Genomic DNA, 288,358 nt, shown 5'->3' on the forward strand with positions numbered 1-288,358 from the left:
ATTCGCTCACAGAAGTTCAAGTTTGCCCAACCCAAATGCTTGCAGAGTTGAAGATACTTTGCTGTCAGTGTCTAGACAGCCTGTTTGAAAAGTGTGTCCTTCCACAACACATCAATAGGTGCTTTTCCTTCCTCAGTCAGAATGGAAAACAACGTAAAGCATGAAACTTGTAGCCACAAAAGTGTCTGACAAGCGAAGAGCACTTTCTAGCCAGTGCTGGATTGAAAAAAAAAAAACGTGATTGAAAAAATCAGTGATACATCTGTAAATAATGTAGATCATTTTGCATTTTCTTGTCAGAAGCTGGACAGTGTGTTTCATTCTGAGGCAGGGTTGTAAAATGGCCATTCTCCCCCAAAAGTCACATAACTTCTATTTAGACAATTTAAGAGAGCAATTCAAAGCAACCTCATGCAGCAATCTTACATACTTACTTACCGCCTCAGTCTACATTCTTCTTTTACTTCAGATGCGGGTTCAGTTTCTTTCAGCTTGTCAACAAATGCAAGTGCACAGCTGTCCATGAGGTGGTGCTCAAAGCGTGATTTGTATTTACTGTAATGGATAAAAGTAGATTACACTTCTCACCTGTCGGGGGAGCACAGTAGCAAAAGAAAATTGCATAATGCTGCGTTAACATACATTCTATGACATCTTGAAATAAGACATTATTGACTGTTACGGACTGATAAAAAAAAATAATAAACTGAAAATAGATGTTGTAATTCCAAAAGGAATATAAAGCAATATAGCAATAAAGCACAGTCCATTAGTGAAATAGCTAGTGAGGTTTAATAGCTTAGGCAAACCAACCAGAAACTGCTCATGCAACAAAATGGACATGGAAGTTTTGGTACTGTTTTCCATGTTGATTGCTTTTCGGCCATGAAAACAGGGCATTCATTTGTGGCGCGAAAGCACTGCACTCGAGTGCACAAATAGTTTGCCAAGTTAATCAGTCGTGGGTCATTGGATTGTAATGACAGAACGCTGTGAAATGGACAGCATTAGCACTTAGGAGAAAATGGCTAATGAACAAACAGCAGTCGTTGGTGGTGTTTGTGAAGCAGCGAGACTGCCATGACATTGGAGTTCACCTGAGGTACTGGGGTGCAAGGCCTGGGACACTGGGAGCGCTTTTCTGCACTCAGACAGGAAAACGTTTTCCAGCTAATGACAGTACTGCGTGTAACACACCATTGGACACATACTCTCACTCTGTATGGTAGCTCATATTTTTTGCTTTTGCTTTTGCGGTTGTTGAAGTTGTTGTTGGAAATGCCGGCATGGTCAGGTGTCTTGGGGTTTATTAGTCTAAATGTCAACACAGTGCTTGCTAACTGCAAAAGGGAACCAAAATACCACTGAGGTTTGCATCAGGCTTCTGCTTTAAATGGGCAGAACGGGAAACATTAACAATAATACTGTTTTCTTTTAATGAATTGGTGCTTTTTATAGGTAAATTTGAAGCTACATGAACAACCTGCTAAGCCCCTCTCCTGGCCAACCATGAGCTAATTATTCAGGGGGGGCACAAAACCCACTCAGTGTGCACATCGATACAGTCTGGCAAATGGAGCTTTAAATGGCATCATTATTTTGTAAGGGCTGTCAGGAACGTAAGCCACATTTGCAGACAGCGGTCGCGTGAGCACTGTCCTGAGGGTGACTGTGGCAGCTTTATTGATGGCCTGCTCTCACTCAACAGACTGATTCAATAGTCTGTGTGCTGGAGAGTGGTCAATAACTACAGCTGAAAGGCAAAGCTTCATAAATCCTCCTCACTCATGAATTCACTCTCATTAATTATGAAGTGATTGGAATGCAGATTTAGAATTGTTTGCAAACAGGGTTCACCACAACATGAAGCCGTCTTATTTGTGTGTGTGTGTGTGTGTATATGGACAAAAAGTACACTTATGGACAAAAGTAAAAAAAATGACAAATGTGGACAAAAGTATTGGGACACCTGCGTATTCACTGTTGCCACTCTACCAATCAAGGGTATTAAAACAGAGGATATCAAGCTTTTGCTGGAGTAACTGTCTCTACTGTCCAGGGAAGGCTTTCTACTAGATTTCAGAGCATTGCTGTGAAGATTTGATTGCATTCAGCTACAAAAACATCAGTAATGTTGGATGATTACCACCCCACCTCATCCCAAAAGTATTGGATGGAGCACCATCATTCCAGAGAACACAGTTCCACAGCTTAATGTTGTGTGTGTGTGTGGGGGGGGCTTTTATTGTAGCACACTGTGGTCAGTGGTCAGGTCATGTGGCAACTAATATGGCTGTTTGTTTGCTGACCGAGGTGTTTGTTTGCTAGGTCCGAGTTGAGCCATTAAACGTTTTGTAGTGGCAGTCATTCCTTTGTTATAGTTATGTGTGAAATTGCTCCCAATTTGTTAAGCCAAAAGAAACAAAAGTGGGTGACATGGAAAGTATCTATCTAGCTATCTCTCTGCAAATATACACTATATGCCCAAAAGTATCCAAACACCCTCTCTATTTAGCACCCATTTCTGACACACAGCTTGTATTATCTACATACAAAAGCATTTCCTAAGGTGACCACACCCAGTTCTACATGTCAGCTAGATGGATATAAAGCCCCCCCAGCATTGGCTGCAGAGCTCTGGAACTGTCTTTCAACTCTGTTGAGATGGTGATCCACTTACATCTTTAATGATAACCTGAAGAGATGCTTGTGATCCAGGATTTCAACATTTCTACCTGATCTTACTGATGCTCTTCTGGGGTTAAAATTTTCAGTGTAAATAAAGAGCTTTGAAAGAGGTTTCTCCATGAAAGGCCATTGGTTCAAAGTCATTGTTTTTTTAAGTGTGTGGAGTAGAGCCAGTAGATGTTCTGTATTGCTATATACACCTACCTAGTAGCCATAGCCGTAAAACCACCTGCTTAATATTGTGTATGTATCCTTTGTGTGTACGTAGACCGCTGAAGGTTTCCTGTGATGTCTGGCACCAAGATATTAGCTAAAGATCACCAGTTGTGATAAGTGCTTTTGGTAAGTGCTGACCACTGCATCCTGGATGCTCTGACCCAGCTGTCTAGCCATCACATTTGTTACTGGTCAATGTGTCTCAGATCCTTGTGCTTGCCTGTCTTTCAAGAACAGACAGTTCACTTAAAGACTAATATGTATATCACCCCCTTGACAGGTGCCATTGTAACCAGATGATGTTATTCCCTTCACCTGCTGGTTTTAAAGTTATGGCTGATCTGTAAAAAAACACTTTTCAAAACCAACCAACCACCAAGTTTGTTTTCAAGGGCTTTGCTATAAGATGTTGAAGCTCATTAAAGTGCCACCAAGCATTGCAGTCACTGCTGCACTGCTTGTGTCACCTTTGGGAACTCGTTAGCTAAGCTCATGGCAAAGCTCTTTGGCTTTGCATGCTTTTGTTCTCATTATCTATGCAGGCTCATTGACATTCAAACCAGTGTGCTCTAAAGTCTTGAGACATAGAGTGTGGGCTCCAATCTGTCCCTAAAAAAAGACCTGGAAAGAGACTCTGAGACTTTCCTTGAGTCCAGTAGACACAACTGTCACAGCCTTTATAACAGGTTGTGGTATTACAGGCTGTTCTTGAAGATACACAGTTCTGCTTCCTGCCCCTACAAGCTGCATGACCCTAGTCCCCCAAAAATCCCCCATTTTGGTGTTGTTAGCTTGCTAATATTAGCTAACTAGCCAGCCAAAAACAGTAAAAACACAGAGTAAATAATTAAATCTGATATCTTCATACTGATGAGAGCACAGAGCTGTACAACCGATCACAACAAAAAAGTACAGAGCAGGTTGGATTTTTGTGGAGCTGTCCTTAGCTCAGAGCTTATTTCGCAATAAACAGGCTGCTAACGCAACAACCTTAAACAGTAAAAATGCTGTCATTCTACACTCATCATAGTACAAATAGCACACACACAAATATAGTTAAAAATGTGTGTATCTTCCATGGTTGGGGCAGTGTGGTGATTTAAGGTTACTTGCGTGTTCAGCTCCACTTAGCTGAGGGGTAATGATTAGTATGCTAGTTAACTTCCTAGATTCCTAATGCATTCATAAAATCTGTGTAATACATGACCAAACTGTGAGTACATTATGAGTAAAATGGATTTTCCACCAGATTCATGACCTCTGTGTAAACATCAGATATATTGGTAGAACGTGCATGTGTTGAACATGTTGAACATACAATTACAATGGATTACAAATGACCACCACATTAGAAAGTCCTTGGACTGAGGAATCACAATAAAATGGCTTCAACATCTCTACAAAACAGCAGAAAACAACTGTTCTGAAATTAATGTTTTATTAAATGAAGTGCGTCCAAAGATACCCCTTTTATTTTCATTCTATAGATTTGTTGGGGGTTACTTAGGGGAACTTGATATAGCCAAGCATTAGAAGAATGATGCCATCTAAAGGCAGAGTTATTTTGTGCAGATTGTTAGCCAACATCCTTCTATAAGTTTTGAGCCATTTGACTACTTCTATGGCCTTTCATGGAGGGATCACACAAATCACTGTAGAACCATGCCTGCGCTGTGAGGGTGCCTTCAAATTCACCCATACTGAATGGAGTGTGAACATGTCTAGTTACCGAAAATTCTGAGGTGGACACCAGCACCGCGATTGCAGCACCCTCCTAAAACTCCTGGGATGATGCTGGGATGATTGAGGACTGGGAAATTCCTTATCTGTCAGCAGTCTCTCACTGTAACGTTCCAGTATCCAAGAAGCCAAGCACAGACAGCATCTGTATAGGTACTAAAATAGGATGGGACCTGTGGAACTTCCTACTTAAAGATGTCTCTAAAATGTTGCATTGCTACAGTATAAAAGAATGGGCCTGGCAGAATGGTAGTCTAAAGCGACTAACCAGCCAGTCTCTTAGCTAATAAATTTGCACAACCTAAGATGCGTTCTCTCTACAGAACTCTGCCTGCTAAATTCAGTGATCGTGCAAGACCAGCAATTACAGACCCTAGACTCTTTTATAGTGAAGAAATGTACATTATAAAGTTACTAATTGACCACATGTGTGACAAAAACATTAAGCTATCAGGTGCTCTGTACAGCTCTATTCAGTTGCTCTAAATATCAGGTTGTATTAGGAAAATGATTGTTTGCTTATTGAGTGTAATTGTTTTAATATACTAATTTATTTATTTTTAATTTATTTTAATTAAAATCTAGCCGTCTTGAATAAGACCTTTTGAGTTTTAGTATAAAACTACATATAACAGCTGTGGTTGGGGATGAAAAGGTAACTTTAGCATGCTGGCTAATTTTGGTAGTCTCTCTTATTGGTTAATTTAGAGACAGAGGGAAAGAAACATATATGCTTAGACACAGCCAACTTAAGAATTAGTTTTTGGTCTTTAGAGCTGGTCCACTCCCTCAGAGGTCAGTGCAGCCATAGCAGTTCACTATTAGTCAGAGATCTGGTCTCAAATAGTCTAAGTTGCTCTTTAAGTGTTGGAAAGCTGGTCATCCAGAAAAAAACACAGCCTATGCTGGTAAACAAGCTGATTAAGCCGCTTAGCCAGTTAAGCTCTTTTATTTACGCTGGATGGATTAGTTGTTCTTTTAGCATGACTTGATCAACCAACTTGGTCATGCTGATCATGTTGGAGAGCCAGCTTGGCCATGATGGTCAATAAGCTTGGTCATACTAATTGACTAACTGCGAGGTTGGTCATGCAGTCAGACCAGCTAAATCATCAAACTTAGAAGGAAACATACCCTATGCTGGTCTGTAGCTAAACTGGTCAGCTATCTTAACCAGTTTGACCAGCTTGTGCAGGCCAGGCTGTTTTTTCAGTGAAGAAACTAAAGAAGCAAACTTGAGACAAAAAACTTGTCTTCAGGCAAATTTGTGTAAATCTGACATCCTTAATGAACAACGAAAAAGAAGCTCTGGGAGTGAGTCTATCCTTTGTGACTGTGTACAGTGATGTGCGGAGAACCAGTAAAGCTCAGTAATGATTCAAATAGAATGAAATCCACGGCAAGTTACTGAAACCTGTCTGGGCCCGGTTATGGATGGTCACGATACAACTATTTTTTTGCATTTCTTATTAGTGAAAGGTCTCATGGATGCTAGCTCCACTGCACGCCAGGAGGAGGACACCGACAGACTAATCCCAAATAGCTTATTGATTGAAGTAGCTTGCCATGGATTTGATCTATGAAGCATTCCAGGCTTGGCTGCAGTAAATCCATGAATGCAAAGGGGCGCTGGAATGGATTTTTAAAGCTTGAATAACTTTATTTCAGTCAATGACAACAGAAACGGAATGCACCTGCCCTGCATTCTGTCTTTCACGCCAAAGGCAAAGCGTGCTCATCAGTATTCCCCTCGCCTCTCCAGGTGGTAAAATAAACACGTTCAGAGACAATGCCTGATGTTTGCGCTCCTAGATTAGCCACCGAGCGCGCACTTTATAGTGGCAAATTAATGGGCCAAGTACTTGCATTGATTTCAATAAGGCAGAGCAGCGGAGTGAGAGAGGTAACATCTCAGGCTCGATAAACACGCTGCTGAGCGTTCTCAGCTGTATTACCCTGAGAGGAGCTGGATGTATTTAGGAACAGAGTGGAGTATGCCTTGGTTTGACCTATTACACCTTGGCTGTTTGAGTGTGTGGGGGGGTATTATTCTCTGGTTTATATGTACTGGGACAGAAAATGCACAAAGCTGTTCCAAATGTATAATATTAACAGTATGCAGGTGCTGGTTGTAGGAAAAATCTGGTTACCCTAACGCATGCATTTCAAAGACCAGCCAACAGGCCTAAAAACAACAGCAACCAGCTAAATAAAAGACTGCAATAGACAAAATTATGATTTACTATGTTAAATATGTTGCACAGATAAGCATGCAGTAAAGGCTGGTAAAGCAAACAACAGACTCCCTCAAGAACAGTGGGTTTTTATTGTCATTTCAACTATATACAGAGTACACAGTGAAACGAAACAATGTTCCTCCATGACCATGGTGCAACACAGACACAGTGCATACAGAACACAAGTGCAACACAATACAAGTGCAGACAGACAATACAACACAATACAGACAAAGAATAATAAATAATTTAGGGGTAGTGTGCAAATTATGCAGTGTGCAATAAATATTGAGTCCAGTGAGGTAGTAAAGTTATTTGTGCAAAATGCTTCCCATATTTTCTAGGGTAAATTGTTAGAGAGAGAGAGAGAGAGAGAGAGAGAGAGAGAGTATGTGTGTGAGCATGGAACAGAAAAAAAACATCAGTCTCTGGAGTTGAGAAGTCTGATGGCTTGGGGGAAGAAGCTATTGCAGAGTCTGGTCATGTTGGACCGGATGCTGCGGTACCTTATTCCTGATGGCAGGAGGGAGAAGGGTGGGTGGAGTCATAATGTCCGTGACGGAGGGGAGAGAGACTCTGATGATCCTCTCAGCTGTCCTCACAATACGTTGGAGGGTCTTGCAGTCAGAGGCTGTGCAGGTCCCAAACCAGGCAGTGATGCAGCTGCTCAGGATGCTCTCTATGGTCCTGCTATAGAAGAGGGTGAGGATGGGTGGAGGATAACAGTTCGGCATAAAGTAACAACAATATGCAACCACAAAACCAAACCAAGCTGCTATGCAATGATTTGACTGATTTACAAAACCATTAAAAGCATGGATTATATTAAAAATAACCACTGGCAAACTTCAACCAGTGAACACAGATTATGACCTGAGAACTGAACTCTAAACCAGCCTTTATGCACAACCAAAGGGTTTGACAGCATGTTCTGAAGACCAAACCTTAGACAATTAAATTATTTTTCTTTTTATTTTGGTCCTCTGAACTTGGCATATGAGAAGATTGAACAGCCAGATGAGACAATAAAGTAGTATTCCTACTTTAATTGATTAATTAAGCACTAGAAATGTAGAACTTGTGTAGTGACACCAGTCATCGGGCCTTTAAAGGTATTGGCAGCACCACATATCAGGGTGAAATACTAACACCATCCTGTCCTTCAGACACAGGAGTTTGATGCCCACTCTGCTATAATAAACACCACCACTATACCTCTGTAGAGCTTTATGATTAGATGACAAGTCTCTCAGAGATTAATGCTTTGTATTCATGGCCGGGAATGAAAGGCAAATCTGAAAAGTAAAAACCAGCATCCAGTTCCAGTGTTATTGTTTTCACCTACTTAACTGCTAGAGGTGGTGTTTCTTGCATCTCGACTAATGCTCCTTTAAGTGGTGGCATATTTAGAACAGCAGATGGAGGTGTCCCAGGTTGTTGAACGTGGCTTGGAGAGACAAATGTGTTCACACTAGTGTAACATCTGGCTAAAATGCATCTTAGAGCACCTCCAGAAGTGGTTTGAGTAATCGGATTGGAATCTGTTTTAAATGCAGCTTGGTCCATTTCCATCCCTATTCTCATGTGGATGAGCAGATGTAATATTCATGAAACAACCAAGTGTGAAAGGGATCTTGGTGTCACACAATGTAGAGTCCCAGTATTTTAAAACAATACTACACTTTGAGCAAAAAGGGTTCTTTGACCCCTTTTGGTGCTTTATAGAACCATTTTTAAAGTGTTCTATATAAAACCATCTACAGAAGAGTTTCTGACAATAAGAGAGAAACCAGGAAACCTGGCAAAGAACCAATTTAGCATCACATTGTCATGTGTCTATACAGAACTATTGCCTTTATTCTAGAGCTCTTGAAAATGTAGGGCAAACCTGTCAATGTTAAAAAAAGCAAGTGTTTATTGGCATGAAGACAAAAAACTGCAACAAGATCTCATAAAATTTGTGTTAGCAAGCTGACCAGCAAGATTGTTATACAGGTAATACAACTGTACTGTATTTCACTGTAACAGAGGTACACACAAAACCAACCCACAGCCTGGCTGCCTGTTTTAGTAGCTAGTCATATTAACATAAAATATCTTGCCTGCACAGCAGGAAAAAAGCCAACTCAGCGCCACTTTTGAATATTTTCAGGTCATGGAGCTTTTCAACTCCTTTCAAAAGTCCTTATTATAGTCCTTAAATAAGGACTCGCATCAGCACACATGATACCATTTTTCAGAATATTTTGTCTTGTTTCTCTCTTCACTCTATAATTTGAAAACTACTGCTTTTAAATTAAACAAAACATCTCAAGCACCGCTGCATTAATGAGCATCCAGGATTTCCCAAATCAGTCTCTTTTTCATCATTTAAGAAACGCTTCAAATGACGAAATTAAAACCTTGAGTAATTGACTTATTTTACTGCAGAAACTGCCGTGCTTTAAAATATGCTGGTTTTAAGTGAAAGACTGTACTTCTAAAGAGCATCTAAAAGTGGGCTATCATACTCAAAGTACTCAAACACTCAGTTACCCCACTGGACGAAATACATCAAGGTTTGGGCTGCTTTGCTGCCTCAGGGCCTCAGTGTCTGGACGCCTTGAGATCACTGAGGGAACTAGGAGTTTAAAATAGTATCAAAACATTGTACAGGTGAATTTGAGGGCAGAGGTCCTTGACCGTAAGCTGAAGAGACGTTAGGTGATGCAACAAGGCAGTAACCCAAAGCACACATGTAAATCAACTAAAGAACGGTTAAATAGGAAGAAGATTGGTGTTTTGGAATGGCTAAGCCAGAGTCCTGACCTTAACCCTATCAAGATGCTGTACCATGACCTGAAGAGGGCTGTGCACCACACAAGGCATACCAGAAATATGCATGAACTGAAACACATCTGCAGGAGGAGGAATGGTCTGAAATTTCTTCTCAATGCTGTGCAGGTCTTATTTGCAGCTATGGGAAACATTTGGTTGAGGTGATTCTGCAGGCTTTTCAATTCTATGGTTCACTTACTTTTTCTAGCCTGCACTGTGGATGTTAACTAATTGTGCTTAATCACCATTGTGTGTGTGTGTGTGTGTGTGTGTTTGTTATTAGTTTAGTTAGAGTGTGTTTGTCTACAGTTGTGTTTAAGGGTACTTTCACATCTATCTGGTTTGGTCCAGACTTCAAAATTTTCAGTGTTAAAAGGTGCAATGGGCCACTGTGTGGATCAAAGGGCCTAAATTTGGTCCAACCAAAATAGGTGGTCTTGGATCACACTGAACTTTTGGATGGATTACATAAAGTTAAGTAAAGCTATTCTCATCCATGAACCCAAGAAAAAGTTCAAATAAGCAGCAGGAGCACACAGGACCGATTATTATTATGTCTGTGATTGTATAATTGTTGCATGATGAGCATATTCATCTGCCCGAATTGGAACTAGTCTCAAGTTCTGAGCTTGAAGTTGGTGCTGCTGGTATCAATGCTATAATATTAGCAGTTTAGTGGAACCAAATCAATCTGTTCATTAATTCTTTCCAGGAAAGGCATCCTGCCAAACTCACAACACACCCACATCAAGACGCATGTCCCTGTACAGACCAATCAATGGCAATATCATGCAATGTTCTATAGTGCACTCACTAAACTGCAATGGGAAACCAAAACTAACCAGATCAAATATGTAAAACGTAAAAGCATTAACCTTGGGTTGAAATGCCTCTCCTAGATTGAGTTTAGACACTTTTTGTTGGTAATCAATGCAATAATCCAGGTATTTCCAAAGGGTCCACTTACTTTCTACTGAGCCTGTATTCCAAATTAACAAACACGGTGCACCACACATGTCCCACTATTTTTCTAAACTTGTGTACTGTGCTGGTGGAGCAGCTGATGCTGAGGATGACATTGACTTTGCGTTGCTGTCATTACACCACTCAGCATTTGCCTCCCTGTCAATTACTCCAGTTGATATTTAGTTTAATTGCGTTTGTCTATTCTTTGCCAAATCGAGGTGCTTTATTTTCCGTAACAGCCTCATTGCTGAGTCAAATCAACAACCCTGCGCTCGACTCCACTCCACTTACAAAGTCCAGACCCTGGCAGCCTCGGTCACTTTGTTAAAGATCCACACGCTCTCTCTCTCTCTCTCTCTCTCTCTCTCTGCCATCATTTAGAGAGAAGCAATTCAATCCATTTTTCATGCTGTATCTGTCAATTAGGCATTGATCCGGTTACACGATTACGGTCAATGCTTCCTTCATCTGACTGTTAATAATGGCCTTTGTCCCACTTTTTAATTTGCTCCAATATTATATGTCTGGCACTGAGCCCACTGTTCATGTACACACACACACACAAAGGACATCCTAATGTATTTAAATTACACAGCGCTTTCTATAAAACTGCACACTCACAGCAGAATCAAAACATTGATTCTAAGAATTAAAAGGAAAAAAGAGCATAAATTCCTCTAACCGGCTCTGTTTTGCATTGTAAATGGGCCGTGATCTATAATGCATGGCTCTACGATGCATTATAGATGTGGATTTCATGGAAGATGTTACCAAAATGCCACGGTAACTGCAGGCCTGCTGATTCACTCCTGACCCTCATTAGCGGAAGATCCCCCACTATTAGGCAGCGACAACGGTGGGTCGCCACCTCGGGTGCTGCAGAGGTGGATGGTAATGGAAGGGCCGTATCAAGCCGAGAAGGTGCTCAGTTTCAGGCAGGGCTTTTTGCTTTGCTCAGAAACACATTTGATACACTTTTACTGCTTCCTTCAGTAGTTTTCCATAGTTTTTGTGGTGAATTCGGATAAATGAAAGGTTGTTATATATTTGCGTGTGCTGTATGGAAAACCTAGTGAAAGTCAAAAGGTAAAAGTTATTAGTTGACAGAAAAAATTGTATTGTCTGTCCTGACACTGTGGTGATGGAGCAAACATCCTCTGGCTGCCTGAATAGAAGTCCCTCTATATCTTAAAACGCAGACTGAATTCTTGTCTCTTCGCTGGGCTTTTGACTGCACTTTTGATCATGTGTTGTGTTGCTTTTATGTAATATCTAATTTCTGGGTTGTGTATCTTTCTATCTAGGTATTAGCACTGACTGCTGTCCTGGCAGTGTCTTAGCTCAAAGGGATTTAAGGGATTTTAGATTTTTTGTAAATCAACATGTATGGTGCTAAACAAGGTCATGTAAATGTATTCAACATGTAAAAAAGAGCAGTACTATATACACCAGTCAGTCATAACATTAGTACCACCTGCCTAATATTGAGTAAGTCTCCCTTGTTGCAGCCACAACAGATCTGACCAGTCAAGGCATGAACTTCACAAGACTTCTGAAGGTGTCATCAGGTGGCAGCTGTTGTGAGGTGGGTACTCCATGGATCACATCAGTAAGTGTCACAGTGTCAGATCCTTAGACGTGCCCATTTTTCTTGCTTCCAACACATCAACTTGTATATCTTAAATATCCACCCCTTGACAGATGCTACTGAATATCACATCACCTCTTAGTGGTGCTAAATGTTATGGCTGATTTGGACAAAAGTATTGGGACACTTGTTCATTCATTGTGTTTTCCAAAATCAGCGGTATTGAATAATTATTGATTTATTTTGCTTTGGGAGCATTTGGAGCATGTTTTGTGAGGGTTTGATTGCATTCAGCAACACAAGCGATAGTGCTTAGTGAGGTCAGGATGTTGGATGATCACCTCCCCAACTTATCCCCAACTCATCCCAAAAGACAGATGGAGCATCATCATTCCAGAGAACACAGTGGCAATGACAGATATGCTATTTTACCTATTATACAGCCAATGAAGCATCAACATGATTCTGACGGCATTGTTTATAAGGTAAAATGCTACACAATGTTCCTTTAGCATAGTTTAGTAACCAGCAGTTCTAATGAAATGAACAGAGTATAGCTGATGAAAGCATTGACAAACAGTCAAAGCACGTTAATTAATAAGCACATAGCCCATCTTTCATGGTTTGACAAGGTATAATTTCCTTATAATTGACATCCACTCTCTGTCTCTGCTGCTCTCACAGACTGCGATTATACAGAGCCATGGCCTGCTCTTGTATTACAGACTTATTATGGTGATTTGCTGGGTTCTCTTAATGTGCTAGTAGCAGAATGAACTCTTTTTCATGACAGCTTTATTGAAATCCTGTCATTACTTTACATGACAGCATTTCACAACACTTGTAAACTCAGTGAAGATCTATTTTGCTGTCAGTCGCTTCAAGAACAGAGCAGACGTGTTTGAATAGGCATGCGAGTGTATGTATTGTACGGTGTCTGAACTGCATTGGTGCTGGAATACATGGTCCACATACAACAACAAGTAGCCATGGTTTAAGTTTTAAAAAGGCTCCAGGTAGAGGTACTGTAGGTCACCAGTAGTTCAGTGGTTCAGCGTCTTTTCCCAGACCCATGAGTGCTTGCTGTGTGCTGCGTCTGAGTTCGGTACATGTGGTCAAGTGTGAAAGCTGTTTTCAAGCTCAGGAGCAGTCCAGTCCATCAGTGGTCTGGCAATCAAGTGTGTGCTATTCACTCCCAACGCTGTGTGTGTGGGGTTGCATGATTGGTTCATTGTGTCATGTGACCTTTTTTTTGCCTGGCTAAAAACCTGATCCTACGGGAACATCTTCTTGTTTGTGGGTGTTCCTGCACTGTGAAATGCCACGACTCCAGAAAGCACTGTTCTTCAACACTTGGAGGTTTGAGTCCATGCTCTATGCTCTGCCATTTTTCCTAAAATGCCTGCTTTTGAATAAAATTCGATGCTCAGCGATGATGAGCTCCTCCCCCAAAACAAGTCCAAAATCGATGTGAAAATGCTGCCTGCTGGCTCCTGATCCCATGTATGGATCCTCGTCATATCCTACGAAACTGCACCTTCTGATCTCCGGCCCTGAAAAGCATTTCCATTTCCACAAAGGTCAGATGTAATGGTGGGAGGATATGAAGCACAGGTTACAAAGCCTGTGTAGTCTGCCGTGACAATGGGCAGCACAATCTATTAGAGATGATCACGGAGCCTGAGGCCTGTAATCAGAGCAAAATGTCCTCTCGGATATGCTCTGAAGAGTGTCCTTTGTTAAAGGAGCTGGACCATTTACACTGCTTTTGAGCCAAAGCTCAAAACAAATACACCACTCCCGTCTTCTTAACTCCGAACGGCATCGAACGAACAATCTGCTAGCACACAGACACAGCATCTGCAATGCAACAAAACACTAATGAGAATTATAAGTTAACATTGTCTCTACAAAGCTACAGCATCAGACCAGAGAACTGTAGGTCTGCACCAGCTAAGCTAATGAGAAAGTTAACTAGCTACCTAGCATAGGTATTCAAATCACACATCAATCCATATAATCCCACTGTTCTAGCAAACATTATACAGGCAAATACCAAGATATGTTAGAGTGAACAATGACACAAGGGATGTAGCTAATGTTTGCAGTATGGGAAGTTGTGCATTAGCTAACATTAGCTCACCACAATTACACCTGTCAATCTGAAGTATTAGCAAATAGCATGTGCTGGATACACAGTGAGGTTTATTCAGACATCAATAAATGAAATTTAACCAGTCTAGAAAATGAAAATGTGACATTTTATTTACATGATTTTTGCAAACTATGCAGAAGTCATTCAATTAGTCAAGATAGCAAAGCAGCTGTCTCCCAGCAACATATACTATTTAAGGAACAGCAGAAGGACATTGTTGATCCAAATATAGCCCAAAAGCTTCATTTATTTGCATTGCACTCAGTGTGTAATGACCTTGAATGTATGCACACACTAGTTCGTTAAGTTTCACAGTGCATCCAACAATTAAAAATAGCATGGCTCTACTTTTAGCTCCAAATCAACATGCTGATCCTTTTTGCTATGAGCACTATAGTAAAAGTTAAGTGTCTGTTAAAGGTGTTGTATACTTATATTTTTATGCAGAGAAGAAAAAAGTAAGCTGGATACTGTATAATCATTAATTCATTTATTCATTAATTCATATATGCTGTTCTGCAGGCTGCTCAACTCCAAGTTCCCCACGTCCCCCCATGTTCCCTCAAGTTTCCCCAGATATTGTGTACACAGCTTTATAGTTGGTTTACAGCATTATGGAGGGGCAAAAGGTGTATTCTTTAAATAGCTGGTCCATCTTTAGGACTTTTACCATCTAGGCAGTTGCAGCAAGCTATATCTGACTGATTCTTAAGCCTCTGACCTTTTAACCTCTAGGCTATCTGCTTCTCCAGAACATCTGTATTCCTGGTACACCTACTCACCAACAGATCATACTACATTTTCACACATGTTAACCAATGTAATATTCAACATAGAAGGAGGACAGAATAATGTGTCTGAAGGTGTTCATATTTAAAACCCTTTAGTCGTCTGTGTACTAAAATGGAAACAGAATTTTAAGCTGCGCAGAGATGCCCAATGGGTGTGATACAGTCCTGCTATACGACAGCAGTAAGCCGATGAGCTGCAGTGTGTTCAACTAACTGAGGAGGAATGACTGACAGATATAATTACAGTAGTCTAAATGAGATGAGCAGAAATCAAAGCAGAAATAACCCTTTCTCACTCACAGAAGGACACAAGTTGTTTAATCTGATGGATAAAAAAAGATGCATTTTAATATTGCACATACAGTACCAGTCAAAGGTTTGGACACACCTTTTGAATGTGTGCTGTTCATCATCTTAAAAACCTCCTAATTGTAGGACCATGGCAATGTATATATGTGTGAGTGGAAATACCTCTATACCTCCATAACTATGTAGCTTCAGTTAGTGTTAATGTACACATTAATTTAGCCAAACCAATAAATAGTCGATATTAATAGTCTAATAATAATAATAATAATAATAACACATAAACATTTACCATTTACCAATAATTATAGCCTTAATTGTCTACATGACCACATAATCTCCTTTCAGCTCAACACACAACCTAGACCTACTTGAACACTCTTAAACCCCCAACTATCTAACTAAATAAAATAATAACAATAACACTAACAATAATAATTATTATTTTAATATTTTGGTGCACATGGTCACCATTTCATCTAAAAGACCATCAGATAACAATAAACAAAACATGTAGCATAAAGCTAAAGTCTGAACAGTTTCTTGTATGTTTGGGATTTGGGTTTAATAAGGCAGTCAAATGAACATACAGCACTGTGTTGATTGGCTGTAAAGTAAGAAATAGCAGAATCACATTGGAGAACCTCCTTCAATCTCCTTCAAATTACAATGTTTATGTGTTTATTCTAATATTTTAATATAGATAGACAGACTAGATGCATTTTTAAGAAGGTTCGGAAGGTTGTGATGCCATAAAAAAACACTTTTGGCTCAATAATGAACTACATTTGTAAGAGATGTGAGTAAGAAAGTGTGAAGAACCTATTAAAGGTCTAAAGTCACATATCTCTATTACAAACATGCTTCTTTATGGAGGCAAAAGTATTCTTTTCTAGTAGACATCTCTCAGAAAAAAAAACAAAAAAACACTTGAAGCACCTTCATTTTAAGAGTGTGGGTGGACTAAACGTCCAGTCAGTGTTGTAGTGAACACAGCGGTGTGTTTGTGTGTGGGGGCTTCTGTTTGTTTTTGAGTGGAGATTTTGTGTCAGTCAGACGTGGCAAATTACACAGGCTTTATTAGAGGACTGGGAGGAGATGGAATCAGTTCAGTCAATTTCCTCTCTGCATAAGCTCATAAACACACACAGACCTATGCATGTGCACACACACACGCACACACACTGACACGGTGACTGACAGAAGTAGTTTCTTCCTATGCATGCAAATTTCAAGCTATACGCAGTTTGATTTAATTTGTATTCTGCTTTGTCATGACTTGTGAAAGTAGGCCAGACTGTAACTCTTCAGGAATTGTAAGCTCCTTGCTTCCCTTTTCAAACAGGCAGAACTGTGCTGAATGAATCTGCAGAAGGGTGGAAAGCTTATAAATAAACTATATTCCAAAGTCCAATTGATAAGCTATATTCTTTGGGAAACTTTCCAGGGCAGAGAATTCCTCCACAGTGTATGTGAGGTCAGGTAGCCTGTGGCGTCTGCAGCCTTTCAAGAAGTGCCTTTTGTCCAATGCTGCCTGGGTCCAGCTTCAGCAGACTGAACTCCAGACTGTATCTATACATGCATTCAGACCTAAAGTTTTTTTCCAAATTCAAGTAATTTATTCAAAAGTAAAAACTCAAATTTGTCATTGACATGAGTATTTAGATTACAGTACAGTACAGGTACAGTACAGTACAGTACATGACCAGGTCATGAGGAGAAAGGAACTGCCTGTAGAGCTTAGAGGATAAGATCTGGAGAGGGCTTCAAAAATACTACTGCACTGAAAGTTCCCAAAAGCCTCCGTTATTCCTTAATGGAAGAAGTTTGGAACAACCAGGACTCTTCCTAGAGCTGGCCACCCACCAAACTAAGTGATAGGGGAAGAAAGACCTTGGTAAGAGTTGACCAAAAATCCAGTGGTCACTCTGGCTGACTCTGCCTGTGTACAGATAGGAGAAGCTTCAAGAAAGTTAACCATCACTGCCTTGCGCCATCGATCTGGCCCAGACTGGTGGAATGTCCAGACAGAAGCGTCTCCTCGGTAAGAGGATGATTGAAAGTCCACCTGGAGTTTGTTTCCTCACAAACAGACCACAAGCTGTTCGGGTAGGCAAGCATATCTCACCCACCCTCACCCTCAGTACCGGAGCCCCTCAGGGCTGTGTCCTTAGCCCTCTGCTGTACTCGCTGTACACCTCAGACTGCAAAGCCACTCCACTCCAGCTCCACCAACATCATTAAGTTTGCTGACGACACAGTTGTGGTGGGCCTGATCTCAGGAAATAACGAGAAGGCCTACCTGGAAGAGATTAGTACCCTGTAGAACTGGTGCCAGGATAATAATCTTCAGCTAAATGCCAGAAAAACGAAGGCGCTGATTGTGGACTTTAGCAGGAAACAGCAGAGGAGCTATCAACCTGTCCACATCAGTGGAACGGCAGTGGATAGGGTAGAAAGCTTCAAATACCTTGGAGTGACCATCTCTCAGGACTTGTCATGGAGTTGCCACATCAACACCATAACGAAGAAGGCTCGTCAGCGCCTATACCACCTGAGACGACTGAGGGACTTCAGACTGCCCTCCAAAGTACTACGATCCTTCTACTCCTGCACCATCGAGAGCATCCTCACGGGGAACATCACAGTCTGGTTTGGGAACAGCACCAAGCAGGACAGGCAAGCGCTACGACGAGTGAGACGTTCAGCAGAGCGAATCACTAAGATGGAGTTTCCTGACCTGCAGTCCATCTACAAGAAGCGGTGTTGGACACTACTAGGACACTAAATTAAAATATCTACATACACAAACTGGACCCTCACTCACTACAATACACAACCATGGCTCGCGGAAAACTCACTACGGACAATAACGAAAATATTTATTTTTAACTCACACATACACTCACATACAGATAAATATGTACATATGTATACATACACACACACACACACACACACACACATATATATATATATATATATATATATATATATATATATATATACACACACACACAGACACGCACTTCATCTGTATATATATATATATATTTTTTGCTTATATTTCTATATTTCTATATTTTAATATATATTTTTTTAAATTTAACTTAAATGTAACTTATTCTATTTTTATTTTTATTTTATTTTTCTTTTGCACTTTTGCACTTTACTTCATTAAGTTAAGGTTTAGTTAAGTTTAAATTTAGATCTTTATTGTATAGCTTTGATGTGGGCAGACTGTCAAAAAAGCATTTCACTGCAAGTTATACTGTGTATTACTATGTATGTGACAAATAAAATTGGATTTTTTTTTTTTATTAAACTTTCAGACTGTGAGAAACAGGACTCTGTTGTCTGATGAAACCATAATTGAATGTTTCGGTCCCATTTCTTAGCGTCATGTCTGGAGGAAACCATCACCTGCCCCATACCATCCTTACAGTGAAGCATGGTGATGGCAGCATCATGCTGTGGGGGTGTTTTTCAGCGGCGGGGTTAGGGGAAGCTGAATAGAGCACACAAGTACAGAGATATTTGGCTTAGGGACAGAGGTGTGGCTTAGGGACAACTCTGAATGAATGTCCTTGTGTGGCGCAGCCACAGCCCTCACTTGCACCAAATTGAACATCTCTGGAGACCTAAAAAGGGCTGTCCCTGACTGTCCCCATGCAACCTGAAAGAGCTTGAGAGGATCTACAGAGAATAAAGACAGACAATCCCTAAATCCAGCTGCAAACCTTGTGGCATTATACCTAAGAAGACTATAAGCTGTAAGCGCTGTCAAAGGTGCTTCAACTAAGAACTGAGTAAAGCGTCTGAATACTTATGTCAATGCAATATTTTAGTTAAATTAGCAAACATTATAGGGTATTGATTGCTGAATGATGAGGGAAAAGGTTTTTATATTTTAAAAAAGTGGGTCTGAAGACTTTCCGGATACACTGTACATACAGCTAGTACTTCATTAGGAACACTAAAACTAGGTAGACCTACATTCTTCATGGCATGGATTCCACAAGATGTTGGCCTGTAGATTTCTCAGGAGCACTTTCATGAATTTTGGTGAATTTTACCAGATCCCAAAGGTGTTCTAGTGAATGTCTTACTTCGGATCTACTGACTGGGAAGACCGCTGAAGAACACTACACTTCCTATCATGTTCCTGAAACCAGTTTGAGATATGACATTTGCTTTGTGACAGGGTGCCTTTATCATGCTAGAAGAAGATGGTCAACTGTGGTCAGGTAGGAATAGTCAGCAACTATACTTGGGCTGTGGCATTTAAGTGATGTTTGGTTGGTATTTGCAGCCCAAAATGTGCCAAGAATACATTCATCATTACACCTCCACAAGCCTGGACTGTTGACACAAGACAGGTTGGGTCTATGGATTCATGCTGTCGTGCCAAATTCTGACCCTGTCGTCTGCATTAAGGTTCCTTAGCAGAACCTGAGATTCACTAGACTAGGCTACATTCCACCAGACTTCAGCTGTCCAGTTGTGGTGAGCCCAATGCAGCCTCAGCTTTCTGTTCTTAGCTGACCTGATGTGGTCCTTTACTGTTGTAGCCCATCCACCTGAAGGTTGGACAAGCTGCACATTCTAAGATGCTTTTCTTCTCACCACAGAGTCTGCTCTGCTCACCCATTACAGTTTCCCCTACAGCTTTTACCAGCTTGAATATCTGTTGACTGGCGAGCATTCAGACAGTTGAAGCGAACTGCCTAATTTAAACTAGCCTTTAAGCTGACAAGCTTTACTTTTTTTTAGTAAGATCTAAGAAGTTCTGTTGAGAATATGTGGCATCAGAGTGCTAGTGGCGCAGAGTTCACACAGACTGAGGAGGCATTCTCATCTAGAAAAGAACCGTCTGCCGCATTGGTACATGCACAAAGGGAAAAGTTCAGAACTGGTCCTCTGCACACCCTTATTCTCAGCTTGCCTTTCCATACAGGCCCTAAACAATGCAGAAAAAACCATCAGCAATTCCCTCGTTTATTCAGTGGAGGTCAGGAGAGTGTGCCCTGGTGTCGTTGGCGAGAGACTCCAGGTCAGCTCCGTTTTTGCCCCCGCAGCTCCAAACTCTGAGTTTCTGCACATTTGTTCTGGGGTCAGCCGGGGGCTACAGCAGAGTCGGAAGCTTTTATCACACTCACACACATACACAAACACACGTACACACACACACACACACACACACTGCTCGACTTGCTCCTCCCTGTCACTGGAGGTTGTGCCATGGACTGTCTCTATGGCAACCAACTCAGTTTTATGACAGGCATGAAGGACATATTTTGCACTGTGAATTTTCCTTTAGCAAATGTGTGTTTGTTTGGATTTGCATGTGTGTGTGTGTGTTTGTGTATGTGTGTGTTTAGAGTTAATAAGATTAATGGATTTTTGTGAATTCTGAAAGCTGTGCAGATGTCAAAGACAAAAAAGAGCTATAAACAACACACTATTCTTTTTTCAAGATATATTGATGAAGATAATCCACTTGCACGAAGAAGGCGAGCATCCAAAATTTCGGTCCGAGGAAATGGGGGCTCTAACAACCGTGCAAGACCTGGCTGACCACCATAACAAGCTCCATCTTTCAGAGAGGGAGAGGAGAAACTCAAGCTCCATTCTCACTTCAGTTCTCACACAGTCTGAAAAGATGGGGAGCTGATCAAGAAGCCCTTTCTGAGAAAAACTGATGAAGATGTTGATATTCTAATGACAATCGACAGACGACCAATGAGTCCAGATCTCAAGTTCATTGCATAAGTCTCCTGAAAGGCACTAGCTTCTCTGGCAGGTCCAGTTTTCAACATCTGTGAGTCTTAAGTGGAACCAACTTTTCTTAACCAGGTCTTTAAATCTGGATCTTGGATCCAGTTTCCAGTCCTGGGTTTTGATCTTGCTGGAAGTTACGGGAACAGTTAAGGTCACTGATTGGCCATCAGGAAGAAGGTACCACAGCATCCGGTCCAACACGACCAGACTCTGCAATAGCTTCTTCCCCCAAGCCATCAGACTCCTCAACACAACTCAACTTCTGAACTGATATCTTTCTGGTACACGTACACTCTCCCTCTCTCTCTCTTTCCAACCATTTACCCCAGATAACATGGGAAGCATTTTTTGCACAAGCATTTGCACTAATAACTTTACTACCTCACTGGACTCTATTTATCGCACATTGCACAACTTGCACACTACAGTCATTATTTATTATCCTCTGTCTGTACTGTGTTGTCTGTCCGCACTTGTTTGTTTGTGTTGCACTTGTGTTTTGTATGCACTGTCTATGTTGCACCATGGTCCTGGAGGAACGTTGTTTCGTTTCACTGTGTACTCTGTATGTAGTTGAAATAACAATAAACCCACTTGACTTGACTTGACTTGACTAGTGTCACACCTGCCAAGGATTGCAAAGTCCTGGACTGGAAACTGGATTTAAGGGCCAGATTTTTCTGTTAAGGTAATTTAAGTCCAATTCACTCAATTTACTTGTTTGCATTCTGCTCTTAAACTGTGCATTTGAGTAACTTCAACTTTTATTATTTTTTACAACTTTTTACTATTTATTATTATGTTTTAGAGATGGAAGAGACAACATCCATGCAACTCAAATAGAGACACCATTACAGGGAACGAGTTATCTCTGTTAACAGTAAGAAGCTTGCTCTTGAAGAAGAACCTTTTTTACAGTATGCAGTGGAAGCCTTCTATGAAGATACAGACCACCACAATCATGCTGGGTTGAAAGAAAAAAAAAACACATAACCTGTGGGTCTGTAGCCTTTTTTTCATTTTGCTTTAATGCATAATGAACACATTCAGACCTCTACGGTTTAGAGGATGTATACATGCAATTGTCTTTCCCATCACAGCTCCCAGACTCTTCAGATGTTGTTGTTTTTGGTGCCATATTGACTTCTATGAATAAATCCTAAGGCACCGTTTAGAAAGAAACAATGTGTTTGCATATAAAATTCCTCAGCATCATAAAAGGCACTTATCGACTGAGTTCTCCCTGCTTTTGTTTGTTATTATTCATTTGACAATACAGATAAACATTGCAACATCAATTGAAACACATTAAATGTATAAAGGGCTTCTCAAAAAGCTGATTTGCAGTCCCTGGTTAGACTATAAAAAAGAAATGTGTACGTTAGATAGAATAGATACAACCATTTATATTGATTTGTAAGTGTATTTTTATATTATATCTGCCCGTCCATGTTTAAGCATGTAAATATAATTATGTATCCATATGTGTTTATCAATAAAAACTTTAACAATATTAACAGATTAAGGCCTATCACTGTGTAGGTCCTCCTTGTGTGGCCAAAACAGCTATGACCCTTTGGGGCATGGACTCCACCTCTGAAGGTGTCCTGTGCTAAAAGGCACCATTATCGTAGCAACAGATTCACAGATTGTTAGCGTACCGATCACCGCATACTGGGAACTCCCCACAAGACCTACCTACTGTTTTGGAGATGCCTGAGACGACCCAGGCATCTAGCCATCACAATTTGTGTGATGAAGGCACTTTGGGCTGTGGTGCTCCATCCAATATCTCTAGGTTGAGCTGGAGTAGCGTTTATGATCTGTAAATGATGCTCTTATAAAGCTGTTATGGCTGAATGCAGTCAAATTTTCACAGCTGTGTTCTAATACCTAGTGTATAACCTACCCAGAAGAGTAGAGGGTGATCCTGCAGCAAACTTTGTATTAATACCCTTGATTTGGACATGCAGTATATATACAACATAATGCAATTATCCTACATAAGGGTACTTACAGATACACTATAGGGACAAAAGTATTGGGACACATGCTCATTCATTGTCTTCTGAAATAAAGGGTATAAACAGAGTTTACCCAAATTTTGTTGGAATAACTGTCTCTACTGTACAGGGCAGGGTTTCTACTAGATTTTGGAGCATTTCTATGAGGATTTGATTGCATTCTGCGACAAGAGCTTTAGTGAGGTCAGGATGTTGGATGATCACCACCCTGCCTCATCCCCAACTCCCCAACTCATCCCATCCAGTATTGGACGGAGCACCATCATTCCAAAGAACACAGTTCCACTGCTCCACAGTTCAATGCTTGGGGCCATTGAGGGCTCTGTACCCCTCTAGGTTCATGTTTATCTGCTCCAAAGAGTTTTATTGGCAATACTTCTCTACAGGGACTAGACAAGCTGTATGTGTGCATTTGCACATCTGTGTTAGCAATGGGTGCAACTTAAAGTAGAATATTCATTAGAAGGGGTATTCACAAGTAGTGCATACTATAAATGGACATATATAAATCACCGTCATGCAAAAACCTCATATCCCCAAATGGAAAATTTACATGAAGCCAGAAGACCTTCTTAGCTTTCAGTGAAAATCAAGTGTAAAAAGATTGAATTCCAAGTCATTTTGGAGCATTTCTATTGGTCCATTTGTCATGGAGATACAAGATGTTTGCATGACAGCGATGATATGTAGCCAGAATAAAAATAATAAAAAAACAAAAAAAAAACAAACAAATGTGTGTGTGTATGTGTGTGTATGTGTGTGTGCATATGCTTAGCCTGTTAATATCCACATTAGTTATGTCACACCACAGGCTGACTTACATAGTGAAAAAATAACTCCTCCCATACAAATATGAACGAGCAACACACACACACACACACACACACACACACACACACACACACACACACACACAAAATCATCACTGCCCTTGAATTAGCAGAGTCATTGACAGGCATCTGGAGCAGCATTCTGCATTCAAACAAGAAAGTGTAAATCAGAAAACACTGAAATATGTTCCTCTCTGCAAGGTGACCGAATGTGGCCGCTAGCACACATTAACAACACACTCCGCAGACGTCACTGCGGCTCTGCATAGCAAATAACAACAGCGCTTTCACTGCTACACACTGGAGGCCTGAAAAGCGCCAGTCCAGTATGAGCATTAACAGCTGCAATGCCATGCAGGGCCGGTGTGCTTTGTTAAAGCTACGGGAGCGTCTGTGTGTAACACACACTGAAACACCCAGGGCTTTGTTCCTTGCAGCTAGAGCGCGAATTGAATAATTCCTTTGAAAATTCATTATGCCGCTTTCTCCTTGGCGTCTGGAGCTGAAATTAAAACGCTGTTCTCCTGAGGACCACCACTTGCAGGGCCATTTTGAAAAGGGAGCGGGGTGGGAGTGGGCAATTGCTGCAGGCAGTTAGGATTAAAATCATTTGTTTCAAATGGCTCCACGGAAAGATGTGCAGGCAAGCATAACACACAATATGAACAAAAGATGATGCCTTACTATAGACTGAACAATGCGTAAGCACTATGTTCCCAAGGCAGTGTTGGTATGGAGACCAAGGTTGAGGTCATTTCAAAGGGGTGGGTAATATGATATTTTGTTATCGTCATGATAATAAATAACAGTACAATGCTTCGTCAGTTCTTCCAAAAAACAAACAAACAAACAAAAAAAAAACACTGATGGGCTGCATGCATCAGAGAACCTGTAAACAACCACCAGTGTGTAAAAACACCATTGTGAAAAAAATGCACAGTAACAAATAGCTAAATGCTTGACAGTCTATTATGGTATCTTATTTTATTATATGTATATATTTTTATTTTACATTTGCTGGATATTTCCCCTCACTTCTTCTTAAAGGTACCAATGAATGCATAGTATAATGTAAATAATTAGTAAGTGTGTGACTTTGATTGGGGTGAAAAAATGCTTATATGTTGTTTAACAAGTGTATTTACCACCCTGTTATTTTGCCTGTGGGTGAGACATGCTGATTTTCCTCAAGGAGGGCTTGTGAAAAAGAAAAGAGCTTTCCTTCATTTGCCTGGTTTACAGCACCATGACTGCTCACACATAAGCCACATAGCCTAGCATAGTCTAGCCTAGCCTAGCATAGCAACAAGAATATTGAAATTTTAGTTATTACACCTAAGTCTAAGCAGGTAGTGCTGTTGTCTTCAAGTGTTGTCTCGGTGTCGTCTGTGTTGTCTGTGTGTGGTTACCTTGTGAACAGGTGAACCGGTGTTAGCTTTTAGCCTAGCACCAGTTAACCTGACTAACTTCTGTGCATCGTGGTGCTTTCTCTGGTGGGCCCTTTTCTGTGCTTCAGTCAGCCTGGCATTAGCAAATTAGCCTTGTTAGTGGGCAGGGCTTCTATCAATTGTGGAGGTGTGAATATATAGAGGTGTGAGTTGAGACTGCTAAGACCATTTTTTTCCATTCAACTGTTTTTTTGCAAGAACTTGTATTGAGAACTTTGTAAATTTTTTTTTACACTTACTCAAACACTTACATTTAGTGTCACACAAAGGCTGCATCCCACACAAGCACATTATAAAGTGTATAAAAACTAGTGCACCATAAGTGTGTGTTTTGAGACACAGCAGAACAAACACAGAGGAGTAGAGGTGGACCTGGACTGGGCCAACAGCTCTGATGGAGACTTTTGATGGAGATAGGATTGCTCTTGTTATTATTGTTGTTGTTCTTCTTCTTATTAGTATTATTGTTATGTCAATTTTTTGACATATTACCCACTCCTCAAGCAGTGTAGGGCTAATAGACTGACAGTGTTCTCCATCTCCTAATGAAGACAGTGAGGAGAAAGTGCTCGTCAGAATACACTCACGCTCCATAAAGCCATCTTACACACATCACAGTCTCTGCTCTTAGTGCAGTGTCAAGTACTATATCTATTTATTTTTGGTCTGTGTGTAGAGCTGTATTTAAAGTGTATTAATCATTGATGCACACCAATGCTTTCCCATGCTTCTAGTCATTGTTGGGGAATAGAGGGGGCTTTTATTCAAATACAGTGATGTCTGTTTATCTGGAAAAAAAAGAAAGGCTAAATCACTCCTCCAGTACAGCTTTAGCCCTGGACCTCCATCTCAGCATCCATTAGCTTTACAATATGCGAAGGCCTGCAGGACAGGCCAATCCATCCACATGTTTTATTCCACTAGCAGCTCTATGTCTTACATATATTTATGTGTATGTTACGCTCTCTGTGTGTTTCCATAATGCAGTGTACTGCAGCCAAGCGCATTCAGCAGAATCTAAAACCAGACTGCTCCTAGGGCAGCACTTATTCACAGTGGTTAATGCTCAATATGTCACTTATCTTGTGGTTATTTGCCCTGGGTTTAACAGAGCAGGGAACAGCATGTAACATATTGCTACATGCTGCTATATGTAATATACATATGTAAATATACATATTGGTACGGTTGTAGGTTGGTGTAGTGTAAGGATGCTTTGCCGCGAGTTGTCTGCCACTAGAATCTTGTACACTTTTGTAATAAAAAATGTTATATGTATAGCACCAAAAAGGGTTCTGCTATGATTATGACACAGAAATGGCATGAAAAAATAATAAAACCCCCCGAAAATAAAGACACAAATGAAACTAGTGGTGGACTGGTGTTTATAAGTTCTGGGCCATTCAACATAAAAAGTACAAGTACAAGAAAATGTTTCACGTCACTGAGCTTTCACTCTCTCCAGTGCCAGATCACTGTGTTCTCCCAGTGGGACAACACTGACCGCTGACCAAGATCAGTGATGTAAGCTTGCAGCAAGCAGAATCTCAAATGAGCTCCAAGCAACCAGAATATCTGTCCAGTGCTTAATTTTTAAACACATTGATGCATTGATGCTCTCCTGTGGAAAAAAACAACCTGGTCAGCTCAAGCTGGTCAAGCTGCTTTACCAGTTTAACACCAGCATAGAGTATGTTTTTATTTACATCTACCACCATGACTGACCTGACCAGGCTAAAAAAACAGTATGACCATGCTGGTTGACCACCATGACCAGCATGACCAATCTTGTCAACCAGCATGAATGACCAGCATGAACAAGAATGACCCTGCTGACTGATTCATGATGACCAGCTGGACCACGCTGGTCCACCAGTATAACCATCTTGGCCAAATTGGTCAACCAGCTTGAGCAAACTAGTTAACCAGTATGACCAGCTTGACAACTATCTTGGTCAAGTTGATCATACTGATAGACCAGCTGGTCCATCAAACTCAATGAAAATAAAGTCTTGCTGTTTTACAGCTAAGCTTATCTAGCTTAACTCATTGAACTCTAGGTTTATTATTCAGTCAATAATCCTCATGCAGAAGCTACTGTGAATTATTTGGTAACTGTTTGCTTTGGCATATCTTATGAAGTCCCAAAGGGTTGTCAAATGTGTAATGCAATACGACATAGGAGTATGTATATATATATATATATATATATATATATATGCATACTGTGTATACACTAACAAGACCGCATACCTCAAATACATCAACTATCCATATGACATATTGCTCACCAACAAACAACGGCAAGCTATTTCTGGAGGTTCACTTTAATATCTTTCTGTGGGCATCAAATCTGTTTACACGCTTATCAGCGGTAGGGTGAGTGAAACCGGGGATTGAAATCAGTAAGCCTTAGCCCATAAATCTGCTCTCAACTTAGAGATGCTGCTCTGTCACTCTTAATGTGATTCATTAGCAGGGAGATTGCAGCCAATTTGCACGGCCCAGATACCACTCCATGATATTTCTCACCAGATCATAAAGATAAGTTGCGGTCTGGTGCAGCGTCTTAGTGGAGCCCCTACGTGATCAGAATCCTTCAGTTAAGGCGTATTGTTAAAGAGTGAAGAGCCAAGCCATTGTATCTGCAGTGAGTTTTTTTTTTTTTTTTTTTCATTCTACGAAACAAAGGCTCTAGATGTTTCCAGGGGAGGAAGGAGAGAGTTAAGAAAGAGAGAGCTTTAGAGAACACAATAGGTGACAAGCAGGTACCTCATTTACAAAGCTGTCACTAAAACACGCTTCTGTGGGAAAACGCACACAGCTAAATGACAGGATGACAGAAGAAAACACACACCATTGAAGTGAAGAATGGCACTAGAGAGATGGAGGATGGTGTCAAAAAACGTTGGATGGTGAAGCTGGTATAATAATAATCATCATCATAAAAATAATATGAATGCCTTTAAACCTGGCTCTCCCAAATCAGGTCCAAAAACAAACAAAATAAAGGCAAACGTATAAAACAGGCTGATGACGATCACAAAAAGTCACTGGAAATTCTGGCAAACCTCCCACCAGAGACGCTAAGGTCCTTAAATCCCATTTGTCCGTGAGCTCTGAGAGTTTTGAGCCGGGCCTACTCTGCTAAAACGGCGGGCGGTGGAGAGGCTTTCAGCTCATCCTCTGTGTGACTTCTGATTTAAAGGACTTTGCTCTGCATTAAGGCTCCAGTCCACTCCAGTCACAGCGCCTCAAACCAAACACAACTCATCCCTGCTAAAAAGTTCAGTAGAATTCAAAGCACTGGAACATTAAAGACTTTTCAGGCCTTTATCGGTGAGAGACTATATGTTGGGGACAAAAATAATCTCATACTAATGGATTCCTCTATGCCCTCTGAGCTCCATATGGTTTTGGGCCAGTGGGCTAAGAGCCTTTCCCAGTTTCTTACGTGCGTTCTTCCCTCCGGCAGATCACTCTGCCTTATCCATCTGTTTGACCTGCATATTCTGGGCTAGAAGACTGAGGCTAGTTTGCCTAGAGCAATCATTAAACTAGGACTACATTTATACTGACCCTTCACCTGCTATGATTCAGCACAGAAATGATAAAACAATGGCTGTTGGTGGAACTAAGGAGGTGGCCTTTTTTCAGTAATTCAGGTTTTATGCCTCTACTGTGTAATATTTTATTAAATATTGTTTACACACGCATGGGTTAGCATCATGGAAAAGCATATTTCATAGTGTTAAATATTACTATGCTGTAATGACAGTGGCAACCCCCTTAGTTCAAACTAAACAAAGCAGGGGAAACTCCACCAAACAGTGCCTATAACAAGTATTTATTATTTGGATATTTTCCAATTTTATTGCTCTTAATAATGGAATCATGGTGAATATATTTTGGCTTTTTGTACAAGAAATTACACATAATGTAAAATAAAATAAGTGACTGGATAAAAATGGACCTAATTAGTGACCTAATTTAGCAGAGGTCCAGACAATTGTTGTAACTAGTCTCACAATTAGTGACATGGAGTGCATTGAGTACTATGTAGTGATTGTAATATAAAGACACCTGTATGGAAGGTCCAGTCGCTGGTTAACCAGTATTCCTGACTACAAATACACCATGATAACAAAAGAATACTCCACCAAACTGGTTGTTGAAGAGTCAGAGGATGGATCCAAAAAACGTCCAAGACACTGAACATCATCAACAGTTAAATCCATCATTAAGAAATATGACGTGTAAATCTGTCTAGAGCATGCCATCCTCACAAACTGAGAGACAGTGCAAGAAGGCCACTAGTAAAGGAGGTCACCAAGACACCTGTCACCACTCTCAGGGAGTTAACAGCTTTAACAGCTGAGATGGGAGAGACTCGGCATACAACAGCTTTTGCCCAGGTTCTTCACCAGTCAAAGCTTTATGGGAGAGTGGCAAAGACAATGCAATCTACACTACAGTTTACCCATGCATGTGGGAGACTCCAAGGCCAACTGGAAGAAGGTTATTTGGTCTAATGAGACCAAAATCAGACTAGACGCTATGTTTTGTGGACACCAAACACTGTGGATCACCACAAACACACCATCCCCACCATGAACCATTGTGGTGTCAGCATCAGTGTAAGTCTTTTGAGTAAAAAACTGGGGGAGGGGACAGTTTAAGTTAGTGTAACCTGAACTGGCTGCTGGAGTTTTTACAGTAAAAACACTCTTACTGCTGAGATAAATACTTTACAATGTGTCCAAGTGCCTAAAACCTCTGCACAAGTATATATAAGGTAATCCCTTTTTCCCAGAGAAAAATACCACATCAATGGCAATTGTAATCATGAATATCCTGGCCACAGCAGTGCACACATGTAGGCCCTCTACACTTGTACAGATTTGCTGTTCTTCACTCAGTGTTAATGTGATAATGAGCCCTACATCTGTGAGCTGACACCCAGCAGTCTGATGAAAAAGCTTTTTGCCTGGCTGCTTTAGCAGAGTTAAAGGGAAGGCTTGATAGAAGAGGAAACCCTGATGGTGAGCTAAAGGCATATGTCGTCAGGCTGTGGGATAATGAATAGTGATATCCATTTCCATGAAAGAGCTATAAATGTCATTTTCTTTACGTGAACATGTCCTCTCAATAACTTATTCAGCACTTCTGAGACAGGTCTTGCTTCTAATCTGGTCTCTATATAACTTTTACAGCTGTAGGACACATACGCTGCGCCACTATGTCATATTCCCATCACTCAGATGGGAGACCACCTCTATGCCAATATGGCATGCTCTTCATCTAACATCTTCATATATATATATATCCATTGTTTAAGGTTTAAAGCCACTTTTTACATTTTTCAAACTTAAAGCACCAGACTAAAAGGGTTCTTTGCACAGGGCCATAGAAGAACCGTGTTTCTTCCATAAAGAATGTTTAAAACAGCCCATACAGAATCTTTTAAAAGTTTGAACAGCCTCCACATACTGTAAAGGCTCTAGCAAGAACCCATAAATTGGTATACCCTGCTCCTGGAGAGCTACCCTTTTGCACTTTGGACTTTGGATCCAGCTATTTGCAATCTTATGTAATTTGGTCACTACTGTCAGGTTCCCAGGGGCAGTCCCGGGCCGCGGCCCGCAGGCTCTCCTCAGGACTTTTAAGTCGATGTTTTGTTCATGTCATGATTCACGGACTTTCAGCTCAAAGTTCATGTTCACGTCTCACGTCATGTTTTAGTTATCCACTGATTTGTGTTCTTTGTTTTCGTTGAATTGGTTCACCTGAGTCTGTGGTATTTAGGGAGCAAATGCCAACAGTCTCGTTGCCGAGAATTATTCACTCTGAGCCATCCTGGTGAGTTGGCGTCTGATCCTAAGTCAACTGTCTAGTGATAGATTTCACAAGGACGTCCGTGGGAGTCCCTCATGTTTCTAGTTCTACTCGGCTATACCGTTCATGAGCGTGTCAAGGTGCAGGTTTGTCCGTGGGTTGCCTCCGGGGTTCAGCGTTTAAGCTTATCTCCCTAGGTTTCCACCAGCCTTAGGTGGGTTTGTTATTTTCGCCCACATTCCTTTGTCACGTGTTTGCTTTTGTTCTTCCTTTGGCCCTGTACTTTGCTGCCTTAACGTTTACGTTATGCCCTGGTTTTTGTTAATAAAGTCTCTTGCATCGCACCGTCCCTGCGAGTGTTCATTCCTCATTGTCTGACCTAGCCAGTCATGACAACTACTATCGACATGCTATTATCATACTTGTAAACTGAACATACAGTTGCCCTCATAATTATTTAACCACTATTGAAAATTAGGTGAATTAGCAACATTTACTATTTACTCCAAACATACCCGAAAGGACTTGCTCTGTGGAATAATGAAACTAAACTTTTCAGGCCTCAGAGGTACGTCTGGAGGATAAAGAAGGAAGCGTATGCTGAAAAGAGAACCCTGTCTGGAAATGGAAACCTGCAGAGTGTGCAGGACAAGATTCAAGGATTCAATCAAGTAGAAGGAAATCCTGGTAAAAATTATAATGCCTTCTGTGATAAAGCTGAAGCCTGGACGCCATTGGGCCGTCCTACAGGACAGTTATCCCATGTATACCTCAAAGTCTACTAAAGCTAGGTTTTAGAAGAAGGATTGGAGCCCTGAAAGATTCTGGAGTGGTCATCACAGTCTCTTGACTTAAACATCATAGAAAATCTTTGTCTGTATTTGAAGAAGAAACCCAAGAGTATTATAGAATTAAAGGACATTGCCCACGAGGAATGCTAAGACTTTTCAGCAATGCTGCCAGAAGCTAGTGTCTGGCTATACATCACATTTGCAGCGGGTCATACGAGTAAATGGCTGCTCCACAATGTCCTAAATACACTTGTCATGAAGGGATTGAAACATTCTGAGAGTGCAGCCATCATTAAAAGATATATAAACCTAATCTGCAATGAGGGTTAAATAATTTTGAGTGCAACTGTATAATGAGAGAAGCAGAAGATTGGTTGGGGAAACATCCATAGCGTTTGATATGTGGACGACACAACACTCATAGTGTAAAATCATGACGATCTGCAGGCCTTTATAAGGAAAGTTAAAGAACAGAGCGAAAACATGTGATTTCAGCTCTATATGAAGAAGACAAAGGTCATTAGGTCACAAAGAAAAGCTCCTTGGATTACCATTGATGGTGAAAGTGTTGGATAGCTCTTTCCTGCCTAGATCCATTATTTACAACAAAGAATCCAGCAGTCAAGAAACTTGACACAGATTGGCTCTCAGCCGAAAAAGGATGAAGGTGCTCGGAAACGTCTTCAGTCGTAATGACTTGTCTCTGCACACAAAGATCAGAATTGGTCCATGGTCTTTTTTTCCTGGATGTGAAAGTGGGACAATGAAAAGTGTGACAGGAGACGTATTGATTCGGTATTGGACAATGGAGCTGGTAAAGACTTTTGAGAGCATGGATCCTAGAGCAAATCAGGCCTTGATTCTCACACAAACACAAGATTTGGATGTCTGGAAAAGAAAAATAAAATGCTTATGTTTGGCACAGTCAAAGGTAAAATGAGCAATAACATTCACACAGAAGGATAAGAGGGTGGCCAGCAACAAGGTGGATGGATGCAAACACTTCACAAATCAATGATATCATGAACCAGCCATTACAAAGCTGTAAAAACCGTAACAGAAGACAGGGCATTCTGGAGAAACACTATCCATATGGTCTCCAGAAGTTGGAACCAACCTGATGACACTTGATAGTGATAGTAAAATAATAAATAATTATTTCTGACAGCCAATCTGGTTAATACCTGCATCTTCAATGTATACTTTAATTGCATAACGTCACTGGCCTGGAACTGCCATGACTAACACTGAACACGTTAATGCTTAAGCATATCATGGGTGATCAATCACTGCACACATCATTACATGCACAAATGCACCTCATGCTCCCAAGGCTAGAAATCATACGTTGAATGATGGATGTTGACTGGAATGCTCTTTTAAAGTGATATATTTCTGTGTGCTGCTTGAGCTTAGAGGGAATCTTTCTTTAAAGTGACAGGTTTCTGACTTAAGCACCCTTCTGGGTACTTTACCCTCGTATTCTCCTCAGCCAGCATCTAGACTGTGCAAGTGGCACAGCAAGCACAAAAATACGTCAATATATCGACTGTTGAGCACCGGCAGTTCTGTAATGATGTTATTTAACAAGGCCAGGTATGACAGTCTCTGAACAAAAGTGAAAGAACTGTGATTTTCTCTCTAGGTCTGGACATTACCACTTTTCTATCCCGCTCATTCTCGCCTAAAGTCACTAGATCACAGCCTTGCTTCACCTACTTTTCCATCTGGGAGAAAGTAACAATGGTAGCACAATCTCAGCAGGTGCTGGCAGAGCACACACACTCTGGCTCTGGCTGATTTTAGACAACAGTCTAGGTACAGTCTTTCAGAGATCAACATTAGATGACAGCAACAGTAGTAGACTGAAGGGGGGTGGTTTTCCCCTTCTAAATACTTTGTTAACTCAAGTGTTTGTCGAAACCTTTTAGAAACAAATACTATGTAATCTAGCTCAAAAATGAATGACTAACCCAAGCTATTTATTATTTTCATAAAGTACTTCTTGGGGTGTATTTTCTGCCTCCTTTCATCCTGTTCTTCAATGGTCAGGACCCCACAGGACCACCAAAGAGCAGGTAGTATTTGGGTGGTGGGTCATTCTCAGCACTGTAGTAATTCTGATGGTGGTGGTGTGTTAGTACTGTGTGTTGCGCTGGTACGAGTGGATCAGACACGGCAGTGCTGCTGGAGTGTTTAAACACCGTGTCCACTCACTGTTCACTGTATTAGACACTCCTGCATAGTTGATCCACCTTGTAGATGTAAAGTCAAAGGCAGAAGCGTATCTGCACAGTTTGTGTTGCCCATCCTCAGTGGCTGTTCAGGAGATAGTACTACCTTAAATCGCTGCTAACTCCGGATCCAAGCTGGCCGAGAGAAATCCTGAAGGAGGACAAAGGACGGGACGCCGAACTCCACAAGAAGCGACACCGAGGAAAGCGAGCCGGCGTCAGAGACAGACTGAGAGCCAGGGCACACAGGGCACCTCTGCCTAGTATTCTCCTAGCCAACGTCCAGTCTCTAGACAACAAACTCGACGACCTCCGGGCCAGAATCAAGTTCCAGAGAGACATTCGGGACTGCAACCTCCTCTGTTTCACCGAGACATGGCTGAACCCAGCGATACCGGACCACGCCAGCCAGCCGGCCGAGTTCTTCTCGGTACATCGCATGGACAGAACCGTGGAGTCGGGGAAGTCAAGAGGTGGTGGAGTATGTATCATGGTGAACAACAAGTGGTGCGACAGTGCTAATGTTGTGACCCTCGTACGCTCCTGCACACCAAACCTGGAGCTGCTTGACCTAAAGTTTCGTCCCTTCTATCTTCCTCGGGAGTTCACCTTGGTCATCGTCTGTACAGTGTACATTCCACCCGATGTACAGAAGGACACCGCGCTGTGTGAGCTTCACGACACACTCACACAGATCCAAACCCACCATAAGGACGCTGCACTCACTGTTGTTGGGGATTTTAACAACGCCAACCTCAAAAGTGTGGCAGCGAACTTTCACCAACACATCACCTGCCCTACCCGGGGCCACCGGACTTTAGATCACTGCTACACCACACACAAAGACAGCTACAAAGCGCAGTCAGTACCACCGTTTGGAAAGTCAGACCACGCCGCCATCTTTCTCCTACCAAAATATAAACAAAGGCTGAAGCAAGAGCTTCCGGTGGTGAGAGAGGTCAAGCGCTGGACGGACCAATCAGTGGCCGCGCTGCAGGACGCTCTTGATGACGCGGACTGGGACATGTTCCGGCGCAGCTCCGATGACGTCAACATGTTTACGGAAGCGGTCGTGGGTTTTATCAGGAAAGTAGCGGACGACACCGTCCAGAAATCTACAATCAAAACATTTACCAATCAGAAGCCCTGGGTGGATAAAAGCATCCGGGAGGCTCTGAATGCCCGCACTGCTGCCTACAACACGGGACTGATCAGCGGAGATATGCAGGAATACAAGTCTGCGTCATATGGAGTAAGGAAGGCGGTAAAGGAGGCGAAGCAGCGCTACGGGAGGAAACTAGAGTCCCAGTTCCAGCAAAACGACTCTAGGAGCCTGTGGCAGGGACTGAGAACAATAACGGACTATAGGAGCCCACCCTGTGGACTGGGAAGTGCAGACTTATCTCTGGCGAACGAGCTAAACACCTTTTATGCTCGCTTTGATGCTGCAGCCGGCAACGTTAACTACAGTGACACCGGCACAGCTGATATAGAGGAGCACGTCAGAGAACAAAGAGCCTTCACCATCACAGAGAGAGATGTACGGCGGGTGTTCAGAAGAGTGAATACCAGGAAGGCTGCGGGACCCGATGGCATCTGTGGTCGAGTCCTAAAAGCCTGTGCAGATCAGCTAGCCCCGGTATTCACGGACATCTTCAATCTCTCACTGACGCAGGGGATTGTTCCATCGTGCTTCAAACAGTCCATCATCGTTCCTGTCCCGAAGAAACCACAGCCAGCCTGCCTCAACGACTACCGCCCAGTCGCCCTCACATCAGTCATGATGAAGTGCTTCGAGAAGCTGGTGAGAGACTTCATCACATCCACGCTGCCCAACACCCTGGACCCGTTTCAGTTTGCATACCGTCCAAACCGTTCCACAGATGATGCCATCGCTCACCTTCTCCACACATCGATGACACATCTGGATGCTGGGAGGGGTAATTATGTTAAAATGCTGTTTGTGGACTACAGTTCAGCATTTAACACTATTATTCCCTCAAGACTCACCACAAAGCTGGAAGATCTAGGTCTCCACCCATCCATCTGTGACTGGATCTCCAACTTCCTGACTAACAGACCACAAGCTGTTCGGGTAGGCAAGCATGTCTCACCCACCCTCACCCTCAGTACCGGAGCCCCTCAGGGCTGTGTCCTTAGCCCTCTGCTGTACTCGCTGTACACCTCAGACTGCAAAGCCACTTCCAGCTCCACCAACATCATTAAGTTTGCTGACGACACAGTTGTGGTGGGCCTGATCTCAGGAAATAACGAGAAGGCCTACCTGGAAGAGATTAGAACCCTGGAGAACTGGTGCCAGGATAATAATCTCCAGCTAAATGCCAGCAAAACGAAGGAGCTGATTGTGGACTTTAGCAGGAAACGGCAGAGGAGCTACCAACCTGTCCACATCAGTGGAACGGCGGTGGATAGGGTAGGAAGCTTCAAATACCTTGGAGTGACCATCTCTCAGGACCTGTCATGGAGTTGCCACATCAACACCATAACGAAGAAGGCTCGGCAGCGCCTATACCACCTGAGACGACTGAGGGACTTCAGACTGCCCTCCAAGGTACTACGATCCTTCTACTCCTGCACCATCGAGAGCATCCTCACGGGGAACATCACAGTCTGGTTTGGGAACAGCACCAAGCAGGACAGGCAAGCGCTACGACGAGTGAGACGTTCAGCAGAGCGAATCACTAAGATGGAGTTTCCTGACCTGCAGTCCATCTACAAGAAGCGGTGTTGGACCAAGGCCAAGAAGATTGTGAAGGACCCCAGTCATCCCAACAATGGACTGTTCTCTCTGTTGCCCTCGGGGAAACGCTTAAGAACCCTGAATCTCATCTCTGTATATATATTTGTATATTTGTATTCTGTATTTTTTTTTGCTTATATTTCTATATTTTCATATTTTTATGTTCTATTCTTTAACTTAAATGTAACTTATTCTATTTTTATTTTCTTCATTTTTATTTTATTTTTCTTTTGCACTTTTGCACTTTACTTCATTAAGTTAAGGTTTAGCTAAGTTTAAATGTAGATTTTTATTGTACAGCTTGATGTGGGCAGACTGTCAAAAAAGCATTTCACTGCAAGTTATACTGTGTATGACTATGTATGTGACAAATAAAATTTTATTTGATTTTGATTTGATATGGTGGACTGTTCTCAGTTCGCAGCTGAGGCTTACCAACACTGGACAGGTGGAAACTGGCCTAACATAGGCTGGTCTGATGAATCCTGATCTCTGCTGAAGCGCATATTTGATAGAGTTAGTAATTTGGCACCAACAGCATAAATCCATATACCCAACCTGCCTTGTCTCAACAGTCTAGCCTAGTGGAGGTGGTGCAATGGTGTGGGGAAGAAGTATCTCCTCATGACCACAGTTTAGCCGTCTACTTGCCTGACCTTGTGAGTAGTTTTGGTCTCTTTTAAATGCATTATTCTTTTACTTAAAGGAGATCCAGGGACTTCGCTTGAGGCCTGGTTGGTGAAACCTTTTTAGACACTGAACAAGTTCTGACAACCCAACCTTACACTTTCAGCTACTTCACACATGCTGAATCGTCATACTCACTTCAAAATATTTGTTATACTAATGGTTATGCGTCTCCATTTCCTTGGTTACAGTCCACTCATTTCCATGGTTGCACAATGCCAATTTACATGGTTATGCTACAACCATGTGCATTGTTACCTTACACTCTGCCCTGCCACCTCCTTCACGACGGGATATTCAGCACCAACAACAGCTTAAAGGAGATCCAGGGACTTCGCTTGAGGCATGGTTGGTGACACATGTCTAGACACTAAACAAGTTCTGACAACCTTACCCTTTCAGCTACTTCACACATGCTGAATCATCACACTCCTTTCAAAACTTTGCTCTTAAGTGACAGCATTCAGAGCTTCACTTGTAAGCACTGCCTTAATGGCATCCTCAGATTATAGAGTATGCTGTAAATATGACCAGCCTTGCAAAGTGGGCTACATTCATTCCTGAGCAGTGGATTTGTAAACTGGTCTTCTAAGATATGTATCATTACGATCTGCAGCACTACAATGTGAGCAGGTTCACAGGCTTATGCTGAGAAATAAGTTGATTGCTTTTGATCTTTGTAGCATGGCTGTGTTTCTGCTTATGTATTATGTATAGGCAAAGTTTGACAGAAGATGTTGATGTGGGTAAAGGACATGTCACTTTTCAAAACCAATTTCTGTCCCCAATTCTTAACAATAGGAAAAATGTCAGGTGGGAAATGACTAAACGTGGCAGGTCCTCTTATTATGTATTATTATGTGTTATTGTATAATGTATAATTATTATTATTATGTATTATGTGGTTGTTGTAACAGAACAATATGTAGATAGAATATCATAGAAATTATAACACCATTATTATGGAACACCCACTCTTATTGGTTTACACCCATTTCCATGATTACACTATAGCCAATAGTATGTTTCCCATCATAGTTACTCTACAGAAATTCCCACCGTTACACTACACTCATTTCCATGTTCATGATACTCCTACTTCTTTGTATGGACTACACAAATTTCTATGGTTATACTAGACTCATTCCCATGGTTATGCTATGGGGTTAAGGTACTCCCACTTCCTTGGTTATGGTGCACTCATTTCAATAGTTACATTACACACATGTCCATGTGTATGCTACACCTATTGTCATGGTTGTGTTCCTCCACTTTCTTGGTTACTGTACACTAATTCCCATGGTTGCACTACACCCATTTCCATGTTTACATTACAGTTGCTTCCATGGTTACATTACAACCATATCTATTGTTATACTACACCCATTTCATAGTTTAAACAGACATATCCACTGTTATATTACTCTAATTTCCATGGTCATGCTAAACCTACTTTCTTGTTTGGGGTATATTCATTATCATAATTGCACTACACCCATTTACATGGTTATGCTACAACCATGTCTGTTGTCACACTACACACATTACTATGGTCATGCTTCTCCCACTTCCTTTGCGGTGGTACACCCATTTAGACGATTGTGCTACAACCATGTCCATTGTTACCCATCACTCATTTCCATGTTTAAGCTACAACTATAACTGCTGTTACACTACACACATTTCCACTGTGACGCCACTCCTGGTTCTATTGGTTGGGGTACACTCATTTCCATGTTTAAGCTACACCCTTTTACATGTGTATGCTACAAGCATGTCTGCTGTTACATTGCAGTCATTTTAATGATTAAGCAACCTCTACTTCCTTGGTTCTTTGTTATGTTTTACCCAATGTGTTTAGTTTTAAGATGAAACACTCATTTCCATAGTTACACTACACCCATTTCCATGTTTACATTATGGTTGCCTCCATGGTACATTACAACCATGTCCACAGGAACCCCTGCTTCCTTGGTTCTTTGCCATGCTTTACCCATATGTTTTACCCAATATGTTTAGTTTTAAGATGGAACACTCATTTCCATAGTTACACTACACCAATTTCTATGGATCTGCAGAAATGAAAAACTGTGCCCTTCATTCAGCAACATTTACATTACCCATGCAAAGCGGAATGTGAGGCTTGAGAAAGACTGCAAAAAACCGAATGGTTCAGGTTGTATTTGTTGTTTGATCACTGAAAGATCATTGAGGGAGTGTACAGGGAGTTAACAACCCTCTTTGCTGAACACTTTCCCCAGATGTTCAGCCATATGTAAGGCATCACTTAAGCATGGCTAAAACCTTTGGATTGTACAGTATTAAACCTGTTTCATCTCCAGTTTACAACTCGTCTTCTCTCCGCAGCAGGAGATTACCGCCGCAAGACAAACCTCACCATCTGCCTACCGAGAGAGAGAGAGAGAGAGAGAGAGAGAGAGAAGCACTCTCCAACCTGGCTTTCCATCACAAACAGATTAAGCGCTTCTAACTGCTCGTGTATCTCTGAGAAGACTGCAAATATAGCAGATTACCCTTTTGAAGGTGTGTATGCTGACCATTTCAGGAAATGAGGGTGTTTAGAGTGAAATATTTATACTGACCATTTGCTCAAAGATTAGAGAGGCGGCTAGTGGCGTCTGACTGTGTAATGTGCTCTGCAAAAGGCAAATGCAATAATCTCTTTACTCATTACAGAAGACACAAATGGACTAAAAGGGGCTCTAGAATGTCCAACTCCATTTTCTTGGCATAGCTGAACAATGGGCAGCAACTGACAAACCATGAACCTCAAACACTGTTGCCGCTTCAAATAAAATGAACTGTTACAGTAACGTAACAGTATTGACTTGTTATGCCTCCAACATGTACATACACTCAGCCCTTCAGAGAAAGCTCTAGTCAACGCTGATGAAGTGTTAAAAGGCAGCAGTGACATCAGGAGAATATGGTGCTGTTGATACTGGAGAGGAGCTCATCATCTCCAGACTCTGCTGGTTATGGGAATACTGGTTGCTACAGGAATCAAGCTTTAAACATGGCTTTTTCTGTGCCAGACCTGGGGACGCGAGTTGGTGCATGGTCAAATCCAGGGAAGCAAGTGGGGGCAAGTCTGAAAGCTAAGCCAGCTACAATCTCTTCATCTTGCTAACATCACATTGCGCTGAGAGGACACAACAAGAGGACATCAACAATATAAGGTACGAATCAGGAATCATTTGTGGGTTCTGTGAATCGTTGCCAGTGCTGATAATAATCATCATAAATAACCATAATAACCTAATAATAATACTACTACTAATAATAATAATAACCAGCCAGTGCAGTGAGTTTACTCAAAGGCAAAGTGACAGGGTTGTAAATTTGCTTGTTAATCAACATTTGAGCATTTCCACACCTATCAAAATCACATGCTTACTGTTTATATCAAAGAACAACGTAAAATCCTAAAACACTCAATAAATATATTCTGGCACCTTTAAATGAACAACAAACAAACCATTTAGAGCCATTCAATGATTAGAATATAGAATATACAATTTAAAAATATAAGAATTTAAAATATGCATTATCATCATTGAAACAGCTATAACAGCTAGGCACTGGCAATTAATTACTATTGTAAATTTGAATGTACCATTTTTAGCATCAAGCCAGGGAGTTTAATGGACCTCAATGCAAACCTCTAAATTGTGATTAGAGGTTCATTTTCCTTCAGGTTCTCATTTATGATAAAGATTAGTTACAGAATCGGTAATCAATACAACCTTTGCATGCTTCAGTGCTTGTGTTTACACACAATTCCCTGAACAATAATGAACTCCTTTAGGAAAAGAGGTTCCCTACATGGCTCTTAGTTACAGAAAAGTTATAGTTCAGTGTAAAATTAGTCTGCTTTTCAAAGAACTACCTTTTTGCATTTCAAAACTCCCAGCATACCTGTTTACTCACCAGGGACAAAAGCCAGTCATGCCTCCGAGGTTACAGAAAACTAAATGCTGTACCTGCCCTTGTTTCCTCAAGTTGCAAGTTTTCTTTTCTGCTTTGTGCACACAAGGATGTAGAAGCTATCTGCATTTCCCCTGCTCGAGTGTATGAGAGGATGCCAGCGATGGTAATGTTGATTAAATATTCATCGAGAGCCACCAGCTGGCTTCCCTCCACAAGAAACAATGCCTGTTAATATGAAAGGGCCCTTGAAAAGTCCTCGAACGTGTTACACGAAAGGGCATGGCATTGGCCTTGCATAGCCTCTGTTTGTTGGTATGCCTTCTACTTCTCATTAAAAGTTGTTTTTGTCAATCTAAGGCCACCATTGTCGATCTCATTAAACTATCTGGCCTAAATAAGCAAAATGAAGACGTTTATTTATTTTTAGAGAGCCTATGCTGCTCTGCGATGTAGCAGATGTTACTAGCTTATGTTCTTAGCTGCTGACAGAGGTGGTTGGAGGTGTGATGTTCTTTGCTGGTATGAATTGTGATTGCAATAAACTCCTAATATAAACAGTTGGTTTGTAGAACAGTTTTTACATATTAATTGTGTTTTATGTATTTCAAGTTATAGATATACATCCTGTGTCACGTATAAATCTTGTATTTCCAAAACAGCAACTTCCCAGATAACATATCAGTGTGGGGACTGTATGGGTAACTCCACTGGTGTAATAAGAATGAATTCTGCACTGCGGAACCACGGTAATTTGGTCTACATATCCGAATATAAGGATACATAATGCGTCCATGTTCACCTTATATTAAAGGTATGCTTGCTGGTCTAATGTATTGGCAATATGCTCAATCAGCTTTATTATAACTGTTTTAAGTCACAGGTTATGTTATACTGCAAACTCGCATTTATGTAATTAATTATGTAACTTGTTTTTCATGAGGATGCAGTTGCGAAACCACTGGGATAAACGAGTGATAGTGGAAGGCTGTGCCTGGCGGGAGCATTTGCCCCCTGCCCTCGCCCACGCATGGTTCTTCATTTTGTTAAAGATATAAAGGACGGGTTCCCCCCTTTTCTGGTGGGAGTTGGCTGAGTGGAACTACAAGTCCAGCTCGGTGGTTTACTGGTACAGCTGTCTCTTACCAGGATCAACGGGCTCTCCCGATCCAGAACTGTTTTTCCAGAACAGTACATTTCACACCAATCCACTCGGAATGACTTTGCAACTTAGCGATTTCATTGTGCAGAAAAGTGGAGGGACTCTTCTTCAAGATTTTTGTTTATTTTTAGGCCACTTATGCTGCTTTGTTTCAGAAACTGTCACACGTTTCATTACTTTTGACAAGCTGTGAGTGCTAGCACCCAAGCTAATGCTCTCAGATCCTCACAGCTCCGTCACTTTGACAGAGCACCAGCAAAGAGCACATTGATTCCAGTTAATGCTCAAGCTGCCAGCGTGTTTCTTTTGTGAGCAGTCTTCATGAATAGACAGCTGAGTGCATCCACTGTGCATTGTTTTATCTCTCGTTTTAACTCACTGCATCCTCATGAAACACCATCCGTGGTGGGAAGGGAAAAAAATGTTTTGCTACTAGGTTGCCATTTGTTAAATAATTAGATGGTACGAAAAGCTCTTGCTTCTTCAGAATGTTTTTATCATGATTGCCCTGATGATTTGAAGCCACCTTCTAGTTCAGAGAAAAACTAGATGGACTGTGTGGGCAGCATTCTTCATATGAGCGAGCGACTTAGAAATGAGCTTCAGCAATCATGAGAAAAGAGAAAATGCCAGTACATACCGTCTCTCCTTTGTAAAGAACAGTCCACTGTTCTTGCATAAGCAAAGATGGCCTCTTTTCTTAATCAGAATAGAATGGCCATGAATGGACCATTCACTAAAGATGGACTGTTAAGTGTTTTTGGGGCCAGTATCAATCGCCCATTGTCTTTTAGCACAATTGGTCAATCGGCGATACAGATTGATTGCTGAATGAGAGAGTAGAGATAAATGAGTAAAGGTAAAAATCAGAAATAAAACTTAAAAATAATATTTTAAATAATTTTACTCTGCGAAATGTTGATAAACAAAACATAATTGATTCTCTTTATCTTAAAATCTAACAAGAAATGGCAATAAATTCAGAACTGTGATATAATCACAATAATACCCTTGAAGTTTGTGCTATAACATGGAATATTAGCACTGGTGTTCTGATCTTCTACTGCTCTATAACCGCAGTACACCAGTAGCAATATTTCAGCTTATGGCACTCCCTCTTGTGTATTATTGGTTAAATATATCACATTATTAATACATAATTATATAATACAGCGAGGAACAAAATTAAAGCAGGGTAAAAACTGTAGAGTAATAAAAAATAGTTCAGCTGAAAACTGCATTTTGCTGTCAGCGGCAATTACTGAGAGAAGCACACTGACAAGGCGTTTGGAGATAAGGACTCAGCAGTGGCACTGACATTTCTAAACATATTAAATGTCCAGATTTAGCTTTGAAAATGCCACCACTGTTGATGCAATGATGTCTTTCATATTAATGTCCATAGAGTATAGAGCTGCTGTCCAAAGGAAAACATGTATCTCCATTTTTGTCCGTAGTAAACTCTTATTTTACATGAACTTCCATTCAAAGTTAAGGACCTTTTTGCCATTTCCTGTAAAATCACCATTTTGGAGATACATGTTTTTTATTGGACATTGACTATAGATGACAAGCCTTGAAAAACTGAAAGCCCTGAGTGTATGCTGCGAAAAGCAAAGCTCTCAGTTCACATGATTTAAATGTGTCCATCATTTCCACTTTAATAAAATATATCAACATAGCCATTGCTTAAAGTAGTTCAACTAAAAAATGAATGTATTCATATTAAGTTTATTAATTATTTATAAACATTTCTAGACACCCAATAATAATAATAATAATAATAATAATAATATTGATGATAATAATAACAATAATAACAATAATAATAAGTAGTAGTAGTAGTATTATATCATTCATTTGTACATTTGAACGTCTTTCACATGAATGTGGTTTAAAATGCAACAACAATTTTAACCAAATAAAAAGAAGAAACTGGTCATATGAAACTTAACTTAAGTAAGTAACTCACTGAAAATGAACAAAAAAAAAATACAAACATTTATGGCTATTAAATAACAAAATAATGTAATAAATGATAAAGGTAACATCAACCAATAAAGAAACATTAAAAACCGTTCATATATCATAATATGCTCATCTAACGCTTTGTCTAAAATTAATGGTATTAACAGGGAATTTTTACCCAGTTTGCTGCAGTGGCAGCTTCTACTCGTCTGCAAAGGTTTTACAATATATATTGGAACATTGTTGTGAGGATTTGATTACATTGAGCCCCAACAGCATTTTTGAGGTCAGGTGCTGATGTTGGATGATTAGTTCTGGACCACAAAAGCCACTTAATTTTATCCAGGTTTTCCCAAAGATTCCTCACTCCAAGCACAGTTCCACTGCTCCACAGCCCCACGGTTGAGGGGTTTACACCCTTCTAGCAGACACTTGGCATTGCGCATGGTGCTCCAGTGCGCCCATTTTTGAAAATGGCACAAGCTGGGTAAGCGGTGTAGCTGGGAAGGAACAGCTGGATAGATTTGAACTGGATTGATGGGTAAAAAGCTATGGGTCCTGAGGTAGAGTTTTCTCAGAAAATGCTTACTCTACTGTCACTGCAAGGGCACAAATCTGAGCTCATCTCTGATGACAGCGTGCAGTTGCTTGTGCTGTTGTATAACCTCCAGTTCTTCAAGGAAGAATGTTGCAGTGTTCTCTGCCTGCTACCTGAAGACATCTGAGCATGTCTCCTTTGCTTAAGAGACACCCGGCTCCAAGTAGGAACTGTCATACTGTTCAGAGAATCCGCTGAGGGCTGGCCTTTGGTTGCATTCAGCACAGAGAGCACAGTGTCATCTGCAAACTTGACCAGTCTACTGCTGGGCTATGAACTCCTGCAGTCATCTGTATTTATGATGAAGAGCAGGTGTGGGAGAACATATCCCAGAGGGAAACTGGTATTATATGTGTGATCTGATGACGTGGCATGGCCCAGCACTTTCTAGTGACTATGTACTATGTTAGAAGAAAGTCCATGGGCCAAATACATAAAGAATACCTCTAGATTTACTGTGACGTTAAAGGCAGTGATATTTGAACAGTATAACAAAAACACCCCTCCTTTTAGTGCTCCTTCAGAAGCTTCACTCCTCAAATTCATGCACACGCATTGCCAAGGTAACGATACTGGTCTTGCAGACAAAAAGACTGTAAGCCCAAGCACAGCATCCAAAACCTCTAGTAAAAACTAGTAAGAATCAATACGCCAGCTGCTGGCCTGATTGCCAGCCTCATACAACATCGCCACCAGCGGCATTCGCATGCTAACATGCTGGTCGCCGACTTCATACAACATCGCTAGACATAAGGTTGCTATGCAGAAACACTTCATTTTTTGTCAAATCAAAAAGCTGCATTCAACATTACACACTATAATATGGTTGGTATGCTCAAGTGCACCTGAGCTTTGTTGAAGGAATGGAAGACACTGTTTCTTCATGTCCCCCCACCCCACCTCAACATCCATGAAAAAAAAGCAACCCAACGTTGTGTAAATAAGACACCAGAGTTGGGTCACGGCAACAACTCATCACAATGGTTACATAACTAAACCCAACCAGCATTAAAAATAACCCAGTATGCATTCTCTCTAACATTCACCCAGCACTGGGTTGCCAAATAACCCAGCATTTTTAGAGTATAATAAACAGATAAGCTGGAAATGCTGTGTACCTACATCCACACTGGAAGCAGATTCATATTTGCGGCATTCATATGACATGGATGAGACTGCAGACCTGTGGATAAACAATGCAAATGTCATTGGTTACATTAATATGGTATGTAATTCACTAAGCACTATTATGAAGACCTGTAGACCTGCTATCTAAATCCAATAGAACATCCTTTGGGATGTTGTAGAATTCACAGCATAGAAAGTAGGAATTGCATGATGCAATCATTTCAACATGAACCAGAATCTCAAAGGAATAATTTCTAGTGGAATCCATGCCACAAAGCATTGACTGGAAGCAAAAAGAGGCCCTGTCCAGAATTAGCATAGTGTACCTAATGTGCTTGGTGACTATATACTGTACATACATATATTATTTAATGTAATTATAAGATGCAATTAGAAGTGACATGATGGCTAATTATTTAGTTACCATAAATAGAATTGTAGCATTTCGCAATTAGCCTGAAATCCATGACTTGGTCTTCATGAACCCAGCGTCCCAGCATTCTCCCCCTTGCCTTTTCCAAACACACAGCAAATCCTGAGCTATCAAGTGGAATTTGACAGCGGTTCACTGTCAATTAGATCATCAAGGCCACACATCAAAGCCAGCTACATCAAGGCAAGGACAGAAACTAAGCAGCTATCAGTTACTTTCTTGGTCAAAGCAGGAGAAATCCACCGCTGAAAGCACGTCTTTCTCTGAAGTAACCCTGAAATGAGACGTCCACACATTCCATCCTGCTCCACAAATCACGAACGGCCGCCGGGGTTTCAGGTGCTGCCACAGAGAAAATGACAATTCTGCTCACGTGGGCAGGGTGGGAGGAAAGCAACTGAGCATCAAATGAGGTGAAGTTTTGGAGGAAGATGTAGGGGTCTCCCACTCGTTCAGCTTTTCTTTTTTTTATCTAGAGCCAGGGAGGAAGCCAAGTACCAAATGTATGTAGGAAGCAGGAGCGGTAAAGGTCAATGGCTTCCATATATCTGCTCTGAGATCTAAGTAATGGGTATTTTTATATCCAGTGCTCCTTTAATGCTACAACGGAAATGAAAGGTGGAAGATTCCTTGGGATTTATTTTCAACCAGCCGGTGTAATACGAATCTGCTTCCAGTGTGGATGACCTGCATTCCAATATGCATTTCATCAGTCTCCTATTATACGATAATCGGCCCATCCAAGATCTGATTAGGGTTTGTCTGGACAGACGCAGGGTGTGAAATTCTCTGTATGTAGGTACACAGCATTTTCAGCTTATCTGTTTATCATGCTCTAAAAATGCTGGGTTATTTGGCAACCCAGTGCTGGGTGAATGTTAGAGAGAATGCATACTGGGTTATTTTTAATGCTGGTTGGGTTCAGTTATGTAATCATTGTGATGAGTTGTTGTCGTGACCCAACTCTGGGGTCTTATTTACACACCGCTGGGTTACTTTTACTGGGGTGGGGGGGTCGTGAAGAAGCAGTGCCTTCATATTTCTCAACAAAGCTCAGGTGCACTTGAGCATACCAACCATATTATAGTGTGTAATGTTGAATACAGCTTTTTGATTTGACAAAAAATGAAGTGTTTCTGCGTAGCAACCTTATGCCTTCCAATTTACCTTGTAGGATTGAATTGCTAACTTTGCAGGCAAAGGTTTTTGCAACCTAGTGTCATCTTAGTGCACTACATACGTCTTGGAAACCCCATAGCAACCACCTGAAACACAACCATAACGGCTTGGCATCAGCATAACAGCCACTTCCACCAGCAAAGCAACCGCCTAGCAATCACACAGCAACCACCTGTTAACCTTAGTGACTGCTTAGCAACAGCAGATCATAACAGCAGCCTAACCTAACAACCCCATAGTAACCAAGTAGAATATTTTTGCAACAGCATACAGCTACTTGGAAAAGCATAGCAACCACCCACCAGCTCTACTGCAAAAACCAGAACTGCCATAGCAACTGCTTCTCTACAATAAAGCAACCCAGTAAAAACTACCTGGAATACTGGTCATCATAACTGTTTTGCACCAGCATAGCTACAACTTCCAATGGCATAGCAACCATATAGTAACCACCTAAAATACAGTAACCACTTAACAACCACAGAGCAACCAACTGGAATATTTTTGGAACTGCCAATCACATGCTTGGGAACAGCACCACCACTGTATGGAAAACCACCATAGCAACCACTCACAAACTCCTCAAAAACATAAACTAACAACTATATAGCAACCCGATGGCAACTACCTGAAATACCACAGCAACCTCTTAAAACCACATAGCAACTGCCTAGTAACCCCATAGCAACCACCTGTATACTATATAGAATACTCTGGTTGTATTGGCAATCACCTAGCCCTTCATCTGAGGTCAGGTTCTGATATCAGAAGCGCTCTGAACTGCATATAACCCCAGCATTGGCAACCCCCAGTAATCCTACACAGTATACCAATATGAATGGTGTTTCTGAAGTGGCCAATGAGATTACATACAAAGTAGTAGGTCCATAATAAAATTGCTCCCCTGTGCACCAGGGACAGGGTTGTTCAGACCATCACAGCATTTGTACACAGTAGCACATCTCTATGCGGCCTCCCCTGAGATGCATTTACTCTAACCCTTTCTGTAAGTCCCAAAGGATGAGTCATACAGTGAGCAAATACTAAATATCATTACAGTGTGGCTTGATTTACCGCCTTTAAAGCTTCGGTCGAATAGGCCGCTAGTCCAGCGCACTGTTTTGCCCTTGTTTGAAGCTGGAATAAAGCCAGCTCCTGTCTCCTTGCTGCCTCTAGGTCACCCTCGGCCCATCTGTGTGAAAGGATTTTACTGACCAGAGTGCTCAATCGTGACATATTTCCATATGTGCTGCTGCTATGAGGTTTAGACAGCTCAGTGGGTTGCAGCTGAGCTGCCTATATACTGTACAGTCTCTTCTTACATATGATCTAAGTATATCTTCACATCTCTACATTTGCAGCTTAATAGAAAATTTGGTCAGATTCTTCAGACTGAATGAACAAAGTTACTGATGTCAAAGTAATTCCACACAGCAAGAGACTTTGTAGGGGGGCGAGTCTTTAATTGGGGGCTCTTTTTACTTATCTAAAATTTGACTAATAAAATTAGCTAGATTTTTTTGTATTATGTATGTCCAGTGAATTTTTACATGATTTAAAGGAAAGACCTAATGAAGACCAAGACCATTTATAGAATACATTTATTTTATATTTATTAGTGCAGAAATCCATTTCTCAGGGTTCACTTACTTTTTTATCCTTTGCTTTTTATCTGTATTTGCTAAAGCTCTCCACAAAAAAGACCATAGGTCATGGATTTTCTAATACTAATCAACAGCTAGTATGGTAACAGTATTAGTTAAATACTTACAGAAAACACAGGTTGTTGTGGTTATGTGTCAGACCCTCGTTATCGCGCCATCCCCCGGGGCGATCTCAAGGCGCTGCCCACAGGCCCAAATAAGGACTTCATGTGTGTTGGTTCAGTTCATTTGTGTTTACGTGTGTTTCACCTGGGACTGGGAGCTATTTAAGGAGCCTCGACACTGCCATTCGACACCGAGAATTGTATCGTTTGGGACCTTGAGGTCGCCCGAGAGGTTCCCCGTACTGTTAGAGGTGTGTTGAGGTCGGCTTCTGCTTGGTGTCCTCATTCAGGAGCAGGTCACCCTGCTATCCACGTTATCTGCGAGGCTCGCTCGCTCACTGTCAGGATTCGCTGGCTACCCACGTCCCAGCTAGGTGGTTCCAGGTTTTGTTGGCCTTGCCGTTTTTGCTCAGTAGCTGGTCCCCCAGCTCTCCCCCCTTTGTCGTTATAGCGCCGTTCGAGCGCAGTTTACGTTAACCCCTGTTTAACCCAGGCTCTGCCTGCAGGATTTCTTTCTGGTCCCCTTTTGGTTTTCCCTCCAGTGTTTTTTTTTTTTTGTACCCCTTAGTTTGCTGCATTTTGCCTCACTTGCCCCCTTCTTGTTGTATGCTTTTGGTAATAAATCTGCTTGCTTTGAAACCATCTCTGCGGGTGTTTGTCCTATCTTGGTCTGGCCTAGTACGCCATGACATTATGACAGTTGAGGATGTAATATACTTTTCAACAATATGCAAAAGTTGAATAGATATTAATCCAAATAGTTCAGTGTTTTTTAGAATAGAATACACTTTTTAGAATATTATAACACGCTTTGTGATTTGTAACAAAATTACTTACTATCATTTTATTGGAACATAGGAGCTTCTGGGGCCAAAAGTGAGAGATTCACATTTAAATATGAAAAAAGGGTTGAATGATTGAAGTGTGTTCTGGTGCAATAAATACTATATGTAGTGCCTAAGCTGGTTATGTTTTAATGAAGTATTTAATGAAAGTTTAAGCTATGGACATAAAGGTTCTCCTTTGTCATTCTCTCTGTCGTTCTCTTTGGATGGACTAGAGAGTAAGGCATTCTGAGAGGCAACAGGCTGCAATATTCACAATCTGGAGCACAGCCCGGTTAACATTTTATGAAATTCATCACATCATCACATCACTCCATTTCTTTCTGCTGGATGCCCCTGCAGCAGTGACCCACAGAAGTAACCTGCTGTCTAGTTTGCATGCTGGTAAGCTTCTTGTTGAGCAACACTGTCTGCAGCAAACATAACCATGTCCTCTTGTTCTGGTCTTCAGGACTTTGCCAATGGTGGCCAGTTTACTGGAAACACCCATCTCCTAACACCACTCATTGCTTATTGGCCTTTTTTTTTTTTTTTTTTACCAAAAACACCTCTCGTACAGGTGCACTTTATAGCCCATCTGTTACTGCACGACTTATCAGTGCCCCCTCAGTGCCTCGTCCATCAATGGAAAGGGACCACTGATGACCAGATATTACTTGAAAAGTGGACCATTCTCAGCACAGCACTGACACTTCCATGCTTGCAGCGTTATGAGGCACAGCGGCATTGCGGGGTGGAGAGGAGTCCACTTACTTGTGGTAGCCTTTTTCCAGTGAGTAATGCAGTTTGCAGAAAGAATTAGGAAACGGTCAGTAATTGGACACTATCTGCTTTATATGGTAGGCATTTCTGACATATGTCTAGAGGGTAGGTATATCTGCACTATAGATATTTATCTTTGCTGTCATGCTGTCAAAACCGCAACATTACAGAAGAGGGAAAAAAAACTTTTTCCATTGACTTTCAATGAAAGTCAATGTAAAATATTTTAATCCATGTCATTTTTGAGCTTTTCTATTGGTCCATTCATTGTGAAATGTTGACACGATGTAAAGAACATGTGAAGAACTGCAAAAATATACAAAACAGTAATTGTACTTGGACAGTAGAAAGAAAGTGGATGTACCCAATAAAGCGTAACGTGGGTCTGTTTGATGTAACTGTTTGGTGTATAATAATATTACAGTGAGTGATGGAGTGAGGCCCTCATTCTGAATTCCCTTTCAGACACGCTCTAAGCCAGCTCTCCTGCTCTTTTGTCTTTCTCTATCTCTCTCTTTCTCTCTCTCTCTCTCCCCCTCTCACTTGCCCCGTCTCCACTGACCACTCTGTATGCAGCCTGGCTACTTGTCTCCTGGATCCTGCTCTTTGATCTGCAGGACAAAAAGCAAAAAAGAGCCTACTCGCTCAGGGCAAAGTCGCACTGACACATTATTCTTTCAGCCACGATAAGGAGGCTTTGTGTCCCCTTTTTCCCGGGAATGCTTGCATTAACGTCACGTTGCCTTGCGCCTCATGTCTCCATTTCGCCGCTGGCGTCCAGGCCAGGTCTTTATCTAAACATGGAGTATGCAGAAGGACAAAGCCATGCTTTTTGGCACCCTTGCTTGGGCATGCTGTTGAAAAGTGCGACCTCAAAAGTGCAACATGTTTGATTGAAGGCACTGAAATGAGATTGTTTTGAAACATTCACAATCCTCTGAGCCTGCCAAGAAGGGGAAAAAGACAAGGACATTTCTGTAACATTGCTGTTATATTAGAACCTATAGTCTGGTAAACAGCAGTGGCTGTTTTTTCCCCCACTGTTATTGGAGGTAAATTGAGGATTGATTTATGGATTATTATACGCATATTAACAATCCCATGCCACTATTATTGTGGTATATAAATGATGTACTAGAGAACTCTATCTCTGGCCACTTTGTATGAGCCTAGTGTATTGCTTATGGTGACCCTGAGGCCTCGTCAACTAGCCTGGTAGGCTGCTGACACAGAGACGTTACCAACTTGTCAGTACAATAGAAAAGTAAAGCACATAATATCTTGTCCTAATACAGTCTTTCAGGTCCAGACATGGACGTGTAATGAGAATACATGTCTAGAGACAACTTGTTAAAAGTTTCGGAGTGGTAGGCAGCAGCTAACAAGGCTATTCCCAAAGGCTTTCCCTCCAAAAGTCCTCCAGTGTGTGCATGTTTAAAGTATTCATCAACACAAGCAAAACAACATCTTGCTGACTAGCAAAGCAGTATCTGCAAGCTAGCATATCAGACAGTTCTTTAAAACAAAGGTTCTTTAAAGGACTGGGTCAGAACATCTCCAAAACATCTGCCAGGTGTTGTGGGGTTGTGCTATGCAGTGGTCAGTCCCTACCAGAAGTGGTCCAAGGTGAACTGGCAACAGGGTCATGGGCACCTTAGGCTCATTGAAGCGATCCATGGAGGTCCCACCACACAACTTACAGGACTTAGAGGATCTGCTTCTAGAGTCTTGGTACCAGAGGTCTTGTGGAGTCCATGCCTTAAATGGTAAGATATGGAGGCACCTGGGGGGCTACTTAATATTAGGCAGTGGTACTGAAGTTATGGCTGATCAGTGTAGTTAAATAGATAAGTGTGTGGAATTGGAGCTTTCTGTGTGCTTCCGTGTTTTATCACAGTATGAAAGAAGCTCTATGCTACCTTTGTTATTGGATGCACTGCAATATTTTCTGAACGAGAATATGCACATGGCTCATTACTGATATGTGTAATCAGAGTAACAAGTGCATGAACTTTCAACCTTATTAGATTATTATGTTCTTTGCATATCAAAATAGATCAGGAAACCCCATTATTAAAGAAGACTAGTTCATAAAATGGCAGAAATGGCTGTGGTTTGCCTTGGAAATAAAGAAGAAAAGCAATGGAAGGTCCAAATATCATTGCTAAAGTGGCTAGCACCTCACAGATTTCAGTCAGTATAGTATCTTAGGAATATTTGTCTGTAAAAAATAACACAGATTGGATTCTTTCAGGATGGTAAGGAATTGCAATATTTAAAACCTATCCACTTTACAATGTTGGAGGTCTAATCCTACAATGCAGTTTGTGGCTAAGAGTAGAGAAGGCACAAATGGAAACGTCTCATGCTCCTCAAAATTTCATCATATCTCATTTACCTCTGAAAGGCGTTCCTGCTGTAGTTAGTTCTGAAGAGGAATTAACAGGCACCTTTTTACTTTGATTAGCTGACCTAGATTTGATCTGTGGGTTTGTTAAAGCGAGAAGAGTTGAGATGCTAGCAGATGGAGCCAAAGGTTGGGCCAACATGGGAAAACTCCCAGCTGAACTGTTCCACAATCCTTCCTCTCCCAGACACAGGCTACAAAAAGTCCACTGATTGGCTCCCCAATGTGTTCTTCAGGAATAAATCGTAAACAAGCTCAGTGCTACATTAGCTGCAACAGTCTCGACACAGAGTACAGACTGTCTTAGCTTCTACTGCAGTGAGCAATCACATAGATTACTTAGTTATACTTATTTTTATTGTAAACTTGCAGCTCTTTACACTATGTGAACATTTTGGGATAAATGGACCTATAGAAATGCTCCAGAATTGCCTCTTTTTTGTGAATGAACCATTTTGAAAAGGTTTGGACCTGTTTTGGACAAACACATTCCATGATTCCATGATCCAGTAAACAAAAGAGAGGTCAGGGGGATGGCGGATATCAGAAATCTCACATTTATTAAACATTTTTCATCATTTTTCAACACCTTTCTTTAACATACACTCTTATAAAATGAAGGTGCGGGATTCGAGTGACCACTATGGCCCGAGGGTTGTGAGTTAATTTGCCATCACTGTACAAAATCAGAGTAAGCACAATTAGCTGTGTCTCTCTGGGTGGGTAGATCTTTCCTATCATCAGTCTTTAAGAAATGTTAGTGATAGTTGATGTGGTGGAGCTGGGGACCCACTGCTTTCCTTCAAGCATGTTGGCTGCCCGGCCATGTTGCATAAGCGGCAGTTAGAAAAGAGGTTGTGGTCGGCTTTGTTTGTATCAGCGGAGGCATGTCCTTAAGTCCTTACCCTCTTAGTGTCTGAGACATTGCTAGTGCTAGGGGGACTTATGAATGAGTGGGTTTGCCAAAAAAGGGAAAAAATCACCAAAAAACTGAAGGTTCCTCTAATGGTTCATTGAGTTATGCCATAGAAGAACCACACTTCCATAAAGAACCATGTTTGAAATAGAGATGTGTGAGTGTGTAGAACCTTTTAAAGGCCTTAAGTTGAAGCAGTGGTTCTACACTTACTTACACAACCCTATAAAAACATATTTTTTTAATGAAACTGAAAATAGTTCTTTGGTATTGCTCAAAGAACCATTCAAAGCACTATTGTTTTTAGAGTATATAGGGGAGCTGGTATGCACAACCACATCTACTCACATAGGCTATTGATTTTACCAGCAGGCTATTGCTGTGATATACACTGGCAGTCTTTCAGTGGGCATTAAATCTGGTGTTTGAATGGCCATGACCACCTCAACGTCCTCACTCCTCAACCCATTGCATCACTTAAGGAGCTTTGTGGGTTCTCGCTTTGTCTTGTTGGCAGATCAGGGCATTGTTTGTTGTTTTCCAAAAAAAAGGAAGAGCTAGATCCTTCAAAACACATCTAGCACAGATGCTACACAGCAGTGTAGTTCCAACATACAACCTAAGGCCATTTTCACACTTGCCCTAAATACATGAGTCCTGATTTCTGGAATTGTTTGGAGGAGGGAGTCCGTATCACTGGTTTGCTTTCACACATGAAAATTCCATTCGGATTATGGATCAATTGCGCTATTCCAGACATCACTTTTCTACGTGCCTTTTTGCAACATGGTAGGTCCTGGGTTCATCCGTTTATTGCTTTTCATTATGTTCCTTGGGTACAAACACTCCAATGGAGAACAGCAGCACTTTCTGAAAGCATGGTATTTCACTGTGCAGGAACACCTGCAAATGAGGATCACAGAAGAAGGTTTGCAGCCATGTAGGCAATAAGCTGAAGAAATCACAAGACAAAATCAACCAATCATGCAATAATTTCAGGAGGATGGAGAACGGTTCTCTGGGCCGCTCAAGGCTCAGCTTGCACACATGACCAAACTCTCGGAACAAGTGCTCTCGGTTCTGAAAAACAATGCTAGTGTGAAAACGCCCAAAGATCTGCAGATCCTGGCCTTCTGCAAACTCCCTTCAGTATAGAGAATGTGAAGAGGCCTATTCCAGCTATTATGCTTCTAAACTGTGGAAATTCTACCCTTATTAGATCATGAGTCATTTTTACTACCCACATGTATCTTTAGTTTATGCTTCGTCACAATTCTTTATTTCTTTTGATGAAATCTTTTGAAACCGATTGACAGATTAATTGATGTCAGACCTCCTAAAACAACAGTAAAATACAAGGCCGCTCTGGGGAATACTGGATGTGGGGCCACCCCATCGAGACCACCTCAGTTCAAGCTGGGTGTCAGTTTGTAATGGAGGCAGAGCAGTCAGAACTTTGAGGGTCAGGTAAGAGCTTGACCAGAGACTCCTGAAAATGACTGTAAGTGGATGAAAGGCAGGAGCTCATTAGACTAATGAAGGCAGTTGAAAGATGAAACCGGCTGGAGCTGACTGACCGATTTTATTCTAACAGCCTGAGGTATGAGCTCTGCCTGAGCTGTGTCAGCAAATCTGTCTCATCATCTAAAAAAGATTTCTCTCCTGAGACCGTATCCATGACACTCTGACACGCTAATGAGCCGTCAAAACTAGCAGCAGGGGATGATAGGAATCCTGAGAAGAAGACCAGTTTATTGTTAATAATTAAAAGATTTCAGTATGGTCTAAGAAAAAAAAAAGATCAGTGTTTATATCAGTGTTTTCAGTCCAGTGCCTCAGCTCTCCATAGTATGGATTCCACAAGATGTTGGAAATATTCATATTGACACAATTTTGCAGATTTTTGAGGTTTACCTGAAATTCTGTGAATTTTGCTTTCAACCACATATTTGCTCGATTTCATCAGACCAGGCTAAGTTTATTGAGTTTTCAACAGCCCAGTGTTGACGAGTCTCTGCCCACTGCAGCCATATTTTCTGTTCTTGCCAGACAGAAGTGAAACTAGACATGGTCCTCTGCTTGTATAGCCCATCCACCTTAAAGTTGGACGTGTTGTGCATTGTGATTCTTTTCTGCTCACCACAACTAGTACACCATGAGTTACCGTAGGCTTTAGGTCAGCTCCAATCAGTCTGGCCATTCTCAGCTGACCATCATCTGCATGATTTTATGCATTGCACCTCTGCCACATGATTGGCTAATTAGATAATTTCCTATCTAGGTATTGACTTTTGCAAGCATTGTAGTGTAAGGAATGTACAAGAGAAGAGACAGGACAAAGCCCTGTGGTGAGCAAGTGTGAAAAAAAAACAACCTTCATCAACCTTCACCTGCTGTGTTCTGTACACTGACAAACCCATATTTCATATTCTTGTCAATTTTGACTTCTACATTGTGTTAAAAGGTTCTTGGCTAGAATACAGGACCACGTTGTTTTAAAGCAGGTCCAAAAATCTTACACTGAGGCACTGAGCTCAACTAGTAGATCAACTAGTGGATTTAGCTATTAGTACACTAGGCTTTGCAACCCCTATTATGTAGTGCACAGTATGGGCAGTAGAGGGCCATTTGAAAACAAGCCTATAATACTGTCCTTTATTAATTATAAGTTGTTTTTTATGTAAATAATAAAAAAAAATAATAAGTATGTATTCTAAGTTGCGTTACAAATGCTCAAATGTATATGGTTTTACAAGCCTATTTCTAATCTTGTTATAATGCTGTTTTCTGTTTTTTAATGGTTAGCTTATGAAAACAAATGATAAGCTGGTTTATTAGATTATTAGAGTGTTACTGTCCTCTCTGGATCCTCTCAGTGCTCAGTCAGCATGCTGTGCTGTTAGCTAGCTGAAGAAGTTGGGGTCAATCAGCGGAGCCACTTCGTAGGCTTCATAGCGTCAGATAACCGCATCAGAACTTGCTTCCATCAGCTAGCATTAGCTTTTAACCTTTTAACATCACTTTCTGTTGTATAGGTGTTGTGCTTATCCTCAAAATGTTTTTTGCTTGTGGGCTGGGTCAATGCAATTTTTGGGGACGCAAATAAAATATGCCAGGACGTTTTACAGCTGGCTGTTTTATGACTGTTTTTTTACTTATGTGGGCTTTGCTTTTGAATGAAGAGACAATAGTCTTTGAGGTTCATGGTTTGTCACTTCAATGTACAGAACTCTCATTATTACATTATTACATAACTATGCCTACGCCTCTTGTTTTTTTCGGACCCCAAAAAATTTCCAAATTCCAAACAAAACTTTGTTTTTGTTATTAGCTTGAGTTAGTGCCACAGTGAGTGGGTGTGATGACTGTGTGCTGTAAACGCAGTACAACGGGTTTAATGGTGAAATATGAGAGTGCCACAACAACACAGGTTAAACAAATCCAAACAGTTTGTCTGCCCAGTGCTGCAGTTATCTGGAATTGGTGCAAAAGACTGATCAATTAAGCTGTTTAAAGCTTCTGTTTTTTTTTAGTTGATGCATCCTCTAATCGTAGAATATACAGTAGAAACCCTGTGCTTAACATCCTCCTACGAAATGTAACATGAAAATCTAAACAACTGCGTCGATGCTTCCCTACATGCATGCACATATAAATAGTTGTTTTAGGCTGTAGACGGAGAGAAAGACTGTGAGGTCCTGCAGCGCTTGGCTGGCAGTGCTGGCTGGATCCTGGGAAATTGCTCACTCAGGAGGAAAATGACGGTCAGTTCCCCTCTGTCAGACTGCTGAGGAGGAGAGCAGAGAGGCAGGAGGCAGAGAAAACACCCCGAGACACGGAGTATGTTTGTATAAGCAGAAAGAGAGTGAGCGAGACTATGACATGATAGGGACAGGTTTATTGAGTGCACATTTTCCTGAGTTTGGAATGACAGATGGTCACTCCGGGAAAAAAAACAATTACACTACACAATTCCCAATGTCTAGAACCCCCCCCACCCCAAAAAAAAAAAAACTCTGTCATGCAATCATGTCACCATGGACCAGAATCTAAAAGGAATGTTTCCAATATCCAGAGGTGTAGAAATTTTGGTTATCCATACTTTAGTGGAGTAATTATTTTTCAGTCGTCTTTTTACTTCTACTCCTTACATTTTCACACAATTATCTGTACTTTCTACTCCTTACATTTTAAAAATAGCCTCGTTACTCCTAGTTCATTTCCATTTGTTTTTATTCTGGCTTGTCATCATTCCCAAAAAATCCCCAAAAACTATCCAGATAAATCGCGCCATCCGGAAAGCGTGACATAGCAGACATATGTAGCCCAGTATGAAGATGCCCGTGGCAGAGACTCAAGAGAACTTGAGTGAAATGTCCCAACTAAGCACCACATTTACATTTTAATAAAGGTTATTGATCATTGACTTTTTGCATTACATTACTTACAATACAATACTAGGCAACTACTCATGATATTTTCCCCTCCATGAAACACATGTTAATGCTCAGTAGTACACATGGATGGTCCCTCCATATATTTGCTATTACTAAAATGCATTCGTTTTCAATGGGCAGATATGCAGCTGAAACAGGTAGCCTAGTGCATCACAAAAATGTTCAACATTATCATTTTAATATAAGATTATAATCATTATGGCTTTTAGAAAAATGTTTTTTTGGGGAAGTGGGGTAGTGCACTAAGCTTTTGGCATTTGTTTCTCTTACATTACTTTTACTTTTATACTTTAAGTAGTTTTGAAACCAGTACTTTTACACTTTTACTTGAGTAAAAAGCTTAAGTTGATACTTCTATAGAGGTATTTTTAAGCCATAATATCTACACTTTCACCTGAGTAATGATTGTAAATACTTTTGACACCTTTGCCAATGTCTTGTGGAATCCATGCTGTGACAAACTGTGGCTGTTTTGCAGGGGGAACATATACATATATGTATATTTTGTGGTTTATTTATTCATAAAGCTTTATGGTTTAGTGTAAATTTGAGCAGTTATTTTGAGTGGGCCAACCACATAATTGGGTGGATCTAGACCTGCTCTAGACCAGCTAGGCCAAATCAGTGCTGCCCCTGTGGAGACATTGCTAATTAGTGGGGTATAAGCTTCAGTGATCTGTTAGCTGCATTAGCCTAGTTCCAGGGCAAAACTAATGGCTGAAACTTTTACACCAAACGTGTCTCGGCTGATTGACTACATTTGTGGTAAAGGGGGGATATTTGCTTGATGTTTTGCCAAACTCTTGTCTTGTGCTCACTCATAAGCACAACTTACCTCACTTAGATGTTCCCCTCCTGTGCAGTATTACAGATCATGTCCTGTGCAGGATCCTGGCTCACTAGTCTCTGAGTAGGGCCTGTTACTGTTTGCTGTTCTTGAGAGAAAGAAGCCCAATAAGCTGGAACATGTTTGGCATTTACCAGCAAGTTTACAGCCGTTCCTCACCGGCCTAGCCGCATATTCCATCATAAAAACACACCTAGTTATACCCTGTGACTGACAGATACAGCAGGGGAACAGAGTTTTGGACTCAGACTCTGTTGTTTCTTGCGCATTGCTTCATTAATGGCAGGCCAGATTGTGTCATTGCCCCTGACATCGTCATGCATCAGGCACTGTGCTGCTACTGTGCTGCTCACAGCTCTGAGTAAATGTAGCAACCAAACAAGAGGCTAATGGTAGTAATGATGATTGGTATCCTTGCTGCTGACCTAATGAAGTCTGGTCCCAGTTGGGGCTGCGACATGATTGATTGAAGTAATTTCCTTCCTTTATGAGTGGCCCGTAGAAAAACAAGTGTCCCCGAGCAGAATTCATAAGCTGCTGTATTGGAATCTGATGCTACGGCGATTCCATGCTGCTTTAGGCTGCTCTAGAAGAACTGGCCCGCAGACCAGCTTAGCCTCATCTGCAGCTAAAACAATACCGACTGTGACAGTGGGTTCTATTTAAAAAGAGCATTTTTCATCTGATTTGTTACTCTCTGTTAGGGTTTAAAGGCGACACAGTGTGTCTGTCTGAAATATTCCCATCATAAATCAACTATAAATATCCACAGAGAAAAGCAATAATAGCCTCTTCCGCCTCGTGTTACTCAGAGAAAGCAGACGTTTCAGCGTCTGTCTGGCTGTTAGCTTAGAGGAAGGACTAAAATTGGAATTATTTCAGGTCATTGAGAGTTATTACTTTTGGTTTTTTCCTGTTAGTGCTGTTATTTTACAGTATTTAAATTGAGTAAAGACCCAAAGCTGTACATTGTATAATTGGCCCAATAAAAATGCTCCATTTTACTTGGAATAAATTCTTTTTCTATTGACGTCCATTGAAAGTTAACCCCTTAAACAGGCTGTTAAACAGGCACTGGCGGGACGATAGTGTCTTTACAAACTTCTATTGCCAAAAAAGTTGTTATTTTGGAGACATCATTGTTGAAATATAATAATATTTACATTAAATTAGTTCAATAATTACACACTTAGGTTTTAGGTCAAGAATACACTTTATGATCATTGCACAACAGTAGAACAGAATTTAGCCTAGAATAATTTATGTGTCTGCGGAATTGCTGGGTAGCTGCCATGCTCAGAGTAAAGCGCCTAGTCCCCAGGTCCACCGCATCAGCCAACAGGCGCCTGTGCCGGCCAACATCGTTTAAGAGTGATGAGAGGAGAGAGCGCCATCTACCCATCCGGAGAGAGTATGGCCCATTAATGATGGCAAAGCGGACAAACATCCAGGGCAGTGGGCAACCACCTCGGCACCCAGGGAGCATCTGGGGGTGAGGTTCCTTGCCCGGATTACGACTGCCCTCATTTCCTGCCAGTCCAGGGGATTGAATCTTGGGTGCAAAGGATCTTGCATGCAATAATGGTGTCCTCAAAGAGCCAAAAAGAACTGTACCACTAATTTTCTGATTAAACTCCTGCTGTGGATTTACTGTTACTGTGATTTAAAGGCCCATGCCCTCCATTTTCTTTCATTTTGACATGAACCATTACAATGCCTGTTTAACTCTGTTTAATTAGAAAGGTTGTTTTAACACTGACGCATGTAAATTAGCTCTGTTCTGATTGGCTGAAAGGTGGATATACAGTATGCAAATGTGTTGTTTTCTTGAGATCTCACAAAGACAATGTATGTAAAACAATTTTCACAACTTTATTAACTTTATTAACTGTAATGTAAGTCAGTGCATCACCTAAGATGAGCTGCAATGCATGGAAAAGCTGCAGGTCCTGCAGTGGTTTCGGCGTAATGTATTAATCGAGGCACACAATGCATTGAAATCACCTGGCCACTGTTCAGTGCATGTGGCTCTCTTTTCATCCTGATGATCAAAGCTGGAGCTGGTTCACATACACGCTGATGTGAAATGAAGAAGACACTGCAGAAAGCTCAGGAAGCCTCTCTACCGCCAAACCTTGATTAAAGGAATCTCTGTGACAGATGCTCTACAATGATTTCCATTGTCTTATCCATAGCCTGACTATGACGCTCATAAGACCTGAATAGACGGAAAAGTCTGGAGAAAGATGTACTGTACTAATTGACAACCGCTTTACTTGGCGAGGAATAAAGAAGCTCAGACTGAATCATACTTATAAGTTTGTCGTGCTGGTAATATCAACTGTTGGTCCAATCTTAAGACTAATTCTCTCTTTTGCTTAGAAAAAACCTTCTCCAGTAGTTTTTAAAATGGGTGTCTTCTTTAATCTTGCTTTAGGTTTCTTTTCAAAAACTTTTCTTTACAGTGTGCATTAACCCCATGAAGAAACATCAGGGAACCAAGCAGTCCAATTTTATCTTCACTTAATTAACCGCACACCCCATAGACAGGACAGCAATGCTACCTGGCAATAATTCAAATATTGCTATGTATTTGTTAAAGGGTTACCGACAACACTTTGCTATGCTATTCAATGCCATTGTATGCTTCTGTGCAAGCCATTGCGGTGCCTCGCTTGCTGTTTGGTAGCCAATGAGAGCAGAAATCTTAAAATTATGGGTCCACCATAAAAGGTAAATCAGGGAGTTTTATGAGGCCAAATGGCAAATGGGCATGTAAAACTGCATCTGAGCCTTTTTCACCCCAACCAAAGTCACATACTTGCTATTTATCCACCAAAGAACAACTACAATTTTGGACAGATGCATTATGTGGAACCTTTAAGGCAAATATATTGTTTATAAATATAGATTCAAATTTCATTAATTACAGTGGCTAACTAGCCTGTTTCATAACCAGTATACACATATCCTTCTAACACCTACAGCCCAATTTGGCCTACTTCCCATCTGTTTAATACTAGCCTTGTCCTCATGTTTTTCATGTTAAAAGCTTATTACACACTAATGCATATTATTCAGTATATACATATCTGTGCAAACTGGTGGGGTTATTCTTTGGTGACAAAAGTTTATAATAACATTTTCAGCCCACCAGCAGTCTATAGGCATTTTAAGGATTAATGTGTGGTGATAATATCGCCTTGTGCTATTATTATTTTTGCTATTATTGTATGTTTTAAACTTAATATTGCTATTCAAAAGGATGGGAAGGTAGAAAAGCTGTCAGTAATTGTCTGTGCTAGAAGACACAGTCATTATCTGGGATCCATACAAGCATGCGTGAAAGCTCTACAAGGTGGAACAAAATGTTTCAGTCCAAAGATGGTGTAGGTCATTTCAGTAACACGATCTGCGTTATTGATTGCATCGCTTCAGGTCTACATTACACTCCTCTGAGAAGCAACATGATGAAAACAACATCCAGCTGCGAGTTTGGTAGGCTAATAGCTTGGAAGGATGGAACATATAAGCGGTTTTGAACAGTTTAGGCTTTACTAATTAGTCTTTCAGTCCTTTACGGGGCATGAGCATTTTGAGGTTTGCCATTCTGAATAGTTGCATAAATAGTACTGTAATCCTATTCAACTAATGAATAGTATAATAACATAGTCAACTGATGATGTTTATTTTTAATGAAGGACCAGCATGAAAGCAGTACGCTGTACAATATTCCAACTCTGGCCAACCTAAATTGATACTATGATAAATGTGATAAAAAATATACAATGATAAATGATATAATGATACTGATTACATTGTGTACATTTTTGTGTACATCCTTTATCGGCTTGCTATATTAATCTGTATAATCTTAGATTAGCTTACATTATGAACACAAAATTAAAAGATGTTTAAATTTACAATATTTTAAGTTTGTTTTTAGCAGCCCACTGTAAAATAGGTCATCATGCCCACTTAAAATAATGCAGCCCCACTTAAAATAATGCAACTGATTACAGTGCATTTTCATCAAGTTAACTTACTTTAGTCAAAATTCCTCCTGGTTCACATGCTTTACTTCTGCATCTCAGTTTGGTCAACAATCCATATTGAGTTGAGCCTCAAAAACATGAGTAAATGAGCTGCAAATTAAATTAATTCAATATTGTGTAAGACATTTAGTCTGTGGCTCCTCCCCCTCAGTTTGTTTACTGTTTGTTCCCATCTGCAGGTTAGAACTCCCCCTATCACGTAGTTTCCCCAAACTGGAAGGCTTTTAAAAATATGGAGCGTTGAGCCTCTGCTGAGATTTGAATTTATGATCCCCTCACACTTGATAAACAGCAGTTAGACCATAGGGCCACCCTAGAAATTTACACTGCATAAAAATAAGTAAAATCACCTTCCAGATCTTTCTTGGGGGCAGAAATGTAGATGGTTTCATGGGTTTATAGTGCCACAACTGTCTAACTTGTCAAGAGACAGAAGTTCATAAGTTTAAATCTCATCCACACCACAGCACTCAATGGTCAGGAGGCCTCTCTATCCCCATGTGATAGGGGAAGCACTAACCTTCAGAAGGGAATAAGCAGTAAGCAAATTGAGAGACTAAACATCAAATCACTTCCACAATATTTGATCAACATTAGCTGCAGCTTATATACTAATATTTTGCAGGCTCAACTCAATATGAACTGCAATATAGCTACTAATACAATGCAGAACTAAAAATGTGTGTTAGGAGAATTCTGAATACGTAAAGTAGGATTAACTCAAGAATACTGTGTAATCAGTTACTTTAGCATTTTGAATTAGCATTTACAGTGTATCATCTTAGAATCCCAATAAAATTCACTTGCTACACTTGGTTAAATATATCATTCATGATTTCATACATATTGGGATAAATGAAATGCATTTTAGCGATGAAAAAGCAGATCTGAAAGCCAATTTGTAGCATATTTTTCCAGTCAATAAGCCTGTAAAGTTGGCAAGACTGCTGTTCCATCACTGTCTTTGCTTTTGCTTGACAGCACAGTGGGATAGCCAAGACAATACAGTCAGCCCAAACATGCCATCACCCATCATGCTTCAGTCAGCGCAGGTAGGAGGCTGACGTTACGCCAGGCCCCCTGAGGGAACCCACCGCTTTTCTGCTTATTCTTTTCACAACACAAAAAAAAAATACAGAAAGAGTTTTTCAAGAGGTTTTCAAGGGAGAAGAATATTACCTTGAGTGAGGAAGAAGACTTTTTGATATAGAATACACTCTTCACATTGTTCTTTGAGCAATGCCATAGAGAAACCACTTTCAATTTCATAAACAACATGTTTATAATAAAGTAGAGAACCTTCAGACCTCATTAGACCTTCAGACCACATTCTCAACACTCATATAAATAGATATAGTTATTTGACTTATGGTTTCATAAAACAGTGAGTGTGAAGAACCTTTTAAGTAAAGAACCATTGAATGAATAGTTTTAAAAAGGTTCTTCACCTTCATCTACATGGCTCCTTGAGCGATAGCCATAAAAGAACCACTTTTGGTTCCATAAACAACCATGTTTGTAATAGAGAACAGTGAGTATGAAGAACCATCTAGTTGGTAAAGAACCTTTAGATCAAGTAAACATTTAGATTTTAAAAGGTTCTTCACACTCACATACACTTTTGAGCAATAGCCAGAGAAGAACTACTTTTGGTTCCATGAGCAACCATCTTTGTAATAGAGAACAGTGTGTGTAAAGAACAGTTCAGATAGTAAATAACAGTTAGAAGTTACATCTAGTGAATTTACTTAGGTTCTTTGCACTCACACCTGTAGTTAATTGATCGAAAGCCATCGAAGAACCATGTTTGGTTCCACAAAATCATGTTTGTAACCGAGAATTGATAATAGTGAGTGTGAAGAACCTTCAAATTGGTAAAGAACCTTTACATGAAGGTTTACAACAACTAATTCTGGTTCCACAATGAATTGTGTGCTTTGGCATTGCTTAAAGAACCCTTTGAAAGATCTTTTTATAAGATAATGTAGTAAAAGAACAGTAAAAGCTGGTTTAGTTCAGCTCTTTATAATTGTATGGTAGTGTGAACAGGACCGTTGTGGCTTAATCTGTAGGCTGTGAAATGCATCCAGTAAATATCCAGCTGTGAAAATGCTACTCCCATGGGAAACGAACCAATACGCCCTCAAGACAAACGAGTCCCATGTGCAGAACAGACGATTATTCTCTGCGTTATTTTTCCCTGTGAGCGGCACGCTGTGAGCTGCACTCCCTCAATTTTCTCTCCTGCCACAATCTTTGACCCACACACAATGAATGACTGTTCACTACTGTACACTCCCATTGTTGTGCCTGGAGAAGTAGTTACATACCAATTTTGCTAAGAATTTCCCACACAGTGTGGCAAAGGAAATGGTGCCATGTCTACAGCAAACAGAGCGATCATTTTACGGACATTAACCCTGTCTTACAGTTGCAAAATGCCACTTTTAATGACTACTGCAGTTTCAGAATTAGTCAACTCCCTAAACAGAATCCTTCATAAGAGCACCATTTGCAAATCAGGTGTTCATTCATTAATTCGTAAGTTGCATCAGGTGTGCTTGAGATTAAACAACCACATTAAATATTTGGACTGGCTGGAGGGTTTACTGACTGTGAGGTTTGATTGCATGGTGGAAATATTCCTGGATGTGGCAGAAAGTTATCACCGATTCCTGAGGAGGCAGGTGGTCAACCCCCACCCCCCAAAGGAGTGCAAAAGACCTGCAGCAAGATTTGGTTGCCCCAGGCACTGCAGTTTCAGTTTGCACAGTAAGGCGCATACTAAATACTGAAGGTCTCCATACTTGTACACCTCTACTAACCCAAAAGCCAAATAAGATTCTTTCCTGTGAAAGAACACCCTGCCTACAGTGAAGCATGGCGGTGTCTCAGTGATGATCTGGGGCTGCTTTGCTTTTTCTGGCACTGAACACCTGCAGTGTGTGCAGGGCAAGATATATTCAATGGATGCAGTATCAGGAAATCCTAGGAGAAAATGTTATGCCTTCTGTGAGGATGCTGAAACTTTGGCATCATTAGATCTTTCAACAGGACAATGACCCCAAGCATACCTTAAAGTCCACCTTAAAGGCCTGGTTTTAGAAAAAGTCCTGGAAGGTTCTGAAGTGGCCCGACTTCAACTCTGTAGAAACTCTTTGGTGGAATTTGAAGAAGGTGGTTGCAGCATGCAAACCCAAGAGTATTAGTGAACTGGAGGTCACTGCCCATCAGGAATGGGCTAAGATTCCTCAGGAATACTGCCAGAAGCTGGTGTCTGGCTATACATCATGTTTGCTGAATGTCAAAACATTAAAAGGGGGCTTTATCAAGTACTAAAGATGCTTGTCCTGAAGAAGTTGAGTAATTTTGAGTGGCATTTTGTGTTAAATTTGGGGAAATGAATTGTTCTATTGTTCTATTACTTAGCTAATAAACCTGATTGCATAATATACAGCCTGTGATTCATTCAGAGACTCCAACTTGCTTTTAACTCCCTTAAATCAGCCTCAGACTGGTTCATGTGTGAATCAGTAGCAAAGCTAGTATTTGATTCTAGGTTAGATTGATTACAGGCTTTGAAGGCCACCAAGAAAGCATTATATCTCAGAGACATTGCTATAGTGAGGCCTATTTATAGTGATGGCTCAGTGGTTAGAACACAGGACTATTAACCAGAGGGTTGTGGGTTGAACACCTGGCTCCACTAAACTGCCACGGTTGAGTCCTTGAGTAAGGGCCTAAATCTCCTTGCTCCAAGGGATGTAGCATGACTAGCCCTGTGCACTAACTCAGGCTTTCCAACCTGGGAAATATAAGATGTGATGGTGCCTCATGTGACTTGAAGGAAGCGCATGGTAGCAGTCACCCTCCCAGCACCGGTGGCATTGTGTGCCAGGAGGAATTGGTCGTATAACATGGTTGGTCATTATAAAATGGATCAGCATGTGGAATTAGAGCTTTATATGTTTTACAATGTTTTCTATCAATGTATGAAGTTCATGCTTTATTATTGTCGTATATGTTGTAATATACTGTTGATAAAAGATAGAAGTTCTATCTTTCTTACAATGTAAAAAAAAAAACATTTTAAGGAATTGAAATTTTGCTTTAAGTATATAAAATTAAGCTGCACTTTTAGTAATGAATGTCATAAAAAAATGAAAAAGGTAGCCTTGTACATTTACAAAAATTGTGTCTGTGTGATTTAGCCATGCTTTTAGACAAACAGATTGGACTGATAGCAGTAATACTGCAGTGGATAAGAGCCTCACAATTGTAATCAGCATAATGTGGAACTGTAAAAACTGTAATTGTCTGTCACGTGTGTGTACAGGAATGCATAATGTCAGGGTATCACTCTAAACACAGTGACCTTCCCCATTTACTGAACTTCATTTTACATCCCCATACATATTTTTCCTGTACTGGCTGAATGACATTCCCCATGCTTGACATTTCCACAAACACATGGGTAATGGTTGTACATTGCGCTCACCTCACGCTCTGCCTCTATACAGACTGAGTAGGAAAATTCCTGTCATTATAACTGAGGAAGCTTACATGCAGTTAACAGTGTATGATGCAGTAACCAGGAACAGCTTTCACTCCAGTCATATCATTATGATAGTCAAACAATAATGCATTTTATCATATGATTTTTGTTCTGTAGAAAAGAAAAAAAGATAACTAAAAGAGCCGTTTGAATGCACAAAGTTAAGGTTCGGTTAAATGGCTCTTCAAATACAAAGACCTAATGTAGATGGCTGTTTAAAGAGCCTTTAATATGGGTAAGTATTGTAAGTATTGTGTCTGAGAAACAATGACTACAGTAAAAGTACAATTCTTATCAGGTCAAAAAGTACTTTATTGTTAAGTATTTGTTCAGGTCAAAGTACGACTTAAGTACTGAGTATCTTATCAGGTAAAAAAAGCTAAAGTACTTAAGTACTTAGTATTTCTTCAAGTCACAATACTGAGTGTCTTATCAGGTAAAAAAAGTACTTAAGTACTAAGTATTTGTTCAGGTCAAATTTCTACTTAAGTACTGAGTATCTTATCAAGTTAATAAAAAAGTACCTAAGTACTAAGTATATCTGGTATAAGAAAAGAAAAATAAGTACTGAGTATCTTATCAGGAGAAAAAAAGTATTTTATCAGATCACAATGCTACCCAAATGCATAAATTTACTATGTAAGTAGTATCCGGACTGTATCCTGATAAGGTGTCTCTGGTTAGTCTGGTTGCTGTAATGCAAATTCACACATTACATGCCAATTATGACTTGTACTGGGTGGACTTTTGATTGTGATTATAATCCTCTAACATATGGCCCACATATGTCTCAGACCACCACCTGAAATGGTTTAAGTGATCAGATTTGTATCTGTTTTAAATGCATTTGGGGTTTACACTCACATTTTTAGTGGCATGGCCTTACGTAATAGATATAATCCTGATACTCAAGATGCCTAAACTGACTAGGTTTAAACAGGGTCAAAAATATCTTATCAGATCAAAAAATGACTTAAATACTAATTCCTAGAGACCTGAGTGGCTTCTTAGTACATTTAGCATCTATGAGCATAAGACCTGACGTTTGGTAGTCTCGGTTCCTCATTTTAATGCAGTTTTGTTTACTTTATTTGAAATTTATTTGTACAGTGCTTTTCACAGAGCAGCTTTAGAATCATTAATAGGACAGGAGATCAACAAAACCCTCCTTTGGTCAGAACTATGTATAAATTATAGATCAAAGTCACCGTACCACCACATAAGACTGTTGCAAGTAAATGTAAACCTTTCCCATGGGCATCCAAGAGCATCACTTGACACAAATTATACCCATGCATATTGCTCCTTAAATATGAACAAAAATAAACTACTTGATATTCTGGATGTATGTGCATTAGTAAAGATATCAGCATAATTATGAAACAGGAAAACTGTTTAGTGAAAGAACCAGAAATGTCAATGTACAGTAAACTGGAGCAAACTGGAGCAGATATACAGTAATCTACTGTACTGTACTCACATGTCCAAATGCAGCATGTTCCTGTACATGAAAACGGACCAACAGAAACATTTCCTATCAGCCGCAAAGCTCTGTCCTCACCATTTCTCCATTTCACTGAATGTGAGTCATTGTGTGTTAGAGACGCCGGCCCTATCTTTCATAAGCAGCGGTCTAATCCTCATTAAACTGAGGCTCTAAGGAACCGTTAGCAGTGGCAGAGCGCAAGACAGACAGCACCATCTCCATCTGTAATGGGCTTACTGCACTTATTTATTGTCCGTCCAATGCACAAATAAATGAGGATGCCAATTAGCATGCCAGGGTTACTCAGAGTAGTTACGCTTCAAAACACCACAATCCTGATTAAGGTCAGCAGATCGGAACCTGGTAAATAGCCATTCCACGGCCGGTATGATTTCCTTTGTTTTGCATGCTTTTCAATGCTGCTTGAAGTGCACTGTGAATATTAGCAGTAATAGTGGGTTAAGGACTGCAAAGGTTATGGTGGCTAAACTCTGAGTCACTCAGGTCTCGTAAACATTACAAACTCCACTGCGTGTCATGCTAGGTCTATTTCACGATCAATGAAAAAGGCAAACCAGAAATTTAGCTTAGTACATCACTAGCATGGAAGCTCAAACATGAATTGAATAATGCATTCAATTCAGGCCGCCTATCTGCCCGAGATCAGTCTTTAAAGGTTTTATTACACGTAAAATTTAACACAGAACTTATGCAACAAAGCTAATAACCGCAATATTACATGTATTGGTTACATTTCTGGCTTAGCCATGTACGCTGGTGGCTTGATTAATGGCAACCACAGTTCACAGCATCCAAAACACAGGACTGAAGTGTCGTTTTCTGCTTCATACTGTTGATAATGCCAGTTAGCACCACACAGTACAACCACTGTATGTTATTTTCCTAGCTGTACTCTTCTATTTCAGTCTAGTTGCTGAAGGTTAATTGTGAGAATGCATCAGTTCAAAGCCTCCGCTGACAACATGAGTGAGCAGCACAGGCGCACAGACAGTGCTATTATGCATAGTGTAAATGTCAGTTTCAAATGATCTTTGCGTGTAATTCTCCCTCCTTCTCTTTCTCTCTGTCTTGTACATTCTTTCCCCATTTCTATTGGCAAACATTGCTCACAAACACTAAGGAATGACATACTGTTATGTCAAGACATACTGTGCCCAGTTCTGTCCATATCTTCCAGTTCCAGTCCATAGTGGATCAGGTCAGATGACATGTACGTTTACAGCACTTGGTTCAAATCTTATCCAGAGTGTCCTAAATTCAAACCGTGCTACTCTGGGAGGAGAATGTACAGTGAGGAGTCTTGTCCGGGGACTACACTTATTGTTGTAGAGTAGTGTACTAGCCTGGCCAAAGAACTGAGCCTTAGTTTGCAGAAGGAAGGCGGAGAAAATGGTCATAGGGCTACGTTTTTTCTTTTGCTATTTCTTTATTTTATATAAAGCTGTGGCGTGATAATCACAATATAGCAAAGTAACAAATTACACTGTGATCGCATTATACTTGACCTGCAGTGCTGTGTGTAGCCTATTAAACATTGCCTCATTCCAAATTGTTTGTTTCATCTAAATACAGAATTAATGTGTGCGATAGCGTTATTAGTTTGCAGCAACCTGAGCATTTGGACCAGCCTATAGACTGTTTGATTAGACTAGAGTTTGTTTGAAAGTCTATAATAGGCCTTTATTATTTAAGGAATATCCAGTGTTAACTTGGTTTATTTTGCATGTATATTATTGTTCTTGGTCTATTGCAGTTGAATGATTGTGCAATGTATAGCATTATTGCAGTTTTTTGGGGTTTTTGTGCTTAGTCATTCAGACAACTTGGAATTGTAGTTGAAAAAAGGTCAATTTTAACGGTCTGCTTACTAAAAAATGCGGCTCAGGTGGGCTGGGTTGGGCTGGGCTGAACGTGAACAGGCTCGGGTAGGGTGTAATAGCGTTTATTATTAATTATTATTATTATTAAAATTATTCTTTTAAATAAGTTATGATACCACATGACTGATGTGTAAGTGAAATACGGTTTGTATTAGAATAATTATATAAATAAATTCAATAAAGTCCGGGACAAAGAGATCAGTTTGTTCAAAGATAACAATAGACATGTATTGGTAGAAGATGCCCAATAACTGCCTTAAGGGTCCCAGTTGCTACGGAACCTTGCACACATCATTGCACCACAGACATAAGGCTTATGATATTTGATGATAAGCACTGATTGACTTTAAAAAAACAAAAGGGAGTCATGTGGTAGAAATCATCCACTGCATCGCATCTGCTATTAGAAGATGTGCTAGTATTTGTTTCTAAATCATATATAAAAAGCTTATTTTTCCATTTGATGCTTTTTCTTCACAGTAATGAAGCTGTGCTGTAGGTTCATGCATCCAGACTCTGACAATATTGATACACCAGCCTGTTTTGTTCATATTTGCTGCTTAAAAAATGCTAGGAAATTTGGTTGGAGGCAAGGGGGGCCTTCTTCACATCATGTTTTTCACTAAAATATTATTTTTGTGTGTGCCTAAAATCAATGGTCCCTGCCAAACTGTTGTTCGTGATTGGGATATGTTTTTGTTCCCATGGTTACCAATCGCTCTCCCTCCTCACGCGCACAGAAACTGTCAATCTGTGACTCGCTGATGCCTTAAATCACCAGGGCTCTGGCTGAGGTTTTTCCTTTCGTCTGATTTCATGTGTCTGGGTCAATATCTGACCAATTTCACCGACTTCTTGAGAGTGAATGAACAAAGCACTGGCACGTCTTCTGTTTTCTAATAAACACCTAAAAGCAATAGCTCAGCCAAAAAGTGTGCCAACTGTGATTTACAAAGATTTCGTATCCCTAAATGTAGTCAATCAGCCAAGTCTGCTACTTTAGTTTTACGCCGGACCACAAGGCTAATGCAGCTAACAAGTAATAAATGTTCATAGCCATCAGTTTAGCCTGCTGCTAACCGCAGGCCTAAATCAACACACATCCGCTTCAAACTGTGTGGAGGTGTTCAGTAATAATCTCTAACAGACTTGCTTATGTAGTTTCCGACACTGTATGACACACTCTTACCTATAAACATTGACTAAACTGCATAGCAAAAAGCTACTAGCTTGCCAGGCTAGCTGACAATATGGATCAGAACAAATCTAAGTAATACAAGTAATGTCCAACAGATGAATGCAATGTATTGATGTGTTTACACTGGAGGTGAACAGATTACTAAACAGGATGAATTTTATTATGTAGTGTTATCATCATGTTGATGCTAGAGCACATCACCTCCAGACTCTAGCTAGCTGTGGGAATATGGGTAGCTACAGGAACCAAGCCTGGAGACCACGGCTTTTCCTGTGCCAGTGCCTGCAGAAGGAGAGCTCGAACTTGGCACGTGATAAAGCGAAAGCCACAGAAGCAAACCGGGACATGAGCTACACTAAGCTAATGCTAGTCTTTTACCTTTTTTCTATCTATTGACCACTCCCTGGAAAACAAACTGGAGCGAAACACACATCAGAAGGAAAAGCACTGGTTTATTTTTGTAATGGTTAGAAAAATACACACCCAGGAAAGTGAGGCATGGCACATCAGACTGAGAAAACAGTAACTCTATCCAATAAGACTTTGGAATGATTAAATAAATAAATAAAATTGTCCTATAACTTGGGATCTGTGAGCCGTCACCAGTGCAGTAAACCAGTCAACAAAAGCAGATGGTTTTAATACGGGCCCTCCGTGGCAAACAAATCAGCGTGTTTCATTCTGAGGCAAAATAACAGGGTGGTAAACAGGGTGTAAAACCACATATCAACAACCAAAGTGTTATATACATATTGACTATTTATTCATCAAACAACTTAGACACTTTTTTGGCTCCTTTAAGCACAGGTATTCGGTCAGTTGATGGTAAGGATAATCCTGCTGTGTGTATAGTGACCTCGGCGGGGTGAGTCAGGCGGGGTGAGTCAGTGAGTCATTGCTTAGTGAATCAGTTCCACTGTGATTTATGAATTGACTCAAGTGAGGAGTTCTGCCCTGCTTCACAATCAAAGAGCTCCTTGTTTCCAACCAAGAAGGGCTGAGTCTTTTTCCTTGCCAATGCTGCAATATTACATTTTCATATCTGCACCTGTCCACATTCATCAAATGTGTCTTGGCTCATCGACTGCATTCTAGAGTAATCTATTACATTTTGGAGTTAGTTCTGATGAACTTGTGTAATTTTTGGACAGACCATCGCTTTTACTTTCCTTTCGCAGATCTGGAATGGCCTGATCTGCTGTTCGGGGAGCTACATACATTACTTGAAACTATGCATTACATGATGTTTTGGGGTGTGGAGTTATAAATACATGCAACCTGAGAAGGGAGAATGGCTGACCAGAGGCTAAAAGCTAAGGCTAGGCCGACCAGAGCAGGCACTACTGCAGTTATCCAAGCCTCAGGAGTGACTGGAAAGGGTTCCAGAGAAGGAAGAATGACTGACTTGAGGCTAAAAGCTAACGCTAGGCCGGCCACAGAATAGAGAATGCCTGACCGGAGGATAAAAGCTAATGCTAGGTGGACAAAAAAAGGAATAATGGCTGACGAGAGGTTAAAAGCTAATGCCAGGCCAACCAGAGCAGGCACTACTGTAGTTATCCAAGCCTTAGAAGTTACTGAAAAGGCTAAACGCTACCCCAGCCAACCGACTATAGTCAGAGGCATTCTAAATGAGGAAACCAGCCATTAGTAAAATATGAGCAGGAGTTAGGTGTTATGCTCAACAAGGCCTCGGCTGGGCTGGATTAGGCTGGGCTAGGCTGTGCTATGCTATGCTAATCACACAAGAGGTCACATTTACAGCTCCACGCCATAAGCTCTTAGCATCCTTCTCCAATCAGCCATGAGCAAGTGGTGTAGCTGCCTCTGCTGTTTTCGTCTTTTGTGGATTAACAGTACAACAGACAAAAAGACATCAAGCAGACACGCTTGACCAAACACCGAAAAATGAAAACAAAGGCATTATCTCAGTGAGCGGCCTTTGCAAAGACACTTTCCTCCAGCCAAGCAAAGCTAACAAGACCTTGCTGATATTAATTTGCATGAATAAGACTAAATTTGGATGAAATTTGGGTGAAGGGAAGATTTTTTCCACCTCATGTTTCATGTTTTGTGTAACTGCAATGCATATAATGCAGAAAATGTTAACTGAGCCAGGTGTCATGCAGTAATAAACTACATCAGTATTGGAATACCTAACACTTCCATTATTCTGACCTATTCTATCCCTTTTTTACACATAATTCTCAGATTACATTCATTGTTGCTTTTATTGGCTGGGTTACATCCCTGTGATGGCTCACGGGCTCATAGCATAGCACAGCCTAGCCTAGCTTAGCATATTTACAAAAATATATTACTAATGACAGAGCCCAAGGCTGGAGACACCATCAAACGGGCCATTACTGAATTACACTGTTGCCTGTTCTTCACCCCGACAGCTCATAATCATCACACTGGACTCATTCATTGTTCATGTGTGCATCATCCATACATACAACATACAGTGCATACACAAACATATAAATTCTGGAAGTGGTGGGGGTGTGCAAATGCAAATGTGTTGGGGTGTGCATATGCATACATATGCTGACACATATGTGCAAATGCACATACCAACTGGTCTCTCTACAGAAGTATTGTCACTAAAATATAATAACTCAACATTAAATTATTAATATACTCAAACATGAACCTATTGGTACCCCTAATATCAGGCGTGGGCTAGAGGGGTACAAAGCCCCCCAACACTGAGCTTATGGAACTGTGTTCTGTGGAATGAGGGTGCTCCATTCAATACTTTTGGGATGAGCTGGGGTGGTGATCATCCAAAATCCTGACCTCATAAAATTCTTCAAAGTCTTTCCTGGACAGTAAGAATAAGCTATTTTTAAAGCCACAATTTGGGAATAAGCAACAACAAGCAACTTCTGTATACTGCCCATATAGTGTATATATCACATTTCAAGTTTTATTTATTTATGATTAGGTAAATACATGTTAATCATATTTGCACATCTTGAGAGATTTGAGATTTGCAAGGCATTTTGTGTGCGCAAACACAAACCTCTCTCTCTCTACATTCTCTTATTGTCCATCTTCTCTGTCCAGCACATCAGAAGTTTGCTGATGCTATCTATTGCTGACCAGATCAATAGATGGCTCCTGCTCAGCTTAGCTCTGCTAACCAGGACCTAATTTTCTTCTTAATCGGTACATACGCTTCTGTTCTCCTTGATGCCTCGCCCACTTTTCCTCCCACTATCTTTAAGAAAGCAGATGGACACACGCTCACACATGGACACACACATACGCACACACCATCTGAACATGAAGTGGTTCTTGGGTTCCCTGTAGTAGGATGAAAAAAGACGACAGAAGACACAAAAAATGAATCATAAACACCATTATTAGCTAGAAACTGCCAACGCAGGCTACATTGTGCCTCTAGTATGTTGAAGTATGAATATTACAGATCCTGACAGTGCTTGGCTTTTCAGCATATGGGTTCAAATGAGAAAGCTAAGGTTAGGTATAGATACCAAGCTATGTTAAAGCCTATATTAGCTAGATGCATAAAACTGTACATGTAATATCACTATATTTTACATTAGATTTCAGGTTTGGAAACTCCAGTCCTGGAAGGCCGGATTCCTAGACAGTTTGCTGATGTTCCCGCTTAAACACACCTGATTCAGCTCAGCAGTTAATTACCAGGTTCTGTCGTTGTGTCAGAAATGAGAAATGGGAAACTGTGCTGACCTCTGGTCCTTGGTTCCTCACATTTGTTTTAGAAGCATGGCTGTGTAGTTCAGCGAGAGGTTTTCTCCACCACTGAAGGGTCGTGTTCCCCTGGAATTGTGAGGTATAAAGGTCAATACAGTAAATCAGACAGTAGAGAGTGTAGTGTGTAGTATATTGTACTGTAGACTGGTACTTACAATCAAGTTACCAAAATAAAAGCCTCTACTAGAAAAAAGGAGGTTCTTCATAGGTTTGTTAACCTAAGGCAACAGTTCTATATAGAAGAATAACAACAAAAAAAAAACAAGCTGTACTTAAGTGTACAGCTGTCCATGAGGGGGCACGCAAAGCATGATTTGTATTTACTACGGTGAAGTAAAAAAACAATTACACTCCCCAAATGTAGGGGCGGGCTCAGGAGCAAAAAATAACAATTCTTGCATACTGCTGCTTTAAGTGACTTTTTAAGTGATTTTTTTTATCACATGGTCCTGAGCTGTGTCCGAAATTGAGCCCTGTTCACTATCTAGTGCACTATTTTGGGGTGTTGTGTCCAAAAACACAGTGCCAAATTTTTTAGTGCACTGTAACAATCCCGCAATGCATGTATGTATCGTTTTCAACCAAACAGCACCACTGGACATTGCTCACAGGCAGATCATTCCATATGGATGGTTTTCAAGTAGTGTCAGCACCCACGTCACAGCATCACACCAAACATTTGTGTATGATGGAAGCGTATGAACCGTAGACTTTGCCCATACATGATGGGATATTCAAACCTAAACCTTGTCACTAAGGCATAGAGGTTTCTAAATTCATCACCCATTGCAATTACTCTTGCAAATGTTCTATTCACACTTCATGGGCTTTACCAGTGACCTGGCAACTGATTCTGGGGCACCAGAGTGGTCCCACTGTCAGCTGCCGCTGAGAACTGGACATTTGGGCTAGGGATTTTATCTTAATCCCCAGTTCTTCTGCAGCGCTGCTTACAGTCAACATATGGCCTCTGTAAAAGGATTGACACCAACAGATAAATCAACAGATCGCGGCTCATGGCATCAGCTCTGTTCTCTCTGCCCTTGCAGTTGTGGACTTCGAAGACATCATACATAGAATAATATTTATTAAATATGGACAAAGACAAAGAAAAAAATACAAAGTATTTTCACTCACTTGAGGAGCACAGGAATGAAGTATGTGTGATATATACATCTGACAAATAAATTGTCAAATAAAAAAGTGTGTGACTTTCTTTGGGGCGTAAAATGCTCAGATGTCTCATAACTAGTCTATTTACAACCCTGTTATTTTGTACCAGAATGAAACATGAACAAAAAACAATGTTCTGCTGTTATTGCTGGCAGATTTACAGCACGACAACATATAGTAGCGTAGTTTTAGCCCTGTAACAAAACAAACCCCACTGTAATTATTTCCAAGTCTTACCATATAGTGAAGCTGTCCTCTCCTTGTGTCCTCTCATCGCAATGTGCTCAGCAAACTGAAGAGATTGTAGCCTTACTCACTTTTAATTGTTTGACTTTCTTAAGGCATTCCAAAAAAAATAAGCTCCTTTACCTTCTGAGATTTTGTACGAGTCTGGAAGTTTTTGGGGACGAGTCAAGACTGTTAAGTAACAGGTTTGAGGTTTTGGGACTGGCCATTTTTTAGTCTACCTTTAAAAAAAGCTTGGCTTTCTAGCTTACCTGTAAGTTACAAAGATACTTAAAGTCATACAGCTACTACATGAATCCTATGTTAGAACTTTTTAGAACCCTCTTCTGTATCTGTAGTAATACAGTAACTGACAAAGTTTTAATAGTTTCAAAATATAAGTTTTATGCATAAACCTTGTTTTGTTCACCCAAAACTCACCCTTCTGTCAAATCTGAAGCTTTTTCTGTAGCTTTAATGCCTGCAGCTCAGTGGCCTTGATGCCCACAGATCCGCATCTCACATTAGGAAGCTTTAAAAGCCATGACAGAATCGTCCCCAAAATACTGTATAACACTCTTCAGCCAAATGTAGCACGCAGCCGCTAGATTATCTGCAGGCTCGCTTCGCTGGCAGTTAGAGCCTTGACCTAATAACTCTGCCTCCAACAATCAGTCTCTGAGCAGCACAGTTTTGTTTCCTTCTCTAACATCCTCCCGTCTCTAGCCTGGATAGTAGTGGAGACCGTAGTTTGTTGGCACAGCTAGTGTTCTCTGTCATACATCCTCAGTGTGCCATACATCAAGATATCCCAATAATCAGCAAATAAAGGCTTAGCGTTTCGGATAAAAAACAGAACCAGTGAAGTTCATAACATACTGGACAGTGTTGGTGTGTTTACTGAAGTGCGTTGCTCGCTTCCAATAGTTTGGCTTTCTCAAGTCTTACCAGTAAAAAACAAAAAAGCCTGTGCTTTCCCTTTCAATGTGTGTTTGGCTCCAGTTTGGTTCAGCTGAGGTAGTCCAGTTTATTTTTTGAGAAAGCGGACGCTGGAGAGAAGACATGGTAAAGGTTAACATCAGCTAGTGTTAGCTTTTACCTTTGCTCCCACCACCTTAACTTCATTACGTGCCAAGTTTGAGCTCCCCTTTTGACACCGAATAAGAAGATTCATGAGGCCTGGTTTCTTTAGCAACCCGTATCTTATAGCTAGCTAGGTGCATATATTTTGCAGTGGTGACCTGCAGTGTCAAAATGATTGCCGCCACTGCTTCAGAATTTGCAGAGGGCTTATAATTTGAAACAACGAATACAGGAAGAGGAGACATGTGGTGATGCCTAGCCCAGTTTCCTATATCTGCATACTTGAGAAAAGCAGAGAGAGAAATAAGAAAGACAGAGAGAACGGCAGTTATAAAGGTAGAATAATCTAGCCAACATCGAGTTATAACGCTGCCCAAAGGACGCTGCTGGCTGGATATATTTGGTTGGTGGACTATTTTCTGTTGCGCTGGTACAAGTGGATCAGACACAGCAGTGCTGCTGGAGTTTTTAAACACCTCAGCTGCCCACCACCATGTCAGTGTCACTGCAGTGCTGAGAATGATCCACCACCCAAATACTACCTGCTCTGTGGTGGTCCTGTATGGTGCTGACCATTGAAGAACAGGGTGAAAGGATGCCAACAGGGTATGCAGAGAAGGGTATGGCTGAGCAGCTGCATCCAAGCTGCATCCAATCACCAAGTGCAATGCAAAGCGTCGGATGCAGTGGGGTGAAGCCTGCTATCACTGGACTCTAGAGCAGTGGAGAAGTGTGCTCTGGAGTGACAAATCACGCTTCTCTGTTTGGCAATCCTATGCTAGAAGAATGGTGCTTGTCTGACTGCATTGTGCCAAGTATAAAGTTTGGTGAAGGGGGGATTATGGTGTGGGGTTGTTTTTCAAGAATTAGGGTTGGCCCCTTAGTTCCAGTAAAAGAAACTCCTAATGCTTCAGCATACCAAGAGATATTGGTGAATTTCATGCTCCCAATGGATGACCCTTTCCTGTTCCAAAGCAAGGTCCATAAAGACATGGATAAGCGAGTTTGGTGTAGAGGACCTTGACTCGCCTGCACAGAGTCCTGACCTCCCGATAGAACACCTCTCAGATGAGTTAGAGCAGAGACAGCAAGCCAGACCTTCTCTTCCAACATTAGTGTCTGACCTCACAAATGCACTTCTGGAAGATTGGTCAAAAAATCCCATGAACACACTCCTAAACCTTGTGGATAGCCTTCCCATAAACATTGAAGCTATTATAGATGCAAAGGATGGCCCAACATAATATTAAACCCTATGGATTAAGAATGGGGTTCCACTGATATGCATTCATATGAATGAGTGAGTGAATCCTTTTGGCAATATAGCGTAGGTTATTTCCTGTACTTACAAGGTACACAAAGTGCAATATACTGTGAAAAAAGATGTCAGTTCATTTGGTGCAAATATTTTATTGACCATGATGAAATACTCAAAACAATGCAAAGCAACATCGCTTAGAGGAAAAACAATATTTTACATCAATTTAAACCTAAAAACAACAGATATCTGGTGAAATTCACATTTCACCCTGTGTAGCATGTAGCACCAAAACATGGGCAATGATATTAGGCACTTGATATGAGAGCGTAATATTTAACTATGTGTAACATTTAACTATGAAGTGCTGATGGCTCTCAACGCCAAGCATTCCAGTACTGTATAAACAACAGTAAGACTCTTGCAGTGGTTTCATTAGCAAGTGTGAGCTCTTGTTGGAGTTTCTAGACTAGAACTCTCAGATCTGCCCAGTCTGCAGGGTACTGGAGGGCCTGTTATTGAATGTGTCACCTATGAATCATTTCACGTTCTTATGGGTGAGGCACTGCAGGCGCAGACTTGGACTCTGTCCTTATTCTGTCAATGGGTGGACCTCTGAAAGCTAATGTTTATTTTAAAGGCCCCGTAACCAGACCCTTATTACCCAATAAATGTGAGATTTCTCCCATGCCAGTGCTGGGCCAAGATGCAGGGTGTGTCTACTGCCGAAATCCAGATCATTCCAAATGGTTCACTTACTTTTCCATCTATAACTATCTTTCTGTATTTTCAATTGCTACTCAACAGCTGATATAAGATCCAACATAAATACATATAAATAAGTAATTTTTTTAGTAAAATATTGTCAGAACCATATAAACTACTCACGTTTTTAGACATGTGCTCTCCTGTTAGTCCTTGTCAGTCCATGGTAATGATATAAACAAATTCCTTATAGAATTTGTATGTTATAAATCACAGGCTATTGCGGTAATAACAGTAATAATGGGGGCGGTAATATATTGTTCAAAAATATGCAAAAGTTGGATAGATATGCAAATAAATAACACATACATTGTCTTTTTTTTTTTTTACATTTTATTAAAGCAGAGAGGTTTTAAAGTCTGGGTTGGGGATATGACCAAAGTAGCAAAATATTGATGTTTTAAACATTTAAAAACTTTAATTTTACAGATAATCTGTAAATTTTGTTGTTGGTATTGGTATATATGTTACCTAAGCTATTTGCTTTGTAAAGTATTTCTAAAACTAATTTACAACCTCAGGACTTCCTGAATTGAAGAATTAGACGTGTTTTTAAAATCACAAAATTCTGTACCCAAATGTGCCAACAGGGCTTTACTGTGGTAGAAGCCAATGTTTCTTATTTACAGTTCTACAGAAAGCGTGTGTTGTGTAGGCAGTGCAGCTCTGTCTATAATAATAAATATTCCCATGCAGTCTGTCTGTGTCATCAGCTGTAAATCAAAGGTCTGTTGATGTGGCTTTAGAGCTAAGTGCTTAACGGAATAATTGATTAAGGATTAATTACTTCATGCTTGTTTATGCATTATTCATGGACACAAAATCAGATCTTTGGAGCGGCACATCAAGTCTTCTGGGGTGATATCTCAGTATACTGAAAAGTGATGCACGTTAAAAAAAATGGTATATCAGGATCAACCCTCGATTCCCATATCACTACATCCCTACTTTTGCCAATAACTGATTTGATGTATTTCATTACGCTGGTGCCTTAAAAGGACTGCCCTTGATTTAAACTGTACATAATTCAGAAATACAAATTTAATAGAAAATTAAATAGAACCCTCAACATCTAAATCTAATATCAGATGTTTGAGAGTCTAGTGTGTCCACCCTTTACCTTTATTACAGCTTTCGTTCTTTCAAGAGAGAAATTCAAAGAGATCTCTCCACAAGTTCAGTCTTAGCGAGTTTTCACACCTTGGTCACAGTTGGTTTGCTCTGGTCTGAAGCAGTAAAGGAGTTCGTAAACTTTCCCCTTGGTTTGGTCTTATTGGTCAGATATGTCTGGGGCGGGAGCAAGACAGTAAATACAGGAAGAATGTGAGAGCCATTTAGCTCAGACTTGCGGAGTGCACCTGATAGTTGGGTCGGATCAAGCTCAGATCACGTTCTCACCACAAATGAACCACTCGACCTTAGAAAGCTAAAGGGCCACCCAAGCCATTCCAACCACATGCAATGATGTTGAGGTGAGCACTGAATTGGGAGAGTCAGTGCATTGTTTAGAGACACCAGCAGCTTCAGCAGCACACCTGTGGATTTTTTGAGACATCTCCACAGGTAGTGGAGCTTTATGCTATCTTAAGATTTCTCATTTCTCTCAAATGTGAATGCTTTAAATGCTGATCATCTGAGGGGGTTCGTTTTGATGGTCTAACAGGTCTTGCACAGTTGTTAGGAATCACATTTTCCCTTTTTTGAACTCCAGCTTTGAAAATTGTTTACTTACATACCTTTAACCTTCTTCATCCATGCATCTAATCTCTGAAATATCTTCCTACAAAATGGATATTTTTTGTCTGATGGAGGACAATGATAATTTGTGCCTGGTGAGTGATCTTGTTTTGGGATCATTACATTACATACATTTTTGTGACATGACCTTGAGATGATGATGATGATGATGATGATGATCATTGTAACATTCTCTATTCCTGAGCTCCAGGGTAACATCCCTATGAGGTATGGGACACTCTCAAATGGCAAGGTCAATTATTTTTTTGTCTTTGGAGAAGAATTGTGGGAATGTTGGTCTTGCAGTGTATTACAAATGACCCTGAGGTCAAATTCAATGTCTATTAGAAATCACAGTCAGGACCCCCACAGGACCTCCACAGAGCAAGTATTATTTGGGTGGTGGGTCATTCTCAGCACTGCAATGACACTGATGTGGTGGTGAAATTGTTAGTAAGTGCTGCTCTGGTTCGAGTGGATCGGACACAGCAGTGCTGCTGGAGTTTTTAATCACTGTGTCTGTCCACTCACTGTCCACTCTGTTAGACACTCCCAGTTGGTCCACCTTGTAGATGTAAAGTCAAAGACAGAAGCTTGTCTGTTGCTTCACAGTTTGCATTGGTCATCCTCTAGTCCTTCACCAGTGCCGACAACACTCTGCCCACAGGGTGCTATAGGCTGGATGTTTCTGGTCAGTGGACTGTTCTCAACTCTCTGTTTAAAAACTCCAGCAGCACTGCTCCACCATGCAGTGCTAAGAATGACCCACCACCCAAATAATACTGCAATACCTTAAAGAACAGGGTGAAAGGAGGCTGACAGAGTATGCAGAGAAACAGATGGACTACAGTCTGTAATTATAGAGCTACAAAGAGCTCCTATATGGTCAGTGGAGCTGATATAAAGGGCTGAGTTCATTCCAAACCAGGGGTGGTAATAATATTCTGATGTGAATGTGTATCTATAGGGACATAATGCACATGTAAATACCGCAATAATGGTTAACCCTCAAATACGTTGCGCAGACCGGAGGGACAGAAGATTAAAGGGGACATAATCTGGACGTAGAGCATTATTGCTTTAATGTGGGGGTCCTCCTCGTCTGACTGACAGGTTAAAGCAAATGGATGGAGCTCATGAAGGGGGGGGAATGTAAAGCACCCCCTTAACCACACACATAAATACACACCCACGCACACACCATCCTTCTGCCCCTCACACACACACAAGCTCAGCCACCCCCTCCTTCTCCTCATCTCTCTTTCTCCCCTCCTCCTCTCACTCTTTCTCTCGCGTGCACACACACACTCTCTCTCTAGCAGCCCACCCTACCCCGAGCTGTAATGGTACATGCCATTAGCAAGCCCATCTGAAGCGGAGGGGTGGTCTCAGCCTGGCTGAAGAGGCTACTCTGGAGCCACATAAACACATTCGCAGATGCCTCTCCATCGTCCTGTCAGCCTGACGTCTCGCTAATCAGAAAGTGAAGAGAAAAAGAGAGAGAGAGAGAGACAGAGAGACATACTAAGAGAGAAAGAAGACAACCATCAAGCAAAGCAAGCAAAGCATCGCCCCATCACTGCTGCTTGTCGCCTACATCCCTCTTTCTTCTGCCAGAGGAGGAGAGGAGGGGGTAAAAGAAGCAGCTTCTGTCTCGCAGCATCACACACTGCATTTCCTCAAGCTGAGGGACAAATCCGGCTGGGAACAGTCCACAGCAGGAGAGAAATAAAGGCTTGATTAGAATGCAGCTGACGGTTTGAGCAGAAACAAAGAGGAGATGGTTTAACTGAATGAAGCTCTGGTGTCCTTCCGGCAGCATGTGGAGGGAATAGCCGCCGCACGAGGTAAGAACGAGCTGTCCCCTCATTGCACATGCATGCCTTTCACAAACTAATGAGGTTACATTACAATGAATGATGATGAGAAACGTGCAGCCAGTTGTTGCAGTCTAAGCCTGCTGACTCTCTGGCTTGCTCTAATGTGTGTGTGTGTAAGAGAAAGACACTGTAGGATGTAGATGTTCATTGGAAAATAATACAGACCTTTCCTGTCCAAGCTGTCCACATGCACGAGGGCCACTGGCATGGTCCTTAAGCCCAGACTTCAGGGAAAATGATTGATTGTCCTCATTGAAGCAGCACACAAAGCACAGAGGTTCTTTTCTCGGCCAGGAGGACTCCAGTCACCAGCTGGAAACCTCGGGCGACGATCATGTTGTTGCGTAAATCTGTGAGTCAATGCGCGCTCTCTGTCTGTTCGGATTCAGTATGGGCAATTAGCATAACTGCTGCTAGATGCACAAACAGTCCCATGGAAGACTATGAGAACGATGCATCCAAGCTCACTGAGTTCACATTTACTATCCACAGTGGACTACTAACAGGTTTCTGTCACTGGTAACACAGTGGAGGACAAAGAAGTTTCATCTCATTTGAATTCGATGGAGAACACAACCAGCCGCAGTACAGTTCACGGCATGACCAACTGACACTGCACTGGATAAGTGTGAAGAAACTGTTTGAGGTCACTTAATTAAGCAGTCAATAAACAGGCTTGTATGACTGGTGACCCAGTGGAGGACAAAAGAGTCTGAAAGATCAACCGCAGCACTGTTCCTCTATACAGTGTGTCCACAGATTGACTAGTGGCACACTAGCTAATTACAAAAGAATCATTTTAGCGCAATAATTTAAGATCTGTCATCAACATTTAAAAGTTGAATGTCTTAAAAGATTTTTTACCGCATTATAATCAGTTGGCAAGTCTTTGAGCACACTTAAAAACCTGGTTCTGAGCAGTCCACAGCGCCACATTATAATTATGATTGGTTCATTTTGGGTCACTTATTTAAGAGTTGAAATTTCACTCAAATCTAATGTACTCTATACATATATATATATAGCCTACATGACCAGCTGCAGCACTGTTACCATGTCAGTTCACAGCATGATCAAGTGACTCATCTAGCATTTGATAAGTGTGAACAAATAATTTGAGGTCACTTAGTTAAGATACATTATCAACAGTAGTCGATGGACAGGCTTGTATTACTGGTGACCCAGTGGTGGACAAAAGGAGAATCACCTCAGATGAATCCGGAGTCTACAAGACCAACCGCAGCACTGTTCCTCTATACAGTGTGTCCACAGATTGACTAGTGGCACACTAGCTAATTACAAAAGATTGTAATCTTAAATTATTGCATTAGAGTGCAATAATTTAAGATTTATCATCAACAGTAAAAAGTGGAAACAGGCCCCTATTCGATTTCCTGAGGACTAAAATGTTTTACCTCATTGTAATCAGACAAGTCCTTGAGATCACCTGAGAACCTGATCCTGGGCAGTCCACAGCACTACATCAGTCCACAGCACTACATCAGTCCAGAGCACTTGCTAATTATGATTGGTTAATTTTGGGTCACTTATTTAAGAGTTGCTATCAGCAGTATCCTGTTAACAGGACTCGATTCCTGGAATTTCACTCAAGGACTAATCTAATGTGCTAATGTACTCTATGTATATATATATATATATAGCCTACATGACCAGCTACAGCACTGTTACCATGTCCACAGCATGATCGAGTGACACATCTAGCATTTGATGAGTGTGAACAAATCATTTGAGGTCACTTAGTTAAGATACATTATCAACAGTGAAAGTGGAACAGGCCCCTATTAAATTTCCTGAGGACTAAAATGTTTTACCTCATTGTAATCAGACAAGTCCTTGAGAACACCTGAGAACCTGATCCTGGGCAGTCCACAGCACTACATCAGTCCACAGTACTTGCTAATTATGATTGGTTAACTTTGGGTCACTTATTTAAGAGTTGCTTTCAACAGTATTCTGTTGATTCACAAAATCATATTTCAGCATTCGAATCTGATAAACTCCACAGAGTGGCTTATATGACCAGCTGCAGTACTGTCATCCACAGATTGACTTGTGACATATTTGCCATACTAATTACATACACATCATCAAGGTATCTCCTTTAGGATTTATCATCTACATTAGTCCAATAGTCCAGGATTTTTTTTATGTCATTTAATGTTTTGCTATATTTGAATCTACCTTCAACAGATGACTCACTTTACTAATGACGAAAAACGTTTTACCTCATTTAACCCTGGTGACAAGAACCTGAAGTAGAACACAAACTAGCAATAGCTCCTGTTGTTATCACATCAGTCCACAGTTTGACGAGTGGAACACAGCTGGCATGCCAAACCATTTATTTAAGGTCATTTATTCGAGATTTGTTCATCTGGAAGAAATCATGTATAATTAATTAGCAAAAGAGCGAAGAAAACTAGTAAACTAGTGGTGCTGTTTCCACATCAGTCCATAACCAGACTAAGCGTCACATAGCTAGCACTTGCTTGTTGTGAACAATTTATTTTAGGTCCCTTGGGTCAATTTAGGTCAATTGAAGATTCATATTCGACAGAACTATAGAACTGTAGGCCTGAATATTGGAGCTGAATATTTTAGCCCTGATGGCAAATACCTAAAGTGCAAGACAAACTAGCAGTAGCTCCTACTGTTACCACATCAGGCCACACAGCTAGCACTCACTAATCTGCACCTGGGTATCAGTGTTGTTCAGTCATTATAGGCTTAGCGCCTTCTGAGCCCTTCTCCCAGCCTGACCCAGAGTGGCAATACACTTCATGCCCGACACAGTGACAACAAATCCAATGAACAAAGCAAGCATAGATGTTCAGTGAAGCAAAGCATGCATTAGATGCTATGCTAATTAACCAGTGACAGCTTTAGCAATCATCAGCATCATCAGAAACCCTCCACCCCCACTTTCCATGGTAGTGTTACAGGCAGATGTTGAGAAATTAGAAGCAGCGACAGGCACAAAGGCTAAAGCCATATTATAAACCATTATTTAAGACCTGATGGTGTCTAGGCAAGACTTGAAAGCCATTATCAGAGCTGTTGGAAAATGTAACCCAATGTGGCTACAATTACTCCCTGATGTTGTCCCATGTCCAGAAAACCTGTGTCAGGAAGGGTTTGGGCAGCTTTCACTGAAAAGCTTGGGACTGCTTTAGTCAAGACCGGGCTTGGTTCCATCATGACTTCAGTGAGTCTGAGCAAACAAGTTTTCATGGGAAACAAGCAGATGTTTGTTTCAAGCAAGACAGGCTACTGACAGGAGCAGGACAAATGTCCAAGTTGGTCTGACTTGTCAAATTATTTCATGACTTGCCTCATTGTGAGCTAAAAAGCCTGAAAGGATTTTCAAGATCACAGCCACTGACTCATTCGTCCATGTGCAATTCTAGCACGTAGCATCCAACACCGCACATTATAAACAGATCAACTCGGCCCTGCATGGCTTCACTGTTCGGTGGGGTTCTCGGGAAGGTGAGAGGCTAGCAGGGCATTTTTAGCGCTGATTCAGTACGTCAGCACATAGCACAGAGAGTTCATGTGCAGCTACACAGCTTCTATTTCAGCTTACAAATGTCATACAGGGACCTGGCACACTGTACATGCAGCCGTGAATTAGCTGCTGTCATACAACCCCTGGCTTGGAGATAATGGGAGATTTATATCCCCTAAGTGCATGCAGGAGGACAAGCTTATCGCTGTCACTTCTAAACCTTGTAACTGACTTTTTGTCTGTCAAATCTGCTCGTTCCTGTGTGTGAACATTTCATGGTGAATGGATCAATAGAAATCCTCTAGAATACTTGTATGGTGGTCTAAAGTCTCATTGTATGAGGGATGTAAGAGAATGAAACAAAGGAGGCAACAGTTTCCCAAGAAACCCGATGCCGAGTATTACTGCAGTCCAGTAAGACCAGATTTCGATATAGGAACAGGTGAATATATGCCAATACAAAAATAAAGAACTGCATTTGCAGCTTAGATTTATATACAGTGTGTGCAGAATTATTAGGCAAGTTGTATTTGAGAGGATTCTTTTTATTATTGAACAACAACTATGTTCTCAATCAACCCAAAAGACTCATAAACATCAAAGTTCAATATTTTTGGAAGTTGGAGTGGGTTTTTTTTAGATCTTAGGAGGATATCTGTTTGTGCAGGTAACTATTACTGTGCAGAATTATTAGGCAACTTAATAAAAAAAAATATATATACCCATCTCACTTGTTTATTTTCACCAGGTAAACCAATATAACACAAAATTTTGAAATAAACATTTCTGACATTCAAAAACAAAACTAAAAACAAATCAGTGACCAATATAGCCACCTTTCTTTACGATGACACTCAAAAGCCTTCCATCCATAGATTCGGACAGTGGGTTGATCTGTTGACGATCAACATTGCGTGCAGCAAACACCACAGCCTCCCAGACACTGTTCAGAGACGTGTACTGTTTTCCCTCCCATGAGGGACCACAGGTTCTCTATAGGGTTCAGATCAGGTGAACAAGGGGGCCATGTCAATCTTTTCTTCTTTTAGACCCTTACTGGCCAGCCACGCTGTGAAGTATTTGGATGCATGTGATGGAGCACTGTCCTGCATGAAAATCATGTTTTTCTTGAACGATACTGACTTCTTTCTGTACCACTGCTCGAAGAAGGTGTCTTCCAGAAACTGGCAGTAGGTCTGGGAGTTGAGCTTCACTCCATCCTCAACCCGAAAAGGTCCCACATATTCATCTTTGATGATACCAGCCCATACCAGTACTCCACCTCCACCTTGCTGGCGTCGAGTCGGAGTGGAGCTCTCTGCCCTTTACTGATCCAGCCTCGGGCCCATCCATCTGGCCCATCAAGAGTCACTCGCATTTCATCAGTCCATAAAACCTTAGAAAAATCAGTCTTAAGACATTTCTTGGCCCAGTCTTGACGTTTTATCTTATGTTTCTTGTTCAAAGGTGGTCATTTTTCAGCCTTCCTTACCTTGGCCATGTCCCTGAGTATCGCACACCTTGTGCTTTTTGATACTCCAGTAATGTTGCAGCTCTGGAACATGGCAAAACTGGTGGCAAATGGCATCTTGGCAGCTTTACGCTTGATTTTCCTCAATTCATGGGCAGTTATTTTGCGCCTTTTTTTTTTACACATTTCTTGCGACCCTGTTGGCTATTTGCCATGAAACGCTTGATTGTTTGGTGATTACGCTTCAAAAGTTAGGCAATTTCAAGACTGCCGCATCCCTCTGCAAGACATCTCACAATTTTTGACTTTTCAAAATCCGTCAAATTTCTCTTCTGACCCATTTTGCCAAAGGAAAGGAAGTTGCCGAATAATTAAGCACACCTTATATAGGGTGTTGATGTCATTAGACCACACCCCTTCTCATTACAGAGATGCACATCGCCTGATTTACTTGATTGGTAGTTAGCTTTCAAGCCTATAGAGCTTGGAGTAGGACAACAGGTATAAAAAGGATGATGTGATCAAAATACTCATTTGCCTAATAATTCTGCACACAGTGTATGGAGTTTGTGGATTGGGATTGCGAGTAGTAGCTTTTAAAGTAATGCTTATATTTACATGTTTTTGCACCACTGGTAACATCCTACATAAACAAAACTAAGTAGTGGCCACAACTTAATAAGTTGTGACCATTATGTGGCCTAAGACAAGATCTTGTTCCCATGCCTTACTTAGCGTGGCCACCACCTAATTATGTTGTTCCCAAGCCTTACTAAGCCATGGCCACAAATACATTTTCTCTTTCCCATGTCTTACTAAGTTGTGGCCTCAACTAAATGATCTTGTTCCCATGCCTTACTAAGTTGTGGCCACTACTTAGATATTGCATATTACATTACTAATTCATGGCTTAGTATGTTATATAGTATTTTGTATAGTATTATTATTATTATTATTATTATTATTAAGTTGTTTGTTGTTATTTTACATATTATACATATTTAATGTCTCAGACTGCTGCTTTATAGTCTTGATTGCTTTAATGCAAGTACATCCCATTTTTTTCATCCCTTATCTTGAAATGCGTGCGAAGAACATGTGTGTTGATACGTGCCACTTATGGCATTAGCAAGCTGATGGAGTTCCACTTCTATGAGGACAGTTATGTGTCTCATGAGGGCCCCTGAATCTACATGCTGTGAATATTAACCAGCACAATTGTTCTCTGAGTGACACGACCATAAATGCATTATTCATCCAGGCTTGGGCTGACACTGAGAGTGAGGCCGAGGCCAAGAGCGACCCTGTACCAGCTCAGAGCGGGCAGGGAGGAGCTTCGCACCCAGCCAAAACTCACTGTTCTCCCATTCAATGGTCAGCTAATGAACAGATGAGGAGCAGAATAAGAGCGAGGGAAGAGAGGAGGGGAGGAAGCGGAAAAACAGATTGTCTGGCCTCAGGCTGAGGTCTTCTTGTGGCTTCTCGAATTCTGCACTGCAGGGCTTCAAGCTTGTGTTTGGCTGTCATCTCCAGCCTACTTTAGTTGTGCGCTTACAGTCACTCGCACACATGCGCACATACACACACTTCACACTGTCATCACTGAGCCATAATACCCCAAGGGACAGCAGCTGTTACCCCAGAAGAGTTTGGCTTATGGCAGCCGATGGGCATGAAGCAGCTCAATTCAGCTTGCCAGACCATTTCCCCTTAGCAGAGCCTCACACGGCCGCCCATCTCCTGTGGGCCAGACACGCTCAACCATTCATTACGAGCCTCACCTTCTTCCGCACGCTGCTTGGCAGCTGTACAGTTAGTGCATAATCCTATTATGCTCATTCTGTATTTGCACTTGTATGTTCCCATGGGCGTGTGAGGTGGAGGTTATGAGGAAAAGGCAGACAGAGGTAGTGTGTTCTTGTTTTTGTATACAGTCATTATAAAAGTGTCCAGAAGACCAGAGCGAAAGCATGGCTAACCTACAATGACAGAACGCATAAGATGTCATGGTTTTATTTCTCTTTAAAAGGGTTTGAAGTCTTTAGTACAGACGACTGTTCTGTATGTATCCAGGATGACTCAAAAGACCTTGTGGATGCTTACATTTTTCTTGGCTGGTTACAGGGTTGTATATTTTATTTATTTATTTAGGCCTGTTTATTTATGAAAGCTCAAAGTGTTTTACTGAAAGAACAAGCCTAGTTTTGTTGGGTTACTGAGGTTAGGATTACTTAGGACTAGACAGTTCTCATCATGTATATGTACCATTTTATATATATATGTGTGTGTATATATGGGACATACATTATTCATTTTACATGTAGATACTTTCATACAATAATACATATGGGACATTTTACATATAGATACGTACATATAGTATATATGGACAATTTTACATATAAATACTCACATGTAAATAATATATATTGGACATTTATATGTAGATACTTACGTGTATATAATACATGGGACATTTTACATATAGATACTTGCGTGTATATAATACATATGGGACATTTTACATATTGATATGTGCTAACAATACATAGGACAAATTTACATAAAGGTACTTGCATGCATATAATATATGAGACATTTTAAATATCAATACTTATTTGTAATACATATTTTTACATATAGGTTCTTACAAATAAAAAAAAAAATACTTAGAATACTTAGAATATGTACCCATACATATATACACTTATGTATATAACACATATAGAACAAGATATAGATACTGCTTAGAAAATAATAATATACTTGTGTGTGAATACTGTGTTTGTGTGTCTGAGAGAGAGAGAGAGAGAGACAGAGAGAGAAAGAGGGAGAGAGAGAGAGACGGGTGTCAAAAGCAGCTGGCAGTATAATGTCACTGATGGATGTCCACATCCATCAGGCTTGCCTGTCTGTTACAGATCACAAGCAGACATACACATCACACGCATGCATGCTTGTGCGCGCTCACAAACACACACACACACACACACACACACACACTCAAACATTTAGCATTTAGTGCGACATCAAGATAATACATGCCAGTCCAGGACCTTCGATAATACACCCCTCCCTTTATGGAGACGACATCACACTGTTGTGCTCCAGCTTGACAGAGAACTGTCAGCCCCTCCTCTCTGACGTGCACAGTGCCCTCCGAAACCACCCTTTCCTCATACACAGTACAGTAATGCCTGCAGAATGTCAGCTTGATGTTTGATTATTGTCTTGTCTCTGTATTTACTGTTGTCCACGCCTTCTAATTATGTTGGCCTGACAAAGCCAGCGGCATCGAAATCCCTTTTCAGCTTATACTTAATCTTCCTGCGTACGTTAAAGCTCTTAGAGCCGTCAAGCTAAAAGCACTCAACCTGGCATGAAGCTTCTGCCTAATCAATCAGATTTGACACTCCTCATGGCTTCTGCCGAGTCTAGCTTCAAAATTGCTTAAAACATCCTTACGTAAATAGTAAAACCCTTTATAGTCTAACCTGGTATCCTTCCAGAGCAAGTGGAATTATTTTACAGGCTCACATTCTGCCGTTAGAACCCACACTGTGTCTCAACTTAGTGTTCCCTTTTTTAAATGAGCAGCTATTTCTGCCTACTAGCAAAATAGCTTCTCTGTGATGTGGAAGACTGTAACAAAGCAAGCTGCTCCTTTATATATTAGCAATAAAGCTGCTTCTTTAGATTTGTAGCATGTCTTGCAAGGCCTGCATGATTGCTCTGAACAGAAACACAGCAGAAAACAGAGCTGTCTCTCTGATTGAATAAAGGATACAGCGTAGGTTACAACATAGGTTACAGCGCTACGTCTTCTACAGCTTCAAACCAGCACCAGAAACTGAAATGCACTGAAAAGCAAAGTCTTAAAAGTAAAGTTGCTACAATGGTTCGTTTAGCGTTGGCATATAAAAACCATTAATGGTTCCAGAAAGAACCATTTTTGTAAAAGAGATGTAGGTGTAAAGAATCTTTAAATTAGGCCATGGGAACCTACAGCAACTTCTTTAAACCTTTAAAAGGTTTACAAACAACTCTTTTAAAAATGACTTCTTTTTCCAGCTGGCACACTCAAAGGGAAAGCGCCGGGTCCCAGCTCCGCTGCACCAGCTAACAGACGTCTGTGTCGGCCAGCATTGCTTTAAGAGTGATGGAATCAGCTTTTGCATTAGCGTTTACCAGTTAGTGATGAAAATGGTAGTTCGAATGTTACAGTTAAATAAGCTCAGAACCTTTTAAATGAGAGAATTTTATATTAGCCTGTCCAGCACAAAAGTGTAGAACCTAACACATGTGGACTCCTTTTCAGGTTTTCTGGGTTTCTGTTTTGGTAATTTCGTTTCTGCTCGAATCAAAAGCTAGCAATGGTGTGAACCAAGCTTTAAGGAGTTTTGCTGTGCTCCTCAGTGCCACAACCAAAAAACAGAAATTTTATAAATTTCCAACCAAGCGCCACTGAGCTGCAAATGGATCCAGGCAATCCGAAGGGTAGTGAGTCCCAATTTTGAGTAATTGCCAGTGTTCTGTTGAGTCATGCTACTCATTGAGATGGGCTACTTAGCAGCTCTGTGCGTGTGCAGACCCACAGTTTTTAATGTTTAATTCTGTTCTACTAGGGTGCACTACACAATCTTAGCTTACTGTTATTATTTATGTTCAAAACTATAAGTGTTACAAAAGTGTACATAGTGAATTACATTAAATCAAATATCTTTACCCTCTTATACAGTGATTTAGGCTATCCAAAGCCTAATACTTCTGCTGGAAGCATTTTCTCATAGGGTGCTTTTAGCCTATCAAAAGCTTTACCTATAAATATATGCTGCAGTTGCACGCTTTGCCAAGGTAGACCAACCGTCGTTCATGTCTTTGCCGAGAGCGACGTCTGTCTGACTTGTTGGGGTGTATTTATGCTCAGAGGTGAAGCTGTACTCTGCTGTTTCTTTTGGAATAACTTTCACAAGTCAAAGATTAGAGAAAAGGTTTATTCGAGAGTATCAACATGGCTTAGAACAGATGTTTGCAGCCAGGAGAAACAGGAGAAGTTTGGCTTCCTGGCTTCCTGTAGCTGCTGCCTGCATCGGATTCAAAACCTTGACGCTGGCCTACAAAGCCCAGAAAGGACCCTCTGTACTTGATGGCAATGGTCAAAAGCTGATCCGCACCAAGAGCCCTTCGAGCTTCTAGTACGGCTCGGCTCGACCCACCATCCTTTAAGATCCACGGAAGAGAAGCGTCCAGGCTCTTTTCTGTCCTGGCACCGAAGTGGTGGAACAAGCTTCCCCTGGGTGTCCGAACGGCAGAGATGCTCGCTGTCTTCAAATGCAGACTGAAGACCCACCTCTCCCAAGAGTATTGTGGTCTCCATACTGACTTTTGTGTTTAGTAGTATCTAAGCTTAAAGGTATCTTTTGGATCCTAGTCTATGCAAAACAATTAGACAGTGAAGCACTCAATGTAAAACTTCCACACTCCCATTTCTATTACAAACAAGGTTCTTTATGGAAGCAAAGGAAGTTCCTCTATGGCATTGCCTTTAAGAGAGCATCAATTGTATGTGATGGTAATTAGGTATTGTAAAAACCGCACGTAATGTGATGAAGAGCTTCTTTATCAGCAATGATTCATTCAGAACCTGCTTTTGATAGAGAGTACCCTGATGTAATACATCATCTTTAACTAATTTAAATAGGCCAAGAACACTTACTACACCATAAAGTTCCAGCCCTGTAAAGGCTTATTAAGATGTCCTGGATTTTACAGACACCACAACTGTCTCTTTTGATGAGTACGCAAAAAGAACAGAGAGCCATAATGAGGTAACAAGCAAATGACCTTTAAAAACAATAAAGTCTGCCTTTAGTAAATCTAATTTCACTAAGTAGCTGTCTTCCCAGCCTGTCCTCTGCAATAACGCCGGTAATAGATAGAGGCTCTTCCTCACCCTGCTCCTCCACCCCCACCTGTTCTACTCAATCTTGCAGCCGGCGAGAGCAGCAGCGCCAGTCCAGCAGCTGATTCGGCAACACTGCGCCCGTGATAGCAGCGTTGTGAAGCGTCTGAGACCAATCAGATTTTCTAATCCTGTAGACTCACTTTATTGTGACTATGACCGTTTCATCCACTGGCACTGAGTACACTCACATTTAATGCAAGGCCTCAATCACTTCCATCACAGAGGATGAAATAGGATTGGCATAGCTGAGAGTCTGGCACAAATGACTTCTCTCTTTTTTTCTTTGGGAAGTGGGGTTAAATGTTGACATCATGTTTGTTATAGTCAGGGATGTTCTGATGCAGCATTCATAACCCCAATATGATCCGAATACTAAGTATGAGCTGATGCTGACCTGACATTTTTCAGAGTCTGATATCTTCTGAAAAACATTCTGTGGATAATGTCTGTTTAGGGAACCTGGCTGGATTGGTTCTAAACAAAATTCATTTTATCAGTCCAGCACATCCTTCCATGGGACATCCGGACTAAGCTGAGCATAGTTTAATTTTCAAAGAAGAGGACACTGGGGACACATGGGTGTGCACCGTGGTTGAGATGTCATTGCCAGGGGCTTCAAGTAGGTCCAAGATGTAGGGAAAAAAAAAGAAAATACCCATGAATAAAATTAAATAAAGTCGAATGCCATTAAAACCCACTATTTCCCTAGACACTGCTCAGTCATCCTGGTGTGTCCGAGAGGCTATAACTGTGTATGTGATTGATTTCATTATTGATTTGGAACTCAGAGCTTTTGGACCTTTCAGTGAGATTAAACTACAGGATTTTTTTTTCTAGAATTAATTTGTTGTTTATGTACGTTTGCATTTAGGCATTTTTAGGATGTGGTGAATGTGGCTGTGATGGAAAGTGGTCTGACCATGTAGATGCAGGTACATGTAGATCAATTGTGGCAGGCGAGAAGGCTAAATTTGTTCAAAGCTGTAAACATTTGTGTGGTGACTGTAAAAGCAAATGATGACCTAAAGTCAACATTCAATCTCAAACATTTTATGCAATTTGGAAGTCCCAGAACATTTCAGACCCCAATCCTGGAGAGAGAGATAGCATTACTGCAGAGAGAGAGAGAGAGAGAGAGAGAGAGAGAGAGAGAGATAGTGTTACTATACAGAAAGAGTAAGAGAGAGAGAGAGAAGTAACAAAAGGTGGTGGTGGTGGTGGGGGGGGTTATAGGTCAAGTTTGGATCTGATGGAGGGTCTCAAAGCAGTTTGGTGACTGTAAAAGCAAATGAAGACCTCATGAAGACCTCTTCAATCTCAAACATTTTATGCAATTTGGAAGTCCCGGAACATTTTTAGACCCCAAACCTGGAGAGAGAGAGAGATAGCATTACTGCAGAGAGAGAGAGATAGAGATAGAGACATAGCGTTAATATACAGAGAAAGATATAGCATTATTGCACAGAGAGAGAGAGACATTGCATTATTATACAGAGAAAGATGTAGCATTATTGCAGAGAGAGAGAGAGAGAGAGACATTGCATTATTATACAGAGAAAGATGTAGCATTATTGCACAGAGAGAGAGACATAGTGTTACTATACAGAAAGAGTAAGAGAGAGAGAGAGAGAGAGAGAGAGAGAAGTAACAAAAGGTGGTGGTGTTGGTGGTGGTGGGGGGTTCTAGGTCAAGTTTGGATCTGATGGAGGTTCTCAAAGCTGTTTAGTTACTGTAAAAGCAAATGAAGACCTAAAGTCAATGTTCAATCTCAAACATTTTACGCAATTTGGAAGTCCCGGAACATTTTTAGACCCCAAACCTGGAGAGAGAGAGAGATGGCATTACTGCAGAGAGAGAGAGATAGAGAGAGATAGAGACATAGCGTTATTATACAGAGAAAGATATAGCATTATTGCACAGAGAGAGAGATATAGTGTTACTATACAGAAAGAGTAAGAGAGAGAGAGAGAGAGAGAGAGAGAGTAGTAACAAAAGGTGGTGGTGGTGGTGGTGGTGGAGACCCCTGACTGACTGAGCTCTATATTCAGCCTCTGTCTGAGCTGTAATATCATTTATAATATAATAACATACCCCAATAAACCTGTAAATGAACAGTGTCAGTGTTCAGTGTTAGTTTGAGCCCTGCAGAATTCACACAGTGCTCTAACGGTGCTGACATTGCTGGAGAACAGCAGGTTCTATTTCTGAGGTAGCAGTAAAAATACTGTGACTGACCTCTAGGTAATTCCACACAGTGTGAGACATTGAGTTGTCTGACCTCCAGCTAAAATAGAGATTCTGATTGGTTCTCTCTGTTGGTGCCTATTGGTCAGTGTCAGTGCGGTTTAGGGAGACTGGATTTCTTTTAATAAGGGGCTGAACTTGTTAAATAGTCACTGATGGGAACATGGATACTAAGTTTACTTGGTGAGCTGGATTAGAATATTTTTTGGGCCAGATGTTTGACACCCCTGGTCTAGACTGTAGAGCATGACAGTGCTGTTTTATTCTGTCGCCCTCGTTGAACAGTGAATCACGGTCTCACTTCATTGCTCTGAACCCATAACCCTTTAAATCCACAAACAAACAAAGCATGTACGGCATTATTTCTACTAATTCCTTTATCAGTGTTTGTTATGCAGCGCCATCTGTGTAAGGAGGTATGTGTAAAGCCAGCTTGATCAGACTTGTATCTTTGTACAAGTCACTGGGGTTTTTCTGATGTTTACTGATCTGTACAAGTAAAGCTCCCCTCACACACTGTTGCTGCAGGGTAGTATCGATCACATTCAGTAGCGTAATATATATTTTTTATTACATCTCAGTATTTCAATAATATTATACTGCAGATTGGTGGGGGTGCCGTGGTGGTGATGCTCTAGGTAGAGGGTGCGACACAGCTCCAGGGGTCTGAAAATGTGGATTTGATCAATATTTTTCTTTGTCTGTAAGACGTTTGGTGTGTTGTCACTGTGGACTTCCAATGGGGTGGTCAGGTTTCCTCATGAAAACACTTGGTAGGTGAATTGGCTATGCCAAAATGTAACCTATGTTCCTGCACTCATTCCACCCCTACTTCTTGTCAGATCAGGAATTCAAACTACAACCTTCTGGTCTTAAGACAACTACTTTAACCTTTAGGCCACTGCAGCATCATGGATGCATGGATGAAAGCTTTGCCTTCTTCACTCTTCCCACCCCTACTTCCTGTCAGTCCAGGGGATCACACTGGCAACCTTCTGGTCCTAAGCCCACTTTTAAACTTTTAGACCATGGTTGTTCCACTTTAACCCTTTAGACCCTGTAGCCCACACTTCTTCACCTTATCTGCTACATTACTGTTATACTCACATCAATTTAGCAAATCCTAAAATTGAACCTGATCGGACTCCACAAGATATGCAAAGACAAGCTGTTAAAAAGGTTGAGTGTAGTTTCATGGATAAAGTGCTCATCTAGCAAAAGGATATGTATAAAATTCAGAAAGGTTATAGTATACTGTGTTAAGGTCAAGCTCATCCGTTTGGTTGTCAGTTGAAGCTCACATGGCAGGAACTGGCTATGCTAAACTGCCCAGAGGTGTGAGTGAATAGTTGTGTCTGGGACCCTGCACCCTATCCAGGGGGTATTGGACAATTGCATATTTGCAGTGTATGTATAGTTTTCCATTAGGGTAAATTGTAAGTGAGTTCATGTAGCACTTTAGTTACGAAAGGTGTTGGAAAACACTCCTTAATTAATCCAATCCAATAAGGTAGTTAACGAACTGCATCATGATGTTTTGGGGAAATTCACCCCTGATATACAGTATTTAAACATATTGCTAACTGAAGGGCAGTATCATGGTATACTGTGTCTAAGTCATAGTTGGGCATGAGCAGACAGCACTGCATCATGTGGTTGTGAGTTTAATGCTATCCTAATTGCAGAAATGATCTGTCCCTCTGGGTTTCCTTGTTTTCAAAGATCAGGCTTCATTACAACTTTACTTAATGAGCCCACTTAACAGCTTCAACTGCTGAAGTACAGATTTCACTTTGTGTGTGTGTGTGTGTGTGAGAGATGATAATCTATGAAATGTTGCTGATTGTGCATGCTGATGTTTTAGCATCAGCACCAAATATACCGGCATCTATTACGCAACCGCTGCCTACTGCCCCAGGCTTTAATTTACTGTTTAGGAAAACAGGACTGCTCAGTCAAGCTCAACCTACTTGGCCTCGCATTAAATAAACAGAGCTCTGACGCTTTGAGGTACAGGTGTGATTACAGCCTGAGCAGCACAAGCTCACTTAACACCCTTCGCTGTTCAGCCTAGCATTAGTTTGCAACCTTTTAGCCTTTCAAGCCAGTCCTCCAGTGTGGGAGCTTGCTCCAGTCTGCAATTCTTCATTTCCCAGTTGGTCTAGCATTAGCTTCTAGCCTTTTCAGTCTCACCTCCTTATTCTTTTGAAGTAGCCATTGTGTTAAGCCTCGAATGACTTCCACTGGTGTGCTAGGTATATGTCAATCTTGGGGCTTGAGTCAAGACTTTTTGGACGGTTTTGGAACTGGCCTGTTTTTCAGCTCTGTTCTGGTTTTGCCAGAACAGTGCTTGGGGTTCATGATTTGCCACTTATATGTCTCAAACTATAATTTTTCAACTCCACTAAGGTAAATACAGTTTTCTGTTCTAGGGCACCTTTAATACCTTTTACAATTTGCATTAAAATGAGACACAATGAAAAAATAAAGCAAGAAGAATTACAGGTTCTCTACCCGGCCTTGGAGACCCCACAGGCAGTTTGTATTTTTGTTGTGTTCATTTTGCCAGTGCACCTGATCCAGATAATTATTTTTCTACAGCCCTTGATTCCCTGGTTCAGGAGGAGAGCTGGAACTGCACAAAAATGCAAGCCCCAGAGATCGAGGCAGAGAAGCCAGGATTTAAATGCCATCCAGCCAGCACAAAGTACATCCCTTTATTATCCATACTTTATGATGACAACTTTAAAATAAGTTGAGACTGTTTGGCACTTGTAGCGACCTACTAGGGGATAGTCCCACATTATGTAAGCCTGGCAAATCACACCTCCAGGACATCCCTACTATATATTTACCGTTATTGTAGTCTTAGCTCCGAAATATTGAATTTATTGGGCCAGAAGGCTCACCGTGTCACACCCATCAATTCACAGCAGAACTTGGCCAGATTTCCAGACCCATCTACTAAACATCAGTGGTTATGAAATTGCAGTTCATGTCCGGGAGACAAGCCACAGGCCACACTTTCATTTGCTTCTCAAAGGCCATTTAATATCCGACAAACACTATTCACTGAGGGCTATTTCCTGCCACTGGCCTGGTATTTCACAGTCCCATAGGAGTGTACATTATTTGTGTATGAGTTGTCGTGGACAGGCAAGTGAGTAATGTGTAGGCCTGCCTCAAAGATTAGTACGGACTGTTCCGGTCCTAAAAACTGATTGCCTGAGCCATACTAAAACTGCCATACGTAGTCTTAAACCCACTGTGGGGTGATGAATGTAGACCATTTGTAGACTAGCTTGGCGCTAACATAACACAGTACATTCCACAGGGGAGCTAATGAAAATCCGCACTACTGTAGTGGTGGTAATTTGACCACTTATAAAGCGAAGGGTTTTGCTTTAAAAGCTACTACACTATAATATAAGGAGCTTGCACATATTTATTATTACACCGATCAGCCATAACATTAACATTGTTTCGACACTCATTGTCCATTTTATCAGCTCCACTTTGTAGTTCAGACTATATTCTATTTGTTTCTCTGCATACTCTGTTATCCGTCTTCTACTCTGTTCTTCAGTGGAACAATGCAAAGCTGGTATCATTTGGGTGGTGGGTCATTTTCAGCACTGGGGTGACCATGACATGGTGGTGGTGTGGTAGTGTTGTGTGTGTTGCGCTGGTGCAGCAGTGCTGCTGGAGTTTTTAAACATGAAAATCACATGCTACAGGATGTGCTTATACTTTGTCAGTGGTATATGTTTGCATGGCAATAGTAGCCTTAATGGAATAATTGTTTATAGTGAAAAAATACATTTTTATTCAGGTTAATTAAACATATTAAATGAGCAAAATATGGATTAAAAGTATTTACCTGTTACCACATTTCTAGGTTTCCATATTTTTTACTGTTTTATAACAGCATTGTAAACCATGGTTTCTCATGACTTATTTTTTCATTATTATTATTATTACATTAGTTTTAGTTATTTAGTTACTTAGTCATTAATTAAGTTTCTGCATGTGAAAATAGAGAATCTAGTCTGTACATTTTTTAATAGTGGACACTTATTAAGTATTAAGTACTAGATCATAGATTTATTAGTTTTTCACTGAAGCACTGGATTATTTGCCACTGTTTACTGAACAATCTCAGATAGCAGAATTCTCTCTTTTTATACTCTGAATAAAGTTTGGATTTCAGCCCTTTATAAAAACAGATCCAACCCAGTAGGCTCCCAGTGTGACTGACCATGGTCTTCTACGTATTTACTGTGACAGCAGTGTCCCGCCAAGAACTGCTAGAAGCAGTTGAGGAACTCTGTGAGAGTAAATTCAGTTTACTCATGCAAGACATACTCTAAGCACTGTGGCAAATGTGTGCTCTCCCACAGTCTATTCGTCTTATTTAGGCCCGGCTTCAGTCTGAAAGTGTAATACTGTTCCAACCCAGGATTATTTTAGATCAACACCTGACAAAATCTTAACTTGTCAATTTAAAAAGATTTGAAGTTATTTTGCACCATTTCTATCGGTACATTGATCAAAGTAAAGGATAACTGGCCTGTCTTTAGGATTCATTTACTTACTGGTTATGATATGTGCCTTCTAATTTAGTTTGAACAGAGACATCAGCCTACATTTTCATGTCTGTTATCTCAGTAACCTGCCACTGAAACCTGCAACCTGCCACTGAAACCTGCCACTGAAAACATTGTTTGTAGTCCATTTTCCTTTCTCCTCAGCTAATGCAAAGTTGGATTGGCTTAAAAGTTACATGAATTCTGATTCAGTCGCTGTTCAGTCACAATACCAAATATCGTACATATATATCAATAACAAATATGAAAGTGGCCCAAATCAGAACTGAAACTATCAGATTCAGTGTGTTTTTGCCGTTTACATTGCCACACAAATAACACTGAGTGAAACATCTGAGTGAAAAAGATCGTGAAGGTGAAAGTAGCATTGGAGAGAGTCTTCATCAAGAAATTCTGTATCCTTGTTTCTCCAAATAAACCTTCACTCATTGTTCTTTTTGAACTTCATGAGTTCACAGGACTTGTTTTCAAATTGCATCTGTCTTGTTTAGATGTTCCTCTGAAAACCTGAATAGTGTTGAGAAGATGCAGAAAATGTTGCTTTTATGTATGCTTTTATAAAGGTCATATTTGTGCAGATGTCACTGCACAGTAGAACAGTGCAGCACCGCTGACCAGGTCTTTTGCATTCTTAGAGGTTTTTGCCTCTTTAGCAATTCTACATGTAATTGTCTCAGAAAGTTTTCTTGGTCCTCCAAACCAAGATAGCTTTGCTTTCCTTTTATAGTATTTCTCTGCTTTGTGGGCATCAATTATTTTCATTTTTAGAGTGCTAGATAGCTGCATAGAGAAGCCCAAGGCTGCTCATACTGGAATAAGATATTTCAGCCAGCCAACCAGCTCATGTAGGGATCACATGGGTGGATAGTGGACAAGGTAGGTTCTAGCTGGGCATGGGCTTTGAGTGGGTTTGTATATACGTTGTTATTGGGACCAACTTGGGCTTGTGCCCCGTTGTTAGAGCCTAACTTAATCTCACATGGATCCCATCTCGGTATTGGTATTGGGCAGATGTTTAGATTTGGCTTTCATTTCATACTGATTTGATGTCAAGTTTACTGAACATCCAAAGGACAGAAGGTTTAGATGAGGCTGGCCTCCTGCACTAAAATACCTGCATTTTAGTCATTTTACTGCATTTGTAATTCTACAGAAATAGATGTAGAATTGTATTTCTCAATGATGCCGATTCAGGCAATCCCAGTTTTTACAGCTGATAAATGTTTATGTGTCGACATCAGCAGAAATGAGATGTCAGCACTGGCCGACATAATTTCCATATTATTGCCTCCATATTTATGAAGAGGGGTGTCTGCGTAGTTTTGAACACACGGTGTATTATACTCTGTGCAACCTCTTTTCATGCAACAGGCCTAATTCTTGGTATTGTGGCACAGGCGTCTAGATACAAATGCAGCAAATTTCCCCGGTTGCTAAGCCCTGTTAATATGTCGCACTTACACTAGCAACTCTCTTCATTCAACTATTGATTTCTATACCCAGGGTGTGACATGCCATCTTTGCTTTACCATTGTTGCTTTTGATTTTTGATCTGTCTGCCCCCGGCTGGACGGCATAGCTTTTTTTTTTTATTTATCCACAAGCTATGAAGATGGAAGGTGCAGGTGTTTCTGAAAGGGCTATTGTAGTTTAATGAATGGCAGACAAAACCCATTAAACTCCATCAGTTGCACAAATGATGTTTACACAGGAGCATTGAGCAGCTGGTGGTAATTCCTCTCCAGAGAGGTGAGACCCTTCTGTAGAGAGCATGAGGGGATTTGTCGGTGTGGATGGGACCAAGTGCATTGCCAGAGCAAACATTACTGCACATCCGATAATGGGGGAATGATCTCTTGATGTGATGCCAGTGTGCAGATTTCTGTGTTACATACAGCTTAAAGATGTACATCCTGTCCAGGCTTGCTTCAGTAATCTGCATAATATTAGATTAGCTTACATTTTGATCCCAAACTAACCAGCAGTTTAATTTTGCTCTATTTTAAGGTTGCTTTCAGCAGCTCACTATAAAATACTTATTTTACAACTATGCAGTAACTGATAACAGAGCGTTTTATGAGTTTTATAACTTAACTTATTTTAGTCAAATTTTCTCCTAATTCACACCTTTTACTTCTGTATTTCAGTTTAATCGACAATACATATTGAATTGAGCCTCAAAACACGTAAATGAGCTATGTCTGAACTGCTGTCTGTGGTTTAGCCTTCCCCTCAGTTTTACTGTTTATTACCATCTGCAGGTTTAGAACTTCCCATCACCCTATGACATCCTCAGACTCAGAGGTGTTTGGCAATGGAGTGCTGAGCCCTTGCTGGGATTTAAACTTATGATCTCCTCACACTTGATAAGCAGCAATTAGACTGTAGGGCCACCCTTGAGCTGTGCAATTACACTCCATACTCCATAAAAGCACAGTTCTGATAGATCTTCTTGAATTAGCAGTTAGTAGTTTGAGCCCTACCACCACCACAGCCCTCCGTGGTCAGGGGTCTGAAAAAGGAAGGCCTCCCCCCATGTGATGGGAAGTTCTAACTTGCAGATTTTTTGAGGTTCAACTCAGTATAAAAAATGCTAAAACAATGTGAGTAGGGGAATGTTTAACCAATCCAAATTTAGTTAACTCACAAAATGCCCTGAAATATGTCCACAGAGCTTGCATAATTTCCATAGACAGGCATTGCCAAGATATCATTTTTTGCCATGAAATAGCCTTGATTTCAGAAGAAACACTGGTTGAGCAGGTGTCCACAAATGGATTTACAACACATATCCGAATATATTGTTCTTCTAAGGTAATAAAAGAAAAAAATCATTGATTTGGCCAGCTGGGAGGCTGGGGATCGAAGCCCAGATATATAACCAACTTAGCCCATGCAGCACTGCTACTGGCATGCTAATGTTAGGCATTAAAGATGCTGCAGCCCTGAATTATTATGTTGGTAAGAGACTAGGGGATTCCCTTTATATGCTATTCCTCTCCATCTCTTTTCAGACCACTGCGGTGATGTTAAATGAGTTATAAAACACAGCTTGAACCAGAGGGGGAGAAGAGCCAGGTTACTGTAGCTCGGCTTCCCTCGGCAGAGGGAACTGAACGCGTTTTTGAATCCATGAGTTTCCACGACAGGAGGGGTGAAGGGCTGAACTGCCAGATTGGTTTGCCAGTCGTCTTCTCATCGTGAACACCAGTGTAATGAAAGCAGCCATTTCTGCTTCTCTGATCCGTGAGGCTGTTGAGAGCTAGGATGGTGCGTCAATTGCCTGCTCAACCAATTAAAGTCTGCCTGGCTTCAGCAGGGTGACTTTAAGAGGATAAGCAGGGCTGGAAGGCACGCCGAAGCAGAAAGATGACAGCATGGTTCTGACTCATTCTTTGGACCACCGGGTGAAGAAGAGCAGCGTAAGAGAGATTGGCCCCTGTAGACTGGCCAATGCCTTTTTTTGCCACATCTCATAAATAATGAACAGATTTGGGTTTCTGAGAAGCGTCTCTAATAAGAACATTGAGGTTAGAACAGAGGGCAGTGAAGGTGTGTCTGTTGCTGTTGATTATGTTGTTAATCAAGTAAATCCACCAGTTATTTTATTAAATTTATAAAAACATTCATTAGGCTTGTTGGGAATTTTGTGGTGAGGATGCAAGGCAGGTTTTCTTTTGATGGCTCTTCCATGAAGGTTATATTTGTGCAGGTGTCGCTGCATGGTAGAACAGTGCACCACCACTCCAGAGTCTGCTAAATCTTCTTAATTGGCAAACCAGCAGACATCCTGCTAAGCAGACCTCCTGCTAAAACTAAGTCTTTTGCAGTTTATAGTTGGCTGTTTACTAGATAGACTCAAAACAGACATTTTATACATCATTATCATCATATGTTATTAGAAAAAAAAGAGTTTAGTGATTTGCAGTACCAGGAATGACCCATCACCCTAATACTATCTGCTCTGTGGACTGCAGTCTGCAATTATAGAGCATCAAACTCTGGAGATTATGAAGGGGGCCAAGGTCATTACAAATTAGGGTTGGTCATAATATTGTGATATGTGTCGTTCATATATGGAAATTAACCTTCTTGGTTTTTATGATCTCACTGATACCAACAGATTTACATATAACCTCATATTCTGCCTTTTCTGAGACTGGCTTGCAATTGTCCATTCTTACAAAAAAAAATTGTATCTTAAAATTGGCAATTTTAAGTCAATTTGGAGCATTTCTATTGGTCCGGCCATCATGAAATCTGACCACAATGTAAACAACAACTGCCAGATTCACATTATGTCCCAGTAATGATCCCAGTCTTAAGAAGGTTGGAAAACAACCATGTAAAATTAATTATGACTGATTTTGGCACCTAAATCCACACAAACCTCAAGGAACAAAACATAATACATATAAACTAGGCCCTTTATTATAGTCAAATTATATTCAAATGACAGTTACTGTAAATACAGTGGACATAAAGCTGAAAGAAAGAGTTACTTTCCACAAAGATTCCACAGCAGACTCAATATAGAGTGTTTCCAGAAGCTCCACTGCAGTTCTAAAGGGACAAGGAGTTTTATGATTTTGTTTCACTCCTACTTGGGTTGTTTTTAGCTAGGTCTCTTTTACTTTGCTTTGAGTCACTCTTTCATTGAAGTCAGAACACTTTTATTCGAGTGTGGGTTTAGGCTGCAGTATCCACCTCTGGTTGCAGCTGCCAAAACCACACAGTGTACACAATGTGTGTACAATTAAAGGACTTGTCGCATCAGCTCCTTTGGGTTTGTTCTAGCTGAAGGAGTGATGTTAAGTTGTGTTGTACAGCATCAGCATACTATAGCGAGGGTGGGACGCTGTGGAGTGTTATTAGATTCAGGGACTGTTTTGCAGCCCGTTGTAAAAATGCTGACCCAAGTGTTTGTACAAGAAGACGTCCCTTGTGGCAGATGGCAGATGGTTTCCTCCTTTCAATGGATACTTACACAGGTGAATTCTGATATTATGGCTGCACATTATTCTTTTACCTTCAGTTCTTATTTTCTGCTGGTTTTTCTCAGAGCAACTCAACCCAAACTCCAGATTATTTGGCCTGATAGTGTGATTAAGCTTGTATACAGCTTTTATGATCAGACAGACGTTTCTGTGCAGCAGAATATTTCTATGGATATTTTCTTCTCATAAAAAAGGGTGTGGGGTGCAAAAGTTTGTGCACCCGTCTTATGCCACAATGACACTGATACAGTATTTGTATAATACATAACCAACCACATAGGGTACCACAGCAACCACTTGGCAACACTTTCAATGGGAGTCAATATAGAATATTTCTATTGGTCATTTCATTCATCATGAAAATGTCACACAATATAAAGAAAAAACTTCCAGATTCAAATTATGTCAAAATTAGTAAAAAATGCTAAATAAAGATACAGGATTTTTGCTGGATCATGATGATATCAGTCTTAAAAGGGTTGTAAAAATGATGTCACAATGACACAAATACAGTATTTGTATGAGACCCAATCAACCACAGCAACCATTTGGCAACATGGCAACATGTTAGCAATTACCTGAAACACCATTGCAACCACATTTGCAAGATCGTCGCACCCGTCTAGCAACCAATTGCCAACATTACAGCAAACACCTAGGATACCCCAACAGCCTAGCAACAACCTAATATCCACTCAACAAAACCACAGAAACAACCTTTCAACACCACCACACAATAGCAAGTATATAGCAACACCATAGCAACAACCTAAGCAACTCCATACCAACTACCTGGAACGCCATAGCAACCAACTTTTTAAAAAATCCTAGTTTCACCCTAGTGACCACACAGCAATAGCCTGAAAGTAGGAACTATGTAAACTGTGCCACCAAAATATTTTGGTGTTTTTTTTTTCTACAGGAATTAAAGTGATACAATCATACAAATACAATATATGTATGATATCCAACCAATCACATAGGGTACCACAGCAACCACTTGGCAATATGTTAGCAATCACCTGGAATCACCTGTAACCACTTAAGATAAGATAAGATAAGATAATCCTTTATTAGTCCCGCAGTGGGGAAATTCACAGCACAACTCCATTGAAACCATCTAATGACACAATAGCAACTAACCAGTGACCACTTACTACCACCATAGCAATTCCCTACCAACTACTTGAAACCATAGCAACCACCTTTCAAAAACCATAGTTTCCCCCTAGCAAATACCTGGAATTGGAAACTAACGTAAGCTGTGCAAACATTCTGCGTTTCCTCGGGGAAATGCACTTTTCTAGCTGTTCTAGCTTTAATTTGCTTTATGATTGGCTGGCGTAGGAGTGCAGGACACTTTTCATAGTATGTGGTTCAATGTAGTGCAGCAAATCCCCTTTTACCTTTTGTCTGTGCCAAAAGATGGCAAATAGCAGTGAATGATTAGACTTTTAACAGAGATAACAAGGGGCAAAAAAGAGCACGGTAGCATTTCTCCCCAGTCATCACCTGGTTATGCAATGACCGAAGAAACATCTTACAGTACAGTTTGTTTCTTTATTGCTAAAAGAGAATGAACCTCCTTGTAATGAAGACTTGGCAACATTTGTGGAAATGAAAAATCACGTATTAGAAACAAGTGCTTCACAGAAAGAGACTGGTTTCTTTCCAGAGCGACCTCCTTGCTTCATACAGCGGGGGTGACATTTCTCTGACTGTTCCAGCCGATGACTCGTGCCTCTGCTGAGCTCTCCAGTCTCCTGAGGAGGCGTTCACACATGCACAGTGCTCCTTATCAGCCTAACTCACTGAGAGGGACTGTCAAAACAACGGCCAATTAAGGTCCTCCGCGTGTGCTGCACTCACTCATACAGGCAATTGGTTTGAAAGGGAACAGAAACGTGGCTTCTGTGATGTATGAACATGTAGCTACCACATAGGCTGCAATATTCAGAGCTTTTGGTGTACAGCTGCCACAGCTGTTGGGGTGTAAAGCAACCATCTAAATATGGTATGCAGGTGTTTTCATGGACTTGTAGACCTCTAAAGGCTATCGTCCACTGCTGTTGTTTTATTGCTCATTAGGATGCTTCGTTAAGATATCTCCAACTGATGTTGGATGAACATAAGCGGCACTCTAACTAATCTCAAAGGTATTGGGTGAAGCGCCATTCATCCAGAGAAAGCAGTTCCACTGCTTCACAGCTCAACACTGGGGTTTTTTATATATTCCTGTAGCCCAGGGGTTCCCAACTCTGGTCTTGGTGGACCAACTGTCCGGCACACTTTACTGGTTACTGCTAAACACTAAAATCTGCAGGGCAAGGTGTCCTCCAGGACCAGGGTTGGAAAACACTGCTCTAGACGGCTCTTGGCTTTGGGCATGGTGACCTTAGGCTTATATATACTATCTTCTCTGGAATGTCTACAGAGATTATACAAGCTGAGGGCGTGCAACCAAATGCCTGTGTCAGCAATGGGGATCCTAAAAGTGCCTGTAACAGTAAAAGTAACAGGAGGGAGCAGCAGAATTCAAGCCTTGAGATGATGAGGGACTGAAAGAGCATTTGGATGGCCTCTCTAGCAAGAAATGGTTGAATTCTCCAGATCGTCAGTTTTTCCAACTGGAGTGGAGAACGATATCTGGTCATCTACACTATACCAAAATGTCATACTTCTGCAGATGGGAACCTGTAGAGAGTTCTTGAAGGAGCTGGCAAGCTCACTGTGAGGACCTGTAGTTCCAGGGATGTGCAACATCGTCATGGGTTGCCATCCATGACGAGATGTCAGCGAGACCTCAGTGATAACGATGACTGTAAGTTACATTTTGGTGAGTTTGAGGATTTCATTCAAATACTGGCATACTTTTCAAAACATGCATATCAATAATGCATTCATAGTAAAGTGTAGGTTGCTAGGTGCACCATAGTTCTAGAGGTCATGCTCCGCAGAAAATTACTAGATGAATAGAGAATAGAGAAGAGACAAGCTTTTGCTTCCCACAAAGAGACGGGAGAAAAATCAATACAGCTCCGTGCCAGACATGGTATGGCTGATGAGAAGCCCACACAGGATGATAATGGCTATGGATTTCTAATCACGTCTCATGTTTTATTTCTGGCCTTACAATGCAATATACCTGCATGCCTTAGAATGTATACGCAGAGTGGCTAAGTGCGTCTTTCCCCCTTATTACCAGGCAAGCTGAAGTGTTTATTCAGGTGGAGAGGAGAAGCAGAGGAGGCACGCTTTTGTTTTCATCCCATGGTAATGCCACATCTAAGCTATGCTTTGGGGTTTTGTGATGAATATAATCAGGCAAGCTGTGTTAAATTTTGTTCATAGCTGTTGTTCTGTTTGTGGCTTTGGTAAATGCCAGGTGTTCCCATCATGACTGCAAATGTTGCAGTTGAGTGTGGAGTCTGATGTTGTAGTGTGTTTTTTTTCTTCTTCTTCTTTTAGGCTGACTACAGAGTAGCCCATTGCCTAATCAAGCATCTTCTCAAAATTCATTGTCTGCTACTCCAGTGTTTTTCTGAATGTACCTATCAGAGAACAACATAGCTTCTAGGGGTTTTGGTATGAATGCATTATGCATACATCTAACACATTGATTTCAGCAGATGATTGGTTATAAAATACCAGACAAACAGTGCTAAAGTAAACCCACTACAGACAGATTTAACATTAACATTAACAGACAATTTGTGTTTTTGGCTTGCTTTGGTTTAGTATCAAGCATTGTGATACACTTAGTATCATGACAATCCTACCTCTCTTTCCACTTTTTCCATGAAAGATGGCAAATGAGAGACCATCAGAACCACCGTGGATGGTTGTACTGGATCAGTGACACTTTAACTTCCAGTGCATTTAATATTTTCCAGTACTGCATTGAAATCACTGATTCCGTAGCCAGCAGAGATGCAGAGATGCCTTTGTGAAAAAAGCAAACAAATAAACAATGATAGGCACATTGCTTTGCACATAGCTGAGGCTCTCATGGGTTCTGAAAACCTGTGGGACTCAGATTTCGAGATCTTTGGCCTGGTGTTGATGCAAATTTGGGCAGAGACTGGTGTGCCATGCCAGGCCACGGCCAGACCTTGGCATGGCTCTGCTGACTGGCACAGTTGATTTGTTCCTCTTGTTTCCATGGCGACGGACTTGGTTTCTCCCTCTTAACACTTGTAGGGTAGAGGGGGAGGAAGCACGGTTGTTTTTTTGCAGTTCACAGTTCATTCTAGTTCTGCTTAGAGGCATTTTGGAGAGGATGGTCTCTGTCCGTTGGAAGGATACAGTTCTCATTAAAGGAAAGCTCTCTGCACTGCTTATTTAGCATTCCTTTGAGGGAAAATTAGAACAGGGCTGAAGAGAGGCCCTCTAGGTTGACTGCGTCACACTGTAAACAGATGTTCTTCTGTCAGACCAGATTCGTTGATGCAATCGACTTGCGTCAGTGCTGTAATTAAGTTGATTTAAATATTCATGGCTTGGTGGTGCAGCAGGCAGTGTAGATACCAAAGAGCTCCAGGGGTTGTGGGTTCGAACCTTGCTCAGGTCTCTAGGTAGAAGATGTTTAGTGGGTTTCCTCCCACCTCACATGAGCACACATCGTAGGGGAATTGCTACGCCAAATTGACACTATGTGCGAGTAAATTGGTTGTGTTTGGTACCCTGTGGTGGACTGGTGCCCTGTCCAGGGGGTTTTCCTGCTTTGCATTCAATGATTCGTGGTGGGCTCTGGATCAACTGCAACCCTGACCATGAAGACGCTGAGGAGAGGATCCATTGATGGAACACTATAAGTAACGTGGTAACACCAGTGTTTTTCAAGTGTCTAAAAGAAAAACCAGGTGGGACTTTTTGGGGAAGGTTATCTGAATAGATTATTCACAGGGTTCAAAATGGGTTCTTTAGAAAAGTGGTAAGGGAAAACCTGCTGGATAAGATAAGATAAGATGAGATAGTCCTTTATTAGTCCCGCAGTGGGGAAATTCACAGTGTAACAGCAGAAAGGGATAGCAGGACACTCAGTTACAAAAATTTAGATAAATAAATAATTTACACTATATACACACAATATAGATAAGAATTAAAAAAGCAATAAACAATATTATTTACAGCAAAAGACTCTTAATTGCACATGGGGGTGGGATATTGCACATAGTATTCCCTGAACATGAACATGTGTGTGTAGTTAAGTGTGTGTGTATGTGGTCCGCTGGGAGCAGTGTTGGTTGTGTAGTCTGACGGCAGCAGGAAGGAAGGACCTGCGATACCGCTCCTTCACACACTTGGGGTGAAGCAGCCTGTCGCTAAAGGAGCTGCCCAGTGCTGCCAGAGTCTCATGCATGGGGTGGGAGCTGTTCTCCAGCATGGATGCCAGCTTGGTTGTCATCCTCCTGTCTCCCACCACCTGCACTGGGTCTAAGAAGCACCCCAGGACAGAGCCGGCCCTCTTTATGAGTTTGTCCAGTCTCTTCTTATCTGCCGTCGAGATGCTACTGCCCCAGCAGACCACTCCATAAAAGATGGCAGATGCCACCACTGTGTCGAAGAACGTCCTCAGGAGCGCTCCCTGCACTCCAAAGGACCTCAATCTCCTCAGCAGGTAGAGTCTGCTCTGGCCTTTCTTGTAGAGTGCAGCAGTGTTGACTGACCAGTCCAGTTTGTTGTTCAGATGAACACCCAGGTATGGATGTGGTTCTATATAGCAGTAGAAAAGATTCCACTATTGTTATGAGCCAAAGAACCCTATTTCAGTACCACAAAGAACCATTTTTGCTTAGATTGTAGATAAACCGATTACTAAACCATCTCAGGAAGTTCTTGGTCTCTTTGATTTTTATCTCACAGAGGGAACCCTGTAGCTTCAGTGCCAGCTGATTTCTTACTCTGAGAGTAATGGGAACAGCTTATTCTATATACCTCAGTTTTTTCCTCAGTCTTCATCAGCATATCTCTATTCTCTGGGTGAAATAAGTGCAAATTGCTCATTGAGTCTCCAGCTGTGTGAGCTCTATTGAGAATTGAGCTGACAGTGCCAGATGCTGGCACAGTGTATCACTCTCTCTCTCCTGAGACAGTAGGGATGCAGTGCTGCTTTTAATCAAACCTCAGACCTGGGTGTCAGGAAGTGCAGAAAGAACACGTCTTCTTCATTGTCATCCTCATCTTCATCCCCATCCTCATTTTAAGCTGATTTTCATTTTCTTTATTTAAAAATTAAGGTGCTACAAGTAATTCTTTGAGCAATGCCATCAAATAAATATAAATAAAGCAATGAAAGCATATCCATATAGTAACTACTCATAAAAGTAAGGCCAGGAACATACTCAACACAAGTACACGCAGAGTGCAAATGACGACATCCTGCCAATGCATTGTCCTGCTGTACATTACTGTGCTGGTTAAACACTCAGTACTCAGGGGGGCGATGGAGAAGAGAGAGACTCGTCAAACTGGTCCACCCCGACAATTGGCTGGAAAAAAAGCACGTCAGCAGTACGAGACAACTTGGCTGTCACTGTAGCGCCCCTTGCAGCAATGCTCAGAATGCATCTCGTGCTTGCGTTGCTTTATAAAATGCAGCGTGACACATTTTTGAAAGCAACTACACACAAAACCCAGTCTGCGTAGTTCAAACCGCCTGCGTTCGGGTCTTTGTGTGGGTTCTTTGAGTGATACTATAGAAGATACTACCATACCATTTTTGGCCCCATAAAGAAACTACATTTCTGTAATAGAGATGTGTGGGTGTGAAGAACCTCTCACATCAAATGAAATTTGGTTTCTTAATGGAACCAAAAGTGGTTCTTCTCCGACATCTCTCAAAAGAACACTTTGTAGTTTCTTGATTTTCTATAGTCTAGATACTATCTGGATATGTTTTCATTAAGTCTAACTCAACAGCAGCTATGGACATGGATATCTTATAATAATTATGACCAAATGTATGAGTTATACAAGATTCCAGATTGTTCTTCTTGTCTTGCTGGATTGCAAAATGGACAAGTCCAGGAAACGACAGTATTGATGAATAAGAAGACAAATGCACATCTACTTTAGCTCATCCACTTTACATGTCTACAGTAGCTACTGCCCTTTAATTCTGCTGGATTTCCACCTCTGAAATATCTAGACCACCCTGTTCATCTTGTACAAAGTCTCGGAGGAAATATGGTGTGATGCTGAAAACCAGAGGCATCCATCAGACAATGCAATCTCCCTGCTTGTGCCTGAAGACAAAGCTGTTTGTTACTTGTTTTATTGTGGTGGTTTTTTTATTTCCTTGTTCCTTCTGTGCAGATAATTCACATCTAACTTCACAGTCTAACATCACAACAATCTCGTACAATCTCGTTTCTGGTTCCAGAGCCTGGACATTTCAAGGGAAAATGCACATAGGGGATTGAATTATAAAATCAAAAACTGGGTTTTACATTCATTCAACTTTTAAAGCCTGCTTTTTATCGAAATGAATCCGACTGCCGAAGTCATTACTTTGATAACTATAAAAGCAAACCATGTGCTTTCTCATTGTTATGCTGTTGTGTTTTTTTTTCGCTGTTGGATGGGTCGATGAATTAAACATACTACTATACAGTGCATGAGTAAAAACATGCCATTTTGCTGTAACACTCTCTATCTGTGTCTTAAACTGCCAAGGTGACATGACTGACAGGTTCAGGGCCTTGAAAGGCCTGGCCTGTGACATGCTACTAAGCCCATGAGAGTGAGGTCGCCCCAGCACTGAGTATCATTACCATAATACCCACCCACCTCGCCACCCTCCCCTCCACCTGCCAAGGGTCCTCTTTTTTTTTCGTTCAGGCCGACGGGCATTATCCATGCTCAGCGAATAAGCAGATTCAGGCATTAGCCCCGACGAGCCGTAGACGCGGAGCAGCCGAAACCTGCTTAATGCATCATCCTGGGAATACTGGCATCAGTTATTTGGGAAGGTCATGGGAATATGTGACCTTTAATTGTTGAGGGTTACAAATGCAGTAAAATGGTTAAATAAATTGGAAAAGAGTAGTCAGTGTTCTCCAAAATATCACATTTTCAATATGTATAGTTTGTAAATTAGCATTATGGCTAGCAGTAGTACCTGCAGGAATAAACGTCACTCATTCTTAAACATAAAAAACAGAATGAACCCAATGAAGCTTGAAACAGCACATGCTAGCACTAGTTATTAGCTTTAAGTTTCTTCCTGTGGGGCAGCTAAATGTTTGAGGCGTTTGGGCATTTAAAGCTCATCCTTCCTTGACAAATACCTTGTTTTTTAGTAATGAAAAACTAAGCAAAAGCAAATTCCACCTTTTCTAGCCTACCGATATTCATGGTTAGCACATTCATGTACTGTGACTGTATTTGGCTATCATTGTTACATAGTTCAAAGTTAATGCTGTTGGTCGGCAGCTGTTTCCATGCTCTAAATATCCAGTAATCTAACATGAGCTTTAATCTGGTCTATTTTAAAGCCTTGCTGCTTGTTGTGTGAGCTGTTGTTGGCTGTTGTTTCAAATAATATATTTGGTGCAGTTAGTCATTGTTATGAAAATGAGCTTTTACGCCACCTAATTCCATTCCGTGCCTGGCTTATAGATGGGATTCAACAGCAAGTTCTCTAGAGGGCCAGTAGCGAAGGCAGAGAGCAAAAACTAAGCATAGAATAATGTTGACTGTGGCCCTGTTAAAAGAATGAACAAAGATGGCGAAATGGCTCCAGCACTACAACACGTTTACATGGTATTTTCAGGGCCTGAGTTTCCACCAAAGGGAAAAGCCTGGATAAAGGTTAGCAGTTTGTTATCCAAAAAGGCAGAGGCTAAGCCTACAGGGGAACTTAAATGGAATAAAGCTGTTTAAATGAACAAAGAGAGTAGAGGCCTGTGAGTTTCACGAGCTAAAGACAAATCTGATAAGAGTCTTGGTCTCTTAGTGCACCCAGAAGATTTGGCCATGGTAAAAATGGGGCACTCTCTAAGTAACGTTAATGGATAGAGCTGCTATTTACAATTCACATCCGCAGACTCTGACTATAAATCATTATATTAGAAAATGACAATGATTCTCTTTTAAATATACACTGGCAGTCAAAAGAGAGGCCAAATGTTGAGTAGTGATCACTAATGAACACACATACAATAAAAAAATACCCACAGTTTCCCAGACATTCTTCACTGCTGTCCACACTTGTCCCACAGTCCCACAAGCTCTCATTGGGGTTTAAATCTACTGATTGTGTTTCCATAGCATCACCTAAGCTTCATCACTCCTCAACCCACTCCGACTACAGTACTACAGTAAGTCCCCCCTTACTGTAGTACCACCCTCTGCTCTTTTACTACATTATAGAGCACTTATAGAGGACTTGATGGTATTCAGCCACAAGAACATGAAAAAGCTTGGGTTCCAAGTGGCCCAGTAGACTGCCACTCTGACCTGAGGATTGTTGAGGGTTCGATTCCTGAGTATGCTGCCTGCCAGCAGTCCAAGAGAGCACAGTTGGCCTTCCTCTTTCCAGGTGGGTAGATTGCTCCACCTGGGGAGAGAGACCCACATCACTTCTGACTCCTTCCACCGGTTGTCTGTTGACCTTGCATCAGCATGTGTCAATCCTCCCTTTGCTGCAAGAACAGCCTCTACTAGATGTTGGAAGATTGCTGTGAGGATTTCATTGTGTACAGGCAGAAGAACTTGTGGATCACAAAGTCCACTCCAGCTCAAATGCCCAAATACTCAAAGGTATTGGATGGGGCTTCATTACTCCAGAGAATGTAGTTCAACTGCTCCAGAGTGCCGTGCTGGGCGGCTGTGTTCACCTCTAACTGATGCTTGGTACCAGCTGGGTGACTTTTCCATCATGTGCAGCTTTTATATGGAGATAATAGAGTTGTTTACTACACTTTCTTCACTATTGCCCACTATATGCCTTGTTATTTCAATTCTTTTTTTTAACCCTTTTGTATTTGGCAAATTAAGCCGTTTGGTACATATGTACCAAATAAGACTCAACGCACCTACCATAGCTCCTGAACTTCAGTGTATGATATTCAGGACTGCTTCTTTTCTTGCTTTGATACCAGGGCTTTGTCCCAAATTGCTTTTCTAAGCTATTTCCTCTTTAGATTTTAACCCATGATCATGCCTGTTTACGTGTTCCTTCCTTATATTTGTTTGGTAAATTGACTTAAATTTGGTTACATTAAATGTATTATTGCATTTCTTAAAAAGGAAATTAAACCTTTAAATCCTGACTAAAGAGACAGAAGGAGCGCATGTTTTTGAGAAGAATGTATCAGCTTATCCACCAAAGCAGGGTTTGGGAGAGTGGGAACTATTCCTGTGTCACATATGACTCACTAGATTCATTTGCTCATAGCACAGTTTATGGATTCTGGCATACTGTTGTAGGACACATGATTGTGGTTTAGAAAACAGGAATTAAAAAAGGACGCATTCTGGAAAGACATATCTGCCTCCACGCTTGGCACTCTGTCCACTCTGTTTCTAGCCTCAGCTAGAGGGGTATACAACTTTCCCCCAGCATTGAGCGATGCCATGGAAGAACCATTTTTGGCTCCAAAAAGAACCATTCTTGTGAAAGAGATGTGAGTGTGAATCATCTTGAAGCCACCTTTGCACAACCTTGCATTCTCTGTAGTTATTGAGCCCCATCCAGTACCTTTGAGATGAGCTAGTGTGGCATTTGGGATCCAGGGCCAATCATGCCATAACAATACATGACCTCACTAATGTTCTCATGACTAAAGGCCATCAAATCATCATAGCGAATCTTCCAACATCTTCGGTTAAGCCTTCCCAAAAGGGTTTGAGCTGGTACTGCAGTATAAGGGGGGCAAACACCCCATGAATACCCCCGATTTCAGAGGAAACTCTGGATGAGTAAGCTTCTACACGGTCAGAATTCTCCTTGAAGTGAAACACTGCATTCAAACCTCATTTCAAGCAAGATTAGACAGTGGTCCAAGTCATTTAACAGTGGCACATATATGAAAGCTCGATTTTATTGCCTCTTTGGAGTCAGATTGGTCAGCCAGCTTCAGATAGACCCTGATGTGAAAACAGAATGGAGAATGAGGGGGGGTAGAGAAAAGAGAAACATCGCAGTATTCTAAGCTTTGGCACCAGCAGACACCAGTAATGAGGATGAAGGGTCCGTCTGCAGCTCCTGAGTCTTGTCTGAGCATGACGGCGCTTCTGGTAATGGCTTGTTAGAGTGCAGCACAATGTGAAGGCTACGGATAAAGGTACAAACATGACAGTGGAGTCCTGTTTGCCGTTAAGGTGTTAAAGCATGGGAATATGAAGTCTACCGAGACAAAGACATGGCCACACAAGTGCTACTGTAAGGAGGACATACACCCTTAAAAATCAAGGCGCTATCAAAGGTTCTTTGTGTGGAACCATAGAAAAACCTTTTTGGTTACATAAAGAACCATTACAAAAAACTTCTATGTGTTTAGACTCTTTATAGGTTTAAAGACATTGATCCAATATTTCTTTATTAATTTAAAGGTTCTTCACACCTAGTCCGACTGCTTTGCAGTTGCGGAATCCATGTTTCGATTATTATTAAAAATGGATCAGCTTGTTGAATCGGAGCTTTCTGTGGGGCCAGGTTTTTTATCATTGTATAGAAGAAGTTCCATGCTGTCTGTATTGTTGGATACACTGCACAACCATGGGCTCTTAGTATTGTTTAGGTTAATTAGAGTAAGAATAAAACAGTTAGTTTGAGACAAAAAATATTTACTTTGTTTGACCAGGTTCTTTACCTGTTCAATAAATGCTAGTAAACAACATCACATTATTAACAGACAAGACTAGATCTCAATATATATATATATATATATATATATATATATATATATATATATATATATATATATATATATACATTAATGTGCTCCAGAATGAAGAACTGTATTTTCTGTGTTGCATGGTTGAACAATGAGAGGTTGGTACATGGAAGTGACACACCAAGAACCTCAAACACACTGCTGTGTCTCCTTCAAAAGCAAAAACCCATGTAAGTAAAACATGACTGTAAAACAAGACAAGGCAAATTACCTAACATTCTTGGCTTACATTATTTACGGCCCCCAAACTTTACATACACCCAGGCCACTGGCTGGCTAGAGGCAAAACGCAACAACTACCCAAACAGGGAACCAACACCATCTGGTAACCCCTTAGGAGTTACAAAAAATGTTTTGACCAAAAAAAAATTTCCTGTTACAACGCTAAGCAAATCTAGGCTAGGCTAAGCTAAGCTAAGCTGCTACTGTGTGCCATCTTTACCATGTAAACCAGCCAAGAATCGTAGCACTGATTCCCCACAGCATCCCACAGAAAATTCTCTTTATGCTACAGAATTAGACATGCTGTGCCTTTAAGATGATACTGATGTATGCAAATGAGCCATGTACTGATTGTCCGGCCTGTATTGCACTTTATTCTGAACGCAGTCTAGCAGCATTTTAACTTCCTTGTAAATATGCGGACCTAAACTGCTGTAGGCTGAATCTATATACAGGCAATAAGCAGGCGAATAGATGGAGGGATACTCTGTACTGTATCTGAGATAACCTGTAAAAATGGTTGTACATTTCTTATGTTGTGTATGCTACTGTGAGAAGGGCCATGGAACAGGTACACTCTGCCATGCACATATTTTTAGATATCCCTCTCATGCTGATGCCATCTATTCATATTGAAGCAGACAGTCAGCAGCTAAATTTAATAACGGTATCCACTCAAACCTCTAGCTTGATCTGAAACTGTCTATGAAATTAGCCCCATCATTCTATTCACTCCTACCGTTTGAAATATAAGCCTCAAATTGCCTCAACCCAATTCTCCACAGCCTCCACTTCAATGCCATACTCTTACCAAGCATTTAAGATGCAATTTGAGCCTTATTAAAGCCAGCTAAAAGCAGTAAGAGCTATTTGTCATGCATTACACAGCTAGTCAATGGTTCGCAGCTTAGCTGGGTGGTTGGTTTATGAACTAGGTGCAGAGGGCAGGACAAATCCTGCTAAGATGCAGCTAATATGAACAGTATCTTTCCTTCCTCCGTGCATTAAAGGTACATAGATTTATACATTCATACATTTGGGTGCCAAAGAATGCAACATTACCATTACTGAGTAATAGTAATCGTAAGTATGTGACACCAATTGGAGTGCTTTAGAAGAGAGAGTAATGTAAACAGTAAAATAAAAGATTCTTTTTAAGGGTATTTTTTTAAGAGAGTCATTGGTTCACAGCATACAGCTGGTCTGTAGCAATGGAAGTAAATTAAGCTTTGAAAATTGATGTAAAAACAGCACCAAGTCTCAGCTGTGAATAGAGGAGCTGTAGGTTTGAGAGGAGGAGTAGCAGTAAGACAGCCGTCGCTAAGATGACAACATAAGAAAAGCAGTCTTGTCTGGGTCTTGAAACACTTCCAGTGGACTACTATGGCGATGAACCGGTAGAATTACAGCTGATTGTACACCATGGCTGAGATCGTATCATCCATGGAGCAGTCCTGGCAAGTTCCACTTAGTGGGAGCGTACTTGTTAGCCCTTTAACACAGAAAGGCTTATTACACGCTAAGGTGTATTACTCAGTAACTACAGGGATTTCTGTACACACTGGTGGGGTTATTCTATAGTCATAGAGGTTAGTAATAACACTTTCGGCCTGCTGGTGGGTTAAGTAAGAGTTAAGTATGAAAATGAAAAATATTAAACGTCTGGAAAAAAAATAGATCAATGACCAGAAATATGCAGGATATAATCCCCAATCTGAGAGAAAGGGATGTGTGATGAGTTGCCGCGTGCCTCTTAGCAGCAGCCATGGACCAGATAAAAAGGACAAAAAAGAAAAAGAAGCCATGCTCAGGTTGTGTTCTTTTAATTATTCATCTTTGTCTTTCACTTGGCTGCTTAATTCCTCCCTGCTGGAATGTGGGGGGGATTTGCGGAAGTGTTCTGCTCGCAGGCGGGGATAATAGCTCAGTCTGTGGCCAAACTCATTTCTCTGTTTGTTTCAGCGTTTGCATTTGTTTTATGGCGAGCGATTTGCGATTGGTGTTTGGTCAGTGTTTGCATATGTTATTGATTTCTCCTAAGCGTTCACTGTGCTGGAAAGAATAAATAATCACTGTGGATTTATTGCCTCCATGGCAAAGTCGCCTTTGTTTGCAGAGCCGCCACGCTTACCTCTTTTAATCAAACTGTTAATTGTTGTGGTTTGAGTGCTGAGCCAGACCAGGAATGTTCAAAATTTCAGATCCTCTGAGCTAGGAATGCTTGACATATCAGCGACCAATGTACTATTTGGTGATAAATAGAAAAGTGTGATTTTTTACTGGCCCGATAATTAAAAGTAAGGCTTGAAACTGATTGGTATTTCTCTATTTTTAGCACTGAAGCATGTGTCCAACCTAGAGGCCTGTCATCAGGCTTCACTTGTTGAGGCATGGACTCTGAAGGTGTCCTGAGGTGTCTGGTACCAAGATGTTGCCAGCAGAGCCTTTAAAGCAACACTATGAAAAATTGACATTTCCTGCTCCTGGGCTCCTCTTATATTCAGGAAGTGGATTGCGCACTATAAGCCACATGTTTCTTTTATTATGAAGTAAAAAAAACATGTGAACTGACATACTGGTACAGTAATATTACTGGATAAATGCACAAATTTGACTCCTGCCCACTTAAGAGCAGTTATCAGCGTGCTAATTGCAATTAGCAATGCCATTGACACCATTCTCCATATTACAAGTCAGTGGAGCATCACAATGATTTCAAAGCTGTTATTTTCAGGTAAAAATGCATACATAGTGTCCCTTTAAGTCCTCTAAGTTGTGAGGTGGGGCCTCCATGGATTACATCAATAAGCCTTGGGCACTCATTGACCATGTCGCTGGTTCAGTGCTTGTCCTATCCTGGAGAACTATTGGTTGGTACAGATTGCGGTTCGTTAGAGTATGTGTAAAGCCTGTGTCAAAGAACTCTGGAACACAGAAGCATCCAAACGAACCAAGCGCAGAGTTGTGCACGAGCACAGAGTCACACCTGCCCACAAAATCAACCCTGTATCAACCCTGCCCGCTCGCTCCACCAACAGCATACCGTCTGCATCGGCATCTGTAACTGCCTCAATAAAGACGTGTGTAATCTGGGATGCGGCCAACAGTAGCGATACATTTGACAGCTTTAACGTATGTTGCTCTGTAAACAAATTAGCATGTGTACATGATTATAATCATGATTTAATGCTGATATCAAGATTAGATTTTATGGTATTTTGGAAAGGTTTTTCCTGCTAGCATGGATTATGCAGGGCCTACAGATACATCCACCTTATGCAGACCTCTACTTGAAGGCAAATGTCACCTTTTTGTCCTTTTTGGTTTGGTTTCATATATGTCAGTATGAACAGTGTATCATTTGTGTGCCTGGTCTGGACCAAGAGAACCAAACTACGTGTATAAACAACCCTAGAGTTTACATTTTGTATCCTACACTAAACAACTATATTTGCAAAAGACATAATTGAGGAGTCTTTAAAAGGCTTAAAGAACCTTCGTTTGGATCATTCTGAAACCAAAAGTGGTTCTTCTATGGCATCGCTCAAAGAACCCATTGTAGCACCTTTACCTTTACAAGTCTAGAAGTGAGCTAAACCTATTGGCCCATCTTCTCTGTGCTCAGTCCTCAGATATGCTGCAGCAAAACAAGTGATTGATTGCAGACGTGCTCCATGTCACTTCCAATGTCGTTCAGCAGTCAAAGCTAGAGTGATACAAATGAACTTAAAGGCTTGTTCCTCAATTTTTTTTCAAATAGAGAATAGCCTAAAGTCATAGCAGGGGGACGCTCGGTACATAGCTATCACATGATTCATGCTAGCCTAGTTTCAGCTCTTCAAATGATCTTCAAAATCATAACCATGTTCTTCATTTTCAGGAAATGAGCATTTACCATAAAAATATTGGCCACAATAATGTGTTCACTCTAAGTTATCATATCAGCCCAGACATTTTAACATCAGTGCATCACTCTTACAAAAACCTTCGTCATCTGCAGGAGAAAATATCTGAGCTTACACTTACGGGACGAACTACTGTCAACCCGTCTTCCCCCATGCAGTAAAAATGTATTCTTACGCTGAATTTTAAGCGAGACTTTAAATACTGCTGTCTGAAGGTACATATGCCTTTAGAGACCCACCCGACAAGCCGTTTGCCTGCAATTGTGGAGTGCTGGTGTGTCTCTGCTATGCATGGCAATGATGTCTCACCTCTTTCTACCCTTGAAGTGAAGGACACATGGCTGGTTTTTCCATTACACCTCAAGGGACAGTTCTTGAGCCACCACTTTAGTAGGTGTTAGCCTCACTTCAGAACAAGATCATCTCAGCTAATATTTGAAACTTATGTGTTTTTTTTTGTTTTTTTGTTTTTTTATAAATTAAAAGAAAATGGGTATGGGGAAGATTCAGGAACAGCAGTTATTGCAGGCCTGGGTAGGCTGTGTTAAGGCAGCGGATATAGTGAAATGGGGGCAACTGTGAAAGTTCCGTAGAGCATCTGATGACAGCACTGCAAAGCCTATATATACACTGATCAGCCATAACATTAGCACCGCTGAGAGGTAAAGTGAAAATATTGATTATCCTCATCTACAGTGGCATCTCTCAGCGAGAGGATATATTAGGCAGCAAGTGAACAGTCAGTTCTTGAAGGTGACATGTTGAAGCAGGGAAAACAGCATAAGAATCTGAGTCACTTTTACAAGGGTGAAATTGTGATTGCTAGACAACATCAAGTAGATCTTGTGTTTTTATATGTATACCAGTGGTCAGTACCTACCAAAAGTGCTCGAATAAAGGACAACCGGTGAACCCGGAGACAGGGTAATGGGCACCTACGGCTCATTGATGCGATCCATTGAGACCCCAGGAGTTAAAGGATCTTCTGCTAATGTCTTGGTCCCAGACACCACAGGTCTTGAATGGTAAAATCTGTTGTAGCGGCACAAGGGGGACAATTTTTGAGAAATCAACACCATTCCAGTGCCAAATGAAAAGGAATTGTTGACTTATCCAAAAGGGCTTAACCTTTGGAGAGTATTTGTGTTATTTAAGCAAGGTTCTATACCTTACTTACGCTCTGACTGGCTTCTCGGTTTGGTAGCTTGTTACTGTGTCAATGCTGTGAAATATTATAGTTAACTCTCCCAAGAAGAAGGGCAAACTCCATCTGGAAACGCTTCGCATCAGTAAGCGTATCTAAAGAGAGAGAGGCTTAGTGAGCTCGTCTCAGTGCTCAGAAAGGTCAGTCCTCTACGGGATAATTTACCATACATTGTCAAATTAAGAATACCTACGCACACACGCGCACACATACGCATCCACACAGATGGATTCGGATTTTTCCAAAATAAAAAGAAGAATATGAGGGACATTAGAAGAGTTTTGAGTAATGAATATGGACTGGTTGAGCTGCTGTAATTTTAGACTTGTGTTGAACATTACATTTACTTCATGACTACGGTAAAAGATTCAGACACTTTAGTTATGTCAATATTTTCAAAATAAAAAAAAAAGCTCCATGCTGCCTTTATTGTTAGCTGCACTCACATTGAGACCATGATTCAGTTATACAGGTAATTTGTGACAAAAAATAAAGGTATGCATTGTTTGTTTAGACAAATAATGGAGAAGAGTAAGTTGAAAGGCACACAATGCTTATTGTAAAACTTACATTGCGACTCTGTAATACAAGCACAAGTTAGCATCCGCATTAAAGTCCTTTATGTTGCACGCTAAATCCAATAGAAGGGAAAAGCAAAACTAGGAAATTAGGAAACTAGACCAAAACAACCCAAAACCCCTGAACAAACAATGCCAAACAAACAAACAAAATGACATTAAAGACATATCGACTGATGCTACAATCTTATCTGAATATGTACCCTTAAACCCTTACAAATCGCCTGCATACAAGAAAACACACAAAGACAAGGGCATGGCTGTGCTGGGCTGGATTTACAAACTAGCATGTAGCTTGTGGCTAGTGTGTCAGTTTGAGGCTAATATATAAGCTTGTGGCTAGAGGCAGATCAGTACTATATAAAGTACAGATTATGGAGCAAATGTTGTACTTTATAATATACTTTATAATGTCATTTTTAATAATGTTTGAATAGACTGAAAACTGCAGTATTATTTTAGAATAAGGCACATTTTCAACCCCTCCTCCCCTTCCTTTATTAAAAAATGCATCATATTGAGATTCTGAATTTTGTAAATTATATATAACTCTTAATGGGTTAAGATCCTGTTTCTTGGACTTCTCCATGGTCTAACTATATACAGTACATTTCCAGTTTGGATGTTAGCATCCAGCTTGTGTCTAGTGTGTTAGCTTGGGTGCTCTATTAATTATACTGTAGATAAACAAATTTAATGTAGAAAAGCTGCTGTCCAATGAAAAACATGTATCGCCCTTAGCGATAAATTTATTTATTCATTTATTTATTTATCTGTTTTTAGTTTTCTCCATGGTTTAAACCCTGTAGCTGTTATGTGCACTGTGTAAATAATTCTGGATGAACGGACCAATAGAAATGCTCTAAAGGACCTGGAATAAACTCTTATTTTACATTAACATCCATTCAAAGTGAAGACCATTTTTGCCTTCTCCTGTAAAGTCACAATTTTATAGATACACGTTTTTCATTGAACAGCGATGAAATAGACCATGGATTAGCCCAAGGCTGAGGTCTAAAACCTGCTTGCCTGTCAGCGAGGTCTTCTCCAGAAACTGACAAAGTGGAACATCGTAGAAGCGTTGCAGTGAGTTCAGAGCGTGGAGAAAAACAAAGTGATGGGGACAGACTCATTTCCCAGGCTCCTTCAGGGCACAGATGTAGGCAATCTCATTTCAAACAGAAGCCACTATCTCTCTCTCTCTCTCTGTCAGTCTCTCTATCTCTCCCTCTCTCTCTCTCTTCTACTCATATGTGGACTGTGCATCAGTGGAAGGACTCCTCTGTGGACAGCGGCCTGACAGGCACCTCAGTGGTAATTCTAGTGAAAGCCTTGGCATGGGCTGGAAACGTGGCAGAATCCTGATTGGATTCCATATGCGGCTGCTGGGAGATGTCGTGACACACTCCCAGATGGAGGGGAATTGAGAGAGAAGGGAAGGATAGAAGGGCGAGAACGTGAAGGCAAGCTGGAGAATGAAAATGCCGTGGAAATGTTTTGGAACAGGTCAGCAGTCAAACTTTCAACCACAGTTTATTGTGCCCTGCTTTCTGCCAACTCAGCTCTTAGATAAATATTTTAAACCCGCAGTCACGGTGCCCTGATCCATCACTGTGAATGATTCTCTCTGGATTTCAGAAGATGCAATTTCCTCAGGAAAGCTGTTGCTGAATATTTGCTGCATGGCTGGAGTAAGCTGCAATGATTCCAGTACGGTATTTAGTATGGTATAATTAGAGGCTGATCCAGACATATTTGAAAGAATCCGGTATATATTAATATATATATTAATATATATACATATATATATATATATATATATATATATATATATATATATATATATATATATATATATATTAATATAACCATCCGGTGCCATCCGAGGTCCTCAAGGTATCTTCAAAAGACATTATTCCCAGCTGACTGGCAGAAGTGCGGATGTTCTCAGAAGGTAAATAAAAGAGTTTAGAGTCTACAGTGTGGAGCTAATAACCTTTACAGTGCAACAAAAAACAGGCCATGATACCTGAGCCTTTATAAAACTATCACTGAAGCGCTCTGTTTTACCAGCGGGAGAACCACACACGAGTGTGTGTTTAGAACTGAGTGGAGGCTAAATTATAATGCTAATGTGAATGCTCTAACACTCGCTATAGAAACCTAAATCACAGCACATTCAGCCACTATAAACCAGTTATGTCCCAGCAGTAGACCACGAATGACAACATATATTAGTCCAGAGTGTGTAGCACTACACACACACATGCTGCAATGTTGTAAAGGATTTGGGATCTAACTGGTCAGGCAGGAGAATTAAATACACTATAGACAGTGACATAGCCATAGCAACATAAACAACCCCACTGCCAAAGGGAGAAAGCAGTATTTCATCATTTTTTAACCTCTTAAATAGCCATTGGCAGGGTGAAAGTGTCATCACTGACTTCTATTACCAAAGAATAGCCCCACCAGTTTGTACCGAAGTCTCTGTATTAACTGAATAATACATCTTAGAGTGCAATAAGGGGTTTACCTTTAATTGTATGTCAGAACTGAACTTTAACCCAGGGTTTAGTCAAAAACACTGGTGTTCACAGTCATTGATTTTTAGCTTTGCGCTCTATATTTGAGGCAATTAGATTCATTCTGTGAGGCAATTATGAAGCCCCTAACTGAGCTGACATTGTCATGGAAGCATTTTTTTTTACTTGCGTAGGTGGAGAGTTTTTCTAAAACATGAATTTTTAAATTGCACTTTCAGAAATATCCAGATTAATGTGAATGAGCCCTCAAAGGATTGCACCTCCCAACCCCTTAGCATTATGTGATGTAGATATACTAAATAGCAGATGGGAATTGGCTATGACTAAATTAGAATGAAAACCTAAACCCAACTTGAATCAGAAATCCACTCATAAATCTGAAAAAGTACTGAACACTGCTAACCTGCAAAAGCTCTCTGCCATTCTTGTGATGTAGACACTAGAATGGCAGTGTAGATATATGTACAGCCTGTTTGTTCACTGTGTGACTACAGGATACGTGTTCTGTGGGAACACAGCAAACAGCAAAAAAGCTGTCCTGCTCATGTAACACTGCTCAGAGCCATCTAAACATAGAAGCCTGGAGGATGCGGCTGCTGGCAGTGAAGGGATGAAAGTGTCTTGTCACTCTTCTATAATTGGATGTGTCAGAGGACAGTGCAGTGCTGAGCAATGTGGCCCTCCAACGATGCACTTTTCGAGCCTCTCTGGCCTTAAAGAACATCAAAATGTGTGCCTTTGGTGCCTTTTGACAGTTCAGGCAACTTCTTTTCTCTGGAATGAAATTGGTTAGGGCTTATTTTGCAAGTTAGTGTTATGGCTATATAAATGGTGATACAGAGAATGTGCTCTCAAAAGAAAATATGCTGTAAAAAAACATATTTTTGTCTCTTGAGGTCTATTGAGGAGGCTAACAGAATATCTTAAAAAAAGAAAGACAGAACTGTGGAAGCTGTGCTGTGCACTGAGCTGGTAAGCCAGGATAAATCCTTTACTCTAATAATGCAGCTTGAAGTTCTTGTGTTGTGTTTATTTACTCTTAAAACAAAGGTGTTGCAAAGGGGTCTTTGATAGAAGAACCATTTCAAGTTTCATAAAGAATCATTTTTGTAAAAGAGACGTTTGTGAAAAGGTTCTTCGCCAAATTAAAAGTTCGTGCCACTCACGTCTTTTTGGTTCTTCTAGGGCATTACTTAATGAAACCCTGTGCAGAACCTTTATTGGAGTGGAGTCATTGTATGAAATGATTGCCATCTAAAATATCACAATTTTCTAAATCACACATTTTCAAGATTCGATGGTTCCTTGTTTACATATAACATATTTATTCAAAAAGAAACACTTCATAAAATTGTATGATTTGTTTGCATCCCTTATTTTGACTTACCACCCCGTCACACTAACTGTGCCAGCCAACAACACTTATGAGAGCCCCATCTACCCACATGGAGTGAGCATGGCCAATTGTGTTTTCTAAAACTCAAAGCAGCATTGCTCGGGATTCAAACCTGCACATTTCCAATTAATTATGTAGGTCACGAACAAATTCAGGATGAAATTTACCACCCCGTCACATATTATTGTAAACATGAATATATATTGTTAGTGATTTTAAGCATGGTGAAAAATTATGTTGCTCTTCTTTCAAAATGTGAAAATATGTGTTTTGTAAAATGACTCAATGTATAACACTGGTTTGATAATAATCTCTGATTTTTAGAATGTTGCATTTTGTGAAATTAGCTCTGAGTTTCTGAATTTCAGCCAAGCCTTTCTTGGTGTAGCCTCTGAATAATACATATATCTGTGGCGCGGGGGACCCTGTGAAATTCATCCCATTTCCAGCATATTATTGAAGCCATAATCAAATAGTTAGCATGGGCCTCCTACTGTCCCCAAGTGGCTGTAATTACAGAGCCACACAGATGGTGCCAAGTGATTTTCAGTTCCAGCAGAAGGTACGCTACCTCTTTAGCCATCCAGTCTTGGGGCTCTGGGAGCCACATGTAGCTTAATTTTCACTTTCATTCAATTCAATTGCTGGAGCATGTTAATGGGATTTCTCATTGTTTGGTTGACTGCACCTGCCGTTGTGCTTTTTCTTTCCCATCCAGCGACATTCCTTTGTAACCGGAGAGTGTAGCGCAATGTTACGCATGAGGTCGCGTCATATTGATTTGCATTTCATGTCATGTTATCTGCCAGACTGAAAAGGTCCATTTCATAGCAGGCAAATTATGTTGGATATGGGAATTCATCAGTGGGTGGTATGCACAATTAGCCCACCGCTTCCATATTCGGTGACTACGGTGACTTTTCAGAATTAGTCTAAGACAAACCCTTGCTATGCACAGTAGAACTCAGTTTTACTTAGACTGTTGAATCTGTGGTGTCAGAATTTCATGAAGCCAACATAAAGCTTTTGTTCCATTTCTGGAACATGTAATAGGAGTACAGGAGTAAGGTGAGTGTAGGTGTGAGATGCAGGTGAGATGTGTGTAGGTGGAATAGCATAAGCGTTGTAGCTATACTGTTAAGAGGTTCTGTGGAAAGGAAAGGTGTGAAAAAAGACTCGGGGTAGTATGATTTAATTATTTATGACTACTTAAAACTACTTAAGATTTATCATTACTAATGCGCATAATAATTGCTGCTTAATTATGATTTAGTAGATCAGTTATGCTTGGAGAGTTAGTGAGATCAGGATGGTGGATGATCACCTATCCAACTCATCCCCAACCCCCAAGTTTTGGATGGAGCACCACTCAAGACATCCGTGTCAGCAATTGGTAAGATTTATATATATATATATATATATGGGGATGAGGTGGGTAGGTGATCATATCCGCCATCCTGATCTAACTAACTCTCTTTTCACTAAATGCAATCAAATCCTCACAGCAATGCTCCAAAATCTTGTGGAAAACCTTTTCTTTGGAAGAAGCAATGAATAAGCAGGTGTCCCAATACTTTTGTCCATTTATTATGTATTAATAGCAAGTTAACACTAACATACATGTGTGTGTGGTTCTAATCAGCATTGTCTACAGATTGTAAAATACCTGCCTCCCTTGTCTACTTGTCACAGTGATGGATATGTCAGTGTTTGGACAACGGTGAGACCAGTGCCATTGTCATTCGGCCAGCGTAGCACCCGGGGCCAGAGAGATAGAGCAAGTGTAAACAGAGCAGTGGTCAGGCACTCGTCAAGGGTGAAAATGAACTGGTGGTTCTCTCTTGCTGGGATTAATTGAATCCTTGCGGCAGTTAAAGTGACTGGGAGAGCTGAGTGACAGCGTCTAGAAATGAAAAAGGCATGCGTTGTGGAAAGGCCCTGCACTGTGCCTGACCACTGTGAAGAGTGTGACAGAAGCTTCTCTTAGTAGTCAGACAGCTTTGTACAGAGAAAACACTGGAGCTGATGGGCTGAAGAGGCTATTTACTTTAAATGGGACTTGGAGAACGAGCTGCCTGTTAGCCCTGGGGGCCAGAATGCATATGTATAGTCCACAGTGTTGCATCATTCATAGGACGATGAAATGGGAAAGTGTAGGGTGCCGTAATACCCTTTAGGAGGCCTGAGTGTGAGTGTGTTGGCACACACCTTTAGGCTGTATTTTCCCAGTAGTACATTCTGCATGGATCAGCATATCTATTTCCCTGAGCTGGGGGTGGGGGTGTGTGATTAGATATGGCTCCAGAGTAGTAATACGGCTGAGGTGATGGGGGCTGCGTTCACCCTGTCCTCTATCACCCGGGAGCAGAAGCTGAGGCAGCCAGGGACAGACAGGGGCTGAGCTCTAGCTCTGCCAAACTCTACGGCCAGGACTGAGGGTACTTGCTAATACTCAGGTCTGCGCTGCTATCTGTGAGCTTGCAGCTGCTGGGGTTTAGTGGGCACCTTTCTCTAATGTAGGACCTTTCAGAAATAGTTACCCTGCAGGAGCAAATGGGACAATTTGGCTTTGGTCTCTGAGATTACACAGTGTCCGCACAGGCTACTCACCTATCCTGTTACATCAGGCAGTGCAGTATGTGCGAGAAATAAGCCATCGCTGAGCAGCAGGTAAATATAACCCAGGCTGGGAACACTAGAGCTGGGTACCGTTAGGAATCTGGTACCGGTACATTTAAAATACACTCATTGACACTTCTTACAATGTTCCCTTTGTGAGAAAGATTATACAGTACTGTACAGAGGTTTAGACACCTAAGCACATTATTTTAAAGTCATTTATCTGAGCAATAAGAAACTGCACATAAGAACTGATGCACAACATAAATTCAATAAAAAGGAACATGAATGCCTCACTTTGAAGACAGTAGTTGAGATCCTGTGAGCTAGTTTGAAGAACAGAGCTTGGTTCCAGGTTTCTACTGGATGCCCCCCAGCCAGCCCCCAGTGACTGTGTTCAACTCATCAGCAGCTCACCTGATTTAACATCATTAAGCCCTGATTTACCAAACCAGGTGTTGGATGACAACTATAGATAATACTAGACTCTCATGAGGAGAGCTTTGGAGATGTTTTAGTGAACACAGTGATGTAAAACCATGACTTACTGTATGAATGTTAATTGTGTTAATTCTAATATAAGTGTTTTACTGAGGAAATGCATTGCCTGGTGTGATACAATAAGGACATTTGTAATTGTAATTTTAACAGATGCTTAGATTGTAACTGTATAAATTTGTGTTTTCTACCGCTTTCTTTGGAACTTTAGTGCTGCTTTGTCTCCTCGGAGGTCAACCCATAGCAAAACTGGTCAAGGATGTAAATTTTGTGTGTCAGAGTTTAAAGAATTTTAAGTTTTGCATGCAAAATGTATTTGCTCTGGAAGTCTGCAAGGTGAAATTTTATTGAAATGAGAACATTTTTACAAAACAAACAACTAATGTGGCTGGGCTTTGACACATAACATGCCACCTGTGCTATTAATGCTTTGGATTCTACTGCAAGAAATACTACCTTGATAAGATACCTAATATTTATCATTTATTTTATTTTATTATTTATTGTTGTCAGAATGTGGATGATACTGTAATAATTAGTATTACATAATTAGTATTAAGTAGTTTCTCGTTAACATTCTTACATTAAAGAACCATTAACCTCCTGGAGTATTAATGTTTTCATGAAAGAAACATAATTACTCCAATGCAGAACGATGTAAAGACTGTGAGTTACTTTTTTACATCTACAGAGTTTCTTATTCTTACTATAAAATATAGAAATATAAATTTCCACAAGTTTAATTGTAAGTGTTAATGATTTGTTTAAATTACTGTTGTTATTATTATTATTATTATTATTATTATTATCTGCCGCTATTAATATCACCATTATTAACTATCTGTTGTATTTGGTTTGGTCATTTTTATCAATAATGTTTAAATAGTTCTGACCAGAGGAGGATGGGTCCCCCTTGTGAGTCTTGGCTCCTCCCACTCTCGCTGTTGGTTTGCTCACTGGGGGTCTTGGATCCTTCATGTCTTACATTATTTCTTTTTTTCTGTCTTTTACTAATTACTGAAAAATGGTCACTGCCACACAAAAACCTTGAATCTATATCTTCTTATCATGCCACCACTAGTTCTATTACTAAATCTAATACTATTAATACTGCTACTACTAATAATAATTATAATACTACTACTACAACTACTACAACTATTACTACTACTACTACTACTTCTAAATCTAATACTACTAACACTAATTCTAATGTTACTACTAGTAGTAATAATATGACTACTACTACAACTAATAATACTACTAATTTAATTTTGCTACTACTACTATTACTAACTCTAATGGTACTACTACAAATATCACTACTAATATCACTATTACTGCTACTAGTAGTAATAACATTACTACTAATACTAACATGTTTACTACTAATTTAATTCTACTACTACAACTATTACTACTACTACTAATACTACTACTTTTACCACTAGTCATAGTAGTAGTACTAATATTACTACTAACTTACTTTTACTACTACTACTATTACTAACTTTAATGCTACTACTAATAATAATAATAATATTACTACTAAAACTAGTATTACTACTACTGCTTCTACATCTATTACTGCTAATAATAATATTATTACAACTACTACTAATTCTAATGCTACTACTACTAATATTAAGTTTATGTAACATTATAAAATTAATTTATACACAGAATCCAGGTGTGAGATATTTGGTACTGTATTTCTTTTTTAAATTGACACAAAAATCAGTTAACAAACCTATAAAAAATGTGCAGTCTGAATTTCAGTCCACAAGCCTGGCAAACATGTGCTCAATTTGCCTGAGTAGCCCATCTAAACAGATGGAAGGCCAGAGTGCACGCTTGCCTTTACTGGATATTGGCTGTCACGTTCTGATGTTGCTCAGGTGGTCATGAGAGCTCTTCAACACCATACACTCAGTGACACATCCTCTCTGTACCAATTTTATCTCTGTAGAAGGTGGCAGCCCCTCTGCCTGTTTGCAATCACAAGACATTGCAGAGCAAAACCCGACGCGTGCCTGGCCGGCCTCCTGGGTTCGGGTTATCACTGTTCCTCCACTTCAGCTTATTGTTTCATAGCTGTGTGACCGCTTGCTCGCGTTTTCATGACCGGGTTCACTTTCCACACAAACAGTCACTTAGCTATGATGCTCATCTCATCTCCAAAAGCCACCAACCCCCCCCCCCCCAGCCCCCTCCGCCCCACACCCCGAAACAGCTCTCCCGAGGTTGAGGGATGAGTTAACGTGTTGTCATGGCAACCACAGGTCTTGTTTTCCCTCTCTCCTGTTCAGGCAGGGAATGTTTTCTCCATCCCACAGCAGTGCAGGCAGGGAAAACGTGCGGAATTATGGGGACTGAGCTACTGAGAGGAGAGCCAGCGCAAAATCATTCCTCTCTGATGTGCTGATATCCAGTCTGAGCTCCTTTGTTCACACCCACTGTTTCTGGTGCCTGAGTACGTATGAATGGGTTGGTTGTTCGCTGTTTACACATTCAACATTTGTGAGAATGGTTTTTGAGTAGCTGCTCATATGTTGTTATGGACGTTAAAAGGCAGTTGAGTTGGCAGATTGCAGATGTAGCTCTATGGTAGGGTGATCATATTTTGGTTTTCAAAAAAGAGGGGACACACAGGTGTCCGCTGTGGATAGGATGTTGTGGGCTTCAAGGCTGGGGGCTTCAAGTAGGCCTAAGTTGTAGGACCTTGGTAATATGTGTTTGTATGAGGGTGGGAGGAGTGAAATACCTCTAAAAACAGGCAGCTTTGTTAATGAAAATGAATACATAAACATGTACTCATTTCCAAATACTAATAAATAGCCTTAACATAATTATATATATATAAGTTTATATCATAGTCTATATAGCCAGAGCCTCTTCTTTAATTCAGCTCATGAGTCTCTCCAACAAAAAAATAGAAAAACAAAAACAAACAAAAGAAACAAACTAAATAAATAAATAAATAAATAAATATGTCTAAATATAATAAAAACCAGTTGCTTTAGAAATCCACTATTTCAGAGGACACTGTTCAGTCCTCCTAGTGTGTCTGACAGGTTATAACTCTGTTGAAACCACATTTGATCTAGAACTCATTTGTGTTTATTAATTCGCATTTGCATTTTTTTTTATAAATCTCTCTGGGAAGCAGTTTAACCAATGGTTGCATGTGGGCACAGGTACAGATAGACCAGCTACAGTGTCAAAAAGGCAGGGCTTAATGAGATCTTACACAGAGTGTGCAGTGAACTGTAGAAGCAAATGCTGATGTGCGATCAAGGTGAAATTCCAGACATTTTATGAAATGAATATGCATTTTTAGATCCTATTCTTTTTGGTCCGTCATGGTTAGGATGATGTGGCTAGGGGGTTTCAAGTAGGCCTGTGTTGTAGGGCTGTGTCAGTGTGAATGTATGAGGGGAGGAGGGACTCAAATACCTTTAAAAAATATGTAAGTTTGTTAATGAACTTTAATGCACAAACATTTACTGATTTACCAAAAATAATAAATAGGCTTAAAAGCCTTTAAGGCCAAATCATCTCCATTCATTTTGACTTAAGTGTCTCACAAATAACATAATAAAAAAGCAACAACAAAAAAAGAGTTACTTTCAACAACTTTACTTTTACAATACATTTTTATTTCTATGCCAATGTAAAAAAAAATTAACAAATGCATGAATAAAAAAAATAAAAAGTCAGGTAAAGTCAAACTAATTTGTGTTTATTCACATTTGTGTTCAGGTATTTGTGGTCAGCCAGCTGTGGTAAGAAACAGTTTGACCAATGGCTGCGTGTAGATACAGGTACATTTAGGCCAATAGTAGCAGTCTGAAGGCAGTCTTAAGAAGTCTGATAAATGGTTGATGTAGAAACAGGCACACTTTATTATTTTATAGATTTTACATTTTTTAATTTGGGGAAATATTACACATTTATTTATTTTTTATTTTGCGTAGATTAGTGTATATATTGCTATGTTAATCCATATATTTGTTATTACCTCTTGTCAGCCCCATGGTATCGCGGCCTCCCCAGGACGATTCTGAGCCGCCACCCACAGGCCCGAAAAAGGACTTCCTCCTCGTTTGTGTTCATGTTTGATTCAGTGTGTCGAGTCATGTTGATTGTGTTCACGTGTTACACCTGGGATTGTTTTTTTTTTTGGAGCCTCGACACCGCCATTCAAGGTTTCACGAGAGGTTCCCTGTACTGTAGAAGAGTATTAAGGCCAGCTTCTGCTCAGAGTTCACGTTCAGGAGCAGGTCATGGCCAGGATTTACTGGCAACCCTTGTCTCAGCTAGGCAACCCACGCTCACGGCAGCACGCTGCGGTTCCAGGTTTGGTCGGCCTAGCCGTTTTTGTTCAGTAGCTGGTCCCCCAGCTCAACCCCTTGTCCCAGGTTCGTTTTTTGTTCGCCCTCTTGTTTGCCACTTTTGTATTTTTATAGATCACTGTTGTTCATTTTTCTCCCCTTTTTTTGCCTCACTTGCCCCCTTTTGTTTATCCCCTTTCACAAACACAGATGTGAAATTCCCAAAAATCCCAGACATTTCACACAATTTAGAAGTCCCGACTGGATGCATTTTTCACATTTCAAAAAGAGGTTGTGTCCAGGAAAAAGAGGACGTATGGTCACCCTAAGGTATGATAACTAAAGATGGAAAGATGCTTCCCTGTTCTCTCTGTTCTTAATCAACAGGATATGATGCATCATCCACTTAGGAGAACAAACGTTAGAAGTTGTAGAAGTTTACTAGTCATCATTACATACTGCTGCACTGGTTAGCAGCAGTGTGAGTGCTACTGCTAACAGTGCACCCTTAGCACATCTGAAGGGGTAGCCTCTGGTACTCAAGGCTTATCCAAAAAGAAAGTCTAACCCACATCCAAAATAGTCCAGAAAGTTTTTCTTGGCTGTTTTAGATCAAACGTTTTATAGTCTACACACCTAATCACTCTAAAACCACCTTCTTGTTACTGATGTTTTTAGCCTGTAAGTATAGAGGCCTCAGTTTGCCCTGTTTCTGTATTGAGGTACAGTACATTAAATCAGCTGGAGCTTGATGCTTACAGATACCCGTAATTCCTGAGAGAAACCTGCCTGTTGGTGCCATCCCTCTCTATCTCTCTCACTCTCCATCTCCCTTTCCCTCTGTCTGCCAGGAGCTGAGGCTGAGGCAGCACACATCTTCACCACACATCTCCTGTGGCCAATAGAAGAACTTAACAGACATGAGCTGAACTTGGCCACCAGTGAATTATTGATATCGGTCGCTTACCAGAGAATAAAGAAGGGTTTATTCAGCGTACGCTTGCCTGAATTAATCATAACGCTTGCTGGCCTGAAAAGCATGACGAATTCACTCATTAGAAACCCACCAATTTTTGGCTTAAATGACAGACGTCTTCAGCAAGCACAAACCCAGCTATTATCTGTGGCATCACTTTACCGCGCATCAAAAATTCAGCAGACGGGCTTTTGTTGTCCTGCACCGTCGCATTTTCCACCTGCTGCATAAAAGCGCGCAGCGTGCAATTTTGAAATCAGCATTCCAGTTCACATTCTGTCATCACTTACGCTTGAAGCCATGGCAGAGATAACTGGCACTGATAATTCTGGGCTTTAGTAGAACTTGATGAAGGGAGTGGAGATATAGCCGTATGGACTTCCTTCAGCATTATAAAGAATACTGTACCGTGTAAAAACCTTGTATCTCCATTTGTTTTTCCAGTTTTTCACTTTTTTGACATTTGAATTTGGCTTGTTCTTTATATTGTGTGAACTTTTCATGATAAATGGAGCAATAGAAATGCTTCTAAATGTCATGAAATTAAGTATTTGTAAACTGACTTCCATTGACAATTAAGAAAGCTTGCTTCTCCTGTAAAGTTGCCATTTTGGAGATGCAAAGTTCTTTGTGTGACAGCCATATATATTTATTATATTGATTATTTGATATTAAACAATGTAAAAATGTATATTTAATATATTTAATATATAGAACCATTGGTTCTCTATTATCAGAACAGGAAATACACAACATTTACACATGAGTAAAAGCAAATAAAATGTTACCTAATATTTTACGTAAAATAGTTTTAGGTAAAATTAAGAAATATTTCAGTGGGCTTTTGTGTCTGTCATGCCTGTTCAGTTAAAATAAAGGATTTAACTTAAAGGTATTGCTTTAAATTTTGTCACAAGTCCAGCCAAACATTGCCTCGGTCCGGTTTAGCTCGAAAGAGAAACACACTGGGCCAAGCACTTAATAATCTGAGTGGTATTGGACCTGATTTGTCCATTCTAGAGAAATTTAAAGAGTCAGAATTGTTCACAGTGGTGGTAAATGGGACCAGACAGGAAGCTAACAGAAAGCTGTTGCACAAAGTGGTTATGAGTATGCATCCTACTCAGAGACATCCGTCTGATACATCCTTTTACTGTAGATTTGGGATTACATTTCGGTCTGAAACCCTTTTTTAAAATTCATTTAAGGTGAACTCATACATGTAGAACATTTTAAGGCAAAATCTCCTTTCTTTCCCAAGATGAACCTCTATTTACCATCATGAACATTCCATACAGAACATAGAAGACTTGTGTGTGTTCACTGGTGGGTTTGGATAGTAAATGATTGTGTTGTACTCATTGTGATATCTGATTCCTACTTTAATAAAAAAAAAATCTGAAGTGGTAGGATTTTATAGAGTGAACCATTTTCTACCAAACCCCACTCTACATACTTTTGTTCAACTAAATGATGTTTAGAAAAGTCTCTTTAAGAGCCTTCTGCCCCTCTCCCAATTCAATGTTTCTCATAAAGCAAAGCAAATACAAATAGCTGAAGAAAAAATGATGTAGCAAAAACAAATACAGGTAAGCTAACACAGCCTGAGAGTAGAAAGAATGAGAATTGAATAGAAATATGAATATGAGTCCTTCCTTTCATTTAAAACAGTATGAGCTCATCCATGTGGGTGCAAAACAGACTAGCTTGGCCTCTGCTTCTTTGAACAGAGCCCAAGCTAATCTCCCATCACCTTTAAAAACTCCTCAATGAAAGGGATTCTTAGTTCCCACAGGCAAAATAAAACAAATTAATAAACATGGTGCGGGATCACACACCCGAGAACATCACGGCAAGGTCGGCGTAACCTAGCATACATCATACAAGCTCTGTGCTGCTCTGCTTCTACCCCAGAGACTTGGAGATGAGTCAGAATGGCAACCACACAGAGAGAGGGATTATTTTTATGTACAGTGCTCTCTCTCTCTCTCTCTCTCTCTCTCTGTCACTCTCACTGTGTCAAGACCTCTGCGATGCCCCTGCAGATCCCCCTCTAACTCTGTCCGTGAAGGGGTGAAAACAGTTACCATGGTGACAGGCCCAGGCCTGTATATCATAGCGTGAGACAGGAGTAGTGTAGTAGTGCATGCCACTGAGCAACTCTGACACTGATGCCAGCTCTTAATGCCATGTCTGGAAACATGGACTGGTTGATGGCTGGATATCAGCAAGATCATAAATAGTTTTAATGATGTCCAGGCATTTTCAAAACAACAGATCAAAGTGTGGGAAAATTCTTGTTTCTAAAGGTAGGACTACTTGGTTTTTAGTAATGGCCATACAGGGCCACCATCTCCTCAATGGAATGGGGAGCTGAGGAGATAGGATGGAGTAACAGGGTGTTGAGGAGATGATGTAGAGGAATAGGGAGTTGAGGAGATGGGGATGGGGTGAAGTAATAGGGAGTTGAGGAGATGGGGATGGGGTGAAGTAATAGGGAGTTGAGGAGATGGGGATGAGTAATGGGGCATTGGGGAGATGGGGATAGAGTAATAGGGCATTAAGGAGATGTGGATAGAGTAATAGGGCATTAAGGAGATGTGGAGGAGTAATGGGGCATTAAAGAGATGGAGTGAGGTAATGGGGTGTTGAGGAGATAGGGTGGAGAAATAAGGAGTTGAGGATATGGGAGGAGTAATGGGGCATTGAGGAGATGGGGTAGAGTATTGGAGCATTGAGGAGATTCGGGTGGAGTAATAGGGAGTTGAGGAGATGGAGTGAGGTAATGGGGCTTCGAGGAGATGGGGTGAAATAATGGGGCGTTGAAGGAGTTTTGTGGAATAATGGAGCATTGAGAAAAGGGGGTGAGTAATGTGGCAGTGAGGAGATGGGGTGGAGTAGCACAGTGTTGAAGAGATGGGGTGGAATAATAGGACATTGAGGAGATAAGGGTGGTGTATTGGGATGGTAAGGAGATGGGGTGGAGCTGTGGAGTGTTGAGGAGATGATGGAGTAGCAGGTCATTGCGAAGATTGGGGTGAAGTAAGGGGGTGTTGAGGAGATGAGAGTTGATTAATGGGCCAAGTGTGAAAGTATCGCTGGTGAGATGTTCAGTTTGATGGGGCTTAAATGCTGCATTGTTCTAGTAGCCAAAAGAAACTAAGCAAATGTGCTTAATTGGCTGAACCAATTGACCTGGACATTGAGGTGCTTACACACATGCTTCCACATGCTAACACACACACACACGCACACACTCTGTAGCTTTGGATTTATGATGCTGTTATTGGGTAGAATGGTGCAGGCTGTAGGTTGGAGTGGGGATGTCTATGAGTGTGTTGGGACAGATAGAGACTGATAAGCTGTTGATTCATCCCTGGTGCCTGTGGGCTGGCACATTCGATCAATACTAATCCACTGATCCCCCATAGGTCACATCCAGCCACCCCCCTCTCTCTCTCTTTCTCTCTCTCTCTCTTTCTCTCTCTCTCTCTCTCTCTCTCTCTGTCAGCACAGGAGAGTGCGTCGCAGAGCTCTCAGCAGAGGTTCGTTTAACGCTCCTCAGGGGGATGGCCACGGAAATAACCATGAGTTTATGAAGAAGCCGCACACTGAGGCTGCTCTGGGCTGTGTGGCTGTGAAGGTGCTGTGCTGACTTCTACCTGATAGGATTACCTGTCATTGAGATGTGGCCTGGGCTTTGAAAAGCACGCACATACATCAAATCCGGTTAAGCTTTTTGAGGGAAGGTCTTTGTTGTATGCGCTTTTTTCCAATCTTAAGAATCTTTTAATCTGATGGTATTTTTATATGGACTGGCTACAGTGGCTTATGTATATATGTATGTACCATATATATGCATGTTAGGCCACAACAAAACTCCAACATGGTCATTCTTAACCTTAATTATGGATTTTTTTTTGCATACACTGGTATGGCAATTTAGGATTATGCTGCTCCTCTGGTGTTCAGTGAATACATCAGCACATATTACAGGGGATTTGAACCACTTTGACAAGGACCAAACTATGATGGCTAGACGACTGGATCAGAACATCTCCAAAACATCAGGCAGTGGTCAGTACCTACCAAAAGTGCTCCAAGAATGGACAACTGTTAAATCAGCGACATGGTTGTGATGTGACCGATGGAGGCCCCACTTCCCAACTTACATGACATAAAGGATCTGCTGCTAACGTCTTACCACAGGATCCCCTCAGAGTTCTTGTGAAATTCGTGTCTCGACGGGTCAGAGCAGAGAGGGAGACCTATTCAATATTAGGCAGGGGGGGTTAAATACATTCATAAGCTGTAAGCTGGTGTTGCAAGTTGGCTGGTTCATCATGAAATTTTACCACAATAGGCCTCAGCTAACTGATGTTCAAGACTTTTTGGAGTTTATCCATAATAAAAATACAACAAAAGGCCAAATCAACCACAAATAAAGAGTGCAGGCAGTGATGCTGGGTGCTTTCTTCCAAAGTCTAGAAACTCTAGTTTCCTGGAGGCAGGCCTCAGAGGATGCTCTATTTATAGTGGAGGCTGAGGCTCCTGTCAGAGCTGTTCAAGAGTGGGATAACTTCCTTGCCATGTTCTGCAGGTTGGCTCAGAATTTACACCTACACACAGCAGTCTGTTTTACAGTCCCATGGTAACGGCGTGATGGAGAGGCTATTAAATGGGGAAAAAAGTTAATTATCAGTTTCGTGTTGAATTCTTTGAAAACACAGCAGCTGAACGCTGCTGAACAGAAATATGTCATTGAAATATGCAGCTGTAGAATAGAGTAAAGGAATGTCCTCTGAATTCATCTTATGAGTTTTTATTTGGACAGTAACATGGATACTGGCAGATAACTACTTAGTCATAGGACTGGACTGAATGCACACTACGCAATGTTTGCCTTGGTTTTATGGTTAAGGATGGATCAGTTCTCTCCAGCATGTTTGCAATGACACATAGCAGGAGCCGTGATAAGCAGCAGCAGCAGCCTTTGATAGCATGAGAACACTCTAAAGGAGTGCAGCACAAGGAACCAGAACAACAACACACATGCAGAAGGGGTTATTGGAAAAAGACGCGTGAATATTGAGCAAAGCTGCTGCTCACTGCAGCTAGGGTTGGCTTTTGGGCCTCTGAGTCAAAATATTCACAGAAGCTTTCTACCCTGTGCTGCCGATGGCTGCTTGGGTTCTCTAGGATATGGAAGGTCCAAGAAAAGAGTGCAGATCTTTGTCTAAAAATGTGTTAATGTGATTAGTGATTTCCACCACTATTTCTAAATGAAGTTAATGCATTTTCCTAGGATGACTCTTCAATCTATGAGTTTCTCTTCCTGTGCTGTGAGTCATGCATACATATATCCAGTAAACCCAGTGCTTTTGATAAAACCAGTGCTAATTCCAGCTACAGCAAGGCCATGAATCTAATTTAATTGTTAATTACAAGTAAAACACAGTGCTTTTGACAACAATGGCAGTTATATCAGCCACGATAGCACTGGAACATTAGCACCATCAGCAGATTACTCTGGACGATACCAAAGTAGACTACGCTGGACATAAGAGACCAAATGAGAGAACAAAGTAGTGCGCCAATATCCCCCAAGAGCCTCCATTGTACCAAGAAACCACGAGCTGTATGAACAAGGAGCTGAACCACTGTCTGCATAAATGATATATTTGACCTTTACAGTCAATGGGGGAGGAGATAAATCACTGACTGTATATTTGATTAATTTGATCTATACAGTCACTGGGGAGGAGCTAATCCACTAACTGTTTATATGATCTATACAGTAATTGGGGAGGAGCTAATCCACTAGCTGTATATATGACCTATACAGTCATTGGGGGAGAAGCTAAACCACTATCTGTATATATATTCTATACGGTCATTGGGAGAGTCATTGTTTCTTTAGAAATCAAGGGTATTCAAGGGGTAAGAGTTTGTCCTGATTTTGTTGGAGTAACTGTCTCTATTCTCCAGTAAAGGCCATTTACTAGATTGTGGACCATTGCTGTGAGGATTTGATTGCATTAAACTACAATAGTTAGTAAGTGAGGTTTAGATGTTGGATGACCATCAGCCTACCTCATCCCTAAGTCCCCAACTCATACCCAAAGTATTGGCTGGAGCACCATGATCATTTAGGAGAACACATTTCCACTGCTCCACTGCTTAATGCTGGGGGGCTTTTTACACCTCCAACTCCACCTGGTCTTAGGCATGATACCAGTAGGTTCACATTTATTGACTTCAGAGAGTCAATTTTTTGGCCAATACTTCTGTACAGCGACTAGGCAAGCTTTGTGTGTTCGCATTTGCACATCTGTGTCAGCAGTGTGTACTTCAAGTAACTGAATGCATTCATTAGAAGGGGTGTCCACAAACATATGATCTGTCCACTTATACACTGTGAATCTGGTTGGATATTGCTTGTGTCCATAAAGCAGCTTAAAAGTTGTGGAGTATCCACTGGACTTAAGGTGCATTAATTAGTCCATGTACTGCGTAAAAGAACACGGTTCTGAACTGAACGGAACACTTTTTATCTAGTAAAACTTGAGGCAATTTGCAGTTGGATGTAGAGGACGTACCTTTACTGCAGATCTTCTCAACTTGTTTAACTTGGCTCTCCTATTTTTAGGCAGAAATCATTAGTACAGATACTCTCTCCCGGTTGGTGGTGTATTAAATCATGAAGTGTAAGGCAGTTTTTAGCATAGTTCTACTGTAATCACATCTAGTCTACATTCACTACATTGACAAGCACACTCTAAACTGTGTGTCTTGATTCACTTGATATATCCTGTCATGCATAACAGCCCTGGATAGCTTTCCCCTCCATGCTTCCCTCCCCTTGACCCTTCTGTCTCAATGTGTGCCTTTGTCTGCGGATGAGAATGGCCCATTCTCCCTTTAACAGATGAGCCCTCTTGTGTCCACAGCCGCCTGCTCTGAGGACGTGACTGGACACGTGGTGTGGATACCAGCAGCAGACCCTTGGAGCCCAACACCAGCTCGGCTTCTGCCAGGATCGTGTCCACAACTTCCTCTCCGTCCCCTCAGACGCCTTGTCCGTTATAGGAATGTTTGAGAATTAAGGCTTTGGATTACTGAAGCTCCGTTCTTATCGTTCACAGGAGGAGGGACACACCAGTGCTTGTGAGTAGCGTTTGTCACTTAGTCTCTTGGCTTTGTCCCTATCATAAAAACCCTTATATTTGCTAGTTGTGCTTGAGGCTCACTCTTACATTTGTTTTCCAAAAACAAAGTCTGAATTGATGCCAAGTTTTTTCCTTGTGTTAGACTCACTGGCTGTTACTAAACAGCGCATTAGTGAATAGAAAGTGGTTCTACGTGACATGGTCAATATGCACATCTGTTTGGGCTAAGTCTCGGCTGAAGGGGTACAAAACCCCCTAGCATTGAGCTGTGACACAGTGGAGAGAAGGAGCTTCATCTGTAACCTTTGGGATGACTTGGAGTGGACTTTGAGATCTAGAACATCCAGAGATCCTGATCATCCAACATAATACACAACATGAGTATTTGAAGTGTAGAGATGGTGAGCGATTCATAAATCTGTTGATTTTGTGAGAAAAGGATTCGCTGATGGGCTATGAGTGGCTCTACGGTCTAATGTGCTGATACTCTGGTCCGGGAGTTGAAATTTCTAATATTGAGCCATGCTTCTTTGCCGAGTTGGGGCTGCACTGGCATCTGTTTGGAAAAAGAGGCAGTGGCTTGCTTCGTGTGTATCGAAGGAGATGTGTTAAGTCCTTAGGCACATGATAATACATAACGTAACATAGACGTCTGTGTCCACCTAAGTCAAGTCGAGGGGATTAGGCACTCAACAGTAATTATCCAGCCACTTATTTCCACCATCTGTGAATCCTGGGCTTGGTTTTATTAGTGTACATTAGTGTACACTGGAGTGGAGGTGATGGTAGCATGTTAGTCTGTGTTTGGGAGGCTGGGTCAGGTCTGGGAGAAGCAGATGTTCCAGATGCTGCTGTGGATAAACACATTTGGAGCCGAATGCATTTGGGAGATGCATCCTTGGGTGACTCGAAGGAAAACGTGTTTGCTGTGGAAGCCCAGAGCGAGACAAACGCATTCCCCTGCTCTCTGATGGTCTTTCTTCAGCCCGGTAATGGAGCTAGAGGCAGGCAGCGCAAGAAAGGTCTGATTGAAGTCATCCAAATAAAGCGAATCCTCCCTCCTCTCCGAACATGCCCCGTATTTTTAGTTTGTCTGGTTTTATTTGTTTGTTTTTCTCCAAGACAAGGCGATTCCTTCGGGACATAAGTAAAGCAATCATGAGCATGATTCCCGGCGGGCTGCTGTTGCCTCTGCACGATGTGCCGAGGAGCACAATGATGAACTAATGCATTTTGAGCACTTCCTTTGTTACTTGCCGGTGATTTTCAGCCAAGTGAATTATTATTGAAAGCTATTGAGTCGGAAATGTAGTACACGATAAGAAAGATGAATTGACAGAAGGGAAGGCAGAAGGATGAGCACTGGATGCTCCTGTTTAAGTAAACAAGGAATATCGATATAGCTATAAAACTCATTTCCTAAAAGGATGGATGTCTAATCAGTCTTTTTCCAATCTGACACTCTGTTCCTATAGATCTTTCTCTCTGGACCAGAGCGTGAGCACTGCTGAGAGAGGAGCAGCTTGATGAGCCTGACTCACACGCACACACAGACACTGTCCACACTCTGTCCAAAAGGCCTGCCATAGCTCTGCAGAAGCAGCGTTTCACTGCGTGGTTCTTTATAGGCAGTGGTGGACAGGCAACTCTGTTCAGAGGGTATTCTTACCTTGTACCCAGTGAATCAGAGTTGGCTTGGTATTCACATTGACCCTGACCAAGGAGAAGCAGATAAGAGGGTGGGTGGGTTCTTTAGAGAAACGTGTTTGTGAAGAACCTTGACATAATGTAAAGAATTTAAGATTGTATCCAGATACACTTGGAGGTCAGACTGAAATCTGATCACTGGAATAGAATGGAATATGCTGATCTGCTTGTTGCGAAGGTGTTTACAGTGCTAGAACGCGTGGAGTGAAGTGGTTGAGTGGTCAGATTTGTATCTGTCTTAAATGCATCTTGAGTGTGTTTACACTTGCATTATGATCCTGATACTCAAAACTCATGAAGTATCCAAGTGTAAACATTTAAAGAGTCTTCACATGACTCTTAATGGAGGCAAATGTGGTTCTTCTATGGCATTGTATAAAGAACACCTTTTGGCACCTTTATTGTTTAGAGTGTAGGGATTGACTGTTATATCAGTCGGCCAATTAAATCCGCAGGTATTCATGGATTTAATCCCACCAAAAATCCCACCAAGTTTGAACAACGCTGTGAGATTGCAAATTTTGGCTTCATGTACTTATACCACTTTCTATACTATTTAAGACTTGGCTATTAGTCTCGGCTGATAATGTGAGTTACACACCAAATCAGATATTAGAGGGGAGAAAAAATGAATGAATGTGATATGGATTCATAGGTGTATCGTGAAACAGCACAGCATGATGGGTTGAGGTTGAACAACTTGACCAGAAAAGCTGATATATCCTGCGCAATGGTGTTGGAGAGACACATTTCTCCACATTCTTTTCATTATGTTTTTTATTCTAACATTAATTTCACTGCACAGTGAATGGTTAAAAGAGCATAGTGGTCTCTGCTGGTTCCTGAGCAATTATAAGTTCAAATTGATTTGACTTTGCCTAATTACAGGAACATGTTAAATTCTTCATTAGACGATCACTTAAATTGGGTTTCATGCAACAAATTGGAATTGGAACACCAGGGAAATCCATTCCATTGATCAGGAATTAATTAGAAATCGATGATCAATAGGGTCAGCCTCTTATTTCAGTAGTAAAAGAGGTGGTGTGAATGTTCAGTAAAGCTATAAACCACTTGAGGAGTTGTATTGCAATGTGTCATTGGAAAACACATTTACATTTAAGGCATTTAGCCTTGGCGGGCCGAGCCGTACTTAAAGATCGAAGGTCACTTGGTACAGATCTGCTTTTGACCATTGCCATCAAGTACGGAGGCCCTGGTCCATTCTTGGCTTTGAAGGCCAGTGTAAGGGTATTGAATCTGATGTGGGCAGCAGCTACAGGAAGCCAGTGAAGAGAATGCAGCAGAGGAGTTACATGGCTGAACATTGAAAGACCACAGAAACATTAGAAATAAAGGAAGACCAGATAGAATGGGCTTTCAGGTGTCAAGTCCTGAAATGACTAGAAACACATTGTGAAAAAGTAGGATACAGTTGTTCAGTATACGATTTCCTTTAGTTTGGAAAAATCATTGTATGTTTATCTGCCAAATAATGTACTCACTGGGAAAACAACTTGCTCAGAGAAAAGTGCCTTTGAAGCCTGTGCCAGAGGGTAAGGCCAGTTATGCTCTCTCAGACTCCGGCTGATGCAGGCATCACGGCCCAGGATACAAACCTGTGATTCTGTGATCCCTGTGGAAGCGCCTTAGTCCACTGATCCGCTCAGAGCCTGCAGAGGCTAATTGTATCTGCCTCTGAACCTTTTAGGACCTATCAAAAAAGATTTAGGATGGAAGCAGGAGTTGGCCCAAGTAGGTCTTGCAAGCTAACACTACAACTAGCCAGTACACATATGCAGACCCTTCCACTTCTGCGGCCAATACCGGACTTAGCATGACAATGGAAATTCAATTTCTAGAAGTAAAAGAAAATGTAGATCTCTTTTACTCATTTTTTACGAGTAAAAATGTAGTTATAGATAAGAGAGAATGATATGGCTTCCTGTAGCTGCCCGCATCACATTCAAAACCCTAACGCTGGCCTACAAAGCCAAGAACGGACCAGTCCCTCCATACTTGATGGCAATGGTCAAAAGCCGATCCGCACCAAGAGCCCTTCGAGCTTCAAGTATGGCTCGGCTCGACTTGCCATCCCTCAAAATCCGCGGAAGACAAGCGTCCAGGCTTTTTTCTGTCCTGGCACCAAAGTGGTGGAACGAGCTTCCCCTGGGTGTCCGAACGGCAGAGTCACTTGCTGTCTTCAACCACAGACTGAAGACCCACCTCTTCAGAGAATACTTGGACGAATAGCAGAGTACTATGGTCACCTTATTGACTTGTGCTTAGTAATGTCTAAAGCTTAGAGGTATCTTTAAACTATTAGTCTATTCTAACTAGCTGAGGTTTTTCTTGGGTAAATAGCAAAGCACTTTTGTAAGTCGCTCTGGATAAGTCGCCTGTAAAACTACCATCTTGTGCCATCTTGTGCTGCGTTTGCTTGGTTTGGATGTCTTTGGTTTGTACTGTGTACTTCAAAAAGACTGTTCGAAACTGTGTATGTTCACACCTACACTTACACTTACACAATTACAAACCGCACTAACAGAGCAATCGCACCAGTGTTTGTTTGAATCCAACCAAAGCAGACAAGTATGAATACACCTCAAATATATTAGACACCCCTGTTAAATGTGCAGTTGTTGGAGTGGCTGTCGTAGCTCTACCTCAGTCTGCAGAATGTACACTGTTTTATATTTTACTGAGTAATGCAATTCTATCACAATTTCAACACTTTTTTTGCAGCCATAATCAAATCATTCATAACCATTCATGTGTTGCCCAATTGTAGTTTTCATATTACAACTTCACTGTCCTCAACAAACAAGTGTTTGCTTTATCATCCCAGAGCCAGTCAGCCTTGTGATTGGAGCAGAGCACTGGACACAGAACACAGACAACAGAAATGCCATGGCCAGAGTGCCCTGTAGGAACTGGAGGGCAACTGCCCAAGGCCCCTTCACAGGACTGATCATTTCCCAGAGGTCATTATGCGCTTGCCAAAGAGCTGTCCTCTCCGGCGCTGCTCAGCATGAACTCACTGATTGGTCGTGAGCTCCTGTGATGCAGTCAACCACAGGGAAGCCTGCAGACGCTCCTCCCTTGTCCGCAGTCAATGAGAACTAGATCCGTGACGGTTCTTCCTTCGTGTTCTTTCTTTTACAGAACACGGAATTGGAACATGAATAATTGAGAGAGAATCCCCCCAGCAGCGTGCTGCCCTTTTTTCCAGCATCAAAACTACACATCTGTGAAGCTTCTTTGGTTGCTCCTGTATTTCCGTGCAGATGTGTGTAAGGTTTATGCCAGAGCCCTGACATGATTAATTTATATTTCTTGGAAAAAAAATAATAAAACACTCCAACCTGTCAATACTCTGAGCAGTGGGTCGAGAGGCACGTCCGAGTTGTTTTACAGTGGGATGTTTTGTCATCTCATACATGAAGACGTTGCTTAGCATTATTTTACATTCCCACTCAGCTGCAGCTGATAACATGCCCCATACCCTTATACCACCTAGTCACCTAGTAAAACAACTTATTGCTACACCTTAACCTCACCTTAACCCTTCTTCTAACCCTCATCTTCATCTGCACCTTCATCTACACCTACACCTCAATCTACACCTAAACCTCACCTTAACCCTTCTTCTAACTCTCATCTTCATCTGCACCTTCATCTACACCTACACCTCAATCTACACCTAAACCTCACCTTAATCCTTCTTTTAACCCTCATCTTTACCTGCACCTCAATCTACACCGAAACCTCACCTTAACCCTTCTTTTAACCCTCATCTTCATCTGCACCTTCATCTACACCTACACCTCAATCTACACCTAAACCTCACCTTAACCCTTCTTTTAACCCTCATCTTCATCTGCACCTTCATCTACACCTACACCTCAATCTACACCTAAACCTCACCTTAATCCTTCTTTTAACCCTCATCTTTACCTGCACCTCAATCTACACCTAAACCTCACCTTAACCCTTCTTCTAACCCTCATCTTCATCTGCACCTTCATCTACATCTACACCTTCATCTACACCTAAACCTAATGTTAACCCTTCATCTAACCCTCATCTTTACCTGCAGCTCAATCTACACCTAAACCTCACCTTAACCCTTCTTTTAACCCTCATCTTCATCTGCACCTTCATCTACACCTACACCTCAATCTACACCTAAACCTCACCTTAACCCTTCTTCTAACCCTCATCTTCACCTGCACCTTCATCTACACCTACACCTCAATCTACACCTAAACCTAACCTTAACCACAGTGAAATAATGAACCCTTACCATTTCTTCATTGATGTCGGTCCTTTCATTTTCTTCTCATAAGCTCCAAAAAGTCCATAAGCCCATAATTAGTTTGACGTTGACAAAGTGATTATTTTATCCATCACAGCATATTGAAACTGATATTAAATAAAAAATGAGCTCAAAGTAGCCATATTTTAATATAGCTCTATAGACTTCAGATTTCGTCCTGCTTCTTTCATCAGCAGTCAGATCCTGCAACATACAATAGATACAAGGGAACCATTTGCTACAGACTGCCATAGATTTCCACACTATGACAGTACCTCCATCATGCTTGACAGATGAGCTTTTGTTCAACAGCAGCTCCTTTCCTTCAACACACTGTCCTCTCAGGTCTTCTTGCATTTCCCCACTGTTGTTTTTCCCTGTGTGTTAGTTTGAAAGTGTGTTTTTTAATGCTTCATACTGAAACATGCAGTTGGACCTATGTCCAAAAACAGCCTAAAAGTAGTTGCAGAAATTCTCCTAAATGTCACAGACAGACTGATTTTTTCAGTGTCTGCTAGATTGCCTGCCACTCCAGCCTCATCTTTCAAGAACTAAATTACAATTTCAACATCATATTTTTTACCCATTGATATCCAGCATGAAATGTAATATAATTGGACCAGTTTCCTTAATCTATAAAAGCAACTCTTCTGTATCCCCTGTACCTATCCCACACTTTTATTTGTCTGAACGAATTCAATTTCCTGTTTTAGGTCAATGAACAGTACAGTTCTGAAATATCCCTTGTCGAATCTGCATTTTCAGAGACAATCCACCCATACAGATGAATTCCATAGTTTTAGCATAAGACGCCTCTATTAATAGGCAGTGCAATGTGTATTCATTAAGAAGAGAAAGAGTGCTTTCATTCTTTGTACAGGATGTCATTACTGTGACTAAGTCATTTCAAATATCGACTACAAATGATGCTGCTCCTCTCGTCTTATTGCATATTTACAGTGGCTGTAGTGGACTGCCGAGTTACGAGCATGTGGGAGTAGAACAGAAAGGCCTTTAGGCTGCTTTTACACAGTGAAATTTCCATGCAGTTAGTGGCATGTTGGGAGTAACATGCAGGCTAACAAAGAAGAATAATGGTGGCACAAACAGATATTTAAAAGGCTGTTTCCGTTAGCTGACTGGCCAGCTGATAACACTGGGGGGGGTTACTGTAAAATGAACAGACTATGGATGACTTGTATGTACAAGATTCAAAAGCTAGCTTTTAGAAATAATCTTTTCAAAAAGTCTTTCATTGAATTATTATGAATTATTATGAATATTATTGAAGTATTCTCCACAATTAACAAGCCATCGACATCTCCTCTACTCCCACACAACCCAGCCAACTCCTGTTTTAACCCCTGTCCAGTTCTGACCACATCATCTGTGTGCCTCAGCAGAAATTGAAATTCATCAGGTTGGGCTTCAACTGTCCAGTGTTAGTGATGCGGTACCCACTGCAGCCTCAGCTTTCTGTTCTTGGTTAAATTAAGTGGGACCTCTCCTGCTGTTGTCGCCCCTCCGCCTCAATGTTGGACGTGTTGTGAGATGCTTTTCTGCTCACCACAGTTTTAATAGACTGTTGTACAGCTCTAGAAATACTCAAACCAGCCTGTATAACACCAGCAATGACCTCCATATTTGACCTATTCTGGAAGTTCATATGAACATTTTCTGAAGCTGCTGATGTTAATGCATTACACTCATGCCACACGATTGGCTGATTACATACTTGCATGAATGTGTAGGTGTACGTTGGGTCTCATACAAAGACTGGGACAAAATAATAATTCCTTGTGCCTTTTTCTATGTGTTTGTATGCATTTGCATGTGTGTAAGTGTGTGTGTGTGTGTGTGTGTGTGTGTATGTATGTATGCAAGCACTCTGGGGTGCTGATGGGGGGAATGTGTGCATTTCACAGTGGTATGATTTTTCATAGTTGAGCGTCCAAATGCTGTAGCAGCTGTAGCATGTTCAGCAAATCCACTCTTGATCTCACTCTGCTTTTACTTTGCTGTGTAGACTAATCCCATCATGGTGGGCTTGATTTCCTTATTCTCTTTACATGCTCCTGGCATGCTCATGTACTGCTGCCGCCGCCACGCTTCTCACAAACCGGGCTGTTCGCAAGTGAGAGGCTGTGTAAAGTGGCTCAGAGATGTGCGTAGCCTACATGAGAGAGAGAGTTTTTTTCTGGGTCAGATTGAAATGTTTGTGCCTTTTTGTTCTTATTGGATCAAATTAAGCCCGAACATGGGAGGACCGAGCCAGGATGTGGTCTAATGAGATGATATTTCCCATATTAAATTCACTGGAAGGCACCAAAGGAATAATTATGTTTCTCAGTGTTTCTCTCGCACTACACATTTTTTGTTTTCCCTGCCTTGACACAATAGTTTCAGCCTGGCTAATGACTTGATGAGCTGAAGCAGGTGTGTGTGAGAATGCGTGGGACTAGCAGAAACTGGAACTGAAAACCTCTATATTCAAGGGGTTCTTTAATAAAGGCAGTGCACTGAAAAGTCAAGGTGCGGTTCACGCCACGGTTTAGACATCACGGATTAGAAATTAGAAGAGTGCAATTCAATGGGAAGTCATTCGACCTTTCCTCTCTAGAGAGGCCACCCAGGTGCTCATTCAGTCTCTCGTCACTTCGAGACTTGACTACTGCAACTCTCTTCTGGCTGGTCTCCCTCTGCGCACCATCAGACCCCTGCAACTTATCCAGAATGCAGCGGCAACCCTGACGCTGTCCTACAAAGCCAAGAACGGACCAGCCACTCCATACTTGACGGCAATGGTCAAAAGCAGATTCGCACCAAGAGCCCTTCCAGCTTTAAGTACGGCTCGGCTCGACCCACCATCCCTCAAAATCAATGGAAGACAAGCGTCCAGACTTTTTTCTGTCCTGGGACCAAAGTGGTGGAACGAGCTTCCCCTGGGTGTCCGAACGGCAGAGTCGCTCGCTGTCCTCAAATGCAGACTGAAGACCCATTTCTTGGGGTCCTTATTGACTTGGTTGCCTTATTGACTTGTGTTTAGTAGTGTCTAAACTTGAATTTTAGCCTATTCAAACTAGCTGAAGTTATCCTTGGGTAAATAGCAAAGCATTTTTGTAAGTCACTCTGGATAAGAGCATCTGCTGAAAGCCTTAAATGTTAAATGTAAATCTCTTCTCCTTTTCCAACTCCTTTTTCCCCCTAATTGATTTTGTTCAAATGGAAAGTGTATAGCTTTCTTATTTATTTATTTATTTATTTATTTATTTTAAGGGCGACTTTACACACACTGCCATTAACATTAATAAGGCCTAGATTCATCTGCTAGAACTGCCTTGGCATCATTTCAACTGCTTGAAGTTTGCATGCCAATTTATAGCATCACCACACGTTCATTTTACATCAGAAAGACACTGGTCTCTAACGTTGCACAAGCTGAAAATGAAAACTGGGTTGTCATCAAAACCCCCAACATGGTACAAAATTTGATTTGTTTGAAAATCACACCAAAACCCAATACTGGATTGACATTAAGCTCCAGCGTTAGACAGACGTCCTGTCAACTGGAAAAAGCTTCTTTGGTCTGATGACTAGACGCTGTGTTTGGCGAACACCAAACGCACCATCCTGACCGTGAAGCATGGTGGCAGTAGCATCAATTTAAAAGCCTTCAGAGCAGTCATAGGTGTCTTGGTACTTGTCAATAACCTTTTCTCTGAGCTGTGTGAAGTGTTCATTTGTCTTCAAGGTGTATTTGTAGCCAGGAATACTGGATGACTGGCTGGTGACTGGAGCTTCCAGACAGGTGTCTTTATACTACAGTCATTTGAGACACATTCACTGCACTCATGTGATCTCCATTTCACTAACTGTGAGACTACTAGCACCAACTGCCTGGACTTCTGTTGAATTAGGTCAGTCACCTTAAAGGGGGTGAATATTTACGCAGTCAAATATTTTTATTGAACTGACATCACTTGTCAATGTTTTTATATAAATTCTTGTGGAGAAAAGCCTAATTATTTTGACTATGATTTCATTAATATAAGCAATACAAGAAGAAAACATCTAAATGGATGAATATATAGGCACTGTACATTGTGATACTGTAATATTTTCTAAAACGTTATCGTAACGTTGCAATTCTAGACTACTTATAGCAGGGTTGTGGCAATATACATTTTCTGATTACTTAACCTCATGACTCATAATGTCAAAAGGATGGGGCCTGTTTTGGAACTTCTATTGTGCCACATGATGTAAATTTGGAAAACACCATTGAGCAAAGCATCTTATTCCTAGCTTATTTGTTCATATTGCCAACCACAGAGTGATGCACAACCTTAGTGATCTCATCATTATCGTCCATCCAGGAATTTCATATGCATGATGCTTTGGTGCATCCCCATAAATTGACACTTGTGCCCTGTTAGAAGACAAGAGCCTATGAGGAGCTTCAGAGAAGGTGGCAAAACATAAATTCCCCAGTTTTTTACAGTCTTCTACAGGCTCCCTTGGGAATAAGTGAGATGGATGCACAAGTGCTCAGCAGTTGTAAGCCCCTACGGCAATACAGCAGTGGTAACAGTCCTCCCTAATGCAGGCCTGTTGCTTTAGATTTCAGAAGAAAAAAAACAGATGCTTGCTGACTTGCATAGTGGAAACATTACTGAAATCTACACTCAGACAGAGATGTTACCCTGTTACTCAGGCTCATGTTATTCAAGCAAAGACCTGCTTCAGAGGTAGTATGAACGTCTTACACTTGTACACCTATTGTACTTCTATTGTACACCGATGGGAACAGGCCAGAATAATAGGCCGTTAATAATCAGGCTCTGCGAGCTGCCACTGTTGGGCCCTTGAGCAAGGCCCTTAAACATCTCTGCTCCCTGGGTGCCCCAGTGTTGGCTGCCCACCGCTTCGAGCATGTGTGCTCACTGTCACTGTGTATGTGTGTTCGCAGCATGAATGGGTTAAAGGAGGGGGCAACCCAAATGGTGAATATGGTGGTCTTGTCTTACATTCATGTATGCATCCAATCAGAAAAGACTTACGATTTCCAATTGAAAGAGGTGGGTAGTCCTTTAAATAATCTGTTGAATAGCATAATAATGTAAACACCTGTACACCTGTATACCATCCCAATCGGAAAGTACCTTTAAGAACCTAGCTTGTAGAGCCTAGCTTGTATAAAACAACAGGATCATGCATTATTGCTTACACTCAAAATCAATGTGTCTCTCTTCCGCCAGTCTTTACTGGGACTGGCATCCAGCTCAGCTACTATTTTTACCATAGTGATACTCCTAAATCCACTACAGTTCCCAGAGTACCATGTAAATCCAAACTTTACTTGCAACAGTTTGTATCTGAAGGTTCCCGGCTGAACTATTAATCATCGTCCATAGCTTTCCCTGCACGGTTACAAAAACACATACTGTTACGACCCTCATTAGCAGGTGTATCCGAATCAAGTACAGACAAGCTTACAAGTATGCTCTGGAATGAGCTTTAAATAATTATCATTGCTTGAACTTTTGAATGTAGCTCATTCTCGGGGGAATTTTAATCCTACACTGTGTACAATCAGTCTTCTCAGTTCAATCTGCTGCTTCATTCCTGCAGATGAATTTAGATCAGTTGTTACATCCCCTTTCCAATTCCAATGTCTTTATGAGAGCTTTATGAGGAAGTGAAGTAATCAGTGCTGAGCTGCTATTCATGCACTTCAGCACTGAGTGGTCAGTCTGTGGTGGGAAGTGAAAGGTTCATCTTTGTGGCAGTTCTGTATGAAAGAGAACATTTAGGCATCCACACCGTTGATTGACAGGGTTGATGGGGGAGGCTTTAAATGGTTGTGTCATAAAGGCCTATTGTACGGATGATTAAACCCCCTGGAAACATTCTGATAGAGTGATTTTTTAAATAATTCTAAACTTGGTTGTTAAGTGAAGTATTTTAGCAAGGTTTAAATAGAAAACATGCAAAAATATGATAAATCACTACTCAAAAATCACCTAAATGCACTCATCAGACCTCTCTGAGAACGGTCTGGACATGGTCTGAATGTTCTAATGAACGTTCGATTGACATCCATTTGACTGACAGCCCACAGCCTTGAGACTAAGGAGTTTTTAGCTTTTTACTTTGAATTGCTGTTGTGACTTCACAGATCTTCAGAGTTTACGTCTTTGAGGCTCTGATATTTGTAATGTATAATTTTAAGCCGTGACTGGGGTATTGGCTGCCCCGTGTGCTCCATCATCCCTCCCATCCGGCGCCCGTTGCCTCTCCATTTTTGTGACCGGCTACATGCTGTGCTGGTAGGGTGGGGTACAGCTAGGAGACAGACAGCAGGTCTCCCCAGCTACGGTGCTGCGTTTGGGACCTCCCGTTCATCACGGGAACCCAGACACTAAATTCTGTGGTGAAGTAGAGATGCGACGGGCGGCGGACATGAGGGACAACAAGGCATCCAAGACAGCCGATCCCCCAGTCGCTTCAGCTCACCAGGTTATCTTTAGTTCTCCAGATTGCTCACACTCGAAGAGAGGGTGGAGACATATAGGAGACAAATACATCCAGAATTTATTAGACTTTTATTAAAATGATCGTCATGGGACTTACTTTGTGCATTGACACTGGGGGCCCTGAGGGGCCAGATTACCCTAATTAGAAAGAAAATCCAGATTTACGCTCTCAGTGGTTGAAAGATATTTTGCTATAAAATACTGGTATTTAATTCATTATTAAATCCATAGAAAATCCATGCTGAATTTGACATTAAATTAACAGTCTAGAGCAAATATACCTTAATATTTCAGCTTCAGAATCGTGTTGATGCTGTGCTGACAGTAACAGGGAGAATGGCGTCTCTGTAATTATCTAAATGGAGAGGTTGTGTGTGACACTTTACTCAACTTTAAACATCCATGCTTTTTTTTTTTCTTTGCTGTTGTCCTACATTATTCAACACCGACACGCTCATCAAGTGGGTGTCTGAAATGAACAACGGCCAAAAACAGGATAAAAATAGTCACAGAAAGTAATTTTGCTTGAAAAAATACGCAACCTATCCGTTTTGCCTTTCTGCTCCACTTCCATGCTTTGCTTTTAGTCACAGTGCACCAGTGAGCTGGAATACACTACAGGAAACAGCTCAGCTTCACACCATCAAATGAAACTTTAATATTTAACCACCTCCAGTCTATCCAGTCTGACTCTCCTCCTTGCCCAATCAGCTCCCAGCTCCTTTACAACAGTGCAGTCTAATCAGTGTGTGTGTGTGTGTGTGTGTGTGTGTGTGTAGTGGTACTTTGGACTGATATCTGTTGTTGCCTGTGGGCTACTGATGTGAAATAACTGGTTTATAGTGGGTGAATGTGCTGTGATGTGGGTTTTCAAAGTAAGTGTGTGTGTGTGTGTGTGTGTGTGTGTGCATGTGTGTGTGTGTGTGTGTGTGTGTATTAGTATTAGCGTTAGCCTTCACTAGTGCTGGTTTAAAAACAAAGAAAGGTGTGTGACTCTCCTGCTGGTAAAAATGTATGTAGTTTATTATATTATGATATTTTTATATGTTTCACTGTAAAAACATCCCACACTGCTGACTCCAAACTCTCTTATTTACCATATAAGAACCCTCCCCATTGCTGCCAGCTAGGCAATACTGTCCATTAATGGCACCTTGTGGACACTGCATAGGTTTCTGAACACTGTGGTTAAAACAAAGACTCAGAACTGGATTTGGATTAAAATAGCTAATACCCGATTCATTAAAATACGCCACATCCCATGGGACATCCCTATTTATTACTTAGTAAGTTATTTTAGTTAGTTTAGCTTTATTTATTTTTTTGGATCTTACTTTTATTTTATTAATAACATTTTCCATTTTGTTTGGTTATTTCAAATCTTATTTTGGCTTATTTTAAATAAATGTAAATGTTTAATTTTACAAACAAAAATCACATTTGTACCATTTTTAAGTCTGTTTTTATTTATTTCATTCTGGTTTATGTATTTGTATTTCTGTTTTTATTTCTTTTCTTGTGCCTCTTATTAATAAAAAGCCATTTTCCCTGTTATCTTGATTCATATCTTTTTTCTTTTCTGTTTATTGTTAATAGTCGGCTACATTGAGATTTAGGGTCACCTTCAATGTATTTTCTAATAAAAAAAAAAGGTTGATTGATTGAATGAAAACCCCAAAGGCAGCTTTGCCCTGCAAGCTTGTGTTTTTGCTTGAAGCTTGGCCCGACAAAAACTGTAATCAGCAGAGGTCAGCAGGATACCTACCCAATGTCTAGCTAGTACTGTTGGTTCTTATAGGGTGCGAATGAGACGTTTCTTTTGTACAAATTCACACGGGTCATAATGTCAGTTTGTCTGCCGTCAGTGCTTCTCTGGGATGCAAATGCTTCGGAGCGAAATCACTGAAGCAGTTTGTGTGGTTTATTTAGCCTGATTTGGGCAATCAGAGGAGCCTCCTTCGCCCCTCTTGAGCGACACAACAAGAGGCTCATGATTCAGAAGCCTTGATCCATGACTGAATATGCTGCTGATGACATATGATTACAGTCACCTCCATGGCATCTGTGACCTACCTGACTTCCATTAAAGTGAAGCGTTTGAGCTCCGTCTTTGTCTTCTTGAGGAATTCATCATGGGGTTGCCTAATTGGAGCCATTTCCACATGTAATGCGGCCGTCCCATGAGACTTCATTACAGTTCCCGTTTCCTCCTGCCACAGTTTAATGGTTTGGTTAGATGCCAGAGCAGCCTGCGCTCCTGACTGAGGCTGTGGTGGTGGTGGTGGTGGTGGTGCACGGCTCCCTGAAGAACCCCAGTGCTGTCAAAGATTTGGGTTACAGCCAAGTCTCTTTCCACTTCGAGGAAGAGGAGAGAGCTACAACCACTGCTGAGACACTAATTACGTTTACATGCACATTTTGATATTAGTCTAATTAAAACTGCTAGCAGATTTACTAACTGTTGCAGAACTTTGGCATTTTGGTGACTGTCGTGATTTGGTAAATAGAGTTTCTCGGGCCATCTTGCATCTCTTTAGGACGGGTGGCTTTGAGGGCCATGGCAAAACCTTCAAATTGTGGATTTTGAGGAGTGTTTATGATCGTTATCCTGCAGTAGAACATTTTTATCTACAGCTTTTTTTAAATATGGTGTGATGTTTGCTTCCAGAATTTGCAGTTATTGAACTGCATGACTAAAGGTTGGACTATAGACACCACACAGTACAGGACAATCTGGGAAGATCATTGTTTACGAACACCCTGAAAGCCTGAGACTTTTTGCGATTGTCGGGAAGAGGAAAACGGCCTTGAAAGCAGACCAGTTATCCTGTAGTGTGGTACAGACTTAAGGTTATGGTTAGGTGCAGGTTTGAATTCAAGAGACAGTCTTTTACAATCAACTAAGAGTTTAATGTTAAATGTTAAAAGAGTGTAACAGTTAAATGTTGCATCATGTGAGCATCTAGGGGGCATCTATAATGGACCATCTAGGTAAAGTGATACTGATGATTGTAAACAAGCCATAGCATTAACTAGCTAATTAAGGTCTGAGATGTTATCTGGGGAGGCTATATTTGCATAGAGCTCCTTTTTTTTTTTTACTCAGAAATTGCACAGAACCAAAGTGATACACTAATCTTGCATTAAAGTTAAAGAGATTAACAATGTTTCCTCTTTAACTTTAATGCAAGATTAGTGCAGCACTTTTGTTCTGTGCAATTTCTAAGTAAAAAAAAAATTAAAGGAGCTCAATGCAAATATAGGCTCTTTAACTTTATTCATTGTGGAGCGCAATTCATCTTCTACTCAGTTCTACAAACTATTCACAGTAACAGCCAAAACTTTCAGACAGCAAATCTGTCCTGTTGTTGTATTATTAGACTTTACTCAACTTTGTAGCTTTAGTTCTGGTTCTGTGCGATGAGGATTAAATATAACTCTTAAGAAAATGCAGAATGCTCTGAACTCAAGGAAAATCCTGTAGTTCATCAAGTAGTAGCATTAAATCTTCCTAAATCTTCAGAAATATGTTATTGGTATTTTTAATTCTCACAGGCCCGTCTGTTCTCTGCTCTTCCTGTGGGTTAAGTGTTTTGGTTTTATGGAGTTGTTTCTGTACCAGCCTCTTTTTTTCCCTTGCTGTGCGTCTGCTGTATTGTGTACTTCTGCTTGTTCTGTGTCAGAGCCTTTAAGAGATGACATTGGTAGTGTTGCTGCAGTGAGTTAAGCAGCCAGTCAGGAGTCAGGTTTCGCAGCAAAGTCATCCCTCAAGCTCTGAACCACTGACACAGCACCTTTGTATCTGCTGATACGGAGCATCAGTGTGTGTCAGTGTTTTCTCCATTCCTGCCATTCCGCTTCCGTGCGGAACACATTTCAATGTGACTTTGAGAGCCAGTGGATGCTGATGTAAAATGCCAGGAAACGGTAGAGAGACGCAGTCCCTTAAGGTCAGAATGGAAGTAGAATTGCTGCTGTATTACATTTTCCTGCTCAATAACCGCGCTCTCATGACCTCCAGCCAGCGGTTTCTGTATAGGTATGAGAACTATGCAATCTTCTCTATCAGAGCACATCCACAGTAGTTAACAGTAGGATGAATCCTTTCTACACTTCGCTTGTTAAGAATACATTTAAATGCCATCATATATCAAATGTCACAGCTCCAACTAATGCAGCTGAGAACTACCGATGTGTGGTTTTGTTGAGGTCATTTGAAGTCCCAGAGAGAAGCAGTGGTTTGTAGTGTTATTTCAAACACACACACATGTCTGAAGGACAGTGATTTATGGTCTAAATCTAAACAGTTAATGTCTGCTCGGATTTATTGTGGCTGATTCATTCACAGGTCAAAAGTATAATTCACAGTAAAAAATGTTGTAGCTATCAAAAAGTAAACTTGCAACCTCAAAGATTAGTGTATTATTTTTGTTTCATAAAATTTTCCAATTTTTGCTCTCTCAGATAACTTTTTCAAAGCTCTCAGGCCTTAATTAGCTTGTTACAGCTATGGCTTGTTCACAATCATTGTTAGGAAAAGTCAGGTGATGCAAGTTTTAACGCTTTATAACTACTCTTCTCAAACCTTGTCCCAACAATCAGCAGCCATGGGCTCCTCTAAGCAGTTGCCACTCTGAATTTTTAAATAAATTATGCCTTTAAAGTAGAAGAGGGCTATGAGAAGACAGCAAAGTGTTTTCAGATAGTCATTTCCTAATTACAATTTCATAATGTAATTAAGATATGAATATAAAATTTGTACATACACTACTAAAAAATGTATAACATTTGTACAAGCTCCTGTCAAATATTCCGTACATATTTTATGATTCACAAGGAGATCCACTTTCTTCATATTCTACTTATTAGGGGTTATGTTTAAGTTTAGGGTAAAGGTTAGGGTAAGGGTGAAGGTTTGGTTAAGTTTAGGTTATTGTTAAGTTTAGGGTTAGGGTAGGGGTTAGGTTAAGTTCAGGTTATGGCTATGGTTAGGGTAGGGGTTAGGTTAAGGTCAGGTTATGCTATGGTTAGGGTAGAGGTTAGGTTAAGTTTAGGTTATGGCTATGGTTATGGTTGGGGTGAAGGTTTGGTTCAGTTTAGGGGTAGAGTAGTGGTTAGGTTAAGTTCAGGTTAGGGTTATGGTTAGGGTAAAGGTTTGGTTTCGGTTGCAGATTCTAGAGACGTGCTGCACTATTCTACTGTGCAGCGAAACCTGTACAAAGTTTCTTACGAGAGCCATCAGAAGAAAACCTTTCCCCTACCCTCAGTACAAAATTCAGCATCAGTTTTTAAACAAGCACCTAAATAAGCCTGATTTTGGAAACAAGCATTTTGGAATCAAGCATTTTGATAACATTAAAATACAACTATTTGGTCACTGTGAAGAGAGATATGTTTGGAGTAGAGCTAGATTCAGTTATATACCAGCAATGGTTGAAAGCAAACATCACACAATACAAAGAATTACCAAAAAACTTCATAATTTTTCAAAATGTCATTTTTTAATAATGGTATTGTGTTATAATAAATAGTATTATCACAATATTGTATTAAGAAAAACAAACACAATACATATCAGATATTCAATGGTAGTGTTCTGAATGCCATTTTTACTAGCAGTGATGTGGTGCTGGTGGTTTTCTTTCTGATGGCTCTTGGTATAATAATACTGCAGTCTTTGTTCATTTCTTTTTTTTAATGGGCATCATATCATTGGTTTCAACCAGATTTTTTTAAAACCCTGAGTACACTTGATAGCACATCAAATATGAAAGGATTGCAGTGTGGCTTTTAGTGTGAGCCTGGGACCTTGAAAAAACAGATCTGCTCTGCACATCTAAAAAACTCTGTCACGATACCTCACAGAACAATATCACTGTCACAAATGGGGTGTTAAGACAGGACATACTCGCTGAGTACACCAAATATTTCTAGAATCTACGACGCAAATGTGCCCATCGGTTACACACAAAGGGCTGGGCTCCAGAGTAGAACAACCAGTGAACAGGGTTAATGGGCGCCTGAAGCTCACTGATGTGGTCCTGGGATGCCCAACTTCCACCACCTTTCAAACATAGAGAACCTACTTAAAGGATCTGCAGCTAACGCCTTGGTGCCAGATACCACAGGACAGTACGCAGCATGCAGGCTACTATGGTTACATACTTTACTTAAGTTAAAGCAGCAGTTCATTCATTTTTCACAGGACATTGATTGTCACCTTCATTGGTTGACACATTGAATTGTACCGGCTGCTTTTAGGAGCATAATTACATTATATTCACACGGATGGCACAATTATGGTTAAGCCAGTCTGATCTGGCTCATCAGTCAGCCTAATCATGAAGAGCCTCAGATGTTCATGCTTATAATAGCCACACATCCGGTGTGTGAGTATGTAATGTGACACAATGTGATCTGGCTCTGGCAGACATGGCTGGGTTTATCAGCTGTACTTTGGACTTTTGGGCTATGGCATTTCTGAACCCAGGCAGCTTTGTCCACTCTCTGCTTTTGACAGTGTGTTGACGAACGTGACCGTCTCTCTTTTTATGTTGGTTATATTCACATGCTATTCGCTTTGCATTTGCCGCAGCCAAATTAGTGACCTAAAATAATGAGGCAAACAGTGCCGGAGCACATGCATAGTATACACTTTAATTACCTAAGCCATTAAGGAAGGCTTCAGCAGAGATCAATTTGTTCCCGTGGCTCGTGGTAGCAGGTTCAGAGCTAATGACGACATGTCAAAGGAATAATCCACACACATCAACGGTCTGAGTAATTATACAATTAAGAAAACAACAGGGTTGCATTGATGTTTGGGACTGTATTTGCAAATTACATGGTATTAGAGCTAGAGTAGTGCAGTGTCGCCATATCTGCAAATGAACTCATAAAGGTCTAGTTTCGTGTCAAATAGTGGCTTTTTGCCATGACTGCCAACAGCTATTAATTGTATTACTGCTTAACTACATTGCTAACACACAAAAATGATAGAATGATAATGTCACTGTCAGCAAAGACTTGTTCAAACTTCCATTCCAACCAGCCATAACATTAAAACCCACTTACAGATATAGTGGACAGTTCCGATGCCACCTGTCAATGGCGACTACATATTAAGCAGCAAGTGGAAAGCAGGAAGCAGGAAAAAAGTCTGGGTAAAGATCTGAGACACGTCGTCAAGAACCAAATTCTGATGGCTAGACAACTGGGTCAGAACATCTACAAAACATCAGACAGGCCTTGTATGCAGTGGTCAGTACCTACCAAAGTGCTCTAAGGAAAGACAATTGGTGAACCAGCTACAGGGTCATGGATGACCATGGTTAATTGATGTCCAAAATGACATGGTATTACAGGTAGAGTAGAGCAAAGTGGCCATATCTACCAATTATATGAACTCTCTTATATGAAGGTCTAGTTTCATGTCAAACGCTTTTTGGCGTGGCTGGCACAAGCTATTAATTACATTGCATGCCAACATTAAAAACAATTAAAAAGATAATATCAGTGTCAGTCTTATTGTCAAACGAATCAGACTTGTTCTCTCAACCCCATGCTATTTATTCTGTAAGCTGAATCACACTGATGCATGACCGTAAGGTAGCTGACCCATGGAGAATCTGAAAGGCCTTCTCAGCTCTGAAAGGTTATGTTCCCCATTTCATAGGAAGAGGCAAGATGAGTCACAGTACTCTGGGAAAAACTCGTAGCAGACTTTTAGAATCTGCTCCCTGCCTAGTCGTGACTGACTTTTACCCTTTGCAAAAATATACTGTGCTTTAATGTACAGGATAAACATCCGTGTAAAACTCATGGGCTTTTGAGGTGGTTTAGTTTGCTCTGTGCTGGTTTTCTTTAAGTCTTTTGAAAGTTTCTTTGAGGTTTGTGTTGGCCAACAACTCCAAGGCCTCTGTGAGGAACATCTATTAAAGCACCATGCGTTGAAACCTACATCATTTTAGCAGTTTACCTCAGCATTTCAACAGTGGTTCCCAACCCTGGTCCTGGAGGATCCCCTGCCCTGCACATTTCAGTGTTAAACGGCTACCAATCAGTATGGCCTGATGGCAGAGGGTGTTGAACTAAAACTACCCCGAATGGGACTTCATTGTCTTGTGGAGTTCATGCCCCTGTTTTGGTGGCACAAGGAATACCTCCACAATATCAGGCAGATGGTTTTAATGTTATGGTTGATCAGCGTATTTAGCAATTACTCTTTAACCTTACAACAAAGGCCCCTTGCCCAACCTTGGGTTATTTCCCTATAGCTTAATTAGCTATGATCAAATTCATAATTATATGTTTTTGCCTACACACAAGCATATAATGGAGGAAGAGGACTCTGGAGAATCCTTTGAATGAGGAGTCCTGTGTATCTACCTCATTAGAGGAAGGCTATTAGCCATAACCCAACAACAGTACAGTAGACACTTTTTTTTGTGTGTGGAGAAGTCAAGGGGAGATTTTTAATGGCCTTCTAATAAGCCCACTGTTGCAAGCTTAGTAACATATTGATGGCATATTTAAATATATACACACATATAAACAAACCAGGCTGGGCTTTAATACTCCACACACTGATGATACTGCATACTAAGTGCACTTCTGTTGGTGCGTAAGGGAATGTTTACATCTTGAAGCTCTAATAGGTCAGCCTGGTTTTAAATCATCTGCAGGCTGCAGGCCCATGATGTCACGGGGGGCATCACATGTACACCACTGAAATTTTGCATCATGCTATAATTATGTGCATTATTGGAAACACTGGATGTGTCTGTATGGCAGAAATGATTGAGATCTCACCCTGCGATAAACAAAAGTGTATCTTTCGATCCTCTGATTTACAAGCTTGTAAAATCTTATTTATTTACAAGATACGTTAAAATAATTGTGGCCGATGAAGACCATAAAGACTGAAATATCATGTGTTATAAGGGCCCTAGAGTTGTATGGTGTATTTTCCTTTGAATACTAAGAATACTGAGAGTTTGGTACATGAAACTAAGATACCATAAAACATTGCTGAAAATCCAACATAACCAAAAAAGTGCGAAAACCAAAACCTTGACTGGTTATAGTTACACCCCCAAAAGTTACATAAACCCAGCCCACTACCAAAAGCCCCAGTTAATGCTACAAACTCCAAACTGAAGCTAAACACATATCAGAAGGAAACGTAGCAGTTTATTTATTTACCAGTAAGAAACCCAGGGAGGTGAGTAAAAGCAGGGCTAAAAGCTATTTGGCTTCTGACTATCTCTATTGAATACTTCAGCTTGTTAATAGCACATCGCACCAAGAAGACACAGCGAGAGAGCATCAAAATATATAACTAATATAAATAAGCATTTATTGCTAGTGTTAACTATACTATATGGGTTCCGTGAGCCATCAACACCCCAACCAAAATCACATATTTACCACTTATACACCAACATACAACTTAAAATATGCAATACATTGTGTTGTTTGAGCCAAACTTGTGCTTTTTTTTTAGCATATAGCATGGATATAGCAGTATTTATATTTTGGCTCATTAACAACATCGTGACTCCAGTATCCAGTAGCATTCAGCAAAGCAATAAGATGCGGTATTCCATGAGACCATCTTTCCATCCCTTGTTGTATTGTTTTGTCTATGTGACCCGCTCAGTGTTTTGACTGGTTGCTTCGTGAAACTTGTTCTGAGATGGTTGCAACTCTTGCAGGAGTCCTCAGAGAGAGGACAGTTGTTTGGTTTCCACAGTCTGTCCCATACTTGCTTTTTTTGTTGGGACTTGTAGAACCCATCAGCCATAACAATGACAAATCCGTATAAATATCTTATACACAGAGCAGACTAGACTACAGCCATCCATAAACCATCACATTTTAAGCAACAGCAAGTTGCATGGCAGTTTCACCATATAAAACTAGCCTAACAGTATTCATTTCAAGCTTTAGTACAAAATTAAATATGAATGTTTTAGCTAAACCCATGGCACCAGATTGCTGCCACTTGAATGCAGAAATCAGATGAATTGCTGGCAAAGAGCCTGCAGGAGTGATGCCACCCCCAAACACTATTAAGAAGTCTAATAATAATAATAATTCTATGAGAATGATGGATCCACTTTTGAAAATCAGGATAGTTACATCTCAAAAACAAAATACACAACAACCATACTTTGAACCATCATCATGCTGGTCATCATCTTAAAAACATTTGATCCAAACTGCTAGAGTGACCTTTGCTAGAGTGACTGGGGACACACATGTTGGGATGTAGTTGCTGGCTGGGGGGTTTCAATGAGGCCTATGTTGTAAGTTGAACTGAAAGGGGGTCATTTGGTCATATAGGCTATTAAGGCTATTTACAGGTCTTGCTAAATGGTAAATGCATATGTAATAATGTATATTAATATACTGTAGCTGCATGGTTTGAGAGGTATTTCCACCCTCACATATGCACACTGCCACAGTCCTACAATTTAGGCCTACTTAAAACCCCCATAGCCACGATTTCCTAACTACGGTGGATACTTGTGTGTGCCCAGTGTCTTCTGGTCACCCTTGCATTTGGATCAAATGTTTTAAGGTAAAGATCAGCACACATTCAACGAGGTGAGTCTTACAACTTAGGCCTACTTGAAACCTTCCAGCCACAACATCCTAATCACAGTGGATACCCTTGTGTCCTCAGTGTCCTATTTTTAAAAAACTAAAATATGGTCATCGTAGCATTTGGATCCAATATTTTGTCCAAACCCTTGACCTTTGGTACTGTACATATGAGATAAAGCTCTTGTGTTCGTTGAAGCACCTTGATGGAGATTCTGATGGAGATCTTTTTTTTCTTTTACACAAAAATATCAAATGCAAAAAGAGCCAAACACAGACTTTGTCTTCTGGGCCTCCACTGACCCACAGTGTAATGAGCAGTTGTCCAAGATGAACTAAAGCTCTCATTGAAGATTCAGTGTACTTTTGTCTTACCAAAGGCAATTCCAAAGTCAGGAGAGTCTTGTCCAGACCGCTGGTATCAGAAATCATGTTTCATTTTCTTAATGAGATCTCTAAAAGGCTTACAGATTCTGTGCTAGATAAGAAACATCATTTGCTTCTCTCCAAATTAGTGTTCACTTGATAACATTTCAGAGGGAAGGCGTCACATTAACAAAAAAGAATATTTCACATGATCCCTGTAATGTTACTAAGAGAACAATTCCGCTGATGATTAATCTAGCTCTACTTTTCAGTAGCATTATAATTTAAGGCCAGCTGTTCTCATTACCAGTACAGAATGGGTATAATGGGTCTGTTGTATTTCTAGATTGTATACTATTATGTTTGAGAGCACCATTCATTTATTCAACTTTACGTACAAATGGATATTTTGCAAATATAAACCGTGCCTGTTGAGCTGGTACCAGGAGGCAAACTCAGAAGACTTGGGTTGTTGAGATGAGTAAAGGGTAGATGGAAGGGGGCAGGTTTGACCTGAAGGTGAAGTGAGAGTAAAGGGTACATATAGGGCTGTGGAGGAGGAGTTGAGTTGTGGTCCATCTCCCAAAATACAGTACAGGGCAGTTACTTAAAATTGAAGAGAAACCAACATGTCAATTGCCCATTTCAATTATTATGCTACTATTTTTTATGCTTTAATTTTTCATGTAATTTATCCTTAAAAATACACAACCATCATGAGATTTTGCCCCTTCCTGTCTGTCACATGGAAGCAACATGAAGGAGCTCAACTCAAACACAGAGCCAACTGAGCAGTTCGAGCATTTTATATAGTCGTTCATTAATTGTGATCGAGCTCAAATGTTCAGGTAATTGGGACATTGATTTGAGGTCCTATTGCCCAGCACTAAGCACAGGTTATTCATTTTTCAGCATCAGAGAAAAGCAGAAAACACATTCCACAGACAATCAGATGTTTGAGTGTTTAGTTTGTCCAGTCTTTACCTTTATTACAGCCTTCTTGTGTTTTCAGGAGACTCCCTTTCTGTTTCTCAAAGAAACCTGCAGGGAGTTGTAGAGGTCTGGACTCTGGGGTGGTCAGTCCATTGTTCTGAAAACAGCAACAGCTTCAACAGTTTTGTCCTTTTTTGGTCAGCTCCGCATCTTTTCAGACCCACAGTGTTGAGTCGTCACAGTGGAAGGTTAGACGTAAACATCTGTTGATGTTTTCAGATCTTTAAGTCATAAGCTTTAAGTCTTGTGTCCTTTTTGGGCTCAGAGACTTGCTATTAGGAATGTAATTTCACTGCCTAGCCCAGAGGTCTTGAACTCTCCTCCTTGCCTTTCTGAACATTTCTAATGTAGTTGAATCAGGTCTGATGGATTAGGGTTGGATTCAAAGTATGTGGAAAGGTTTGGAGGCCACATGTGTAATAAATAATAAATAAATCAATAAATAAGTAAGTAAAGCAGAGGTCTTCAGTTCCAGATCTTGAGTCCAGTTCCCAGCCCTGGAGTTTGGTAGGCTTGACAAAATGAGTTGCATTGAAGACATCTGCTTCAAACAACTTAGCTAGATTGTAGAGCTTAGATCTTACTTTCTAGCTTAGCACCCACAGGTGCTAGGTAGTAAAAATAGCTACCAGTAATTAGTGGGAGAACACAGTCCATCTTCTTTGTCATGATGTCCCTTGAAACTCATGAATGTTTAAACAAAATATGTTTTTTTTAGAAAGTCAGAATTCAAGTCCAATTCACCAACTTTTGGGGGATCAAACCCACAACCCCAGGCCCCTAGAGCTAACACAGACACCCCGCAGCTCATACACTAAATGCAGAGCCCCCGTGCTGCCCTGTGTAATCATAGTGTCCAGATGTAAAATTCTCTAGAATAAAAAAGAAATAATTGATTGAAGGGGACGGAGAACAGTTGGCCTGATGGTAATCATTCAGGCATTTTTGACCCAAGGCTCAACATGTTCCTTTAAATCTTTTATCAGTGCTGAGGCAGTGTGCCTGAGACAAGACTTGCACCATCAATCAGTACCCCAGCTCTCCGCAAATGGCTTACTTAAGTTTTCCCGGAAATAAAAAAGTCATTCCGCTCTAAATCAGAGTAGGGACGGCGCTCACCGCTGCCCGCCTGACCCGATTACACTATCAAACGGCGCATAGCTGGACGCGCTGCAGGCCGGATCTGGAGCAAATAAATAAATGTAAATGTGCGTCTAGCTGAGTGAACGCTGGTACTAAGTAGCGTGTTGTGTCAGCACCCGTCAAGTATATTTTAACTTTTAAGCTAAGCCCTGTCTGCTGGCTAATGGAGTTTTGGTTCAATGCATTCTAGGATCTATTTAGAAAATGAGAATCTGGTATTCTGCTGTCAGAAAGGGTTTAAGATGCTAATAAATAAAGCTGGCACAGAGTCAGGGGAATAAACTTTATTCCCAAATGTGACTCGATTGTCACTCCAGCACAAAGACTGTCAGCCACGGATTCCTGTGTTTTTGTCAAAACAACTTATTCTCAAGGGGCAGAGCTGTGTTTTCACCTTGTGTTGAATTTTGTAATGCCCAGACAGGTAGGCCTATGTATGTGCTGTGAATCAACTTAAAAGTCTGCTTTAAAACCTCTCAAATCATTTACTTTTAGCAAGTTTGAAAGTTTCATAGGTTTTGAAGTCATGAAATAACTAAATTTCAGAGGAGAATGCACCACGGAAATGGACATAAAATAACAAAGGCAGTTCCATTTGTGTGACCAATAGTCTTCTAAGAATCCGCTTGGCTTGGCTGCAGCCTCCGCCCACATAATCCAGGATGGTGCAATTTGGAGAACAAACCAGAGCTGCTATCCTAACATCTTATTTACCCTGCTTTATTTATTTAGTCGCTTTGGATATCATCAACCTGACATTTCCAAACCCTGTGGTGTCCCTCGAGCAGCCAGCTCCACCAGTCCTGTAGAGCCTCTGGCTAGACCTCTATACAAATGTCTCTCTGCCTAGTTTGCCCTGTATGACTTATGTCTGTTTTTGCCCTTTTGATTTTGATGTTCGTAGTCTGAAGGGTCAGAGCGAGTCAAGCTCGGAGCCCTTTCCCTCAGCTTTCCTTTAAACAAGGCCCTGTGTGTGGAAGGAAGTACAGTGAGGATCTCAAGGCATCATATTGATATATGATATATACACAGATCAGACTGTAATTGACATTACCTAATGGTACATGGATACCAAAGTAAGGTTAAAGAGATGCAGAAGACCCCTTCTCAGTAATATTAAAGACACAGTGAATAAAGTTCTATCAGAAGAGTCTGGAGACATGAGGGCAGTAAATCGTACATTTAGTCATGACAAAATAATGAGATGGGAACAATGTTCGCTAGTTGAAACCGTTGGCGTAGGCCCCATCGTCAGCCCAGGTCTTGCACCATCGGGAACTTAGAGGCAAGGGGGGAGCCTACTCCCAGGCAGCCTTCGGGACCAAACTGGTGGCGAAGGGGGGGAAGGAAGTGTAATTGTAACGTAGGTCTTTTAACACTGATGGAGGCTGGTGATTGGCTGAAGAAAGGTGACGCTGCATTAGAGTCTCCTGGTGGAACTTTCGCTGGAGCTTTAATTTATATTTGAGATGGGGCTGTCAAAATTCGCTGGTGATGTTGCTATGGCAACATGAGAAGATGACCAATACTACTAAATTCACAGGGTCTTCACAGGATGATCCATTTGACCTCCCAAAAAGGTTGCCCGCTGATCTACTCGATCAATCAAAAGAAATAACGTGCAGATAATTGATTATTCAATACTTTACACAATCAATAGTGTCAGTCCTACACATTGCATAATTGCTCATTACTGTACGTCCACTTTCCAGTTAAATAAACTCTAGCAACCCCCGCTTGGCTGTTTTGAAGGCAATTAATGCTGCTGGCATAGAAAATCAATACGTCACTTTCAGAATTCACCTTTGCAGACAGGTAAGCTCGTTTTGTGGCTGCTGACAGGCACATCAATAACGACCTATTGTGGCTCCTCTCCGCACTGGATCTCCGGTCATTACCGAAGTGTAGTCAAAGCTGCAGCTAGTGCTCGGGAAACGAGTGAATAAGTAAGCAGGGACGAGCGATGAGCCAGGCAGCTCTGTATTAAGATCCCCTTTGTTCCGTGCCTCAACGCCAGCGAGCGCATTCAAATCAGTGTGTTCGGAAGACACGCCGGAGATGAGACATCAATATTTGAGCGGAGATGCCCGGCTTATCGCCTCCGTAATGGAGATTCAGAATCCTGTCACCATGTCACGCACAGGCATACACAGCCGAATTGCCACTGCGTAATTAGCACCTGCGGTGTTAAGCTGTTCCCTCCGTACACTGCTGATGCATGGTGTGCGAAGTGTGATGGACAGCTTGTGCCTCGCTGCTAGAGCTGCACAGTGTATCGTTTCCTACTGCTTACCGTGATATGGGCCTTATATCATTGGCAGAATGTGAATGAGCCTTATAACCAACTGAATTATGGTAATGCCAGCGGATCCACCAGAAAATGTGTACTGACTCAACATGGTTCAGTATGAAGAGAAAATTTTGCCATGGTTTATTTTAATGAATTTTCACAACTTGCTCATGCCACACACAGGCTTTAACTGTAACAAGTGGATGGGGCTAGTTAGGTAACAGTCACTAAAAAGTCCAGTAAATTAATGCAGAAACTTTCAACATGCTAGAGTCAATACAGCAGATAAGCCGAGAACAGAAAGCTGCGGCTGCAGTGGGCACAGGCTCAACAAACCTGTGTTAATATAAGTTATTTAATACCTGGCATTGGAGAAAGTCCATAAGATTGGCTTGCACGTTGTAATTTGGGTTTATATTGTGAACCATATCTTAGACACCTGGCTGAGTGGACTTAGGCAGTATCCCAGAACTGGCTCATTTAAGTCACAAGTTAATACATGAGAAATATGGAGATCCAAAATGGGTTTATGATTACAGGACTAATAGTGTCAGATTGTTAGAATTAGAGTCCATGTAAACTTTAACATAGTTGTTAGGCAAATAGCAGTGGCAGGAGGGTGGGCAGCCGGTCTGACGCAGGTGCAGGGGAGTCCAGCGGTCAGTCTTTCAACAGGCCAGGCTGGATTAGGGAGGTTTTTTAATGACAGGATAGAGAGGTAGCTGACCTCATAAATATTTGGGTGATGTCTCTGTCCCAACTAAATTAGAAGGCATGTCTTGCAACAACCGCTCCGTGTTTACAGAACTATAACTTTTCTACAGTGCACTAGCGTGTCCTCGTCACCACACTAAAGATCAGCACACTTGAAGGGCGCTAAAAACAGCTACTCTCGTACTTATAAGACACAGTCTTTTCTGCATTGGAAATATGGAGCCAAACAGCAGATCCTTACGTTATTAAGCCTAATGATTCTGTGGCCCCAAGTACAGTAAGTTAATCATGCTAATACAAATGGTCATTGTTAACCCCACTATAGTATGGAAGAGCATTGCACTCATGTTACTCCTGTATCACAGTCACTGTTATGTAACAGTCCTGCAGCCCTACCAGCCGCCCACTGTAAACAGTCACACCAAAATTAGCCTCTATCGACCGCAGGACCTTCAAAAAGTGAGCGTTATCCACCTGCCGATGTTCTGTTCATGACTGGATAGGCGTGGGTGATGTGCATGTCGTCAAGGCCATCCTCCCAAACATCGATTGCTTCTGTCCAGAAGTTGGCTTGCGTTGTTCAGCATTATTTAGCATTCTCGTCGGCTAGCAGTTTTTAACTGCTGCTGATCTATGCAGACTCGTTCTGGGAGAGAAATCAGACATCTGCACCCCCCACCACACCTGCCTGTTCCAGCTCCCTGACTTGAGGGCTACAAATTTAGCCCTTTAGCACAAAGACACAATTGCTGCAGACATGCACAGATTGCCTGTGTGATTGCTGGCGTACAGCCTTGTTTCCTTAAGAGAGGGGGCGGTCAACTGCTGAAGCAGCTGCACTGTACTGACCTATATGAGGCTCAGGGTCTCAGACACTCACTTAGAGACTCCACTGATATATAATGCATGAAATATTGGGGCTCCTCAATATGATGCATATACAGAAATAAATATTTCTTAATTTTTACTTACGGATCCTATTAAAGCGTTATTTTTGTGCTGCTCTTCATATCCAACATCCACTGGAATGGACAGGCCTACATAACTAACCCTTATAGTAATAGTGATACTATAAGGGTTAGTAATTAGTAGTAATTCTACATAATTTGACTGATTGTCGTTTATGGTTGTATTTACAGTAGGATTGCAGCACATGTAGTCATAGCTTTGGTGTCTCTGGATGGCAATATGTAACACCGTTGGCTGGTCAGTCTACACAACCAGACTTTTTAAAGCCTCAAAGAACTTAAATCCATATTTTGTCATATGAGGTATCCTTCTTTCTCTAGTGGGCGCAAGCATTCCTCCTCCAATTTCTCCCCTTTCAGTGTACGGATTACAGTGGTAAAAAGGGTGCTCCCAATTACCAGACTGATGTGGCTTCAGGCACCTATGTATTCCCCACAGCCTCTTTCTCTGTGCAACTTAGTAAGCAAAACCAAGCTAGCCCAACCAGCATAACCCAAATTCTCTTTGTGCGTCTGTCGTCTGTTTCCTCCTTCATTCACCCATTTGTCTAACTGACCATGCCAGCATTGTCTGTGTGTATTCCTTGGTAGCCCACCCAGCAGAAAATGGAATAAGAGCCTTACCTTCTTTAAAGAAATTTAACACAGAAGCTGGTTGATGTCAGTACATGTGTTAAATGAAGGTCTAAGAGAAAAGACTGAAACAGGCCATTAGTGTCAGTCACATGTTCAAGGTATCAGAGCTGGGAACCATGTATTACCACACTGTTAAAAGATCCTTGTGGAATGTTTGGAGGTACTTCAGTTTGAAACTGTGCTTTGATGAACCTTTAAGAAAAGGGGTTTAGAGGAAAAAAGGTCCCATGGAGGTTCCTCAAAGCACCCTAAGAGGTTTCTCCATGGTTTCAAACTGAAGAACCTCCAAATCTTATACTTTTAACTGTAAACATTTCTCATCTGTGAACTGAATATTAAACCAGTAAATATCAATGTGTAAAATAAACAAAAAATAAGCTGGAATCCTTTTTACTTGAAGTACATTTAGAAGTCTGTACTTTTCTACTTGAGTAAAAAAACATACTTACTTTTACTTAAGTATTTTCTAGCTGGAGTATTTATACTTGCACTTAACTATGATGCCTCTGGTCTGTCCTCACTAAGAGCTTGCTTGTTTAATGTTTTAGTATAACATCAAGTACATTAACATTAGTATTTTATTCGCTCCTGTCTATTGAAAGCTCAGTGCCAGTGCCAGTCAAATCACAATCTTTCCTCCCTGCGATGCAATACAATACAATTTGTGTGAAATAATGTCTAGGATAAAGCAATGTGTTACTTTAGCCATGACTAAACAGTGCTATCTAATGACAACTTGAGGGGGGGGGGGGGGTAATATGTATATCTTACAACTAGACATAATGGGAGGAGAAGAGCTGAACCTAGAAAATAGGTGTTAAGCCAATTAAAAGAATGTATAAAAATACCAACAGGCAAATTCTGTCATTAATTCTACCTTTCATTCTACATTAATGATCAAGGTAAAGGTAAAGGTGCATGTATTTGTCACTGTACAGTGTACACTGTACAGCGAAATGTGTCCTCCGCATTTAACCCATCTGTAGTAGTAAACACACACACACTAGTGCACTAGGGGCAGTGAGTACACACACACCCAGAGCGGTGGGCAGCCAACTCCAACGCCCGGGGAGCAGAGAGGGTAAAGGGCCTTGCTCAAGGGCCCAACAGTGGCAGCTTGCCAAGCCCGGGAATCGAACCCATAATTCCATAATTTCTGGTAGGCCTATAGGATTGGAAACCACTGCCCAAATCACAAGCCCAAAAACTGCAGGAGGTAAAGGCATCATGCACATACGCATGATCTGTTTATCAACGCATAGTAAAATAACTGATTTGATTATGTATTTATTTATTAGAAAAAAGGCCGCCTAAAAACTTGGACTCGCTCCGGTATGAAACCCACTGCACTGAGTCAAGTCAAGTCAAATTTATTTGTATAGCGCTTTTTACAACTGTTGTCATCACAAATCAGCTTTACATAATTAGTAATTAATAAAAGACAGAGACAAAAAAAGAAACAACGTAAGACATGAAGGATCAAAGACCCCCAGTGTGCAGCCAACGGCAAGAGTGGCAAGGAAAAACTCCCTCAGAGCTGGAGGAAGAAACCTTGGGAGGAACCAAGACTCACAAGGGGGACCTGACCCGTCCTCCTCTGGTCAGAACTATTTATAAATTATTGATAAAATGACCAAACCAGAAACAACAGATAGTTAATAGTGGTGATATTAATAGTGGCAGATAGTTACGAGTCCATTTAGGTTTTAACATGGTCATTAAACAGGTAGCAGTGGTAGGAGGGTGTGCCGCTGGGCCTGATGGTTGGACTGGTGTGTGAACGGTCATCAGAGGCCAGCTGTCGTTCATGTCACACGTAGCTAGTCCATGTTAAACAGACACAGAGACAGTGGCCTTTGGTCTTGTCCTATTCCACTAAACATACTGTGCTATACTCTGAGTCAGTGTGCGGCCCTGCCTTACCTCCGCATTAGCCAGAGGGACCCTGCTGTTTCTCCCTGTTCAAACAAACAACTTTCTCTCCACTTCATTTCATCTCCCTCCACAAAAACAGCTAAAAATACACAGTCGCATCTGCAGTCAACCAACATTTGCACTGTAGTGCTGCGTGTGGAGGCACACACACACACACACGGGTTTGCTGCAAGGCGCAGCTTCATCCGTGTCCCTCATATGTATGTGTCTAGATGTAGCTACAGCCTCATTCGTTGTTTCGTAGTTGTTTTGAAAGGAATCTGGGCACAACGCACTGCGATTTTTCTGTTATTAGAAATATCATCATTTATATCAGAGTGGCGGAGACGGGACGCGGCTCCACATGCAGCCAGTCCCCGAGGGCAGACTAGCTAAATATTCTAAATATTGAGGCAGCTGGAATGCAGATTTTTGTTAATATAATAAATATTCACACGCTGGAGAGAGCCGGAACTATCCAATATAGAGTTTCACAAGTACTACAGTTTCAATATTCGAACTTCCAATACTTTATTTAAATAAGCTACAAGGGATTTCCATTGAGATCCAGATTTATGCTGTGTTCAAGTGCGCATCAGAAGGCTGCATTTACTAGATGGTTAGCTGGTACATGCAGCTTCTGTACTCTGTTCGGGTGCTTGTCAGAGGAGCCACCCACTAAGTCTGGAGATTTGCGAGTTCATGTCCCTGTGACCCCGAGACGAAGTGAACTAACCCTCTGGAGTCTAGGGGCATTGCCTTGATTTTGACATATCTTCTTAAATTGGCCTTTAAAAGCACTTGCTTATTAGATCATATTCGTAATATATATATATATATATATATATATATATATATATATATATATGATACAGCACATCCTGTACTTGAATTCAGATCCAAAGTAAAGAAATACATTTTTGGATGGTTGAATTATTAGTATTAATGCGAGTATATCAGTCACTCCTGTCTGGCCGACTTTAATTTCATGACTGTATTTGGCTAGCTTGTGCTAGTTTGCCATCAAACATTAAATGCTACTGTGGGGCCATTTGGGTAAGACACGGTCCAGACAGCAGCAGTTAGCCAGCTATGACAGCCGTTGGGCCGTTTAGATATTATATATATATATATATATATATAGGGAAAAAGCTTCTGTCTGCGATTATTAGCAATTATCATCTGTGTATAACCGCCACTGTATTATTGATTATCCAGAAGGCTGTAGCCCACTTTAATGATCTGAAAGGATGGACAGATAAAACAGTGGATGTTAACTGAGCAAGACAGCAATAACTGTTGAATGCTCAGTGCCGGTCAAATCAAGAGCTTCCCTCCCAACAATGCAATGCCACACACTGTAGTCACACTCCTATAATACTGATAGAGGTTTTGAGTCAATAACTATAGCTACACATTTTCCACAGTATTGATTCTGCCCATTCTTTTCTAAGCGCACCGAGTACAGAGGAACAGACATTCGCCCAAAGACTCACTACACCTGTTACAGTAGTTACAGTACTAAATATTGCACTGTGATATTTAGTACAAGCTTACAAAGTGTGTGTTGAATCTGCATCTGCTAGTAAACATTTAGCACTATGCTCCATTTTTACCTTTGCATAAACACAGCAATGCAACTCCACTAGCTAGCATAATGCTAACAGTGAAGCTGAACACACTGTGTAATGATCAGTATGCTAACCTGATGATTAAGCTAACCAGAGCTTAAACCTGATGGCTTTTAAAGTCTTGCACTGTGCACCTAGCACATTGCACGCATGCTGGTGGCTAGAAGCTAACGTTAGCACCTAGCTTAGCATGCCTGTGTTTAATCTGTAGCTAGCTGCTATAGAACCTGCATGTGCACCCCTGCTATCCTACCACACATGCAGCTAGCTAGCTAGCTAACAATGCAAATTTGCTAGCACATGCTAACGATGGAAATGAACCGTGCACCGTTCACCTTGCACCCAAGCTGGTGGCTAGAAGCTAACGTTAGCACCTAGCTGTTCTGCTGAGCATGCCTGTCTTTAATCGGTAGCTAGGTGCTATAGAACATGCATGTGCTCCCCTGCTAGCTTACCACACATGAAGCTATTGCTAGCTAGCTAAGAATGCAAATGAACTGTGCACCATTGACCTTGCATCCAAGCTGCTGGCTAGAAGCTAACGTTAGCGCCTGGCATCATAACTAGATGCTGCCAAGTAGGATGCACAGCTAGCTACCAGCATGAGTGTTTTGCTGGGCTTGCTTCTGTCTGTAAAACAGGTGGGTAGCTTGTACTACATTGCTATCAAACATTAATACCTACATCACTAGTTTTGCAGTGTAAACTGCTGTAGTATTGGACTGTAATATCGTATCGTTTAGAAGCTTAAAACGTGTTTAATCTGTAGCTGCTATAGAGCATGTTTATGTGCACTCCGAGCTAGCATAATTGCTAACAGTGGAACTGGACACACTGTGCTGTGAACAGACATTTCTGAGTAATGATCCTTATGCTAACCTGATGATTAAACTAACCAGAGCTTTAACCTGTTGGCTTTTAGCAAACCTTAGCTAAAGTCTTGCACCGTACACCTTGCACGCACACGGGTGGCTAGAAGCTAACGTTAGCGGCTAGCTGGTCTGCTTAGCATCCTAGATGCTGCCATGTGGGATGCAAAACTGTTGTAGTATATTATTATTATTATTATTATTACTAATGTAAACTTAAAATGTCTGTTTAATCTGTAGCTGTTAGTAATAGAACATGTAGCTAGCTATGTGCACCCCTGCTAGCTAGCTAACAATGCTAATTTTATGCATATGCTAACAGTGAAAAAATAAACAGACTGCTAGGAGCATTTCTTTGTAATGATCCTTAGCTATGACTGTAGTTCATGACTGTATTTGGTTTACAGTGAATTCAGTTTCTACACGAGATGTGTATATATATATATATTTAGGGAAAAAGCTTGTGTCTGCGATTATTAGCAATTATCATCTGTGTATAACCGCCACTGTATTATTGATTATCCAGAAGACTGCAGCCCACTTTAATGATCTGCTGTGTCTCAGTGGCAGAAAGGATAGACAGTTAAAACAGTGGATGTTAACTGAGCAAGACAGCAATAACTGTAAAAGCTGTACCGCTGTAGAGTAGGTCTTAACCTCTGCATTTAACCCATCCATGGCTGTGAACACATACGCTCATACGCGTAAACAGGGGCACTGAGAGCAATCATCCAGGGGGTGGAGAGCCACCTCAGCTCCCAGGGAGTAATTGGGAATTCAATGTTTCTAAGTTCAGCCATGTCACTCCTCTGATGCGTTCTCTTCACTGGCTTTCTGTAGCTGCTGCCCCCATCAGATTGAAAACCCTGACGCTGGCCTACAAAGCCAAGAATGAACCAGCCCCTCCGTACTTGATGGCAATGGTCAAATACAGATCTGCACCAAGAGCCCTGTCGAGCTTCAAGCACAGCTCGGCTCGAACCGCCATCCCTTAAGATCCACGGAAGAGAAGCGTCCAGGCATTTTTCTGTCCTGGCACTGAAGTGGTGGAACAAACTTCCCCTGGGTGTCCGAACAGCAGAGTCGCTCGCTGTCTCGCAGACTGAAGACCCACCTCTTCCGAGAGTACTTGGGTGAAGTGTAGTGTTGAGTACTGTGGTCTCCATGCTGACTTTTGTATTTAGTAGAATCTAAGCTTAGATGTATACAAACTAGCTAAGGGTATTTTCTGAGTAAACAGTGAAGCACTTCTGTAAGTTGCTCTGGATAAAAGCGTCTGCTAAATTCCTTAAACGTAAATGTAGATGTATGTTTATTGTAGTCCTAATGAGTGTAGCAAAATGCTTCTGAAAGCTAATGCTTCTTTTAGATGGTCTTTGTTTTAGTGGAAAAAATTGGATGATGAAGTCTAGTACATGGACATTTCTATGCAGGACAAACTGTGTGATTTGAGCCGTCCGCACAGCAACCCCTAATGATGTGTATGTTATTGAAATTGATATCACAGTAATGATAAATATTGTTAATGCTGGAGCTCTAGTATTGGCACTGAAATTAAAATCTACTTATCATAACAAACCTAGTCCAATATGCTCTTTTTGACTCATTGTTGCAATTCGAGGGGGAAATAAATATTTTAATACATAGAGCCTTTTGCGTAATGTGAATATGATGCTAAATATTATGGTGTACAATGTCTTTTTTTGGCTAAAATGTCATCTTGTGTGTGTGTTTTAGGTTTTGCTGTATGAGATGACCTGGGCAGCGATGGCCCGGCGCATGATCCCCAAGCAGCCTCTACAGCTGCGCCTTAAACACACACCTGTCCAGCACTTATAACCACAGGTGAGCAGATGCTGCAGAAACACCCATCCCATGTGGGTGATGCTGCCAGTCATAGTCATCAAACTAATGCTGTTTTCTCTGGAAGCCAAATCTGAGACTATTTTACTATGTGATGTTACATCCTAAGTCCCAATGTCAGTCAGCAGTCTGGTCTACTGTGCACTACAGTAAGTAATGAGTAAATAGAACTCATTAATGGGGATTCTCGTTAACATCATGGCCTTATTGTACTAGGCTGTCACTCAAATAGTTGATACTTGATGCAATCACTGATTAATATTTACCATCTGAATGAACAGTGATAGTTAATAGTTTGCATGAGGATAATCTTGCAATTTCTTTTCTATTTTCCTTGAGTTTGTTTTATTTCTGTGGTCTGTAAAACCGCCTCAGTTAATGATGAAACAGAGAGGATTTCCCCCTCATTACATAGCGGTGGGCAGTAACCTTGCGAATATTAACCAATGACTGCAGAAAACACGGACAGTGCAACCTTGGTTGATAAGCCCCCCCCCCCAACCTTATTCTGCTAAATTGAAAGAAGGAGGGGTTACGCTTAGGAATGAACTGATTGACAGCCTTGGCTGGAACAGGCAGTCTTCAGGCAGTCTTCAGGACCTGCATTGTGCCCTTTCTGTTTTTGAACATGAGCTGCACTTTTACTGCTGAAACTTTACACTTACTGAACAATCTGGATATCCTGGTGAATATTTCTGTAAGATCAGTGAAGGCAGTCTGAGACATGATTATCTAGTCTGGGTATGCCTGGGGTCTAACCCTAACACGCAACTCTGGTTGCACATTTGATAAGATGGTGGACAATTTTGGCTCAGTTTCTATAGAACAGAAGGGAATGGAAGCACAGCATCCATGTTTTCAACAGTCATTGAAGGTCTCACCCCACCCACTCCTTACTGAGCTCTGCCTCCACGCACTCATTATTGACCCCCTAATGCTCACTTTTCAAATGTGCTGAAAGAGCAGGACACCTGCTGATACTGGTGGTGGACACATTCATTAAGCAGACCTGCATTTAACACATTGAACCTTATGTTTGTATTCAGTAATTAGTCCTAATGCAAAAAACATTTTGTGGAGGCCCACAGGGTTCTGTTTTAGGGTTTCTAAAATTGTTGCTAATTGTGCATTAATGTAGTTGTAAGAGGGATGAACTTGATGAAGTATAGGGCTACCTAGAGGATTTAATGGATTATGGCTATATGGAAATTACTTTAGATTGTACCTCATTCTGAAAGCAGCACAGGCTGAAACATACCATATAACTTCAGCTTGAATGGGTGAGGCTAAACTACTGTGGGAGACAGTATTTTAAATTATCATTAAAATAGCTGAAATAGCTTTTTAAAATACTAAAAAAACAGTAGTGACAGCTCTAAAACACTTACTTGTTCAGTCCTCTAATACAACAATGCCTTCTTTTTAGTGCACGCACTTCAACAGATGGAGGTTTAGTAACACCTACAATAACACTAAGACAGATCCTTTTGCTTGCCTGACAGTGTGTGTACAAAGGAAGTGTTTATGTTCAATAAAACGGAATTGACATGGAGAATTTCCGTCCAACTTTTAGCAGGGCCACATTAAAATCCCTTATTCCTGAGTTACTGCCTTTTATTATTTTATATAAGAGCCTTTAACATCCTCTTCCAGGTAATGACCGGGCAGAGAACCAACCCTGGAGATGCCGAAGAGAAGAGACATTCTTGCCATCGTGTTAATCGTGTTACCGTGGACCTTGCTCATCACTGTGTGGCACCAGAGCGCTATCGCCCCCCTTCTCGCCATCCGAAAGGGTACTTTTAACGTTTACCCCTGTTTAACTGTTTCATACATTCATTACTAGTACAATACATTTGTATTTGTGGGATAGTCTACTGGTGTTTCAGAATTTAGCACACACTTAAACATATAGAACACAAAATTATTCACCTGTATAATTCACCAGGAAGCAGAAAACATGTATCTGATTTTATTGTCTTATTTATGTAATTTAATATTAATTCATTTATTAAATAAAGTTGTTATTATTTAGTTATTTTATAATTATTTAAGATAATTAAGTATTTAATTATCACACTGATGTTGCAGAGGCCTAAATACCTCAAATATGTATAAAATATGATATACTCACCTTACAAAGATCAAGGAGTCAGTGTTAACAATGGTGATGAATTGATTTAGATGTCTCGACAAAGTTTCTCGACAAAGTGTCATACACCAAACGACTTTGTCTATGATTGTTTAATATAAATAATAATATTAATATTATGCTCATTAAATTTTAATGTTTTCAAAATAGCCACATGTTACATGAACATGCACTGATGTGCACAGTGTGTCATTAATCACATAATAATCATAGAGAAATTCATAAAATATGCAGGGATTAAAGTTCTCTGTTCTCTGAATTCTGTCAAGTGCCACAGAGGCCATATATAAGACCAAGAAAAAAGGTAGCTGATTTGAAGAGGCATACTATCTACTTGGATGATGGTAATTATAGAAAGTGTGGGGGCAATTTCTGCACATACTTGCTGGTCAGTGCCATGATGTTGACAGTAGTGTTCTGCAGTGTGGTGTGAATGCTTTAACTAATACATGTGGATTCAACTGAATCTTTCACTGTTAGCTTCAGTGTGAATGTTTTTTGTCATAATAATATAAAATAATAATAATAATGGGGTGCGACGACTAAAATCACAGACAAATTAGTAGGAAGCCTATTTAATCGTTGATTAGTAGGTAATGTCATCATGTGTTTCTCACGTCAGGTAACGATTCTGGGTGCATGTGAACCGCAGACTAAATGCCAAAGTTTAACCATAACAGTGTAGAATACAGTTTTACTGCTGCTGTTGCTTTTCACAGTAATAATTCAGTAATTCAATAATCATACGCAGAGCTACAGTGAAGACATAAAGACTGAGCGGCTGTCTTGTGGATAAAAGCGTTATATAGCCAGAAGGCAACATGGACGCACAACGCCAGTGATGTTAGTTCTGTTAGTTTGAGGCGTGGAAAGTCGACCCAGAGACATTGTAAATGAAGAGACCTCACTGGTTGAAAAATGTGCTCGGAACATTCAACATGGCATCTCTTTATGAATAAAGTCTCGGCCTTCAACAAAAAGAACCAGTCAGCTTGCTGGTTATGGATAAAGTCCCGTCCTTCAACAGGTTATGCCATGAACGGAGGAGGGTCGCCAAGATTGTGGCTCTGTCCAGACCAGGTCGGATTTAAAGACAAACTTAGCATAAAATACCTTCAAACTAATAAGCCAAAATTACTGTCTCACATTTTACTTTTGCTGATCCAAAAAATTAATGGAACCACTATGCACCACTATGTTCTCTCTACCTTGTTTTACAAATTATACATGGGAAATATGATTTGAAATAGGACAACAGTTTTTGTTTTTCATCTGTGAAGTCCATCAGTGATATCTTTTTACTTTCATTTCTTCTTCCAGTCTCAATCAGGCAGTATTTATTCCACCCTATTTTGGGAGTTGGCCTGCATTACTAAAAGAAACCCTGGCAATAATGCTGTACATTTGTCGCTCGCATGCACCTCTCTGAAATCCAAATGGCCTTCTCCTCTGTTCGAGATGGAAGTCATCAGGCTGATCTATTTAGCGGCTGAACTGGGGAAGTGCTGTGTAATCAGAAGTGTAATCACTGATCCTTCTGGATTGCTTTTAAACAGCTCCTCAAATTACCAGACCCTCTATACTCTCAGATCTTCAGAGCAGGATTCGTGATCTCCTGCTTTCCATATTGATTTGTCATCATGCGCTACATTACAGACGCTACAGTAGCACTCAAGAAGAGACAGCACTCTCACTCTGACTTGCTGTACTCATATGGAGTGATGGGATTCGCATATTTACTGCTGCTCAAAAGTTTTAGAACACCCTCAATATAGTCAGTAGTCCACTGGCAGTGTTGCATGGCCCAAGCAAGCCTGCTTTCCTTTTTTCTTTTTGCCATCTTAGCAATGGCTAAGACCCTTCCAAAACTCTACCACAGATTCATCTGTGCGGAGATAGTAAGAAGAAGAAACACAGTGGAAATATCTTTGCAGCTCTTTCCCAATGAGGGGGTTGTTTGATGCATGTTAACAGCCTTTGTCATCACTCTGTAACAGGCCTCTCTAGCTCCTCATAGGCAGAAAGCAAACAGCAAACAGCTGGGCTGTTAGTAGAGTATGCTAATGCATGTGAAGTGAAAGTTTAATTCCCTCTGAAGTGAGAAGAGGACATTAAGGGAGCAGTGTTAAAGACCTGTGATGCTGGGTGTCACCATCAGGGCGGAGATTTATCTGCTTAATGAACCATCAGTGTGTTCAGGCTGAGATAGTAGCACTTATTATTTTTATTACAACATAAAGTCATCAGAGTTACTGTTCCACACTCCTTATTAGGGGGGAATCGGCCACAACAAGAACGAGCCGAGACTTACTCCTAACGTGCGGTCAACACTTTGTCCATTTATTTGTGGAATGGTATTTTATAATGTAAATAATATTGAATGCAGCATGTACACATGCATGCTTGTGGTTCACATCAGTGCCTCCATTTAGTCCACAGTGTACTTGTGTGCAAAGATAAGTGGAGACGAACACACCAGAGCCACCAGAGTAGTTATCAGTATCAGAGGGCCTTCTTGCTGTATAGCACCTGTGTTACCCTCTCACGGTGCCTGCTCTCACTCTTTCCAGCCTGTCACCATCTAGTAAAAGAGATCTTTATCATACCAGAGTGGCTAATGGTCCAGCGGCAGCGCCTGGCAGGTACTCCTCTTGGGTTCTTGGCATGTGTCAGACATAGAGAGAGCAGCCCCGGGGCGTGCTAATGTCTTAATTCTCTTCCTCTGCCCTGTAGATGATGGAGCGGAAGCCAGGCGCGAGGCAGGTCCCGCCACTGACTCAAAGGAGTACTGCTCCCCCGACAAGGACATAGTGGAGGTGGTGCGCACTGAGTACGTATACACCAGACCGCCGCCCTGGTCCGACGTGCTGCCCACCATCCACGTCATCACCCCTACATACAGCCGGCCGGTGCAGAAAGCCGAGCTCACGCGGCTGGCCAACACCTTTCTCCATGTGCCCAATCTGCACTGGATCCTGGTAGAGGACTCTCAGAGAAGAACCCCGCTGGTGACTCGGCTGCTGAGAGAGACGGGGCTCAACTACACACACCTCAACGTGGAGACACCACGTAACTACAAGCTGAGAGGAGACACGCGAGACCCCAGGATCCCCCGAGGAACCATGCAGAGGAACCTGGCGCTGAGATGGCTCAGAGAGACCTTCAGCCCCAACAGCAGTCAGACCGGCATCGTCTACTTCGCCGATGACGATAACACGTACAGCTTGGAGCTCTTTGAGGAGGTAAGTTAAGATGTTAAACTCCCTCTACAACATGAAACGATCAGGTGATGCATTAAACAGCAGGTAGCTCCTTAGCTCAAGTCAAGTCTAGTGTCTAGACTAGGGCACTAGCTTGTGGTTAATGGTTAGTTCATGTATGTTCACCACATACACTCTTATTGCTAGTTTTTTTTATTCATACCACAGTTGATTTAGTTCGATTCTTTACATTATAAAGCATTTTCTACCTGTTTTAAGCAGCATATTGCTTATGTTGTGCTTACTTTTAGTCTAAGCACTGTAGAATTGGTACAGAGATATTTACAATGTATTCAAATTAGGCACATGTTCAAGCCTTCTATTTTTGTGGTATCAAAAATGTCTCGAATTTAACGTATCATATTGAAACAAGTTTTAAAAACTAGTGCATTATTACACCCCTATAGACATTTTAACACCGAGAACAGGTCTTTAGACAACATTCCTTTGAAACCCATTTCCCATTTAGATTATAGGTGATCCATTTATACAGGACACTCCATTGTTTGCAGATGGAGCTTCAGTAAATGGCTCTCGCTGCTGTATTGATGACACTGTCGTTACCTTTGTCTTGGGATCACCCATAATGCTCTGACCCAGACAGCCCCTGTCACTTCAGAGCCTGCTAAGCTCCTTGAGACTCTGCTGTTGTTTCACTTACTGATCGTTAAGGGCTTTAAAGACAGAAGCCGGCTTCTCCAGCTGACATAAACGACTGTCCTTCTTTGCAGATGCCAACTAAAAGCCTCTAGCTAATGGGAGAAAAAAGGTCAACACAGGCTTGTGTACATTTTGTGGACAATAGTGACTGCAGAAAAAGAGATCAGTGTATAATGAGGCACCTTATCTCAACAGATACCAGAAGTACACTGAAAAGGGTGAGCAGAAGTGACTTAGTCAAAACCAACCAAAAGAAAACGTGATATTTTTGTCCTACAGTATTTCTTCTTCAAATTAGACATAGGCTGGATCCTGTGCTTTCAGAAATACTTAAGATAACAGATATAAATGTAGATACAGTGTCAGTAGTTACTAGAGACTGGCACTAAATAGAATTCTATAAGATTTGAATACGTATTGGCCTTTTCAGTCGTGTACCTGAATACTCGCCCTAAGACCACCCTCAAAATAATAATATTTACAATAGTCTTATTTTCTGTTTGTTTGTTTGCTTGTTACTGCAGTTCAAAGTAGGGCTGTATATTGGCAAGAAGGATTACAATTCCATATATTGCGATACTGTAAGCAAGGCGATATATTAGGATTTTCAAATTTTGGGAAAACTTATCATAGTCATAGTATAAAAACACACCATCACATCACATCGCATTAAATCTGTGTAAAAGAAAAGTTTATCTAATATGCAATCAGACCAGTGGGACTGATACCGTGTTTTTAAATAATAGTATATTATTGTTATATAGCAATGTAAACTGATGGCGCAAATGACCTGAAATCAGGCGCATAGTTTTCCAAGCATTACTTAAATACAGATCATTTATGTATTTCAGATGATTTTTGTGCTGTTGTTTAAAGTGCTCCACACTAATGATTTTTTAGGCATTTTTGCTCTTCTAGAAGGCATGATGCTTAGGGCTGCTTTGCTTCCTCTGGCACTAAAAACCTGCAGCTTGCAGGGCAAGATGGATTCAGTCAGGTATTAGGAACTCCTAGGAGAAAATGTCATGGCTTCTAACTGGGGCTTGGGCATCATTGGACCTTCCAACAGGACAGTTATCCCAGGCATACCTCAAATTTCACCTAGGCTTGTTTGAACCCCATAGAAAGTCTTTGGTGGGATTTGAAAAAGGCGGTTGCAGCATATAAACCCAAGAATTTTAGTGAACTAGGCCACTGCCCATCAGGAATGGGCTAAGCTTTTTCAGGAATGCTGCCAAAAGCTGGTATCTGGCTAGGCATCATGCTTGCAGCAGGTCATAACAGTAAAAGGGGGCTCTACCAAGTAGGGGTTGAGTAATTCTGAGACTGCAGTCGTCAATAAAAGTGACATTTTGTGTTGAATCTAGAGAATCACTTTATATTAGTTGTGTTGAGCTATTTAAATTGTTTGTGTTTAATTGGTTTATTGCAAACAGCTAAACGTTTGTAAATTTTGCAAATAAGCCTAATTTGTAATGGGGGTTGAATAATTTCGATTGCAACAATATGTTAACAATAGCTGTTCAATCTAAATGATTTTGCAGATGAATTTCATTGTAGTTTAGGCTACAGTTGTTGAGGCTTGAGAAAAAATAGGCCTTCTGAATACTAAACAGAGAAGCAAATAAAAAGTATTGGGGCCAGTAATTACTGCAACTGTTCTAGATCTGCAAGGAGATTGTGAGTATATTCGTTTATATATCACTTACATCACTGTTTTTCTTTGCGCAAAGTTATTACAGATGATTTTATATGCCGTACGAACAGTTCTTGAACCTAAACCTTTTCAGAAGTAGGTTATGTCACATGTTAGAATCATCTGAATTAGAGAAATATGAGTACATGAGTTGAGGATCTCTCTCAATCTCACTCTCTCTCTCATGAAATATATACTTGCTTTGGTTCAAAGCAACACTGCCAGGCTAGGTGTATTAATTAATGAGCTTTTATTAAAACTGCTTATGTAGGCAGTCTTTCAGCAGAAGACATATTTACAGCAGTCCTCTATTTTTATCCTCTGCTCTCCTCCTCTTCTCCTCCCACACTGCTGGGTTATCTGAAACACTTTCAGCACCTGGGCACAGTGTGTCTCTTTATGCACAGGACTTGCTTGTTAATGGAAGAACATGCTTTTTTTTTCTTCCTTTCTATTTGCTTTTCACCTAAATATTATCTTTGGTTCCTATTAAATCCTCTCACAGACTCTCTTATACTCTTGAATATTGCTGTAGAAGAGCTATAGGTCTTCGCCAAACATTATCAAGAAGAAATGTCTTCTAAATAAGCCCACGTATGCAATTTTAATGAAGATTTTCACATTTTCCTGGGATTTGGGATTCGTTTAGTTTACAAGGACAATGGGATCCATCATTATTTGAGCGGATCTTCCAATTCTGCAGTTTAAAAATACATTAAAAATCTGACTAAGAACTAGTTTAAGAAGATTCCTAGGAAGATATTGGTCCATGAGGCCTCATGTTTGTAATAGAGATGTGTGAGCATGAAGATCTTTTTAAAGATATACAGAATCTTCACGTAACCCCTTAACACTCCAAGGCTTATTATACACTAAGACATATTATTCAGTAACTACAAGGTCTTCTGTGCAAACTGGTGGGGCTGTTCCCCAGTAATAGAAGTGTATCATAAACCATTCGGCCTGCAGACGGCCAATTGGCCATTTAAGGGGTTAATGTAAAGTTTCTTTACCAGTTTAAAGGTTCTTCATACTCTAAGATGTTGTAACAGTCCTGTTACTGTCAGTGGAGCATCAGCTGCTATAGCATTAATGTACCAATGGTAAGGGCTGCCCAATGAGCCATTGTTTCTTCTGAAATCAGGAGTTTTAAAAAAAATCACACCAAGTACATCCTGCTTTTGTTGAGGTAACCGTTTCCACTGTCAAGGAACGGCTTTCTATTAGGTTTTGGAGCATCGCTGTAAGGAATTGATTGCATTCAGTACCTTAGTAAGGGCAGGATGTTGGATGATCACCAACACCCCCAGCTCTTCCCAAAAGTATTGGACAGAGCACCAACCATCATTGCAGAGGACACAGTTCCACTGCTCCACAGCTCAATGCTGGGAAGCTTCATACACCTCTAGCCCACATCTGGCATTAGGCAGCATGTCTATTTGCTCCAGGGAGTCCTATTCTATTGGCAGCACTTCCCTACAGGGATTAGACAAGCTGTGTGCATGCATTTGCTCATCTCTGTCAGCAATGTGTGCAGTCATTAGAAGTTGTGTCCACAAACATTTGGGCATATAGTGTCCCTTGATGTTCTGCAGCACTGCTTGAATACCTGAATCATGAGCAAATTTGCTCTGCTTAAATCAGGCTGGGTTGCAAAGCCGTGCAATCTTCAGGTGGTGAACCAGTAAAACCTCATCAGCAGTTATTCCAGCAGTGTCAGTGTTCTGCAAAGCTGTGAACTTTCTGTTGCTGATGGCTGTCTGCTTTGGCATTACACTGCGTCGCCGCTTCTATGACAGAATACCCGCCTTGCCCTTTTCATAATTTTTTTCACGCCACTTGGATAAGTTTCCCCCTTTGTTTGCCTCTCTCATTGTGCCCTGCATTCAGAAGTGCAGCTCTGGCTTGTAGGGTTGCTCTCATCTCTGACTGCACAAAAACAGAGCAGAAAGTGCAGCTTAAAGAGAGGCAATGGGAGGCTGAATGAGAAAGCAGCCTGATATACAGTAAACTAGGCCAGCCTGCCACTGGCAGCGCTCCCCTTGGACTGCTCGTTTAAGCAAGATGGATGTTGGCCAGGATTCACAAGGAATTGCATAAAGAACTGTATGCATGTTCTGAGGAATATATGTACAGTATGTATTTTTCTGTGGGGAACTGTGGGAAAGATTTGTTTAAACATATTGTGAATGAAAAAGAGTGCGGTGTCATTTGCTGAGAAATGAACGGCCCCTTATACAGTATCCTCTCATGGTTATGGTAATGGAGCATAGACTACAGAGAAATAGATGTGACTTAAGCGGGGCTTGCCAAGAAGAGTTCATACATCAACTTTCCCCATTTATGTTTTTAACACCTATTCATAGTGATAATAAAGCTGTCTCTAATAGCGATTCAAAGGCTTTGAATTTGATGGGTGGATACCTGGATATTCCATAGTTAAAGGCAGTTTTGCTTCCCATTTTAAAGTGAGCTGTTTCTATGTTGGTGTTACATGTACTTGACATGTAAAAAAACATGATCTGACAAATATGAATGTTCGTAGAGTTTTATTTTGACAGTGTCATTATTCTAAATTTTGATCAGCGCTTACTAACCTGAACTGCACTCTGGTTGAGCTTATGCACTCACTCAGGGAAAAACAGTGCATCCAGCAAGAACAAAAGCCTGGTATGTTTTATACAGCAATACAAATCTGGTGCCTATTTTTCCGTAGGCAGTGCGATTATGCACATGTCGTAAGTCTTCTGGAGGCAGATTTAAATCCAGTAAAAATATTTATTTAACCAGTTAATTTTTGTTCTGCCAGAATGTCCACTAGGGGCCCACGGAAATAGCTTTATATGCTTGTTACTGTAATATATTCAGGTGGCAAAAATGTTTTAAAAGCATATACCAGTGATACGTAATCCCAACAGATACACTATATGTCCAAATGTTTGTGGACACCCCTTGTAATGAGTGCTTTCAGTTACTTTAAGTCGTACATATTAGCTGACACAGATGTGCAAACATACAGAGAGGTCAATAGAATTGGGCCTAAAGCTAGGCCCAGGCTAGAGGGGTACAAAGCCTCCCAATATTGAGCTGTGGAGCAGTGGAACTGTGTTCTCTGGAATGGTGGTGCTCCATTCAGTACTTTTTGGATAAGTTGTAGATGAAGTGAGGCGGTGATCATCCAATATCCTGACCTCATTAACACATGTGTCGCTGAATGCAATCAAATCCTCACAGCAGTGTTCCAAAATCTTGTGAAAAGCCTTTCTCATTGAAAAGGCTAGGTGCTTGATGTATGTTTATGGCAATGGGACTGAATGAAACACCTGAATTCAGTGATTAAGAGATGTGTCCCAGTTGTCTTGGTCATATAGCATACATGTCAGTGATGATGCAAATGAACTGATATCAGCTCAGATCAGTATTCAGATAAGGATTGCAGTAATTACACATTTAAACTGATGCATTGGATGCCTACCTCTTATTGCATTATTCTACAACAAAAGATTTTCTATCATCCAGTCATTTATAATCTTTACATTGGTATCTTTGCTCTTTTAGCTTCAGAGGAAAGTGGTGCAGTTTATTCTGCGTACTCTGACATGAGGAATTTGTAATGCTTGTAATTAAAACAGGTATCATTTAGTTATTTTAAGCATGTTCCATATATTAAGAGTTTAATCTAAAGGCCTTTACTGTTGATATTATATTTATAATACCTTAGGTGGTCATTTTTATGGCTTAAAAGAAAAAAACGCAAACGCTAATGATTAGCTGATGAATTGGGAAACAAAGACCAGTGTAACATATAATTATTGCAGTACTTTAATTATTTGGCCTTTGATTTTTGGTCTTAAATATTAGTAGTATTCCATACGAGCATCAGATTGCTGCAAAATGCTACAGTCTATGTCAGCACTGTGCAGCCCTTGCTCAGTTCTTTTGAAGACCTCCTTTGGCACCAATGGTTGGTGCATTAAGTGCAAGCAGAGAGACAACTGCATCCCCCTCAGCTCCCTTTTACCATTCATTAGCCAGCTCCCTTTTATGATGTGGACCGCTTGTGTTGGGTAGCACACAAAAACCCTTGGATGGAAGAAAGGGTCGGAGTGTTTGAAGCAGAAAGATTAAAGAATGTCTCTCTTCTCCAGCGCCTCTCTTTCTTACTCTCTGTTTCTCTCACTATCTCTATCTGATTTCCTCAGACGACCTGCTCACGTTTGTTCTTGCCATTCTGTTCAGCTGGGAGGTCTGCCTGTCTCACCCCTCCCCAGAGAGCAGGGCACCTCCTGGGTCGTCCTAATGGGCTCTGTGCACAGGCTATCCACTTCAGCCATTAGGTCGGAAAGCGTTTCAGATGTAGAGCTCACTAGCAAGGACAGGCAGTGGGTTATAGCATCTGGGGGGTGGGGGATACTAACAACAAGCCCAGGGTTTGGGTTTTTTTTTGTGTGAATGAGAGTAAGCCATTAAAAAGATGCACCCTGCATTGTTTTTCGGTGGCGGCTGAACTAAAATCCAGCCAATCTACAGTGCGATTATCAGCAGCTGTTTTTTTTTTATTGATGCTCCATTTACATTTACGGCATTTAGCAGGCGCTCTTATCCTAAGCGGTGTACGGAAGTGCTTCACAGCCCACTCATAAAATATCTCCGGCTAGTGTGAAGGCTAGAGATACCACAGGCTTAGATACTGCTAAATACAAAAACGGTTACTGAGCTGATGCCTAGATAGTGGTACTCAGCAGCTGCATAGATACATACACTATACTTATATAGTGGCTTAGATACTGCTAAATACAAAAACGGTTACTGAGCTGATGCCTAGATAGTGGTACTCAGCAGCTGCATAGATACATACACTATACTTATATAGTGGCTTAGATACTGCTAAATACAAAAACGGTTACTGAGCTGATGCCTAGATAGTGGTACTCATATACTCAGCTGCATAGATACATACACTATACTTATAATACTAATAAAGGTGCTACAAATGGCTCTTTAAGTGATGCCACAGAAGATAATTTTTACCCCATTTTAAATTGGAAAACCAGTTATCCAATCCCTGTTCATGTGAACTCCCCCTTTCACAAGCAATGCCCCCTCCTAATTCACCCTCCTAATTTTGGACTAGAAGACTATCATGTGTGTCCACGTAAGGCCAGCCACCGCCTCTTTTCAAACTGCCGCTGATGTAGCATCACTAGGTAGCCAGCTGGGTCTGAGCAAAGCACGGCTCCCCAGCTCCGATACAACAGCCAAAGCAAGGCCAACTGCGCTCTCTGACACGCCAGCTGCTGATGGCAAGCACCCAGGATTTAAACCAATGAAACTCGGATCATAGTGGCAGCACCTTAGTCCATTGGACCACTCGAATCCCCCCGATGAACCACTTCTAGGTGTGTTGGAAATGTGTGTGTGAATGTGAGGAGCCTTTAAATTGATACAGAACCTTTATATTAAGTGATGCTTCTTTAGACCTTCAAAAAGGCTCTTCAGCCTTACACATTTATAAAAACATGGTTCCTCATGCATTCAAAAGTGGTTCTTATTTTGAAGAGACTCCAAGCCTAAATGTCAGAAGAAATCAAATTAACATCAAGTGCAATCACTAACCTTTAATAAGTGCAGGATTTGTGCTGAATGAAGTGCTCTTGAGCTTGGAAGGGTCTTCAGAGATGGGTCTTCAGTTACCGTTTGAAGGCAGTAAGACCACCTCGAGTCTAGATGCCAAGATGGATGTCGTCCATATATCTTGAGGAATGGTGGGTCAAGCCAAGCTATGTTTAGGCTGTTTAGTACGGATCTGGTTTTGACCATAGCCATCAGGTACAGAGGAGCTGGTATTTTTGTAGCTTTCTGGGCCTGCTTCAGGGGTTTGAATCTGATGCGGACAGCTACAGGAAGCCAGTGAAGAGAACTTAAAGTAAAGCAAACTATATTTGTAACCTGGCTTGAAGGCAGCATTACACACAACATACTGTAGATAAGCAGAATAACAAGGAGGCGGAGATTGAAATGAAAAGGACTTTGTACCAGTTTGAACCCCTCTCACAATGATACCAAGCATGTGTCCGAACTGACTGTCATTTTCATAAGCAAGCCTGAAGGTTTGCTTTCACAGCAACCATAGTTTATAGTTTATTATGCCTTTTGAACCTTGGTTCTTCTCAAGATTTCTTCATCTTGATCTGAGGGAGGTTTTCCTGCCTTTGTCCCCTTTGGCTAGCACAAAAGAGGCTCTGAACCAGATCTATGTAATGCTGCTTTGTGAAAACCTTCATTGTGAAAGCATTATATAAATAAATCTGACTTGAACTGAACTTGGTAAACAGGGCACCAAGCTGGAGCGGAGAAGGAGAGTTGAGGAAACAGACTCAGAAACTGTGACACTAGCTCACTAGAATAACTAGAATAAAAATGTGAAAAACTCTACTGTAGTATCTGTAATGTCTTCAGGACCATAAATAATGAAAGCATTCGCACTGTTTAACACTCTTCCCCTTTTCTCCTCCTACAGATGCGCTCCACCCGTAAGGTCTCCGTTTGGCCTGTGGCGTTTGTTGGAGGTTTGCGGTACGAATCACCGAAGGTCAATGCCGCTGGCAAGGTCTATGGATGGAAAACAGTGTTTGACCCTCATCGGCCTTTTGCCATCGACATGGCGGGTTTCGCCATCAACCTGCGGCTTATCCTGTTCAAACCCCAGGCGTACTTCAAACTGCGGGGGGTCAAGGGGGGCTATCAGGAGAGCAGCCTTCTTAGAGAGCTTGTCACTCTCAATGATCTGGAGCCTAAAGCTGCAAATTGCACTAAGGTAAGGAAACACTGTGTCTGTGTGTGTTTAAATATGCGGGGACAGAGAATTTATTGATGATAATACAGTGATAAATACAGACTGCATGGCTTGGGTGCCCAATTCTTTTGATCATATAGCGTACATGTCGGTGATGGTGCAAATGAACTGAAATCTGCCGTGGTGTAAGCTTACCAGCTCAGATCAGTACTTAGAAGTTTCTTCAAACTTATAAAAGGATCTTCACACTGGCACATCACTTTTAGGGTGTTTTCACACCTGCACCTTTTAGTCTACATTTTATTAGTGTGTATGTGTGTGTTCACTGCACAGAGGGGTATAGCCAGAGGCTAAATTCTACCTGTGTCCAACACTAAAGTTGAATATGGTTGTCTTTGAAGTTAAAAAAGGGCACGTTAACTAGTACATTAGATTCTGTGTACTCTATTGTACTTGGTCAGGTTCCCAGTGTCCCTAGCTCATTCTGAGAAGCAGAGATCAGTACTAATATCCTTTTCTTGTGCACACACACAGGCACAGTTATCCTACTTTTCAGATGCCAAATGCAACAGTTAGCCTCTTTTACCTGGTTAAGTGGGCTGAGGGCTAGCAGACCAGATTCGCACACACACACACACACACACACACACACACACACACACACACACACACATCTATACATTATTCATGAAGGCCGGTGAGCAGGCGGAGGGAGGGACAGAGGGAGGTAGTGATTGCAGTGTTGTTGCTCTGAGAACAAAAGGAGCCAAGTGAGGAAAGATGAGAGTTATCACGTCCTTTATGAATATTCTGCATGTAGAGTCGTCTCTCCGGTGGAGTCGTTGCTATCGGTAACTCCCCCAACCCAAACGCTGAGGCCGCTGCAGCACTTATTTTGCAGGATAATGGCGAACGCTCTGCACCAAGCATGATGGCGCATATTTACAAGCTTTATAAGGAAGCATGGTGGTGCATTTATGCATGACAAAAATAATACTAATTATTATGAATGTTTCTGAATTGCTGAGAAGATTCGCGGAGGAAATCAAATCTAGGTTGCATAAGCTGGTAGATTGAATTATCATATGCAGAGTCTGTTTATTCTCTGAAGATCCTACAAAACAAAAACACACACACACACAAACACACGCAATATAAACTCTTCAGCACCAACAGTGAGATGTTCTGGTTCTCTATGCAGCCATATAGAGCACTCTTCAAGTTGGAGAAGAGCTGCAGCTGGTACACCTCTGCAGAGAGCTTTGAGAGTGTATACGTGTCTATATGTGTGTATTTGACAGATAGTGAGTAGGAGTGGAGCCAGCAGCACTACAGCACAGAGGATTCAGTGGTGAAGGATGATGGTTAAGGAAGAAATACCCAATCAAAAGCAGCATCCACTTACATGCTGGCTGTGAACGTTATGAAAAATTAAACACTACAGTCCCTCTGGAGCGTAGGAGAACATTACGTTCTTGTTTTTCCATCTGTATTACAAATTGCGGTTTCTGTTTTTCTGATCACGGGCAGATTCTCGTGTGGCACACGAGGACAGAAAAGCCCGTCCTGGTGAATGAAGGCAAGAAAGGCTTCACAGACCCAAATGTGGAGATCTGACGTCCACTTAAATTCTGGTAAGCATACCTCAAAGCACCTAAACATATTCGGTTGTGATCTGGTTTGCTTTGCTTTGGTTTCAGCACAGTCCACAACTTGCCCTACCTCTAAAACAGCTGCAGTGCTTCTGTTGGGGCTGTTTGAGATGGTTTAGGAGGTCCAGTGTCAAGCCTCAGCTAGAGGGGTGCAAATCCGCCCCCAGCATTCCATGGAGTGACAAAGCTCCATCCAATATACAGTATTTGGGATTAGTTGGAGTGGTGTTTGTGATCTAGAACTAATCATCCAACATCAGTACCTGACTTTAGTAATGCTCCTGTGACTAAATGCAATCAAATCCTCACATCAATTGTTGAACATCCAGTGTAAATCCTTCTTACACTCTTAAAAATAAAGGGGCCACAAATGCTTCTCTGAGAGATGCCACAGAGAAACCTCTTATGGATCCATAAAGAACTATGTGTGCAGTATTGATGTGTGAGTGTGAGGAGCCTTTACATGGGTGAAGATTTTTTACATCCCGTCTTTAAAAGGTTCTTTACACCCACATATCTCTGTTACAGACCTGATTCTTAATGGAACAAGAAGTGGTTCTTCTATGGCATCTCTCAACAAATTCCATTTATGGCACCTTTATAGTGCAAGGGGAGTAGAGGATGTTACTGCAGCCAAAGGGGGGGGGATGGGGGGGGGGGGGGGGGGGGGGGCAAAGAATGAGCAGGTGTCCACAAACTTTTAAACATAAAGTGTATCTTACAGCTTTTTTGGTCTTAAATGTCTGAATTTCTGGATTTTAAATGACAAATGTGTAAATGCATAGATTATGTCTGGGATAGATAATGTCTGGGATTATTCTTGGGAAGCAGGTAGCTATAAAATGTAAGCAATAATTAATGACATAATCACTTCTATTGAAAACTATAAACAATCTCTAGATTAATACGCTTGCTTTCAGAAGACACATGGCATAAGCAGGTGTCTACAGACTTTTGGACATATAGTGACTGTATTTAGTCATTTGAACTCTGCCTGTTATACCGTTATTTCAGTTTAATACTACAGGCGTAGGGAACTGAGAACATTTTCTTTGTTCCCCTGCTCTGATGCATCTGCAAAGGTTGGCAATTAACGGCTGTGTTGAATCAGGTGTTTGAGCAAGAAAATCATTAGAGAAAGAACTGTGCTGGAATCCGTCCCTCCTGACGGGATGTTCCCCACTCCTGCATAAAGCTGTAGTCAGACTGGCCTGTGTGTAGGATTCTTTACGAGGAAAAATACCTTAGGATTTGCCATTAAGAGCAAATTCTCACCAATTCAGGTTGATCTAATTAACAGGGGCGTGCAAAAGCACCTCTGGTCAAAATGTCTGGGAATAGATGAACCGATCTCCAATAGGCATAAAGTTAGATAAAACATTATACAAAAGGCATAAAGTTAAAGATGGACATTAAGCAAACTGTAGAGTGGTGGTGCACTATTCTACTGTGCAGCGGCCCCAGCACAAATATTATCTACATGGTATCCTTATCCTGGTATCCTGCAACCTCACCACAAAAATCAGCAAGGAAATAAAAAGTAATTTAGCTAAATATTAAATAAATGTTTATTTTTATGAGGTTATGCCTTTTGGAAATATTGCTATTCACAATATCAGATATTTTGACCAGGGATGCACAAACATGTGCTACTTTAATGTTAGGATGTAGCCTTAGTCAGCTTACATTAGCATGCTAATTGCTTTTTGGTGGACAGGCTTACGGTTCAAGTATAGTCACGTCTATTTCAAACTAACACAAAATGATGAATTAGAAACTGTGCATTGTGCCCTCCTGCTCCGTCTAACCCCCACCTTAACAGCATGTCTCAAAGAGGGGGTGTTCACTCAGAGGGGTTGTAACATGTGGGTTACAACACTTTGGATTGGCTGGTTAGATCAGCGCTTGTGTAAAAGATCACAATCAGGTCAAGATATATGTCAGGATCTCTGAGTAAGAACTGACTCTCTGTCTTTTCCTGTTTTACTAGGATTTACATTTACATTTACATTTATGGCATTTAGCAGACGCTCTTAGCCAGAGCGACTTACAAGGATCCTTCCTTTTATATTCTACAGGTAGTATTTTGGTGATATTCATATAAAGGATTAGGCTTATTTATCTGTAAAAGCATCATCACTTTATTAATTATCCAACTGTATCCAGCAACTCAGCCATTTTTATTTATGCTAAACAGTATTTGAGAGCGTAATGCTATGGTTACTCTTAGTAATGTTCTTTGGGTATTTACATTCATGCATTTACCTTTCACTGCTCCTGGTAACCCTAGTTTTCGGTTTTGGAGTATGGTATACAGGATTTAAAAAACCTACAATAGCTTTAAAGGGTTAAGGACAAAGATTTAAGGTTAAAGGTTAAAGATGTCGGAGTGCAATAGTTTTTTATACTGGATTAATAATGTCCAAATACATATTAAGAGATTATTTATCAGCACTTAATAACGTGTCTCAAAATATCTGCTCATGACTGCTGTGTTGTGCTGTGTTGTGTGTTTCAGGCACTTACAGGAACATACAGAGACGGCACCTCAGAACCAAAACCTTTGGAAAACTTCAATCTTGTTCCTACTGAACAAATGTACTGCTACAGAGATGTATCTTTCAAAGCACAGATTGGTTAAACAAGGCAATATTTCTCAGTATTTTGTAAGATCAAACATCAAAAGCAGATGATGCTTGTGACAAAAACAAAAAATCAAAAAACAAACAGGAAAGAAAAGAATGGCACATCTGTGTGATGATGCCCCTCCCTCCCTCCGTCATCTGCTCGCAGGAGACAGCACAGCATGGAGCCAGAGAGATTGCACACTCGGCTAGCTGATGAATCCACGCTCTTCTTCCCAGCACACAGTGCCCTCCTTGTGCAAGGAGTGTAATAACCGTAGAGAAAGGACCCGGAGTACGACAGATTGAGTACCACCAGAGATGCAGAGATGGAGAGAGGAGTGAGGCGAGACATCCAGTACTGTGGTAGACTGCAGTTGAACTTCTCAGAACGTAAACGGATCATCTCAGACTGGAACAGACTGGACTCAGAGATGAATGCATACATAGAAGGGAATGTGTTCTTTTTTTCTTTTCTTTTTTTACATAACACAAAGTCTGTGTTTAATTTAATGTTCTTTTGTTGTTTGCGTTGTCTTGGTAGCTCAGAACTACGTTCTTTTGTTGTGCGCGTCGACTGTCTTGCTAGCTCTGAACTACTGAATTGGTTTGGGATTATTGTTGCCTCAATTCAAATACAGGTCCTCAAAGCGTTTTTTGCTGAGCAGTATTACTCACATCCTGAGCCTAGCAGCCACGTTGCATTCGGACGGTGAGTGAGCATTTGTCATGTTTCTCCTGACTAGGACCTTATGGCACTTAAATGTTACGTCCAGCGTTCCCATGTGGACATTATATTGTAAATATTTACTTTACGAACAATCATAGGCTTCAAACTGAAGTGGTCTAGCATTAAAACTGAACAAGCAATGTAACTACTGTATTTATAATCCAGTGTAAAGTGTGACTGAAGAATCATTTACAAAGACACCCACGCGTCGACGCATAAGACCTTACACATGCTCAGTGAGGAAGGGCGAGGGGCAGGGTAGAAGCAGCGTTCAGGACGCTACTCCGGCCCTTCGTCTCATTCTGTTAAACATGGTGGCAGCGGAGCTTGATGAAAATTGTGCAAATCACTTTACAGTACATGTTTAGCTGTGCCAGCAGTAAGCCATGGACTTTGATTCTGCAGAAAAGACCTGTCAGGAGAAGACATAGAGCTCATATTAGACTAGTGGCAAGTCAGAAGATCTTCAGTAAACATCTGGAGTATTAGTGTGCTAGTATTCTACCCCAGTACAGTTTATCATCCTGGAAAGTGAAAAAAAAGCAGTAATTAACTGAACAGTATTTTCCCATTAGTGATACATAGACTGACGAATGTCCCATGACCCACCATTCCATTTTATTCCACCAAGCTATCAGTGGTACCTTCAGTAAAGCTCCCATCATTACATACAACACGCAACAGAAGCTTCTCCTTTGTGGTTGTAAGTGGAATCAGTTTTTACGGGTCGAAATCTGCTGCACAATTTCTACTACTGTCCGCAGTACTGCGCAAAACTGTTAATCAAGCACAACAGATTCTGACCTTGTGAAAATCATAATGGGTAGAAAAGCTTGTGCTTTGTCACACACTAACCAAAACAGTGCTTAGAATTTGCTTCATTCAAATGTGTACATCGGATCTTCTTGAACAAAATTTATGAAAATATACTACAGTAGTACTGTTATTGCTAAAAGTACGACTGTAAGGTAATATATGGAACCAAGGGTGTAACAATTGGTAAAATTCAGAATTGAGTTGATGTGGTTTTAAGTATTTTTTGAAACAGAAAAAGAAGTATGTTTCTTGGTAGACCTACATGTGTGCTTAGGGTCATTGTCTTGCTGCATGACCCACTTACAGTCAAGGTTGAGGTTTTTAATGTTGGAATGCAGTTTGGTTATCGCCAGACTTAATTCTTATGAGACGTTTTCCACAATGGAGAAGAACTGTTTAACCTGGCAGAGAAGCATTTATGCATTCAAATGATTCTTTCACTCGTCATGGCTATATAGAACTAATGAAACCTTGAAGAACCTTGAAGTAAGTTTGACTACATCCCTCCCTACCCTGCCCTATTTTCATGCAAGGTATTCTAGAACTTTACAGATACTCACTAGGTGGAGGCAGAATGTGGATTCAAATTGGTTGGCATACATTTTTATTTATCTTCAATAACGTTTAATAACCAATTTTAAACAAGTACTTTAAACATATGGCTAGCTAGCACACTAGTCACATGCTCACATGCTAGGCAGGATTCAACAATACAGTATCAGTTGTATTGTTAAAATCTTATATCCTTTAAAAGATCATATAAGATCTGTTTCTCTAAAACTGAAGTACACGTTTCAGTCAAGTAAATACAAAGCACTGCTCTCCCATTGTATATATTATACCACACCATTCCTGCCACGGGTCTTTCCAGAGGACACCAGTGAGCATTTAAGGACAGTACTTATGCTGCGTTCCATTTGAACTGGGATGTCGGATTTCCAACTCGAAAGTCGAGAGTGAGCCTCATCAACCCTGTTGAATCTAAGGTGGCTGCATCACACATAAACAGTAGTAAAAGCAGCAGTATTATACAGTTTATTAGCACTTCAATCTATTTGTGTCTCATTAAATCAGTCGTACACACAGTACTGTCCAACCACTATCTGTGGATGTATTTCCATGGTGTTCCGAAAGCTCAAAATACTGTATAATGCGTTATTTACAGCTGGTACAACGCTAAGGGTGCTTATTTGGGACATAAAAAGTGGGACATATGCCATAAAGCACCAGTAAAAGATAGTCAAACCAGTCCGAAGTCTTTAGCTCCGAAGTCTTTAACTAGACATTTTTGAAAATGGTTTGAAATAGTGCGCAATTATCGTAATTTTAAGTTTAACTGGCACGCGGTCAACTCGGGTGTGATGGCTTTCCTAGCTCCGACTTCCGAGTTAAATGGAACGCAGCATTACTTTCATAAGCCAGCGGTGGGCAACTTCCAGTCCTGGAGGGCCGGATTCCAGGGCAGTTTTGTGTTTTTCCTGCTAAAGACACACCTGATTTATCTCAGCTGTTAATTTCCAGGTTTAGCAGGTCTGTTAGAGCAAACTGCTGGACTCATTAGGCAGCGCTCATTTACACACGATACTGCCCATTTTTTGTTAATCATGCTATGAGTTGCTGCTAATGAGAAGGCTTCATTAAACAAACCCCTCATCAAAACAGACAGCGTGTCAGCATCAATCCGGCCCACCACAGGGCTACTGGAATGAAGACGTTCGCATGCGAGGGTCTCGGCTCATGAGGAATGGGAGATTTCACCGAACACACGCATACCTGCCTGGGCCGCGCTTTTATCTAGCCCTCACAAAGCTCCACAGTCCTACCTGCATTTCAAAAGGCCCTCGAGCTCACGGAGAGCTTCAGAACGCTCCTCAAAAAGCGCTTGTTTCAGCAGGCTAATGAACGACATGAGAGGGATGAGGGAGACTGCAAGCGAGCGAGAACAAAACCAGAGCCGCCAGAGCAGATGTCTGAGGCAACACTCAGCCCCGTCTTACTCCTTCACAGCCACAAGCCATACACCTACACGATTATACATTTCTACCCATCAAAAAAACGAGAAAACCCAGAGATGCATAAAGGCAAGAAACCTAGTTGTAGCACTTCATCTGTATAGGTTGAGATGAGAGCTAGAGCCACTCGACACGGCGTTCCTTTGACTCTGACATGAGGATGTTCTGCACTCCCTTTGTTTTGGCTGAGGCTTTCACAGCGTACAGGAGGTGTCAAGCTGCTGTGTACAAATTGGTTGCAGCAGGACCCTTGAAGCTTATGTCTGAGCACTATGTGATCATCTTAGGCTTATTTTTTTTTTCTCACCTGTCTGCCTTCACCTCATTAGCACATAAATATCTGCATTGCTGGTATACGTTTTTTGGTTGTTGTTTTTTTTCATGGTGATGATGATGGTAGCACAGAGGCCGACACAGCATGCACTGACTGCTGTGAGTAGCCTGCTTAACACTGTAATGACATTGGAAATGAGGTAGCATTGCCTGGTAACTGTTACTTAGGAACAAATCGATGTATCTGTCTTGTCTTTCACAAGATAACTTCACAGATTCATATGAAACGACAGAAAAGGCATTGGACAACTGGATTTTGGGGGATTTTTTGCTCTTTGAAAAGGTGCTTTCTGTGCTTATTGCAGCAATCCATCTCAGCCCAACTCATAATTTTGCACAGCGGACCCCAGTTTGAGCGCTGAACCTCCTTCTTCTGTACATTGTAAAAAAATGCCATGTGAGGCTTGTTTTTTTGTATTTATCCTATACTGAAATATTTATTTATTGTATTTATTTTGCATTTATAAAATGTCCTGAAGTATTCACACCATCTCAGTTCTCACACTTTGACCCATGAAGCTCCTCAGCGATGGAGGAAACCGGCCAAGAAAGAGCCACTTTTACTCCCTGAGATGTTTCCAAGCGTGTAGAACATGAAGGTTTTGAGATGAAGCAGATGTACAGGTCAGTGAAAGCCAGGGATAAAACGTCCAGTTTCCTTAAAGGAATAACATTCACTGAAAAATCTGGTTTTCTGCTTTCTGCTTAGGGTTTTTTTTAGTGCACTGGAGCTACAAGTGGAGATCTTTTGGGAGTAGGAATGTGCCTGAAGCTCCTCCTTCTCTTAACCTAACCTACCAGTCCTATAAATTCCACCTATACCTTCCGTGTTTATAACAAAGATTCCAACTTGCCACCACCCCGTCACGACCTTTAACCTCTTTTAACTACTCGTATCTCTCAGTCATAGATCCACCTATCAAAGGGGTGGAAGGGTCCGGTCTTCTAGCACACCAGTCTAGAAGACCGGTCTAGTTTCCTACAGTTTCATCCCACATAATCATATGCTGGCAACATGGTCCGAACTCACAAAGGCTAAGTAGATTGTGACCGGTAGAGATTTTAGATGACCTGGACTTCCACTACTTCCTCAGAAGCAAAACCTCAGACGTCAATCGTCTCAGGCCTGATACAGTACATACAGTCATGTGAAAAAATATTCGGATGGCCAATGAGAACGTTTTGAAAGCACTCAGCCGGCGTAGCCAAAACGATCTGATTTTAATAGGTGGAATAAATACGTGGTCAATATCAGTTTGAAATATGGATCATCTGTCAATAGTCATGTAAAAAAATTAGGACACCCCATGAAAAACCTTTGTCTTCTTTAAATCTATAGACATTTGATCTTTGCTAGGACAATTTTTGGGGAGCTGTAGGTAACATAACTAAACACATAACACTGAAGAAATGCCTAAATAATTAGTAAAATGTAATTAATAAAAATGCAATTTTCTTGTGAGGTAAAAGTTAGAACACCCCCACATTTACTACTACTCCCAATGGCTAGAATTAGAATAGAGCACAGACAAATACTGACTTTTAAAAAACTTTAAAAAAATCTTGTCTTTTTGTGATTTTTGCATATTTGACTGAGAATCTTGCAGGGGAACTATTTGTAAGACTACAACTAGATTTTGAGTTGCTTCCGATGGAAAATTACAAGAAGAGAAACTGCTGAACAGTGGAGCAGAAACAGAAGCAGCTTTGGCCACAGCTGCCCGGAAGGTTAGAAAACAGAGGTGTTCCTGTAGCTGCTTTGCTGCTTCCTGTTTGGTGCTGGAGAGAACTCACCTATTGGTTATTCCCAATGCCCACATTACAATTGGCATGAGCCAAGACCAAACACCTGTGCTAATATTAGACACATGATTGATTTTAATGAAACGTCAAGACGAAACAACAAAAAAAGTCTAAGACAGCTGTCCTGACCACCTTACACCAAACGATGGAGATGATGGGAGCGTGATGAAACTCTTTATTAGGACTGTAGTGTTGATGTGTGAGGCTGATTCATTTGGTTGTCTATTGCCTACACAGTAATGTATGTCCTGAAGTATCCAGCCAATAGCAGAACACAACCTGATTGATCCTAATTGTAGGCATTTGTAGTAGTAATAAATGTGGAGGGTGTTTAGTTATTTTACCATCAGCTCCCAATTTTGTTCAAATATGATAAAAAAGACAAAGGTTATAATGGGGTGACCTTACGTTTTTCACATGACTGCATGAGATAAGGGAGGAAAATGGTGTGCTTTTGCTTTTGCAGTGAACTACTCCTTTAAGGCCCTGTAGCACTCGCCTTTGACTGACAGGTGCATTGTTCCTACGTAGAAGAATTCCTATTCACCATCTCTTTGCCTGGACGTTTCCTCACTCCTTGCGTTTGTAGTGTAAAATCATAAGCCATGCCAAGTCATTTTAATATCATTATATTACCTAAAGTGAAACAAAATGTGGTGTGGTCACTGACATTTCCTAGAAGTGCACAAATAAAACATGTCACTAAGATTGAGTATCCTTGCTGGTCTTACTGTATGAGTTGCCATATATACACACACGCCTCTAAATCTCTTCTGTTTTAAACACAAGGCAAAGCATTTCTGCATGTTACTCTTGTAAATGTTCTTTTTTTCTCCATGGCTCATTTCAAAAAGAGGCAGAGATTCAAAATGACAGAAAACAATAAACATTTAAAAAGCTGTCTGTGGCTTCTTTTGTGTATGGCGTGGTGTGGTGTAATAGTCTTTGTCCTGATATGATAATATCCTCTTTAAAAAGCATATGGCCTGCAGGAGGGCAGAAAGCATTCTTGCGAACTCCTGTTACCCAAGAATAGCCCGACCAGTTTGTACAGAACTATAGTCCCTGTAGTTACTGAATAATACACCTCAGTGTGTAATAAGCCTGGGAGTGTTAAAGGGTTAAAGGACAAGAGCAGTGAACTGTATATATATATATATACAGTTTTAGCCCTGATTTTTAAGTTTCTGACAGTTTTTGGAGATTGGCAACAAAAGACTCAGGTCAGAGACAAACTGGTGTTGGCTCAGTCGCTGACGAGAACTCAAAGAGGGATCTCCCAAGCCTCCCAAAATCTGATTCTATATTTATATTATATTATATATTATATATATTTATATATATAATGTATATAGACTAAATATAGACTATATATATAAGTATTCAGCTTGTACAATCTCTATAGAAATGCAACAGATAGCAACACCATGCCCAATGCCAAGCATTGTTTAGAGGGTTATAAAGCCCCGCATTGGGCGGTGAAGCAGTGGAACTGTGTTCTCTGTAGGTATGAGACAGAGTGGCGAGGTCCATTTTGTGGAACCGTGACCTTTGTTACGTAATGGATGCACCACACTGCCAAATGTGTAGGATCTCCTATGTGCTCTCTTATGTGTTACCCATCCATTTAATTTTTTTTATTTGTTCCTTTTCCATCTGTCCATTCCTTCCTGAACTGCTAAAACTGCCCAATGCCTGATGCTAACCATCAGCTAGAAGGGAATAACTCCCCCCTCTGGGCTGTGGTGCAGTGGAACTGCCTTCTCTGGAATGATGAAGCTCCATCAGGATGAACTGGACAGAAGTTTGTGATGGAGAAGTGTCCAGTGTATCAAGAGGTATTTCAGCTGTTCACACATAGCAACCGAGCCAGCAACCGAACCAGCAACCGATTGACATAACACCAGGTTGCCTCTGACCTGAGGCTTTTGTTGGCGATCTCCAAAAACAGTTGGTGACTCAGGGCTTAAATTGTGTAGTGTAAACCTGGCTTGACTAGGTCTGACCTTACTAATGCCCTTGTGGCTGAATGCAATCAGATCCTCACAGCATTGTTCCAACGTCTAGTGTAAGGCACTGTCAGTAGCGTAGAGGCTGTTACTGCTGCAAAAAGAAACCAACTCCCTATTAATACCCTTGACCCTTGGACTGCAGTTACACTGTTTAATAGTATTTAGGTGATTAGTTAAATATTTATATACCAATTTAATTCCAGCTACAAAATACACAATGAAGTCTGCATACTAAATCAGCTGAGAGTTAGAATGACCTTGTTGGAGGTTATGTTTATTTATTGTAGCTTCCGTGTACCTCTCTTTATGCCTGCATGTTTGTGTATTGTGCTCTTTTTCTCTCTCACTTCTGTGTCCTTGCTGATTAGTGAAAAAAACATACATTAGAAATATCCTAAAAAGCCAGTGTGTGGCTCCTGAGTGGTGCAGCCTATTATCAACAGGAGATTACAGGTTTGATCCCTGGTGATGATAAATCCAAAGTCATAGACATTCTCAGTAGTCTCCTTTTACACAGCTGTCATCATCCCAATATTATCAGACATGGCATTTGATTTTACCTGCTCTACATCGGTCATTCTCAGCATTTCTGCACTGTCTTCTTCTGATCGAACACGTCAGACGACTACCGCACTTCAGCTATAACTGCTTTAACTCTTTTGGCCAGATTCATACGCTTATCTACTGACTACACTGTATTTCCAAAAGTAGCCGGCTTGTATTTTCTCCATTGGCAATAGAATGGGACGCTCTGAAGCAGCCATGAAAGAACCTAAGGTCTTCAGTTCTGATGCCAAACATCAGCTGGAGGGGCGTAAAGCCTAGCATCGGGCTGTGGAGCAGTGGAGGCAATGCCATCCAATAGTTGCCATCCAGAACCAATCATCCAACATCAGTACCTGACCTGTTCCATTATCTGTGAAGCCTTCTCAAAATGACACAAGAGGACAAACTCCATACAAATGCCCTTGATTTCAGAAGAAGTGCTGGAAGACCGAGTCTCTATGAACACTGGACTCCGGCTACACTTAATTAGTAAAATATTTATAAACCGATTTAATTTCAGCTAAATAATACATCATGAGGCATGCATACTAAATCAGCTGATAGAGGAAACAATGAATAAGCCATTTCTTCAACCCTTCGGGATGAGGTGGGGTGGTGATCATCCAACATCCTGTCTTTACTAACACTTTTGTTGCTGTATGCAATCAGATCTTCACAGCAATGCTCCAAAATCTAGTAGAAAGCCTCCCCTGTACAGTAGAAGCAGTTACACCAACAAAAGCAGGATAAACTTTTTTTATATAATCTTATTTGAGTGGACAGTATATGGACAAAAGTATTGGGACACTTGCTCATTCAATGTTTCCTCTGAAATCAAGGGTCTATCCTGCTTTTGTTGGAGTAACTGTCTCTATTGTCCAGGGAAGGCTTTCTGCTAGATTTTGGAGCACTGCATCATCAGACATGGTATTTGATTTGACCTGCTCATTCTCAGCATTTCCTCACCTAAGGCCACCATACTCAAGAGTCAAGAGTAGAGGGTACAAAGCCCTTCCAGCACTAGCCTGTGGACGAGTGGGATTGCATTTGCTGAAGTTAAGGAGCTCCATCCAATACCTTTGGATTGAGTTGGAGTGGCGCTTATGATGCAGACCTGAGCTCACTAATGCGCTCATAAGCTGACTGCAATCAAACCTTCACAGCAAGAAGTTGGTAGTGCAGCAAAGGGGGACAAACCCTCTATTCCTAAGCTGGTGGATGGTGGATGAGCAGGTTTTTACAAGCATTTGGATGGCTGGCAATGAAGCTTTTTTAAGGGGGGGTGTAAATGTCATGCATACATTTGCCAAGGTTGGAATAATTGAGACTATTCAATATGCTAATTTTCAGTTGAACAGGCCGGGGAAGCAGGTAGCTCTAAATTATGAGCTGAAATTAATCATTTTTGTTGTTAGTCTCAAATGTTCAAATCACTTACATTGAAATCTGTAATTCTAGTCATTTAGAATCTGGTAGAAAGAAGATACTGAGCTCTTAATGTTGTTGGATTGGCCTGGGGGTTTATATCCTGCAAAGGAAAATGATTGTTTTTCCTAACAAATCAGGCCGTCCCTGAGTTTTACCATTCTTACTATTTCTTCTCTTCTCTGCGCCAAAGACTTAACATTTTTCCCTCATTGGTGGCTTTTGTTTAATCACAGTTTTTGCTGTTGAGCCATTTCCAAGGCCGTGGTGGAGTGGCAGAGGAGGCCACTCCACCACGAAAAGAACTGGGCTAACTCATATTGAGCACCTCAAGGGCACAGAGAGTGTTCTGGTGAAGGACGTTAGTGCTCATAATGCTCCAGCAGCAAAGCCTCTACGTCCATAATATCAACCAAGTACCTTTCAGCTCCACATGTGGTCTCAAATGGACATGCTTATGCAAGCATTTCTGCAATGCAACAATGCAATGGGGGAGGTCATCTTTGTTTACTTTGTGTTACTATGTGACAGCAGATCCATTCATATGGAGTATGACCACAGTGATGATAAACATACAGTGAGAAAGTATGACATGCTTTGTTTATGGCTGCTTAGTGATGCCCTATACCCATCCGACGCCTTCTGAAAAAAAAATGGGCCTGCGTTGAAGGAGCTACATTTAAACATACATCTAACCGTCTGTATGTTTGTTCAGCCCAATTTGTGGAGGAGAAACCAACACCAGAACATTCTTAACCAGAGATATTGCTTGGTTACGAAGCTCTGCTGAAGCAAACGCATCAGCTAGATCCAGATGTGCTCCGGAAGATCCAGAAGAATCCAACGTGTCCGTTCAACTGAGCTTCATAGCCGAGTACGTTATTAGGTTATGGACGTTTGGGTGGATGTTTTAAAAGTAGCACCTTCAACCACACATACAGGTCTTCTTCTTTGGAAGGTGGTGGATGTAAGTTATATGGTGCCCCACAACTCTCCCATAGTTGTGTTGGAAAGCTAGCTAGCTCTGCTCTAAATAGCTCTAAATAACAGATCAGTGTCCACATCAGTAGTCTACTTCAGACCATAAACCATTTGGTACGAAATAACTGGAAAATCAGTCCAACATAAAGACAGAAGAGACAAACTTTAGAAAGAGTGTGTGGGGAAAAAAGGTAAATATGAAGGGGCTCTTTTAAGTATTTTAAGAGTCTGTGTCATGAATATGGACTGTTCCTAACCAGACCAGTCAGTATTTCCAAATTCGCAGTCTTTGCTTACACACTTTTGGGCATTTTGCTAGTAATCCAAAGGCAAAGAATCAAGAGCATTACCTTGCCTTACTTGGACTTGGTCATGAAGCGTCTACAGGAGTCCACTGAGCCCTTTTTGCTAAAGCCGGTCTGGGAATAAGACCTAAATGTTACATGTTACAAGATGGTTAAACTCCAAAAGTAATTGCCCAGAGAAATTACAACTAGGCTTAGTTTAGAAATGCAGTTTATAATGATCAATGGCTTCTATTTGACACCAAGTAAGTTATTTAAAGCAGACTTGAAGGACAGTCCAGATTGCTGGAGGTGCTCCCAGGAAGGCACATCAATTCATTCCCTCTGGGAATTGCCTGTAATTCAGGACTTTTGGCTGCAGTTACACAGCAATATCGAAATGACAGTTGGTGTACAGGATCTACACAGCTTATATGTGCTGAGCAATCCGAGCCCTCTGAATTGCTTGCCCAATTATGACTGTGCTTGGATTCAAACAGCTATCATGGCAGGCAGGAAACTCTACGGCAGTGGAAGTCTTATACGACTTATATGAATGGTATCAGTTACTAAGTAGAGCGGCTTCTAATGACAGAGGGAAGCTGATAAGGGAGCCTAATGAGTATTTTGAGAAGTGGCAAAAATTCCTGGATCATACTGGGAAAAAAATACCTCTCACTTACTTGCCCCCTTTGTAGCATTGTCAAATGGCTAGCCATATACATAGTTTCCTGATACTATTCGTATAAGTATATGACTTCCACTGCCTTATAGTTTCCTGCCTACCATGATAGCTGTATATAATGATAAAATGATTGATATATATATATATATATAATTTTTCCCTTACTCTATAATCTTTACACTGTCGTTTTGCAATGAGAACAGACTTTGTTAACCATGCATAAAATTTTTTTTACTAAAGTGCTGATCATAATAAAAAGGTAACTGTGTCTGTTACAGAGTTAGAAACCACATAACTAAGTCTATTAAGTCTAAATCTATTGCTGAACACTGTGCTGAACATAGTTTAAGGTGTGTGTGTACAGACACATTGGATTACGTTACTACGTTATTAGGTTATGGACGTTTGGGTGGATGTTTTAAAAGTCCTCTGAGACGATGCAACGCCCAGGCCAACTAACATGCTCTGAGGAAATCGCTCCGATGCACCGGCCAGCATTTCACTGGAGTGACGTGGGGAGAAAGTGCCATCTACCCACCCTGGAGAGAGCAAGGCCAAGAGCAAGGCCAGTTAGGCTCTCTTGGCCTGTGATGGCCAGTAGCATGGCCAGGATTTGAACCAGCAATCCTCTGGTTATAGTAGTAACAGTGCCTTATATATATATATGTATATATATATATATATATATATATATAATTATTAGTAGTAGTAGTATTATTATTAGTATTATTATTAGTATCTGTGATTGGTCACTGGTATAAGTTGCTGCTGTTTAACCTAATTCTGTTTCAGCCTGTCCACACCTAAAGACGTTTCTTGCTAAACTGTGTAAAGTAGTGCTCCAGTGGTGGTGTTATATATTATTGATAAATATGCAGATAGTTGACCTAATAAAACCTTTTGCATATAGGTGACCTCATCGTTATGGAAAATCTTACGGCTATGATAAGAATCTCTATGATTGACGCCATTGCAATCAAGCAGCAAATGCTTACTGGCGAACACCATCAAGACGGTCCCCCAAAGGGCCGTCAGAGAGGAGGAGAAGAGGTGCAGAAGTGATTTCTCTCCACCTCCAGCACCTTTCGCTGCGAGAAGAGCCGAATGGATTTCTCAGAAGACAGCACTCGAACGCTGTAATCCCCTCACTGGGATAATGGGGCATCATAATCGGAGAGATATTCCATCAGAGCCAGTGGCAGATGTGGCCTGGGCACTGCGCCGGCTCGCCTCGCTGGCCTTTATGACAACCATATCAAACATCGCAGAACATGAGTGGAGAGCCTTATTACACCATATCTTACCAAACGCAAAAGAAAATCATTCAGAGGAGTTTGTTTTGTCATGAGAAAAAGATTACTTTGATTTGTGGGAGCCTGCTGAGAGTGATACAAAGAGAAGGGCTGAGTGAATAAGAGAGCTAGAGGGGGATTGGGAAGCTTTCCCCTATTAAACTCTCAAGACAAGGATTTTGCTGCTGTTTTGCTATAAGAGCAAGAAAAATAAAGCCCACTGTTGCTGTGAACCCAGCATGTTTCATGTATGATCAGCCTGTCATTTTGTTCATTTTGGACTGTTAATCAAGCTTCTCAGAAGTTCTGTTTAGAAGATTCCACTCTACTCAACTCAGTTTCAATTCAGAGCTGAAAAGGCCAACAGCTAACGCTAGACAACCAGGTGAAGCACTGCTCAGAGAAGGGTCGACAGGATGAAGCGCTGCTACAGGTATTTGCCCGACAACTAGCCGTGAGACAATTCTTGTTACAGGTCTAAAAACAATACTTAGCTTAGCTATGCTGTTGTGTGCCATAGCACTGATGTAAATATTAATACAATAATAATAAGTAAATAATAATATGTCAATATTAAAGCCTCTATTAAAGGGTAAATCAGTGTGTTTCAATCTGAGGCAAAATAACAGGGTGGTAAATTAGCCTGTAAGAACTGCATCTGAGCCTTGGGATTGAACACAGACATTGGGATCAAAATTGAAAAGCTTCCAGAGGTGAAACCAGAGCTTTACTGATGGTACAGTAGGATGAACTACTGATTATGACACAAACAGAATGATGGATATGAGAACAGGATGGGAAGAAGTTTAAAGGATTAGAACTTTATCAATATTGATACTGAAATTGAAATCTTAAATATTGGCCAATCAATAGTTTTTCTACCAAGCTTAAAGCTTAATTATTTTAGTATTTTTCTTGCCATAATGAAAGTTCAGTACAAGGACATGACAAAGTATGAACCTCAGACACGTGTTCGTTCTATTTAAACCTTAAGCATTTACATAAATCCAGCCCATTAGCAATGGCTTCTTGGGGGGAACATGGAAGCGAAGCCAAAAAGGCTCAGAGAAGCGTCGACAACCTGAGAGGAGCTGCAATAGCCACAAGGAGACACATAAGCAAACCCTAGGAGACCCTAGCAAACTATCTACAGCTATCGCCAGCTAACCACACACTCTGTATCAACTGGACATCAAGAGGCATTCCAGTTCTTGTTCCAGGTCTAAAAACAATGCTCAGCCAGGCCTGGCTAGTGAACTGTAGAAATGACATAAACCAGCCAATAAAAGCAGATCTTATAATTTTTGGTCACAAGCCCTCCATTAATAGGGGGGAAATCAGTGTGTGTCGTTCTGGGGCAAAATAAACAGGGTGGCAAATAAGCTTGTAAGAACTGCATCTGAGCCTTGGGATTAAACACAGGCATTGGGACCAGCAGAGAAAGCTTGAAGAGATGAACCCAGAGACTGATGGTACAGTCTGTTAAAGGTCTGATGGACCACTGATTGCGCTATGAGAACATGATGGGAAGAAGCTTGAGATGAGTGGAAGTAAGGATTAGAGCTTTAAGAAACAATTCCAAGGAGAAACCTTGTGCATTCGATTCAAAGCTCAAGGCAGCAGGAATCAAGAATAGAGGACCGTACAATACCATGTGATAGGCTTCAGTTTGGCTCTCTTGATAAGATAAGAGGTGGCCATGTGGTGAGCGGTCAAATCCTGTCAGAGGTCAAGCAGAGGAAAGTAAACATGCTATCTTTTCTCACAATGGACCAAGTGGATGATTACAGCTACAGAGCATGCTACACAAAGCCTTGTCTTTTACTGATCAATACTGCATGTAGTGGTGCCTGCGAGAGAGCATATAGCCCTGTATTAAGGGCTGTATGATACTGCCAGCATCAAAACCAAAGGCGAGTGGCAGTCTATAATGATCTCGCTGTTAGGCTTTGTGGAGTGTAAAATGCCACGGGTGGTATTTCAGTCTGTCTGACCCATTTCCGTAATGAGAACAACCTCCTTTCAACATTATACTGCTGTTAATTAATTTCTTATTGGGTTGTCTGTTTAGAAACCAAAGACATGTGGTGAAGACAGTCAAGAACGGCCGTGATTAAAAAGTACACTTTGTAAACGAACTGTGTAGCAATCCACTACTGAGTGTGTATGGAAAGAGGAATTTTGCTGATTAGGCCCAAGTTCTGAAGTTCTGGGGCTTACTTTTATAATACATAGGTGGCTGTGGTTAATGGTGTAACTAGGATCTTATGGGCCTCAGAGCAAAATTAATAAATAAACAAATGATATAATGACCCCATTCTGAAAAAATAAAAAAATAAATAAATAAAAAGGACACAAGTGGCTGGTGTAATCCTACCTACCAGCTGTTATTAAGGCAAGGAAACACAAAACTGTTGTGCATGAAATTGTGCATGATACTAATTTATTGTCCAGTGAGCTTCTAATGCAATTATTACATTTTGTATTCTTTTGTTGGAGAGCAAAATGATCAGCGATGCAGTTTTACAAACCTTTAAGTCTAGCCTTTTACAACCACCCTGTTTTTTTTACCTCATGATTGGCTAGTTCATGGCACAGTGAAGTGTGTGGTAAGCTAGCTGAAGAGATTGTAGCTGAGTTAGCTTTTAGCCTAGCACCCACTCACTTTCCTAATGTAGTGCTTTCGAGTTCCCCTCCTGACATGCAGTTATTTAAAAAAAATGCTCGATTAGCATTAGCCTTTAGCCTAGCATGGACACCCATTTGCCGAGTTTGAGCTCATCTTCTGTAAAACGCTGATGCAGGAAAAGCCGCAGTCACAAGGCCTGGTTCCTGTTGCAACCCGTATTCCTGTAACCAGGTGATAGAGGTGATGTCCACATTCTCCAGAAGTCACGGTCACGTTTTACCCTTTGGTCAGCTTGGTAACCGCAGTGGGCGTGGTTTGTGTTGATTCATTTCAAATTCAATTTAAATGTATTTATTTATCCACTCATTTTCTCTTCACAAATGTTGTCAAAAAGCAGCTTTACAAGATATAAGCCAGAGCCTCTTTTGAGCAAGTCAAGGGCAACAGTGGCAAGGAAAAGCTCCCTCAGATCAAGAGGAAGAAACCTTGAGAGGAACCAACATTCAAAAGGGGAACCCATCCCCCATGAAGGTGGTTTGCCCAGGCTGAGGCTCAGCCATTGTGCTTGGGTTGGGCTGAACCTTGCCAATTCCCAACATGTGGGAATTTCGACTGCATTATTTCTGATGGTGGGGGACTGCGTTCGTGCTATCCTCTAATTAATAGGGGCAGTGGTGGCTCAGAGGTTAGAGCCACTACTTGTCATTATGCATCATGTATTGATGACAGGGTTGTGGGTTCAATACCCAAGCTTGGCAAGCTGCCACTGTTGGGCCCTTGCACAAGGCACTTCACCCTCTCTACTGTCACTGTGTATGTTCACTAAACGGGTTGAGGATGGAGACCAAATTCCATCTGTGTCAAAAAATAACAAGTTGGGGTTTTAGAATTGGCCAGTCTTACAGCTGTTTTGGTTATACTGGATTTTCTTTTGAAGGAGTACAATGGTTTATGTTTGTCACATCCCTTTACTGAACTCTTATAATTTTACTATGACAAGGTTTCTCATTCTAGGTTTTACTAAAATGGATCTGTAGAGCACTAACAAGGGTTCTGGTATCTCATGGCATCTTTTAGACTAAACTTAAAAATAAAAGTGGTTTCTTTGAGCAGTGCCATAGAACAACCACTTTGGGGTCCATAAAGAACCATGTTTGTGAAGAAACAGATGTGTGAGTGTAAAGAACCTTAAACTTTGGCAAAGAACCTTTCCCTCAAGTGCTAGTTCTTCCAATCTATAAAAGGTTCTTCGCAATCGCACATCTCTATTACAAATATGGTATCTATGGCATCATGTAAAGGGCCAACATAGAACATTGGAGGCCTACATAGAGCCAAGCTGGTTCTCTAGTGTGGGCCAATAGTTGAAGAATATTATTATTGTCATAGTAGCTACTCATGGGCAATGGGTGTAGATGGCGCTACACGGAGGCCAAAAAGGAGTCATGGAGCCTGATCGCCTAGAGGCTCTCGTGTGATTGCCCCACCTGCATTGCTTGTAGTTACACCATCATATTCTTTGCCTTTAGAACTGGTTGATATCAAAGAGAAAGTGGACCTTCCAACCTCGATGCCTTTTTTTGGACGACGTCCGAGTCAATCAGACTTGTGCTTGATCAAATGGCATTGCGTCAGTCTGAGGTTCAAAAAGATGCACTGACAAGCTGCATAATTTATCATGTCTTATAATAAAAACCCAAAGAAGTATAACCCATAAGTTCCCAGATTTACCCAGTACGTCCAAACGGATGTCCTGCTGGTCTGCCTACACACTCAAGAACACAGACAGTTCCTTTGTCCTCCAAGTGTTAATGCAATAGCTAACTTAATAACTTAATTCATCAAGATCTAAATATGCAAATTCTGTAGGTGTTAACTGATCTATGTGTTAATGATTATGCACAGATTAATTTATAAATAAGGCCACATTACTTAAAAGAAATATGCCTTATTAGATTACACATATATTCAGTTGTTGCCTTGCCTTTTTTTTGGAACTGTGGTGTACAGGCCTGGCCTAAATCCTATTGTGGGTCTGGAACAAGGCTTATTACACACTATGGTGTATTACTCAGTAACTACAGGGACTTCTGTACAAACTGGTAGAGCCATTCTCTGTTAATAGAAGTTTGCATTTACACTTTCGGCCTGCCGGCGGTCCTTATGCTATTTAAGGGGTTAAAGAAGGCGGCCCCATAACAGTTACCACAGTTAGACTGAGCTTATACACTCCTGTAAGGAGAAACAGGCAAATCTACAGGCACAACGCTAGTAGAGAGCTATTTCCAGACAGACTCAAGGCTGTAATTTAAGAAAAGGTGCTTCCACAGAGGAATGTTTTCCTTCCAAATCAACTAAATGTTGCTTTCTTTTTTCGGTTGGATGTTGTAAGGTACAATTTTGTAGGAGTGATTTTACTCGTCCTCTTTTGGTGTTTAGGACAACAAGAAAGGAGAGTTTCAATATCTACACTGTACTTACATAGCAATCGTGACCTTTGAGTGCAAACTGAAGGCTGGGAATATGCAGTCACTGAGACAAAGCCTCCCATCCGCCGTTATCTCTTCAAAGTCTGGCCTCCTTCTTACAAGATCAAAGACCATGAAGGATTAAGTGTCCCTCTGATAGTTATTAATTAGATGCCCAGATGCCTCTAGCCTTATTTACACAACAAAAGCCACAGTGCAAACTCACACTGCATAATCTGATTATGCTGCTTTTATATTGGAGCCAAATAGGGCACATTTTAAAAAGGATGACTACACACACACACACACACACACACACACACACACACAGAGTCTACATACAGAGTACACATACAGGGCATGCAAAAGTCTGGGCAGCCCTGGTCAACCCTGGTCAACATTTCTGTTACAGGAAAGTGAGTAGAGTGGTTCAGCAGACCAAGGCTTGCCATCAGCAGCCGGAGTCAAAGAGAGCACAATTGGCCTTGCTCTCTGATGGGTTGATGGCACTTCCTACTCACTCCACGCTTCCCTCCGAGCATGCTGGCTACCTACTGAGGCTTCAGCAGCTGCCCGAGAAGAGGTGGTGGCTGGCTTCACATGTGTCAGAGAAGACACGTGCTAGTCTTCATCCTCCTAGTGTTGAAGGCATTGCTAGTGATAAGGGGAGTTCATATAAATGGGGATTGGGCAAGTGGCCTTCCATTGGGTAAAAAGAAAAAGCTTTACATTCTGTGCAGATGTTTTATTATATACATATCATAATATTACTTTAATATCATATACTTTCACATTGATACCACTGACAGTGAAAAACAGTGATTATCTTCATCTACAGTGGCATCTGTAAGGGTTGGATATATTAGGCAGCAAGTGAAGGTGATTATTGAAGGTGATGTGTTAAAAGCAGGACAAATAGGCAAGCATCAGAATCTGAGCCACTTTCACCAAATCAGAACCAAATTGTGAAGGCTAGACGACTGGGTCAGAACATCTCCAATATAGCAGGCGGCTCTTGTGGGGTTTTCTGGTATGCAGTGGTCAGTACCTACCAAAAGTGCTTCAAGAAACGACAACCAATGAACCGGTGACAAAGTCATGGGCACTAAGGCTCAATAATGCCATCCATGGAGGCCCCACCTCACAACTTACAGGACTTAAAGGATCTGCCGCTGACATGTTGGTGCCAGATGCCACAGGATGCCTCCAGAGGTCTTGTGGAGTCCATTCCACAATTCGAATGCTCAGATCTGCTGGGGCGGCACAAGGAGGGCCTACTAAATATTAAGTAGCGGTGTTAATGTGTTACTGTTATGGTTGATCGGTGTATGTATGTGTGTGTGTGTGTGTCAGTGACAAAGAAGGCTGGTCGAAGTGATTAAATGAAGTAGCCGTCTCTGTCCACACGCTAAGCTGCTCTGTGTGGTTGGATTTGTCTCGTGTTGGCAGTTATTAAATCATTTTCATTCAGACTGCAGTTTAAAAGACCCCTGCCATTTTGTGTTAATGCCAATTTCCCCAGTCACCCCTTGTTCGAAATGGCCCCCTTTACCATCCTGATTAATGGCCCATTGGCTTCACCACAAATAAATACAAAGTGACACACGTAATTTCAGATTCAAATCGAATCAGTACTACATCAAGGGCATCGAGATAATGAAAAACAATTGAGCAGCCGGAGAAAAGCCCTCACTTGATTAGCTCCTCGTGGGAGGCTGTTCTCGCTGGCAGGTAGAGAAGAGTGGCGGTGGAGGACAAGCGCATTTTGTCCCATTAAGAGCAAAATAAATAAAGAAAGAAATAAATAATAGTCAGGGCACCTTCAAAAATAAATGCGTCATTAACTGAATTTATCTGTTAACAGACGACTGGGGCTAGCTACTCCTGTCCCTCTCGGGATTCAGATTAACACAAGATCCTTCTGCACTCAGTTGTTTAATTACAGCAGAGATTACATTAAATTATGTTTACCACTTTGTTAGCTATAGTTTACTGCTGGGAGAGCAGTAGTGACAGACAGCAAACACAGCTTCAGTTCCTACCCAGGTAAGGTTTCCAGCCTGCAGGAGTTACACAGGGAAGTTGCCGGTTCATGCTTTAAACGTCACTAACCTGATACACACTGAGAGGACGTCACTCAGCTCAGTAGATTGAGTACCAGAACACAGCAGAACTAGTAAACACTACTAACGGCACAAAAGGCGATTGGTCTGTCTTTATAGGACACACAACTGAAGTGACATCACTGTTGTATGTCAGTGTAGAGCAAAGTTCTTCTCTCTCTCTTTTGCTGATCCAAAAAATGACCCGAGCCGGGGATTAAAACTTGCGATGAGTGTTGTGATCCAAGAAAAACCTATTAACGTGAACAAGCAGTGTTGTTGTTTTTTATATATCATTTAACCATTTTTATAATCCAGTTCCAAAGTCTGAATACTATTAATTATCAAATGTTTACTGCTCTTTAAAAAAGGTGTAATTATGCTATTATGTTATCATTTTATCAGTGCCATTTGTAAAGTGATCATTATATCAGTGTCACGCTCACTGTGGGCTGAGGCAAGGGAGAAGAACCCAAGAAACTTGGGCTGGAGTTCTGGGCAGCTTTGGTTTATAAAACCTAAAGATAGCCACTCCTCCCCTTACTGAGCAAAGACTAAGGGAATTTTCATCACGAGAAGGTGGGGAAAGAGGAGCATTTTATAGGGTATGTATTAATGAAGAGGAGCTGTTTGGGCATGGTCCTTTTCCAAAACTTTAGTTATTTCATAACTCCATTAAAATTGTCCTAAAATAACAGTAATATAATTTATGACACTTATTTCTGTAAGACTAGGACACCCAAAAAAAACCCCAAAAGTAAACACAACCCTGACCCTAGTCAGACCTAGGAATGAACATCCAGCAGTGCAGACAGTCTGGCGCTACAGCAATCCAAATGAACATATCATGGCAAATCAGAGTACAGTGATACAGAAGCACACATTTACAGCCACCACCATGTTTCACAGGCCTTTTATTGACATTTGAAACATAATTTAACTCCCAACGTTTGTTCAATCATCTTCACCCTGATGTTAAATCAGATGTAACAGTGAAAGTAATCTGGCAAAGCAGCAGATTTAATCAGAACCAGAAACCTAGTTGACAAAAACATCAACAAAAGGGAAAAAAAAATCCTAATCTAAACTATATAAACACCAAAAACACCCAGAACCATCCTACCATTCATTTTACAGTAACACGAACCCTAGCTTGTTTTGGAACAAGGCTAAAGGCAGAAAAAACACCTGTGCTTTCTCAATTTACTCATCACAAAGTATTGTGAATGCGGAAAGTGTCACTCACATTGGGATGAACACAATGAATATACTGATCTGTCACTACTCTGAATGTCTACTCTTCAAAATAACTGAAATGAGGTTACCAATCTGTGTAAATGCAGTTCATTCAAATATACATTGCTGCGGTCACGGAGAAACCTTGCATCTCCATTTTTTGCAATCATTTGACAGTTGTTCCAATTGCATTACAAATGGGCCAATAGAAATGCTCCAAAATTACTCAGAATTAATACAAACTGCCATTGACTTCCATTAAAAAATTAAGCAGTTTTTTTCCTTTTTCCTGTAAAATCTGTATTTTGAAGATATAAGATTTTTGCATGACAGTGATGAAATGAGTCTCTATTAGAGTTGATCTTTTTGAATGTGATTGCAGGAATCAAACCAGGTCCACACACACCATATATTCACTGAACAGTTAATACCTTGACAGATGTAGTAGTAGTAGTATTACTGAGCGCTACAGCTGAGAACTAGAGCTCAGACTAGACTGTCACACTAGTCTATAATTTAAAGGCACAAAAGGGTGGCCCCTAGTGGCCAACATTGCAAAGAACCGATAACATCCCTCTTCAGCTGAGCGTTCTGAGGCAAAGAAAAAATAAAAAATAAAAAAACTGTGAATGGAATTACTATAAACGTAATGCATAGGAATTCACACATGTGCAACTAGTGTTTCTCAGTCACGCTCTTCGTGTTTTTACTTTTCTCTGGGCTGAACCCAATCCAACAGAAAATTCCAAGCCCCATACTCTCTTCCGTTGCTTCCTGCCACTCAGAAAAAGGAATAAATGGATGAAAAAAAAATCATTTCTATGAATGTAACCACGACTGATGATTTTAGTGATCTGTGCTGAATGATTTTCTCGCTGAAAATGTGCGGTGTTGTTTAGGTTTCCCACAATCAGAAGAACATTTAACCCTTGGAAAAGTGTCGGAGCGTAATTTGAAGACTGTAAATTGAATGCAAATGTAATTCATTACAATTAATTACTATGTAACTACTTCTGTAATTGCAAAAGTACCTTTAACAAGTACGAAAACTACAAAAACGCTTGTTCTAAGGGTTAAACATTACAATCACCTACATCACCTCAACTTTGCTGGCTCTGAAGAAGAGAATAGGGTTGAAATTTTATTCTTTTTGGACTTTATTTTCTCTCTCTCTCTCTCTCTCTCTCTCTCTCTCTCTCTGCTGTGAACTGGAGTGATTACTTGTCGTAGTGGTCCAGAGGATAGTGCTCCTTGTACTGCTGGATGTGCCTCCACATGGACTCCTTCTGCTTTTCCAAGCCAGGAGTCATCTCGTTGTAGACGTCAGTGAACATCAGGTCCGGGTGTGGCTTGAGGCGCCTCTCTGCCTTCTCAAACGCCTCCATGACGAGCTTGCGGGACTGCTTCCTCCAGGCCCGCTCCTCGTCCTCGCCCCACCAGCCTCGGGCTGTCATGTAGTGACGCAAGCGGGAGATGGGGTGGTCTTGCTTGTCCCAGTAGTTTACCTCATCCACCGAGCGATAGGCTGAGCTGTCGTCGCTGGTGCTGTGGTGTCCGATCCTAAGGCCAAGGAAAGCCAACCGCTTTACTATCAAATACAATGCGTTATTAAAGCTTATGTACATGAGAGGGGGAGAGCAGAAATACATGTTGGTATATGCAAAATAATTGTACATGTAATTAAAGATTAATTTAAGATTAATAATTGTGGGCTCCAGCGGAGGCACTGTTTCTATGACTTGAGGATCGCTGGTTCGAATCCCGAGTTATGCTGCCCGTCATCAGCAGCCAGCGCCCAGGAGAGCACAATTGGTGCAATCCTGAAGCACAATATGACAGACTTCTGGCGATATTCTTAGAAAACATTTTCCAGGACATTTTCCATGACTTCCATACAGTCAGATTGGCATACACAATGTTGAACAACCCAACGATGACATTGAAATAATGGATTAGAACTGTGGTGTACTACCTGTAGGTCATTGCCTCGATAAGGAATGGCTGGTTTTCAGCGACTGCTCTCCGCCGTGCTTCCTTTGTGGCGTTGTACACCGCAAACACATCATTTCCATCAACGCGGATGGACAGCATGCCATAACCTGGGCCTCTAGCAGCTGCAAGCAAGAGCCAAAAAAGGAAGGTAAAAAACAACCATATATTATACCCATAATAATGATAATAATAATAATAATAATAATAATAACAACAACAATGTTAAAAACATGTCAAATACTTGGAAGTAAGACCAAATGATTTGGGTCTTTGCAACTTTTTAATCTCTCAGTCCTCAAGAGCAAATATTTTAACACTGGAAAGAAAAAAAAAAAAGAAAAAAAAAAACTGACCGATTCCATCGCCCCTGTACTGCTCGTTGGTAGGGGTGGAGATGGCGTAGCCGTTGTTGCGGCAGAAGAATATGAGCGGGCACTCTAGAGTGGCCGAGAAGTTGAAGCCAGCGTGAGCATCCCCTTCACTGGCAGCGCCCTCTCCAAAGTAACAGATCACAGCTCGGTTCGCATTCTCACGCTTCACAGCATAGGCTGCTCCCGCCGCTACAGGAACCATGGACAAGGACACACTTTATCTTGCAGTATCTGTTTATTCATTTTCTTTCCTTTTTTATTTATATAATTATATAACCAATCCATTAAACTACAGCTTTAACATGTTACAAATACTTAACATGTACTCTTGGAATCTCCACTGAACAAGTACATTTTAATTCTTTAAAGAAATAAAGGTAAAGGTGCACGTATTTGTCACAGTACAGTGAAATGTGTCCTCCGCATTTAACCCATCTGGTAGTGAACACACACTCACACACACACACACACACACGTGTTAGGGGCAGTGAGTACACATACACACCCAGAGCGGTGGGCAGCCAACTCCAGCGCCCGGGGACCAGAGAGGGTAAAGGGCCTTGCTCAAGGGCCCAACAGTGGCAGCTTGCCGAGCCCGGGAATCGAACCCACAACCTTGTTATCAATATCCCGGCGCTCTAACCGCTGAGCCACCACTGCCCCTAATACCTACAGAATACTCACTAAATTAAACAAATAATCTTTCAAAGAAAAACACCATCAGTGCTGTTGTTTATCTCAGTGTTACTGAGCTCTACTAAATCCTGAGTAGACTGATAAATCACTGTGCTGATCAGTTATTTATCTCAGTGTTACTGAGCTCTATTAAAGCCTGAGTAGACTGATAAATCACTGTGCTGATCAGTTATTTATCTCAGTGTTACTGAGCTCTATTAAAGCCTGAGTATACTGATAAATCACTGTGCTGATCAGTTATTTATCTCAGTGTTACTGAGCTCTACTAAAGACTGAGTAGACTGATAAATCACTGTGCTGATCAGTTATTTATCTCAGTGTTACTGAGCTCTATTAAAGCCTGAGTAGACTGATAAATCACTGTGCTGATCAGTTATTTATCTCAGTGTTACTGAGCTCTACTAAAGCCTGAGTAGACTGATAAATCACTGTGCTGATCAGTTATTTATTTCAGTGTTACTGAGCTCTACTAAAGCCTGAGTAGACTGATAAATCAATGTGTTGCTAAGCTATTTATCACAAGGTTACTGAGGTCTCCTAAGCTTGAGTAGACTGATAAATCACTGTGCTGATCAGTTATTTATCTCAGTGTTAAGGGGTGACTGAACTGAACCTTTTCCTTCAGTAGCGGTCTCAGCGTTGTACTGAACCTGTGTGTGCATTGCTTGGTCTCGCAGAACTGAAAATTACATAGTGACCCACACCAGAATCAAATGTTTAATATGTTTACTGAGGAAGCTAATGTGAGTAGTGTTTCTGATCATTTACCCTGGGGAATCTGAGTGGCCAGAGGTGAAGAGATGGTCACAAAATTGAGATCTCTGCAGCCATAGTGGACAGGCATCTGACGGCCCTTGCCAAGGTCATCAGCATTGGCATAGCACTGAGCCATGAACAGATCCAGGGGGAAACCCCGATACATCAGCACTCCTACAGCGTAGAGAAAGAATAAGAGAGCCATAAACCATTTACCACAGAAGAGCATATTTAATTTTAACCACTACTAAAAAAAATAAACACTCCATTAAAAACATAAAACCTCAGATTTTCACAGCAGACCTTACATCAAGAGTTCACTCAGTCATTAAATAATTACAATTCCATCTGCCACTTCATCATAACAGCCAGACAATAATGAGCCAACGGTCATAAACTAGTTTTCAGTAGATTGTACCTGCTTCTCGGTATTGCCCAAAGACCAAGTCAGTGGGGTCTAGAGCTGCCGCACTTCCGATGTGTGTGCCCTCCTCCCCGTAATTTGTCATGTAGAACGAGATACGGCCCTTCAATGCAGAAACGTACACCAAACAAAGGCTTATAATCACTCTAACTGTATTTCTCTCCAACGTTCACAGGAAAGAAAAGCAAAGCTGACGTCCAGACGGTTCAATTAAACTCTCACCTGTCTCTGGGACTCGTACAGAATGCGATCCATTGTGTTGAGCAGCGTCATCTTCTGATAGAAATTCAATACAGTCTCCTTTGGAAGCTGAGAAGCAAATGAAGGAAATTACAGCTACACATTACATTAAACAGAAATAAGATAAGAGAGACAAGATAAGAGGTCAAACATTTGTATGACAGAATAATAACTTTACAAAACGAGCACATCGTGTTAAACAATGCAATATTTCCCAAAGTTCTTCTTTTGTAAGCTGAAGGTTTGAAGGCCTGAGCTGAAGGTTTGAAAGACACAGCAACTGGAACTAAGAGAATTTTGCAAGATCGTCAATTCCCGTCCACTCGTATCCAGAGAAAGTGTCTGAAAATCTCTCAGAACACAAAAACAACTCTAAAAAACACCTGCGTGACCCAGCCAGCCCAGCAGGGGGAGCTAATACCTCACAAAGTTGTCAATGTTGTCGGTGTGTGTTGCTAAAACAGCAGGACTCCCCACACAGGATCTCAGATGTCTCACACAGATTTAACCCTTGTGTTGCTTCAAGTGTCAAAAATGACCCGCCACTATATTTCACAGCAGAGAACAGCCGCTTTTCCAGCTTGAAATGTAAGAACTTTTTTATAGAGTGACCTCAACATTAGATAAAGTGAAACAAAGCCTTTGTTCATACTATCATTAAAAGATGTACTCCACCAGGGTAAACAGATTGTGTACGGGTAGTTTTGTAGGGAAATACATCGAATGTTAAGACTACACAAGGTGGGCAAATTGGCCCGGGTGGTCCAGCAGAACAGGGGCGCTAGATTGCTAGATAGAATCCCTGTTATGCCACTAGCCATCGACAGACGTTCCCCTGAGAGAGCTCAACTGGCCTTGCTCTCTCCAGTGTGGGTAGACGGTAGACGACACATCACTCCAGTGCAGTGCTGGCTGGAACTGATGTCTGCTGACTGATACATCAGAGGCAGTCTGGGAAAAGAGGCGCTAGCTGTTCTGCACAGGTGTCATGGGAGGCGTTTGTCAGTCTTTACCCTCCCCAGTGTTGGGAGAATTGTATGTCATAGAGGGAGATATGTATGGGTTGGGTAATTGGGAATTAGTCGTTAGTTGGCAATAAGCATGAGTCAGTGTTTACAAAAGGCTATTTTGCCCATTCACACGAAAACACTGAAAAATTCTAGGAAACGTCACAGATACCTCCATTTTATCTAAAATGTTCCCATAACAAATAAAAAAAAAGAAGTTATATTTAAAAAAAATATATGGGAATAGACCCAGAATAGGGCCTAAAACAATGCCACTCAACGCTCCTGGGGTTTTCCTTCTCTGCTCAGTTTCAACTATTTCCTACATCAACACACCTGATCACAATCATCACAACCTAATTGAGCTGGATCAAGTATTAAGAGGCAGGGAACAGTGGAACCGTGAGGCACAGGGTTGCCAGGACTGGTCTAAATCAATTTATCGTTCCATGGTGGAACTTCGTTACCTTTGGATCTTCTGAGGGGTTGATGATTTGTCCCTGCCTGTCCATGACTCTGTAGATGGGGATTCCTGATATTACGTTGGGCTGGATGAACTCAAGATGATCCACAAACTCTGCAGAGGCCCCAGGAAACTGAGGCTTCTCTGCCGACGAATCAAACGGCTGCTGGCACAAAGCTCCCTGAGAAGAGGGAACAAGAGAAGTGTGAATCAGTTCCCACGGATTCCACTGAGGTGTGGGCTTCTGCAGCAAAATCTTTAAATGTTAAACAGGGTTTTATGGTTGAGAACATACAGGGCATTTATAGTGTTTATAGTGATAACATACACTAAGAACAATAACCATACTTACTAAATCAAGACACCTACTTAGCCCAGCCCTCTCACTAAACCGCTACTGACCGTTCCTGTTTGACAGCCCCATCTGTCAGGACAAAAATCTGAAGACTTTCAGATCTAAAGAACACCGTCTGTGTGGACTGAGCAGAAAAAGAGGAATTCTCTGAATGGACTTCCTATTGATTTATATGGTCAATAGCAGACTGCTAACTGTTCAGGAGAAGTGAAGCTTTCACATAGTTTACATTAATAAACAACAGCAAGAAACTTCTTCAATCTGCTGACCAAGCTGAAAAAGCTTAAACAGAAGTTTATTTAAATTCATTAAATTTATGATTTATTTAAACAAACCAAAACAAAAAAAAGCGTAATTCAGACCACTGCATAATCTTGTACATTGTTGCGGTCATGCAAAATGACAACTATACAGGAGAAAGGAAAAAAGCAGCTTAATTTTTTTTTTTTTTAAAGATTTTTTACAACTAATTCTGGAGAATTTCTATTGGTCAATTTCTATACTATATAAAGAACAACTGCCAGATACAAGGTTTTTGCATGGCAGCAGCGGTGGTGATGAAAACTGTGTGGAAATCGCAGGGCTGTCATGTTCAGGATCATGTAAACCCTGTGTTCACACCGTAAAATGACAAATACAGAAAAATAATATCAACATAACAGAACAGCTCATAGATGTTTAAAGTAGTAGATAGCTTCAGACTTGTACTGTATATAAAACATGGCTATAAAATATACTTTTATCTGTGGAATCAAATTTGAGAAAACTTTGATTAAAGGAATCACAATTACATATTTTAATCATTTCTAATATACTAATATACCCTTACAGCACTGAAGTGGAGAACCTGCAGATCAGGTTCCACAAGATCAAACAAGTAACAATGTAAGATCATGAAAAGTTTAAAGGTAAAACAATTTTGTTGATAATTAGAAAGCTTATTTTATGCAAAGAAATATAATATGTTATAATATAATACTATAATAATATAAAACGTGATTTTATATCCCTCCTTTATCTGAAGCGTGTTATTCCACACCCCCGAAACGGACCAATCAGCGCAAAGGAAACAGCCAAGCGCCGTGAAGGTTAAGCGCATGCGCGGTGGCCAGATTCTCTCATGCAAAAGTAACATGTAAATGTTACAGATGAGCTCAAATCAACACCAAAAATTATTACTGAGAGTTAGAGTTATTATTAACACACAAATGTCGTTATAACCGTTCTGTTACTGGCCGTCTAAGGAGTCCCACAACTGTATCTATATGCGCAGAGAGCAACACTGCACTTTTAACGTGTTTTAACTATTCAGAAAAATACAGGACTGTACGGTGTGTGTGTGTGTGTGTGTGTGTGTGTGTGTGTACTGTACTTATGAGGGAATTTTAGAAAACATAAACCATTGTATCCCTCCTCCTGTAGTCCAAGTGCTCAGCTCATTCCGTGTTTACTTGGACCCGGGTCCTATTTTTATATTTATATATTATATTATATTATATATTTATGTAATAGAGCAAGAAAATCTGAGGTTAAATTCTGCAGATATATTACAGACTACAGGACAGACTACAGGACTAGAGCTCAGGAACAGCGCAGTGTGAACTCCAGCTGTCTGTCCAGCTCCGCGCCCAGCCCCGGCAGGACAGCGCTGCTCGCGTGCACGGCGCGCTCTCTGAGTGCGGGTGTGATCTTACATTGAGGCGGAAAGCTCTCTGCTGCAGAAGTCTGGAGCCATTCAAAGCTGCATGTTGACGAAGCGCATGAAAACCGATGCCGACCCATTTCTGCAGACTCCTCGTAGCCGCCATGTTTCAGCCTGGCCGTGCTCAGAGGTCGGCAGAATGAGAAGTGCGCCTCCTAGAGGACGGGATGATCCCACCTCATCATTCATTCCACCAGAAAACCAAAATACAGCGCATAGTGTACATACACGCCGCAGTTTTTACTACAGTAAAGTATATTACACCGTAGTAGGACACACCACTACACACCAATCAGCCGCTGACAGACAGGTGAAGCGAATAACACTGAAGATCTTTAGCTACTAGCTGATAACTAATATTAGGATTGACAGTGAACCATTTACTGATATACCCTATATCTGTCTGACAGCCCCATCCTAAGACAAAATGCAGACTTTTAGACTAATGAGCAGCATCTGTGTGGACTGTTGACTGATGTTGACTTCCTATTGATTTATATGGTCAATAGCAGACTGCTAACTGTTCAGGAGAAGTAAAGCTTTCACATAGTTTACATTAATAAACAACAGCAACAAACTTCTTTAATCTGCTGACCAAGCTGAAAAAGCTTAAACAGAAGTTTATTTAAATTCATTAAATTTATGATTTATTTAAACAAACCAAAACAAAAAAAAGCTTAATTCAAACCACTGCATAATTGTGTACATTGTTGCGGTCATGCAAAATGACAACTAGTGCTAACTGTTCAGGAGAAGTGCAGCTTTCACATTTATAAACTTTACATTAATAAAAAAAAAACAGCTAGAAACTTATTCAAGCAGCTGACTAAACTAACTTGATTTGGTCTACTAGTTTAATAATAATAATAATAATAATAATAATAATAATAATAATAAAGTTTAACTTTTTAAACTAACTAGGCCACTGCATAATTTTGTATGTAGACGGGTAAAGTAAATTACGTTATATATAATGTTTATTGTTGTAAAATTGTCACAAATGTGTCAACATATTACAAAAAATTATATTAATTAGATAATAATTAAATAATAATTAGATAATAATATTATTTTCTCCCAATATATTACATTAATAAAATAAATAGAAATTTGCGGAGTATTTAGACTTACAAAAATCAACAAAATGTGTAATTTAAGCAGGGATTGATATATGTATATATCTGTGTATATATATATATATATAGTTTATTTAATTTAATTTTTTTTTTTTTATTTAAAAAAAAAATTACTCAGTGTAATTTGAGCAGGAGTGACTTTTTTATGCCACAGAATTCACAGTATTAAGATAAGATAAGATAAGATAATCCTTTATTAGTCCCGCAGTGGGGAAATTCACAATATTAATAACTCCAATATAGCATTTAAGCACAGAAAAAATATATATTTTTTTGCATTGCTGTAGTTACAGTAGCTTTGATTTCTGAATTATTACAGTGACTTTTAAACGTATTAAACACGTTGAGGCGTCATCAGAAGGCGCGCCAAACAGTGACGCTGTGAAGCTGCGACAGGCATGCGTGCAGCACAGCAGCAGCAATGGAGGAGATGGAGGAAGGTGTGTGTGCGGTATTGAGGGAATACGGCAGTGAACAGAACTTACTATCCAAACCTGACGGATCAGCCACGTTTCTGCAAGGTGTTTACTCCCGCACTGCGTCTGTGTGTGTGTCTGTGGGCTGTCCTGGAGGGTTCTGCAGTGTTCTGGGCGGGCTGGTCAGTTCTGAATTAAGCTCTGCTCGGTGTGTGTTTCTGTAAACATGTTCACAGGGGACACCAGCGTGTTGGCAGGGGTTTATGGACCAGCTGAAGTGAAAGTGAGCAAGGAGATCTATGACCGGGCGACCCTGGAGGTGGTGATCCAGCCCAAAGTGGGCATGCCAAGTATGTGTGTATGTGTGACAGGTTTAAGGGGGAACTCGGCATGCCTGCATAATGCATTTGCTGGACCCAAGATTTCTTTAGTGATGTAGTGGTGAAAAGAATCAGGCATCACCATCACAAATATAGCTGCCACTTTATTTACTATCTAAAACTACCAGTGAGGTTTATACATAATGATGGTAAAATAGAATACAGACAAAATAGGTTTCATTTGGTGACAGTTTTAATAACTAAAATAAGCTACATCAGATCTGTAGAAGTATATAAAATGACACTGTAGCACATGGGGGCTGATTTACTGACCTGGACCACCTCCATATTTTGAAGTAAATTTAAGCACACTTAAATATGTTAAGACTTGGTGATGATGAATATAAATTTCATATAATAAATGTTTCAGTTCATGAACAGGGTGGGGTGGCTGTTGTGGTGCGCCGGGTAACACTACAACCTGCCAGTTAGTTACCAGACCATGTGGGAGACTGGGAATTGATTCCTGGTCTAGGTCTCTTTGGGCGTTTTCACACCTGAAAGTGTGGGCCGAGATCTGAACCACGGTTCTTAGTTTTCGTGCATTGTATACATCTGTGTCTCCCTATTCTTGATATTGTTTGGTTTGTGGAAGACCTTAAAAAGTTGTGAATTTGGCAAGTCAGATTCTGCCTCCCTGTATCCAACTCCCTTCCAGTGCAGGTGCGTCCCACAGTAGAATGAGAGCAACAGATTACCCTTATATTGCCTCTTATTTCTGTTTAAAATGAAGGGCTGCTGTTTTGATTTGGAGCAAACTGATAAGTCCATAGGTCCATAGGTGTGAATGGACCCTATGCTGCGCTACACCAACTTCAGTGGGCCACCGCTGTAATACGTCTAACTTTGTAAGGCTTGCATGGTGCCACGGGTGAACCACTATTCCCTGTGTTTGGCTTTTACAGACATGTACTGTCCAGTGAGAAGTTAGGGACTTATTTAACTCGCTGGTATTTAGTCTGCATCTAGCACTCGTTAGAAGTATCTTGCACAGTTTGCCAAAACAAGAGAAGAAAGAGAAACCTACAAAGAGTAGGTGCTATGTGCTGATGAGGTCGCCCCTCCCTGTCTCTCTCCCTGGCATAATTTACAGTGTTTAGATGTACTCCAGAATCAGGGTTAGGAACCACTGCTGTATACCACCACTCTGTATTAATCCACTAGTATTTATCAGATCTGTTGGAGTATCTTCACAGTGCGTGATGCATTACCCCCTCTCACCACAGGGTGGCAATCACATAAAGACTAAATTCTGTATGTGTGATGCACGTCCTCTAAAAACTTCTCATGACCCGCTTCCTCAGGTGTGCGGGAGCGTGCGAGAGAGCAGTGTGTGCGGGAGACGTGTGAGGCCGCTCTGCTTTCCACTCTTCATCCTCGGTCCTCCCTCACACTCATCCTCCAAGTAGTGCACGATGACGGTTCTGTATCCTTTGTAGCGCCGAACCTGTTCATAACTGATGCTCTGTTATATGTATCTGTCACAGTTCTGTGTTTGTTGGTATGTGTGTGTGTGTGTGCGCGTGCACGTGCGCGTGTGCTAGGCAGGGGGTGTGTTAATGTATGTGTGTGTCTATCTCATGGGGTGAATCCTTATCTGGTTCTCAGCTGCTGTCGTGCTGCCTGAACGCTGCCTGCATGGCGCTGATGGACGCCGGTCTGCCCATGGGCCGCCTGTTCTGCGGCGTGACCTGCGCCATTGATGCGGAAAGCCAGATCATTACAGACCCCACAGCTCAGCAGGAGAAGGTATGGGCCAGTTTTTTCCCCCCACTGAGATTCTGTGTCCTCGTTTCACATTCAGTCCCACATGCAGTGCGTTTGGACTGTGGGTGAGGAGGGGTTCTTGTCACACTAAGCAGTTTTTCTTTTCCCCACATTTCAGGAATGTCGAGCACTAATGACTTTTGCAATCGACAGTAAAGACCGCAATGTCCTGATGTCTTCGACAAAGGGTTCTTTCTCCGTTAAAGAGGTAAGTTAGTATGATTGTATGTATCTAACATTGTTTGTCATCCTTTTATTCTTATTTATTTGGGGATTTTTCCCATGTTTTCCCACAATTCCCACCCACGGACTCTGATATACCCATTCATACAATGCTCCCCGCACTGGGAAGGTGAAGGTGAAGGCAAGCCTGTGCTTCCTACAGGACATCTGAAGCCAACTTGACACTGTCTTTGAAACAGCTCGGACAGTTGAACACGCTCGGAGGAGAACACTAATTGACAAATGTGATGCGTCAGCTGACAGATGCCCACTTTTGCTAGCAGGGCCATCCTACCCACCCAAAGTGGGGGTGAAGCCAATTATACTTTCTAGGACTCCTGCTCGCAGGTAGCCATGGCATCACCAGGAGCCAATGACCTCATGTCCTTTTAATGATATTTAGGCTGGTTTCACAAATGCTGTGGCAGAGTGGCTCCAACTGCTTGCATTCATTGGCCATTCTCACTTGCAGCGTTTGCACTGCAGTGCAGTACAATAGGGTTTAAATCAGAAACAGCACGGTTTGTAAGCGACTTCTACAAACACTTCACAACACCTGTTGAAAAGTTGCTTTTGCTTTAAATCTTATTAGTTTTTTTTTTTTTTCTTGTCTCTTACAGCTGCAGCAGTGTATAGCAGTCAGCCAGAAGGCGTCTGAAAAGATATTCCAGTTTTATAGGGATTCTGTAAAACGGAGATACTCCAAGATACTCTAACAGTTTGGGCTTTTTTTTTTGTTTTTGATTGTAATTTGTATAATAAATGCATTTTTTACAGTTCAGAATCTGACCTCCTCATTTACAGGACAAAAAGGAGAAGCATATTCTAAACTTTTGCCTTTAATACACTTTCCTGCCTGAAAACTGGCTGGTAGTCCCACATACAACCTCATTACCTACAGAAAAGCATAGAATACAAGGCACCTTTAGACAAGAAGGGTGCATTTATACTATTTATTTATGCAGTTCGGTCTGTATGGGTTGCGGTTTGCAAAAATGTTAATTGGTTTTTCCAATTATATATAATTATATATTATATTTTGGGATTGCAGTAACATTTATTCAATGTTAAGGTTTTTTTTGTTTGTTTTTGGGGGTTTTTCCCCCTAGTTAACTTGTAAAAATGGGTTATTGATATAAAATGAATGCACCATCCTGCACTGCAAAAGTGTGTGTGTGAGTGAATTTTATAGTTTTTTAAAACATTCGGGGAAAGCGTGCATACACTTGAAGCCTGTTTACATCTGCCATTACCATGCACTTTGTGACCAGATGAGATCCGATTTTATTTTCACGCTTAAAAAGATCACCAACATGTACATTGCTTACGTTTTACTTTACTGAAAGCAATTGTTTCTAGTCAAAATTGTAGTGCTGATCTAGGAGACTGTGAACAGTTTAGAGAATCAGGATCACAGAAAACGCATTACGTTTACACTTGTGTTAAATGTGGAGATCCAGAAGATCCATCTCTGACCCCCTCTGAATGTGATTAGAGGGAGCCAGCTGTAATCTGATCACAATGCGGCCTGGGGGTGTTTACATGGGGACAAGTGAAATCGGAGTGTGGTCCATTGCCAGGTATAAACAGCTTCTTAGTGTCATATGACCGATTTCGCTTAAGTACCTTTTACAACAAAGACTGCTTCCTAAACCAGCTTTGAGCGTTCTGGAGACTTCATAGAAACCAACAGTTTAAAGATTGTAACCGTGAAGCATAACTTTTCTCTAGAGAAACTTAAGCAGCAATGCTCTGCTACAGGCTGTCGGGCAGAAGGTCAATGGAAACGTAGCTCCTGATGCTCCTGTGGTGTTCACCACAATAACAAGAAACCACTCTGACCCACAAAGCAGTTAAACGTTAAATCGAGTGCATTTATTGGTTTAGATCCAGGAATATTTATTATATACATCCACATTTACACAGAGTTTTGTGAAGCAGACCAAACGAATGAGCTGGATGGAGGTGGAGGTGCCTCTCATCTCTCGCAGGCTTCTGACCAACAGGGCCTATTGACTGGAGCTTCAAATGGCAGCCCACTGCTTGATGTTGTGTACTCTAACACAGCTGTATATGCAGTGGTGTGGTGTGTTATCTCCCCATTCAAATGTGCTATTGGTCCAGTTGCACATCACTCCCCCTGCCGTGATATGACCCACTTCCTCACTAGTTGGGAGGGGGGTGAGGGGGTGCGCTCTGAATGCACCTGCCAGGACGGCTTTTCTTGACCACTGCTATATGACTTTAATCTCTTTTAACAGCTGATATTTTAACCTTGACTGAATTTTGGCATTTCTCCTCTCGTCTTTAGCAGTGTTACATATGAGTACACACAAAAGCAACTGCCTAACAGTCCTGATTTAGGTTAATGTGGAGCATGTGAGCAAAATCAATTTGTTTGTAAATGTCTGATTGTTTTCATACCAAAAACAAACCCTCATTTTAACCTGCCCATAACTCCAGCGTCAGCTCGCCAACTAGTCAGCACTCAGTAGCAGTAATGGTAGCGTCTCCACAGGTACATTTTCTTTGCTTTTTTTTTCTTACATACATCATTCTACCTTCCAAAATTAAAGGAAGATCCTGGACAAGTGGTTAGACACTATTTTAACCTTGAGTTTGTAGCCGTTTAGCTCCGTTCACCTCTATTTATTGAGAACTTGCTTTTCCCTTTAGCATTTCGCAGTAATTTTTTATAAAACCAGACAAATAGGAAGTAGCCAGACTCTCCATAAACTGGCTCTGATTGTCCCTCAACTGGGGTAGCTTTTAGCCTAGCACCTGTGGTGAGGATACCCGCAGTGGCAGTCCTTCTCATTCTCTGGTGAACTAAAATTAGCTTTTTTTAGCCTTGCTACTCATAGCTACTTTTATCTTCAAAAAGCCTTTGCTAGTGGGCTGTGTTTATGTAAATGTTTATGTAAATGTTGGGGTAAATAAAAAATTGTCAGAACTGTTACTGTTACCATTTTGCGCTTTTATAATTTACCCGTTTTACAGCTCTGTTTTGGTTTGGATTATCTTTCGAATAAACAGACAACAGTGTTTGAGGCTCACGCCATGTCAGTTCCATGTACCGGAATCTCATCATTCAACTTTCCATTCTACAGCACCTTAAAAATGAGAGCATAACTGAACTATCCCCACAGTTTGGCACTGAAGCCACTTCATGAAATGGAGTGTCTGTCTTACATTTACATTACATTTATGGCATTTAGCAGACGCTCTTATCCAGAGCGACTTACAAGGTTACTCATATTACAGAGTTGGGCCAATGTAGTGTTAGGAGTCTTGCCCAAGGACTCTTATTGGTGTAGCACAGCATAGTCACCCAGACCGGGAATCGAACCCCAGTCTCCCGCATGGTGTGGTAGCTTAGTGGCAGGTAGTGGTGTTATCTGTTGTGCCACACCAACCACCAACTGTCTTGTCAGTTAATTGGCTAATTGGCATGATGTCCAGTATAACTGAATATGAGGCCGACACAGCACGTAATGTGCAACATTTAAAAGGCATCACCTCCAAATGGTTGGTAGCCTACATTGTAAAGGCAAACAGCATGGGGCGATCTCACTAGTTTCCATCTCTGTGATGTTATTGAAATAATGGGAAGTAAAGGTGGCCTTGAACTTGGAGCAAGACCCAGCTAACATGTCCATGTGAGGCCTGTATGGGTAGCCCAACTGTGAACCAGAAAGTTTTGTCGTCTGGCTCCATGTTGGCCCCACATATGGATGCCCACAAGGGTCAATAATTGTACCACGAGGGGTTAAACTCGGGCCCCATCTGGGTTATACACTGCCGGGGTGGCACCCATGTGAGATTAAGATGGGCTGTAATGATGGGGTCCATTTGGGAAGCCCATTTGGGTCCCAGTAACATAGTATATACAAACCCATTCAGAGCCCATTCCCACCTGGAACCTATCCATGTGGGTTCCACATGAGCATGTTGGCTGGGAAAGAGAGATTCAAATTATTGCTCAGGCTGTAGATTAAGCATTACAGGAAAAATCTGTATCCAATTATATAGAAGGTCACACTGTGTTAAGATCTATCTGTGGAATGTGAACCGCTGCACTGTGGATATCCATACGTTACATGATCATAATCAGAGAAATGATATTAAACGTTGTTTCTGTGAGCCATAGAAGCTGGATCTCCATCTTCAACACCAGCACAAACAAAAACGACACATGGTTGTTCATCTCAAGCAAACAGAAGATCGTAGTAACAGAGTGTATTGTAGAAACTCTAAAGAACAGTACGTTGTAGTGTTGGTGTGGCTCCCCACACTTGTCAGTGTCATTTTAAGTAGTAATCCATGGGTGATAACATGACAGAGCTCAAGCAGCTCCAGTAGCTCCAGAGGCCTTTTTGTGGTCCAGCTTTTCATAAAATGGTCTCAGTGCAGAGTGCCCATGCAGATAGATGCACTGTAAGAATGTAAGCATGTAGTGTAGTGTAAGTCACTGACCCCCAGATTAGCGTTGATGCTATTAGGACTCAAATATGAGTGTAAGGTTTGTGGCCTGGAATTCCCTTTCTCCCGAATAGATTTCATAATCTCAGTGCACGCCCTCAATCAAACAGATGCAGCTCAGGCTCAGCAACCACCAGAGCAGGAGGGAGCTCAGTCAACGGTGTTCAGATCACTGTGGAAAAACGTCAGCGCCGGGCTACGTTAGGTGACACTGACTGCAGTAGACCTCCCTCTCTTCCCACCATTTCATATGTGTTGTTGTTAATAGATGGGAAAACAGAGTGCTATATTTGTCACAGCAGAAACAGACCTGCAGGAGAGACGTCTCTTAATGGCGTGACTCATAGTGGAAGCCACGCTATGAGTGTCAGTGTGTGCAGTCACATTTCAGACTTTCCATTCCATGTCCTTACTTAGAAACGGTTATATCTGTACCTGTGGAGGAGCGTGCTGTTTACCGCATTTGCCCTGTGGTTCCCGTTCTATTATTACTCATTTCTGGGCTCTTTTTGTTGCTGTTTCTGGACTATTGAGAACATGTTGGTGTCTGCAGTACTGTGCAAAAGTTGGAGACCATTCCCTTTTAGTCAAAACAGCCCTTAAGTTGCTCATTTCTCTACCACTACATTTATTACAGCTTCCAAAAATCTCAGGAGACTCATTTTCCATGTTTCCAATGGCTTCTTGGCCTGCTTTACATCCTTTCTGACCCAGAGTGCTGAGCCATCTTCTCACAGTGGAAGGATGGACACCTGAAACACTTATGGATGCTTTCAGATCTGACGATCCGAAAAAGGACCTTGACGTTCCCCTCTCTCTCAAAGCTGAAAGTGCTGTTTATCTGAGGAGGACAGTTTTTGTGGTCTAGCAGGTCTTGCATGGTTGTTGGGGTCCCACTTTCTCCATAACACTCCAGTTTCCTCAGAAACGAATGACTTTTACATACTGTTTTTGACTGGAAATTAAATAAGTGAAGGCTGGTCTCTGACCTTTGCACAGTAATGTACATTTCCTTGTACTTGGACACACAGATTTAATTCATTGTTGTTTGTTGGAGCTTTGGAGCTGGCCTGAGGACTTGTGACTGAATAACATCAGTCTGGGTCTTGCTGTTCGACTGTAAGGTCCACTGCAGCACTCTTGTCTTCTTGTCCTTGTGAAGGCCTTCAAACAAACCCTCAGGCTTTACTCCCCATCAAATCATGTAGGAAGACAGACCTGCTTACCTTCGTGGGCTGTTTTTTTTCCCCCCCAAATGGCTTAAAGTGATTAGAGCTGCACTTAGAATATTTCAACCAGAACTGAGAGTGACGATGTATAGCAGTCTTGGTCTCCCTCCACATTAAGTGTCCTCTAAGAGCCTTTTAAACTGCTGTGATTTTGTCATATTAGTCCTGAGATCCATTCCCAGCAGTCTTCGGTTTCCTAACTTGGTTTCCATCCCTCAATATATCTTCATGGCTCTTTAGATCCACAGGCATTTTCATGAAGCTTAGTGAAAGGGTGCAAGTCAGTTGTTACAAGGTGTGGATTCATGTTAGTATATGAGCAAAATTACTGGTGTCTTGACAAGGCGGGGACTGTGCTGTAAAAGGGGCGGGGTTTGTGATGTGGCGGGGTCTTAAGGTGGTTTCCCAGACAAGTAGGAGATGAGTGCGGCGATGGCACAGATGTAGGTGATGATGCCAAAGATGATCGAGAGGATGGAGAGCCACAGAGCCTGGCGGGACGCCGTGCTGGCCCCCTGGAAGTCACCCTGCGCCGATGCTTTATTAGTCTGGACATGGCAGGTCGAAGCAGGGCAGGAAAGAAAGAAACAGTGAAATGGTCAGTACAGGTATTACTTGGCACAACAGTAGGCAGCTCCCCACCCCTCTCATAAAGAATACATCATAAATTCAGCCAAAGAGAATATGTGATTGCCATTTTGCCATTTAGCTGGTTTCCATCCAATATCTGTGCTCTTTTCATTGAGGTCATTATTCCTTTTCTTCTCAACTCCCTTGTCTCCAACAAAAGACTTCATTTTCGACGGCACCTCATGGTCTATTGGAAATCCATGACCAAGGGCTGCTCATCATGACTTTAATTAAAACCTTAACAAATTCCATTGACTAGAACATCAGCCCGCTGTCATGCTGTCACTCAGCCACACGAGGACGGTAATAGAAAATTCAGCTCAGACCTGGACGTGTTCCCAGACAGCCATACATAGTGAGCGGAGAGACAAAGCATGAGAGCATTACACAGAACTGCCATCCTGTACCTCCATCCCATTAGCTGTGGGCTTTCGCTCTGAAAATGAGCTGAACCGGCAGAAGCAGACATGATGGAAAAGCCAAATTTAGCTTGAAATCGAATTGACGGTTAACTAGGATTGCTAACCCTCAATGATTGGCTTTCAGAGGAATTGGCCAAGGCCAAGCAGTTCCTGTATTTCCTATGACGGAAGCCAAGCAACAAATGGCTTTACTGTTTGTGTGTTGCTTGGATAGATAGCAGGAATACTGTATATATGATAATGCAAATGCTGCTTTTTGTACTGTTTCTGCCTTGGAACCACTAAAATGCTGTGCAAAATAGACCCGAAGCATGTTTTTGCAGCAGTCAAAACCTTTATCGACTAATATAAGAGCGTACTGCGTCAGGCGATGGATTAAGGCCGCAGTTACACTGGTGTAATTGAATGCATAAACAAAACCCACCACTTGCCATTGATTTCAATGAGAACAATAAGCTGTCTGACAGCAGACAGCAAACCATAGCAATGTGTCAGAATTATGTTCCACTGTCCATTTAAAAAGTACACCAGAGTTTAACTTTCTCTGGATCACAGCCCAGTGCACTTGTGTGTCAGCCAACAGGAGACAGTGTGGGCAGGGCCTCAGCCTGTCACAGATATTTTAACCTAAATGGGGAAGAAGCCAATCGCTGCTTTTAGCTCTTATCCAAAGCGGCAATCTCCAACTATGTCCAACAACATAGCAGGACAGCGACTGGTCTAATTTAAACCCTTTAAACAGGCTATGGCCCACCTTTCTCCTTCCCATGTAGTTTGACCTAATGGCACTAGATCAAACTAGCTACACTAGCTAGCTAATTCAACAGTCCACAATAAAGACTGTGACGGAGAAGCTCAATTCAATTTAGAGGTTCCAGATTAACAGCAATGTACATATTCCCCCTCCCAACATTGCTGTCAAGTGGATTCAGCAATCCTGCTGTCAACCCTGTAACTCGAATCGAGCTGCTTTCATGATCTCACCGCATTTACAAGAACAGTGGACTAGCCTGACAGCCGTCCTGCAGCACAGCCAGACCAGTGTCGTGTTATTTAGCTGTCTGCCATGCTGATTCTCTGGTGGCATAATCCTGCAAATCTCGGGGTAATCCTGTGTAAACCCACAGGTATAATTCTGTGATGTCCGCACTCTCCGCAATCGCTCATCAAACATCACCTGCTGCCTAAGCTTCCCTGCAAACTACTGCCAATTGTCACACTGCCTTTCTGACAGGAGATTAGATGAGTATATATCTGATTAAACATGAATATACATTAATCGTAAATTAATGTGTTCCTACATTATTGAAAATTGCAGGAATCTGTTGTTCTGAATGAAGGAAAATATGGAAAATACAACAGTAACAGGCATCCTAGACAATGATACACGATTGTTGCTCCATTTTTTGCCATCTCATTTCTCTTGTCTGCCATCTCTTGTTCTTTTAATATTTCATGAGGGAACAGAACCACTTGAGCTTTTAATGTCCTTGATGATTCACAGTATGAGGCTGTTGTACTTATGGGTACTCATGCGACCCATCCACAGAACAGACCTGTGTGAACAACACAAAGCTGGAGGCAAATCCACTCTGGCCACAAATGGCATTCATCAGTTAGTTAGCATATGCCAACTGCTGGTATTTTTGTACACAGAAAATACAGGGTAAAGCAGAATATATACACAGATCAGCCATAACATTAATACCACCTGCCCAATATTGAGTTGGTCCCCCCTGTGCCACCACAACAGATCTCGGCATTTGATGCATGGACTTCCCAATACCTCTGATGGTGTCCCGTGGTATCAGACGCCAAGTACTGCATGTTGTGAGGTGGGGCCTCCATGGATTACATCAACGAGCCTTAGGTGCTCATGACCCTGTCGCCTGTTCACAGGTGGGTCCTTTTTTGGACCACGTTTGATCGGTACTGACCACTACATACTGGGACACCCTACATGACATGCTGGATGTTTTGGAGATGTTCTGACCCAGTCGTCTTGCCATCATACTTTTGCCCTTGACAAAGTGGCTCAGATTCTTATGCTTCACCATTTTTCCTGCTTTCATCACAGAACTGACTGTAAATATTAGGGGTATAAGCAAATATTTATATAATTGATATATAAATATTGATAAGCAGTGTTTTATGCATTATGCATTAAGTGAGACGCCACAGTAAAGGGGCTTGTACCTTCTGTGACAGGTAGAAGGCTGCGATGCCTAGAGGCCAGAAGCAACAGAGCATGGAGAAGAAGGCCAAACCCAGGTAGTCCTGTGGGATCATGAGTGGAAAGTTGCTTTCACTGTCCGTGTCACTGAAGTCGTCACTAGAGGAGTCCTGTGGGACACAGAGACACGAGAGTCAGCTGGGATCAGAAAATAACATGGACTGTCCAAAAGTAAACCGGAGAAAACAGTGATATACAGTGGCAGGTAAAAGTTGTGTTACTGTGAATAGTTAAGTTAGTAGAAGATAAACTGATCTCCAAAAAGCATGAAGTTATTAATGAAACATTTTCCAGCTTAGTGAATTAGTGTATTATTATTGTGTTTTAATACAATTTTAGAATGAAAGACTCTTATCCAGAGTGACTTACAAAAGTGCTTTGCTGTTTACTATGAAAAATACCCTTAGATAATTTGTATAGTAAAGTAGATTAAGGAGCACCATGCAAAAGTTATGGGTCATAAGCCTGGTGATGCAGATTTCCAAAGCTTTATAAATACTCCTCGAACATTGTCCCAAAAAGTCTGACTGCAAAAAAAATCTTCAGGAAGATTAAGTAGACTCTAGAGTGGTGGGGCACTATTCTACTGTGCAGCAACACCTACACAAATATAGCCTTCATTGAAGAGTCATCAGAAAGTAATGCGTTTTCTGTGTCCTCGGCACAAAGGTCAGCGTCAGAGGAACATCTAAACAAGCCTAAAGCATTATGGAAAGTCCTGTAGACTAAAGAAGCAATCATATGTTTGAAAAGAACACATTGCCAACTGTTAAATACAGTGGTGGACTGAAAATGCTTTGGGCTTGTGTTGCAGCCAGTGGCACAGAGAAAATTTCATGGTTAGAGGGAAGAATGGATTCAGTAAAATACTAACACATATTAGAGGCAAATATCAGAACATTTTGCTAAAGATGAAAAGTTGAAGATGAAAAGAGGATACAGCAGAGTAATAGATCATAAATCTCACCTAAAAAGTGTTTGTTTATCTGAATAATGGCACATGAGAGACCAGTAAAATCACTGCTAATTCTGTTATTTTCTTTTTATTAATCAGGCCCATTTATGTCCAAATGTTTGTGGACACTCCTTCAAATGAATGCATTGAGCTACTTTAATTTGCACCCATTGCTGACACAGCTATGCAAATGCACACACACACACACACACAGCTTGTCTAATTCATGTGGAAAAGTACTGTCACAGGGAAGGAATCACTGGAGCAGATAAACATTCTATTATGAACCTGTTAGCACTACGCCTAATGCCAAGCATGGGCTAAAGTCCATGGGCTAAGGTCCAGGGGTTCGCGGACCCAGGGACCCAGTCGTCTCACTGCTTACACGCGATCACTTAGGTTTGTTGACGGTGGAGCAGATAGATGCAGGTGTTTTCAGGGTGCACCCATGTCTGTGTTACCTTCTGGCTCTCTCCTTTTAATTAGGCTGTTTTAATCAGACCTGCCGGAGTCGTCAGACACACTCTGATGCTGATGCTCAACATTCTCCGCCCTCCATAAAATTCCTCTCAGAACTAACTTTCTTTTTCTCTTTTTACCTTCTTCGAGTAAATGGCCACCCAGCCCGACCTGCTGGAAGACTGCCCGCTGAGGTCCCCTCTACCTGCGTCAAACCAGCTGCCACCTACCAGTCCAGCCAGCAGTCCACCCGCCACCACCCATGGCAGACCGGCGGCTCTCCTGCCTGCCGCTGCTGCCTGTTTGGTGGCTGTGTGTTGAAACCTAGATGGACTCGTGGCTGTCTGCCATTATTATCACCACTATTAACTTTCTGTTGTATCTGGTTTAGTAATTTTTATCATTATTGTTTAAATAGACCAGAGGAGGATGGGTCCCCCTTGTGAGTCTTGGTTCCTCCCAAGGTTTCTTCCTCCAGCTTTGAGGGAGTTTTTCCTTGCCACTGTCGCCGTTTGGCTTGCTCACGGGGGGTCTTTGATCCTTCATGTTAGTTCTTAAGTACTAATTATGTAAAGCTGCTTTGTGAAGACAACAGTTGTAAAAAGCGCTATACAAATAAATCTGACTTGACTTGACTTGACTAAAGTGGGAGTTTAAAGCCCCCCAGCTTTGAGCTGTGGAGCCAGTGGAACTGTGTTATCTGGAATGGTGGTGCTCCATCCAATACTTTTGGCATGAGCTGGGGAGTTGGGGATGAGATGGGGTAGTGATCATCCAACATCCTGACCTCACTAAAGCTCTTGTCACTGAATACAATCAAATCCTCACAACAAAGCTCCAAAATGTAGCAGAAAGCCTTCTTCCCTGGACAGTAAAAGCAGGATAAACTCTTTTAATAGCCTTTATTTTAATAAAAACAATAAAGGAGCAGGTGTCCAAATACTTTTTTTAATACAGTGTATGTAGGATTTAAACTGCACCACAATCTGCCTTATCCCATAAAAAGAATCCAACAAGAAAACACATTTATGTGATTTTGCTTTTTTTTTTTAAGAAATCCAATGGCAATAAGGTTACAGTCCCAGCCTCTGCTTGCTAAATCTGGAATGTTCCATTGACTTTGGTTTGGTTTTAGCGTTTGTCCTCTGACTCCCGCTGAAACAGCCTTGTGTGTGTATTGTTGCTGTATTTTCCGGAGCGCATCTGCCCGAACAATGAATAAACTTTGCCTGGTGCCGCTTAGGTAATGTGACTGAATGAGGTTATGGCAAATGCGCACTAGCGGTGCTCGCTCGCCTTCGGGCGAATCGTGACTCATGTTCTTTTAAAAAGAGCTGCATTTTCAGTCTGTCTCTTCCCCTCTGACCTCGTCTGACTGTTCCTCCTGTTTCCGTCGCTCAAAAACAAACCTTCATTTCCTCCAGATGTGCTTTACGCGTCATCGATCTCATATAACACACTGCTGATTGCGTCTTGCTGAATGCATAATAGACGCTATTAAGAAAAGTGAAAACTGAATGGAACTGTCACAGTAAACAATGGCAGGAGAACTGGCAGCAGAACTGACAGGAGAACTGGCAGGAGAACGCTCTCAGATGACAGTCGCAGATGTTTAAGGTTCTCTGCTCCTGTTGAAGATGAGTTAAGTGGTACTGTCCATGACACATGTATTAGTCTGTCACTGGCTGTTGGTGGGAGAGGAGCAGGGGCATGGAGGTGTAAGCAGGAGAGCCACAGTGATACAGAATAGCACTGTCAGGACTGTTCCTCCATACCCACAAGCTGCCAAAGTCATAAATAACAATAGTCAACTTATGTGAGCTCAATGCTGTGACTTATCACCAGCCTGAAAATGCTGCAGTGCCTCGTAAACCCAGCAGACCAAGCTGGCAAACAATGTACTAAGTTAGTGATGACAATGTCAATGATTCCAACAGCAACAGCAAACAGCAGCATTTCTGCTTGGCTTGCAATAGGCAGTTAGTCTTTCTCATCTATAGACTACTGAGAAGGACATTCATTTTCCTTATAACTATAATTATTAATAGTATTGTTTCCCAGCTAAAACACCAGGAATGCTCTATCTGCTGTATAGAGCTATTCCATAATGTCCATTTAAAAAGACTGCAGCCTTTTCTGGACCTCTCTCTGTGAGAGCTGAAAAGTTGCTCTGTTCTTTTTAACCCTTTAGTGTCTACGAACGCACCGACGCATCAAATGTGATGTTTCTCGCAGTGTTTATTAATGTCTTTGTGATAATACAGCGCAGAAATACAGTTCAATGTGTAGAGCCCATCCTTTCCAGCTTGGACATGAGTCACAATTGAAATTATGAGGCTGTGAAGGCGAATCAAGATACTGGTGAAATTGTGTCACTCATTTCCCTTTCATCATTGTAATTGCATTGATATGCTATTATATTCATACATTCCACTACTTTTGTGAACTTAAGACAAAACAATTTGTTCACATGAGCAACGGAAACATGAAGATTTCCTAAAATCTTAAATTTTAAAGTCTTCAATTTTTCAGGTTTCAGAGTATCTCCTCACACGGTGCTCTAGGTCACCTAAAGTCCCATTTCAGTGAGAGCTGAGATTGTTCTGAAAATTCTGATAGTAAATATGTAGGTATTATTTCATATGTAAGTGCCTTTAAAGGCAAATTTAAGAAGAGAACTCGAGAAAATGCCCTTATAAACTCAAGAGGGTTAAAATCATATTCCAGCTATACCTCACTGCCATTTACTGCTGACCACCCTAACATGACCAAATGGTACACTCCGAATAATGAAGGCGCTTCAAATGGTCATTTTTGGTTCCCTAAAGAGCCATGTTTGTAATGGAAGTGTAGGAGTGTAGGGGCTCCTAGCTGTCTAGCGGACTAAGGCACTGCTACTATAACGTGAGGATTGTTGGTTCGAATCTTGAGTTATGCTGCCTGCCATCCGTAGCCGGAAACCAAGAGAGCACAATTGGCCTTGCTTTCTCAGGGTAGATGGTTCTCTCTCCTTACATCACTTCAGTGTGCTGGCGGGAGAGTACTAACAAGTGGGTTGGGTAACTGCCACATATAAAATTGTGGAGGAAAATTGGGTAAAAAAAAAAATTCACACATTTCTACTGCAAACATGGTTATAGAACTGACTATAGTGGTTCTTCTATGGCATTGCTATAAGAACCATTTGAAGCACCTTTATTTTAAAAGATGTAGTTAAAATTGGTTAACTTCCCAACTATGAGTTGATGAGATGCATCCCGAGTCTCTAACCTGTCAACGCTCTGCACTGGCACCTTCCTATTTGTCATCAACAGCTGTACATCTGTTGTCTTGTTATCACTGAGTGTGTTTACACGTTCAAAATGATCTGGTAATTGAAGAAAATTAGATTTCAGAACACATCATTTATCTGATAATGAGAAACCTCCAGATCTACCTAAGTCAATCAGTAATCAGATTTCTTTCTAAATACACAACCTGGACCTCTACTGTTCCTCTGCAGTTTGGTGATAAACTCACCCTTGGAGTTCCTTTACTGAATAATATTTATTAGGGAGATTATACTGCTCATATATGCACATAATGTGGTAGTTCGATGCTATTTCCTGGTTGTGGCATTGAGCGTTTACCGTTCCCTTCGCAGCTATTCTCTATCTGCTTCCGGTTGGACGCATGTGCAGATCAAGAAAAAAAAACAGAAATCTGGTCAAGGGTGTACATCCACCAAAACACTGATTACTGAGCTGGAATCCAGGTCATCCGATAACAGCTTTAATCTGACTTAAGAAATCCCAGTAAACAATCGCCACTGAATCAGCATTAAAATCACACACATGAGCGTCATTTCAGCAGTTATTTATTGACCAGTGTGCTGGTTTTGGAGTATACTGACTTGATTTAATCATTTGATAATGGGTGAAATCAGGAGTAATCATATTTTTGGTGGCAATGGAGCGCATATATTTTTTGATACTCATATATTTTTTGCACTTGTCTTGTCAGTCCTCGTCTGTTGGCACAGAACATATCGCTGTTGTTCAATGAAAACCATGCGTCTCCAATTTCCCATTGTTTGTAGCTGCTCTGCTCACTGTGTCAATAATTGTGAATGAATAGACCAATGGAAATGCTCTAAATTACCTAATAATTAATAAATGCTTATAAATTCGCATTTTTTTGCCTTCTCCTGTAAAGTCACTATTTTAGAGATACAGGTTTTTATTGGACAGCAACGGTATATAGAAAATTTGTATTGTATTTTTGTACAGTCTTTACAAAGCGTTGAACACATGTGAGAGGGAATTTATGGTCTGGTTCTATCATTTTCTTTGTTCTGATGATATTGCCTTTCTAAATCCAACCCCTAGTTATTTCTGTCACCTGTGTTTTGTTTGTAAGCCCTCCCAGTAAGTGTTGTTCTGCTCTAGTCGTTCTATATTTATTTATATTCCCCTGTGTTCCTTAGCTCCTTTCACTCAATTTCAGAAGAGCCCATACAGAAATCTGATACTAAGGCAATAGAAGACGATAGGGAGTGTGTTATGGTGAAATGATAAAGACACGAGCTGAGGCAGATGAAGCAGTGTCCTGTTTCATCACAGCCGTGCTGTTATTTCACAATAACACACAACTGCACTGGCATGGGCAAATATTGCTTTCATATGTCACTTCGGAGTAAGAAATACAAAAGCAGTAAATGTAGCGTAAATGTTAGTAAAATCTTCTATTACCAAAAAATAGTCTTCTACAGAAGGCCTTGTAGTTACTGATTAATATGCCTTAGTGTGTAATAGGCCTTTCTGCGTTAACAGCGTTCAGTGGAAGGATACAGTGTTTGTGTAACAAAAAAACATGCTGTTATGGCAAAATAACAGCCTGGCTACAATGCTTCAGCCAATCAGCTGTCAGTGTGGCTGGATCTAACTGTAGTATAAATGTGAGATAGTTTTCAGAGCTAAGTTCCAGATTTATCCCAGACACCCCACAGCCGGTGTGTGGATGTGTTCAATACCATCTGCAGCTCATCTGATTTAACATCATGGCACTGATTTACCAAACCTGGTGTTGGATGATGGCTGTAATAAATAATACTTTACTCTCATGAGGAGAGCTTTGGACGTAAAACCACAATTTTCTGTATGAATGTCATTTGTATTTTATATGTCATCTTATTTGAAATTGGCCTTTTTACTGAATATATGACACATTTGTCAGCTGTATCATCATATACAATCAAATATGCGTAACATTTATAATGATATTCTGACATAATGTAAAAAAAAAAAAAAAACTGCCAGATTGACAACATGAATCATAATAATTATGTCAAAAAGTGTATAAAAAGGCATAAATGGAAATGTAATCCAATCCTTATATCTTATATTAGATTTGACCATATATTAGATTTCCATATGGGAGGTTTTACACTAGCCCTCCTGGCAAGAATCACTGTTTGCACTCGTAATCAGCAGTGGCAGAAGGAACAGCGAGGACAAGACCAACGATTTCACAAATGAAAATGAGTTCATTGATAATACGTTTTTTTTTTTTTTTTTACATGGACACAGTGCCGCTGTGTGTGTGTGTCTTTGAACTGAAATGCTTTGGCACTATGGGAATAGGGATGTAACGTGGTTGGCAGGTGTTCTGAGTCGAATCAGAGGAGTTTTATGTACTGCACTCTGTTGCCCTTTTTCAAAGGCATCTCAAAGCGGGCGAAAAACCTCCACCAAACCAAATATCTCTTCCATCTTAACACATTCAGAAGACTGACAACAGAACTGAATATCACAGTCTCTATTTTACGCACCCGCACCTTGTGTACTGGTGTATGAAATCGAGGCAGGCTTGGACCTCATCAGCAGTGAAGCATTATTATCTACACACCAATGGACGCAGAGCTTTTTTTATATAAATTTATAATTGTGCTGGATGTGCTGGTGGCTACCCATGCTTACCCCTCCCTTTGCTATTCATGCCTTTTGATTTTTCAATTTAAAAGCTCATCCCCCTCAAAAAACCCACCCCTCCCACCCCGCCTATCCCACGCCGGAATACTGCGCAATATCCCAGGCTTTATTCAAAACACACGGCTTAACTGGCAGATGCCTTTTTTTAGTGGAGAGGAAAGTGAAAGCATACCTAAGAGAATGAGCACACACTTACTGAGTGACCTCATATTACCGCAGACATCTCCTCGGTCAGGACACAATCAGAGCAAATAGGAAAAGAGCACTAGCAGAAAAAAAGAAAATTGACCCAGCTGGTGTCCAGCTAGCTTGCGATAGTGTGGTGTTGACATACATGATTGAGCCCTGTTTAATTTGCGCGGTCTGGTGGACGAGATAACGAAAAGCCCAGTGGTGTCATATGGGCTTGTGTTTGTGTGTACACCAGTGTTGAACTCCGAGGCCTTCAGTTTGGGACATAAATGTAAAAAACAAGAAGAACCAGACCTCTACAATAATGCTAGTTCTGCTAGTGCTAATAGTATGTTATTGTTAAGCTAATGGTGGTGGGTATAAGCACAGTTTATGTATTCTAGACTAAACACGGATGATAACCTACCTAATAGTTGGAATAACCACCCCTGGTTTGGATGGCACTAGCAAGACGTGGCAAGGACTGTATTAGGTGATGGAAGGTGTTCATTATAGAGGTTAACTAGTCCACTGTGGCGCATTCATTGCTGGAGTCAACGCTCCCCACTGGCATCATGGCCTGTGGGGCACCACTGTTATGCCATTGGGCACCACTCAACGTGTGAAAAGTCTATTCTCAGTACACTGACACTCTGACAGCTCTAAAATATCCAACATGCTACCACCCTTCGCTCGATACCCTATTTTCATGCCCTCTTGGACATCAGTCAAATTGTGTCTTTTGCCCATGGTGATCATTTTGCACTCTGCTACAACTGACTGGTGTGCCCGCTAATTTATATGTGCAGCAAACTCTGTTACGTGGCATCTGTGACGGCCTGGGCCGAGTTCATTCCAAACCAGGGGTGGTCATAATATTCTGATATGACTGTGTAGACGTTTGTAATTCACGTTTGGTCTGTCCAGAGGGTCCTAGGATTGTTAATGTGTTAACATATATTCTAGCTTGTGTGTTGACAATAAAGAGCCCTTAAGAGTACTTATACAGCTCCGGAGACCACCCTACATTATCAGTTTCTCTGGTTGTACTGGTTTTATAGGCAGTGTGTTTAGGGAAATTAACATTTGTGTTGCATTTCATAAACCATGGACGACATTTTCTCCAAATTCCAACTAAAATTTATTTATGTGTTTGCAGAAAACTGCTCAAATCATGCAAAGACATTCTAATTCTAATAATTATATTGCAAAGACGTTATTAATTTAAACAACACAGTATTGGCCCCAGCCATTGTAAGTTGACATGTGACTGGTTGATTTCTCTAAAACTGTCTAACTATGCCTATACTGGTGGATAGGTACAACCTCTGAAGTCCTAAGTCCCCTTTGAGTTATGGAAGTAAAAGTTTTTCTTCAATGGCATTGCTCACAGAACCATTGGAAGCACCTTTATTACTAAGAGCGCAAGCCCTGAAGGCAATACCTGCTCTCCATACTGAGGAAAACATGTATTCCTAACTGCTTAATGGACAGAACATGTGTACGACTGTGTCTATATTACAAACTAAATTAGTCATTAACTCAGGCCTCACCTCAAAGTCTGGCAGAAGGTCATCCTCATCCTCCATGCTGTAGGACACACTGTGGATATCTCTGGTTTCGGCCAGAAGCTTCCGCTCCAGAGGGGACCCAGGTCCAATGTCCACAAACGTAGTCTCCAGGTACTCCTTGGTGTGGAGACCCAGGGAGTCCGCAGGGCCCCAGACAGACGCTGGAGGGTAAAGAGACTCCAGAGTGCTGGGCAGGGAACATGGGTCCAGCAGCTGCTGTTGCTGGATATCCGTGGAAGCACAGTAGCTCCGCCACACAAGTGGGGGCACTTTTTTCTCCTCTTCGCATCGCACCAAGGCGCCCTTAAAGTGTCCGTCCATTTCGGTCGAATTTTTGGGGCTGCCGGGCAAAAGTGGGTGTTCCAGTTCGTCCAGACTCTCCATGCTGCTTTCAGGGACCCAAACGGAGAGCAGGCGAGCACATTAACCAAAAACCCTCACTCCGAGTGGTCAGGCAAGCTCCCTCGAGTGCAGCGTCCAGCTTTATTCTGCGCTGGCCTTAGTGGCGCAACGGTAATCCATCTTTAATCCATTTTTTAAAAAATATTTGTTTTATTGAATCTCTTGTTCTTAGACCGCAGCTCATGAATCATGGCAGGGACGGGGGAGTGGAGGCCCTGACCCCCCTCCCTCCTCACGCTCTTCTCCTCTGGCCCAGAAAGGTTGCCTCAGGAGAGCGGCTGGTTCTGTCGTGTTTTTAAGCTCCTCAAGCTCTTGCGGGTTTTGCTCCCTTCACATGTCATAAGCTGTTTGTTCCGGGCCGCAGCGGTTGAACACAGGGCCTGGGCCACACATTTTCACATGATGTGCCTTATGAATATGCTAATGTGCTTTGCTTTGCTTTGCTTTATGTGGAAAAAAATGGAAGTGACTTTCAGTGATGGAAAGCCTTGATTAGCGCTGGAAAACACACTCCTTTATCACTCCACACTGCTGTCACGATGGCAAAGAGAGGCAGTGATATTCAATTGCCAAGCTTCCCTGAAGGGCCCAAGCTGACCGTCTAATTAAAATTTATTATAATGGACCTCTGGGGTCCAAGGGCAGATCATTATGAGAAAAAATGGTAATAACTTGCAAAGATCAAAGCCAATGGAAATATACCTTTGATATGACAAGACCTGCTTTGGGGGTGCTGTTCTAGTGGTTCTAGTGGAAGCAAGCAAACATATCGTGGCTAAAAAAGATGCCCTTGAAGACTAATAACGGGCTTAGAAAGAATTATGAGCTGCACAGAAGAAGCAAGGAGCAAAAAACAGTGTTTTTCTGTTGTTATTGCTTCTCTTTTCAGTAGCTTCTGGACTTTTGGAGCTTCCTGCAGAAATAGAATCCTCTGGTCAGCTGGTCTTTTTGCTGCCCCCTCAGTTTTCTGCTAGAAGGGACTGTGGTGATGAAGAATTGATGGTCCTCAGGTAATGATTTATGGCCTTGTGCGTGTCTGCTGGCCGGAGCTCTCTTGTGGGACCGGCTCTCCCGGGCCGAGCTTCCGGTAAAAAAGGTGGGAAGTTGTCCAAAACTCCAGAGCTGTGGCTGATGTCTCTCTGTCTTTCTCTCTCTCTTTCTCTCCTCTTGTTTCGGAGTCCCGTACTGTGCTATCAAAAAAGAGAAGAAGGTTAGATACAGTGTTTGTGTTCTCCTTTAACAGTGATGCTTAATAGGCACAGTGCACCTCTGGGTCATCAATTCCCCAATGATTCTACATCAGAAGGCCAGGCATTGACTTCTCGTGCTGGGAGAAGAGGGATGGCCATGCCAGTGAATGGATGCTGAATCATGAGCCATGCATGTAGTTCCTTACACGAGGCTTAGATTATGTAAATATTACAGGGTATGGGCTGTATGACCAACAGGAATATTTTGCGACGAATAACAATGGTAGCAAATGCTACTGTGTAAAAGCCAGAAAGTTTGCAGACACCTTGAAAATGCAGTTCCCTGTGGAGTGTTCTGTTAGAAATTGGTTGCGAAGGACTTCTCTAAGCAATTCTTGCCTGGAAGTGAAGCAATTTTCATTCACAAGCCGCCGTCCACAACGACGAGGATTTCCTGTAGACTTCCAAATGCAAGCACTACTTTTTGCCATCAATTACACCTGCTTTGTGACCTATTTTCCACACATCCAACGAGACATTCACTGCACTGTACCACTTCTTCTCAATCCACACACCTCGCATGCATTTATGGCCAGATCATCCTCGTGCAACGCCATCTGAAGGAGCCGGATGTTACTACCACCTTAAACTTCACAAGAGGGCTCATTTGTCCAGGCTTATATCACAGAAATAAATATCATGCAGCCTTACAAGCACGGCTTAGATAAGTTTAGACAGTCAGTAGACTTTGTTGATGTGTGTAATATTGTCATACTGATAGCGAACCTCTGACAATTGGTGCTGATTGGCACTCATGTTTGATAGAAAATGCCATTTTATAACATTTTATATTATCATTGGCATTGCAGGACTTTTTTTTAGCAGTCTGAAATCTGGGTCCTCCATGGGTCCCCTGTAGCTGTAGTGTGTGCGTGTGTGTGTGAGTGTGTGGTCTATTCTGGGCACGTGTCTGACTCAAAGGCGGGAAGTGGCAGCAAGAAGTGAAAGGTCAAATTGTTGAAGAGATGGAGGCTGAAGTGTGAGGGCAGTGCTCTCTAAAAGGGCTGGATGGGATCCAAAGGTAGGAGAAGGCACAGAAAACTCTCTGCTTATTCATTACACCCCCTCCCCCCACCCCACCTCCCCCCTCCAACCTCTGTTCTTTTGGCCCAGCTTGATGTTGGCTCATGATGTGCACCATGTCATCCAGTCCCCCTCATAGAACTTATCCTCATTCTGGTCTCTAAGGCGCTCACCTAAAAACACCAGAAGAGCTGGAGCCCTGCCGATTCAACATACTGGCAGGGACTAAGGAAAAGGGAGTGAGGGAGAATTCCCAGAACCCTTCAAAGCCAAGGTCTGCAGCCTCAGGCTCTCGTTCTCATGAATACATGCTCGACATAAACACCTGGACAAATGCCTGGTTATATAAGACTTGTGTCTCAAACGAGAGGGGTGGTTTTCTATCTAGGCACTGGTCCAAGTGTTTATGCTGGACATACATCCAGGAGGACAAGGCCTAGAGGCTGCAGTCCTTAACTTTAAAAGAACAAGGTAAACTCACACACACACTCTCTCCCTCTCGCTCTGATAGTCCACTGGCAGGTCAACACAGCAGCTGATCAACGACGGCCCTTGTTCTCGGATGTTGCCGGGAGTTGTTCCCTCTCCGGAATGCCCTGCAGCTTCTGTTTGTTTACTTTATCAGGCAGACACATTTGTCATCAGGACGTGAGTAATCTTTATGGGGTTTTGCAGTAGCTGAACTCCTGCTCTGTTCCTCTGTGCAATCTTGCTGCTCCACCACTTGTACTGTAGCAACATGTGTGGGATGACAGATCTCTGAGACTAAAAGAAAGCTATGCCTTGTATCTTCGCCAACTTCCACTGACCACTCGGAAAGTCTATTGCATCTACTTTATTAGGCCATTGGTTATTTCATATCATTTAGTTAGTGGTGGTTAGCTCCATAGGTGAGTAGGCAATCGGTTAGGTAGGTGAGCACACTGCTCAAGGGCACCTTAGCCATGGAGGCTAGTCTATGGGATTGAAACAACAGCCTTCCCGTTCCAAGCCCTCTTCTCTAAACTGTAGGCAAAGGCTGTCCCTTTCCCTTCCAAAACCCTCAGCCCGAAAAAAAACAACTAATTACAATAACTAATAGCTGCCTGTACTAATGTACACATGGGTAAACAGGCAGTTATATAGGTACAATCAGAGAGGTTGTGTTGCTGTCTAGTGCTGCCCGTAAAGCAAAATGTCACGTCTCACATGTTGCGCAACACCTGCTACGTTGTGTTTAAAAAGATGGCAGTCATCTCTGTAAACTGGTCTTCAGCTCGGGTCACGCTGGATTTTTTGTCCCAGGATTTTCACATGTATTTCAATGAGATTCGCCACGACAGCCCAATCTTGCGCACAAGACTACCGGCCTGCAAACTTTTATGTTGAGTTCATCCTCGCCGAAATTTGACACGTGAATTCTCGTCCCCGACCAACAGCGCCGCTGCTCTGGCTGTGTGGCCTATGACGCACTCTGTACTGTGTCTGTTCTGTCTGAGCCAACAAGGAGGAAGCTCTGACTGTTGCAGGAGATACAGATGACAAAATACAACACAAGCGAGAGGCTGCGTGGTGCACAGTGAGCCGGGAGGTGAGATTAGATAGTAATGATCCTTTTTCTGAAGATTTGAGTAGTTCTGATAGGGCGTTAGCTGGTTTGTGAAACTGCTGAACCAAAATCGAGGACTGTTAACACAGCTGGTTTCCAGCCCCCTATTACATCCATTTCACGAGGCGATGGGAAATGCAAAACCCCAGCGTGACCGAGGATTTATAGTAGAACTGCATTCATTTTAAATGTTTTGAGGCAAAATAACAGGGTGGTAAATAGGTAACATATTTACTATTTATACACTAAGAACAACTAAAAGCACTAAAACTTGGCACCTTAAAGCTATTTTGAAAGTAAGTGTATATTGTAGGCTAATTTGCGTTTCATATATATATATATATATGATATTATTTTTATTTTAGGGGCCCCAGGTGGTCCAGCAGACTAAAGTGCTGTCACTATGATGAGGATCGCTGGTTCGAATCCAGGTCATGCCACTGGTGTCTGCAGGGGTGTTGGAGCCGGGTATGCGGCACTTCCCTCCAGGTGCATTAGTTGCCTGGTAATGCTGCACTGGCGGCATGTGCTAGTCCAGTCACAATTGGATAAAAAAAGCAAAAACAAAAAGTTTTCATTTTAAAATCGTACATGATTATAAGATTTTAAGAAGAAACTGACGTTATGTAGCACATAGCACAAAAACAGCCCTATTTGTATATGTACGAATGTCCTAATCTTTCAACAGACGATAGCAGATGGAGCTATTATGCTAATAAGCTGCTTAGATGTATTAATGTAACATTAGTAATAACTGGTGTTTAAGGCGTCTGGTAGCCTAAATCTGTCTGTGTTCCCCAGGTGTGTCAGTGGTTCTGGCAGGAGGGTCCCAGGGGGCTCAAAAGGAAGCAGCCAAGTTCTGGCCAAATCTAGAAGAAGAGTGCTGTCTCTGTCAACCCGACAATCTAAAGCGACAGCGCAGACTGACGGCCACCTGCAGCGAGGGAAGACATCTGTCCCTCATCTCTAACCTTTACCTGTGCACCTGTCTGACTGCATCAGCACTCAGTTGAACTTAGTTTGTAATTCTGCATGCTTGAGAAACACGCAGGTTTAGGACATGGGGTGCATGTTTGAGTTTGGTTCCATTTGATTCCATTTCAGCTGTACCAATATATGAAAATTAATCAGCAAAAACAGTTGTCAACAGAAAAAATGGTGTCTGAAGAGCAAACACATTTAGATATATTAGCCCTTTCATTACAGCGGTTCAGCAGTTAAGCCCCACCCATTAATGCTGAAGCTACATTAAGTGTTTCAGCCTGGACTGCTTCCTAAATACAGGGCAGCCAGTCAGAACAGAGAGTGTTTACATATGGCACAGTTGCATTGTGGGGTTTAATTGTGCTGTGGATAGCAGAAAATTAAATATGAAGTATTTTTTAATCTATAAAGTCACTTATATGTCATAAATAAATAAGAAATGGTTATTTAAAATGGCACATTATTTTTTTTCTGGAATAAGTTTGGGATATTTTACATGTTATAAATGTCTTGACTCTACATGGCTTTAATTACATAAGATATACTATACATCTCAGCCAAATCAGCTTTGTTAAAGTTCACTGATGAAGGGGTCGGCAAATCAAAAAGAGAGGTTTTGCTCTTACAGTACGAGTCCACGGCACGCAAATTTAGCATCCGAAATTTAAAGACCCGCCCCTTCATGCTGAAGTTAAATAGAGTGTTTCTGTCTGGACAATTAGAACAAGGATTATTTCCATATAATGACTCTTAAAAGAATCAAAGTTAATGAAAAATTAAATAAAGCGGTTTGCAAATGGTCATTTAAAAATGGATTACGGGTTTTTTTGGTCACCAGAAAAATGGCTCTATATATATATATATATATATATATATATATATATATATATAAATAATTTTGATAGGCATAATGAAACACATTTTGGTTTAATGTGATTGTTTAATTCTGAGGAAGAAGATTTTAATTTTTCATTTGTTTTGAGTAATTTAAATTCAAATATGGATTCTACAGGACACCAATTTTACACTACATACTGTAGATAAGAGCCTGTTTTTAAATAGTCTAATCATGAAGGGGTCAGCAAATCAAAAAGAAGGGCATTGCATATCCTCTAAAAGGTACTTCAGCAAATTGTGATTGCTGTGTGAATTTGTGATGTCGGCCCATTGTTTAATATATCAGCCCATTCAGACTACAGCAGTTTAACAGTTTAGCCCCACCCATTCACACTGAAGTTATGACGGGTGTTTCAGGCTGTACTGCAGGACAGTCAATCAGAATACAGATCATTTGCATGTAATGAGGCACAGCAACAATCAGTTTAATTCTAATGGATAAAGAGAAGTTGGATAATGGTCATATGAAATGAATTATGACAACTTCAGAATATGGGCCACTAAAATCCATACAGTACTATAATACAGTACATTCATTTCTGATTATATGGAAGGTCTAACTAGTTTGCTGTGAGTTCTTCTGTCACTTGCAGGAAAAAGTGTGTGTGTGTGTGTGTCAGACATTGTGTGTATGTGCGTGTGCACATCTTTTCAGGTGAGTGGCACAATTTATGGCTGAAATGCATCTTCTGCTGACACAAGCTTCACTCCTGCTTTTGTGGTTTTATTTTTTTCTACAAATCCTTTGATTATGGCGTGCGACTCTGCAGGCAGGCAGGCAGGGCCGACAGACGGGTGCGGCTGTTTTTTACAGAGCTTTTGTAAGTGTGTGTGTGTGGCTGCATATGTGTGTGTTTTTTATTGCTTTGTGAGCTTTGAAGGATACACAGGTGACAGATAACATTCATTCATTTTGGAGCATTTCTATTGGTCCATTCATCAAGGAATGTGAAGACAATGTAAAGATCAACTCCCAGATTAACATTATGTCAAAAAGTGAAAAATTGCAAAAACAGAGATGCAAGGTTTTCATGGGACATTGAAGATATATATCATAAATATATTCCACACATACATTACATATATATACTGTATTAGATACCTACTTAGATGTTTACTACATATATGTACACATATGTATTCATCTGCCAATCAAAAATATATGTGTAATCCATATATTATGCATGTATCCTCCTCAGTCCTAGCGTCCGGTACATCCCAGTATGGGTGGTTTCGCTGCTGTCCAATGAAAAGCATTTTTAGTTTTCTCTATGGTTTGAACCCCGTAGCTACTCTGTACACAGTGTAAATACTTTTAGATGAATAGACCAATAGAAATACTCTAAATTACTTGGAACTTTTTTTGACATTAACTTCTATTCAAAGTAAAGAGCATTTTTGCTTTTACCTCTAAAGTCAACAATTTGGAGATTCATGTTTTTCATTGGACAGCGACCATATACTTGTATAGTAAATACTATAAAAGTATATTTATTTGTTTTATGAATTTCATAACTCACCAGCAAGTTTTACATTATCACACACTTTTTTAAACTGTCAGTGCAGAGGTTTTAGGCACCTAAACAGATTATTTAAAGTCATTAATCTCAGCAATAAGTGCAATTTTCCTGTACAAACTCCAGAACTCATTAGAACAGATGCAGGTGAACATAAATAAAGAGTGTCTGATTCTATAGAAAGTAGCAGAGATCTTGTGAGCTAGTCTGGAGAAAAAGCTTGATTCCAGGTTTCTCCTGGACACCCCCAGCCAGCCCTCCAGTGACCATGTTAAATTCCATCACCAGCTCAACTGATTTAACATTAAGTACTCATATAGGTTTTAGGGTAAGAATTATTAAGGTATTGCATCATTTCCCTTACAGCAAACACAAAAAATGTACAATGCATACTTTGTATCTTGTACTGGTGGGGATAGACTTCAGATTTCATGCCCTGCAACAAGCATGTGCATATAATGCTCTATATCAGATTTCTGTAAGGGCCCTGCAGCTCAACACCCCAACAGCCAGCTCAAGCTGGTGAAACTGGTTGACCAGCTTAGTTCTCGACCAGCATAGGGATGCTTGATGGTTTAGCTAGTCTACAAGCATGAACCTAGTCAAGCTAACCACCAGTATGACCAAGTATGACCCTCCCGTTTGACTAGATTAACCATCATCACCTAGCTGGTTGACCAGCATGACCACACTGGTCGACTAACATGATCAAAAATCAAAAGGAACATATACTATGCTTGTCAAGAGCTGGTTCTGGCAACCAACTGGCCAACTAGTTGACCAGCAGAGGATACGTTTTCCTCCAGATGACCAGCTTTTCAATCACCGTGACCATAAAAGACCAGCTTAGACCATTTAAAACCAACTACCAGCAATATTTTTAGCAGCAACTAACTACATTGTTTAAAAGACAGAGGAAAAACAACCTGGCGTGTTGTAGTGGGTGGGCCTCAATATGTGTGTGTGTTTTTACAGACCATTATCACACTTCAGCGTTCGTTAAGATGGAAGCATAAATAGTAACATTCAACAGCTTCCACCCATGCTGTAAACAATTGCTGAGAATCCTGCCCTTTCCTAAATACAGCCATAATTCAACCAAACACACTTACCAGAGTTACCATCTCATCAAGATTAAAAACTTCAGTTTAAAAACTCATAGTGTCAATTTTAATGAGATAACCAATAAAGCCAGAGTTGAACTGAACCGGGGCAATCTGAAGGAGGCCGGAAACAAGCCTCTGACGCACTGACTGTGATAAAGGTCTATTACTTTGTCCTTTATGCTGTAAATGGCCTTTTCCCCGGGCTCCCTCTACAGTCGGGAAGTGTAATACATGCATTTCTGGACAAGCTGAGAGACAAAGAACCGCCACTGAAAACAAGAGAAGCATGTGGACTGAGGCAATAGAGTATTATTAATGGATTTCACACAAATATGAATTGTAAGCATTACGCAGTTCCCACAAGTGTTTTCCTGCCTGCTTCACCAGACTTACGTTGTGCAGCGTTTGGCGTGCTGAGCCCAGAGTAGCAACGATAGAGACGTTAATCTCCCTATTACAGATCAGTGGAGCATTGCCATGATTTTAAAGCTGTTATTTTAGGTACAAATGCTACATAGTGTTGCTTATAGCATACTCAGATGACAGATAACAGATAAGGCTGTTCCCCGGTTCGGGCGAGTTTGAATTTCTAGCAGTGATGTAAAATCACGTGAACATCTTGTTGCGTGCTGTTGGCTGTTTTTTTTTTTCCTCCATGTGATCAAATGGAGCTTGGCACTCAACTGAATTGACGTGCGCTCTGTTGACTGAGCACACAATGTACTGTGTGGCTCATTTCGAATTCCATGCCTCTCCGCTCCTCTGGGTGTTATGAACAGATCCCTGCAGCTGTTGCTATATGCACTAGCGTCTATATTTCTGTGGGTGGGAGAAGCCCTAATGTATATTTCACAGAGCTGTAGGGTATCTGAGCAGCTTCTATTAGTGAAGTGCTCAGTGAGGGGGCGGGAGCAGGCTGAGTAATTGCTGGCTGGACTCGTGACGGGCCTTGCTGAAGCTTGCACTATTCGGACTGCTGCTGTATTCCTTTAGCGTCTTGCCTACATCTCTTTCTCTAATGCACCCTGTTGTGTGCTCTTTCTCAGCGGTGGTGGAAATTCTGACCTGTACTAGATGACCCATACAGGAATTAAACGATGCATTTATGTGATTCAAACGTACATTATTTTCACATGAATAAAATATACTACAACTATATATATATATATATATATATATATATATACATTCTTACTGGGTTAGGACTGGCATCCTTAGGACTAGACTTAGAACTGCATCTCAGAGACTCAGAACTTGACTTGGACTTGCACCCCAAAGACATAGGACTAGACACTCAGAACTTGAATCTGCTTTCCAGAGACTTTGCACGAGACTCAGACTCGCACTTCAGAGGCTTAAGACTCTGATTTGCCCTCTAGAGACTTGAGACTCTATTGAAAGTTGCACTCTAAAGACCGAGGACCTGACTTCTACTTGCACTCCAAAAACTCAGGACTAGACTCAAACCTGCACTACAGAGACACAGGACTAAAGTCCGAGTTGCACCCCAGAGACTCTAGACTTGACATGGAATGACAATCCCAGAAACTCAGAACTAAACTTGGACTCTCACTACAGATACTTTGAACTAGACTTGGACTTGCACCCCAGACACTGAAAACTAGACTCTGGATTAGATTTGAACGTGTATTCCAGAGACTCTGGACAAGATTTAGAGTCAAAATCCAGACACTCAAGACTCGATTCTAGATTCGGACCTGCAGACCAGAGACCAAGGACTAGACTTAATCTGGTACTCTTGACACTAGACTAGAACTCGCACCCCAAAAACTCAAGAATAGATAAGCACCCCAGGCTTGACTCTCAACATGCCTTGGACTTGCTCCCCAGGGACTTAAGACTTGGACTTGGACTGACACACGGACAGAGATTTAGAACTAGATATGCACTCTCACTCGGGCCTAGACTAGGACTTGCAACATAAAGACTCCAGACCTGATTCGGACTGTAATCCTACAGATTTAAAACTAAACTCAGACTTGCACTGTGGAGATTCAGAACTAGCCTTCGAAATCTGCACTAAAGAAACTTTGGACTAGACTTGGTCTTGCAACCCAGAGACACATGATTGGACTCAAACTGGCACTCCAGAGATCCCAATTAACCCATCCATTTGTAGATCCCTCAGCACTAGGAGGGCAAGGACTTAACAGATGACTCCTCTTATGCATGTAAGGTCAAACTGGCACCCAGTTTTCATTGCACCCAGCTAACAGACGCCTGTGCCGACTAACATCACTTAACGCACATCTATCCATCCAGAAAGAGCACGGCCAATTGTGCTCACTCAGACTCCGGCTGCTGAAGGCAAAGCAACCCCCAGGTAATAGTAGCAGTGCATCAGACCGCTGAGCCACTCAGAGCCCGGTGGAACATCTACATACATCCAGGGTCTATCATCATTTCTATCATCTCCATTAGGATTCTTTAGGCCTAAGATAACAGGCTAAATCTCCGAAGTGAGAGGCGTGATTAACAGTGAAGCAGTTCAGGAGCCGAACCAACGCAGCAGTGTAGTATCTCTGCTCACTCCTCTCAGCTATGCTTTTCCACTGTTCCAACAAAACTCAGCCTCTCTCCCCTCTTGCTGCCCCCCTGTCGGCTGGCGTCCAGGACACAGGCACTCAGCTTTATTGCAACCCCCCAGCCCTGTCTCTCCTGAGGAAAAAGCCTGCTGTCAGCTGCATTACAGCACCACCCCCTTTCTGATTACTGCCTCCACCGCACATAAAACACACACTCAGGACAAGAGAGGCCTGCAAGGACACAACAGCAAATCACCTCCGACACTTTTATAGAGAATCACTCCAGCCTCTCTCTCTCCCACCTTTCACCACTACTCTCTCTCTCTCTTTTCCTCTCTCTCCCAGTTTACCATTGTTCTCTCTCACCTTGTACCATTCCTTTCCTTCTTTCTCTCTCTCTCTTCCAACTTTCACCATTCCTCTCTCTCCCACCTTGTGCAATTCTCGCTCTCTCCCAACTTTTACCATTCCTTGTACCATTCTCCCTCTCTTATCCACCTTTCCCGAATTTGTCTCTCCAATCTTTCACCAATCCTCTCTCTCCTACCTTGTAGCATTCCTTTATTTCCCATCTTTGACCACTCTTTCCCTTTCTCCCACCTTGTACCATTCCTTGCCTTTTTTCTCTCTCTCTCCCACCTTTCCCCATTTGTCTCTCTCCCACCGTTCACCATTCCTCTCTTCCACATTGTACAATTGCTTTCCATTCGTTTTTTCTCTCTCCCATTTTCACCACTCTTTCTCTCTCCCACAGTTTAACATTGCTCTCTCTCCCACCTTGTGCCATTCCTCTCTCTTTCTCCCACCTTTGACCGTTCCTCTCTCTCTCCCACCTTTGACCGTTCCTCTCTTTATGACCTTCAACTATTCCTCTCTTTCCCCCACCTTTCACCATTGCCCACTTTCTCTCTTTTCAATCTTCCACCATTCTCTTCTCTCCCACCTTTAACCCTTCCTCTCTCTCTCCCACCTTTAACCATTCCTCTATCTCCCACCTTTAACCCTTCCTCTCTCTCCCCCACCTTTAACCATTCCTCTATCTCCCATCTTGTACCATTCTCTCTCTCCCATCTTTTACATTCAACTCTCATCCTCTTTTCCAAGTTTCCCTCCTTCTCTCTCCCCTATCTTTTACATGTCTCTCACTCTAACACCTTTTACCATTCCTCTCTCTCCATATCTTGTTTATCCCTTTCTTTCTCTCTTACTCACCCCACCTTTTCCCCCCTCTCTCTCTCCCCTTGTTCTCCCCACTTCTCTCTCTCTCCTCCCCCTCATCATACACACATGATGCAGGTGTCCTTCTACATGCTTTGTGTGTGTGTCCTCAGCCTAGCGTTTAACTCCTCCCCCCATGCACTCGTCTCTGTTTGTCCTCTTTTCCTTTCTGAAAGGATCAGTTCCAGTTTTATTGCATGTCAAGAACGTGACATTAGAAAAGGCCTGTGATTATCGCAGAGAGCGTGTGTGTGAATTTTCTATGTGCTTATGTCTCTTGTGTCACTATGTCTGTTAAACTACACATAGATACACAACACTCACATTCTACACGTCTACTGAATGTCAAATCGAGTAAGACAGGAGTACAATCTCAAAAACAAGTGCAAGATATGATATAAGATAACACTGATGGTGATGGATTGCTATAGAACTTTTGTCATTTGTGCCGAGCATTCATCAAATTTATAAGGGAAAGAAGAGTAAAATAATTGCTCAAGAAAATGTTATATTCTCCTAATGAGAAATATCAGATCCATTTAGTACATTTTAGATGATTTTACTTGCCAAGGTCTCCTTTTTTGCAGTGTACACAGTAAACCACATGAGCCCGGCATGGAAAAGCCACTCTAAATGCCAATACAGAGCGTGATGTATAACACTGATAGCGCAGGTTGTGTTGGAAAGCCTAGCTGAGCGGAATAGCAATGGGGCAACCTCATTTATCGCCGTCCTGACCGACCGTGTCCCCAGCACACGGACAGAAACACAAATGGGAGTGCAGGCTAGGCATCGCTCATTAGAGGATGAAGGTGTGTTCTGGGCTTTGAATTAGATCTGTGATCCCATACCTCCTGCGATTAATGGTGCGCAGCCTGATTGGCCGTTTCTGCGCTCCACTTGCATCAGGCAGCTTTGGTAATTCCACCACACTAATGCCTCCAGCCCGGCAGTGTCACATTACGGGCCCGAGTGGAAGATGTATAATTCTCCACAAATGACATTATAATGGAGAAACGAATTTAGAGCGAGAGAGGGAGGGGATTTTTTAAAAACTCTGCGTGTGTTTGGAAATGAGCTCATTAATCAGCACATCTCTCAACTTCACTTATTTTCTCTCTCTCTCACACACACACACATTGTCGTCTGTGAGCTGACATATGCAGTCGGTGTCATAAAGCAGCTATTTGTGCGTATCTTAGCACTGGGTGATTTTCCTCATCCCTTAGGCATCATTGTTCCCCATACAGCTCTGAGAGAGAGAGAGAGAGAGAGAGAGAGTGGAGAGAGTGAAGAGTGGTGGGTATGTTGTGTGTGCCTATGATAGTCCATTCTCTCCATGCAGCACTTGGTTATATATACCCACTGGCCACTTTATTAGAAACTCCCACTTTTTACTTTAACTCACTGACCACTTTACTAGAAACACCTACATGTGCGTCAGCTCACTGGCCACTTTATTAGCCAGACCTATTTTGTATTTTCACTCACTGGCCTCTTTATTAGCAACATCTATTTTGTATTTTCACTTACTGGCCACTTTATAAGAAACACCTACCCTGTATGTCAGCTCACTGGCCACTTTATCACAAACACCTATCAGTACTTCTATTCAGTGGCCACTTTATTAGAAACACCTACCATGTATGTCAGCTCACTGGCCACTTTATTAGAAACCCCTGAGCATTAAGTGGATGTGCAAGATTGGTGTTTCTATTAAAGTGGCCAGTGAATGAAAGCACAATATTAATGTTTCTAATAAAGTGGCCAGTGAATGGAAGTTTAAGGTAGGTGTTTCTAATAAAGTGGCCAGAGAGCGTATGTGTATATATTCGTCCAATGGCCTTTATTAATCAGGCCTCTCTGATCAGGTCCCCTCACTTCCTGTGATTCCATTCATGTAAGTCTATTGAGTAAACGGCCATTGTAAGCAAATGTACGGTGTTATGATTATGATGGATCGCTTACTTACTGGCGCGCAGCTGTTTGTTCACGCTAATGAACTCACCAAGCAGCAGATCAGCCTGAGAGATCACTGCAGGACAGCAATGGGAGATTTAACATGGAAACTTGCTGAAAGGTGAATAGAAGCCTATATGTGATGGAACCACTCCGGGCTGGGTGCTGCAATAGGGAGAATAGCTGCAGAATCTGCTTATACTGCAAATCCTGCCTGTGCTGGAGAGGATTTGAACACTTGCTACACTTGCAGCTTTGATAAAGAAAGGGATCTCTTATCACAGGCCTGTAAAAGGAGGATGATATTAGACTAGCTGTTGGGCATTTTCCAAAATTAATGATCAGGCATGGGGTGGGGGGGTCATTCTCAAGCAGTTTTCCTAAGATTACTACACCCCTACAGCAGGCCTTCCATCATAAGGAAAAGGAGTACCTGACAGCTCAGGCAATGTCATTACCCTTTCATTTATATTTATATTGTATAATATTAAAGCGTATTAATATTAATAACAATTCTAACAATAGACTGTATTGCGTGGGTTTCTGTTCTGCTTTAGTGATGACTGGGAAGAGTATTAGCACTTTCCCTTTTGGAGCTGAGCTGGGTTTTATGCAGTCAATGTCAAGCTTTCGGGTCTGAAGGAGAGGGGTGAGTGAAAAGCACTCAGTGGTATACACACACACACACACATGTCCTGTCAATGTGTGGTGTTTTCATGCCCTTCAGCATGAGTATGTGTCAAATGCTGCTGTGCTCCACCTGACCTAGTCCTAGCCCTAACCTTACACACATATCATCATGCAAAAACCTTGGATGCCCAAAACGGCAACTTTACAGGAGCAGGAACGCGTCCTTATTAACTTTCAGTGGACGTCATGTATCTATCTGTCTGTCTACAGACGGATATGCCTTGTTGATGAGAGACGTCATCAGAGAATGACCAGACGGGTTGGAGCTGACAAAGCAGAAAGGCTACAGTACCTTGGAGAACGACTCTGTACAACTGAGCAACGAGCAGAGAAGCATCCCAGAATCCACAACGCATCCAACCCTAAGGCAGATTGACTACAACAGCAGAAGACCACATCAGGTTCCACTTCTGTCAGCCAAGAACACAAAGCTGAGGCTGCAAGATTAATGTTTCCAATAAAGTGGCTAGTGAATGGAAGCACAACATTGATGTTTTTTGATAAAGTGGCCAGTGAATGGAAGTTAAAGGTAGGAGGCTGCAGAGGCCCAGGCTAACTAATACTGCCACACATATAGTAGGCAATGTCGCTTGAATGCCACAGCCTATTTGAGTATGAGTTGCTGACCATGTGCATCCCTTCATGACCACAGTTTACTCATCATCTTATGGCTATGTCTAACATGACAATGCACCATGAGCAGCAGTCTTTTAAGCTGGTTTCATGAGTTGGAACATGTGCTCAGTGTTCTTCAGTGGCTAATAGAACCCTTTCAAAATATGGTAGAACAGGTGATTCCCAGCTTGAATGTTCTCATGAAGAACCTCAAGAACCTCAAAGAGTCTCTTAAGAGTCTCAAAGGAGCCTTCCCAACATCTTGAGGAGTCCATGCCATGAAGAACTGAAGCTGTTACATACCGTAACCATTCAGCCATAACATTAGTACCACCTGCCTTATATTGAGCTGGTCCTGCTCGTGCCACCACAACAGATCTAAGCATTCAAGGCATGGACTCCACAAGACCTCTGAAGGCATTCTGTGGTATCTGGTTCCAAGACATTAGCAGCAGATCCTTCATATCTTTCCATGGATCACACCAATGAGCCTTAGGTGCCCATGGTTGACCGGATGTTCTTCCCTGGAGCACTTTTGGTACTGAAAAATCCCCACAAGACCTGCCTATCACAATTGGGCTCTTATGCTATGGCTGATTGGTGTACGGTTCTCCACACTCACATTTCCTTTACAAGAATGGTTCTTTATGGCACCAAAGTGGTTCTTCTGTGGCATCACTTAAATAACTTTTAAGTGCAGATACAGCTGAACGAGTACAGTGTTGCTCCATCGCATCATCATCATTATCACTGCAGTCACATGCAGGACATGATAGACTGCTAATTGCTTATCACCCACGCTAAGTATCCTGCTATCACACAGGGAGCAGGGAACAGGAAAACACAGCCGCACACAGCATGGGACAAAGACACACACACGCACACACACAGTGTCCTTCCTCTGCATCGTTCCTATCAGTAATATTCTCCTGTTTCAGCTGAACAGAAAGGAAATGAGACCTGACTGTGTGCAGAGCATATGCAGTGACATAATCCCCATTTCACTGTAATCTGAAAATATGGTTCTGTCAGAGAGATTTCCCTCAAACCATCCATATATCAGCTTAGACTGGGATTGTGTATGATGTGTGTGTAAGTGAGGAAGCCTGGAGGTGTGTAGAAACACTGGGGCTGGTGCTGTGGGCTGTTTTGTATAGTGTAGTCAATATGCTGTCAATTATACAGCAAATGTACTGCACTTGTACAGTGTTTACGTCCAGAAAACCCGAGCCAGTCGTTCTACTGTGCTGCTGGAGCTCGAAGATGCATGTAACTAGTGTATCAATGAAAAGAGCTCTTGCTAATGGGTGAGAGCGCAGTGTTCCTGAACAAACGCAGCATCGGTGTCCCTGCCAACACCAGCCTCACTACTGCAGAGAAACAATAGCCACAATGCAGTGTGTGGAGTAATGACCGCGGACCTATCGCGCTGCTGTTGCGCCTAACTTGCACTCGTCCCACTGAGCTGACTGTGTTGATGCAGAACCCATGAACAGCTCGCAATTGACAAGCATTGTGGAAAAAAGGTGGGAATGGACACTGACTGGACAGGAAAAGGAGCGTATTAATGCAAAATAATGAATTAATGCTAACTAACAATCTATATTTATATACTTACATATCTATATCATCTATGTCACACATATAGTACATAAATATATAGCTATCTCCAGGAAAAGGTATCTCCAAAACGGCAACTTTACAGGAGATGCAAACAAGCTTTGGAAAAAGATTGTATTCCAAAGCCATGTTTAATGCGTTTCTATTGGTCTATTCATCCTGAATCCATTTAAGGAACAACTGCCAGATTCACATTATATCAAAAAGTGAAACATTTCAGTAAATAAATAAAATAATGAATTAATTTAGCTACTCTTTCTACCTCTATTTTTATGAGCCCAATGTTTAACCTTCCATTAGGTCTATATTGGACATTTGACATTAACTGTAACGTATTTACACAATCCCTTGCAGAAATCTGATATATGGCAATATATAGGTTTCAAATATATGACATATTGTATATTGGAAAACATGGAATTCCCTTATATCCAACATATATTGGTAAGATATTGAATTGTATATCTACAAACTGGCCATTTTCGAATATGGGATATATATTTTTAGCTGTATGTCAACATATACAAACACATAACACCTATCTTTAACAAAGTAGAATTACAAATTGTCACACATATCTACAAAATGCCAACTTTAGAGGAGGAGAAAAAACCCTTTGGAACCACACATATGTACTAATTACTGCACACACACACACACACACACACACACATATACAGTGGGGAAAAAAAGTATTTAGTCAGTCACCAATTGTGCAAGTTCTCCCACTTGAGAAAGATGAGAGAGGCCTATAATTGACATCATAGGTAGACCTCAACTATGAGAGACAAAATGAGAAAAAAAAAATCAGAAAATCACATTGTCTGATTTTTATAGAATTTATTCGCAAATAATGGTGGAAAATAAGTATTTGGTCAATAACAAAAGTTCAGCTCAATACTTTGTTATATATCCTTTGTTGGCAATGACAGAGGTCAAACATTTTCTGTAAGTCTTCACAAGGTTGGCACACACCGTTGCTGGTATGTTGGCCCATTCCTCCATGCAGATCTCCTCTAGAGCAGTGATGTTTTGGGGCTGTCGGCGGGCAACACAGACTTTCAACTCCCTCCAAAGGTTTTCTATGAGGTTGAGATCTGGAGACTGGCTAGGCCACTCCAGGACCTTGAAATGCTTCTTACGAAGCCACTCCTTTGTTGCCCTGGCAGTGTGCTTGGGATCATTGTCATGCTGAAAGACCCAGCCACGTTTCATCTTCAATGCCCTTGCTGATGGAAGGAGGTTTGCACTCAAAATCTCACAATACATGACCCCATTCATTCTTTCATGTACACGGACCAGTCGTCCTAGTCCCTTTGCAGAGAAACAGCCCCAAAGCATGATGTTGCCACCCCCATGCTTCACAGTTGGTATGGTGTTCTTTGGATGCAACTCAGCATTCACAGTTCTACTTTGGTTTCATCTGACCATAAGACATTCTCCCAATACTCTTCCGGAACATCCAAATGCTCTCTAGCAAACTTCAGACGTGCCTGGATATGTACTGGCTTAAGCAGGGGAACACGTCTGGCACTGCAAGATCTGAGTCCCTGGCGGCGTAGTGTGTTACTGACGGTAGCCTTTGTAACGTTGGTCCCAGCTTTCTGCAGGTCATTCATTAGGTCCCCCCGTGTGGTTCTGGGATTTTTTCTCACCGTTCTTGTGATCATTTTGACCCCACGGGCTGAGATCTTGCGTGGAGCCCCTGATGGAGGGAGATTAGCAGTAGTCTTGTAGGTCTCCCATTTTCTGATTATTGCTCCCACAGTAGATTTCTTCACACCAAGCTGCTTGCCTATGCAGATTCAGTCTTCCCAGCCTGGTGCAGGTCTACAATTTTGTTCCTGGTGTCCTTCGACAGCTCTTTGGTCTTTACCATAGTGGAGTTTGGAGTGTGACTGTTTGAGGTTGTGGGCAGGTGTCTTTTATACTGTTAACGAGTTCAAACGGGTGCCATTAATACAGGTAATGAGTGGAGGACAGAGAAGCCTCTTAAAGAATACGTTACAGGTCTGTGACAGCCAGAAATCTTGCTTGTTTGTAGGTGACCAAATACTTATTTTCCACCATTATTTGCAAATAAATTCTTTAAAAATCAGACAATGTGATTTTCTGATTTTTTTTCTCATTTTGTCTCTCATAGTTGAGGTCTACCTATGATGTCAATTACAGGCATCTCTCATCTTTTTATATATATATGCATATTTTCCATACATTTAGCATATGTGCCCAATAAATAATATGTACATACATGTATACAGTATTCATCACATATACAATATTCAGCATTGCTACTGGCCCATTCACTATGTAATTGTGACACAGTGTATAGAAGAACAGATGGATATACATTATGTCAAAAAGTAAAAGCGACATACGATAGGTCTCAAATCTATATCTATATCTATATCAAATCTATATCTATCTATCTATATACATATATATATATATATATATATATACATACACATATATATATACATATATTTATTTATGCAGCAAAGATTTAAATAAATATAAAATGTTAATACACAAAGGTATATATAAAAAATATATATTTTACTATATAAAAAAGTAAATGTATATATAATATATGTGTAGTTTTATATTTATGTAATCATAACTATATAATCCAATATATGATACTTACATACATGCATACACTATTCATCTACATATACATGCCAAATCTTTTTTATATGTCTTAATGATATGAATGCAATTACAGTCATACATCAGATCCCTGTATGGGAGACCCTGGTACCTACACAGTCCACATCCAGACACCAACAGATCATCAAGTGTGTTCTTAGGACAGTAGATTAGACATACCTGCGTGTTCTGGATGCTGTGCTGTGTGTGTTCAGTCCATCGCTCTGGTCAGTGGTGGGCTCCAGTGGTGGGTTGGTGGTGACTCTGACAGCTGCTGAGTGCGCGTGAAAGTGTGTACGAAAGTGTTGAGAGAGAGAGAGAGAGAGAGAGTGGGGTAGAGTTCAGTTAAGGCTGTGTGTGTGTGTGTGTGTGTGTGTGTGTGTGTTCACAGTTGTGATCACACCAGGTTCCTGTCAGAGTGTGTGTCACACATGCTTCCTTCACGGGCTCTTTCCTTGATGCTCTCTTTACACCCTGCCTCTCTCTCTCTCTCTCTCGCTTTAATCCGGTTAAATCCGGGTATTTATACCTCCGATGCCGTTTTAAGTCGCTTCTCTAAGACTTTCAAACTACAGCACAGCAGCTTCCCGCAGCAGCTCACACCTCTCTCTTCTCTCTGTCGCTCTCTCTCCTGCCTCTCCTCATCTCTCTCTCTCTCACTGTCCCCCCCCACCCCTCCTCGTCCTTGCCTTTCCCATAGAACAGCGTATTTCAGGGTCCTAGTGCCTGTCATTACGCACAGACAAACACACACAGAGCATGTCCGTGCGTGGTCTATCCCTGCCATAGCAAATCCTTCATTGCGCCCCCCACAACCCCCCACCCCCCCTCTCATTCTCCATCTCACCTTCTGTAATAGTGAATCCAAGACCCAGGTTACACCTGATCACTTTATTCGCCTTGATTATCAGGGCGAGAGGGCGAGAGGGCGAGGGAGAGACATTTAAACCAGATACAAGCCCAATCGCTCAAACCACTTGAGCTACATGTTATAGCAGTGTAAACGCACCTGGCCCTCCAAGGTGCATTCAACATCCATAACTCCTCCCAGTACAACCGACACTCCTCCCAGTACAACCGAAACTCCTCCCAGTACAACCGAAACTCCTCCCAGTACAGCCGACACTCATCCCTGTACAACAAAAACTCCTCCCAGTACAACCGACACTCCTCCCAGTACAGCCGACACTCATCCCAGTACAACCGACACTCCTCCCAGTACAGCCGACACTCATCCCAGTACAACCGACACTCCTCCCAGTACAACCCAAACACCTCCCAGTACAACCCAAACACCAGTAATTACTTGCGCGCAACAAGCAAGGCGCTGACTGGACAGGAGAAGGATCGTATTAATACAAAACAACACAACGGAAATTATAATGATAATGAAACTTTTTGACATTAACTGAAGCCTATTTACACAATCCCATACAGGAATCTGATATATGGCAATATATATGTTTCAGAATTTAATTATCTGCATATTTGTGAAATTTGCACATTCTGTCCCACACAGCGATGGGACTTGTCTACCAAGCCTAAATGAATGAGGTTAAAATCTTACCAGGATACGATCCAGATACTAGTCACGTGAAGTGACCAGTTGTAAACATGGTCAATAGGAAGTGTTCCACTTATAGAGAGAGTGATCAGCTCTATCGCTACACTCCAATAAATGAAAAAGGTGCTACAAAAGGTTCCTATGTGATGCCATGGACGTACCACTTTTGGTTCCAGAAAGAACCATTTGTAGCACCTTTATTTTTAAGAGTGGATGTGTGTCTCTATCTCTGTTTTTCTGTCTCTCTCTCTTTCTCTCTCTGGAAATGTTGAAAATCTCTGATTCTGAATTCAGTGCAATTTTCCATAATTTAATAGCATTTATTAACATTTATTATATTTGTTTTACATTATGATTATGATAGATAGATAGATAGATAGATAGATAGATAGATATAGAGTTTTTGTGAGTTGAATTTTATGATTCGCATTGGCTGGATGTGACTGGAGGAATTATGTAACAATAAAATATTGTGCAATATAAACAATAAAATATTATAATAATTTAATAAAATATTTTTTTATTTACTTTTTTTTTTAACCTCTCCATGTGTCCCAGTCTTATAGGAAGAGAGGGAGAGAGAGAGAGAGAGAGAGAGCTTTGTACTGTGTGTGTTTGACAGACTAACCCCTAGCATCTGTGAATTCGTGTCCATCAGCTTTTCATTTCATTTTCTGACCCACTTCTTCTCCCCCCTGACCATTCTGTGTGTGTGTGTGTGTGTGTGCGTGTGTGTTTTGTGTGGTATTAAAGATTCATGTTCAAAAATAGATAATAAAGACAAACGCAGGAGAAAAACAGTCTGTCCTGTCCTGGATTTCCTGATGATGTGCCGGACCTCAGGGGACCCCTGTGGGGATAAAGCGGAGAGCAGAGGATGGACATGAGTAATCAATAAAAATCCTCCAGGCTTATGTGGACTATTTCATAAAGTCCACCCCTGCCCCTTCTCCCCCCCTTTACCCAAAAGAGCCTAAGACCCCTCAACCCCCACCCCCACACATCTCTTTTTCTATCTCTCTTTTCTTTTCTTTCTGTGTCTCGCTATTTCTTTTTTTTTTTCTTTCTCCATCTCCATTTCTTTGTCTGTCTCCATGTCCTCTCTCTCTTCTCTCTCTCTCTCTCTCTCTCTCTCTCTCTCTCTCTCTCTCTCTCTCTCTCTCTCTCTCTCACCCTTTCTATTCATTTTCTTTCTCAATGAGTTCAATTTACCCAGCCAACATGCTCATGTAGGGCTCACATGGGTGGGATGTGTGCTAGGTGGTTTCCTGGTGGTCTGACTTGGATTGTACATGTGTTGTTACTGGGGTTTCCCAAATGGGCCTCTTTATTATAGTTCACCTTAATCTCACATTGGTGTCATCTAGGCTCCATGTGCAGTGTACAACCCAGATGGGGCCAATATTTAACACCTCCTGGTCCTATCACTGACCCTGGTGAGCATCCTTATGTGAGGCCAACATGGAACCCGAGGACACAATGTTCAATTCAATGTCTCTCTCTCCCACACGTTCACTCTCTCTCTTTTTCTGTCTCTACGGGTGTCTCTCACTCTCTTCTCCCTCTCTTTGCATTTCCTTGTGCAGCTCCTCTCTCTCTCTCTCTCTCTCTCTCTCTCTTTGTGTAATTTTGCCTGAACATGTTCATTGTTGGAATGTTTTGTTGGACATGGAGTGTGTGTGTGTGTGTGTGTATATGTGTGTGTGTGTGTATGTGTGTGTGTGTCTGTGAGACGTGTGGTTTGTCTTGTTCTGTCATAGTGGCAGCTGTTTGGTGGAGCGGGGATCAATAGCCTGTCCATCCACTTGCCTCATCCACGTTTACACGCAGCTCAGCCAGCAGGAAGCCCTCTCACAGCCAAAACCAGCAGAAGACTGGGGGACAAGGCACATGTGAGTGTGTGTGTGTGTGTGTGTGTGTGAAAGTACAGAACAGAATGTGGTAAATGGGGGGTTGTTTTTATCCATTTTCACATAAAAATTGTCATAATTTTTGTAATTGAGAAAATACAATTTTGCACTGTGGTCTTTTGGACCTGTGAAGCTCCAGATCTATGCCTTCACACAAACCTGCTTCCGAGGTCTGCAGATAATTCCTTTGACCCCATGGCGTGGAGTCTGCTCTGACATGCTGTGTACCTTAAATAGGCAGGTGTCGGCAACCCCCAATCATGTCCAATCAGTTGGATTCACCACAGGTGGACTCCAGTTAAGGTATAGAAACATCTCAAGCCATATCAGTGTAGACAAAATGCACCTCAGCTTGCTTGTGGGTGACATATCAAAGGCTGGGCACACTTGTATGTGTGATCTTTTACATTTTGGGGTGTGCAGACCTTCTGGCATGACTATACATATATATGAACCTCATATATGAACCTACAAGTATACAAACATAAGGGTTTGCCTGTGTCCCTGCTATATGTGTGTGTGTGTGTGTCCACAGTTGCGTGTCAGGTTGAGTGGAGTGGGTGTGTGGCGTGTACAGCAGTGCAAAACAGAGGCCAGGCTTTGACGCTTTACTCCAGTGAGTCACACATCACAGCAGATGGTACTATTATAGCTCTCACACATGTCCGCTGTTTTGGGTCACATAATCTTACAGCTCTGACCTGTAGTAGCTTCAGATAGATACAGAGGACTGGCACCATGCTGCAGTCCTATGAAGACAACGATATCATATGTTTGTATGATATCAAAGCTAGAGAGCAGAGGAAAAAAAAATAAGCTCTGCTTTTATTGGGGGGGTTTACAGCACCGGTGAAGGCTCACTAAACCCACGTATTATAGCATAGTTTTAATACTGTAACAAAAACACTGTGGCTACTGTAGTCACTGTATTTTTAAAGAACAGTGTTGTTGTCCTCTGATTGTCTCCTCTCAGCGCAATGTGCCAGGTTCGCTTTTAGCCTTTCCTGGGTTTGGCCTTCTCACGTCTTACCGGTCAAAATAAGTTGCTGCTTTCCCTTTGTTTAGCTCCAGTTTAGTCGAGGTAGCTGAGGTAGTCCAGTTTGTTTTCAAAGGAGTGGACAATCGAGAGAAGAGATGGTACAAGCTAGCGTTAGCTTTTAGCCTAGCCCAGATCTATTTTTGCCCCTCCTCCTCTGCTCAAATTTGAGCTCCCCCTCTGTGATCACAAGGCCTGCTATTGCGACCCATATTCCCATAACTAACAGAATCTGGAGGTGTTGTGCTGCTCTCCAGTATCAACAATATCATATTCTCCTGAAGTCACAATTACGGTTTACAGTTTCGCCGGTGGGCCGGGTGTGTGTCCAATTTGGGGGTGTAAACATAACACATCAAGTCTGTTCTGTAACAGTCTTGAGGTTTTGGAATTGGCTCCTTTTACAGCTCTGTTTTGGTTATGCCAGATTTTCTTTAGGTTCACGGTTTGTCACTTTTATGTACTGAACAATATTTCAATATTTCATTACACCAAGGAAAATATAATTTGATATTCTAGGTCCCCTTTAATATTGTATATACTCTCCAAGGCCAATCAGAGGAGAGTCATTTACATAATATAATTTACAGTACTTAAGTGGGCTGTTTAATTAATCAAGGGTCAATCAATCAAAAATAATAAAATAAAAAACAATAATATATAAAAACAAAAATAATAACAACTAATATTTAATAAAATTACATACAAAATACTATAGGAAATTGAGAATATAGGCCCCTATACCTACAATCCGGATTCCAAAAAAGTTGGGACACTAAACAAATTGTGAATAAAAACTGAATGCAATGATGTGGAGATGGCAAATGTCAATATTTTATTCATAATAGAACATAGATGACAGATCACAAGTTTAATCTGAGTAAATGTTACATTTTAAAGGAGAAATATGTTGATTCAAAATTTCATGGCATCAACAAATCCCAAAAAAGTTGGGACAAGTAGCAATAAGTGACTGGAAAAAGGAAATTGAGCATATAACGAACAGCTGGAAGACCAATTAACACTAATTAGGTCAATTGACAACATGATTGGGTATAAAAAGATCTTCTCAGAGTGTCAGTGTCTCTCTGAAGCCAAGATGGTAAGAGGATCACCAATTCCACCATTGTTGCGCAGAAATATGCAGCAATACCAGAATGGTGTTACCCAGCATAAAATAGCAAAGACTTTTAAGTTATCATCATCAACCGTGCTTAACATCATCAAAAGATTCAGAAAATCTGGAACAATCGCTGTGCGTAAGGGTCAAGGCCGTAAAACTCTACTGGATGCTCGTGATCTCCGGGCCCTTAAACGTCACTGCACCTCAAACAGGAATGCCACTGTCAAGGAAATAACAGAATGGGCTCAGGAATACTTCCAGAAATCATTGTCAGTGAACACAATCCACCGTGCCATCCGCCGTTGCCAGCTGAAACTATACAGTGCAAAGAGGAAGCCATTTCTAAGCTAGCTCCACAAGCTCAGACATTTGCACTGGGCAAGGGGTCTTTTAAAATGGAGTGTGGCAAAATGGAAGACTGTTCTGTGGTCAGATGAGTCACGATTTGAAGTTCTTTATGGAACACTGGGACGCCATGTCATCCGGATCAGAGAGGACAAGGATAACCCAAGTTGTTATCAACGCTCCGTTCAGAAGCCTGCATCACTGATGGTATGGGGTTGCATGAGTGCTTGTGGCATGGGCAGCTTGCATGTCTGGAAAGGCACCATTAATGCAGAGAACTATGTTCAGGTTCTAGAACAACATATGCTCCCATCTAGACGTCATCTCTTTCAGGGAAGACCCTGCATTTTTCAACAAGATAATGCCAGACCACATTCTGCAGCAATCACAACATCATGGCTACGTAGGAGAAGGATCCGGGTACTGAAATGGCCAGCCTGCAGTCCAGATCTTTCACCTATAGAGAACATTTGGCGCATCATAAAGAGGAAGGTGCGACAAACAAGGCCCAAGACGATTGAACAGTTAGAGGCCTGTATTAGACATGAATGGGAGAGCTTTCCTATTTCTAAACATAAGAAACGGGTCTCCTCTGTACCCAGACGTCTGTTGAGTGTTGTAAGAAGAAGGGGGGATGCCACACAGTGGTAAAAATGGCCTAGTCCCAACTTTTTGGGGATTTGTTGATGCCATGAAATTTTGAATCAACATATTTCTCCTTTAAAATGTTACATTTACTCAGATTAAACTTTTGATCTGTCATCTATGTTCTATTACGAATAAAATATTGACATTTGCCATCTCCACATCATTGCATTCAGTTTTTATTCACAATTTGTTTAGTGTCCCAACTTTTTTGGAATCCGGTTTGTATAATCTATCCCTTTAGAGACACAAGCAATGGCCACTCCAGCTCTTGTAAGTCTGCCGGAGAAGACACAGCATGCACTGCATGTCCTCATGGTCATAATAAAATGGATCAGCATGTGGAACTGGAGCTTTCTGTGAGCTGACATCTTTTCCATCACATGCTACCTTTATTGTTGGTTGCTCTTTCATTTAGATAAGCCCCTCTAAAAGACAAAATATTTCACTGTGCACCATAATCTGCATGCAGGCTCTCTCTGGTTCTCTAGTACAGAGCGTTTCATAATGTTATAGCATGCTGACCTTTCTCCACAACCCCAAGGCAACATCTGTAGAGGTCTTGGCCATTCGTTCCACTGATTATAGCCAGCACACTGTCGCCTCAGGACACTGACCTTTGCATATACAAGAGGATAATAAAGGAGGAGGCGACGGAGATTGGATTAATTGACCTCACACTTACTGCACACATACACACACATACACACATACCACACACACATACCCAGGCTGTGTGTAAAGAGCCACGCATGCATGTATGAGTGTGCACGATTGTACTGCGGGGCGATCCAAATGAAGCACAAAGAGCAGACAGCGTGAAATGATCTCGGATGACGGCAGCTCACACACCTGATAGCACACAACCCACACATACACACACACACACACATGTACAAATAAATGAGCTCAGCCTTCCTCCCCACTCCTCTTCATTACACCTGAGGATAAGCACACAGAACACACACACAGACACAAACAGGCATTCAAACCCAGTTAAGTGTGAACACACTCGAGCTGACTACTCATGGCGAGATGCATTTTGTTAAAGGTAAAGCAAAAACAGACTCTTCAATGGGATTAAATGAGTTTGCAGGTGTAACGAAGCACACGGTCATACAGGTCTACCTCATTCTCACCATCCTTGTCATTCTTGAGCAGAAGTGAGCAAAGGCCTCTAGCGTGCCGCTCTGGTCCATATGTTGATGGTATGCAGTTCACTGCAGGGTGTTCTTTTCAGAAATCAGTTAAGTAAAAAATAGTAAAGGACCTGCATTGACTTCTAGAAGTAATTTTAGCCTGGAAGCAAAACGATTTTCATTCACAAGCCAAGAAACACGCCAGTGGTCCCTCAGCCTTCCGGCCACAATTCTGACGAGAATTTCCTGTATGACCTACTGTGTGTTACACAGTGACTGGACAGTCAGTTCTCATGTAGCTGATGTGTTGGATGTAGGAGTAATGGGCAGACCTAAAAAAAAAAAGACCTGAGGCCCTATCTTACACCCAAGGCAAGGCAAGGCATGTCGCAATGCTCATTGCTACCTTACACCCCGCCAACAGTCAGTCAATTTCATGCCTTCCGCCTGCGTCGTTTAAATAGCAACAGTGCAAATATATCTACGCCGATGGGCGTGGTGGTCTCGTGTTCAGGTAAATTTCTTACATAGTGCTATCTTGGCATCGGAAAACACAGGTGCACCACTGACTGAAAACAACCAGACGTTCGTTGCTAACTTGGCAGTGTATTGTCAACACAGGCATGTACACCCCCACTTGTTACGCACACTGGGACACACAGAAATGCACAAACCCATAGGACATGCCAGTTGGCAGCTATGCAAACTTTTACATCAACAATAGACAGAAAATAATATATATAATATAACATTATTCTACAGTCGAGGCGCTCCACCGCTTTAGCACGCCTTTCCAGATCATTGAAATAGCAATCCACCAAAGTCAGACCGCACCTGGCTCTTAAAGGGAATAGCAAGTGACCTGCTGATTGGTTTGTTGCACGTAACGCCCAAAACACCCCCATGATCAATTAAGAGACTTAAGAGTACATGCCTTTTGTGCTTTTCCCGTCGTTACAATCAAGCAAGCAAAGACACACTGACACACCCTAAATCAAGCTACAGTATGGTCGCCTAAAGATGGCTAAAATAGGGCCCCTGAGGGACATTGATGTGGAACAAATCATGACCAGATCAGTTGGTGTGAGTGTCTTCGAATTGGCAATATCTGTTTTTTTTGGGGGGGGGAAGTACATTTAAAGGTTTGAAGACTTCGATGTCAAGGTTATTTACCAATTCAGAGGTTCTTTGCATGTGATATGTTTTACAAAAATAGATGATTATGGTCCCAATAATACTCTATTAAGGCAATGCCCCTTAGGGTCCCTATTTTAGCCATCTTTAGGCGACCATGTTGCAGCTTTATTTAGGGTGTGTCAGTGTGTTAAAGCCTTTGGTAGCACCTTTATTTTTTAAGGTGTAGGATTTGCTGGAATGTCTTGGTCACAGATAGCACAGGACACCTTCAGAGGAGTAACAGTACATTAATTAGCTAGTCATGATGTTTTAATGACTATGTTTTGTCTAAGTGTGGAGACATGGTCTCAATGGTCTCCATGCTAATCTTAGTATAGTCTTGATTTCAGAGTGAGGACAACATGTAACTTTTTTCTTTAGACCAGCTGAAAGGATTCCTTTGTTTTAAGACTTAATAAGAGAATAATAATGGAATGTTGTGCAAAAGACCAGGAGATACACAAATAAAAAAGTCCTGGCCAAGGAAGCCAAACATGATTTCCTAATGAACTTTGTTTTGTATCAGGTGTTGGGCTTTTTTACTCTTAAAGAGTAAGAGTTTCTTTTTACAGGCCGTACAGTTGTTCACTGACAGCATGAAACCTTAAAAAAATTCTTTCTTGAAGTCACTGACTGAATTTCCACACCTTGAAGTTCATGAATCTGACGGGGGGAAACCTTCAGCTTCAGAGCTGTCACTCTTTGATCACTTTCATTGCTCTTATTGAAGTAAAAATAGCAGAAAGCTTTATATATATATATATATATATATATAAATTACCAGTTACATTAGAAACAAAAGCTACTGTAAACTCTGATACAATAAGATAGACCTTGATGACTGTCAGCTTATTATTTACAGGCTTATTATTCTGTTATTAATCTTAAACATTTACAAATACTGTTAACGTTTAATATTACCGGTCATTTCCCAATTAATAGAGTCCTTAGAGTCCAAATGAAAATCTCCAATCTCCAAAATGGTGACTTTACAGGTGAAGAATGAAAAATGTTCTTAACTCTGAATGGAAGTCAATGTAAAATAAGAGTTTATTCATCCTGAGTTATTTACACAGTGTACAGAAGCATATGCATTTAGTTAATTCAGACAACTGCAGTTTAGCCCCACCCATTTACACTGACGGGAAACATTCTAGGCTGCTTTTTGAAGCGGGAACATTACAGGGCACCCATTCAGAACAGAACTCATTTACATAAATCAGTCTTAACCTCTTGAGACCCTGCACCCTGTACAAAGACTAAGTTTAGTTTTTATACTTTATAGGTCCTATTAATCACAAATAGGAGAAACGGAAAATGCACACCAAGCACAAAAGTCTGGGTCTCAGAAGGTTAAAGGCACAACAATAACAACCATAATAATAATAATAATAATAATAATAATAATAATAATAATAATTGGAGACACTGGAACATGGTTTTGTAGAAAATACCTAAGAGTGTTTTGAAATGAATAAAAGTACTGGACAAAATTAGTATATTGCTATGCATATTAAGATTCATAATTTAGTAGCTACAGTAAAGGTACTGTAAGTACCATCATTGAAACGACTGTGCAAGCTATGTAGTTGTAAGTGTGAGGTACTGAAGTGTGGGCAGTATACAGTACAGTATACAGACCCTCAGGGTTTAAGAGGTTAAGAAGGACATAGAGTACATGAGGTGGGCTTGTGACTGTGCTTATGCTGCACGTGTTTCTGGCTGCTGGGCTTAATCGTTGTGTTTAAGTGAAGAGGATGAGCAAGGCTTTGTTAAACACACTTCTGCTCCAGCATGATCAGCGCTGACTCATACCTTATGGGATGCACAGTCTTCCAATATTCCTTTTCGACTGCTTTATAGAGCTGGTTCAGCACATGCATGCACACACACACCCACACACACACACATCTAGAGTACTACTATTTTTATCTGGGTTTTCCACTAAACTGTGTGTCACTGTCAGGGGTGCGCTGAATAGCCATTACTCTTGTGAAAAAGCCCACAGCAGTAAAAGCATTGTTACTTTAATGAAATAACGACTAAAGCACAGGTTTATATATATATACTGTATCACCTGAGTGCAGTGAATGTGTCTCAAGTGACTGTAGTATAAAGACACTTGTCTGCAAGGTTACCAGTATTCTTGGCTACAAACACACCCTGAAGACAAAAGAACACTCCACACAGCTCAGATAAAAGTTGACATCATTAAGAAATGGAAGTGTAAATCTGCTTAGAGCAGGTCGCCCTCTTACATACTGAGTGACCGTGCAAGAAGGAGACTAGTGAGGAGTTAAAAGCTGAAGGAGTTAAAAGCTTCAGCAGCTGAGATGGGAAAGACTCTGCATGTGACAAGTGTTGCCAATATTCATCACCAGTCAAAGCTTTATGGGAGAGTGGGTAAGAGAACTGGTTTCAGGTTTCTCTTATGACTGTGTTCAATTCCATCAGCAGCTCACCTTATTTATTATACTATAATTATACCTTATTTAACCAGGTGTTGGATGATAACTATAAATAACACTGGACTCCCATAAGGAGAGCGTTGGAGTGTTTTACTGAACTAATAAACACTTACTGTCCAGATAAGGAGCTTTATAATCAAATTTCCACGGGGGACTAAACCTTTGCACAGTACTAAACATATATCGTCACTGTAATACAAAAATCTCAGTTTCTCCATTTGTGTTGAAATTCACTCTTTGAAATAATGTGAATCTGGTTGTTGACCTTTACATTGAGTCAAATTGATAAAAGGATCAATATAAATGCTCTAAACCCTCCATGTAACGTTTAGAAGGTTTAGAAGTTGTTTTGGCTATGCCGTTGGGAGAAGTCCATTATTGGTACACCATCACTAGGGCTGATGCTACCACTCTTCGCCTGGTACCCTATTATCATACACTTTTAGACATCAGTCAGATCTCGCCATTTGCCCATGACGATCATCTTGCACTCCGCTACAACTGACTGGTGTGCTCTCTTATTAACCATGCTGCAAAGCTCTGTCACATGGCATCCGGGACTTCCCGGGCCACGTTGATTCCCAACCAGGGGTGGGACATTCTAGAGCAGCCTTAGTGAAGGTGTATCGAGAATGGACTCCTCGCACATTAAGTGCCTCCCAAAGTTATAACCACAGGCCATTGATGCAAGACGGGAAGGAGGACTCTGGTGACTGGTAGAGAACAATCGACGTGCCACTGTGGACCAGTTAACCTCTATAATGAACACCTTCCATCATCTAATACAGTCCATGCCACAACGTTGCTAGCGTCATCCAAACCAAGGGTGGTTATTCCCGCTGTTAGGTAGGTGGTCGTACTATTCTAGTTGTATTTATTTATATATATGGAGAGAGAGATAGAGAGAGAGAGCACAACAAACACAACAAGGCATCTCGATTGCAAAATCCAGTCCAGCCATGTCGAGCTCATTGCAGCACTGTGACTCACTCCAATTCCTCCATTAATACACACACAACAACCAATTCCATCTAGCGTGCACACACACACACACTTTCCAGCTACTGTACCAACAGCCAAATCTTTTCTTTTGTTTGACTTCAAATCTGACTGGTTTGTGTATGCAGGGGAGCAGTGCATGCAATATTCATTTCATTTAAACATCATTTGGAAAATGGAGTGTTTGCAGTGTGCTGTTTTCCAGAACACTACATCTTTCTTGTCAGGTTCATTATTTGATGTCCCAAAGGCAGGAGATGTTTGTTTTTCGATTAGATGCGGGTGAATCATTTGTATTGTTTGGCTCCCCTGTGTAAACCTCCATTTACTTATTACTGTATTTCCATTTTACCAAGAGAACATCATTAACCCCTTAAAAGTCCCAAAGCTGCTGATGGGTCCAGGCTTCCATTCCGCACAACAGTAGCTCGGCCAGTGTGCATTATTTTCCATGTAGTTACTGAATAACAAGCTTGTGAAGAGGACTTAGAGGAGTTAACAGCGAGTTACGGAATCTAATATGCATAAAAATATCCCCTTCATACTTAGTGGAGCTGAGCGACATGCTGTAAAACCGCCAGAGAAGCAGCACACCCCTTTTATTCTGCAACTACTTTTATTCTGCTGGAACGTCAGCCATATTCGGAAGCTGGGCTGAACAGAAGTGGTGAGCGGAGAGTTTGCCAGCTATTTTTCGCTGAATGTAAATAAGGAGGTTTAGTTCTGTCCTCAGTGCTAAAGCCATCTGGGCCTACACTTCAGAACAGAAGTGTAATCTGTGAGGTAAGGCGGGAGAGAGCCGTGGGCCCACCCACGTAGTCACCCTAACATGCCCTAATGCCGTTCACCTGTGGCCGTTCAGTCTAACGAACCCAGGTAAATGGCATAAAAGGGCCTGCTTAGTCCTACACAGAGGAGGACAAACACGGTGAGCACTGCAAGGACTGAGCTGCCAGAGACTAACAAGACTGTGCACAACTATTAGAGCCCCACTTGGGCTGTTCTGTTTCATTGAGTTTCATTTGGGTGTGGTGGAGGATGAGTTAAAATAAAGGTATGTGAGTTACTTAAGCCCTGTGTTTGTGTTGTCTCTGAGACTCGCTGCCTACCAGGTCACGGTGGCCTTTTCCTAAGGGGCCCGTCACAATTTGCACCCACTCTAATTGTGGATCAGTTGCGGATCAACACAGTTTATAATGTTACTGTCCAATGAAAAACATGTATCTCCCAAATGGTGACTTTACTGGAAAAGGCAACAATGTCCTGACCTTTGAATGGAAGTCAGTGTAAAATAAGAGTTTATTCCAAGTGATTTAGAGCATTTCTATTGGTCCATTCATCCAGCATTATTCACACCGTGCACAGAGCAGCATGCTCTTTGTATCCCGATAATCCTGATAGTACCTGGATCTACTTTGACCAGATTCTGTTCACACTTCTTATTAAAATGTGTCCCCAGTGTGACTAGATGACAAACATGAACAGTGGCAGTACTTTGCAAAGCATAAGCAGGAGTAATATGGCACAGGTGAATAGGTGCGCTTGTTAGAGTTTTGGTCCATGTTATCAACAGATGTATTCTGGGAGTTGTAGTGTTGAGGAGGTGCTTGTCCATTGGCTGAGAAAGGGATGTTCGTATTTTGGACTGCAGAGTCAGTATCAGGCCTGACAGGGATGCTGGAAGTATACAGAGTCAAGACTGTTAGGTAACAGTTGCAGGGTTTTGGAATCGGCCCGCTTTACAGCTCTGTTTAGGATGTGCTGGACAACAGTGTTTAAGGTTCATGGTATCTCTTTTCAATGTCCCAAACTCTCCTTTTTCAACCACGCCAAGCTTTCCATACTTCCACAGATTTCCATTTTAGGACTCCCTTAAAAAAAACAAAAACAAGGCAGCACACTGACGGCTGCAGCATCTGACAAAATATGGGCTCTTTTCTAAGCATGAACACAGTGGAGTGCTTGCTATCTTTATATTATGTCTTGTGCTACTGCATGCGAGTCCTACATGCTGAGGATCAGCTTCCATTACACACACACTGTCGTCTTACACAGAATGTTCCAGTGCTTTTCTGTTCAGGAATGCTGAATTATTTATCTCTCACAGAGAAAGAGCAGGAGAAATTGCTTAAAAGGATAATCAGAAAAGAGGGACTGGAGGAGAAAAAGGAAATCCTGCTACAATCCCTCTGCCTGCCTGCATTACTCACCCATCTCTGCCATCTTGCTCTCTCATCTCTATTCTCAGTCCATCACAACTCTATCTCTCTCTCTCCCTCTCTTATCTCTCTTTCCATGGGCTCTGATTCGGATTAAATATAAAGGGAGGAGCAAAAAAGAGGGATTTTGAGCACAATACTGTGTGTGTTCCCCTGGGAAATATTGACCAAAAAACACCCTTTTCTGGACAGTAAGTGTTTATTTCCTTAGTGAAACATTAATATTAGAATAAATACTAATAACATTCATACAGAAAGACTTGCTTTTACATCACTGTGTTTATTAAAACATCTCCAAATGATCTCCTCATGTTCAGAGTTCAGATTATTTATAGCTATCATCCAACACCTGGTTTGGTTAATCAGTGCTTAATGCTGATTAATCAGGTGAGCTGCTGATGGAATTGAACACTGAGTCACTGGGAGCTGGCTGGTGGTGTCCAGGAGAACTCTATAACCAAGCTTCATTCTTCAGACTAACTCACAGGATCTCAACTACTTTCCCCAACACTCTTTATTAAAGAATCTTGTTTAAGAGATGTGTGAGTGTAAAGAACCTTTTTAAAGATCTAAACCTCTAAACATCTCTATTACAAACCTGGTTCTTTAAGGTAACCAGGTTTCATCACATCCTCTGTGGCACTGGTCTGTGACCTTGGTGGTGTCTTGGATTCTACACCTTCTCTTGAGGCCCACATTAACAACTATACTATACCATTGACCTTTTCCACCTCAACAATATTGCCAGACTGCGTCCCTCTCTCCATGACTCTGTAGCTCAAACCCTCATACATGCCTTTGTTACATCCAGACTGGATTATTGCAATTCAGCCCTATTTGGGCTTCCTACAAGTTGTCTGAAGAAGCTCTGATATGTACAGACCTCTGTATGGCTCCCAGTCCAATACTGTCTACACTGGTAAAACTATACATTCATTGAGGAACATTCAGGGGTTCTTCAGTTTGAAACTGTGGTGATTAAGGTGCTTAAGGAACCATAAAAAAACAGGTCACAGTGGCCACGCCCCTTTTTCTAAGGGGCCCGTCACAATATGCACCCACTCCAATTGTGAATCAACACAGCTTATAATTTTGCTGTCCAATGAAAAACATGTATCTCCCAAATGGTGCCTTTACAGGAGAAGGCAATAATGTTCTGATTTTTGAATGGAAGTCAATGTGAAATAAAAGTTTATTCCAAGTGATTTAGAGCATTTGTATTGCTCCATTCATGCGGACAAAAATTAAGGTGTGGGCCTGTTTACACCTGACATACTAATCCCAATAGTATCTGGATCTACTTTAACCAGATTCTGTTTACACTTCTCAT

The 288,358-nt window shown here is 41.3% G+C and overlaps 4 protein-coding genes across 8 annotated transcripts; 2 read left to right on the forward strand and 2 right to left on the reverse strand.

Annotated features, from left to right (window-relative positions):
• The first annotated feature begins 84,883 nt into the window (after nt 1–84,883).
• On the forward strand, nt 84,884–207,530 carry b3gat1a (beta-1,3-glucuronyltransferase 1 (glucuronosyltransferase P) a). Of its 3 annotated transcripts, XM_072695027.1 has the most exons (10): nt 84,884–85,343; nt 101,187–101,292; nt 145,321–145,537; nt 181,970–182,077; nt 183,749–183,891; nt 186,818–186,889; nt 186,981–187,489; nt 196,384–196,680; nt 198,190–198,293; nt 200,830–207,530. In XM_072695027.1, exons 5-9 carry the CDS (start codon nt 183,780–183,782, stop codon nt 198,274–198,276), a joined length of 1,077 nt encoding a protein of 358 aa, XP_072551128.1. In that variant the 5' UTR covers nt 84,884–85,343; nt 101,187–101,292; nt 145,321–145,537; nt 181,970–182,077; nt 183,749–183,779; the 3' UTR covers nt 198,277–198,293; nt 200,830–207,530. The 3 variants fall into 3 exon arrangements, with proteins under 3 accessions (XP_072551128.1, XP_072551127.1, XP_072551129.1); XM_072695026.1 differs by lacking the exon at nt 101,187–101,292; XM_072695028.1 differs by lacking the exons at nt 101,187–101,292; nt 186,818–186,889.
• A 14,420-nt stretch (nt 207,531–221,950) lies between these two features.
• On the reverse strand, nt 221,951–230,416 carry bckdha (branched chain keto acid dehydrogenase E1 subunit alpha). 2 transcript variants are annotated; one of them, XM_072694881.1, is made up of 9 exons: nt 230,288–230,378; nt 228,591–228,717; nt 228,243–228,419; nt 226,751–226,837; nt 226,523–226,631; nt 226,117–226,278; nt 224,635–224,841; nt 224,262–224,403; nt 221,951–223,849 (listed from the first exon to the last, which is right to left on the reverse strand). In XM_072694881.1, the coding sequence occupies exons 3-9, from the start codon at nt 228,285–228,287 to the stop codon at nt 223,507–223,509; spliced, it is 1,095 nt and encodes a 364-aa protein (XP_072550982.1). In that variant the 5' UTR covers nt 228,288–228,419; nt 228,591–228,717; nt 230,288–230,378; the 3' UTR covers nt 221,951–223,506. The 2 variants fall into 2 exon arrangements, with proteins under 2 accessions (XP_072550982.1, XP_072550981.1); XM_072694880.1 differs by lacking the exon at nt 228,591–228,717 and having other exon boundaries at nt 230,288–230,416.
• A 1,416-nt stretch (nt 230,417–231,832) lies between these two features.
• On the forward strand, nt 231,833–235,120 carry exosc5 (exosome component 5). Its single transcript, XM_072694638.1, has 6 exons — nt 231,833–231,952; nt 232,084–232,197; nt 233,532–233,653; nt 233,836–233,976; nt 234,113–234,202; nt 234,837–235,120. Exons 1-6 carry the CDS (start codon nt 231,853–231,855, stop codon nt 234,930–234,932), a joined length of 663 nt encoding a protein of 220 aa, XP_072550739.1. The 5' UTR covers nt 231,833–231,852; the 3' UTR covers nt 234,933–235,120.
• Nucleotides 235,121–236,065: 945 nt separating this feature from the next.
• On the reverse strand, nt 236,066–273,043 carry tmem91 (transmembrane protein 91). 2 transcript variants are annotated; one of them, XM_072694637.1, is made up of 4 exons: nt 272,585–273,043; nt 252,320–253,924; nt 243,176–243,322; nt 236,066–240,475 (listed from the first exon to the last, which is right to left on the reverse strand). In XM_072694637.1, exons 2-4 carry the CDS (start codon nt 252,719–252,721, stop codon nt 240,320–240,322), a joined length of 705 nt encoding a protein of 234 aa, XP_072550738.1. In that variant the 5' UTR covers nt 252,722–253,924; nt 272,585–273,043; the 3' UTR covers nt 236,066–240,319. The 2 variants fall into 2 exon arrangements, with proteins under 2 accessions (XP_072550738.1, XP_072550737.1); XM_072694636.1 differs by having other exon boundaries at nt 252,320–253,929.
• Between the last annotated feature and the right edge of the window lie 15,315 nt (nt 273,044–288,358).

Source organism: Salminus brasiliensis, chromosome 13, assembly GCF_030463535.1.
Source record: "Salminus brasiliensis chromosome 13, fSalBra1.hap2, whole genome shotgun sequence".
NCBI lineage: Eukaryota > Metazoa > Chordata > Actinopteri > Characiformes > Bryconidae > Salminus > Salminus brasiliensis.

Bases quoted from the DNA above. Each gene is read 5' to 3' on its own strand.
- b3gat1a (XM_072695027.1), top strand. From the start codon at position 183,780: ATGCCGAAGAGAAGAGACATTCTTGCCATCGTGTTAATCGTGTTACCG. The intron at 187,490-196,383 runs GTAAGTTAAGAT...CTCCTCCTACAG, and splicing joins GCTTGGAGCTCTTTGAGGAG to ATGCGCTCCACCCGTAAGGT. The intron at 196,681-198,189 runs GTAAGGAAACAC...GATCACGGGCAG, and splicing joins AAGCTGCAAATTGCACTAAG to ATTCTCGTGTGGCACACGAG.
- bckdha (XM_072694880.1), bottom strand. From the start codon at position 230,401: ATGGCGGCTACGAGGAGTCTGCAGAAATGGGTCGGCATCGGTTTTCAT. The intron at 226,838-228,242 runs GTAACGAAGTTC...TTTGCTTCTCAG, and splicing joins ACCCCTCAGAAGATCCAAAG to CTTCCAAAGGAGACTGTATT. The intron at 224,404-224,634 runs GTCAGTTTTTTT...TCTTGCTTGCAG, and splicing joins GTACAGGGGCGATGGAATCG to CTGCTAGAGGCCCAGGTTAT.
- exosc5 (XM_072694638.1), top strand. From the start codon at position 231,853: ATGGAGGAGATGGAGGAAGGTGTGTGTGCGGTATTGAGGGAATACGGC. The intron at 231,953-232,083 runs GTGTTTACTCCC...ACATGTTCACAG, and splicing joins ATCAGCCACGTTTCTGCAAG to GGGACACCAGCGTGTTGGCA. The intron at 232,198-233,531 runs GTATGTGTGTAT...CCGCTTCCTCAG, and splicing joins GCCCAAAGTGGGCATGCCAA to GTGTGCGGGAGCGTGCGAGA.
- tmem91 (XM_072694637.1), bottom strand. From the start codon at position 252,721: ATGGAGAGTCTGGACGAACTGGAACACCCACTTTTGCCCGGCAGCCCC. The intron at 243,323-252,319 runs GTGAGGCCTGAG...TGTGTCCCACAG, and splicing joins ACCTTCTGCCAGACTTTGAG to GACTCCTCTAGTGACGACTT. The intron at 240,476-243,175 runs GTACAAGCCCCT...TGCCATGTCCAG, and splicing joins CCTTCTACCTGTCACAGAAG to ACTAATAAAGCATCGGCGCA.